Here is a 252,512-nt window from a genome sequence, read left to right as displayed (position 1 = left end):
AATTGTAGGTCAATTTTGGGTTTTTTCAAGATTCCTGACAGTGGTACTCCATTGTAATGGGCAGTGTGTATCAATTACCACCATCTGAATGTCCTATTCATCTTGTCCCTTATTGTCATTTATATTTATATATAATATGATTGTTTTGTATATTTGCATGTGGCAGCATTCGACACTGTTAATTGTGCAGAATTTCGCCGATAACAGAAAGTTCTTAATAAAATTGGTCACCTTAGATTAGAGTCATAAATAGATATGACATGTTTGCAATTATTTTAATAAATCTTACCTCAAAAGCATCCTCAACACCATCTTCAGTTATATTAGTGTTATTGGCTCTTGCGTTGATCACTATATTCGAGTTATACCGCAGAATGTAGTAAGATTCATCAGTTGCAAGGCACACCAAATTACCGCTATCAGCCCAATATACGTGCCGAGGTTGTATCTCGATCCTATCGCAACAATAGAAAGGATCATGACACTACGACGATAATCAAATACAATATTTAAACCATTGCACTGCTTAACTTAATATCATGACGGATAAGGCTGGATTTAGTGCTCGACCGACAGTGAGCGCTGACGTCGGTTAAGCGTAGCTATATCTAACAATGAAAACATATTATGATCGCGTACAGTCAGCGCTGACGCATAGCTGTACGCACGTAGCAATACGCGCGTACAGCTATGTAGCGCTGACGACAATGGTCGGCTTCAATTAGATACTCTACAATAATTGCGTAAACATGATATTTACTCCGACTTTTATTCCGTTATCGTTTGCACAAAAATAGTACGGAAGTACAATGTTCATTTTTCTTCCCAATTGATTACGTCCAATAACGTTTGCTATCAGCTGAGCACTAAACGCAAAATGGTACGCTAGTACGGTTACACTTTACTCTAGACTGACGTCAGCGCTGTCCGTTGGTCGAGCAATAATTCCAGCCTAATAAATATTTGACTAATTTTAATACACAATAGACGCTAATTATAAGGCATTTCTTATGACTACAACTTGCTTACACAAACAGACACCGCTAGTACGTCTAGAAGGTATAATATATACATATATATATAATATATATGTGAGATTTTTACCATTATAACATAATTATCAATCATCCAGATGAAACTACAATAAAAACTTCTTGTTGTCAATATGAATTATGCACAATTAAATTTCTTCGTCCATACATACATTACGTACATATTTGGGGCAAGTACTCAGGCACGAGAGGTACGAACTCCTACAATTCATCATGACGGGAAGAAGATGCGTAGGTCGCAGAAAAAGTGTTGGTTGTGCAACATTCGAGAGTGAACAGGAATCGTGAGTGCGGCAAAACTATTTCGCCTCGCGAAGAACAAAAATTTGAAATTACAAAGCTGACTGCTAACCTTCGCGAGTCAAACACGCGAAGAAGAAAATACATTATTACGCATAGCAGGTACGCATCAAAATTACTGCGATATACAATCCGCACATAATAAGAAGGGGATGGAATCTTGTCAACGTTAAACTTGCTCTGGTAACGGCTAGATCACTTGGCGTCAGTTAGAGACGTCGCTTCATTATGTGTCTTCTACCGCATTTATCACGGGAGTGTTCCGAGGATGTTTGACCTGATTCCTGCCTCTTTAATTCCACCTTCGCACACATCACAAATTATGATATTATCCGCACCATCTGAATGTGCGGCGCTCCTCCACAGTGCAGGTTTAAAAGAACTTGCTTAAGACGATGCTAGTGGAATGAGGTTCCTTGTGCGGTGTTTCCAGGACGCTACATTTGGGTACGTTCAAGCGCGTACACTTTTTAAAAGGACGGCAACGCTCTTGTGATTTCTCTGGTGTTGCAAAAGAATGTGGGTGATTACTTAACATCAGGTATGTTCGTTTGTCCTCTCCTGCATAAAAAAAGTTATTTTAAAATGTCACAGTCATGAATTCTGAATAATCAAAAAAGAAAGGAATCGCACGAGTTTCATTCAATTCCTAAAGATCAGCATCAAATTTTAATCGCGCACCTTTTATAACCGGAGGCATAAATAGTTTTTTCAATTATTTGTGTTATGAAATGTAAACATGTTATAACAGCAGTGTTGGAGCATACAAATGTTTTCATGTTACTAAATATTGCATAAAAGCAAATTGTAACAAATTAAACATTAATTGTTATAATTTGTTTGTTAACATATTGTCACAAGGCGACAGCAGAGTATGCGGAGAGTGTGGGACCACTGCGATATCATGATGGTTATGTTTTCAGATATTATAAATGTTTGTAAACAATTTCCATCAGTGTAGAAACAGTAAAAACATCTAAAAAATATTAGTGTTTGAAAATGTTTGTAAACATTCATAACATTAGTTTGGAAGCACCATTAACGGCCGTTCCCAATATTGAGATCTCTTACTTGAGATAAAAATCGTAACTATCGTTGACTTTTCTGTCCCAATGAACTTATTGACGGTAACTCACATTATCCGTACACGCTGTCTGTCAATGGGACGACGTATAGCTTACCAGCGATAGAAGTTTGTATGGACATTGCAATTCATGCGTCCCAATATAAGGCGATAAGAATGACTTATCGGGTATATTGGGACAGCTTCAGATTATTGACAGGTAATTACTGACAATAGAAGGTAGTAATGCATCTCTATCTGTAGATAGTATATTGGGAATTATTAAAATATGACATATCTATAATAGTGAAAAATTTCGCCTTGCTTCAACAAATAAAGTTTTAATAAAGACACAAAAAAATTAGCGAGTGGTGAATTCAAGTTGTAATTAATATTTTTTATATTTTCGCCGAGCGTTTTAGGAATAAAGTATCAATCAATAAAAACATGCCCTGCTGCTACTACACATTATGACGACAGTGGTGAAAACTATTTGGAAGGAATGTGCATTTTTATTTGTAGGTATATTTCTTGATATTATTGCTTGACCAAGGTCTGTAATGACCAATAAATTTGTTTGTTACGAGCATTAATATTATTATTAAATCACCAGTAAATGAACTTATCATCATGTGAATATCACAATTTAAATTTATTTATAACACATTTACTACACCTATGAATATAGCATTACATCATTTCCTATCTTAATAATACACATTATATTAACGACAAATATAAAAAAATAACAAATCTCTTAAAGCCTAGCACGGTAGATAAAATTTATATTAGAGGTAATAAAATGAAAAATATTTTACCTTCTTATTAGTTCTAATTGCTCCCAATCGTAGAAAGAGAAAGCCATTCCACTTATTGACTTAACTCCTAACATGAAGCCGCCAAAAATACCTAAAGAGGCAAACAAATATATCAATCAACTGGCCCGTGTGGCTTTAGCAAATTTCAAGTGAAACCAATAAAATAAATCATAATGAAATAATCTTTATTCAAATGGGTTCATAAAAACACTATTGTATTAACATTTACATTTATAACACAACAACTGATTCATAGACCTGCTTACGCAGATAACATTTGGCAAGTAACCTAACAAACTCCCTTGAGACTCATATTTTCATCATCAATTAAGTAAATTAATTATCAAAACAACAAATTCATTATTAAATATTGCCATAAGCATTTTAATTACCTTCAGCTCCATATTCAGGCCTAAAGTTCTTACGTTCTTTAAAATTCTTGAATACCCGGATTGTACTTGAATTCTCCAAGGTTGCATACTCAGAACTATCGAGCGCCCACACAAATTCCTGTGCAGTGCCAAATGCCTTATTTCTAAGAGCCATAGAAGTGTATATGATATATTCTCCATCACCACAAACAACTACAAATCTGCCATTAGGATTATGAGCTATTGTTTGCGGATATATTTCACAAGAACCCATATCTTTTGCCACCACCGGTACACGTTCACCATCCTTTATTTCTGTGCCTGAAAATGAAATAGTAGTAATAGAAATAATGTGTACATAGATAAGTGAAACAGTATACTAAAATGTGTATCAGTATAAATAAAAAAATTTACTACATACACATGTTTGAGTGGCATAGACTATACTGTTATATATAATAGAAAAACAATCTGCAAATAAGGCCCTATAAACTCCTACAAGAATGAAGGCAAAATAGGGATATAAATATTTGTGCATGAGTAATAAACACACATTATATAAACATCTTTGTCGAAGATCATTCATTTCTGAAGAAATAAGTTAGTTTATTTTATTCATTACGGTTTAAATTCCATACCTTCTGGTAATGCTTTTAAATTCACCTGCTGCATCTCAGAATGTTTAGCCCAAATAATTTTCCCACCACTCACATCCATTGATATAGCTGGCTCTTCTCTGCCTATTTTTATCATAATGGTTCCCTCATCATAGCTAAAATAAATTATGTTATGTTATTTGTAATCAACATCAAAGAGTATATATCATCTAGGACAATTAATATAAATTAAGTTCATGAAAATGTTGCAGTTTTTTTAATTTAATCATAACTAAAAATTAATACATACCCAATAGCAACATTATTTGAACCATGCAGTGATGAAATAGTCCAAACACGTTCAAAGCCATAGTTAAGTGAGAATTCAAGGCGATAAGTGCCAGCATGCCATATTCTGACTGTACCATCTTCAGAACCAGTAAGCAATATTGGTAATTCTGGGTGGAATGATACTGCTGATACATTTTGTGCATGCCCTGAAATAATAGATAAAAAGATGAATGATGTATGACAACAGGAACTTAACTATCATTCCATGTTGTTTGTTAGTTTTTTATAACTTACATACCTTTGTCAAGTATTGTAAACATATATTGTACTATGTTGAATATTGTTGTATTCTTCAAAACAATATTCATCTCAAAACAACTTCTAACCTTAAGATATGCATTATGAAATTTAGTCACAGTATTAATCAAGTGGAGATACTGAATTACATCCAATTTATACCACAGATAGGGAATGGAGCGACCACCCTCAGGCTATTAAATATTGAGCTTGGTTAAATGATATTAAATTGTAACTATATTTTTATCAAAAAAAAAAGAAGCTCACTGAGTTTCTTGCGACAGTTCTTCTCAGGTCTGAGGCATACTTTTTGGAATGGGTGGTAGTTTTCAAATTCTTTTTTTTAATATTTGAATTTGAGTTCCTTATGTACTTTATCTGTGGTGGTAGCACTATATTAACTGCATATTGTATTTGGCCTAGATTGTAGCATTGTATGGTAAATTGTTGAAATAAAATGTTGTAACTTCAACTTAACTCACCCTCTAGAGACTGAACACAGGTTTTATTCTGGTAGTCCCAAATTTTAACAAGACGATCATCTGCTCCACTTATCAAATAAGGCTTGTCACCACCATGGTAGTAATCCACACAGTTTACACCTTTCTCATGACCCTCCAGGGTAAAGTTGGATATTGATGATCCCAATTGCCACACCTAATAAAACAATTCAATATCAATCATGCAGGTTGAAGAAAATATACAAAACCGTAAACACAAAATTAAAAAAACATTACTAAATTTACATTTGATATTTATATATTTTAATAAAATAAAAATATTATCTAGTATATCACAAGTATACAGTAAACTTAAAACTAATAATTTGTGAAGGAGATATCAATTTTAATGTCTAACCCCCTTATTTATAGTAGTCTGCTAACTTAAAGCATTGCTAATTCTCACTATGTCTTCTTCTATTGACCTAAGTTAGAATGAGAAAAAACACTCCTAAGCGGCTGTTTAAAGTTAGCGGACCATTATGAATCAGGGGGTATATATTTACTACTACTAAAATTACTAATGTACAAATTACTATTATTCCTACCTTTACTGTTGTGTCGAGGCTGGCACTCGCAAATGTATTGTTGTCTTTAGGGTTGATAACAACCTGCATCACATAATGTGTGTGACCCTCAAACACTTGCTGACATGCCCAGTTTCGATCCCAGTTCCAAAGCTTTATCAGTAAATCATCTAAAATGAAGTGGGTATAATATTGTTATACACAATGACAGACCACACATAAAATAGTGATAAGCACATAGACTGCTATCACCAGAAATATAGCTGACAGCTGTGAAGTGTGATAATTACAAAACATATTTTAGCTATCTAAATGAACAAAATGAAAACAAAAAATATAGGCAAAGTATTTAAATTCATTTGTCACCTAATTTTTTTTTTATATTTTCTTAAATTTAAATATTCACAATTACAATATAATGATACAAACATAATTGTAATGTAACCAAAATAAGCAATTCAAGACTATATTTGCATCCAAGAATTTTCATTTTACCATATTTATAGGCCTAGCAAGCTCAGATTAGCCGTTGTAAGACCATACTAGACACAGATTATTAGAAACTGTGATAATCTTGTTATGCCAAAAGTATAAAGCAAATGTGTTATGAAATTCAAAGGAATTGTTAAAACATATATAATTTAGCCACACCTAGGTAAGGAGGGACCACCCTAAACCAATTAAATAATAAAGTTTTTGTAATTAATTTTTCAAGAAAAGGCCACTGAGTTTCTTGCATTGACCTGTATAAATACCACTGGACAGGCTGTTCAATATATATGTTTGACAGCAAATTTTTTGTGCCTATTTGAAGCGCCACTTGTGAGCGACCAGAGAACTAATTTTGTACTAACATATAATACAAATGGCTGCAAAGGAATGTACAATACTCTGAAATATTATTGCATTTTGAATTATTTTTTTATCTTTTTAGTGTAAATAGTTTCCCACCATCTATTGACATTTGCTGACAAAGTCATCAATAGTTTTAGTACTGCAGACTCGCTGCATGGCTAACAGGGCCAAAATGGTGAATATCAAACAGGCACAAAAGCACTTTGACAGCCGCCAGTCCAGTGGTATATAGTAGAGGCCAGTGGTTTCTTGATTCCTTTCCTCTTAGGTGTGGGGGCATATATTTTTGAGTGTATAATGGTAGTCTTTTACTTTTAGTAAGTGATTTAAAATCTTACTTTGAATGAAAATATATGAAATATTTTGTAGCCATATTGCCCATGCTGTTTTTTCCAGTTATTACCACAAATATATACTTGGTCAAAGCCAAGCTTTGATCATTTAGAAATAAGTATAATAAGTATAGAATACAAATTTTAGTTTGTGGCTGAATTTTTAGCACAAAATATTCCTGAGACGAAAATAGAGAGAAAAATATAACAAGGATCCGAATTCACTTACCACTGCTTGTTAGTATATAAGGCTGTGTAGGATGAATAGCAATGCATCTAATATAGTCTGAGTGGGCTTCAAAAGAATGAACCTTTTCTAATGTATTATAATTGAAAACACGAATCTGCATGTCATCTGATCCAGTGATAACCCAGTTTTTTCTGGGTACAAACTTGGCAGCTCTAACAGGGATATCACACACCTGTCAATAAGTACCGAACAAAATACATAAACATTGTTTAAATTAATTTTGCATTGAGATTACATTGATATGAAATTTCTGGAGTATCAGTCACCAGAGATGAATTAAAAGTTTACCTCAAATCTCTTAATTTGTGAATGGGACACATAATTCCATATGTTCACATCACCACCGTACAATGAACATAGAAGCCAGGGTTCGGTAGGGTGCTGATCGACGCATTTCACGCGATCTGACCTCGCCGTCAACTTCCTCTTGATATCCAACCGCAAAGGCTGTACAATCATAATAAAAAAAACTTAATAAAACTAGGTACTTCCCGAAATTATTTAGAAATAGGACGTAAGAATCGCTGCATTACAGTCGGCTTCCAGCCGTAATGCAAGTGATGACATACTCCAACAAATCACAAATTACGTGGCTCACAACTTTTCTCATTTCATTTCACCACAATATTTGTGTAACCACAGGTAATTTAAGACTTTATATCATTAATAATAACTTTCTTACCATTTTTATAAGTTAAAACATGAAAATTTATAATACAGTTTACGTGAATCCGTGGAAGTTTGACACACTTTGACAGGGTGAGTGGACGTGTCACTTTTTTTTTTTCGGTAATCAATAGATCGGATACTTTCACTATACCAAAAAATAATACATTCGGTAGCAGGTAATCATCTACTATATAATATTATCCCTTGATATTATTATGAATATGGCAAAATGGTTGTCCTGCTGAGTACCTAATCGTATAAAATGACCAAAAGCAAATAAAGTAGCAAATAAATAAGAAGTTAGCGAAATAATTGGATTTTATTATATTCCAATATTTTATTAAGTTTCAAAAATGCATTTTTTTGTAAAAATGATAAGGTAACGATGATTAGATCCATAAACATGATGGAGTCTGATTAATAAGAGCTATTCTTGATAAATATCGGCAATTTTAAAAAAAACTGCTTCTGGTTCGTTATTCCTGGTTACTTCGTTTATTCAGTTTATAGAACTAGGATCCCCAACAATTCGAGCAACTCTACAACGTTATGTTTATATTTATAATAAAGTACTGGTTTTAAAAAAATATTCATTACATATAGATTTTCACTAATATTTAATTTATTAAATTACAACAGAATCCCAAATTAAGATTGAAGCGCTGACATGGTGCTACAAGAGAATGTGAGCGTCGGTGATCACAAAAAATATGATTTTTGTGTGTTTACTTCTTCTCCTTGAGTATAGAGTACCGTCTACTATTACTGAAGCATTTGTGTTGGGGCTACAACTGTGTCTAGCCAGAATTTATATTTTATTTTTAATATTTTAAACTAAGTCAGACTTTTTGTTATTCGATTTATTGAAACTCGGTATACTGAGAATAGTAATTAAACTTTAACGGCCTTACAAAAAAACGTGGTATAAAGTTATACTTGAGAATAAAACAAGAATATGCAAAATGCAGGTCATATGACCACGCGAAACGATTGGCCTTCTACAAAGATCCGGGGCATGTGTGTGTCCACTGACCGCTTGTTCTTGATACGCGTACGCGGCGAAACTGGTTATAACCGGTTGACGATCGCACAGTCGGTTGACAAGAGTTAGCGCGACTATTGCGAGTTATTGTTTTATTAATTGTAAGCTTGAATATTTTAACACAGAAAGTGATATTAAAAAAATATTAATATGATTGATTACTTTACTGTATGCATAAATAATACGAGAAAAAATAAAAATGTATCTCATTATGCTGACTATCCCATGGTCTATAATCGGTAAGTTAATATTTGATAATATTTATATTTGTACTAGCTGCCCCGACAGACGTTGCTGTGTAGATAATAAAAAAATACTGTTTTATCGGAATTTGCCAATAATCAAAACATCAAGAATTATTTCGTATAAAATGCTCCCTGTTGTTATAATGAAATTGTTTCACAGCGGAACTGTCAAACCGTGCGTCAATAAATTCTGTCATAGAAAATATGTCCATACAAAACAAATTTTGAAAATAAAAATAAATATGGGTCCGGAATCGAAATAAAAACTATTCTATCTCTCAAGTTGGACCAAACTGCACTCCATGAAGTAATCCCCATTAAAATCCGTTCATTAGCTTAGGAGTCCATCGCGGACAAACAGCGTGTCACGTAATTTATATATATTAAGATGATCCTAAGAATATATTATGGAATTATAAAAATTGGATAAAAGGTAAATTTGAGTTACTTTATTAGAGGAATTTTGAACCATTCGGAATTATGAAAATCGGGATTTCTGAAAATAATAATAATAATAACAAGCCAAATACTTTAACTCAAGCTCAAGAAATTCCAGTGCGAGACGTGGAAGATCACCAAGTCCATCTCTCATCAACTTTAGGTTTACGGTTACCAGCCATTAAGGTTAACCACTACCTTCGCAATATCCTCGGTATTCACTGGCCGTCCAAAGCAAGCCTGGCGGCGGACTGTCATTAACTAAACGAAAGAGATCGGAAAACCTGGACTGAAATCAAGAGAGATGCGCAGAACCGATCGCAATGGAGATGCACTGAGAATGCCCTCTGACCCAGCTAGGGGATACAGGAACTTAAATAGCTTACTTAAACTCTCATAAGTTACTTCATAGGAAACAATTTGCCTTTAATAGGGGAAGATGAGAACTACGGATGCAGCGGATGTTGAGCTAGACAAAAATATTTTTTTTTGGAACGAAGTTCCTTACGGCAGGCTTGGAGGGGATAGGGATTTTGCTGCGCGACCAAACTTAAAAAAAATGTGATAGTAAAACCGTAAAAAAAAATCCGTGGAAAAAAGTGCGTGGAATAAAACCGTTAAATGAGACACTGGTTAAATGAGGGAGGAATCACAGAATGCACTTGGTATCTTCTGTGATCTATATAAGGCCGTTGATTGTGTTCAAATTAAACGCTGGTCAGCGTTAATTAAAGCTATTTCACTAAGGCATAAAAGGAACAGCGAACAGGAACATATAAACAATAGAATTTAGGTCTCCTGGGCCTCCTCTCGGTATGGGAGTACCACAAGGTTTATTCTTGGACCGCTTTTCTTCCTTATCTACATAAACAATCTTCCGAAAAGTATAGAAATAACACAAGGCAGTATTGTTTGCCGACAATACTATTCGATCGAGACCTGGGCGGTGCTTCAGTCTATCCAATAGTGCCACGCATTGTTAATCGATAATATATCGAAGCGTTAAAGTGTTTATACGGAAACGCCACCATATCAGTCCATCTCTAGGATCAGATCTCGAAGGATATCAGACGACAGCGAGGAGTCCGACCGGGCGATGACATATCACCGAAGCTGTTCACCGCTGCGTTGGATCTTGCTATGATGACGAAGCTTCTGAACTTGAACGCAATGGGCATCAATATGAACTGTGAATACATCATTCACTTTCGCTTTGCAGACAATATCGTAATCACGCCTGAGACCATGGAAGACTGCCATATGCTCGATAGCCACAATACAACTTTCCAAGGAGTAGGTCTCAAAATGAATATGGACAACGCGAAGCTCATGTCTAATATCCAAGTGGAACCTACTCCCGTAACAGTTGGCAACTGTACAGTCAAATTTGCTGACGAGTACGTCTACCTTGGATAAATAATTCAGTTAGGCAGATCCAATTTCGCGAAAGAGGTTACTCACCGAATTTAACTCGGACGGCAGCGTTCGGGAAGCTCCGTAAAATGTTCTCGTACTAAATACCACATTGTTTGAAGGTTTTTAACCAGTGTGTGTTGCCAGTGATAACATTCGGAACGCAGTCGTGATCGCTTACTATGGGCCTTATAAGGTAGGTCATGGTCGCTCAGAGGTCAAAGGAGAAGGCTACGCTCGGAATTTACCTGCGAGATCGAATCAGAGATAAGGAGATCCGAAGGAAAGGAGAGAAGGGAAATAAGAAAAAGTCACAGACATAGAGTCACCAGTCACCTTCCTTAAAGGCCGGCAACGCTCTTGTGATTCCTCTGGTGTTGCAAGAGAATGTGGGCGGCGGTGATCACTTAACACCAGGTGACCAGTACGCTCGTTTGTGCTCCTATTCCATAAAAAAAAGTGGCAGTGGATATGAAAATCAATATTTTGTGTAGCATATAGGCACATAGCTCGAAGGACAGGTGGACCAGACCCCACAAGATGGACCAATGATCTGGTCAAGATCGCCGGAATTGCTTTGATGTGGGCAGCGCAGTGGAGATCTTTAGTGGAGGTCCCTGTCCCCCAGTGGAAATTTTCCGGCGGAAATGTAATGATAGTAGAAGCTCATGACTTTTCTTCTAGATCTTGCTTAATGCGTTAGATACCAGTAACGCGTATAACTAGTTTTACATAAAAAGTAAGCAAAAAATCCCTCGTTTGTTTTATGAAATAATCAATAGTCCTCCCTTGTCTTTCATAGTACGCAGGGATAGTACTGTTTTATATTATACAAGCTATGCCCAGAACTTCCATCAGATAAATTAAGGTGAATTTATGTTTGTACAAAAACTTAACATGCACCGTTTTTGATCAAATACAGCCTAAATGTTTGTGCGTTTCCAGAGATTATAAAAAACAGACAGACGGACGATGTATTTGAAAATTTGTTTTTTTTTTGTTCAGCTACAATCCCTTTATGATCTTTACAAATTATGAATCAGTTTTTAGAAATATCCGATGTAGACTCATTGACTCATAGATTTATGGACGAAGGTTATGAACCCCCAATGATGTACACATAAAAAATTAAAAAAAAGGGTTTAGTTTAAAATAAAAATGATCATTGGATTTTTTTACTTTTAATGATATATAATTCACAGTAACATCATATTATAATGTAAATATTATTATTCGATTATTAATTATAAACTTAAATTAATAAAATATTAATTGTGACGAATAACATAATATATAAAAAACAATAATGCGTAACTATGACATCTACAAAGTACCCACGGGTACACAAAATATGCAAATATAACTATAAAATGAGTTATTGTGCTCGCTACCTTGTAACATATTATATGGACATCAAGTGTCACTAGGCCAGAAATTTTACTAGCTATAGTAAACAAGTGCCATTTAAATTATAGTACTATTTAATAGTAGGTACTTTGATTATGGTTTGGTCCTCGCTGCGCTCCAACTAGATACCACACTAACTAAGAACAATAGCTTTTTTATTATGGCAACTATGAGATGCTTGTGTGCGTGGCATCTTGACACTCAAAGGCGTCGTGTTATGTCGCACATTGTTCGAGACTGGCCCGAGTACGCCCACTTGGGCGTAGTGTTAGGTGCCGCACTTTGCGACTACGCCTGCGGTATCTAGTTGAAGCGCAGCGGATATCAATCCTAAATCTAAGAGTAAGGTAATTGTCATAGGAATGTGAAATGATATCTTCATATTTCAAGTCTGTGTACTTAAACCCTTACACCTACATCAGCAATTATTTAAAACAATATTTGTAAAAAAAAAATAATTCGATATATAGTCAAAAACAACTGAATTAACAATACGACACTAATCTTAATGTGTAGATAAATTATTAATAGGCGGGTTTTCAACACAGCTATACTCGTATCTGCTGAATCCACGTTGCTTCACCCTTCTGATTTTTCGTGACAAAAGTCAGACTTTTCTTAAAATAGTGCAGTTTCTGCAATAGATTCTCTTACCCTTTCATTCATCTCCATTAGAGATGTTATTATTGAGTCATAATATTTTTCTTATTAATAATTCCAGTGGACTCACTAAACACCAAAATAGTTTTAAAGAAGTTTTATAATAAAGTATCATATGATGTCCTGACTATATCAATACATAATTGAGAGTATAATAGTATAACTATTATGTACGTCGTACGTGTAATACATAATTGAGAGTATAATAGTATAGGTAGGTACTTAATTTAAACTTCAAACAGCAACTATTATGTACGTCGTACGTGTAATACATAATTGAGAGTATAATAGTATAGGTAGATACTTAATTTAAACTTCAAACAGCAACTATTATGTACGTCGTACGTGTAATACATAATTGAGAGTATAATAGTATAGGTAGGTACTTAATTTAAACTTCAAACAGCAACTATTATGTACGTCGTACGTGTAATACATAATTGAGAGTATAATAGTATAGGTAGGTACTTAATTTAAACTTCAAACAGCAACTATTATGTACGTCGTACGTGTAATACATAATTGAGAGTATAATAGTATAGGTAGGTACTTAATTTAAACTTCAAACAGCAACTATTATGTACGTCGTACGTGTAATACATAATTGAGAGTATAATAGTATAGGTAGGTACTTAATTTAAACTTCAAACAGCAACTATTATATACGTCGTACGTGTAATACATAATTGAGAGTATAATAGTATAGGTAGGTACTTAATTTAAACTTCAAACAGCAACTATTATGTACGTCGTACGTGTAATACATAATTGAGAGTATAATAGTATAGGTAGGTACTTAATTTAAACTTCAAACAGCAACTATTATGTACGTCGTACGTGTAATACATAATTGAGAGTATAATAGTATAGGTAGGTACTTAATTTAAACTTCAAACAGCAACTATTATGTACGTCGTACGTGTAATACATAATTGAGAGTATAATAGTATAGGTAGGTACTTAATTTAAACTTCAAACAGCAACTATTATGTACGTCGTACGTGTAATACATAATTGAGAGTATAATAGTATAGGTAGGTACTTAATTTAAACTTCAAACAGCAACTATTATGTACGTCGTACGTGTAATACATAATTGAGAGTATAATAGTATAGGTAGGTACTTAATTTAAACTTCAAACAGCATCTATTATGTACGTCGTACGTGTAATACATAATTGAGAGTATAATAGTATAGGTAGGTACTTAATTTAAACTTCAAACAGCAACTATTATGTACGTCGTACGTGTAATACATAATTGAGAGTATAATAGTATAGGTAGGTACTTAATTTAAACTTCAAACAGCATCTATTATGTACGTCGTACGTGTAATACATAATTGAGAGTATAATAGTATAGGTAGGTACTTAATTTAAACTTCAAACAGCAACTATTATGTACGTCGTACGTGTAATACATAATTGAGAGTATAATAGTATAGGTAGGTACTTAATTTAAACTTCAAACAGCAACTATTATATACGTCGTACGTGTAATACATAATTGAGAGTATAATAGTATAGGTAGGTACCTAATTTAAACTTCAAACAGCAACTATTATGTACGTTGCAAAGACCTAAAGCACACATAACTAAGCTCAAGTGATTATCTTACTATAACATACAGAATTAAAACTTACCTAAGATGTATATAACTATGGAATATCGATTGTATAATGTGTAATATAATTCAAATGTTTTATGCTGAATTATTTCCACATACAAATATTTATGTACCTTACCCTAAATAACGACATATAACTAACCTGATCAGATCAAGAGCTTAAACTTATTGTAATTTCGAATTTCGAAAAGTTTTAAAATATATTTTTTATATTGATTATTCAAGATACAATATTATGTAAAATAATTACAATGGTAACGTAAGATGCTAATTAATTTCTAAGATAATAGGCGTGTTGACACTTTAAAATTCGAAGAATAAATGGTTCAAATAAAAAAGGATTCAAAAAAATAACCCAGATATTATAATATTGACAAAAAGATAATCAATAAAAAAATGATTGCCTGTAGTCGGCTTATGGACGATAATTATTTCTTGTGATAAAGTAAATTATTTTTATACGATCCTTTATAAGAGTCATAATATTTTTGAAGTGAAAACTTCTTTAGCGGCGTTGAGCACTTTTCTGGGGATGGTTATAAAATGTTAAACTCGCATCAGGACACGTGGCCTGATCGAAAATTCGTAAGACAGTCGTTGAAATTATGTATGAAAGTTGATTGTTATAGTTAGTTATAATTGTAATAGTTCTGAAATGCAATTTTTTTTTATGTAATATGAATTGTAATTTTTGTGCACGATAGCGCAATAAATGAATATTGTATTTAACCACATAAATCCTAGTACTTTTGTACTGATAAATAAAGCAATCCGTGTGAAATTATTCCCTTACACTTCCAAAATATTTAAAAATGCACAAATTTAATGTTCACGTTTTCACTTCTGCCGGCACTCACAGAGTGCAACCCGTTTTTTTTTTAAATAAAAATTGTAATAACCTATTATTATGATGCTACTTTTTTAATAATCAAATAACACGATGCGTCAAAAGCCGAACGCTTAAGCTATAAATAGTAAATACATGATCGGATTAGGTACGGCCGAAGCATCGGACACGGTCCGGTAGCGGACCATATTCGATGGTATGTAGCATTTTCCATTGCACAAAATTACCATTGCCATCCGGACCGTACCGAGTACGACGGCGGTCCAGTCGGTATGAGGCGCCCACCGGACCTACCGATGGTCCAGCCGTACCATGGTTGGACCATGTGTCTAGGTTTATTGGACCATTCGTATCGCTCTATTACTTATTCCGCGCTCTCGTGTATGCAGTCGGCCTTCATCGATTTGTAAGACGTTTTCGAGATGACAACATCAACGTGATTAAAAATATGGCTTAATAGTAATTACTGCGTCGCGTCGCTTGAAGTTTTGATTTCTATTATCGTTACCGTTGATTTCCAAGGCGTGACGTCATAATCACCCACCTTGAGACTTACAACCGTTTTCGTGCGTAATTCTATATAAATTAATAGAGTACTAGTAATATCCATTACAGTGTTTATTAGATTGGTAAAATAAAGATTATTTTTCGAAAATAGTAGCCGTGCATCAACATTATAGAATAGGAATCCTAAATATTATGTCAACATGCCTATTATACCTACATACTACTAAACAACTAATTTGTTCAAAAACCTACTTAAGTTAGCATTTGATGCCCTGGATCCTTTTTTTGCTCTAAAAAAAAAATCATGTCTCGAAGGTTGACACGCGTCATACGGGGCCGTTGTGCCATCTCACGTTCATTCTACAACAAAAACTAAACTTAAGCAAGATCGGTCAGGTGACCATCCTCTTTTAAACAGAAAAAAGGATGCTCAACAAACCCATCAAACTGGTAAAAAAAATTGTATATATCATTAATATTTTATTTTATATATAAGTTCACTACAAAATGAGGTAAGAATTAGATTTCATTTCAATAAAATATTTGCCTGTTGGGATAAAAATTTTATTTGCTAAGAACTAAAGTTTGTAGAATTAAACATGTGAAAGAGAGACAATGGAATACATGTGAAAATACTGAGTTATAATGATTACTGGAGCGGTACTCCCTAAAGAAAAATGTGAACGAAATAAAAATCTGTAAGAGGCGAAAAAAATGTATCTCTACAGATGAATTTCACTATTCACAGTAACTCATAAATAGAAGGCTATCTTACTATTATTATTTACTAAGTAACTAATTACTATTTTACTAACACTTAAGTATTAACAGTTAGTAATAGTATTTTAAGCAATATTATTGACGACGTATTACCTTATTACAACAATAGCAATTAAAAAAATAATAATTCAATAATCTCCTTTTTTGTATAATGTGGTATCTATGAACTCGGTTTACGGGCGAAAATTTTAAGCGTCATAAGAAAACATTGATGAGAATTGCATACTTTTATGAGTTGAATTATTATCACTGAATTGTCATTAATTTAAGGAGGTAATTGAAAATAAGTTTGTTTTCGATACAATGGAGTGGAAGGTAGATAAATTTACCGTTCATGCCTGTCTATCGCTTATTCCGCGCTCTCGCTTGCACGCTCAGCTCAGGCGGAACGTGAGAATGTGTCATGCTCTTTCGTGCATGCAGCCGGCGTTCATCGATTTCTAAGACGCTATCACGCCAATAAATGTCTTTATTTACATTTACTTGCATACATTTGGAAACGAAAAAAATTATAGCCCGTTCAATCTGCACACTTACTCTTGCTTGTTACCTGGTATTGGGGTAAAATGTATACAAATGCGGTTCAGAAGCGTGGCCACTTCAGCTATCGAATATTCGAAATATATTATATGCTTTGTGAAACCAGGCATCAATTACAAACTGACCACTGCAGTGCACTGTGGAGTAGTGTCTTTTGAGCAACCTGCTCCGTCAACCCGGGCCTTCTTCCTCGGTCCGATAGCTTGTAACGCCGTCTGGTTCGCTTCTCGTTGACGCAGCTCCTCGTATTCAGCACGTTGCATTTCTTTCCCCTGAAAAAATTATAATAATTTAATTTAATCCTTTCAAAAGGTAACAATAGCGTGTAATATAGAATACCTTGGCTTTCAGCTTGGCCTGCTCCGGGTTGTCATTCTTAGATCGAGATTTAGCTGCTTTCATTAGGACCTCCCTCTCCAAATTCTCTTGCCTCTTTCTGGCCACCCGACCCACCTCTTCCAAGAACTTAAGCTGCCCCCTTACGTCTTGAGTAACTTCGTAATCAGGGTCCCACTGCTAAAATTATAATTTTCCGTAAATTATACACCCGTGAGCAAAAAAAAACGACTCAGGAGACACGCATGCAGTCGCAAGTCCCTGGCGAATTTATTTCTTTGGAAAATCTTAAAGCTTGTTCTAGCTTCAAAATTATATAAAATATCATAATGTTTCTTGCCCACACAACCCAACAATATGTAGTGATAAGAAACCACCCTTTTTGAGCTTGTTAAAATTTTTATAAGTTCCTGGCGCATATAAAAGATTATCTACCTGACCCACCCTTACTGATTTACTCATCGATAAGAATCCTTCTCATAAAATATTTTTATATTATTTATTTACTAAAAAACATTTTTAAGCTAAAATATTTTTTGCTACAGACTTAACTGCTAGCGTGCGTCCTGAGTCGCTTTTTCCGCGAAGAAGCGAAGAACATGCTCTTTAAATTGTACTTTGTTCGCAATTGCAAATTCGATTGACTCACACCACGATCTTTTCGTACGTACTTCTTGACTATCTTCTTACGGCAGTTCCCAATATACTATCTACAGACAACGACAAATTACTATAGTGCGCGCGGAAGCGCTAGTCACCTTCTAAAGTATGTGGGGGGGTGAGACGGGGGAGGGCGCGATTGACAAGACGCACACGATATAATATATGGTCGACGGCAGAATGAGTAACTTGACGTTTGTCTACCTCTCCCACCCTGCCGCTCACATACCTCCGGTGATAGTGCTTCCGCGCACAATATACCTTCTACAGTCAGTAAATAGCAGTCAATAATCTGAAGCTGTCCCAATATACTCGATGAGTCATTCTTATCGGAACATATTTACATTCTTATGGGACGCGTGAATTGTTATTTTCATATAAACTTCTATCGCTGGTAAGCTATACGTCCTCCCATTGACAAACAGCGTGTACGGATAAGGTGATTTACCGTCGGTAAGTTTATTGGGACAGAAAAGTCAACGATAGTTACGATTCTTATCTCAAGTAGGCCACAACCGGAAATACACTGAATATTGAGAACGGCCGTTAGGGGGTGACGTGCCCGGTAAAGACAGGCGCCATTTTAGTTCTTTCTATTTGTTCTATTTTATTTCTTTACCCAGTTTCCCGTTACCACCTGGAGTGTAATTCTCTACTTTACCATTTGATTTGATGAATTTACCTCAAAAACAAAATGAATAGACGTTGTGTCATTCTTCGTACATACAAAAACAAAATGTGTAAGTAACATACATATTTAGTTATCTTATTCTCGCTGTGAGGCCAATGAAAACTCTGATAAAGTCAAAGCTGCCATAGTATACAACAGAAGAAATAATTACCTTCTTATCTTGCCTATTTAGCTACCTTGATATTGTTTACGCATGCATTATTTATCTAAAATCTATTGTCTAACTAACATTTAACACCAATTTATTATTCAAAGCCAAAGGACAATGTCGAAATTCGCCCCAGAACCGTTGAAAATGTGACTTACACCAGAATTATTTAAATATTTTATTTTATTAGTAGCAAATATTTGTATCAAAACGTGTATATAAAAATAATTGTACCAGACTAATTATAATAATGGACATGAATTGATCTTGTTCCTATTGCCTACGGTACCTTTTTACATATTATTTCATAGTAATCTCAATTTGATTATATGAAAAAGAATCACATACGAGTGAAAAAAAATGAGTATCACAATTCAATTTGATATCAGTTATACAGTTTATTTGTACGAGTGGAACATCGCACATCACGTTGCGCCCTGTCAGCAATTGCGCTGGCGCGTGCCGTGTTTCCACATTTTCCCCCAGTTCACGTTCGAGCATCAATCGGTTCGCGTGTGCTCATAACCATTTACCATTATAACCATTTAGACTAAGTTCAATAAACTAATTGCTCTTAAGTCTAGTTTAATTTATGAACCAAACATAAATTAATCTGTACGGCAACCAGAACACCGTACATTATTTGATTGGTTGCAAATAACTTTTATTTCTGGTGTATGTACTAATACTATTGGTTGATTGCTTTATTAGTCAATAAATAGGTATCTATTTATTACAATTACATAGTGTAAACATAATTTCAATCGTAAAATTTTAAATCCATCGTGGTTATTTAACACATTTCAAGCATTTTTTAATTGCGAACGGTGCTGGGGCGAATCATGTATGGACACAGAACATTACTGGAATAAAACCGACACGCGCGCTGAATTAAGTGATAAGACGTATCTACCTCCAAATTTCCGCGCGCCAATACATACGTTGGCGTAACTCGAGCGCGATCAGCGCGCGTTAAGACTCGAACTCCGTCCATTCGCCAAGATGGCAGCGAACTGTTTTAAAATTTTAAGACATGGAACCCTTACTATGCGAATTCGCAGCGGATAAATTCTATTTTATTCAGCGGAAATTTTTAAAATGAAACCTTATTGATCGAATCGCCGCGGTATTTGGTCGATATAAGTTGCGTTATTATGCCTTTTAGATAGCCACTTGTGGCGTGGCTAATCAGAGCGGATACTTCAGGTGAGAGATCTTCTAACCCATGACGCTGAGTGATCAGCTTCATGCGGTTTATGAACGCGGCAATTGACAGCAGGTATTCGTCTTTACACGACCTAAAAGCCAATTAATATTTCTAATATTGATATATGATTGACATAGATAACCTAGATCCTAAAGAATCATTAAGAGAAAAATTTAAAGAAATAAACATTTTGACTGTTGCCTTTCAATACATTTTTGATTATGTACTGTATGTTCATAAGCCCATTGAGGAATTTTCTAGAAACTTTGACATTCATAATGTTAACACGAGGAACAAACATAAACATGTTATGCCTACTACTCGGTTGGGTCGAGTTAGTAAGTCTTTTGTTGGCCGATGTATATGCTTCTACAATATGATCCCAGAAAATGTACAAAACAAATGTGTTACGAAATTTAAAAGAATTGTTAAAAAACACCAGCACACACAGCACCCTCAGGCTCTTTAATTATAAATGTTTATTGTACGATATTACATTGTAATCCATATGTTATATTAAAAAAATAGAAAGCCCGCTGAGTTTCTTGCGCCCATTCTTCTCAGGTCTGAGGCAGTCTCTTTTGAATGGGTGGTAGTGTTTGACGTTCAAGTGATTTTAAATCCTATCTTGAATAAAAATATTTGAATTTGATACAATCCACACATAGCTGTACGTTTTGTAGATACCAAAAAAGTTACGTCATGACAACAGCCAATATGAAATCTGGTCAAGGTGTTTTCAGCCTCCAAGGTACTTCTTACTTTAGAAATTCGGCAGTCTCCTCTTTTCGGATATTTAAACAATCATAATATGCACAATTTGAAATCGTTTATTAGAAGCTATCTCGCTTAATCGGAAACATCATGTAAATGGTGAACAGTATAATATAATACTGATTGAAGAAGGAAGCCTTGATTGCGTGAACATTGAGGAAGCGAAACCTTATTGGTACCTATGGAAGGAACATATTCAAATCAAATTCAGGCAGGGGCGTGCATATCGTATAGGCAATTTTTGTGTGGCACTACAATTGCGCTCGTCACCTTAAGACATAAGATTATAAGTCTCAATGCCCAGTAATTTCACTAGCTACGGCGCCCTTCAGACCGAAACACAGTAATGTTTACAAATTACTGTTTCACGGCAGAAATAGGAGCCGTTGTGGTAGCTACCCATAATCTAGCCGGCTTCCTGTGCAAAGGAGCCTCCCACAAGGGGTTGCCACGATGTTAAGTGTCTGGCCATTCTTAATAATATTCTGAAGGTAATACCGAAAAATCGCACTTTATTATTTGATGTATTTAGATCGGTTTTTAATACACCTTTAGTACCGTTTACCTGCCAAAGCCACTGCAGCCCAAACTCCATAGCGGTCCATCGCTCTTACGTCTGTTGTGAGCATGCGCTGACAAATTTTCAGCTTTTATAAAATAATCGTAGGTCTGGCGTCTACGGGCTCTTAGACCATAAGCAATCTTTGCATATTCCAAAGCTCAACTACGACTAATTCGATCCACAGTGCCTACCTTGCTAAGAAAACCAATCCCCCCCTGGATTTAGGACAGTGTAATAACACTTAAAAAGTTTGTTAAACATGAAAGTTATACATTTAACAATTTACTTGAAAAATTGAACTGTAAGGAGTAGTGGCAAAAACCTCGCTCCTTTAAATATTATTTAAAATACAATCCAATATTAACAGCTTCATCGTTTAGCAAAATTATTTAAGTTGCAATCTATGCAAAGTGATTTAACATAAATAGGAGTACAATATATGCATCAAAACATACCCTGTAAATAAATAAAGGTATTATGGGACTATTATTATACTATACTACAAATATAACTTTATAATGACAGGATCATCTAAGAACTACAAGTAGAGCCTGCTCACGAGCATGATGCATATGCTAGCCATTGCCGCCTCCAACAGAGAGGCGATTGACGCGCCTCACGACGCCGCCACACTCATGATATTTTTAAAACATACCTTATCTGGGTCCCAATCATCTCGGTGGAACCTAATATTCTTTGCGACTCTTCGGCTAAGTTGACACCACCCATAGCAGCTACGTCATTGATATCATCATCACCTGCCATTTTGTCATCACCGAACGGTTGAGTGAACTGTAGAGCAGATTTCTTCTCCTTGTCTTTTTGGGCTGGTTTTCTAGCGGTCAATATAGTTGATAAAACCGCGGATGAACCTCCGGTTTTAGCGACATTTGCTTTCCCGCTTGCAGTCATAGTTTTGCCAACTTTGGGACTGTTGATCTTTGTATGTACCGGTATGTTTTGCAGAATAGAAACTGAACTTCCCGATTTCGGTGGCGCTTTTGGCTGGAACGAACAATACAATGGTGAAATTTCTCATTGTTAACTATTCTATCGCGCATGCTCTATCTACATAATTATCTAGACATCCATAGATGATCTTTGTCGCTAAGATCATGCAAGAATATGTGAAACATAACATATTGACGTATTAAACTAAAAATTATAATAGTACCCACACGCAGGCACCCATACCCATAATTTAAAAGCGTATAAAATAATTGTAAGAATATTGCATAAAAAATAATTTAAAACATCATTCATTATTGATCCGCAATATATTTAATTTTATTATAAAAGAAAAATGTCTACTATGAGGTCTATAGTAACGCATAAAAATCTTATGCAAGGAAGTTCTGAAGCGTTATAGAGTATAATTCGAAAAGAAAAAAACAGTAATGACGAAAAACCAAATATAAACTAAACAACAAATAACTAACTAAAAAAATAACTTTCAAAATCTCTTTCCAATTAACAGATATTTTGTGAGAAACAAAGCAAATGTCGCTCTATGAAGGAAGTAAGAAGAGGAAAGATATTCAACACTTTTATGGTTACTATAATATTGATCGGATAATATATAGAAAATTTTATTTAAAATATGTCGAGTGTTGAAAAGTAAGAAATTTTCTAAGTAAAGGAAAATCTTGAGACATTAAAGGCACCTATATAAATAGTTGTTAATATTAATAGAGGTAAGTAATTAACTATTTATTTTTGAAATCGCCTCAAGCAATTATCCAAAAACATGCTTACAGAAGCAATAACATTCTAACAGCAAGGCACGAATTCAAAGTAAAGAAACCTTAAATTGAAAAGGAACATAAAAACGTAAATGGTGTAAATGAAAAGAATATTCATATGTATTCGTTTGGAAATAACAACTGAAGAAATGGCCAATTGGAGTCATTAGCCAAAGAAGAAATTCAAACATATAACATCAAATTTACCCTCGTACGTAACATTTAAATAATTAACTGGCCTCAAGTAAGTATGCTCAATTACAATATATTGATTCTTTTTCTAACTTTCGTTTTAAGTATAGGTATGATAATATAATAACACATTTTTACACAACAGCAATTTTAACGTGAATTTACGCTTTTGTTCTTTCCGTTCAATGAATTTGATTAAGTAACACACAGTTCTCACACCAACTAAATTTCTAAAAAAAAGTTTTTTTGCAAAATATAAAAACGAAACTAAAACAATTTCCGGCCGGGTGTGACAAGAGAGGGATAGTTATTTCACGATGCGTATAGTCAAGTGTGTTTAGCCGCGTCGTATGTGCCAGCTACTATTAGCTGACAAATGTTTGAAATTAGAGTAAAAAAAAGTTTAATTTTAAGCTTTGGTTTAGTCGAATCTACGTTGCTCGTTTTTTTATAATCCTAGAAAATCATTTTGATGAAATAACCAATTTTCTTGATGACAATCCCGTCTCGGTATTTAATAAAGTACAACAGAAAAGATCTGTTCACGTTTGTCTTTTCAATTGCATTGTATAAATAACCGAAACAACGATGAAGCATCATTCATACATTAAGGCTTTACAGAGGCAATAATCCGGAAGTGAAACGATATTACGGTAACGTACGAGGGCGGAAGACGACCGACAAACCTACACCAAGAGTTTCGGCTGCGTCTGCACGACGTTAAACTGATTCGCTGATTGCATGTACGGGAACGCTAACGACATGGGCGGCTGCAGCGTCGTCAGAGTTGAAGGACTACCCTCATCATGCAACTGACACAAGTACGCATTATATTATCACATAATATTTATTTTTATGTGAGGACTTTGAGCACATATAAGACTTATTTTAGCTTGCATTTTATATCCTCGACATTACGATGCATTGAAATAAATTTGAATGCTGTAGCGATCTTCTATCAAGTAAATGTCCTTTAAAAGATAGATAACATAGGTACATGGTTGACATTTCATACCATCAAATTTAAATATAGGCACGGTAAAATTAAGTGTTGTGCATTTGTGAGATATCAAACACCAGTTTACTGTCAAAGTTTAAAGACAGTTTATAAAAATTAAAATCACTTCTCGACTGTCTCCAACTGCAATCGCCGAACTCCTTACCTTGCTCGTTAATAGATCTGTTGGAAAATATGACAGACACATGAAGTTAAGTCAAAGTCTGCACAACTTCATGCATTGCACGACTAAGTTGTTCGTGTGTGAATAACTATGGGCAGAAAATATTTCAGTCCCTTTCTGGGATTTTCTGCTGATTTTAGAAATAATATTCTAACAATCATTTTATACACAAATCATGTTGATGTTGTCATATACTTGTATTTTAACGAGAAGACCCAAAAGTTGCTTGCACCAGTGAACACATGCACTTATATTCTGTTGCGAGTGTAACACTTATATAATAAATCCATTTTTTGCATACAGTGTTTGCTATCTCAATATTTTTGCATTAATAGGAGTTTTTTCTTGTTGAATCTACTTGCGTTATGTCATAACATGCCTCATATTTACAAAATACACAGCTTGTGAATAATTGCCCTCAATTTAAATCGGTCTATGTTACTCATTTAGTCAATTAAATACGCATGAAATTTTGCATGCTGCAAATAATTTAACTTGAACTTGAATAAATTGTTTGTTTCTTCTTTGTACATATTTAACACTTTTTATAATTTTTTATTTTCATATTCAGCTTTAGGCTCACAGATATTCAGTATAGTAAAAAAGAAACCCCTGTTTCAATTTCAACGACATAGCCTGGTGGTTAGTGGCCTTGAACTCTAAGCTGGGGTTTCGGGGTTCGAATCCCACGAGATTGCTTCTCCATTTGTATGAAGAATATGAGTGTTTGTATCCAAATAATGGATGATTATATATTAGAAATGTATGATTAAGCATGTAAATTGTATTAAATATATAATTGCCTGACATCCCTTGTGGTTAAGTTCGTGGATGATTTAAGTGAAAATACGTGAATAATATACCACATTATTTTACAATTAAACTAGTCCTAAATGTTGGTAACACTACTAATAATGTCACTATTATCTCTTGTCTATACATAAATAACGACAACGTTAAAGCTATCCGAATCTATTTCTCAATAAGATCGTTATTTTATGTTTTGTTTCCAAGCTTTTACACTGTTGCATAAAAATATAATTTGATTTCTATCTTCGAATGTCTGATGCTCTTGTGACAGCGATTATTAATATATTTTAAATGGGAATAAAATCCGATATTGTTCGAGCGGTGACCCATATGTAGTGTTACTTCATCTAGGAACACTATATTTAACATGCTTACAAAAGCAAATAGAGGATCAGCAACTTAAATATATAAACACGTACGCTAACATAGAATTTCAATCTAGACTCAACACTGACTTGTAATATTTACCATAAAAAGCTGTATCTTAAATAAAAACATAGAAGATTTACCATTGGGGGGAAGCTAAACAAATATTAATATTGTAAGTAAGTAATGTAACACTTATTACCAAATCCCCCGTACGTGATGTCTACACAAGTTTAAATGGAAGATATAATTTAGAGGCGACCAAATTCGACATATCCAATATTAAGTATATTGCCTAGTTTACATTGCATAGGCAAATTTTTGATGTTAAAAAATTTAATAATGACAATCTATAAAAGGTATATATATTTCTATCACTGACCTGTATAAATACCGCTGGTGAGGCTGTTCTATATGTTTGACAGCAAATTTTTTGTGACTTTTTCAAGCGCCACTCGCGAGCGTCCAGAGAACTAATTTAAAACGTATAATACAAATGGCTGCGACTGACCGTACAATACTCTGAAGTATTTTTGCATTTTGAATTAATTTCGTTCGTTTTCCGTGTTATTTATACTTCAAGAATCGACGTAATAAAGTACATATTTTTTTTTTGTAAATAGTTTCCCACCGCCTATCGATGTTTGCCGGTTGTCATCGCTAGTTTTAGTACCGCAGACTCTCGCTACATAGCCAACAGCGCCAAAATATCGAATATCGAACAGGCACAAAAGCACTTTGACAGCCGCCAGTTCAGTGGTATATAGTAGAGGTCAGTGATTTCTATGAATCTTTCTGAATCATGACTTATGACGTTACCGGTTTTACTGTCAATTTTAAATTAAATTTTGTTAAAAGCATTCATTTTTCATTGGCCGTTAACGGAACTATAATTTTATACGACGCTATTATGATGCTTATACATTTCCTCATTTAATTTGGTTATGCCATTTCGGATGACATAAAATTTAGATCTTTTGTATAGTAGAAAGGGATAGAGGGCATGATAATGGAAAGTAAATAAACCCTGTCTCCCATGGACATCCGTATTACCTGAGTTGAAAAGATGCGTTTTCAGCCTTTGAGATAGGAGTACACTTTGTACTTGAAGGTGATATGTAATTTCACAAAGTGGCTGTGAGTGGCAAACATTTTCTAATGAAACACAATGTTTTGGAAAGTATTCATCAACGTGATAATTTTGACGTCTTGTCCGTAGGTGTAAATTGGCTATACTATTCATAACAGCACTCTCCATGATATTTGCGGTAGAAGCAGTGCCGGATTAACCACGCACATAGCAAGAATTACAATTGATACAGACCCCGCGTAAAACAGGGCTTCTCATATCCACCTCCGTCTGAGCGTGTTTAAAAGAACATAAGAACTCATTGTTCTATGGTTGGCTGTCAAGTAAAAGAGTAATTTTTTATGAAGTTCGAATATCGACGCGGATGAAAAAGTAATTGAATACCGACATAAGAATAGAGATGAAGTAAAGTAACAACGGTCGGCCTTCGGCCCAATAAAAAATACTAGCTGACCCGACAGACGTTGTTCTGTTCATAATAAAAAAGAACTTGGAATTTCGTAAAATCTGTTTTAATGATATTGTTTTATTTTTATAATGATACCCATACCACCTATCGCAACAAAAGACAATTAAGTCCTAATTCTGGGATATCGTATTTTAACCAAAAAGAAATTGGAGATCTAGCAAGCACCCTCAACCAAAAGTAGGTTTTCTTCAAAATGCAAAAGGAAGTATAAATCTAAATAAAAGTAAATTATACTCCAATGATTATTGGTGAATGATCTAGCAACTTTCACATATTTTTATTATATTGTCTATTTATAGCTCTATTATTACTTTGCAAACTGAAGCTGCAACATATTATTAACAGCGGATTTTTAAGATTAAATATTTATATTTTAAACGGCTTATAGTAATTTACATACGTATTAGAATCTATATTTGTTTTGAAATAGTTATAACCCTAAAACGGCAAATAAAAGAAGTTTTGAGGATTCAATTTTATAACACTTTAGCAGTCCACCCAACAGTATTTGCTAAAGGGCAAACTGCTTGGTTAATCCGGCACTGGATAGAAGATACAGACTGCATAATACCCCATACCTCTAGACATCAGTCATCACCAAAGTATCGTACCGATCGCAGATGACTTGACCGTCGATGATTTGAGATTCTTTTTATTATTAATTCTTTATTCGAGAGGATTTTAAATAATTTCATTTTACATATACATCTTTTGGCGCGTTAGGGAAAAGTTATTAGAGTGAATTTTTACGATGCGCGCGCGCACACCGTCACGCAAATTCGGCACCCCGAAGTTATCTGGTCAACTAGACCATTTCAGCTACCAAGCTCCTTGTTACTCATATGTCTACTGAACCACAACCAATGGACGAAAATTGAATCATTTTCAACAATTAAACAATTTAAAAAATATATATATATTTAATTTAATTACATTGATTGTATTTTTTCTGCAAACGTAAATAGCATGAGGAATATTTTTTTAAGGATTTTTATTTTATTAAGTAATTCTTTGGCGTAATAATATATTCTTACGTGCGTACATAGATGCACACATTTTTTGCTTAGCAAATACTCCCCGGTTGGAAATGCAGCGGATCGTTTTGTTTTCGGCCAATGAATTATGAAACAAAGGGATGTAATTTTTACAATATAAACTATCAATTAATCCCAACAGTAAAATGTCGTAAACGTACGAGGGCGGTAGATGGCCGACTAACCTGCAGGAGTGTCGGCTGTACTTGCACCACGTTATACGGATTCGGCGGTTGCACGAACTGGAAGGGCGGCTGCAGTGTCGTCAGAGTTGGAGGACTACCCTCATATTCCAACTGTAACAAGGACTCATTATATCTCACACTACTCACTACAATCAATTAAATTAAAAAAAAAAACGATCGCTTGTCCAATTTATTAAATAAAATAGTGATGATCTAATTAAATAGAGGAACGACTGATTTATATCATCTTTTTGTTTGTTTTTTCATATAATGATCGTTATTAAGAAGGCATAAATCATAAAATTTACTTATTTGCTATAGGTAATAGCGTAAAATAAAGTATAGCATTTTTATAAGCAAGTATTTTCAATATAAAATTATATTTAACTTTTAAACTGGCATTCTTGTTAACACGTTGTTTAAAATACTTCTCGTATAAAATTTATAATAAAACAAAAATATGGGCGAATATGAGTGATCTGTTGCAATTCAGAGAACACAGCCGTTTCTTTGACATAATTATATCTACTTTAATTAATAACCCATTTGCAAAAAAACGGGCACCTTTTAAAAATTTTTTGTACAACTATCTTAAACAAAAGAGGATTTATATGCATTCAATTAATTAGAAAAAATGTCTACGTATTTAAAAGAACTGGAAAGTAAAATAAAATGTTCCAAATCACGGACCGTTATAAAGCACCTTTATGCTAGTGTGTGTGCGGGTACGGGGTATACCATATACACAATTTTTTCTCTCTTAAATAATCATATATCCACAAATACTTTTATAGTTTTTTTTTTAGACTTTTCCACAACACATTACGGCATTTTAATAATATTTTATTGCGACGCATCTGTCACAGACGATGGCAAATCTCATAAAGGCGGCCTGTATTAGTGTAAGTGTTTGCGTGGGGCTATGTATTTACACGTTTACCGGCTTGTTTTGGTGCCTCACTGTTATGTAAAGTGACACGGAAGTCCTTCTTATTTTACGCGTCCGTGGTTCCAAATATGGAAATTTCAGATTTATTTAATAATATTATTCTTTTCAATTCGAGCATTTGCTCGCAGTTTGTGTTTAGATATTGTGCTAAAAATAAATAAAAAAGAGTTGTTTTTGTAATTTTATGAATTGATGTAAATTTAAATAATTGTTTTTTTGTGAAAAAATTTATACCATAATATGGCAGACAAGACAATTATTGCTGGTAATATAGAGACTCTTCTTCAAGAAGACTGTTCCCAATGTTAATTGTCGAAACAGTTTGGAGTTAGTCGTTTCACTTTTCAGAAGACCTGGGCTAGGTTTCAAGAAACCGGCTCTTTGAGAAGAACACCGGGATCAGGTAGAAAATGTTGTACCGAGCCCAGGGACGATCAATATGTTGTGAGCCAAGCTTCACAAAATCGGAAGTCTACCTACAATAACATCAAAACAAATTTTGAAGATATTAAAAATGTGGGTGTTAGCGTACGGACTGTCAGGAGGAGACTTTTAAAAGCAAAACGCAGCCGAAGACTAAGGGGTCCTAAATTACTCCGTAGGCACCGTAATGCAGGGTTAAGATTTTGCCAAAATTGTGCAACGTATACAGATTTAGAATGGAGCAAGATAATATTTTCTTATGAAGCCAGAAACTCATTATTTGGTGAGGACCAGTAAAGTGCAAAGAAGACCAGGAGAGCGTTATGCAGCGCCATGTTTGAAGAAATTACGCCGTACGGTTGGGGCTATGTCGTGTTAGGAACTCCTAATACCTCATGTACAACAAGCGTTAGCTGTTACAAACTGTAATTGTTTCTACTGTGTTTATATATGTCTTATGTATTTACAACAATGCTCGAGCTAACCGAGCGGGCTAGGTAAATGCTAACTTAAATAAAGTCAGGATCCGCCGTTTAGATTGGCAAGCGCAAAGTCCCAACCCCAATCCCAGTGAGCCTCTATAGTACCACGTGTTAGAGCTGTACGTCCATCCTCACAGATTATCCGAAAGCTTAAAATTGCTATTACGGCTGAATAGGAGCGTATTTCCTAAGAAATCATAAAAAACCTCATCCAAAGCATGCCACGAAGAATTGCAGCAGTAATTTCAGCCAATGTCGGGACACAATCAATATTATTTTTTTATTTTATTGATTGTAACTTTTAGTGAAAAAAGGAGAAAGTCAATAACTAAATTAATCTTTTGTCAAAATGAGTATTCCCTAAAAACCTAAATAAAACAAATTAAGATCGACTTAGTTACCAGACAAAAGTGTTACATCAGTAAATAATTTTTATTTTATTTTCTTGCATCAAATCCCTTTTGCAACTACCGTCAATACTAAAAGTAATTGAATAAATCAAGTGCCCCTTTTTTTGCACATGAGTTTATAATATCAATTTTTTTTATCTACTGATTATGTGGCGTAAGCTTCCAAATAGGTATTGGAGATAAATAAAATGATGTTATTATGTAAAGAGACTGATTTTTTTTTATGAAAATAAGAGACGAGACGAGCAGGACGTTTGGCTGATGGTAATTGATACGCCCTGCCCATTACCATGCAGTGCCGCTCAGGATTCTTGAAAAAACCCCAAAAATTTGGAGCGGCACTACAACTGCGCCCGTCACCTTGAGACAAAATGTTGTCTCATTTTCCCAGTAATTTCACTAGTTGCGGCGCCCTTCAGACCGTAACAGCAATGCTTACACATTACTGCTCACGGCAGAAATAGGCGCCGTTGTGGTACCCATAATCTAGCCAGCATCTTGTGCAAAGGAGCCTCCCACTAGTGATCTAATAATAGAGTGCAATTGAAGCTAGATTTACTTCAGTGACGATGTTATTAAGCTATATCGATAGGATTAAAATAATTATAGTGTGCTATTTTTGAAGCTTTTAGCAATCAATACAAAAAAAACTAGATAAGTAGTAATCGGCAGCATTTTAATAGAATCTATTATTGCGTAACGTTTAAGCACACTTCATTAAATATTTTCCCACACATGAGTCGATACATACTGGCAAGTAGTTCACGTGATGGAAAATAAAATCCGCTGCCCATTAACATTCGCAATGCAAGAGTTCAGGGGTCAGATTGATGCAATCTTAGCCTTTGAAGTCGTAATGTTTACTGAATACTACACCAAATAGTGACTGTGCAAATTTCTAGAAAGAAAATTGTATACTTTCATTGTGAAAATAGATATTTAATTCTTACCATCTGGATGTTTGCGCCCAAAACTACCGGTTGTGGTTGCGATGGAGCTGTTGGCGATGGTATGCTTGAAAACGCCACTTCAAGCGGTGGTGGATTTATGCCCTCTAATACGAGCTCCCCGGTGCACATGGACTGTCTCAATGGAGGCAGGCTTTTCTGTGAACACAATAATATTATAAGATGTATATCTACATAATAATTTGTATCTACTATTTTTCAGTAACTAGATGGTCCGACAGACGCTGTTCTGTCAATGACAAAGAAATATGTTAATATTCGGGAATAATGTACTGTGACACCATCGGAAATGTGTAATAACGCATTTCTGAATGGTTCTATAATAAAATGATAAGGATTAATAACGTATTTGTGTAAATAGCTCTTACATTACCGCTTTGCCAATTATAAACCGGTTTAGGGTAAAGGCAGCGTTTTCGTTGAAAGCTCCCAGACGGTTTATTTTAGGTACAAATATCATTAATGTATATATAAATATGTATTTAAATTATATACTTAAACATTCTAATGAAAATCGGTGTTAAAGATATTGGGTTTATTGCGAACAGACAAACAGACACACGCTGCGAAGGACTTTGTTTTATAATATGTAGTGATATTATATATCGAATGAGCGAATATTCCAGTCTCAGCTCAACGTAAATGAAATAACATTTTACAAATGACGATTTGAAATGAAATTATTTTAACAAAGCCAGCGATGCGCCGGAAATAATATAGCCGAGTGTAATAAGGCATATTAAAACACGAAAGTGGGTTTATCACACGAGGCGAAGCCGAGTGTTATTATAGTATCACATGAGTGTTTAAAAACCTAATTATCAACAGTTGCAAACAAGACTTATCTACACCCATAACATGTACCCTGTAAAAGATTCTTAATACTTATAATACTTTGCTTAGTTTATTTGTATATATAATAAGTAATGGATAATATTAGGTTACTACTAGGACTGGCTGTTTTAATGTTGGCAATAAGCGAACTGTTTCAGAATCTTTAATTGAGAATTTAAAGCATGGTAGGTAAATAATATGATGTATTACTTACTATACTTTTATGATGTCTAGGACTATTAAGTAGGTATCTAATCCTAGGCCATAAAAACCAAAAAAAAAAATGTAGGCAGGTAAAATCATAAACACACAAAATATGCCATTTTTATTATGTTGCTTAATGACAGTGAAAATTTTGTGATAATCAAATAAATAGTAAGTTAAAAAAAAACTAAAAAACACGCTATTTATGGAAACCTAAAAAATATTTTTTTCTTTATAAAAGTGTGTTTTTTTTTGTTTTTTCAAACTATTATTGGTTTTTTCAAACTATTATTGAATTAAAAATTCTCTTTGGGATTCGAAAATATCCTAACATAAGTAAATCGATTAAAAGGTAATGATTGAAATTTAAAATTAACATCAATTTCTCCGTTATAGACGATAGATGAAAATTATATATTTTTTTTTTTTGCAAATTGGAAAATGCCATAATTTCATCGGTCCTCGATAAATATCCGAACTTTGGACGAAATCTGGCTGTCTAAAGGGGGTGAAAATCGTGCTCAAACGAAACCGTTACAAACAAACATACATATATGTGAAGCTAATAAAAAGCGTGTAGAAAAATATATAACAAATATATTAAACAAAACAACCAAAGCAATCAACCAATTATAACCAATTATAAGTAACAGGGTAAAAACAGGTAATATTTGGGATTCATCCTACGCCGTTCCTTTGATGACCAGCTTTCTTTGGTTGCAAGAATTTCTATATTTACCCGTAAGAATCCTATAAGGCAGGGCTGTGGGCTTGCTTTGAGCAACTTTTCTAGTCTATCGCAAAACTCCTCTGGCTCCACGTGAGCATCAATCAACTCCTGAATGAGGTTCCGCACACCTTGCTCCACGGACTTTGGTTCCTTGGCCAACACATCCAGAATGTTTGCTAGGAAATTGCGACACTTCTCTTTCGAGTTATCTGGAGGTTTCTGTAAAAATAATCGGTACTCATCCGAATAGGATTTTTAGAATAATTGTAGCTATTATAGGTCCAGAGCCCTGTGACATCGAAAGCATAGCTTAATTCCTACGACGACAGTAACAAACTCAGCTATTGGAACTTAAACGTCAGCATTCTAATTTATTGCTTCGGTACATTCGTTTTAAATTAAATTATAACGATATTTTGTTTTAGTTTTTCATCATGATTAGTTGCGTGAATATTATTGATATATCGCGATTGGTGATAAACTGACACTTTTCCAATTTCATCAAAAAAGTTCTTTTTGTGATTAAAATTAATAGATAAGTATTTTTTTCCCTAATAAGGTTATGGTTTATCCAAGGATAAAAAATATTGTATTTGTTAGTGTCATTTTTGGAATCATTTAGTAATTTTGGTGCCGTATAAAAATTATCTTTGATTGTATTTTACATGAAAATTTGAATTATTGTATGAGTAGTTTGAAAGCGAGGGGTTCGTAGCAAATTCTAATACCTGATTTAAGATGACGGGCTGCTGTTGAACTACCACCGGGGCCGTCTGCATTGCGACGGGGGTCGCGACTCTAGGTCCAGCCGACATCTGACCTGGGATCGCCACGCCGGTTGACACCGATACCACACCTGGCTGCTGCACGAAATTTAACAATTAAGTATTCAAAAGAAAAATATATACGAGGGGAGGTCAAAAAGTTCGCGGAATGACTGGGAAAAAAGATGAAATGATACATTATGTTATTTTTCCTTTTCAATATATTCCCCCTTAACACGAATACATTTTTGGGATCTGGCATATAACTTATTAATACCGTCGAAAAAATAGGTTTTGTCTTGGGCGTCAAAATACGCCGAAATCGCCGACTTGACTTCATCATCGTCTCTAAATTTTTTTCCACGCAGCTCTTTCTTCATCTTTGGGAATAAATAAAAATCGCTAGGGGCCAGGTCTGGACTGTAGGGTGGATGGCGTAGTTGTTCAAAACCGCATCGATGAATGGCAGCCGTCGCAACATGACTCGTGTGAACGGGCGCGTTGTCGTGCAAAAGGAGTACACCTTTTGTCAGTTTTCCTCTTCTTTTTTCTTTAATAGCTTCTTTTAATCGGTCCAATAGGGAAGCGTAGTACTCTCCCGTTATAGAAACACCACGTTCTTTATAATCGATCAAAAGAATACCTTCAGTATCCCAAAAAATAGTCGCCATGATCTTTCCGGCCGATTGCGACACTTTAAATTTTTTTGGGGGTGGTGTGCCTTTTTTGTGCCACTGCATCGACTCCTGCTTTGACTCAGGCTCATAGTGGTGAACCCAAGTTTCATCACCGGTTACAATTCGGGCCATAATTTCTTCCCTAACTTCTCCACAGCGGTCCAAATACTCGCGGGAACAGTTGACGCGCTCACGTTTTTGCAGCGGCGTGAGCATTCTCGGGACCCACCTTGAACACACTTTACTCATGCCAAGATGTTGATGAAGAATATTTAAAATTGTGGTTTCTGATACTCCAACTGATGCTGCAAGTTGTTTCTTCTTCAACCTTCCGTCTTCCAATACAAGTTTTTCAACTTTTTCAATGATTTCCGGCGTAGTGGCCTCAATGGGCCGTCCAGGTCGAGGATCATCTTCAATTGACTCCCTTCCTTGCTTGAAAAGGCCGTGCCATTTGTAAATCATGGTTTTACCAGGAGCAGAGTCTCCGTAAACAGCTAACATCTCTTGCAAAATAGTTTGAGGCGTTTTTCCTTGTTTGGTGAGGAACTTTACGACGGCGCGATGTTCAATTTTCTCCATAGTGGCTAGTTTGTTCCCGATTTACTTGTTCACTCGTTTGTAACTCGAAAGCTAATGACCCAATTAGGCTAGAAATTGGCATATATAGTAATTATGAGTTACTCAAGTAGCGGCTACCTGGAGGAGCGACCTCACCCCCGCCAACCCCGCCATTCCGCGAACTTTTTGACCGCCCCTCGTACATCCACGCTTCTTCAATTTCATAATATGCTTTAAATCTCGCAGTACTATTAGTTGATATTAGTATCAACAAAGCATCTAATGGCATTTAATATTTAGGGCAACGCGAGATGAAAATCGAAATCGGACAGTGTTGAGGGACTATTCCTTCCGTAGGTACAGATAATAAACACTCACACCTCACGTTACATTGCCCAAATTATTAATTAATTATAAGGTAGTTAAACTCAGATCACATTCAGACATAAAAAGCTTCAAATTACTATTATACACTTAGGTATCATATCAATAGGTAATCAAACCTGAAATGCTAGTTCATTTGCCCAAGTTTCTATCCTCCATCCTCTAACGAAAGCACTATATAAATATTACATACCTATCGATATTAACAAGCTGGTAGCAACTTTTCAAATACTTTATCCAACTATAATTGTGCCCCTCGGTTTAATACACGTTGTTTAATATTATACCTATTGTGGCTTATGAATAAGAAATAGACATATCTGGAACATCGTACCTACTATCAATGTGCCTACTAAGGTGTATTTTTGACAAACAATGTTTTTAACTCTCTTACCACTACGCCAAAGCACGCGGTTAGAGAAGTTGGTTTGTCTGTTATGATAAAGGCTATAAAATATAAAAGATTGGAAAGTCTGCGCGGTATTATCAGTATAGGTATTATCTATGTATAATATAAATGTAAGAATTCTAATTAGATTATATAGGAACTGCTCAAAACAATTAGATGAACAAACTTTAAAGAAAAACTAAATGTTTCCTCAATTATTATCATCCGCTATATAAAGCGGAGGCAAGAGGCGGAAAACCGAAATAGCTTCCAAGTTTTTATCAATAGCTTTCAATAAAGAGGTCAAGAGTCTGATAAACCTTAAAAAGAAACAAATTTTAAATGGTTTTTAAGATATATTAATAGTCTTTTAAATATTGTTATTTAATGAAGTGAATGAGATCAGATCATGGTGCCAGATCTGCGTGTCTACCAAGCTGTTAGATTGTGTCTACCAAGATAAGGTTCGAACTATTCCTTATGTAGGAAATAATCTAGGAGTAACCCTTACAGTTATAAACAGACTTTCGAAGCGATACCGCGAGACCGGATAATACTCACGAGGGGCTTAATTCTCCATGAGCCCGAACTTAAATTCGATTGGACAATTTGGAGACTTGCATCCGGATGCGTCCTATTACACCTCAAACACTGCAGCAGATCACTGAAGCGTTGAATGAAGAATGGGATCGATGTCTACAGGAAAATATTCGGGACATCCTACGAAGCATGCCGTGTCGTTGTCAAGCTGTGAATAGGGCTCACGGGGCTACGCACGTTCCTGAAGTAACAGACGAATATTTAATTGAAGCCTTATTACAGTAGAAATGAAAAGTGCCAAAATCTTGTTCCCTTAATTGTTTTGAACAGTGTATTATTTATAAGTAAAAAATGGTTTTCTATTTTGTCTGATATCACTTACGCTCCAGTTTATAAAATAGTCATTAATCAGTAATAACTCATTTAGTAATGAAGATCAGTGCCACCGACAATAACTGATGCAGACCGGGAATGCAGAGCAGATATTTTAGTGAAAAATATTGGTTAATTTCACGAAAGCAACATGCGTATGTAATGACTGATGATTTACATCCACATTCTAAAACGTTTCCTTGAACGCTCTCGAAATATTTACACAGTAGTACAATCACCGTCAAACTTAAAGTAGGTAGGTACTTTTTGACCGAGCTTAGAGAACTTCGATTGAAAGATTTTGTTATTTTAATTATTTCAAACAAGAATAGAATTTAAATAGGTACCTATTAGAAACTTTGATCATTTCCCGCCATTCAATATGTTTTCTTTCGAGATTAATATTAAATTTAGAAAAATGGTGGTTAGGAAAAAAAAATTCAGTGATTGCCTTGCACAAAGTGTGTATGGAGTCGTCGGATATTTTCAGGACTAGCTAAAAGCTAGGTATTAATTCTATGTGCGTATATCGCACTATTGATGGATACCTATAGGTACTAATACATTCTCTGTCAAAGAATAACGATTCGGAGCGACTGCGTGCGTTAGAATTAAAAAGGCTATGAATGCTATTAATGAATTCGCCGGAAATCCGTAAGGAAACAAAAAAATTATAGTGCGAAAACGATGTTGGTGCTTATCGTCGATAAACAGGACGTGCGCTAAATCAATCCCTATAGTTCAATGAGCGGCTCAATCGAAATCCTTGCTGTCTCGATTCGTGGTCGACGTACCGAAATATTATTTTCACTGATGGAAACATTTTACAATCCAATAGCATTACAACAAGCAAAATAACAACGTGTACGCTCAAATCTCCAAAAAAAAAGCATCACAAGTGGTCGGAAAAGTTCAAAGTGGTCATAATTTTGCGTCGGTCATGCTTTGGTGGGAGGTATTTTGTCAGAGTCTAAAAAAAATTGTGAATATTAAGCCAGTGCATTAAGAGACTATCTTTGATCAAAGTCAAATAAACTTTAGTCAAATAGGCTTTAAATAAGCGCATTTGAATTGTCATTATGTACATATTTAATTAAGATTACTAAACCTGCCATAAAAATATACCGAAAGTAGAACTCGTAAGAAAAACATATAAGAAAAAAAAACGGTCACTCTTAATTCAATGAGTAGTTAAAAGGTATTTGTAATATACTTGGGTACACTTAGTGTTGTGGAACCTCTTCGCAATTTATTTATTTATTCGGAAACCCAACAATCGCACACTAATACATTAATGACATACAAAAATAAAAAATATATATATCTAAGTGTACAGATAACTTACAGGGTTACACATCTTTCATTATCTGTTACCTTCCCGACCATACTATACAACTTGTTTAAAGTTAAATATTATGTTAGTAAAATTACAGTTTATCTAAATATTATGTTAAAATTAAGTCTAATACAAAACAACAGCATTTAAATCTTATAATTTTTTTTTCGCAATGCGCTGTTCAAACATGAATCATGGACTTTCCAGCAAGACTCAGCTGCTGGTCACAAGGCACGAACTATGTAAGTCAACGTTCTACCTGATGTAGACTGGCCCATCAAGCCCTTACTAGACCGAACTACCTATGGTCAAACAGTCATGCCCTGTTCTAAGCGACACGCTGACATTGAGTCGCTGAGACTTTTTTATATGGAAACAGTTGGCCATACAGATTGCGTATTTTATGAGAGCCCACTGCTCTAACGATAAAAATGATCTAGCTAGATGACACCTAGGTTCCACAGTTAAATGCATTTCCTGTTTAATTTATTGATTTACATATTAGTATGTTTAAATAGTAGGGACCAACAACTATCTTACCTTGTTAATTAAATCTCACGTTAACACATGCACCAACACCAATATGTACATGCATGATTCTGATTGGAATTATCTAACTGCATTTGGGGGAGTTTTTTGGTGAGTTTTGGTCTGGTATGTCCTATTTCAGAGTGCCGATGTATATTCTGACTAGGTAATTTTACTTACTGCCGGCACAGTCGAGAACCGGAGGGTCTGAGCTTGTGGCGCCGTCAGCGTACCGGCTACGGGCGCAGAGCCAATCCTCAACAGATGGTATTGACCATTCTCTGTCCTTAACAACAAATGACTCTGCTGCCCTTGTTGTAGACTTTGCAGTGTTATCTAAAAATGAACGCCTCATTTCAATGTTGTTATACATACCTTTTTCTTCTTGTTTAATCATTTGTTTTTGTAGCATTTGCATCCAAAACACGATTCATATGCAGGCCCTTTATTAGATTCAAAACAAGGGAATGGTTAAAGATAGAAATGATTAATATGAGAATGCAAAGAAAGTATGTTACATCAATCAAGTGCAATCATGCATGTTGCTATATATAGTAGTAGTTGATATGGTTTCCTGAAAGAAATTTGTAGGAATTTAGTAAATGTAAGTGAATACCATGAACATATTAGTTGATGAAAGCACCTGTTAGATATAGTACTTATTATAAATTATTCCTTATTTAATATAAATTACACTTGTGTGGCATGCATAAATAATGTATTGCTTAAACTTATTTCTATTATTTCTTAACCTTCTTTTTGCTTATTAACAACTAGTCATTTGTTCACATGCAGGCGTTTCCAGTTTCCACCTCTAACCCTAGCTTGTTATTTCTATTTTTTTCCTTTTGTTACGGAGTCTTCCTATTTTTAATATGATTTTTTTTTGAGTTTCTTTCCATTCAATTTATGTGTAAGCCAAGAGAGATCTCTTGGCTTTGAGATGCCAGGAAAAACATAGTGCATAATAATATGGTAATGTTCTTTCTTTGATTTTTTAATGGGACATCTTTGCTTTTTTATGAAGTTTCTTATTAATGACGTTTTATACATATAGATAATGCACATCATACAAAATCAAAGCCGTGATATGGCACATTCCACAAATGACAACATAATAAGCTTCGACTGCTATGTCTATACACTTCTGCGTTTACTCCAGTTGTTTAAAATATTATTAGTCAATTTAAGCACTTTTTCAGTTTAAGCTGCGTATGTTGAATTTAGAAACCGATTTGGACAGTGACATCAGTGGAGTAGCAGTTAGTTATTTTTTAAACACATACGAAAAAGAGAATTGCTTTAATGATTAAGTTTGTCAGTCTGTCCCTAATTTCTGATAAAGCTCTGGTCAGTCAGAGGTTGTTTTACGTTTTTAATCAAAAATCACATCGTAAGGGGAAAGTTTGTATGTTTATTTATTAGTTTGTGCGTATATTTGTTGCTCCTTAAAGCTCTAAATGTATTTGGATATAATAAATTATAATGAGAGAGACAAACTGATTATTAAAATATTAAGTACCCTGAAATAAATTGTTAATTGTTATTGTTGTTAAATTTTGTATTTCAGACATCTTTTCCAGTGCATCTTTTTGCCATTCGTAGTGTAAGCGGACACTAACATATCTTGGTATGACAGCTTTTGTCAAATTATAAATATGGCTAATTGGACTTTTATATGTGCATAAATTTTACTAAATTGACAAAATATATTGACTTTCGAAAGATAAATTTTTAAAGGAATAATTTTTTTAGTGGTGATATATAAATCAACCTCGAAGCCATGATTAGAGCAAATGCCACTAGACTTATTTGGTTTGTAAAATTCTTCACATCTCTCCCTTGCTACCGACTGGCGACAATTCCCTTTCACTATCTCGTGTACGGAAAAGCTGAAAAAGAATAACTTTTGCAGATTTGCGGTGTAAATTAATATCAATCATCACTAGGTTGCGATACGTCTGTGATACCGTGTAAATAGCACCAATTTGTATTTGTTCACGTTCTTGTAAGCCTTTCATATTGGCAATGACTTTCTGTACCCAAAATACAATATTATTCTAAGGGATTTAAAAAAAAAGCGACTCTATCGGCAATGATTTTCCGTGTACAAAATACAATATTGCTAATCATTGTTCACGGGGCCTTTAAAAAGAGAGCGACTCTATAGATTTTATTTCTGACTGTGTACTTGTCGCGTCCTTTCATCTGTCTCATTCTGACAAGCAGGAGGGAAAGGGATGTTAATTCTTGTCAATAATTGTACCATATTAAATTAAAAAAATTTAGTTTTACTAAATTATTTACGCTTTTTGCCATAAATGAATAAAACATAGCGGTAATAAGTCACACAATCTTTTTTTGCGTCGTTGACGTATTATTTGAGCACTTTTTTATAGCACACACACGGCTTGTTGATTCGACACACCACTAAGGAGAAAACTGTGCTCACATTGTCTCTAAGTATCCTTTTGCCGTTCCGCTATCAGACTGCGAATGATATGTGCATAATTTATAGAATATGCATTGACTACAATTGTTTACAATTATATTAAAATGCCACGACCTTTGCTCATAATTCGGCATTAAAGACACCTATCACAATTAAAATCTTTTTTGTACTTGTTGGATAGCTTTGTGTATGATTTATAATTTCTTCACAGGTTCTTTTTCATCATTCATGCTCGTCATAGGCTACTCGCTCCTTGTGGTGGCTGGATGATCCTATTATGGGAAACTCTGCTTCATATTTTAAAAGTTAAAGTTATTTATAATTTTAAATACATTTTTATAATCGCTTATAAAATGCTCAGCTAATTTATTGTCAATGTATGGATTGATGTTCTGTACTCAATACAGTTAACATTTATTTTTTTGAATTATTTTGTAAGGCAATGAGTAGTTTTATTGCATCATTTTACATATAACAATTTAATTAAAATAATGGAGCTATAAGTAATCATTTTAAAAAGTAGTAGACTGAGTTTCTTGCCACTTCTTATTAAAGGTGAAAACCTTTTCCGAAGTGAATTTAGTGGTGGTATTGTTTAATATTGTTATTAAATATTTTCCCATTTTATGTTTCTGATAGCAGTTTCAAGTTCAGTTCATTTGCTCTCCAGAGGTAAAAATGATTTATAGTTTTTATATACACGAGTGTGGACATTTTTCTGCATGGGAACCAGCCGGTTTGAGCTAGGGTGGTGTTTTCAGTATGCATAGTTTCTGCTTACTATTTAAAAGCAACGTACTAAGACCGGAGTCAAAAATATTCATAGGCATTCATTGTTTAATCTTGTGTCAGATATTAGCTTTGTTGCTTAAAATAATGTTCATGGTTTGACAAAACCTTGGTTCTCTTCTTTTACTACCCTTAGTCTCATCAAAGTAATGCATTAGTGTGCTTATTATTTCTTTATTTAGTTTTCACAAGAATGGATTTTTTATTTATATCTCACAGTTTTTTTATTTATATGAGTGCATTAATATCATCTAAATATATATATATATATATATACATACTAGCTGGCCCAGCAAACGTTGTAATGCCATATAAAGTAATAAAAAAATTCAATAATTAATATTTGTAGGGTATAAAAATAGATGACGACCGATTCTCAGACCTACCAAATATATTGTACATAAAATTTATGGTACTACAATAATCATTATATTCGATTGCCATATTGCAACTCTTTTGCGTGTCTGTGGATGGAGTAGAATTATATTAAAATCGCGATACATAAGTAAGTGTTGATCGTAGATGGGTGAAAATTGAAAGTTGTATTTTTTAATGCTGACTCATAATCAAACAAATTTAAAAAAAAAGTCAAAAAAATTTCGTGTGGACCACCCTTAACATTTAGGGGGATGAAAAATAGATGTTACTTAACTTAATACCCAATATTCACTCAAATTTTCATGAGAATCAGTCAAGCCGTTTCGGAGGAGTTCGGTCCCAGTCAGATAATCTGTGAGGTTTATATAAAATATGGATTGGTGTATGTGGCAGGAAATTATTGTACCATATTTTTTTTATTATCTAATAACACACTGCGGACTTTCTGAATTTGTATGAGTGTTCAATTCACTGTCAAAATATTTTTTGTATATCTGTCTACATTGTCTATCTGCATTTTATTATAGTATTTTTATCCTCAGCTAAGAATATTGTAGAAAATGTGATTATGAGGAGTGAAATTTTGGATTATTCAAACTTCTTATTATGTCCTCTAAATGAAAATAGTTATATTTGTATGAACCACTTCTTTGTCACAATTTATATTGTTATCACTATAGATTCTTAAATTTTATCACAGTTTGTAGATTGTAAAACATTTTCACATATTGGTTACTTTGAAAATTAAATATAGCACACGAGATACTTACTGAACTATCATATTACTATACTATTGTGAACTGTCCATGAGTAAGAAACCAGAAAGGGATCTTTAGGATACATGGGTAATTCTATGATAAGAGGCAACTTGTACGGGAATGAGTTTAAAATAAAAAAATATATGTGTTGTTATTTTTTGCAATGAAACAAATCACCTCTATGTATATTTTTAAATAACTTCATGATTAAATGCCTTATTAAAGTATATTTTTCTGAATTTTCTTATAATGTCTAAAAATGTATCTACCCCAGCTTGTCCCACTGCTGGTTTCAGTTTAATTTGCAAACAATACATACCTTCTTTGTATCAATTATAAAAATAAAGTATGTAAAAAGCACAAAATATTTTTTGGATCTTCATGTTCTATGACACTTGATGGACACAATGCCCGGTGCATTTGTTCAAAAAGTGTTTATTTGTTCTTTAACACTAATGGTATTTTCATCAGCAATAACAGACTATGAAATGTAGTACAGGTAATATGAAAATTTTACTAGTTATCAGCAAGTCTTATTATTTGTAGTACTTAAAAGACGCTATTCTATATAAATAGTATTATTAAAAGAATATTTTATTATTTGTTGTATGTATTCTGTAATGACACTAAAGAAACTTTTGTTTTAAATTTAAAGAAGGCTGAAATAATAGTGTGTCAATGTTTAATTAATTAATTTAATAGGTAAAAATGATAGTCTGATTCTATGTTAAGTACAATGTTAAATTAAAGTTGGTTTTACTAATTATGTTACTTTCATTACCACTAATTCTCTCCCCTGGTCAAATAAGTATCTACCGTGATCTTGGTGTCTCTACCCTACTCAATGTTGTTTACCAAATAAAAAGTCATAAAATATGCATTAAGTGACTTGCCCTTATGTGAAAAGATACATAAATACAAACAAATAAGGACAAAATTAGTAAAACACAACAACTTTTCTATGTGGCCGTTTTCTCTGTGGACTTAAAAACCTCTTATCATAGAATTACCACATACATCAAAATACACTGTTATTTCATAACATTTAAAATAAAGTGTAAGTGTATAGAATATTGTAGCCTATGTAAAAATGATGTCAAATTATACATATTTACAGAAAAATAACCTTTTAATACAAGCATAGATTATATTATCAAAAACATTAATTGTTTATTGAAAATCGGGTATTTTACTTAATTTAACTTAACTTTTAAATGTTTTATTGGTAATGGTGGTAGAAATTTGGATTCCACCACCAGTTCTACTTCCAAGCATATTGTTTTTATAAATACTGTGAGATATACATTCAAATAAACTATTTTCCAGTAAACAAACTAAGCATCATCTCATTCTCATTAAAAAGTAAATTTATAGATAAGAATCTGCAGAATTCTGCAGAAATCTAGATAAACACAAAGAGCAACAATTCTGCAAAATTTTATTTAATTTCTTGCTGATTTAACTTTTTACAAGATAAACATTAAGAATAGAGCTTCTATTGCTGCATATATGCATAATAGTAATAAAAAGAATAAGAATAAGTGTTTTATTATGAAATTGCTGTTTTAACACACTGGCAAAATTGAATAAAAATTTATGTTGCATCGTATCAGTTTTCTGAGTGAAACTCATTGAGCACTATTTATTAATAATGTCATATTGTACTTGAACATCGCATCATTCCATGTTGGTTGCCATGGACAAATAAACACATACTGTCGAGAAACACCACACATCCAGACAGTGAGGATGATATGTAAGTTTGCGGCATGTTTTAGAAGGCAGACATCCAACAAATGAAGCACTTCTGTGTTCCACATGCTCATTAGGTTTGAACTGATATTGAGGTGCACCTGACTAGTAATGAGAACAACACCCAAAAAATATGCCTCCTCAAGACCAGCACAGTCACTAAATATCCTCTCCAGACATATAACAATGCATGGTGGAGTCAGTCAACATATTATTAATATGTGCAGGAAACATTGTAGGTAGCACACCACTGCAAAACTTCAGTGTTAATGAGATTACAGTTTCAATATATACATTGACAACAAGTGAAGAGCGAGGAAGCCAATGATACACTAACCATAGTGCAAACTGTCACAACACCCGTATGATCCAAAGTTACAAAAAAAGCACCTAGGGTACAAAATAAGATGGAATGACAAAATATTGGCTCGCACTAGCCTGGGACAGAACATTTTGAGTGATATGTTGGAATAAAATGTTAGCTCATGAGTCACAACAGATGCACACATTTTGAACACAATTAGGAACATCTTGGTACTTCAGGCATAGGTTTGACTGAAGTGAAGAGATTGGACCCGCATTGTGATGTGTGAGGAAAACTGGATCCCTTATGATAATTGCAAGGAAATAATACACTGACCAAAGGTTAAGCTTATCCTCTGTAAGGTGAATGTAACTGCTGCTAATGATGAATACTGATTACTATGCACAACTCTGAATGGTGATGAATTGATGACAAACACAAAGCAAAATGGAATTGTTAATTGGTCTTCACCAATATTGCTGCATAATGCTACACCACAGACTGCTTTTTTCTATTAGTGGGCAAGTAGTTCAGCTGCTGGCAAGTAAGAGAGGACAACCGCCCATGGACATCCAGAATAATAGCGGTTACGACTCCATGAAGTGGCTAAAGTTCACACTGCTCATGAAACATTTTTAATTCATATGAGAGGGTTCTAACACTCACATGTGATGGGAATTGGTGAAAACTATGGAATGGTAAACCTAATGGAATAAAATTACACCTGCCTCCCAGAGGAGTAGACAGAGATTACAGACTTTCATAAGCCATGGCCCTGGCTTACTTTCGCCTCACTTTTTCCATTAGCATCAATCAACGATAATAATTAATATAAACCTTAACTAATAAATTTGGAAGGTTAAAAAATTTATTAAATTAGTGATCATTAAACATGCCCAATTATTAGTCATTCAAGGAACAATTTATGATGAAAATATTTTTATTTTATTTAATATTTTTAAGAAAGCCAACAGCTGGTTTTACATACATTAAAATAATTAACAAACATAATTCATTTGAGCTAATAATAGGCTTCCATAAACATGTACATAGGAACAAGTATAATATTATTAAATCTAACATATTAATTACAAACAAACAACACAAGTATAATTAAAAGTTATTAAATAAAACTTCATAAAATTATTAAATAAAATCTTCTCGCACTCCTATCACCAGTTGAAACCATGATCAAAAAGGAGTAATTTCTTTCCTAATGTTAATTTGTTAATCACTGATAAATTGTTTTACCAAATAGGCTCTAATTGAATTAATACTGGAGTTAAAGACATCAATATTATCCGTGTCACAAAAATGATTGAATGACTGCATAGCTCTTAAAATAAATGATTCAGCAAAGATAGGCATGTTGTCTTAACATTCTACTAGGGGCTGCCAGACAGACTTTGGTCGGTAATATAGAACAATTATACTTCTTAGTATTTTGATTAAAGTGATTATATCAGTAATATCTCTACGAGCTTTAAGTGGTAGAAGGTGGAAGCGCTTGCAGCGTTCTTCATATCTTACATATAAGCATGATGTGCCAGTACTTTAGTATATGTAATAAACCAGTCGTCAAAACATAAATTAAACTTTATTAAATACTGTATGTATTTCATCCTATTAGACTATCCCGCATATATTTGTACTGCACTGAAGAGAACAAATTTATGTGTTAAGAACAACATACATACCTACTAGGAAATGTATGACAGAGCTGCTGTTGTTTTGATGTGACTAAAATAAAATAATACAAGAACTTAAGAAAGAATTATCTAGAAGAGTATGTAAGCACAACTTACACCTGGCATTGCAGCCCTAGCACCAACCATCTGTGGAGTTCCAATAACCACTCTTGGTGATACTGTAGCTACAGACTGTGTTCCCCCCATAGGAGTTGGTGGCCTCGTAATTATTATTCGAACATTGGGTACTACAGGAGATGGGGCAGAACCCATGTTATGACTTGTAACATTTTGTACAGGTTTATTAATAGTCGTAACATTTTGCATATTACTCGCCATACCAGAGCTCGCAGTCAAAGGTACAATAACAATTGCAGGATGCATGTTTACTTGTCCAGCTATCGTAGCTTTTTTCAGCACGACTGGTGATTGTATTGAAAATGGATTGATTCTGAGCCGCCTTGGACGGTAAGTTAAGAGAATTCTTTAAAATATTTTGTGAGATGTTGCGATCTTCTCTATAAATTGTGAAGATTCCGTATTTATGAAATCAGCGTTGCTGGTTACATATGCTGGTGAAGGATTAGACAAAGGCGCATTAAATGATGCAATTGTTAATGTTGACTGGAAATTTGTACAGACTGATTCACTATCACTACGCCTCTATTTAAGTCAATCATAATCACTACGCCTCTATTTATGTCAATCACAATCACTACGCCTCTATTAACTCTCATCCACGGCACTGGAGAGTGCTTGTTCTAGAAACTCCGATGACGCCATTACAATTATTATTTTAATCAGCAGGATACGGATATACCAAGAGTACTGTAACGTGAGCTTTTAAATAGGCAGATCGATATTTTTTTTTCTTTGGCACTGCACAGTATGCGCATTCAGCCAATTCTTTCTAATATATCCCTTAGAATAAAAATTTAAGGCCAAGAATGAAAATTATTGAAGGATAAAACGTGAGTGCGCTGAAAGGAATTGATAACAGGGGTAATTTTTAATATTGTAAAAAATGCTAGGGATAAAATGAGAAAACAATATGTAGCTGATATGCAAGACATGATCTTTTATTATGAGAAATGTGGTTACTATTGCATAAAGCAACTAATTGATCTAGTTTTTGGAGCAAGGGATGCTCACAGGATTTCGCTAATTTAAAAAAAAACGGATTGCACTCCGCGTGTGCCAGCAGAAGTGAATACTTGAACATTAACATTGTGCGTTTTTGAATATTTTTGATTGGTAAATTATTTAGTAGGGAATAAAACAGTAATTTTTTTTTGTACTAGTATTTATGTGGTTAAATACAATATTCATTTATTGCGCTATCGTAAACAAAAATGACGATTTGTATAGTAAAAAATGTAACACTTCAGAACTACAGTACAATTAATTTACATTAAAAAGTTTATCTTTCACAAGAATCAACTTTCATCCATAATTTCAACCACTGTCTTAAGAATTTTCGATAAGGTCATGGGTACTGAAGCGAGTTTGTCATTTTATGCCCATCCCAAGAAAATTGCTGCACACCACTAAAGAAGTTTTCACTTCAAAACAGTTTACTAAGGGGAGCTTCTACACACTCAACTTGCGCAATAATGCGCAAATATTTTGCCTGTATTATTAATCTAATTTATCTGAGCCTGCCTTAATACCTGGAATCAAAAGTAACATGCCATAATCCATGTAATAACGAATTATGGCACTGTATAGCAATCTTTGGGTGAAGGGGTGAGTTCCCTACCAAACACCAAACAATGACCGAAAGATATTAATATGTATTTCACACTTTTGGGAGATGAAGTTAAAGTGCTTTTCACCTGTTAATCTTTTATCTAATCAGACATCTTTAAACTAAAATATTCTCTACGATAGGTATTTCTAAATTGTAAATTTCTATTTTGATTACAAGGAGACAGGAGTTTTGTTGTTGAATAGAACTACCTTCTTTTGGAAAGTGACAATACTAGTCCATGTTGCAAGAGTTGAGAGATATTCTAGAGCATGTCTCAAACGATTAGATGAATCCTGTATAGATAATCTCAGAAATACATAGTATCAAAAGTATATAGAAATATATTGTCTGCATAATATACAGTTTAGAGGTTCATGTGCAACGCAGGTCCTAAAATTATTACACAAGTGCTTGTTGTTCATTGGTGTTCTGAAATTATGGATGAAATCTGATTTTTCTGAGAGATAATTATCTTGATGTAAAATAATTGTAAAAGTTCTGAATCGTTAGATTTCTTATGTAATATAAATTGTCATTATTTGTGTATAATAGAGCGAAAAATGAATATTGTATTTAACTACATATTGTATGCCAGTACTTTTATTCTGATAAAAAGAGCAATTTGTGCGAAATTATACCCTAACCATTCCAAAATATTCAAAAATGCAAAATGTTAATGTTCAAGTTTTCACTTGAGTCGGCACTCCTGGAGTGCAACCCGTATCTCTCTCCTCAATTAAGGTAAGTTTGAATGGCACTTATAAATAATAGGTACTGATCTATACCAATCATAATTCATCGCTAGCTTCTTTTATTTTATTTTGTGTAATTAAGTATTTGTGTATAGCAGTTTTCATTTAGTCATTTTGATTATTTAAGTCTTCCAGATTAACTTATTAAAGCTATATAATATTATTCGTATAATTATAGTAACAGCTCAATTTCATTGCATCATCTTTTTACAAGACAATCCTCAAACATTTAACATTATCTATTAGATTGTGTAATGTTTTTTAAACTGATTACCCTTTTACGGTTAGCGTTCAGCTTTTATATAACTGTAAATTATGTTCTGGGCCTAACTACACTATCGGCAATTCTTCTGTGAAAAGCTTGAAACTGTTTGTGTTGTCTATGTTAGTGCCCAGAATGGAAATGATATGTCAAGTACTGAGGTCCGGTTCTATTTGTTTCAAGGAGTAATGTTACGGAGTTTGAGTTACGTTGGAGAACAATACGAGAAATACTCGAGTGCAGTGTGAAGCAGCTTGAACGGTTAAATGATGTTTGATATCTAATAGAGATAACAGAAATGTATACTCAATGAAGGTTTTTAATAAATATAGGCAGAACATGAAACTAAAAATATTTTAATCTCTGACTAAGCAACTGCAATTTTATGCATCAGCTTTCAGCACTTCTCATGTAGACATACACTACCCCATATACTCATTTTATGGTATCGAAGGTTTGCATCACATTTATTTTAAGTCAGTTAATAATCATTATAATATTATGCACACCTTTTTACTCAAACTAATAATAATATTTTATGAGTCATGTTTACATATTGGATATTTAATTAAAAATTATACATAAATTTTTATTAATATGAGAGGGTTCTAACACTCACACATGATGGGAAGTGGTGAGCCCTATGGAATGGTAAACATAAATGCAGTAAAATTACACCTGCCTCCCAGAGTAGGCAGAGATTACAGATTTCATAAGCCATGGCCCTGGCTAACTTGCCTCACTTTTTCCACTAGCGTCAATCAACAATAATAATTATACTAATTAAATTTATGAAGGTTTATGTTTTTATTAAATTGGTGATCATTTGGTGTGCATGTTTGCCCAATTATAAGTCATTCAAGGAACAATAAATGATGAAAATATATAAGCATGACAAGCCAGTATATATATATAATAAACCAGTTGTCAAAACATAAATTAAACTTTATTAAATACTGTATGTATTTCATTTGAGTATTTATGTGGCATATATTCATACTGCACTGAAGAGAACTTATGTTTTAAGAACAACATACAGACCTACTAGGAAATGTATGACAGAGCTGCTGTTGTTTTGATGTGACTAAAATAAAATAATACAAGAACTTAAGAAAGAATTATCTAGAAGAGTTTGTAAGCACAACTTACACCTGGCATTGCAGCCCTAGCACCAAGCATCTGTGGAGTTCCAATAACCACTCTTGGTGATACTGTAGGTACAGACTGTGTTCCCCCCATAGGAGTTGGTGGCCTCGTAATTATTATTTGAACATTGGGTACTACAGGAGATGGGGCAGAACCCATGTTATGACTTGTAACATTTTGTACAGGTTTATTAATAGTCGTAACATTTTGCATATTACTCGCCATACCAGAGCTCTCAGTCAAAGGTACAATAACAATTGCAGGATGCATGTTTACTTGTCCAGCGATCGTAGCTTGCTTTAGCACGACTGGTTGAATTGTAATGGGTTTGATTGACTCTGAGCCGCCTTGGACGGTATGGAAATTAAGAGTACTCTTTAAAATATTTTTTGAGATGTTGCGATCTTCTTTAAAAAATTGTGAAGATTCCGTATTTATGAAATCAGAATTGCTGGTTACATTTGATGGTGAATAATTAGATAAAGGCGCACTAAATGATGCACTTGTTAATGTTGACTGGATATTTGTACCGACTGATTCACAATCACTCAATTTATGTCCAATATTAGAACTCTCACTACATAATATATTACTGATGTTATTAGGAATAACATTGGTAAATTTTTTAGGTACAGAAACTGGTAAAATTGACGATAGAAGTTGATTTTCAAGAGATCCTACTTTAGCGATAACCGCACTCTCATCCACGTCACTGGAGAGTGCTTGTTCTAGAAACTCCGCTGACGCCATTACAATTATTATTATAATCAGCTTATGGCAGGATACGGATATACCAAGAGTACTGTAACGTGAGCTTCTAAATTGGCAGATCGATAAGCTTAAATTCTTTTTTTTTTCTTTGCCACTGCACAGTATGCGCATTCAGCCAATTCTATCTTTATATTATTATCGCTAAGAATAATAATTGAAGGCCAATAATTAAAATTATTGAAGGATTCAACGTGAGTGCGCTGACAGGAATTAATAATAGGGTAATTTTGAATATTGCAAAATAGTGCTAGGGAGATGAGAAAACACTATGTAACTGATATGCAAGTCATGATCTCTTATTATGTGAAATGTGGTTACTATTGTATAAAGCAACTAATTGATCTAATTTTTGGTGCAAGGGATGATCACAGGATTTCGCTAATTAAGAAAAAAAAACGGGTAGCTCTCCGGGTGTACCAGCAGAAGTGAAAACTTAAACATTAAAGTTGTGCATTTTTGAATATTTGGATTGGTAAATTATTTATTTGGGAATTAATCAGTAAAAAATTTTTAGTACTACCATTTATGTGGTTAAATACAATATTTATTTATTGCGCTATCGTAAACAAAAATAACAATTTGTATAACATCAAAATTCTAACACTTCAGAACTAGTACAACTATTTTACATTAAAAAGTTTATCTCACAGAAGAATCAACTTTCATCCATAATTTCAACGTCTGTCTTAAGAATTCGATAAGGTCACGTGTACTGAAGCGATTTTGTCATTTTGTGCCTATCCCAAGAAAATTGCTGCACGCCGCTAAAGAAGTTTTCACTTCAAAAGAGTCTATTAAGGGGAGCTTCTACACACTCAACTTGCGCAATAATGCGCAAATATTTTGCCTGTATTATTAATCTAATTTATCTGATCTTACCTTAATACCTGGAATCAAAAGTAACATGCCATAATCCATGTGATAACGAATTATGGCACTGTATAGCAATCTTTGCGTGAAGGGGTGAGTTCCCTACCAAACACCAAACAATGATCGAAAGATTTGGGAGATGTAATTACACCTGTTAATCTTTGATCTAACCAGTCATCTTTAAACTTAAATATTCTCTACAACAGGTATTTCTAAATTGTAAATTTAAATTTTGATTACAGGGAGACAGGAGTTTTGTTGGTGAATAGAACTACCCTACTTTTGAAAAGTGACAATACTAGCCCATGTTGCAAGATTTGAGAGATATTCTAGAGCATATCTCAAACGATTGAACGATGAATCCTGTATAGATGTATCACAAGTATATAGAAATTTATCGTTTGCATTATATGCAGTTTAGGGGTTCATTTGCAATGCAGGTTTTAAAATTATTACACAAGTGCTTGTTGTTCGTTGGTGTCCTGAAATTATGGATGAAATCTGATTTTTCTGAGACTTAATTATCTTGATGTAAAATAATTGCAAAAGTTCACAATCGTTAGATTTCTTATGTATTATAAATTGTAATTATTTGTGTATGATATCGCAATAAATGAATATTGTATTTAACCACATATTATATGCTAGTACTTTTAAAAAAATAAATAAATAAAGCAATTCGTGTGAAATTATACCCTAACCTTTCCAAAATATTTAAAAATGCACAACGTTAATGTTCAAGTTTTCACTTTTTTCGGCACTCCCGGAGTGCAACCCGTATTTTTTACTTAGTGTGTGTTTTCTCTTCTATTCAGGTAAGTTTGAATGGCACATATAAATAATAGGTACTGATATACTAATCATAATTCATGGCTAGCTTTTTCATTTCAGCCTTTTGTTTTATTTTGTGTATTTAATTATAGTAGTTTTCATTTAGTCATTATGATTATTTCAGCTTTCCAAATTAAATTTTGATATAGTTTGAATATTATTTGTATAATCATAGTAACAGCTCAATTTGATTGCATCATCTTTTACAAGACAACCCTCAAACATTTAACATTTTCTATTAGCTTGTATAATGTATTTTAAACTGAATTCTGTTTCTATTACCCTTTTCCGGTTAGTGTTTAGCTTTTATATTACTGTAAATTCCGTTCTGGTTCTACCTACACTATCGGCAATTCTTCTTGTTGTCGATGTTGGTGCCCAGAACGGAAATGATATGCCACGTACTGCGGTCCAGTTCTTTTAATTTCAAGGAGTAACGTTACGAGTTTGAGTCACGTTCGAGAACCGTACGTGAAATGCTTGAGAGCTTGAACGCGGCGTCGATACGACTTGTCGCACCATTTAGTGCTCAGCTGACCAAGTGCCACGTTCACCGCAGACCACCCTTCTCCAACGCTTGCCATTCCAACATCTTCGGCCATTACATACACGGGAGTACTAACGAAACCTTGACAGAAATACAAGCAGACAATAAGGCCTATGCTCACGAACCAATATAATTGTGTGCTAGTAATTAGTTAATAAATTGTTTGTTATAGCGATTCTGGTTTTTTAAAATTTGAAACTGGGTAAAACCACTTGAGGGCAGGCAGGACCAATCGTCTTGGAAATCTTTTGGGGAGGCCTTTCTTCAGCGTCTTTCGGCTGATCATGATGATGATGAAAGCCGCTTACCGGCACGCGGCCGTAATTTTGGCGTATTAGCTACTGGACGGTTCACTATCTAATGAGCTCCTTCCCTTTCTGAATCCATACTGGGAATGGACATGCCTGAAACGAGGTTCTTGTATCAATAAACCACCTAAATTGATTGTTCATAATAAGTTGACATATTTTCGCAAGAGCACATAGTGTAATTTATCTGGTGGCTTCAGATGAATTATGAACAGGTTTGAGTAACGGAGAAATTATTCGAATTTCCCAAGGTGGTATGACGACAACACAAAAAAGGTTATTAAGTTGATTTTAGGTAGTATTATTGAGACCTAGTTTACGATTGTTTAAGAAAAGAGTATGGGATGCCATCGGCTCAGGGAGCAGTGTCAACTAAGCCTTCCAATGCAAGAATAACTTCCGAAAAAGAGAATAGCTATACAAAATCGACCAGTGCCATTTGGCACTAGATCTTTCATATACACCAAAATAAGATAGTTTATTTTGCATGATCTTATAGATTGTTTCAATAGTTTTCTTTTATATTCTCTCACATCATCTTAATTATAAGTCTATTGCCTACCATATCCAGGAAATGCCTAGTTGGTAGCAAAATGTTGTCCCGAGGAATTAATATAATTTGCATGTTTTTCTATGGTATTGCATCTCATTCTTGTTGTTTATGTGATTACTACTTACACTACCATCCAGTGTCTGTTTCTGACACTGGATGGTAGTGAAAAAATAAGTTTCTACAAGAAGGGAATTGTGAAATTGAAGAAAATTGTTCGAAGAACAATCACTCCGCAACAAAATATTCCCACTCCACACAATGTAACAGCAATAGTGTTCTATTGAGTCTGCGAGCATTTAAACCTTTTACAACCTGTCGCAAGTAAAATTTACTCAACAAACTCATTCGAGTCCACTGAACCCTGGCTTTTCCAAACCAAATGATTATAATAATATATTGACATACTTTATACACAAATTATCTATAAATTATATAGCCTGTGTTATGGGTTGCAAGACAACGATATATTTTATACAATATACTTACTTTAACATACATAAATACATATACATAAAATTGCCAACATCTGCCCGGATTTTTAAATCAGCTACAGATGCAAACACATTTTTAGATATCCCAGTTTGAGCAGCAAGTAAAAATCTAGGAAATATAATATACGAAGAACTTTATAGCCGAATGGCTAACGATCCTACCTACTAAGCTAGAGTACCCGCGTTCAAATCCCGGTAGGTGTAAACATTTATAATATGATGAATATGGATGTTTGTTTCCGAGTCATGGATTTTTATGTAGTTTAGTAAGCATAGTTTATATGTATTTTTGTATATTTAAGTAAGTTTATTGTATTTCATTTATAGTTATCTTGTACCCATAATACAGGCTAACCCAAGATTGTGCGAAGATAATTTGTGTAAAAATGTGTCAATTACCTAATGAAAGCTGAGAAGGACAAGTTCAGCAAGTATTTTGACTTGGCTAACGAGATGACCAACGAGAAGTTGATTCGACCATCATAACCCGGATAGTCCTTTATGTCATACGATTTAATTCCGTGAGTGGTAATTTTAGTCATAATAATAATATGACAACATCTAAGACTACTCCTGTCAAAACTATTGCTATCTAAAAGGGGCACGCGGGGACTACTTCTATAGTGTCAATATTCTAAGGCAGGTGTGCCCAACGGTCTATCTCGAGAAAAAAACACCGCTATAGAACTATTCACAGATTTTGTTTTAGTTTCCTCAACATCATCTTTTTCGTGTATAAATATTGAGAAATTAGCTACTGAAATAGCAAGTTAGTTTAACATGGACTCATGTTCTCTTGAAAATGAGTTAGTGGACATTATATCAGATATATATCTCAACCACAATATCTGATCCAAAATTCTAGTGTTTTATATCTGAAGATAAATCTGAATCTAAGTAACTCGCAATTTTGAATAATTATGAGATTTTTCATTGACATTTTACAGCACATAGACTAAAAAATGCATAAAGTGCGCAAAACTAATATATATGTCACGATGCACCCTATCCAGGCGACAATCCTTTATCACATATTATGCTTAGGTCCTCTTAGAGTAGATCGATCGTAGTTTAACAATTTTAAAGTAGATCGCCAGCAGTACAAGCTTGAGCATCCCTGTTATAAAGGATAAAATGTTATACATACAATGATATTTAAAAGTATAGATGGGTTACGTAGACAACATTCAGTGTTTGAAATTGATACACTAGCGCACACATGAATAATTTAACATTTCAATAGCACACTACATTACGATTACACGTCAAAGAAGGGTAGTAAATGCAATTATTGCAAGCGAAAAAGAGATTACTCTAATTTGCTAATTACTTCGTATTTGTATAGAAAAAATACAGTTAATTCATCAGATATGATTTTTACCGTACACCGTGATTTATGCCTAAATTATGATTCATTCATGAGTTCATGTAGTAATAGCTATAAAGTTACTACTTTGCTGCATATAAACTGCATTGAAATAAGGTAGATAATGTATCATTGATTTTATAAAAAAATAATTTAATATTGATTATACTATATAGCCATATTGATGATATCAATAATTATTTATACATAAAAAAATAAAAAACATACAGACACCAAAACAAATCCGAAAGGTATCTACAGTGAGGGTCTCATTTTTACAATTTTACTAACGACGGCTCCCAAAAAGTTTTAAGATTATAATTATTATTTTTGTATCTTATATTATTTATGAATGTCTTTTTGTTGAGGGTTTATTACAATAAGGTAATGGCAGAAGAAGAAAATGATCCATTGATTCTTCTGCAGTTAGCAAGGGATATACTGAAAGGGATAGTGTTACTGAAAAAACTCCTACGTAAACAAATAGCACTCATTGTCTACATCCGCTACCTACCCTAAAACTTGCTTTAGTAGTTTGATAGTTCAGCTACCTATACACGCACTTGTTTATTAAAAATGACCTATTACATTCACTGCAACAACGACTTTTTTACATCATTTCCTAAAATATTCTACCACGATCATTCCGCAACAGACAGCACCAATATTTTGTCATTTCTGTACACTAATCTATGATCGGCTTGGCGGCGATCGGCATTGTCATGGCGACATATTTATTTTGTTAGATAAATAATGAAATCAAATAAAATGTTATAATTCATGATTTCTTAACTACGGTATGTATTCTATGAATTTTTTTTTACTTTTGTATTTAGTGCATCTTCCCATAACACAAGACGGCATTGTATGTTGTAACTATATCAAATTGTAAGCAATTCTGTCAACAACAAACGCGTGTGTACCGTTTTCGTATCGAGTGAGCGACTACGACCAAATGAACCAATTGACTCAATTTAGGCGATTGATTTTCAGTGTGCTAGTGACATATCGACCTCTTTTAATACTATAATATCATTGTATACATATAAATAAATTGACAATTATTAACAAAAAAAATTAATGAATGAGATAAATTAGCGGGCAAGACATCCGACTGTTGTCATTGTCACTTGTCAAATTTGATTAATTCTTGTTTTATTCTTTTTCTTTAGTGTCAACTGTCATCCACTGTGTTATTGGTCATGTAGTTTGATTTTGTTCCCGTTATATTTTATTTGTTTCGTATAATTTAATTTTCATTTGTATTTTGAATGTGAAAATGATTTAAGCCGTCAGTGTTTTAATTTTTTTTCTGTTGCTGTTTTACTTGCACTATGAATAATTCTGCGACAAAGGTAAGCAGCTAGTTACTATTATTTTATGATAGGGGTAGATACGTTTTCGTGGATTATTGTAGAACGATAACTTAGGAAATAAAGCAAACGCAGTTACTGCATGAATCCTTTGAATATATTTTATCATTATTGGTGTGGGACCTGGGTAGACTCGCTAGCACTTGGTCCCCTACCTTTAGAGCAACGGTTGCACGCGGTCAAAAGGTTCGAGCTGATACTGGGGAGCGCCAGAACAGAGATGACCGGAACACTCCATATGTAGCCGGACCTGCGCTTTGTAGAGCGTTAGTATGTGGGCCAATTTGAAGTATTGCCATGCTCTATTTATTACGCACAGCTTCTTCGAAGCCAATTTGGCTTTGCTATCCAGTTTGATGCACAGTTCCATCCAAATTTTTGTGGTTCAGTTACAAACATTTGCTTATCTCAAAAATGGAGCACTTAATTTTCATGGTAGTAGTAGGTACCAAAGTTATATTATTTTACTTATATTGATTAGTTATATTCAAATGTAATCACAAGTTATATCTAGTTTTTTATTTTTGTGGTTACACCTACCGTACCTCTTACATTTCCGGCTAGTTCCTTGTCACTTAGACCATCATTTAATTTTCTTTGTATCGTTATATGACTGTATAATAATTTGCAACAACACTGTATAATGTATTTTTACATAACTATATAACAATACTTTTAAATACTAATTTTTTATTAGATCTCTCTCACTTCTGGGATTAGATATACAAATTATTATTTTTTAAATCTACAATGTAGAATTCAAGCCTGTACCTCTTTGGTTACATCCTAGAGCTTATGCTACAACTTAAGAGTTGAAGAAACATATGTACAATGATTTTGATCCAGATGGTTGGCTAGGTGATAAAAAGGTGGGTTCAAATCTGGAATTGTACATAAATTTTGGCACAAACTGAATTTGTATGTATACTAGTCAAAACAAAATAAGGGCCACCACGTTTTTACAGTATTCTCATGAATCCTTGAGGTTTAAAGGTTGATCAATGATTCAATTGGATAAATCGATTGATTTTTAATGTAGACAGCATAAAATAATGATGCATCCCATTAAAAATAGAAATTTTCTCCACTTTTTCTAAAAAATTAACATTTTTGCAAAAATAATTAGTCAGGAAAAAATTCTGAAAAAATAAAAACCTAAAATGTTGGTTGATTTATGACTCCTCAATATTTAGTATGCCATCCTCGATTACTAATGCACTCTTGAAGCCTAGAAGGTACACTCTCCACCAGGTGTACCACTGTTTCTTGAGGAATTTGTTCCCAGCTTGATTACAGAACGTTTATTAGCTGTCTTTCATTGTGCACGGGTTGGTTTGTGCTTCGAACACTGCGTTTCAGTAAGTTCCACATGTGTTCAATGGGATTTAGATCCGGACTGTTTGCAGGCCAGTCCAACACCTGTATACCAGCCTCCTCTAGGGCTTCTCTGGTGGCCCTTGCTGTATGAGTGCGAGCATTATCGTACATCAGGTGGAATCTTGCGCCGATTCTGTGTGCATATGAGACCACATGGGGTCTTATGACCTCCTCGATGTAATGTTGAGCTGTTATTATGCCTTCGTTTAGAATTACCAGCTCTTCCAGGAATCTCTATGTTCTGCCGGACATAGAGATTCATAGAGATAGCTGTAGTTGCTCGAACTCTGCCAGATCCCCGTCTCCTGGTTAGTCTCCCAGTCTCTTGAAAACGATTCCAAGCATTCTGGATCGCTCGCCGGGAAAAACCAGCTGCAACGCCACAGATCGCTGCGAATGGCCTTCTTGAAGCAATGTTACGGCCCTAGTTACGGTTGGCAAGTCCATATGACTTCGAATTCTCGGCATAACTTTTTTAAAAATGTTAATTCAGCCACTAGTCAAACAAAACTTACAGTGTCCCTGAGAGAATCGTCAATTTGACTGAGTTGAAATCCGTCTTAAAATCAGGTAGAATCAAGAGGTTACAATAAATTATCTAAAACTACCCACTTTAAACAATTATGCGGGTGGAATGCTCAAAAGATGTGTGTAAACAAATAAGGTAACACCACAATAAATTATCAGCTACTTGAGAATGCATAAAAAATAAATTATCGCTAGAGAGGCCAAAAAAATCAAGTGGCCCTTATTTTGTTTTGACTAGTATATTATACTAAAACCATGTCATGGAAATTGTTTTGGAAATACTAAAAAGAGACAGTAAGATGAAGACCCATAGTATTAAAATTAACTCTAGCATAGATAACATTCACCATCTCAAAGAAAAATAAATACTTCCCATAGACAGACCATATCACAATTAGAAAATAATTGAAAGCTAAACAACAAGAAGAAATAGCAGTCATCCAATACAACTAAATGATTATAAAAGAAAGAATTAACCATGAGAAACCCTGTGTAAATAAACAAAAATTCTTCATCAAAAACACCAGATAACATACACCACAACAGAGCAGAAGCAAATCCAATAAAAACAATTAAACTAACTTAACAGTCTAATTCAAACTCGCTAAACAAATACAATAACAAATAGCTCTCACCAGCCCTCTGGAAGGGACTCATCTCGGCTTGCGGATCACTTCACTCATATTCAAAGTGAAAAGAAGCCAAGTTTTATGAGAAATTAATGCAAAGTAGACTGGTTTAGTTTCTTACAAAAATTTAATGTTTTATGTGAGACTCAAAACACATTCCAAAAAGGAAAATGTACTACAAGTGCTACATTTTGTTTAGTGAATCATATTTTGAAATGTATTGACAATAAAAAAAGAGTTATAGGCATATTTTTTGACAGGACCAAAACATTTGACTTTGTTGACCATGATATATTGTTAAATAAATGTTATCAATATGGTTTAAGGGGAATTGCTTTGAACTGGCTACAAACTTATACTAAAAATAGAAAACATGTGTTGTTGTTCATATCACAAGCTCTGGACAAAATTGTAATATAATGGTTTATGAATCCAAGTGGACTTATTCAAATTCAGGTGTACCACAGGGCAGCATTCTAGGGCCCTTGCTGTTTCTTCTATATATAAATGATTTACCAAACCAATATAAATGATTTACATCACGAAAATACATACTTTTTACGGATGACATTTCTCTTCTAATACCTAACCTTACCTCATCAACAAATAAGGACAATATTATAAAAGATGAAATCTTAACAATTATAAATTGGATAGAAAGAAACAAACTAAGCGTAAATATTGAAAAAACCAATATAATTCAATTTAGAAACAAGAACACTAATCATAATATGTTTAAGAGTACAAGTTATTGAGGCAAATCAATTGAAGAAGTCCCTACTATAAAATTCCTTGGTATCAGTATAGATAAATATTTAGACTGGAAGGCTCATATAGAATCACTAGTCAAAAGGATGCATAAATATGTCTGCTCTTAGGCGAACCAGAAAGACTATATCACAAGCTGCAATCATTGCCTATCATGGCTATATAGCATCTATAATTAGGTATGGTATCTATGGGGTAACTTCACAAACATAAACAAAATATTACTAAGGCTCAAAAGAGATGTATAAGAGCTGTGGCTGGGATACGGCACTTTGATAGCTGCAGACCTCTATTTTTAAATTTAAACATACTGACTGTTACCGAAATTTCGAGGCTAGCTTATTTGTTAAGAAAAAATCTAATCTATTCACTCAGCTGGGCGACTGTTCTTTGTTTCCATTGCATGATCCAGTGTTAAATAGATTTAAATTTAAATTATTAACACAATTAAAAAAATATTGTTTTTACTCAATAAATGAATATATTCAAACGAAGTGGTAACTGGCACCAATTCTATTTTTACCAATAATTTTATATTTTGTTGTGATTATTTTTACTACATTATCTCTTAGCATTTCATTTATTATTGTAAATGTGTATTGTAGGGTCTTTTAGTAGGCTTTATGTTGATTAAATTAAATGTAGCAGTAATAATTGATTATGTTAGGTTTATAATATTGTGAAGTGAAACCACAAAAATGTCTGTCAAGACGAAATATGTTGCCTGCCTTAATTTTGTAAAAACTTTACTTGTGAATGTTTCTGGCAAATAAAGAACTTTGACTTTGAATTTATATGACAAAGTAAAAAATAATAGTAAAGTAAAACATATACTGGTTTAGCGCCAAGAACTTATTGCTAAATAGTCTTAAAACTAAATATATTAAATTGAACAGCCCAAATGTCGTAAAAATGTAGATACAAATATTATATTAAATGGAGAGGCGGTAAAACCGATGGAGTCTGCTATATTTCTTGGCATTACTCTTGATTCCGAAATGCAATGGGGCCCTCATATTGAAGGATTGGCGAATAGGCTTTGTTAAAAAAAAATTAGACAGTTAACTGACATAGATATGGCGCTACTAGTTAACTTTATTATTTTCAAAGTATTATGTCCTATGGTATGTAATTATGGGGGAGTGTAGCCCATATGAATTTTTGTGCTGCCGAAGAGAGCTATTAGCGCTATTTATAACCTAGATCCTAAAGAATCATTTAGAGAAATTTTTTAAGAAATAAACCTTTGACTATGGCATCTTATTACAGTCTTGATAATGTTCTACATGTTCATAAGTACATCAAGGAATTTTCTAGAAACTGTCGCAATCATAATGTTAACATGTGAAACAAACATAAACTTGCTATGTGTACTACTTGGTTAAGTCAAGTTACAATTTTTTTTATTGGGTGATGTTTAAATGCTTTTACAATATGATCCTAGATGAGAAAACAAATGTGTTGCGAAATTTAAAAGAATTGTTATAATTTTTTTGACATCTTTTTTAAATTTGTTTGATTAAGAGTCATTTGAAAAATTGAAAAATACATACAACTTCAAATTTTCACCCATCTACGTTCAACAGTTACTTTTGTATCGCGATTTTAGTATAGGCAATACAACGTTTGCTGGGTCAGCTAGTATTTTTATAAAAAAAGCCGCTGAGTTACATGCGCCCGTTCTTCTCAGGTCTGAGGCAGTCCTTTTTCGAATGGGTAGTAGCTTTTGATGTTGGAAAAAATATTGGAATTTTTAAATAAATCTATTTAAATTATATAATTAATTTTGTAGCGTAAAAAAACAAAAACCTATGTAACGTAAATCAAAGGAGGGGTTCGTCGCTAGCCTAAAAATGTAAACCATAACAACGTGTTCTTTTTATTCAAATAGATATATTTAAAGGGTTGGGGGAAAAGTTCCGCAATGCAGTTCATTGGTTGATTTGCAATGCAGTATTATCGATTTTATGTTTGCGGGCATGGATGCAGCTGACAATTGCAGGCCCATTTACATTGTGCCTTAGTTGTGAACAGTTGTTTTACTCGTTACACTTAGTATGCTTATTTTGTTTAGTGTATGATTTGCATTTCGTATAATTTCTTCCGTACGTCATCGTCAGTGTAATGGTAAGTGTTGTAATTTTACTGTAAATACTAGTAAAGAAGTAATTATTTGCCAGCGTTAGATGGAGCAGAGCGCTTATTTACGGCTGATTAAGACCATAGTCACTTGACCCAGATTTGATGCTTTTTTTATATAAGGGACGAGACAAGCAGGGCGCTCAGCTGATTGTAATTGATACGCCCCGCCCATTAGAATGCAGTGCCGCTCAGGATTCTTGAAAAACACAAAAACTCTGAGCGGCATTAAAATTGCGCTCATAACCTTGTGACATAAGACGTTGTCTCATTTGCCTATTTAATTTCACTAGCTACGGCGCCCTTCAGACTGAAACACAATAACGCTTACACATTATTGCTTCACGGCCGAAAATTAATTAAAATGAAAAGAAGCGGAAGAGCAGGTAAACTTTATATAAAGCGATATCGGATAAGTACGTTTAAGCTCTTCAAACAAATCTCGATACAATATGTATGTACCTATGTCTTCCAACATTAACATAAAATTCTAACACACACATTTTTTTATTATTAGTTCAAAGTTAAAAAAATCACTGCCATCAGCGCCACCTATCGGGCACTAACGTAAATATATTCGTCGGAGTGGCCATGTCGCCCTTCATATTATGTGCTGAGTTTAATTTATACTGGACTCTTTCTTGAATGGGACTGAAAGATTATGACTTTAACTTTCTCTTAACCACCCTGAAATCCTTGAAAAATATTTGTTTCAGTCACACAACCTTTTGAATATCTTCGCAAATATGCAAAGATGCCTCCAACATTTTCACTAAGCTATTTTTTTTTAATAGCTTGTTAAACTAGGTGCGAGGCCAAGAAACTGCTCTCTTTTTAATGAAAAGAAGTGGAAGAGCAGGCAACCTTTACATAAAGCGCTATCGAATAAGTAAGCTTAGGCTATTAAAACACATCTCGATACAATATATATGTATGTCTTTCCACATTAACATGAAATTCTAATTTTGTTTTATGTTTCAATATAGTTGTATGTTTCAATAATAGAAGCTATTTTGACACCAGCAATAGCTGGTAAGATCAGTTGTCAGAACAAAAATTGCTATAATAGTAAGTATTTAAATTTAAAACAAATCTCTTTAATCACCTATTTAGCTATTTATAGTCATTATCACTGCAACATGTTGCGCATTGGAAGGTTGCAGGTTATCGGTCCGGTACTGCGTGGACACGATTTGATCGCAGTCGCACCAATTGGTCCAACGTTATTCTTGGTACAACGCGATGATTGACAATGCGACATACGATATAGTCTGGAGGTCTACTCGCAAAATCGACAACTATATATTCGGAACGATACGATAATACCCCGAATATATCGCACCTACTCTAACAAATGTTCGTATTTCATATCGTTTATCGAAACAACATCGTAACCATAGACTAATATTTTGATTTTATTACGATTTTAGAGTGAATTAATTATGTGTAAACCTTGAAAAACTAAATATTATCTGTGCTATGTGTCAAAAGTCAAAACATAGTTTAGGCGTTAAGGACCATGCCAGACTCTGCGCCACCAATTTGCATCATTTAATGCAAAATGTAAATATAAAAAAAATATGTAATGAATTTAATATGACCATTTAAAATTGAATAAATAATACAAAACTTGTGGATAATAAAATGTAAAAAAAAGTAACTCAACCCTTCTCGTCGACTTCCTGTTTTTCAGGCGGCCATTTGCATAACTTTATACGCATAAACGATCAACAAAATGACTTTAGTTACTTGGTAGTATAAAAATCCTGTTGAATAGGAAATCACATATAATTATTTTAATTATATTTATTAAGTATGTATATTGTATGGCAAATATATCTATAAAACATGGAACGAAAATAGCAACGACAGCCTAGAAGGTGTCGTTGATATTATCGTCAAAGTGACGTTTGATTATTTGTCAAGTCGAATATTCGTCTCCGACACTTTCAAGTATGAGTGGAAGGGTTAGGACCGATAATATCGAATAATGTTTCGTTCGTTCAATCATCGTTTCGTCACAGAATACGATGTAACTAAGAGTAGGATTCGACACGACTAATGCCATAATATATCGAATATCGATTTTAGGAGTAGGCCCCCTGCTACCGGATCGCGTCAAAAGACCTAGGAAGGTCATAAAATCAGTCTATATAATTGTTAGCTTATTATTTACATATCTACAACATCATTAAACTTTTAATTAATATATCTGTAAATATTTTAGTCGGAAGTATTTGCAGATAAAGATTATTTTTAATAATTTATGGAAGTAAGGAACTGAAAATACACTCAAATGTCGAAAGGACGAAATTTTTTAAAACATAGTTTCAGTCGGAAATATAACAATTTTTCCCATGGTAATAGTTTTGAAACATTCTCTACCCACGCATGGTAGAACCTACTAGAATTTGACGCATTGCGCCCTACGCATGCGTCGTGCCTAAAAGGCTTTAGATATTGAATAGTTCCACGGAATCATTTGCGGTGATAACACGACCTGTTCAATGGGGTGACGGTTCAAGATGGATGATCCGTATATAGTGGTGAGTGTTACTTTTATAATTGTGATTTGATTAGCTGTGTTTCTGCTTAATTTATCTCCAAGCAATGAGTATAATATAATAGGCTCGTATAATATTCCGATATGCCTAAGTTAAAGTGCGCATGCGTAGAATTATTGATTAGCCCCGATCATTCTAGAATGTTCTACGTGCATAGAGGAAATTTAAATTTACTTTAATTCAAATTAGTTCCTTTATATTTTAAATTATAATATCAGTCGAATGAAACAGAACAGCTACACCTTTGACTTTAGCATGCGAAAGAAGTGATTGGAAGCCGATTTGCCCAAATGAAGCCACTTGACAGTCGCCCGCGAGCTCGAGCCGTATCAATAGAGTAGGTTTTGTTTTTATAAAAAAAAAATGTCGAATACACTGTCTTGTGTAATCAGTGGGATAATTTTTACTATGCAAAACATTACAAAAGTCGAATCACGATTAAATTAATTTTCTTGATAGAAAAAATCTACCGATACAGGCAACGATGAAATTATAATTCGATTCATCGAGGCCGGGCCCACCTATAACGCGACAAAAAGACATCGAATGATAAAGAAGGGAGACTTTTAGCTGGTTTTCGTTCGCTGTTCCTTTCAAATTATTTTTATTATATAACTACCTAACACTCGGTGCGTTTATTTCATCTCAAAAAAACCTCACAACGCTAACGAATTTAACATTGTAACCATAAAAGTTGGTGGTCCAATACTGCTGCATGCATATATAAAAAAAACACAAAATTTCAGATCAATTAGTTATTGAAGTTATGCTTCTTTTGTTAGGGAAAAGCTTTAAGAGTGAATTTTTACGATGCGCGCGCACACTGTCATGCAAATTCGACACCCTGACGTTAGCTGGTCAACTTAACCCTTTGTGTCATACTTCAGCTACTAAGCCTTAGTTAACTCTGAATATGTCTATTGAACCACAAACAATGGATGAGAATAAATTGAATTTCACTTAATATAATATACAAGTATTAAAATAAAGTAAAATGATTGCTCTCTAATTGTACAAAAATAATTTATAGAAATTTAATTACACGTTATTCAACTAATTAATTAATTATGCGGAATAATCATATTTTCAGTGGTTGTATTTAATACTTTCTTTATTACAATAATATTGTTTTTTCGGCAAACGTAAAATAGCACGAGGAATTTTTTCTTAAAGATTTTTGTTTTATTACGCCAAAGAAGAATAACTTCTTGGGTCTCTGCGTAAGTACATACACTTTTTTTATTATTAGTTCAAAAGTTAAAAATCACTGCAGCCAGCGCCACCTATCGGGCACTAACGTAACTATATTCGTCGGAGTGGCCATGTCGCCCTTTTTAATATGTGCTGAGTTTAATTTCTACTGGATTCTCTCGTGTATGGGGGACTTAGGGACTTTAACTTTTTCTTAACCACCCTGAAATCCTAAAAAAAATTTGTTTCAATCACACACTTTTGAATATCTTCGTATATGTGTGTGGAGTTTTCTCACGATGTTTTCATTACGGAAAGAACGTCGAATAAACGTACAATATATGAACGCGGAAAACCGATAACACATACACACACAGTTCGTAGGGGGAGGGAACGTACCGGCGCCTTCCACGCGTAATGACGTAGAAACAAAATTTCTGCATTCAAAAAATTCATCAGCATAGCCTGAACATCAAGAATCCTGTATTATAATGCAATCACGTATCTTAGTACGTTTTAAATTTTGGAAAGCTCTGCGAGACAAACTGATACACAAAATCTGCGAATAACCTGCGAATCATTATAACAAAAGTAGTTTTCGCGTCCAAATGGCTTGTATCATATATAACTCGCGCGAGTTACGAAGAAATAATTATGAAGGCATAATTTTTTAACAATGGGAAGGTTCCATTCCACCGTATGCCGACAAAATTATGGGTACCACAACGGCGCCTATTACTGCTGTGAAGCAGTAATGTGTAAGCATTACTGGGCAAATGAGACTTGACAACTTATGTCTCAAGGTAACGAGCGCAGTTATAGTGGCACGGAATTGTTGGGTTAGGTTAGGTTATAATCCTGAGCGGCACTGCATTGTAATGGGCAGGACGTATCAATTATCATTAGCTGAACGTCCTGCTCGTCCCTTTTTCCTAAAAAACATCATAATCGGAATAAATCAAACACTAACTACCAAATTTGAGCTGTTAACGGCCGTTTTCAATAACCTATCTAACCTAAGTTTAACTTACTAGGGGTGGACAAATCTATCCTTTTACGCTTACTTATTTTTCAATAACCTATCGACATAAAGCATTGGACTATAACTATGGATACATAAGATCTTGTCATTAAACGGTGACAGCAATGTATCCGTAACTAGAGATACGTTAAAAGGTCTGATTTCCTCTGCCAGTTCATGTTATAATAATATAACGGGAAATAATTATCAAAAAATAATATAAAATATTCACGATATTTCAGGACACACCTGTACTGCATGCGTAGCGAACCGTACTGCCAAATAACTGTTAAAATAATGTATACTCATTCTTTCACTTTGCCGTTGCTTTTGCAAAAAAAAAATATGTATGTTCAATATCTAGAACTATTACAATTATTAATATATATGTACCATATAGTCTAGTTGCATTTGTTCCGAGGATAGCACTAGTGCTCCCCCCGCCCTGGATTCCAGAAACGCGCCTCAATAACTTTGTCCAGCCTGTGCGAACCTCTCGGAAGCTGTCAAATTACTTTTATTTTGCATATTGTTCTTTTTTTTTATTATTATTGTTATTATTGCATGTACTACATATATACGAAGATATAAATTGGAAGGTGTTGTTTTTCTGTATTTGTTTGTGTATTCTATGTATTTATTTGTATATTTTGTGCAGCTGCAACTGTAGCCGTCTCTCGCACTGTGGTGAGGTAACTGTGTATTGAATTAACAGTACTGCGAATTTTTTTTCTGGATTGTGTCAGCATTGCAAACGCATTTTCTGTTGTTTCGTTATATTATATTATATCACATATATTATTATTGTTTCATATTAAACGAGCCTGGTATTTTTTATTGTGTGTAACATGCATATTGCTGAAAATAAAACGCCTTAGCAAGCACTTGCATTTTGTAGTAAACTTTTAAATATCAATCGGACGTTCGTATGGACATAATTGACGTACTACAAACAACTGGAGTCTCAATCGCCTATTAACGGCGTTCCCAATATTCAGTCTATCTCCTACTTGAGATAAAAATCGTAGCTATCCTTGACTTTTCAACTCCGTAACTCACCTTACCCGTACACGCAGTCTGTCAATGGGACGACGTACCTATAGCTTACCAGCGATAGAAGTTTGTATGGTAATTGCAATTCACGCGTCCCAATATAAGGCGATAAGAATGACTTATCGGGTATATTGGGATAGCTTCAGATTATTGACAGCTAAATACTGACAGTAGAAGGTAGTAATTTATCTCTATCTGTAGGTAGTATATTGGGAACGGCCGTAAAAGGTCGATAAAAATGTACGAGCGGCGATGTATGAATACGTATACATTAACTTTTACTTGAAGCTTGGTGCTTTTTGTCTATATACACGACTTGCCCTAAATCAAATGCTAAAGGACAATTTAAAGCAAAATATGAAGCGAAATCTTTTTATAATTATTGCCGAGACTTCAATAAATAAATAATAATAATAATAATATTGACACACAAATTATCTTACCCCAAAATAAGCATATATAGCCTGTGTTATCGGTTACAAGACAATGATATATTTAATACAATATACTTACTTAAACATACATAAATTCATATAAACATACATAAATACATTTAAACATCCATGACTCGGAAACAAACATCCATATTCATCATATAAATACTTGCACCTACCGGGATTCGAACCCGGGACCTAGCTTTGTAGGTAGGATCGCTAACCACTCGGCTATACAGGTCGTCAAATAAAATATATATAATATAAATATACTTATGTTTAATAAAAATTTAATAACGTCATTAAATTTAAATATCTTCTTATTTGTAACATACTTATGGACCGACTAGGTGTAGTAGACTTCAAAAATATAGGCAAAATTCGATTTAAATTATGAAAGAACTACGGCCTTACAAATAAACTTGGTATAAAGTTATACCTGAGAATACACCAAGATTATGCAAAATTTTGACTATATAGCTGACAACACTGTCAATACAATGATAATTCTGAAGTTTTCCGAAAAAGTCAAGCAGCCTTGCAAATAAACGAGGGAAACGTTATACGTCCGAATAAACCAAATATTAGCAAAATGACTATATGTATATATTTTGCATATTCTTGTTTTCTTCTCGGGTTTAACTTAATACCAAATTTATTCGTAAGGTCGCTTGGGTTTATATAATGGCTTAGTCACACAGTTGTTTTGAATTTGTCGGACTATTGACTAACTTTTATTCTGTATACTTAAATTGACCTCGCTGGAGCGGTGCCAGTTGGCATCTTTAAAACTTACAATTTCTTCACAAGAGTGTGTATGTCTTCTTACAATATATTCCTTTATCATAGGAGCGACGAATCGTAAATAAGAATTTCAAATCGTAAACACATCGGCACATTGTGACTAACGATCCGGCCAGGCATGCTTTTTTACAGACAAAATACGAGTAGGTACTTACTTTTTTAGACTACGAATAAAAAAAAATTTCTCGATAACTTAATTAACAGAAACATTTACATTGATATAGGTTAGATAAGATTGTAGGTATTATACGTTACTTAAGTAATTAATAAAACTAATAAGAAAATCAAATCTTGGCCAAGATCTGGAGGTAGGTTGCGTTTGAACTAAAATTTTCTTGAAACCGGCCACGGAGATAGCCGGCCGGAATATTGAAAACAATAAATCAATTAATAGAACTAATAAACGACGATGACTTTTCGTTGTTGAAGATTCAGTCCTATGACGAAGGGGCCACAATGCAACGTATTTGTGTGTGTGTATGTGACACACAACTGACGTAATGTAGCGACTTAGCGCCGATATTTTCACATAATCAGAATCGCCGCATTTCCCCCCGACATCCCTCCACCATAATAAGGCAGCGGTTCTCAGAGTTTATTTATAGCTTACGTTTCATAATTGCCACACCCTGAAATCAATACAGTCTCTCAAAGTCCAACTGCACATGCGCCGTTGGACCCTATTAACAAACACAAATATTTGATTAAACAAAATAAGCATTAAGTATTGTAGCTGTACAGTTGAAAGTAAAGCAATTATATGTATTATGGATTTGGCAATATTGCATTTAACTTGTCACAAAATTGCCAGTTTCCATTTGTTTCTAATAATAGGCAAAATATATCGTTGTCGAAAAATGTATCCATCAAAAGAGTGCGTATATTAATTAATATTTGATGTAGTGTCTTGTTTTTCACCTTGAACGTACTTCCACTAAGATATTTGGTCTCTTTTTACTGTCCCTCCTAGTTCACTCTTTTATTTGCAATTGTGATTGTATTTAGGTGTAACATTGCCACACCCTGAAATCAATACTGTCGTTCAAAGTGCAATTGCACATGCGCCGTTGGACCCGATTAACAAATACAATAAATGTGATTTAATGAGAAATATTGTAGCTTTAAAGTCAAAAGTATATTCGTTTCAAAATTATTTTATTTTATTTTGGCTATTTTCCACCTAATTTCCTTACTTTGCCGTTTACAATTGATTTGTAATTCGAATTTGAAAGGGTGTGCTAAGATAAACTGAGATGCAAGTGCTAGGCGATATGTGCCTTCGCGCACGCGCGTTCATATCGGTTTGAGATGGAGGTTTATAGACTGCAGTCCTCTAACATCATTCGCTTTGATAACACGTTTTGTCGAAAGATAATGTAAGCCTCAAAAGTAAAAGTGCGCATATTTCCAAGGTGTGGGAGCCATCAAAAGAGTGCGTATATTAATTTATAGTTGATGTAGTGTCTTGTTTTTCACCTTGAACGTACTTCCACTAAGATATTTGGTTTCTTTTTTACTGTCCCTCCTAGTTCACTCTTTTATTTGCAATTGTGATTGTATTTAGGTGTAATCATTGCCACACCCTGAAATCAATACAGTCTGTCAAAGTGCAATTGCACATGCGCCGTTGGACCCTATTAACAAATACAATAAATGTGATTAAATAAGAAATATTGTAGCTTTAAAGTCAAAAGTAAATTCGTTTCAAAATTATTTAATTTTATTTTGGCTATTTTCCACCTAATTTCCTTACTTTGCCGTTTATAATTGATTTGTAATTCGAATTTGAAAGGTGTGCTAAGATAAACTGAGATGCAAGTGCTAGTCGATATGTGCCTTCGCGTACGCGCGTTCATATCCGTTTTGAGATGGAGGTTTATAGATTGTAGTCCTCTAACGTCATTCGCTTTGATAACACGTTTTGTCGAAAGATAATGTAAGCCTCACAACTAAAAGTGTGCATATTTCCCAGGTGTGGGAGCCATCAAAAGAGTGCGTATATTAATTAATATTTGATGTAGTGTCTTGTTTTTCACCTTAAACGTACTTCCACTAAGATGTTTGGTTTCTTTTTTACTGTCCCTCCTAGTTTACTCTTTTATTTGCAATTGTGATTGTATTTAGGTGTAATCATTGCCACACCCTGAAATCAATACAGTCTGTCAAAGTGCAATTGCACATGCGCCGTTGGACCCTATTAACAAATACAATAAATGTGATTAAATAAGAAATATTGTAGCTTTAAAGTCAAAAGTAAATTCGTTTCAAAATTATTTAATTTTATTTTGGCTATTTTCCACCTAATTTCCTTACTTTGCCGTTTACAATTGATTTGTAATTCGAATTTGAAAGGTGTGCTAAGATAAACTGAGATGCAAGTGCTAATCGATATGTGACTTCGCGTACGCGCGTTCATATCCGTTTTGAGATGGAGGTTTATAGATTGTAGTCCTCTAACGTCATTCGCTTTGATAACACGTTTTGTCGAAAGATAATGTAAGCCTCACAACTAAAAGTGCGCATATTTTCAAGGTGTGGGAGCCATCAAAAGAGTGCGTATATTAATTAATATTTGATGTAGTGTCTTGTTTTTCACCTGAAACGTACTTCCACTAAGATAATTGGTTTCTTTTTTACTGTCCCTCCTAGTTCACTCTTTAATTTGCAATTGTGATTGTATTTAGGTGTAACATTGCCACACCCTGAAATCAATACTGTCGTTCAAAGGGCTGTTGCACATGCGCCGTTGGACCCTATTAACAAATACAATATATTTGATTAAATATAATAAATATTGAAGCAATAAAGTTAATAAAATATTCGTATTTAAAATTATATGAGGCTTTTGGCTATTTTCTACATAAATTTCCTTTCTCTGTCGGTTTGCAATAATTTCTAATTCGAATCATAAAGAGTCTTTTAAGATAAAATTGGATGCAGGTGGTCGGCGGTATATGTCTTGGCACATGCGCATTCCTATCGGTGTGAGACGGAGACTGTAGATTGCAGTCTTCCAACATCATTCGCGTTAATAACACGTTTTGTCAAAAGAAGTGTACGCCTCAAAAGTGTAAGTGCGTTTAGTACCAAGTTTCGTTTTACCTTGTGGGAGCCAATGTAAGAGTGCGTATATATAGTTATACTTGATCAAGTGTATTTTTTTCAATCCTTGAACTTATTTCAGCTAAGATATTTGCTTGTTTTTATATAGTCTCTCCTAGTTTACTCTTTTATTTGCAATTGTGATTGTATTTAGGTGTAATCATTGCCACACCCTGAAATCAATACAGTCTGTCAAAGTGCAATTGCACATGCGCCGTTGGACCCTATTAACAAATACAATAAATGTGATTTAATGAGAAATATTGTAGCTTTAAAGTCAAAAGTAAATTCGTTTCAAAATTATTTAATTTTTTTTGGCTATTTTCCACCTAATTTCCTTACTTTGCCGGTTACAGTTGATTTGTAATTCGAATTTGAAAGGTGTGCTAAGATAAACTGAGATGCAAGTGCTAGACGATATGTGCCTTCGCGCACGCGCGTTCATATCGGTTTGAGATGGAGGTTTATAGATTGCAGTCCTCTAACATCATTCGCTTTGATAACACGTTTTGTAAAGAGATAATGTAAGCCTCAAAAGTAAAAGTGCGCATATTTCCAAGGTGTGGGATCCATCAAAAGAGTGCGTATATTAATTAATAGTTGATGTAGTGTCTTGTTTTTCACCTTGAACGTACTTCCACTAAGATATTTGGTTTCTTTTTTACTGTCCCTCCTAGTTCACTCTTTTATTTGCAATTGTGATTGTATTTAGGTGTAACATTGCCACACCCTGAAATCAATACAGTCTGTCAAAGTGCAATTGCACATGCGCCGTTGGACCCTATTAACAAATACAATAAATGTGATTTAATGAGAAATATTGTAGCTTTAAAGTCAAAACTAAATTCGTTTCAAAATTATTTAATTTTTTTTTGGCTATTTTTCCACCTAATTTCCTTACTTTGCCGGTTACAGTTGATTTGTAATTCGAATTTGAAAGGTGTGCTAAGATAAACTGAGATGCAAGTGCTAGACGATATGTGCCTTCGCGCACGCGCGTTCATATCGGTTTGAGATGGAGGTTTATAGACTGCAGTCCTCTAACATCATTCGCTTTGATAATACGTTTTGTCGAAAGATAATGTAAGCCTCAAAAGTAAAAGTGCGCATATTTCCAAGGTGTGGGAGCCATCACAAGAGTGCGTATATTAATTAATAGTTGATGTAGTGTCTTTTTTTTCACCTGGAACGTACTTCCACTAAGATGTTTGGTTTCTTTTTTATTGTCCCTCCATGTTCACTCTTTTATTTGCAATTGTGATTGTATTTAGGTGTAACATTGCCACACCCTGAAATCAATACTGTCGTTCAAAGGGCTGTTGCACATGCGCCGTTGGACCCTATTAACAAATACAATATATTTGATTAAATATAATAAATATTGAAGCAATAAAGTTAATAAAATATTCGTATTTAAAATTATATGAGGCTTTTGGCTATTTTCTACATAAATTTCCTTTCTCTGTCGGTTTGCAATAATTTCTAATTCGAATCATAAAGAGTCTTTTAAGATAAAATTGGATGCAGGTGGTCGGCGGTATATGTCTTGGCACATGCGCATTCCTATCGGAGTGAGACGGAGACTGTACATTGCAGTCTTCCAACATCATTCGCGTTAATAACACGTTTTGTCAAAAGAAGTGTACGCCTCGAAAGTGTAAGTGCATTTAGTACCAAGTTTCGTTTTACCTTGTGGGAGCCAATGTAAGAGTGCGTATATATAGTTATACTTGATCAAGTGTATTTTTTTCAATCCTTGAACTTATTTCAGCTAAGATATTTGCTTGTTTTTATATAGTCTCTCCTAGTTTACTCTTTTATTTGCAATTGTGATTGTATTTAGGTGTAATCATTGCCACACCCTGAAATCAATACAGTCTGTCAAAGTGCAATTGCACATGCGCCGTTGGACCCTATTAACAAATACAATAAATGTGATTTAATGAGAAATATTGTAGCTTTAAAGTCAAAAGTAAATTCGTTTCAAAATTATTTAATTTTATTTTGGCTATTTTCCACCTAATTTCCTTACTTTGCCGGTTACAGTTGATTTGTAATTCGAATTTGAAAGGTGTGCTAAGATAAACTGAGATGCAAGTGCTAGACGATATGTGCCTTCGCGCACGCGCGTTCATATCGGTTTGAGATGGAGGTTTATAGATTGCAGTCCTCTAACATCATTCGCTTTGATAACACGTTTTGTAAAGAGATAATGTAAGCCTCAAAAGTAAAAGTGCGCATATTTCCAAGGTGTGGGATCCATCAAAAGAGTGCGTATATTAATTAATAGTTGATGTAGTGTCTTGTTTTTCACCTTGAACGTACTTCCACTAAGATATTTGGTTTCTTTTTTACTGTCCCACCTAGTTCACTCTTTTATTTGCAATTGTGATTGTATTTAGGTGTAACATTGCCACACCCTGAAATCAATACAGTCGTTCAAAGTGCAGTTGCACATGCGCCGTTGGACCCTATTAACAAATACAATAAATGTGATTTAATAAGAAATATTGTAGCTTTAAAGTCAAAAGTAAATTCGTTTCAAAATTATTTAATTTTATTTTGGCTATTTTCCACCTAATTTCCTTACTTTGCCGGTTACAGTTGATTTGTAATTCGAATGTGAAAGGTGTGCTAAGATAAACTGATATGCAAGTGCTAGACGATATGTGCCTTCGCGCACGCGCGTTCATATCGGTTTGAGATGGAGGTTTATAGACTGCAGTCCTTTTACATCATTCGCTTTGATAACACGTTTTGTCGAAAGATAATGTAAGCCTCAAAAGAAAAAGTGCGCATATTTCCAAGGTGTGGGAGCCATCACAAGAGTGCGTATATTAATTAATAGTTGATGTAGTGTCTTTTTTTTCACCTTGAACGTACTTCCACTAAGATGTTTGGTTTCTTTTTTATTGTCCCTCCAAGTTCACTCTTTTATTTGCAATTGTGATTGTATTTAGGTGTAACATTGCCACACCCTGAAATCAAAACAGTCGTTCAAAGTGCAGTTGCACATGCGCCGTTGGACACTATTAACAAATACAATATATTTGATTAAATATAATAAATATTGTAGCAATAAAGTTAATAGAATATTCGTATTTAAAATTATATGAGGCATTTCGCTATTTTCTACATCGGTTTGCAATAATTTCTAATTCGAATCATAAATAGTCTTTTAAGATAAAATGGGATGCAGTTGGGCGGCGGTATATGTCTTGGCACATGCGCATTCCTATCGGTGTGAGACGGAGACTGTAGATTGCAGTCTTCCAACATCATTCGCGTTAATAATACGTTTTGTCAAAAGAAGTGTACGCCTCAAAAGTGTAAGTGCGTTTAGTACCAAGTTTCGTTTTACCTTGTGGGAGCCAATGTAAGAGTGCGTATATATAGTTATACTTGATCAAGTGTATTTTTTTCAATCCTTGAACTTATTTCAGCTAAGATATTTGCTTGTTTTTATATAGTCTCTCCTAGTTTACTCTTTTATTTGCAATTGTGATTGTATTTAGGTGTAATCATTGCCACACCCTGAAATCAATACAGTCTGTCAAAGTGCAATTGCACATGCGCCGTTGGACCCTATTAACAAATACAATAAATGTGATTTAATGAGAAATATTGTAGCTTTAAAGTCAAAACTAAATTCGTTTCAAAATTATTTAATTTTTTTTTGGCTATTTTCCACCTAATTTCCTTACTTTGCCGGTTACAGTTGATTTGTAATTCGAATTTGAAAGGTGTGCTAAGATAAACTGAGATGCAAGTGCTAGACGATATGTGCCTTCGCGCACGCGCGTTCATATCGGTTTGAGATGGAGGTTTATAGACTGCAGTCCTCTAACATCATTCGCTTTGATAACACGTTTTGTCGAAAGATAATGTAAGCCTCAAAAGTAAAAGTGCACATATTTCCAAGGTGTGGGAGCCATCACAAGAGTGCGTATATTAATTAATAGTTGATGTAGTGTCTTTTTTTTCACCTTGAACGTACTTCCACTAAGATGTTTGGTTTCTTTTTTACTGTCCCTCCAAGTTCACTCTTTTATTTGCAATTGTGATTGTATTTAGGTGTAACATTGCCACACCCTGAAATCAATACAGTCGTTCAAAGTGCAGTTGCACATGCGCCGTTGGACACTATTAACAAATATAATAAATATTGTAGCAATAAAGTTAATAGAATATTCGTATTTAAAATTATATGAGGCATTTCGCTATTTTCTACATCGGTTTGCAATAATTTCTAATTCGAATCATAAATAGTCTTTTAAGATAAAATGGGATGCAGTTGGGCGGCGGTATATGTCTTGGCACATGCGCATTCCTATCGGTGTGAGACGGAGACTGTAGATTGCAGTCTTCCAACATCATTCGCGTTAATAACACGTTTTGTCAAAAGAAGTGTACGCCTCAAAAGTGTAAGTGCGTTTAGTACCAAGTTTCGTTTTACCTTGTGGGAGCCAATGTAAGAGTGCGTATATATAGTTATAATTGATCAAGTGTATTTTTTTCAATCCTTGAACTTATTTCAGCTAAGATATTTGCTTGTTTTTATATAGTCTCTCCTAGTTTACTCTTTTATTTGCAATTGTGATTGTATTTAGGTGTAATCATTGCCACACCCTGAAATCAATACAGTCTGTCAAAGTGCAATTGCACATGCGCCGTTGGACCCTATTAACAAATACAATAAATGTGATTTAATAAGAAATATTGTAGCTTTAAAGTCCAAAGTAAATTCGTTTCAAAATTATTTAATTTTTTTTGGCTATTTTCCACCTAATTTCCTTACTTTGCCGTTTACAATTGATTTGTAATTCGAATATTAAAGTGTGTGCTAAGATAAACTGAGATGCAAGTGCTAGGCGATATGTGCCTTCGCGCACGCGCGTTCATATCGGTTTGAGATGGAGGTTTATAGACTGCAGTCCTCTAACATCATTCGCTTTGATAACACGTTTTGTCGAAAGATAATGTAAGCCTCACAAGTAAAAGTGCGCATATTTCCAAGGTGTGGGAGCCATCAAAAGAGTGCGTATATTAATTAATAGTTGATGTAGTGTCTTGTTTTTCACCTTGAACGTACTTCCACTAAGATATTTGGTTTCTTTTTTAGTGTCCCTCCTAGTTCACTCTTTTATTTGCAATTGTGATTGTATTTAGGTGTAACATTGCCACACCCTGAAATCAATACAGTCGTTCAAAGTGCAGTTGCACATGCGCCGTTGGACACTATTAACAAATATAATAAATATTGTAGCAATAAAGTTAATAGAATATTCGTATTTAAAATTATATGAGGCATTTCGCTATTTTCTACATAAATTTCCTTTCTCTGTCGGTTTGCAATAATTTCTAATTCGAATCATAAATAGTCTTTTAAGATAAAATTGGATGCAGGTGGTCGGCGGTATATGTCTTGGCACATGCGCATTCCTATCGGTGTGAGACGGAGACTGTAGATTGCAGTCTTCCAACATCATTCGCGTTAATAACACGTTTTGTCAAAAGAAGTGTACGCCTCAAAAATGTAAGTGCGTTTAGTACCAAGTTTCGTTTTACCTTGTGGGAGCCAATGTAAGAGTGCGTATATATAGTTATACTTGATCAAGTGTATTTTTTTCAATCCTTGAACTTATTTCAGCTAAGATATTTGCTTGTTTTTATATAGTCTCTCCTAGTTTACTCTTTTATTTGCAATTGTGATTGTATTTAGGTGTAATCATTGCCACAACCTGAAATCAATACAGTCTGTCAAAGTGCAATTGCACATGCGCCGTTGGACCCTATTAACAAATACAATAAATGTGATTAAATGAGAAATATTGTAGCTTTAAAGTCAAAAGTAAATTCGTTTCAAAATTATTTAATTTTTTTTTGGCTATTTTCCACCTAATTTCCTTACTTTGCCGGTTACAGTTGATTTGTAATTCGAATTTGAAAGGTGTGCTAAGATAAACTGAGATGCAAGTGCTAGGCGATATGTGCCTTCGCGCACGCGTGTTCATATCCGTTTGAGATGGAGGTTTATAGATTGTAGTCCTCTAACGTCATTTGCTTTGATAACACGTTTTGTCGAAAGATAATGTAAGCCTCACAAGTAAAAGTGCGCATATTTCCAAGGTGTGGGAGCCATCAAAAGAGTGCGTATATTAATTACTAGTTGATGTAGTGTCTTGTTTTTCACCTTGAACGTACTTCCACTAAGATATTTGGTTTCTTTTTTACTGTCCCTCCTAGTTCACTGTTTTATTTGCAATTGTGATTGTATTTAGGTGTAATCATTGTCACACCCTGAAATCAATACAGTCTGTCAAAGTGCAATTGCACATGCGCCGTTGGACCCTATAAATAAATACAATAAATGTGATTAAATAAGAAATATTGTAGCTTTAAAGTCAAAAGTAAATTCGTTTCAAAATTATTTAATTTTATTTTGGCTATTTTCCACCTAATTTCCTTACTTTGCCGTTTACAATTGATTTGTAATTCGAATTTGAAAGGTGTGCTAAGATAAACTGAGATGCAAGTGCTAGGCGATATGTGCCTTCGCGCACGCGTGTTCATATCCGTTTTGAGATGGAGGTTTATAGATTGTAGTCCTCTAACGTCATTTGCTTTGATAACACGTTTTGTCGAAAGATAATGTAAGCCTCAAAAGTAAAAGTGCGCATATTTCCAAGGTGTGGGAGCCATCAAAAGAGTGCGTATATTAATTACTAGTTGATGTAGTGTCTTGTTTTTCACCTTGAACGTACTTCCACAAAGATATTTGGTTTCTTTTTTAGTGCCCCTCCTAGTTCACTCTTTTATTTGCAATTGTGATTGTATTTAGGTGTAACATTGCCACACCCTGAAATCAATACAGTCGTTCAAAGTGCAGTTGCACATGCGCCGTTGGACACTATTAACAAATACAATATATTTGATTAAATATAATAAATATTGTAGCAATAAAGTTAATAGAATATTCGTATTTAAAATTATATGAGGCATTTCGCTATTTTCTACATAAATTTCCTTTCTCTGTCGGTTTGCAATAATTTCTAATTCGAATCATAAATAGTCTTTTAAGATAAAATTGGATGCAGGTGGTCGGCGGTATATGTCTTGGCACATGCGCATTCCTATCGGTGTGAGACGGAGACTGTAGATTGCAGTCTTCCAACATCATTCGCGTTAATAACACGTTTTGTCAAAAGAAGTGTACGCCTCAAAAGTGTAAGTGCGTTTAGTACCAAGTTTCGTTTTACCTTGTGGGAGCCAATGTAAGAGTGCGTATATATAGTTATACTTGATCAAGTGTATTTTTTTCAATCCTTGAACTTATTTCAGCTAAGATATTTGCTTGTTTTTATATAGTCTCTCCTAGTTTACTCTTTTATTTGCAATTGTGATTGTATTTAGGTGTAATCATTGCCACACCCTGAAATCAATACAGTCTGTCAAAGTGCAATTGCACATGCGCCGTTGGACCCTATTAACAAATACAATAAATGTGATTAAATGAGAAATATTGTAGCTTTAAAGTCAAAAGTAAATTCGTTTCAAAATTATTTAATTTTATTTTGGCTATTTTCCACCTAATTTCCTTACTTTGCCGTTTACAATTGATTTGTAATTCGAATTTGAAAGGTGTGCTAAGATAAACTGAGATGCAAGTGCTAATCGATATGTGCCTTCGCGCACGCGTGTTCATATCCGTTTTGAGATGGAGGTTTATAGATTGTAGTCCTCTAACGTCATTTGCTTTGATAACACGTTTTGTCGAAAGATAATGTAAGCCTCAAAAGTAAAAGTGCGCATATTTCCAAGGTGTGGGAGCCATCAAAAGAGTGCGTATATTAATTAATAGTTGATTTAGTGTCTTGTTTTTCACCTTGAACGTACTTCCACTAAGATATTTGGTTTCTTTTTTAGTGTCCCTCCTAGTTCACTCTTTTATTTGCAATTGTGATTGTATTTAGGTGTAACATTGCCACACCCTGAAATCAATACAGTCGTTCAAAGTGCAGTTGCACATGCGCCGTTGGACACTATTAACAAATACTATATATTTGATTAAATATAATAAATATTGTAGCAATAAAGTTAATATAATATTCGTATTTAAAATTATATGAGGCATTTCGCTATTTTCTACATCGGTTTGCAATAATTTCTAATTCGAATCATAAATAGTCTTTTAAGATAAAATGGGATGCAGTTGGGCGGCGGTATATGTCTTGGCACATGCGCATTCCTATCGGTGTGAGACGGAGACTGTAGATTGCAGTCTTCCAACATCATTCGCGTTAATAACACGTTTTGTCAAAAGAAGTGTACGCCTCAAAAGTGTAAGTGCGTTTAGTACCAAGTTTCGTTTTACCTTGTGGGAGCCAATGTAAGAGTGCGTATATATAGTTATACTTGATCAAGTGTATTTTTTTCAATCCTTGAACTTATTTCAGCTAAGATATTTGCTTGTTTTTATATAGTCTCTCCTAGTTTACTCTTTTATTTGCAATTGTGATTGTATTTAGGTGTAATCATTGCCACACCCTGAAATCAATACAGTCTGTCAAAGTGCAATTGCACATGCGCCGTTGGACCCTATTAACAAATACAATAAATGTGATTTAATGAGAAATATTGTAGCTTTAAAGTCAAAAGTAAATTCGTTTCAAAATTATTTTATTTTATTTTGGCTATTTTCCACCTAATTTCCTTACTTTGCCGGTTACAGTTGATTTGTAATTCGAATTTGAAAGGTGTGCTAAGATAAACTGAGATGCAAGTGCAAGACGATATGTGCCTTCGCGCACGCGCGTTCATATCGGTTTGAGATGGAGGTTTATAGACTGCAGTCCTCTAACATCATTCGCTTTGATAATACGTTTTGTCGAAAGATAATGTAAGCCTCAAAAGTAAAATGCGCATATTTCCAAGGTGTGGGAGCCATCACAAGAGTGCGTATATTAATTAATAGTTGATGTAGTGTCTTTTTTTTCACCTTGAACGTACTTCCACTAAGATGTTTGGTTTCTTTTTTATTGTCCCTCCAAGTTCACTCTTTTATTTGCAATTGTGATTGTATTTAGGTGTAACATTGCCACACCCTGAAATCAATACAGTCGTTCAAAGTGCAGTTGCACATGCGCCGTTGGACACTATTGACAAATACAATATATTTGATTAAATATAATAAATATTGTAGCAATAAAGTTAATAGAATATTCGTATTTAAAATTATATGAGGCATTTCGCTATTTTCTACATCGGTTTGCAATAATTTCTAATTCGAATCATAAATAGTCTTTTAAGATAAAATGGGATGCAGTTGGGCGGCGGTATATGTCTTGGCACATGCGCATTCCTATCGGTGTGAGACGGAGACTGTAGATTGCAGTCTTCCAACATCATTCGCGTTAATAACACGTTTTGTCAAAAGAAGTGTACGCCTCGAAAGTGTAAGTGCGTTTAGTACCAAGTTTCGTTTTACCTTGTGGGAGCCAATGTAAGAGTGCGTATATATAGTTATACTTGATCAAGTGTATTTTTTTCAATCCTTGAACTTATTTCAGCTAAGATATTTGCTTGTTTTTATATAGTCTCTCCTAGTTTACTCTTTTATTTGCAATTGTGATTGTATTTAGGTGTAATCATTGCCACACCCTGAAATCAATACAGTCTGTCAAAGTGCAATTGCACATGCGCCGTTGGACCCTATTAACAAATACAATAAATGTGATTTAATGAGAAATATTGTAGCTTTAAAGTCAAAAGTAAATTTGTTTCAAAATTATTTAATTTTATTTTGGCTATTTTCCACCTAATTTCCTTACTTTGCCGGTTACAGTTGATTTGTAATTCGAATTTGAAAGGTGTGCTAAGATAAACTGAGATGCAAGTGCTAGACGATATGTGCCTTCGCGCACGCGCGTTCATATCGGTTTGAGATGGAGGTTTATAGACTGCAGTCCTCTAACATCATTCGCTTTGATAACACGTTTTGTCGAAAGATAATGTAAGCCTCAAAAGTAAAAGTGCACATATTTCCAAGGTGTGGGAGCCATCAAAAGAGTGCGTATATTAATTAATAGTTGATGTAGTGTCTTTTTTTTCACCTTGAACGTACTTCCACTAAGATGTTTGTTTTCTTTTTTATCGTCCCTCCAAGTTCACTGTTTTATTTGCAATTGTGATTGTATTTAGGTGTAACATTGCCACACCCTGAAATCAATACTGTCGTTCAAAGTGCAGTTGCACATGCGCCGTTGGACACTATTAACAAATACAATATATTTGATTAAATATAATAAATATTGTAGCAATAAAGTTAATAGAATATTCGTATTTAAAATTATATGAGGCATTTCGCTATTTTCTACATCGGTTTGCAATAATTTCTAATTCGAATCATAAATAGTCTTTTAAGATAAAATGGGATGCAGTTGGGCGGCGGTATATGTCTTGGCACATGCGCATTCCTATCGGTGTGAGACGGAGACTGTAGATTGCAGTCTTCCAACATCATTCGCGTTAATAACACGTTTTGTCAAAAGAAGTGTACGCCTCAAAAGTGTAAGTGCGTTTAGTACCAAGTTTCGTTTTACCTTGTGGGAGCCAATGTAAGAGTGCGTATATATAGTTATAATTGATCAAGTGTATTTTTTTCAATCCTTGAACTTATTTCAGCTAAGATATTTGCTTGTTTTTATATAGTCTCTCCTAGTTTACTCTTTTATTTGCAATTGTGATTGTATTTAGGTGTAATCATTGCCACACCCTGAAATCAATACAGTCTGTCAAAGTGCAATTGCACATGCGCCGTTGGACCCTATTAACAAATACAATAAATGTGATTTAATAAGAAATATTGTAGCTTTAAAGTCAAAAGTAAATTCGTTTCAAAATTATTTAATTTTTTTTGGCTATTTTCCACCTAATTTCCTTACTTTGCCGTTTACAATTGATTTGTAATTCGAATATTAAAGTGTGTGCTAAGATAAACTGAGATGCAAGTGCTAGGCGATATGTGCCTTCGCGCACGCGCGTTCATATCGGTTTGAGATGGAGGTTTATAGACTGCAGTCCTCTAACATCATTCGCTTTGATAACACGTTTTGTCGAAAGATAATGTAAGCCTCACAAGTAAAAGTGCGCATATTTCCAAGGTGTGGGAGCCATCAAAAGAGTGCGTATATTAATTAATAGTTGATGTAGTGTCTTGTTTTTCACCTTGAACGTACTTCCACTAAGATATTTGGTTTCTTTTTTAGTGTCCCTCCTAGTTCACTCTTTTATTTGCAATTGTGATTGTATTTAGGTGTAACATTGCCACACCCTGAAATCAATACAGTCGTTCAAAGTGCAGTTGCACATGCGCCGTTGGACACTATTAACAAATATAATAAATATTGTAGCAATAAAGTTAATAGAATATTCGTATTTAAAATTATATGAGGCATTTCGCTATTTTCTACATAAATTTCCTTTCTCTGTTCGTTTGCAATAATTTCTAATTCGAATCATAAATAGTCTTTTAAGATAAAATTGGATGCAGGTGGTCGGCGGTATATGTCTTGGCACATGCGCATTCCTATCGGTGTGAGACGGAGACTGTAGATTGCAGTCTTCCAACATCATTCGCGTTAATAACACGTTTTGTCAAAAGAAGTGTACGCCTCAAAAATGTAAGTGCGTTTAGTACCAAGTTTCGTTTTACCTTGTGGGAGCCAATGTAAGAGTGCGTATATATAGTTATACTTGATCAAGTGTATTTTTTTCAATCCTTGAACTTATTTCAGCTAAGATATTTGCTTGTTTTTATATAGTCTCTCCTAGTTTACTCTTTTATTTGCAATTGTGATTGTATTTAGGTGTAATCATTGCCACAACCTGAAATCAATACAGTCTGTCAAAGTGCAATTGCACATGCGCCGTTGGACCCTATTAACAAATACAATAAATGTGATTAAATGAGAAATATTGTAGCTTTAAAGTCAAAAGTAAATTCGTTTCAAAATTATTTAATTTTTTTTTGGCTATTTTCCACCTAATTTCCTTACTTTGCCGGTTACAGTTGATTTGTAATTCGAATTTGAAAGGTGTGCTAAGATAAACTGAGATGCAAGTGCTAGGCGATATGTGCCTTCGCGCACGCGTGTTCATATCCGTTTGAGATGGAGGTTTATAGATTGTAGTCCTCTAACGTCATTTGCTTTGATAACACGTTTTGTCGAAAGATAATGTAAGCCTCACAAGTAAAAGTGCGCATATTTCCAAGGTGTGGGAGCCATCAAAAGAGTGCGTATATTAATTTATAGTTGATGTAGTGTCTTGTTTTTCACCTTGAACGTACTTCCACTAAGATATTTGGTTTCTTTTTTACTGTCCCTCCTAGTTCACTGTTTTATTTGCAATTGTGATTGTATTTAGGTGTAATCATTGTCACACCCTGAAATCAATACAGTCTGTCAAAGTGCAATTGCACATGCGCCGTTGGACCCTATAAATAAATACAATAAATGTGATTAAATAAGAAATATTGTAGCTTTAAAGTCAAAAGTAAATTCGTTTCAAAATTATTTAATTTTATTTTGGCTATTTTCCACCTAATTTCCTTACTTTGCCGTTTACAATTGATTTGTAATTCGAATTTGAAAGGTGTGCTAAGATAAACTGAGATGCAAGTGCTAGGCGATATGTGCCTTCGCGCACGCGTGTTCATATCCGTTTTGAGATGGAGGTTTATAGATTGTAGTCCTCTAACGTCATTTGCTTTGATAACACGTTTTGTCGAAAGATAATGTAAGCCTCAAAAGTAAAAGTGCGCATATTTCCAAGGTGTGGGAGCCATCAAAAGAGTGCGTATATTAATTACTAGTTGATGTAGTGTCTTGTTTTTCACCTTGAACGTACTTCCACTAAGATATTTGGTTTCTTTTTTAGTGCCCCTCCTAGTTCACTCTTTTATTTGCAATTGTGATTGTATTTAGGTGTAACATTGCCACACCCTGAAATCAATACAGTCGTTCAAAGTGCAGTTGCACATGCGCCGTTGGACACTATTAACAAATACAATATATTTGATTAAATATAATAAATATTGTAGCAATAAAGTTAATAGAATATTCGTATTTAAAATTATATGAGGCATTTCGCTATTTTCTACATAAATTTCCTTTCTCTGTCGGTTTGCAATAATTTCTAATTCGAATCATAAATAGTCTTTTAAGATAAAATTGGATGCAGGTGGTCGGCGGTATATGTCTTGGCACATGCGCATTCCTATCGGTGTGAGACGGAGACTGTAGATTGCAGTCTTCCAACATCATTCGCGTTAATAACACGTTTTGTCAAAAGAAGTGTACGCCTCAAAAGTGTAAGTGCGTTTAGTACCAAGTTTCGTTTTACCTTGTGGGAGCCAATGTAAGAGTGCGTATATATAGTTATACTTGATCAAGTGTATTTTTTTCAATCCTTGAACTTATTTCAGCTAAGATATTTGCTTGTTTTTATATAGTCTCTCCTAGTTTACTCTTTTATTTGCAATTGTGATTGTATTTAGGTGTAATCATTGCCACACCCTGAAATCAATACAGTCTGTCAAAGTGCAATTGCACATGCGCCGTTGGACCCTATTAACAAATACAATAAATGTGATTAAATGAGAAATATTGTAGCTTTAAAGTCAAAAGTAAATTCGTTTCAAAATTATTTAATTTTTTTTTGGCTATTTTCCACCTAATTTCCTTACTTTGCCGGTTACAGTAGATTTGTAATTCGAATTTGAAAGGTGTGCTAAGATAAACTGAGATGCAAGTGCTAGACGATATGTGCCTTCGCGCACGCGCGTTCATATCGGTTTGAGATGGAGGTTTATAGACTGCAGTCCTCTAACATCATTCGCTTTGATAATACGTTTTGTCGAAAGATAATGTAAGCCTCAAAAGTAAAAGTGCGCATATTTCCAAGGTGTGGGAGCCATCACAAGAGTGCGTATATTAATTAATAGTTGATGTAGTGTCTTTTTTTTCACCTTGAACGTACTTCCACTAAGATGTTTGGTTTCTTTTTTACTGTCCCTCCAAGTTCACTCTTTTATTTGCAATTGTGATTGTATTTAGGTGTAACATTGCCACACCCTGAAATCAATGCAGTCGTTCAAAGTGCAGTTGCACATGCGCCGTTGGACACTATTAACAAATATAATAAATATTGTAGCAATAAAGTTAATAGAATATTCGTATTTAAAATTATATGAGGCATTTCGCTATTTTCTACATCGGTTTGCAATAATTTCTAATTCGATTCATAAATAGTCTTTTAAGATAAAATGGGATGCAGTTGGGCGGCGGTATATGTCTTGGCACATGCGCATTCCTATAGGTGTGAGACGGAGACTGTAGATTGCAGTCTTCCAACATCATTCGCGTTAATAACACGTTTTGTCAAAAGAAGTGTACGCCTCAAAAGTGTAAGTGCGTTTAGTACCAAGTTTCGTTTTACCTTGTGGGAGCCAATGTAAGAGTGCGTATATATAGTTATACTTGATCAAGTGTATTTCTTTCAATCCTTGAACTTATTTCAGCTAAGATATTTGCTTGTTTTTATATAGTCTCTCCTAGTTTACTCTTTTATTTGCAATTGTGATTGTATTTAGGTGTAATCATTGCCACACCCTGAAATCAATACAGTCTGTCAAAGTGCAATTGCACATGCGCCGTTGGACCCTATTAACAAATACAATAAATGTGATTAAATGAGAAATATTGTAGCTTTAAAGTCAAAAGTAAATTCGTTTCAAAATTATTTTATTTTATTTTGGCTATTTTCCACCTAATTTCCTTACTTTGCCGGTTACAGTTGATTTGTAATTCGAATATTAAAGGGTGTGCTATGATAAACTGAGATGCAAGTGCTAGGCGATATGTGCCTTCGCGCACGCGCGTTCATATCGGTTTGAGACGGAGGTTTATAGACTGCAGTCCTCTAACATCATTCGCTTTGATAACACGTTTTGTCGAAAGATAATGTAAGCCTCACAAGTAAAAGTGCGCATATTTCCAAGGTGTGGGAGCCATCAAAAGAGTGCGTATATTAATTAATAGTTGATGTAGTGTCTTGTTTTTCACCTTGAACGTACTTCCACTAAGATATTTGGTTTCTTTTTTAGTGTCCCTCCTAGTTCACTCTTTTATTTGCAATTGTGATTGTATTTAGGTGTAACATTGCCACACCCTGAAATCAATACAGTCGTTCAAAGTGCAGTTGCACATGCGCCGTTGGACACTATCGACAAATACAATATATTTGATTAAATATAATAAATATTGTAGCAATAAAGTTAATAGAATATTCGTATTTAAAATTATATGAGGCATTTCGCTATTTTCTACATCGGTTTGCAATAATTTCTAATTCGAATCATAAATAGTCTTTTAAGATAAAATGGGATGCAGTTGGGCGGCGGTATATGTCTTGGCACATGCGCATTCCTATCGGTGTGAGACGGAGACTGTAGATTGCAGTCTTCCAACATCATTCGCGTTAATAACACGTTTTGTCAAAAGAAGTGTACGCCTCAAAAGTGTAAGTGCGTTTAGTACCAAGTTTCGTTTTACCTTGTGGGAGCCAATGTAAGAGTGCGTATATATAGTTATACTTGATCAAGTGTATTTTTTTCAATCCTTGAACTTATTTCAGCTAAGATATTTGCTTGTTTTTATATAGTCTCTCCTAGTTTACTCTTTTATTTGCAATTGTGATTGTATTTAGGTGTAATCATTGCCACACCCTGAAATCAATACAGTCTGTCAAAGTGCAATTGCACATGCGCCGTTGGACCCTATTAACAAATACAATAAATGTGATTTAATGAGAAATATTGTAGCTTTAAAGTCAAAAGTAAATTCGTTTCAAAATTATTTTATTTTATTTTGGCTATTTTCCACCTAATTTCCTTACTTTGCCGGTTACAGTTGATTTGTAATTCGAATTTGAAAGGTGTGCTAAGATAAACTGAGATGCAAGTGCAAGACGATATGTGCCTTCGCGCACGCGCGTTCATATCGGTTTGAGATGGAGGTTTATAGACTGCAGTCCTCTAACATCATTCGCTTTGATAATACGTTTTGTCGAAAGATAATGTAAGCCTCAAAAGTAAAATGCGCATATTTCCAAGGTGTGGGAGCCATCACAAGAGTGCGTATATTAATTAATAGTTGATGTAGTGTCTTTTTTTTCACCTTGAACGTACTTCCACTAAGATGTTTGGTTTCTTTTTTATTGTCCCTCCAAGTTCACTCTTTTATTTGCAATTGTGATTGTATTTAGGTGTAACATTGCCACACCCTGAAATCAATACAGTCGTTCAAAGTGCAGTTGCACATGCGCCGTTGGACACTATTGACAAATACAATATATTTGATTAAATATAATAAATATTGTAGCAATAAAGTTAATAGAATATTCGTATTTAAAATTATATGAGGCATTTCGCTATTTTCTACATCGGTTTGCAATAATTTCTAATTCGAATCATAAATAGTCTTTTAAGATAAAATGGGATGCAGTTGGGCGGCGGTATATGTCTTGGCACATGCGCATTCCTATCGGTGTGAGACGGAGACTGTAGATTGCAGTCTTCCAACATCATTCGCGTTAATAACACGTTTTGTCAAAAGAAGTGTACGCCTCGAAAGTGTAAGTGCGTTTAGTACCAAGTTTCGTTTTACCTTGTGGGAGCCAATGTAAGAGTGCGTATATATAGTTATACTTGATCAAGTGTATTTTTTTCAATCCTTGAACTTATTTCAGCTAAGATATTTGCTTGTTTTTATATAGTCTCTCCTAGTTTACTCTTTTATTTGCAATTGTGATTGTATTTAGGTGTAATCATTGCCACACCCTGAAATCAATACAGTCTGTCAAAGTGCAATTGCACATGCGCCGTTGGACCCTATTAACAAATACAATAAATGTGATTTAATGAGAAATATTGTAGCTTTAAAGTCAAAAGTAAATTCGTTTCAAAATTATTTAATTTTATTTTGGCTATTTTCCACCTAATTTCCTTACTTTGCCGGTTACAGTTGATTTGTAATTCGAATTTGAAAGGTGTGCTAAGATAAACTGAGATGCAAGTGCTAGACGATATGTGCCTTCGCGCACGCGCGTTCATATCGGTTTGAGATGGAGGTTTATAGACTGCAGTCCTCTAACATCATTCGCTTTGATAACACGTTTTGTCGAAAGATAATGTAAGCCTCAAAAGTAAAACTGCACATATTTCCAAGGTGTGGGAGCCATCAAAAGAGTGCGTATATTAATTAATAGTTGATGTAGTGTCTTTTTTTTCACCTTGAACGTACTTCCACTAAGATGTTTGTTTTCTTTTTTATCGTCCCTCCAAGTTCACTGTTTTATTTGCAATTGTGATTGTATTTAGGTGTAACATTGCCACACCCTGAAATCAATACTGTCGTTCAAAGTGCAGTTGCACATGCGCCGTTGGACACTATTAACAAATACAATATATTTGATTAAATATAATAAATATTGTAGCAATAAAGTTAATAGAATATTCGTATTTAAAATTATATGAGGCATTTCGCTATTTTCTACATCGGTTTGCAATAATTTCTAATTCGAATCATAAATAGTCTTTTAAGATAAAATGGGATGCAGTTGGGCGGCGGTATATGTCTTGGCACATGCGCATACCTATCGGTGTGAGACGGAGACTGTAGATTGCAGTCTTCCAACATCATTCGCGTTAATAACACGTTTTGTCAAAAGAAGTGTACGCCTCAAAAGTGTAAGTGCGTTTAGTACCAAGTTTCGTTTTACCTTGTGGGAGCCAATGTAAGAGTGCGTATATATAGTTATAATTGATCAAGTGTATTTTTTTCAATCCTTGAACTTATTTCAGCTAAGATATTTGCTTGTTTTTATATAGTCTCTCCTAGTTTACTCTTTTATTTGCAATTGTGATTGTATTTAGGTGTAATCATTGCCACACCCTGAAATCAATACAGTCTGTCAAAGTGCAATTGCACATGCGCCGTTGGACCCTATTAACAAATACAATAAATGTGATTAAATGAGAAATATTGTAGCTTTAAAGTCAAAAGTAAATTCGTTTCAAAATTATTTAATTTTTTTTTGGCTATTTTCCACCTAATTTCCTTACTTTGCCGGTTACAGTAGATTTGTAATTCGAATTTGAAAGGTGTGCTAAGATAAACTGAGATGCAAGTGCTAGACGATATGTGCCTTCGCGCACGCGCGTTCATATCGGTTTGAGATGGAGGTTTATAGACTGCAGTCCTCTAACATCATTCGCTTTGATAATACGTTTTGTCGAAAGATAATGTAAGCCTCAAAAGTAAAAGTGCGCATATTTCCAAGGTGTGGGAGCCATCACAAGAGTGCGTATATTAATTAATAGTTGATGTAGTGTCTTTTTTTTCACCTTGAACGTACTTCCACTAAGATGTTTGGTTTCTTTTTTACTGTCCCTCCAAGTTCACTCTTTTATTTGCAATTGTGATTGTATTTAGGTGTAACATTGCCACACCCTGAAATCAATGCAGTCGTTCAAAGTGCAGTTGCACATGCGCCGTTGGACACTATTAACAAATATAATAAATATTGTAGCAATAAAGTTAATAGAATATTCGTATTTAAAATTATATGAGGCATTTCGCTATTTTCTACATCGGTTTGCAATAATTTCTAATTCGATTCATAAATAGTCTTTTAAGATAAAATGGGATGCAGTTGGGCGGCGGTATATGTCTTGGCACATGCGCATTCCTATAGGTGTGAGACGGAGACTGTAGATTGCAGTCTTCCAACATCATTCGCGTTAATAACACGTTTTGTCAAAAGAAGTGTACGCCTCAAAAGTGTAAGTGCGTTTAGTACCAAGTTTCGTTTTACCTTGTGGGAGCCAATGTAAGAGTGCGTATATATAGTTATACTTGATCAAGTGTATTTCTTTCAATCCTTGAACTTATTTCAGCTAAGATATTTGCTTGTTTTTATATAGTCTCTCCTAGTTTACTCTTTTATTTGCAATTGTGATTGTATTTAGGTGTAATCATTGCCACACCCTGAAATCAATACAGTCTGTCAAAGTGCAATTGCACATGCGCCGTTGGACCCTATTAACAAATACAATAAATGTGATTAAATGAGAAATATTGTAGCTTTAAAGTCAAAAGTAAATTCGTTTCAAAATTATTTTATTTTATTTTGGCTATTTTCCACCTAATTTCCTTACTTTGCCGGTTACAGTTGATTTGTAATTCGAATATTAAAGGGTGTGCTATGATAAACTGAGATGCAAGTGCTAGGCGATATGTGCCTTCGCGCACGCGCGTTCATATCGGTTTGAGACGGAGGTTTATAGACTGCAGTCCTCTAACATCATTCGCTTTGATAACACGTTTTGTCGAAAGATAATGTAAGCCTCACAAGTAAAAGTGCGCATATTTCCAAGGTGTGGGAGCCATCAAAAGAGTGCGTATATTAATTAATAGTTGATGTAGTGTCTTGTTTTTCACCTTGAACGTACTTCCACTAAGATATTTGGTTTCTTTTTTAGTGTCCCTCCTAGTTCACTCTTTTATTTGCAATTGTGATTGTATTTAGGTGTAACATTGCCACACCCTGAAATCAATACAGTCGTTCAAAGTGCAGTTGCACATGCGCCGTTGGACACTATCGACAAATACAATATATTTGATTAAATATAATAAATATTGTAGCAATAAAGTTAATAGAATATTCGTATTTAAAATTATATGAGGCATTTCGCTATTTTCTACATCGGTTTGCAATAATTTCTAATTCGAATCATAAATAGTCTTTTAAGATAAAATGGGATGCAGTTGGGCGGCGGTATATGTCTTGGCACATGCGCATTCCTATCGGTGTGAGACGGAGACTGTAGATTGCAGTCTTCCAACATCATTCGCGTTAATAACACGTTTTGTCAAAAGAAGTGTACGCCTCAAAAGTGTAAGTGCGTTTAGTACCAAGTTTCGTTTTACCTTGTGGGAGCCAATGTAAGAGTGCGTATATATAGTTATACTTGATCAAGTGTATTTTTTTCAATCCTTGAACTTATTTCAGCTAAGATATTTGCTTGTTTTTATATAGTCTCTCCTAGTTTACTCTTTTATTTGCAATTGTGATTGTATTTAGGTGTAATCATTGCCACACCCTGAAATCAATACAGTCTGTCAAAGTGCAATTGCACATGCGCCGTTGGACCCTATTAACAAATACAATAAATGTGATTTAATGAGAAATATTGTAGCTTTAAAGTCAAAAGTAAATTCGTTTCAAAATTATTTTATTTTATTTTGGCTATTTTCCACCTAATTTCCTTACTTTGCCGGTTACAGTTGATTTGTAATTCGAATTTGAAAGGTGTGCTAAGATAAACTGAGATGCAAGTGCAAGACGATATGTGCCTTCGCGCACGCGCGTTCATATCGGTTTGAGATGGAGGTTTATAGACTGCAGTCCTCTAACATCATTCGCTTTGATAATACGTTTTGTCGAAAGATAATGTAAGCCTCAAAAGTAAAATGCGCATATTTCCAAGGTGTGGGAGCCATCACAAGAGTGCGTATATTAATTAATAGTTGATGTAGTGTCTTTTTTTTCACCTTGAACGTACTTCCACTAAGATGTTTGGTTTCTTTTTTATTGTCCCTCCAAGTTCACTCTTTTATTTGCAATTGTGATTGTATTTAGGTGTAACATTGCCACACCCTGAAATCAATACAGTCGTTCAAAGTGCAGTTGCACATGCGCCGTTGGACACTATTGACAAATACAATATATTTGATTAAATATAATAAATATTGTAGCAATAAAGTTAATAGAATATTCGTATTTAAAATTATATGAGGCATTTCGCTATTTTCTACATCGGTTTGCAATAATTTCTAATTCGAATCATAAATAGTCTTTTAAGATAAAATGGGATGCAGTTGGGCGGCGGTATATGTCTTGGCACATGCGCATTCCTATCGGTGTGAGACGGAGACTGTAGATTGCAGTCTTCCAACATCATTCGCGTTAATAACACGTTTTGTCAAAAGAAGTGTACGCCTCGAAAGTGTAAGTGCGTTTAGTACCAAGTTTCGTTTTACCTTGTGGGAGCCAATGTAAGAGTGCGTATATATAGTTATACTTGATCAAGTGTATTTTTTTCAATCCTTGAACTTATTTCAGCTAAGATATTTGCTTGTTTTTATATAGTCTCTCCTAGTTTACTCTTTTATTTGCAATTGTGATTGTATTTAGGTGTAATCATTGCCACACCCTGAAATCAATACAGTCTGTCAAAGTGCAATTGCACATGCGCCGTTGGACCCTATTAACAAATACAATAAATGTGATTTAATGAGAAATATTGTAGCTTTAAAGTCAAAAGTAAATTCGTTTCAAAATTATTTAATTTTATTTTGGCTATTTTCCACCTAATTTCCTTACTTTGCCGGTTACAGTTGATTTGTAATTCGAATTTGAAAGGTGTGCTAAGATAAACTGAGATGCAAGTGCTAGACGATATGTGCCTTCGCGCACGCGCGTTCATATCGGTTTGAGATGGAGGTTTATAGACTGCAGTCCTCTAACATCATTCGCTTTGATAACACGTTTTGTCGAAAGATAATGTAAGCCTCAAAAGTAAAACTGCACATATTTCCAAGGTGTGGGAGCCATCAAAAGAGTGCGTATATTAATTAATAGTTGATGTAGTGTCTTTTTTTTCACCTTGAACGTACTTCCACTAAGATGTTTGTTTTCTTTTTTATCGTCCCTCCAAGTTCACTGTTTTATTTGCAATTGTGATTGTATTTAGGTGTAACATTGCCACACCCTGAAATCAATACTGTCGTTCAAAGTGCAGTTGCACATGCGCCGTTGGACACTATTAACAAATACAATATATTTGATTAAATATAATAAATATTGTAGCAATAAAGTTAATAGAATATTCGTATTTAAAATTATATGAGGCATTTCGCTATTTTCTACATCGGTTTGCAATAATTTCTAATTCGAATCATAAATAGTCTTTTAAGATAAAATGGGATGCAGTTGGGCGGCGGTATATGTCTTGGCACATGCGCATACCTATCGGTGTGAGACGGAGACTGTAGATTGCAGTCTTCCAACATCATTCGCGTTAATAACACGTTTTGTCAAAAGAAGTGTACGCCTCAAAAGTGTAAGTGCGTTTAGTACCAAGTTTCGTTTTACCTTGTGGGAGCCAATGTAAGAGTGCGTATATATAGTTATAATTGATCAAGTGTATTTTTTTCAATCCTTGAACTTATTTCAGCTAAGATATTTGCTTGTTTTTATATAGTCTCTCCTAGTTTACTCTTTTATTTGCAATTGTGATTGTATTTAGGTGTAATCATTGCCACACCCTGAAATCAATACAGTCTGTCAAAGTGCAATTGCACATGCGCCGTTGGACCCTATTAACAAATACAATAAATGTGATTAAATGAGAAATATTGTAGCTTTAAAGTCAAAAGTAAATTCGTTTCAAAATTATTTAATTTTTTTTTGGCTATTTTCCACCTAATTTCCTTACTTTGCCGGTTACAGTAGATTTGTAATTCGAATTTGAAAGGTGTGCTAAGATAAACTGAGATGCAAGTGCTAGACGATATGTGCCTTCGCGCACGCGCGTTCATATCGGTTTGAGATGGAGGTTTATAGACTGCAGTCCTCTAACATCATTCGCTTTGATAATACGTTTTGTCGAAAGATAATGTAAGCCTCAAAAGTAAAAGTGCGCATATTTCCAAGGTGTGGGAGCCATCACAAGAGTGCGTATATTAATTAATAGTTGATGTAGTGTCTTTTTTTTCACCTTGAACGTACTTCCACTAAGATGTTTGGTTTCTTTTTTACTGTCCCTCCAAGTTCACTCTTTTATTTGCAATTGTGATTGTATTTAGGTGTAACATTGCCACACCCTGAAATCAATGCAGTCGTTCAAAGTGCAGTTGCACATGCGCCGTTGGACACTATTAACAAATATAATAAATATTGTAGCAATAAAGTTAATAGAATATTCGTATTTAAAATTATATGAGGCATTTCGCTATTTTCTACATCGGTTTGCAATAATTTCTAATTCGATTCATAAATAGTCTTTTAAGATAAAATGGGATGCAGTTGGGCGGCGGTATATGTCTTGGCACATGCGCATTCCTATAGGTGTGAGACGGAGACTGTAGATTGCAGTCTTCCAACATCATTCGCGTTAATAACACGTTTTGTCAAAAGAAGTGTACGCCTCAAAAGTGTAAGTGCGTTTAGTACCAAGTTTCGTTTTACCTTGTGGGAGCCAATGTAAGAGTGCGTATATATAGTTATACTTGATCAAGTGTATTTCTTTCAATCCTTGAACTTATTTCAGCTAAGATATTTGCTTGTTTTTATATAGTCTCTCCTAGTTTACTCTTTTATTTGCAATTGTGATTGTATTTAGGTGTAATCATTGCCACACCCTGAAATCAATACAGTCTGTCAAAGTGCAATTGCACATGCGCCGTTGGACCCTATTAACAAATACAATAAATGTGATTAAATGAGAAATATTGTAGCTTTAAAGTCAAAAGTAAATTCGTTTCAAAATTATTTTATTTTATTTTGGCTATTTTCCACCTAATTTCCTTACTTTGCCGGTTACAGTTGATTTGTAATTCGAATATTAAAGGGTGTGCTATGATAAACTGAGATGCAAGTGCTAGGCGATATGTGCCTTCGCGCACGCGCGTTCATATCGGTTTGAGACGGAGGTTTATAGACTGCAGTCCTCTAACATCATTCGCTTTGATAACACGTTTTGTCGAAAGATAATGTAAGCCTCACAAGTAAAAGTGCGCATATTTCCAAGGTGTGGGAGCCATCAAAAGAGTGCGTATATTAATTAATAGTTGATGTAGTGTCTTGTTTTTCACCTTGAACGTACTTCCACTAAGATATTTGGTTTCTTTTTTAGTGTCCCTCCTAGTTCACTCTTTTATTTGCAATTGTGATTGTATTTAGGTGTAACATTGCCACACCCTGAAATCAATACAGTCGTTCAAAGTGCAGTTGCACATGCGCCGTTGGACACTATCGACAAATACAATATATTTGATTAAATATAATAAATATTGTAGCAATAAAGTTAATAGAATATTCGTATTTAAAATTATATGAGGCATTTCGCTATTTTCTACATCGGTTTGCAATAATTTCTAATTCGAATCATAAATAGTCTTTTAAGATAAAATGGGATGCAGTTGGGCGGCGGTATATGTCTTGGCACATGCGCATTCCTATCGGTGTGAGACGGAGACTGTAGATTGCAGTCTTCCAACATCATTCGCGTTAATAACACGTTTTGTCAAAAGAAGTGTACGCCTCGAAAGTGTAAGTGCGTTTAGTACCAAGTTTCGTTTTACCTTGTGGGAGAGCCAATGTAAGAGTGCGTATATATAGTTATACTTGATCAAGTGTATTTTTTTCAATCCTTGAACTTATTTCAGCTAAGATATTTGCTTGTTTTTATATAGTCTCTCCTAGTTTACTCTTTTATTTGCAATTGTGATTGTATTTAGGTGTAATCATTGCCACACCCTGAAATCAATACAGTCTGTCAAAGTGCAATTGCACATGCGCCGTTGGACCCTATTAACAAATACAATAAATGTGATTAAATGAGAAATTTTGTAGCTTTAAAGTCAAAAGTAAATTCGTTTCAAAATTATTTAATTTTTTTTGGCTATTTTCCACCTAATTTCCTTACTTTGCCGTTTACAATTGATTTGTAATTCGAATATTAAAGGGTGTGCTAAGATAAACTGAGATGCAAGTGCTAGGCGATATGTGCCTTCGCGCACGCGCGTTCATATCGGTTTGAGATGGAGGTTTATAGACTGCAGTCCTCTAACATCATTCGCTTTGATAACACGTTTTGTCGAAAGATAATGTAAGCCTCACAAGTAAAAGTGCGCATATTTCCAAGGTGTGGGAGCCATCAAAAGAGTGCGTATATTAATTAATAGTTGATGTAGTGTCTTGTTTTTCACCTTGAACGTACTTCCACTAAGATATTTGGTTTCTTTTTTAGTGTCCCTCCTAGTTCACTCTTTTATTTGCAATTGTGATTGTATTTAGGTGTAACATTGCCACACCCTGAAATCAATACAGTCGTTCAAAGTGCAGTTGCACATGCGCCGTTGGACCCTATTAACTAATACAATATATTTGATTAAATATAATAAATATTGAAGCAATCAAGTTAATAGAATATTCGTATTTAAAATTATATGAGGCATTTCGCTTTTTTCTACATCGGTTTGCAATCATTTCTAATTCGAATCATAAATAGTCTTTTAAGATAAAATGGGATGCAGTTGGGCGGCGGTATATGTCTTGGCACATGCGCATTCCTATCGGTGTGAGACGGAGACTGTAGATTGCAGTCTTCCAACATCATTCGCGTTAATAACACGTTTTGTCAAAAGAAGTGTACGCCTCAAAAGTGTAAGTGCGTTTAGTACCAAGTTTCGTTTTACCTTGTGGGAGCCAATGTAAGAGTGCGTATATATAGTTATACTTGATCAAGTGTATTTTTTTCAATCCTTGAACTTATTTCAGCTAAGATATTTGCTTGTTTTTATATAGTCTCTCCTAGTTTACTCTTTTATTTGCAATTGTGATTGTATTTAGGTGTAATCATTGCCACACCCTGAAATCAATACAGTCTGTCAAAGTGCAATTGCACATGCGCCGTTGGACCCTATTAACAAATACAATAAATGTCATTTAATAAGAAATATTGTAGCTTTAAAGTCAAAAGTAAATTCGTTTCAAAATTATTTAATTTTTTTTTGGCTATTTTCCACCTAATTTCCTTACTTTGCCGTTTACAATTGATTTGTAATTCGAATTTGAAAGGGTGTGCTAAGATAAACTGAGATGCAAGTGCTAGGCGATATGTGCCTTCGCGCATGCGCGTTCATATCGGTTTGATATGGAGGTTTATAGAATGCAGTCCTCTAACATCATTCGCTTTGATAACACGTTTTGTCGAAAGATAATGTAAGCCTCACAAGTAAAAGTGCGCATATTTCCAAGGTGTGGGAGCCATCAAAAGAGTGCGTATATTAATTAATAGTTGATGTAGTGTCTTTTTTTTCACCTTGAACGTACTTCCACTAAGATGTTTGTTTTCTTTTTTATCGTCCCTCCAAGTTCACTGTTTTATTTGCAATTGTGATTGTATTTAGGTGTAACATTGCCACACCCTGAAATCAATACTGTCGTTCAAAGTGCAGTTGCACATGCGCCGTTGGACACTATTAACAAATACAATATATTTGATTAAATATAATAAATATTGTAGCAATAAAGTTAATAGAATATTCGTATTTAAAATTATATGAGGCATTTCGCTATTTTCTACATCGGTTTGCAATAATTTCTAATTCGAATCATAAATAGTCTTTTAAGATAAAATGGGATGCAGTTGGGCGGCGGTATATGTCTTGGCACATGCGCATTCCTATCGGTGTGAGACGGAGACTGTAGATTGCAGTCTTCCAACATCATTCGCGTTAATAACACGTTTTGTCAAAAGAAGTGTACGCCTCAAAAGTGTAAGTGCGTTTAGTACCAAGTTTCGTTTTACCTTGTGGGAGCCAATGTAAGAGTGCGTATATATAGTTATAATTGATAAAGTGTATTTTTTTCAATCCTTGAACTTATTTCAGCTAAGATATTTGCTTGTTTTTATATAGTCTCTCCTAGTTTACTCTTTTATTTGCAATTGTGATTGTATTTAGGTGTAATCATTGCCACACCCTGAAATCAATACAGTCTGTCAAAGTGCAATTGCACATGCGCCGTTGGACCCTATTAACAAATACAATAAATGTGATTTAATGAGAAATATTGTAGCTTTAAAGTCAAAAGTAAATTCGTTTCAAAATTATTTAATTTTTTTTGGCTATTTTCCACCTAATTTCCTTACTTTGCCGTTTACAATTGATTTGTAATTCGAATATTAAAGGGTGTGCTAAGATAAACTGAGATGCAAGTGCTAGACGATATGTGCCTTCGCGCACGCGCGTTCATATCGGTTTGAGATGGAGGTTTATAGACTGCAGTCCTCTAACATCATTCGCTTTGATAATACGTTTTGTCGAAAGATAATGTAAGCCTCAAAAGTAAAAGTGCGCATATTTCCAAGGTGTGGGAGCCATCACAAGAGTGCGTATATTAATTAATAGTTGATGTAGTGTCTTTTTTTTCACCTTGAACGTACTTCCACTAAGATGTTTGGTTTCTTTTTTACTGTCCCTCCAAGTTCACTCTTTTATTTGCAATTGTGATTGTATTTAGGTGTAACATTGCCACACCCTGAAATCAATACAGTCGTTCAAAGTGCAGTTGCACATGCGCCGTTGGACACTATTAACAAATATAATAAATATTGTAGCAATAAAGTTAATAGAATATTCGTATTTAAAATTATATGAGGCATTTCGCTATTTTCTACATCGGTTTGCAATAATTTCTAATTCGAATCATAAATAGTCTTTTAAGATAAAATGGGATGCAGTTGGGCGGCGGTATATGTCTTGGCACATGCGCATTCCTATCGGTGTGAGACGGAGACTGTAGATTGCAGTCTTCCAACATCATTCGCGTTAATAACACGTTTTGTCAAAAGAAGTGTACGCCTCAAAAGTGTAAGTGCGTTTAGTACCAAGTTTCGTTTTACCTTGTGGGAGCCAATGTAAGAGTGCGTATATATAGTTATAATTGATAAAGTGTATTTTTTTCAATCCTTGAACTTATTTCAGCTAAGATATTTGCTTGTTTTTATATAGTCTCTCCTAGTTTACTCTTTTATTTGCAATTGTGATTGTATTTAGGTGTAATCATTGCCACACCCTGAAATCAATACAGTCTGTCAAAGTGCAATTGCACATGCGCCGTTGGACCCTATTAACAAATACAATAAATGTGATTTAATAAGAAATATTGTAGCTTTAAAGTCAAAAGTAAATTCGTTTCAAAATTATTTAATTTTTTTTGGCTATTTTCCACCTAATTTCCTTACTTTGCCGTTTACAATTGATTTGTAATTCGAATATTAAAGGGTGTGCTAAGATAAACTGAGATGCAAGTGCTAGGCGATATGTGCCTTCGCGCACGCGCGTTCATATCGGTTTGAGATGGAGGTTTATAGATTGTAGTCCTCTAACGTCATTTGCTTTGATAACACGTTTTGTCGAAAGATAATGTAAGCCTCACAAGTAAAAGTGCGCATATTTCCTAGGTGTGGGAGCCATCAAAAGAGTGCGTATATTAATTTATAGTTGATGTAGTGTCTTGTTTTTCACCTTGAACGTACTTCCACTAAGATATTTGGTTTCTTTTTTAGTGTCCCTCCTAGTTCACTCTTTTATTTGCAATTGTGATTGTATTTAGGTGTAACATTGCCACACCCTGAAATCAATACAGTCGTTCAAAGTGCAGTTGCACATGCGCCGTTGGACACTATTAACAAATATAATAAATATTGTAGCAATAAAGTTAATAGAATATTCGTATTTAAAATTATATGAGGCATTTCGCTATTTTCTACATCGGTTTGCAATAATTTCTAATTCGAATCATAAATAGTCTTTTAAGATAAAATGGGATGCAGTTGGGCGGCGGTATATGTCTTGGCACATGCGCATTCCTATCGGTGTGAGACGGAGACTGTAGATTGCAGTCTTCCAACATCATTCGCGTTAATAACACGTTTTGTCAAAAGAAGTGTACGCCTCAAAAGTGTAAGTGCGTTTAGTACCAAGTTTCGTTTTACCTTGTGGGAGCCAATGTAAGAGTGCGTATATATAGTTATAATTGATAAAGTGTATTTTTTTCAATCCTTGAACTTATTTCAGCTAAGATATTTGCTTGTTTTTATATAGTCTCTCCTAGTTTACTCTTTTATTTGCAATTGTGATTGTATTTAGGTGTAATCATTGCCACACCCTGAAATCAATACAGTCTGTCAAAGTGCAATTGCACATGCGCCGTTGGACCCTATTAACAAATACAATAAATGTGATTTAATAAGAAATATTGTAGCTTTAAAGTCAAAAGTAAATTCGTTTCAAAATTATTTAATTTTTTTTGGCTATTTTCCACCTAATTTCCTTACTTTGCCGTTTACAATTGATTTGTAATTCGAATATTAAAGGGTGTGCTAAGATAAACTGAGATGCAAGTGCTAGGCGATATGTGCCTTCGCGCACGCGCGTTCATATCGGTTTGAGATGGAGGTTTATAGATTGTAGTCCTCTAACGTCATTTGCTTTGATAACACGTTTTGTCGAAAGATAATGTAAGCCTCACAAGTAAAAGTGCGCATATTTCCTAGGTGTGGGAGCCATCAAAAGAGTGCGTATATTAATTTATAGTTGATGTAGTGTCTTGTTTTTCACCTTGAACGTACTTCCACTAAGATATTTGGTTTCTTTTTTAGTGTCCCTCCTAGTTCACTCTTTTATTTGCAATTGTGATTGTATTTAGGTGTAACATTGCCACACCCTGAAATCAATACAGTCGTTCAAAGTGCAGTTGCACATGCGCCGTTGGACACTATTAACAAATACAATATATTTGATTAAATATAATAAATATTGTAGCAATTAAGTTAATATAATATTCGTATTTAAAATTATATGAGGCATTTCGCTATTTTCTACATCGGTTTGCAATAATTTCTAATTCGAATCATAAATAGTCTTTTAAGATAAAATGGGATGCAGTTGGGCGGCAGTATATGTCTTGGCACATGCGCATTCCTATCGGTGTGAGACGGAGACTGTAGATTGCAGTCTTCCAACATCATTCGCGTTAATAACACGTTTTGTCAAAAGAAGTGTACGCCTCAAAAGTGTAAGTGCGTTTAGTACCAAGTTTCGTTTTACCTTGTGGGAGCCAATGTAAGAGTGCGTATATATAGTTATACTTGATCAAGTGTATTATTTTCAATCCTTGAACTTATTTCAGCTAAGATATTTGCTTGTTTTTATATAGTCTCTCCTAGTTTACTCTTTTATTTGCAATTGTGATTGTATTTAGGTGTAATCATTGCCACACCCTGAAATCAATACAGTCTGTCAAAGTGCAATTGCACATGCGCCGTTGGACCCTATTAACAAATACAATAAATGTGATTTAATGAGAAATATTGTAGCTTTAAAGTCAAAAGTAAATTCGTTTCAAAATTATTTAATTTTTTTTGGCTATTTTCCACCTAATTTCCTTACTTTGCCGTTTACAATTGATTTGTAATTCGAATTTGAAAGGGTGTGCTAAGATAAACTGAGATGCAAGTGCTAGGCGATATGTGCCTTCGCGCACGCGCGTTCATATCGGTTTGAGATGGAGGTTTATAGACTGCAGTCCTCTAACATCATTCGCTTTGATAACACGTTTTGTCGAAAGATAATGTAAGCCTCAAAAGTAAAAGTGCGCATATTTCCAAGGTGTGGGAGCCATCACAAGAGTGCGTATATTAATTAATAGTTGATGTAGTGTCTTTTTTTTCACCTTGAACGTACTTCCACTAAGATGTTTGGTTTCTTTTTTACTGTCCCTCCAAGTTCACTCTTTTATTTGCAATTGTGATTGTATTTAGGTGTAACATTGCCACACCCTGAAATCAATGCAGTCGTTCAAAGTGCAGTTGCACATGCGCCGTTGGACACTATTAACAAATATAATAAATATTGTAGCAATAAAGTTAATAGAATATTCGTATTTAAAATTATATGAGGCATTTCGCTATTTTCTACATCGGTTTGCAATAATTTCTAATTCGATTCATAAATAGTCTTTTAAGATAAAATGGGATGCAGTTGGGCGGCGGTATATGTCTTGGCACATGCGCATTCCTATAGGTGTGAGACGGAGACTGTAGATTGCAGTCTTCCAACATCATTCGCGTTAATAACACGTTTTGTCAAAAGAAGTGTACGCCTCAAAAGTGTAAGTGCGTTTAGTACCAAGTTTCGTTTTACCTTGTGGGAGCCAATGTAAGAGTGCGTATATATAGTTATACTTGATCAAGTGTATTTCTTTCAATCCTTGAACTTATTTCAGCTAAGATATTTGCTTGTTTTTATATAGTCTCTCCTAGTTTACTCTTTTATTTGCAATTGTGATTGTATTTAGGTGTAATCATTGCCACACCCTGAAATCAATACAGTCTGTCAAAGTGCAATTGCACATGCGCCGTTGGACCCTATTAACAAATACAATAAATGTGATTAAATGAGAAATATTGTAGCTTTAAAGTCAAAAGTAAATTCGTTTCAAAATTATTTTATTTTATTTTGGCTATTTTCCACCTAATTTCCTTACTTTGCCGGTTACAGTTGATTTGTAATTCGAATATTAAAGGGTGTGCTATGATAAACTGAGATGCAAGTGCTAGGCGATATGTGCCTTCGCGCACGCGCGTTCATATCGGTTTGAGACGGAGGTTTATAGACTGCAGTCCTCTAACATCATTCGCTTTGATAACACGTTTTGTCGAAAGATAATGTAAGCCTCACAAGTAAAAGTGCGCATATTTCCAAGGTGTGGGAGCCATCAAAAGAGTGCGTATATTAATTAATAGTTGATGTAGTGTCTTGTTTTTCACCTTGAACGTACTTCCACTAAGATATTTGGTTTCTTTTTTAGTGTCCCTCCTAGTTCACTCTTTTATTTGCAATTGTGATTGTATTTAGGTGTAACATTGCCACACCCTGAAATCAATACAGTCGTTCAAAGTGCAGTTGCACATGCGCCGTTGGACACTATCGACAAATACAATATATTTGATTAAATATAATAAATATTGTAGCAATAAAGTTAATAGAATATTCGTATTTAAAATTATATGAGGCATTTCGCTATTTTCTACATCGGTTTGCAATAATTTCTAATTCGAATCATAAATAGTCTTTTAAGATAAAATGGGATGCAGTTGGGCGGCGGTATATGTCTTGGCACATGCGCATTCCTATCGGTGTGAGACGGAGACTGTAGATTGCAGTCTTCCAACATCATTCGCGTTAATAACACGTTTTGTCAAAAGAAGTGTACGCCTCGAAAGTGTAAGTGCGTTTAGTACCAAGTTTCGTTTTACCTTGTGGGAGAGCCAATGTAAGAGTGCGTATATATAGTTATACTTGATCAAGTGTATTTTTTTCAATCCTTGAACTTATTTCAGCTAAGATATTTGCTTGTTTTTATATAGTCTCTCCTAGTTTACTCTTTTATTTGCAATTGTGATTGTATTTAGGTGTAATCATTGCCACACCCTGAAATCAATACAGTCTGTCAAAGTGCAATTGCACATGCGCCGTTGGACCCTATTAACAAATACAATAAATGTGATTAAATGAGAAATTTTGTAGCTTTAAAGTCAAAAGTAAATTCGTTTCAAAATTATTTAATTTTTTTTGGCTATTTTCCACCTAATTTCCTTACTTTGCCGTTTACAATTGATTTGTAATTCGAATATTAAAGGGTGTGCTAAGATAAACTGAGATGCAAGTGCTAGGCGATATGTGCCTTCGCGCACGCGCGTTCATATCGGTTTGAGATGGAGGTTTATAGACTGCAGTCCTCTAACATCATTCGCTTTGATAACACGTTTTGTCGAAAGATAATGTAAGCCTCACAAGTAAAAGTGCGCATATTTCCAAGGTGTGGGAGCCATCAAAAGAGTGCGTATATTAATTAATAGTTGATGTAGTGTCTTGTTTTTCACCTTGAACGTACTTCCACTAAGATATTTGGTTTCTTTTTTAGTGTCCCTCCTAGTTCACTCTTTTATTTGCAATTGTGATTGTATTTAGGTGTAACATTGCCACACCCTGAAATCAATACAGTCGTTCAAAGTGCAGTTGCACATGCGCCGTTGGACCCTATTAACTAATACAATATATTTGATTAAATATAATAAATATTGAAGCAATCAAGTTAATAGAATATTCGTATTTAAAATTATATGAGGCATTTCGCTTTTTTCTACATCGGTTTGCAATCATTTCTAATTCGAATCATAAATAGTCTTTTAAGATAAAATGGGATGCAGTTGGGCGGCGGTATATGTCTTGGCACATGCGCATTCCTATCGGTGTGAGACGGAGACTGTAGATTGCAGTCTTCCAACATCATTCGCGTTAATAACACGTTTTGTCAAAAGAAGTGTACGCCTCAAAAGTGTAAGTGCGTTTAGTACCAAGTTTCGTTTTACCTTGTGGGAGCCAATGTAAGAGTGCGTATATATAGTTATACTTGATCAAGTGTATTTTTTTCAATCCTTGAACTTATTTCAGCTAAGATATTTGCTTGTTTTTATATAGTCTCTCCTAGTTTACTCTTTTATTTGCAATTGTGATTGTATTTAGGTGTAATCATTGCCACACCCTGAAATCAATACAGTCTGTCAAAGTGCAATTGCACATGCGCCGTTGGACCCTATTAACAAATACAATAAATGTCATTTAATAAGAAATATTGTAGCTTTAAAGTCAAAAGTAAATTCGTTTCAAAATTATTTAATTTTTTTTTGGCTATTTTCCACCTAATTTCCTTACTTTGCCGTTTACAATTGATTTGTAATTCGAATTTGAAAGGGTGTGCTAAGATAAACTGAGATGCAAGTGCTAGGCGATATGTGCCTTCGCGCATGCGCGTTCATATCGGTTTGATATGGAGGTTTATAGAATGCAGTCCTCTAACATCATTCGCTTTGATAACACGTTTTGTCGAAAGATAATGTAAGCCTCACAAGTAAAAGTGCGCATATTTCCAAGGTGTGGGAGCCATCAAAAGAGTGCGTATATTAATTAATAGTTGATGTAGTGTCTTTTTTTTCACCTTGAACGTACTTCCACTAAGATGTTTGTTTTCTTTTTTATCGTCCCTCCAAGTTCACTGTTTTATTTGCAATTGTGATTGTATTTAGGTGTAACATTGCCACACCCTGAAATCAATACTGTCGTTCAAAGTGCAGTTGCACATGCGCCGTTGGACACTATTAACAAATACAATATATTTGATTAAATATAATAAATATTGTAGCAATAAAGTTAATAGAATATTCGTATTTAAAATTATATGAGGCATTTCGCTATTTTCTACATCGGTTTGCAATAATTTCTAATTCGAATCATAAATAGTCTTTTAAGATAAAATGGGATGCAGTTGGGCGGCGGTATATGTCTTGGCACATGCGCATTCCTATCGGTGTGAGACGGAGACTGTAGATTGCAGTCTTCCAACATCATTCGCGTTAATAACACGTTTTGTCAAAAGAAGTGTACGCCTCAAAAGTGTAAGTGCGTTTAGTACCAAGTTTCGTTTTACCTTGTGGGAGCCAATGTAAGAGTGCGTATATATAGTTATAATTGATAAAGTGTATTTTTTTCAATCCTTGAACTTATTTCAGCTAAGATATTTGCTTGTTTTTATATAGTCTCTCCTAGTTTACTCTTTTATTTGCAATTGTGATTGTATTTAGGTGTAATCATTGCCACACCCTGAAATCAATACAGTCTGTCAAAGTGCAATTGCACATGCGCCGTTGGACCCTATTAACAAATACAATAAATGTGATTTAATGAGAAATATTGTAGCTTTAAAGTCAAAAGTAAATTCGTTTCAAAATTATTTAATTTTTTTTGGCTATTTTCCACCTAATTTCCTTACTTTGCCGTTTACAATTGATTTGTAATTCGAATATTAAAGGGTGTGCTAAGATAAACTGAGATGCAAGTGCTAGACGATATGTGCCTTCGCGCACGCGCGTTCATATCGGTTTGAGATGGAGGTTTATAGACTGCAGTCCTCTAACATCATTCGCTTTGATAATACGTTTTGTCGAAAGATAATGTAAGCCTCAAAAGTAAAAGTGCGCATATTTCCAAGGTGTGGGAGCCATCACAAGAGTGCGTATATTAATTAATAGTTGATGTAGTGTCTTTTTTTTCACCTTGAACGTACTTCCACTAAGATGTTTGGTTTCTTTTTTACTGTCCCTCCAAGTTCACTCTTTTATTTGCAATTGTGATTGTATTTAGGTGTAACATTGCCACACCCTGAAATCAATACAGTCGTTCAAAGTGCAGTTGCACATGCGCCGTTGGACACTATTAACAAATATAATAAATATTGTAGCAATAAAGTTAATAGAATATTCGTATTTAAAATTATATGAGGCATTTCGCTATTTTCTACATCGGTTTGCAATAATTTCTAATTCGAATCATAAATAGTCTTTTAAGATAAAATGGGATGCAGTTGGGCGGCGGTATATGTCTTGGCACATGCGCATTCCTATCGGTGTGAGACGGAGACTGTAGATTGCAGTCTTCCAACATCATTCGCGTTAATAACACGTTTTGTCAAAAGAAGTGTACGCCTCAAAAGTGTAAGTGCGTTTAGTACCAAGTTTCGTTTTACCTTGTGGGAGCCAATGTAAGAGTGCGTATATATAGTTATAATTGATAAAGTGTATTTTTTTCAATCCTTGAACTTATTTCAGCTAAGATATTTGCTTGTTTTTATATAGTCTCTCCTAGTTTACTCTTTTATTTGCAATTGTGATTGTATTTAGGTGTAATCATTGCCACACCCTGAAATCAATACAGTCTGTCAAAGTGCAATTGCACATGCGCCGTTGGACCCTATTAACAAATACAATAAATGTGATTTAATAAGAAATATTGTAGCTTTAAAGTCAAAAGTAAATTCGTTTCAAAATTATTTAATTTTTTTTGGCTATTTTCCACCTAATTTCCTTACTTTGCCGTTTACAATTGATTTGTAATTCGAATATTAAAGGGTGTGCTAAGATAAACTGAGATGCAAGTGCTAGGCGATATGTGCCTTCGCGCACGCGCGTTCATATCGGTTTGAGATGGAGGTTTATAGATTGTAGTCCTCTAACGTCATTTGCTTTGATAACACGTTTTGTCGAAAGATAATGTAAGCCTCACAAGTAAAAGTGCGCATATTTCCTAGGTGTGGGAGCCATCAAAAGAGTGCGTATATTAATTTATAGTTGATGTAGTGTCTTGTTTTTCACCTTGAACGTACTTCCACTAAGATATTTGGTTTCTTTTTTAGTGTCCCTCCTAGTTCACTCTTTTATTTGCAATTGTGATTGTATTTAGGTGTAACATTGCCACACCCTGAAATCAATACAGTCGTTCAAAGTGCAGTTGCACATGCGCCGTTGGACACTATTAACAAATATAATAAATATTGTAGCAATAAAGTTAATAGAATATTCGTATTTAAAATTATATGAGGCATTTCGCTATTTTCTACATCGGTTTGCAATAATTTCTAATTCGAATCATAAATAGTCTTTTAAGATAAAATGGGATGCAGTTGGGCGGCGGTATATGTCTTGGCACATGCGCATTCCTATCGGTGTGAGACGGAGACTGTAGATTGCAGTCTTCCAACATCATTCGCGTTAATAACACGTTTTGTCAAAAGAAGTGTACGCCTCAAAAGTGTAAGTGCGTTTAGTACCAAGTTTCGTTTTACCTTGTGGGAGCCAATGTAAGAGTGCGTATATATAGTTATAATTGATAAAGTGTATTTTTTTCAATCCTTGAACTTATTTCAGCTAAGATATTTGCTTGTTTTTATATAGTCTCTCCTAGTTTACTCTTTTATTTGCAATTGTGATTGTATTTAGGTGTAATCATTGCCACACCCTGAAATCAATACAGTCTGTCAAAGTGCAATTGCACATGCGCCGTTGGACCCTATTAACAAATACAATAAATGTGATTTAATAAGAAATATTGTAGCTTTAAAGTCAAAAGTAAATTCGTTTCAAAATTATTTAATTTTTTTTGGCTATTTTCCACCTAATTTCCTTACTTTGCCGTTTACAATTGATTTGTAATTCGAATATTAAAGGGTGTGCTAAGATAAACTGAGATGCAAGTGCTAGGCGATATGTGCCTTCGCGCACGCGCGTTCATATCGGTTTGAGATGGAGGTTTATAGATTGTAGTCCTCTAACGTCATTTGCTTTGATAACACGTTTTGTCGAAAGATAATGTAAGCCTCACAAGTAAAAGTGCGCATATTTCCTAGGTGTGGGAGCCATCAAAAGAGTGCGTATATTAATTTATAGTTGATGTAGTGTCTTGTTTTTCACCTTGAACGTACTTCCACTAAGATATTTGGTTTCTTTTTTAGTGTCCCTCCTAGTTCACTCTTTTATTTGCAATTGTGATTGTATTTAGGTGTAACATTGCCACACCCTGAAATCAATACAGTCGTTCAAAGTGCAGTTGCACATGCGCCGTTGGACACTATTAACAAATACAATATATTTGATTAAATATAATAAATATTGTAGCAATTAAGTTAATATAATATTCGTATTTAAAATTATATGAGGCATTTCGCTATTTTCTACATCGGTTTGCAATAATTTCTAATTCGAATCATAAATAGTCTTTTAAGATAAAATGGGATGCAGTTGGGCGGCAGTATATGTCTTGGCACATGCGCATTCCTATCGGTGTGAGACGGAGACTGTAGATTGCAGTCTTCCAACATCATTCGCGTTAATAACACGTTTTGTCAAAAGAAGTGTACGCCTCAAAAGTGTAAGTGCGTTTAGTACCAAGTTTCGTTTTACCTTGTGGGAGCCAATGTAAGAGTGCGTATATATAGTTATACTTGATCAAGTGTATTATTTTCAATCCTTGAACTTATTTCAGCTAAGATATTTGCTTGTTTTTATATAGTCTCTCCTAGTTTACTCTTTTATTTGCAATTGTGATTGTATTTAGGTGTAATCATTGCCACACCCTGAAATCAATACAGTCTGTCAAAGTGCAATTGCACATGCGCCGTTGGACCCTATTAACAAATACAATAAATGTGATTTAATGAGAAATATTGTAGCTTTAAAGTCAAAAGTAAATTCGTTTCAAAATTATTTAATTTTTTTTGGCTATTTTCCACCTAATTTCCTTACTTTGCCGTTTACAATTGATTTGTAATTCGAATTTGAAAGGGTGTGCTAAGATAAACTGAGATGCAAGTGCTAGGCGATATGTGCCTTCGCGCACGCGCGTTCATATCGGTTTGAGATGGAGGTTTATAGACTGCAGTCCTCTAACATCATTCGCTTTGATAACACGTTTTGTCGAAAGATAATGTAAGCCTCACAAGTAAAAGTGCGCATATTTCCAAGGTGTGGGAGCCATCAAAAGAGTGCGTATATTAATTAATAGTTGATGTAGTGTCTTGTTTTTCACCTTGAACGTACTTCTACTAAGATATTTGTTTTTTTTTTTATTGTCCCTCCTAGTTCACTCTTTTATTTGCAATTGTGATTGTATTTAGGTGTAACATTGCCACACCCTGAAATCAATACAGTCGTTCAAAGTGCAGTTGCACATGCGCCGTTGGACCCTATTAACTAATACAATAAATGTGATTAAATAAGAAATATTGTAGCTTTAAAGTCAAAAGTAAATTCATTTCAAAATTATTTAATTTTATTTTGGCTATTTTCTACCTAATTTCCTTACTTTGCCGTTTACAATTGATTTGTAATTCGAATTTGAAAGGGTGTGCTAAGATAAACTGAGATGCAAGTGCTAGACGATATGTGCCTTCGCGCACGCGCGTTCATATCGGTTTGAGATGGAGGTTTATAGATTGCAGTCCTCTAACATCATTCGCTTTGATAACACGTTTTGTCGAAATATAATGTAAGCCTCAAATGAAAAGTGCGCATATTTCCAAGGTGTGGGAGCCATCAAAAGAGTGCGTATATTAATTAATAGTTGATGTAGTGTCTTTTTTTTCACCTTGAACGTACTTCCACTAAGCTGTTTGGTTTCTTTTTTACTGTCCCTCTAAGTTCACTTTTTTATTTGCAATTGTGATTGTATTTAGGTGTAACATTGCCACACCCTGAAATCAATACAGTCGTTCAAAGTGCAGTTGCACATGCGCCGTTGGACACTATTAACAAATACAATATATTTGATTAAATATAATAAATATTGTAGCAATAAAGTTAATAGAATATTCGTATTTAAAATTATATGAGTCATTTCGCTATTTTCTACATAAATTTCCTTTCTCTGTCGGTTTGCAATAATTTCTAATTCGAATCATAAATAGTCTTTTAAGATAAAATTGGATGCAGGTGGTCGGCGGTATATGTCTTGGCACATGCGCATTCCTATCGGTGTGAGACGGAGACTGTAGATTGCAGTCTTCCAACATCATTCGCGTTAATAACACGTTTTGTCAAAAGAAGTGTACGCCTCAAAAGTGTAAGTGCGTTTAGTACCAAGTTTCGTTTTACCTTGTGGGAGCCAATGTAAGAGTGCGTATATATAGTTATACTTGATCAAGTGTATTTTTTTCAATCCTTGAACTTATTTCAGCTAAGATATTTGCTTGTTTTTATATAGTCTCTCCTAGTTTACTCTTTTAATTGCAATTGTGATTGTATTTAGGTGTAATCATTGCCACACCCTGAAATCAATACAGTCTGTCAAAGTGCAATTGCACATGCGCCGTTGGACCCTATTAACAAATACAATAAATGTGATTTAATGAGAAATATTGTAGCTTTAAAGTCAAAAGTAAATTCGTTTCAAAATTATTTTATTTTATTTTGGCTATTTTCCACCTAATTTCCTTACTTTGCCGGTTACAGTTGATTTGTAATTCGAATTTGAAAGGTGTGCTAAGATAAACTGAGATGCAAGTGCTAGACGATATGTGCCTTCGCGCACGCGCGTTCATATCGGTTTGAGATGGAGGTTTATAGACTGCAGTCCTCTAACATCATTCGCTTTGATAATACGTTTTGTCGAAAGATAATGTAAGCCTCAAAAGTAAAATGCGCATATTTCCAAGGTGTGGGAGCCATCACAAGAGTGCGTATATTAATTAATAGTTGATGTAGTGTCTTTTTTTTCACCTTGAACGTACTTCCACTAAGATGTTTGGTTTCTTTTTTATTGTCCCTCCAAGTTCACTCTTTTATTTGCAATTGTGATTGTATTTAGGTGTAACATTGCCACACCCTGAAATCAATACAGTCGTTCAAAGTGCAGTTGCACATGCGCCGTTGGACACTATTGACAAATACAATATATTTGATTAAATATAATAAATATTGTAGCAATAAAGTTAATAGAATATTCGTATTTAAAATTATATGAGGCATTTCGCTATTTTCTACATCGGTTTGCAATAATTTCTAATTCGAATCATAAATAGTCTTTTAAGATAAAATGGGATGCAGTTGGGCGGCGGTATATGTCTTGGCACATGCGCATTCCTATCGGTGTGAGACGGAGACTGTAGATTGCAGTCTTCCAACATCATTCGCGTTAATAACACGTTTTGTCAAAAGAAGTGTACGCCTCGAAAGTGTAAGTGCGTTTAGTACCAAGTTTCGTTTTACCTTGTGGGAGCCAATGTAAGAGTGCGTATATATAGTTATAATTGATAAAGTGTATTTTTTTCAATCCTTGAACTTATTTCAGCTAAGATATTTGCTTGTTTTTATATAGTCTCTCCTAGTTTACTCTTTTATTTGCAATTGTGATTGTATTTAGGTGTAATCATTGCCACACCCTGAAATCAATACAGTCTGTCAAAGTGCAATTGCACATGCGCCGTTGGACCCTATTAACAAATACAATAAATGTGATTTAATGAGAAATATTGTAGCTTTAAAGTCAAAAGTAAATTCGTTTCAAAATTATTTAATTTTTTTTGGCTATTTTCCACCTAATTTCCTTACTTTGCCGTTTACAATTGATTTGTAATTCGAATATTAAAGGGTGTGCTAAGATAAACTGAGATGCAAGTGCTAGACGATATGTGCCTTCGCGCACGCGCGTTCATATCGGTTTGAGATGGAGGTTTATAGACTGCAGTCCTCCAACATCATTCGCTTTGATAACACGTTTTGTCGAAAGATAATGTAAGCCTCACAAGTAGAAGTGCGCATATTTCCAAGGAGTGGGAGCCATCAAAAGAGTGCGTATATTAATTAATAGTTGATGTAGTGTCTTGTTTTTCACCTTGAACGTACTTCCACTAAGATGTTTGGTTTCTTTTTTATTGTCCCTCCAAGTTCACTCTTTTATTTGCAATTGTGATTGTATTTAGGTGTAACATTGCCACACCCTGAAATCAATACAGTCGTTCAAAGTGCAGTTGCACATGCGCCGTTGGACACTATTAACTAATATAATAAATATTGTAGCAATAAAGTTAATAGAATATTCGTATTTAAAATTATATGAGGCATTTCGCTATTTTCTACATCGGTTTGCAATAATTTCTAATTCGAATCATAAATAGTCTTTTAAGATAAAATGGGATGCAGTTGGGCGGCGGTATATGTCTTGGCACATGCGCATTCCTATAGGTGTGAGACGGAGACTGTAGATTGCAGTCTTCCAACATCATTCGCGTTAATAACACGTTTTGTCAAAAGAAGTGTACGCCTCAAAAGTGTAAGTGCGTTTAGTACCAAGTTTCGTTTTACCTTGTGGGAGCCAATGTAAGAGTGCGTATATATAGTTATACTTGATCAAGTGTATTTCTTTCAATCCTTGAACTTATTTCAGCTAAGATATTTGCTTGTTTTTATATAGTCTCTCCTAGTTTACTCTTTTATTTGCAATTGTGATTGTATTTAGGTGTAATCATTGCCACACCCTGAAATCAATACAGTCTGTCAAAGTGCAATTGCACATGCGCCGTTGGACCCTATTAACAAATACAATAAATGTGATTTAATAAGAAATATTGTAGCTTTAAAGTCAAAAGTAAATTCGTTTCAAAATTATTTAATTTTTTTTGGCTATTTTCCACCTAATTTCCTTACTTTGCCGTTTACAATTGATTTGTAATTCGAATATTAAAGGGTGTGCTAAGATAAACTGAGATGCAAGTGCTAGGCGATATGTGCCTTCGCGCACGCGCGTTCATTTCGGTTTGAGATGGAGGTTTATAGATTGCAGTCCTCTAACATCATTCGCTTTGATAACACGTTTTGTCGAAATATAATGTAAGCCTTAAAAGAAAAAGTGCGCATATTTCCAAGGTGTGGGAGCCATCAAAAGAGTGCGTATATTAATTAATAGTTGATGTAGTGTCTTTTTTTTCACCTTGAACGTACTTCCACTAAGCTGTTTGGTTTCTTTTTTAGTGTCCCTCCTAGTTCACTCTTTTATTTGCAATTGTGATTGTATTTAGGTGTAACATTGCCACACCCTGAAATCAATACAGTCGTTCAAAGTGCAGTTGCACATGCGCCGTTGGACAGTATTGACAAATACAATATATTTGATTAAATATAATAAATATTGTAGCAATAAAGTTAATAGAATATTCGTATTTAAAATGATATGAGGCAATTCGCTATTTTCTACATCGGTTTACAATAATTTCTAATTCGAATCATAAATAGTCTTTTAAGATAAAATGGGATGCAGTTGGGCGGCGGTATATGTCTTGGCATATGCGCATTCCTATAGGTGTGAGACGGAGACTGTAGATTGCAGTCTTCCAACATCATTCGCGTTAATAACACGTTTTGTCAAAAGAAGTGTACGCCTCAAAAGTGTAAGTGCGTTTAGTACCAAGTTTCGTTTTACCTTGTGGGAGCCAATGTAAGAGTGCGTATATATAGTTATACTTGATCAAGTGTATTTTTTTCAATCCTTGAACTTATTTCAGCTAAGATATTTGCTTGTTTTTATAAAGTCTCTCCTAGTTTACTCTTTTATTTGCAATTGTGATTGTATTTAGGTGTAATCATTGCCACACCCTGAAATCAATACAGTCTGTCAAAGTGCAATTGCACATGCGCCGTTGGACCCTATTAACAAATACAATAAATGTGATTTAATGAGAAATATTGTAGCTTTAAAGTCAAAAGTTAATTCGTTTCAAAATTATTTAATTTTTTTTTGGCTATTTTCCACCTAATTTCCTTACTTTGCCGTTTACAATTGATTTGTAATTCGAATTTGAAAGGGTGTGCTAAGATAAACTGAGATGCAAGTGCTAGGCGATATGTGCCTTCGCGCACGCGCGTTCATATCGGTTTGAGATGGAGGTTTATAGACTGCAGTCCTCTAACATCATTCGCTTTGATAACACGTTTTGTCGAAAGATAATGTAAGTCTCACAAGTAAAAGTGCGCATATTTCCAAGGTGTGGGAGCCATCAAAAGAGTGCGTATATTAATTAATAGTTGATGTAGTGTCTTGTTTTTCACCTTGAACGTACTTCCACTAAGATATTTGGTTTCTTTTTTAGTGTCCCTCCTAGTTCACTCTTTTATTTGCAATTGTGATTGTATTTAGGTGTAACATTGCCACACCCTGAAATCAATACAGTCGTTCAAAGTGCAGTTGCACATGCGCCGTTGGACACTATTAACAAATACAATATATTTGATTAAATATAATAAATATTGTAGCAATAAAGTTAATAGAATATTCGTATTTAAAATTATATGAGGCATTTCGCTATTTTCTACATCGGTTTGCAATAATTTCTAATTCGAATCATAAATAGTCTTTTAAGATAAAATGGGATGCAGTTGGGCGGCGGTATATGTCTTGGCATATGCGCATTCCTATAGGTGTGAGACGGAGACTGTAGATTGCAGTCTTCCAACATCATTCGCGTTAATAACACGTTTTGTCAAAAGAAGTGTACGCCTCAAAAGTGTAAGTGCGTTTAGTACCAAGTTTCGTTTTACCTTGTGGGAGCCAATGTAAGAGTGCGTATATATAGTTATACTTGATCAAGTGTATTTTTTTCAATCCTTGAACTTATTTCAGCTAAGATATTTGCTTGTTTTTATATAGTCTCTCCTAGTTTACTCTTTTATTTGCAATTGTGATTGTATTTAGGTGTAATCATTGCCACACCCTGAAATCAATACAGTCTGTCAAAGTGCAATTGCACATGCGCCGTTGGACCCTATTAACAAATACAATAAATGTGATTAAATAAGAAATATTATAGCTTTAAAGTCAAAAGTAAATTCGTTTCAAAATTATTTAATTTTTTTTTGGCTATTTTCCACCTAATTTCCTTACTTTGCCGTTTACAATTGATTTGTAATTCGAATTTGAAAGGGTGTGCTAAGATAAACTGAGATGCAAGTGCTAGACGATATGTGCCTTCGCGCACGCGCGTTCATATCGGTTTGAGATGGAGGTTTATAGATTGCAGTCCTCTAACATCATTCGCTTTGATAACACGTTTTGTCGAAATATAATGTAAGCCTTAAAAGAAAAAGTGCGCATATTTCCAAGGTGTGGGAGCCATCAAAAGAGTGCGTATATTAATTAATAGTTGATGTAGTGTCTTTTTTTTCACCTTGAACGTACTTCCACTAAGCTGTTTGGTTTCTTTTTTAGTGTCCCTCCTAGTTCACTCTTTTATTTGCAATTGTGATTGTATTTAGGTGTAACATTGCCACACCCTGAAATCAATACAGTCGTTCAAAGTGCAGTTGCACATGCGCCGTTGGATACTATTAACAAATACAATATATTTGATTAAATATAATAAATATTGTAGCAATAAAGTTAATAGAATATTCGTATTTAAAATTATATGAGGCATTTCGCTATTTTCTACATCGGTTTGCAATAATTTCTAATTCGAATCATAAGTAGTCTTTTAAGATAAAATGGGATGCAGTTGGGCGGCGGTATATGTCTTGGCACATGCGCATTCCTATCGGTGTGAGACGGAGACTGTAGATTGCAGTCTTCCAACATCATTCGCGTTAATAACACGTTTTGTCAAAAGAAGTGTACGCCTCGAAAGTGTAAGTGCGTTTAGTACCAAGTTTCGTTTTACCTTGTGGGAGCCAATGTAAGAGTGCGTATATATAGTTATACTTGATCAAGTGTATTTTTTTCAATCCTTGAACTTATTTCAGCTAAGATATTTGCTTGTTTTTATAAAGTCTCTCCTAGTTTACTCTTTTATTTGCAATTGTGATTGTATTTAGGTGTAATCATTGCCACACCCTGAAATCAATACAGTCTGTCAAAGTGCAATTGCACATGCGCCGTTGGACCCTATTAACAAATACAATAAATGTGATTTAATGAGAAATATTGTAGCTTTAAAGTCAAAAGTAAATTCGTTTCAAAATTATTTAATTTTTTTTTGGCTATTTTCCACCTAATTTCCTTACTTTGCCGTTTACAATTGATTTGTAATTCGAATTTGAAAGGGTGTGCTAAGATAAACTGAGATGCAAGTGCTAGGCGATATGTGCCTTCGCGCACGCGCGTTCATATCGGTTTGAGATGGAGGTTTATAGACTGCAGTCCTCTAACATCATTCGCTTTGATAATACGTTTTGTCGAAAGATAATGTAAGCCTCAAAAGTAAAATGCGCATATTTCCAAGGTGTGGGAGCCATCACAAGAGTGCGTATATTAATTAATAGTTGATGTAGTGTCTTTTTTTTCACCTTGAACGTACTTCCACTAAGATGTTTGGTTTCTTTTTTATTGTCCCTCCAAGTTCACTCTTTTATTTGCAATTGTGATTGTATTTAGGTGTAACATTGCCACACCCTGAAATCAATACAGTCGTTCAAAGTGCAGTTGCACATGCGCCGTTGGAGACTATTGACACGTTTTGTCGAAAGATAATGTAAGCCTCACAAGTAGAAGTGCGCATATTTCCAAGGAGTGGGAGCCATCAAAAGAGTGCGTATATTAATTAATAGTTGATGTAGTGTCTTGTTTTTCACCTTGAACGTACTTCCACTAAGATGTTTGGTTTCTTTTTTATTGTCCCTCCAAGTTCACTCTTTTATTTGCAATTGTGATTGTATTTAGGTGTTACATTGCCACACCCTGAAATCAATACAGTCGTTCAAAGTGCAGTTGCACATGCGCCGTTGGACACTATTAACTAATATAATAAATATTGTAGCAATAAAGTTAATAGAATATTCGTATTTAAAATTATATGAGGCATTTCGCTATTTTTACATCGGTTTGCAATAATTTCTAATTCGAATCATAAATAGTCTTTTAAGATAAAATGGGATGCAGTTGGGCGGCGGTATATGTCTTGGCACATGCGCATTCCTATAGGTGTGAGACGGAGACTGTAGATTGCAGTCTTCCAACATCATTCGCGTTAATAACACGTTTTGTCAAAAGAAGTGTACGCCTCAAAAGTGTAAGTGCGTTTAGTACCAAGTTTCGTTTTACCTTGTGGGAGCCAATGTAAGAGTGCGTATATATAGTTATACTTGATCAAGTGTATTTCTTTCAATCCTTGAACTTATTTCAGCTAAGATATTTGCTTGTTTTTATAAAGTCTCTCCTAGTTTACTCTTTTATTTGCAATTGTGATTGTATTTAGGTGTAATCATTGCCACACCCTGAAATCAATACAGTCTGTCAAAGTGCAATTGCACATGCGCCGTTGGACCCTATTAACAAATACAATAAATGTGATTTAATAAGAAATATTGTAGCTTTAAAGTCAAAAGTAAATTCGTTTCAAAATTATTTAATTTTTTTTGGCTATTTTCCACCTAATTTCCTTACTTTGCCGTTTACAATTGATTTGTAATTCGAATATTAAAGGGTGTGCTAAGATAAACTGAGATGCAAGTGCTAGGCGATATGTGCCTTCGCGCACGCGCGTTCATATCGGTTTGAGATGGAGGTTTATAGACTGCAGTCCTCTAACATCATTCGCTTTGATAACACGTTTTGTCGAAAGATAATGTAAGCCTCACAAGTAAAAGTGCGCATATTTCCAAGGTGTGGGAGCCATCAAAAGAGTGCGTATATTAATTAATAGTTGATGTAGTGTCTTGTTTTTCACCTTGAACGTACTTCCACTAAGATATTTGGTTTCTTTTTTAGTGTCCCTCCTAGTTCACTCTTTTATTTGCAATTGTGATTGTATTTAGGTGTAACATTGCCACACCCTGAAATCAATACAGTCGTTCAAAGTGCAGTTGCACATGCGCCGTTGGACAGTATTGACAAATACAATATATTTGATTAAATATAATAAATATTGTAGCAATAAAGTTAATAGAATATTCGTATTTAAAATGATATGAGGCAATTCGCTATTTTCTACATCGGTTTACAATAATTTCTAATTCGAATCATAAATAGTCTTTTAAGATAAAATGGGATGCAGTTGGGCGGCGGTATATGTCTTGGCATATGCGCATTCCTATAGGTGTGAGACGGAGACTGTAGATTGCAGTCTTCCAACATCATTCGCGTTAATAACACGTTTTGTCAAAAGAAGTGTACGCCTCAAAAGTGTAAGTGCGTTTAGTACCAAGTTTCGTTTTACCTTGTGGGAGCCAATGTAAGAGTGCGTATATATAGTTATACTTGATCAAGTGTATTTTTTTCAATCCTTGAACTTATTTCAGCTAAGATATTTGCTTGTTTTTATAAAGTCTCTCCTAGTTTACTCTTTTATTTGCAATTGTGATTGTATTTAGGTGTAATCATTGCCACACCCTGAAATCAATACAGTCTGTCAAAGTGCAATTGCACATGCGCCGTTGGACCCTATTAACAAATACAATAAATGTGATTTAATGAGAAATATTGTAGCTTTAAAGTCAAAAGTTAATTCGTTTCAAAATTATTTAATTTTTTTTTGGCTATTTTCCACCTAATTTCCTTACTTTGCCGTTTACAATTGATTTGTAATTCGAATTTGAAAGGGTGTGCTAAGATAAACTGAGATGCAAGTGCTAGGCGATATGTGCCTTCGCGCACGCGCGTTCATATCGGTTTGAGATGGAGGTTTATAGACTGCAGTCCTCTAACATCATTCGCTTTGATAACACGTTTTGTCGAAAGATAATGTAAGTCTCACAAGTAAAAGTGCGCATATTTCCAAGGTGTGGGAGCCATCAAAAGAGTGCGTATATTAATTAATAGTTGATGTAGTGTCTTGTTTTTCACCTTGAACGTACTTCCACTAAGATATTTGGTTTCTTTTTTAGTGTCCCTCCTAGTTCACTCTTTTATTTGCAATTGTGATTGTATTTAGGTGTAACATTGCCACACCCTGAAATCAATACAGTCGTTCAAAGTGCTGTTGCACATGCGCCGTTGGACACTATTAACAAATACAATATATTTGATTAAATATAATAAATATTGTAGCAATAAAGTTAATAGAATATTCGTATTTAAAATTATATGAGGCATTTCGCTATTTTCTACATCGGTTTGCAATAATTTCTAATTCGAATCATAAATAGTCTTTTAAGATAAAATGGGATGCAGTTGGGCGGCGGTATATGTCTTGGCATATGCGCATTCCTATAGGTGTGAGACGGAGACTGTAGATTGCAGTCTTCCAACATCATTCGCGTTAATAACACGTTTTGTCAAAAGAAGTGTACGCCTCAAAAGTGTAAGTGCGTTTAGTACCAAGTTTCGTTTTACCTTGTGGGAGCCAATGTAAGAGTGCGTATATATAGTTATACTTGATCAAGTGTATTTTTTTCAATCCTTGAACTTATTTCAGCTAAGATATTTGCTTGTTTTTATATAGTCTCTCCTAGTTTACTCTTTTATTTGCAATTGTGATTGTATTTAGGTGTAATCATTGCCACACCCTGAAATCAATACAGTCTGTCAAAGTGCAATTGCACATGCGCCGTTGGACCCTATTAACAAATACAATAAATGTGATTAAATAAGAAATATTATAGCTTTAAAGTCAAAAGTAAATTCGTTTCAAAATTATTTAATTTTTTTTTGGCTATTTTCCACCTAATTTCCTTACTTTGCCGTTTACAATTGATTTGTAATTCGAATTTGAAAGGGTGTGCTAAGATAAACTGAGATGCAAGTGCTAGACGATATGTGCCTTCGCGCACGCGCGTTCATATCGGTTTGAGATGGAGGTTTATAGATTGCAGTCCTCTAACATCATTCGCTTTGATAACACGTTTTGTCGAAATATAATGTAAGCCTTAAAAGAAAAAGTGCGCATATTTCCAAGGTGTGGGAGCCATCAAAAGAGTGCGTATATTAATTAATATTTGATGTAGTGTCTTGTTTTTCACCTTGAACGTACTTCCACTAAGATATTTGGTTTCTTTTTTACTGTCCCTCCTAGTTCACTCTTTTATTTGCAATTGTGATTGTATTTAGGTGTAACATTGCCACACCCTGAAATCAATACAGTCGTTCAAAGTGCAATTGCACATGCGCCGTTGGACCCTATTAACAAATACAATAAATGTGATTAAATAAGAAATATTATAGCTTTAAAGTCAAAAGTAAATTCGTTTCAAAATTATTTAATTTTTTTTTGGCTATTTTCCACCTAATTTCCTTACTTTGCCGTTTACAATTGATTTGTAATTCGAATTTGAAAGGGTGTGCTAAGATAAACTGAGATGCAAGTGCTAGACGATATGTGCCTTCGCGCACGCGCGTTCATATCGGTTTGAGATGGAGGTTTATAGATTGCAGTCCTCTAACATCATTCGCTTTGATAACACGTTTTGTCGAAATATAATGTAAGCCTTAAAAGAAAAAGTGCGCATATTTCCAAGGTGTGGGAGCCATCAAAAGAGTGCGTATATTAATTAATAGTTGATGTAGTGTCTTTTTTTTCACCTTGAACGTACTTCCACTAAGCTGTTTGGTTTCTTTTTTAGTGTCCCTCCTAGTTCACTCTTTTATTTGCAATTGTGATTGTATTTAGGTGTAACATTGCCACACCCTGAAATCAATACAGTCGTTCAAAGTGCAGTTGCACATGCGCCGTTGGATACTATTAACAAATACAATATATTTGATTAAATATAATAAATATTGTAGCAATAAAGTTAATAGAATATTCGTATTTAAAATTATATGAGGCATTTCGCTATTTTCTACATCGGTTTGCAATAATTTCTAATTCGAATCATAAGTAGTCTTTTAAGATAAAATGGGATGCAGTTGGGCGGCGGTATATGTCTTGGCACATGCGCATTCCTATCGGTGTGAGACGGAGACTGTAGATTGCAGTCTTCCAACATCATTCGCGTTAATAACACGTTTTGTCAAAAGAAGTGTACGCCTCGAAAGTGTAAGTGCGTTTAGTACCAAGTTTCGTTTTACCTTGTGGGAGCCAATGTAAGAGTGCGTATATATAGTTATACTTGATCAAGTGTATTTTTTTCAATCCTTGAACTTATTTCAGCTAAGATATTTGCTTGTTTTTATATAGTCTCTCCTAGTTTACTCTTTTATTTGCAATTGTGATTGTATTTAGGTGTAATCATTGCCACACCCTGAAATCAATACAGTCTGTCAAAGTGCAATTGCACATGCGCCGTTGGACCCTATTAACAAATGCAATTAATGTGATTAAATAAGAAACATTGTAGCTTTAAAGTCAAAAGTATATTCGTTTCAAAATTATTTAATTTTATTTTGGCTATTTTCCACCTAATTTCCTTACTTTGCCGTTTACAATTGATTTGTAATTCGAATTTGAAAGGGTGTGCTAAGATAAACTGAGATGCAAGTGCTAGGCGATATGTGCCTTCGCGCACGCGCGTTCATATCGGTTTGAGATGGAGGTTTATAGATTGCAGTCCTCTAACATCATTCGCTTTGATAACTCGTTTTGTCGAAAGATAATGTAAGCCTCAAAAGTAAAAGTGCGCATATTTCCAAGGTGTGGGATCCATCAAAAGAGTGCGTATATTAATTAATAGTTGATGTAGTGTCTTGTTTTTCACCTTGAACGTACTTCCACTAAGATATTTGGTTTCTTTTTTATTGTCCCTCCTAGTTCACTCTTTTATTTGCAATTGTGATTGTATTTAGGTGTAACATTGCCACACCCTGAAATCAATACAGTCGTTCAAAGTGCAGTTGCACATGCGCCGTTGGACACTTTTAACAAATACAATATATTTGATTAAATATAATAAATATTGAAGCAATTAAGTTAATAAAATATTCGTATTTAAAATTATAGGAGGCTTTTGGCTATTTTCTACATAAATTTCCTTTCTCTGTCGGTTTGCAATAATTTCTAATTCGAATCATAAAGAGTCTTAAGATAAAATTGGATGCAGGTGGTCGGCGGTATATGTCTTGGCACATGCGCATTCCTATCGGTGTGAGACGGAGACTGTAGATTGCAGTCTTCCAACATCATTCGCGTTAATAACACGTTTTGTCAAAAGAAGTGTACGCCTCAAAAGTGTAAGTGCGTTTAGTACCAAGTTTCGTTTTACCTTGTGGGAGCCAATGTAAGAGTGCGTATATATAATTATACATGATCAAGTTTTTTTTTTTCAATCCTTGAACTTATTTCAGCTAAGATATTTGCTTGTTTTTATATAGTCTCTCCTAGTTTACTCTTTTATTTGCAATTGTGATTGTATTTAGGTGTAACATTGCCACACCCTGAAATCAATACTGTCGTTCAAAGTGCAGTTGCACATGCGCCGTTGGACCCTATTAACAAATACAATTAATGTGATTAAATAAGAAACATTGTAGCTTTAAAGTCAAAAATATATTCGTTTCAAAATTATTTAATTTTATTTTGGCTATTTTCCACCTAATTTCCTTACTTTGCCGGTTACAATTGATTTGTAATTCGAATTTGAAAGGGTGTGCTATGATAAACTGAGATGCAAGTGCTAGGCGATATGTGCCTTCGCGCACGCGCGTTCATATCGGTTTGAGATGGAGGTTTATAGACTGCAGTCCTCTAACATCATTCGCTTTGATAACACGTTTTGTCGAAAGATTATGTAAGCCTCACAAGTAAAAGTGCGCATATTTCAAAGGTGTGGGAGCCATCAAAAGAGTGCGTATATTAATTAATATTTGATGTAGTGTCTTGTTTTTCACCTTGAACGTACTTCCACTAAGATATTTGGTTTCTTTTTTACTGTCCCTCCTAGTTCACTCTTTTATTTGCAATTGTGATTGTATTTAGGTGTAACATTGCCACACCCTGAAATCAATACAGTCGTTCAAAGTGCAATTGCACATGCGCCGTTGGACCCTATTAACAAATACAATAAATGTGATTAAATAAGAAATATTATAGCTTTAAAGTCAAAAGTAAATTCGTTTCAAAATTATTTAATTTTTTTTTGGCTATTTTCCACCTAATTTCCTTACTTTGCCGTTTACAATTGATTTGTAATTCGAATTTGAAAGGGTGTGCTAAGATAAACTGAGATGCAAGTGCTAGACGATATGTGCCTTCGCGCACGCGCGTTCATATCGGTTTGAGATGGAGGTTTATAGATTGCAGTCCTCTAACATCATTCGCTTTGATAACACGTTTTGTCGAAATATAATGTAAGCCTTAAAAGAAAAAGTGCGCATATTTCCAAGGTGTGGGAGCCATCAAAAGAGTGCGTATATTAATTAATAGTTGATGTAGTGTCTTTTTTTTCACCTTGAACGTACTTCCACTAAGCTGTTTGGTTTCTTTTTTAGTGTCCCTCCTAGTTCACTCTTTTATTTGCAATTGTGATTGTATTTAGGTGTAACATTGCCACACCCTGAAATCAATACAGTCGTTCAAAGTGCAGTTGCACATGCGCCGTTGGATACTATTAACAAATACAATATATTTGATTAAATATAATAAATATTGTAGCAATAAAGTTAATAGAATATTCGTATTTAAAATTATATGAGGCATTTCGCTATTTTCTACATCGGTTTGCAATAATTTCTAATTCGAATCATAAGTAGTCTTTTAAGATAAAATGGGATGCAGTTGGGCGGCGGTATATGTCTTGGCACATGCGCATTCCTATCGGTGTGAGACGGAGACTGTAGATTGCAGTCTTCCAACATCATTCGCGTTAATAACACGTTTTGTCAAAAGAAGTGTACGCCTCGAAAGTGTAAGTGCGTTTAGTACCAAGTTTCGTTTTACCTTGTGGGAGCCAATGTAAGAGTGCGTATATATAGTTATACTTGATCAAGTGTATTTTTTTCAATCCTTGAACTTATTTCAGCTAAGATATTTGCTTGTTTTTATATAGTCTCTCCTAGTTTACTCTTTTATTTGCAATTGTGATTGTATTTAGGTGTAATCATTGCCACACCCTGAAATCAATACAGTCTGTCAAAGTGCAATTGCACATGCGCCGTTGGACCCTATTAACAAATACAATAAATGTGATTTAATAAGAAATATTGTAGCTTTAAAGTCAAAAGTAAATTCGTTTCAAAATTATTTAATTTTTTTTTGGCTATTTTCCACCTAATTTCCTTACTTTGCCGTTTACAATTGATTTGTAATTCGAATTTGAAAGGGTGTGCTAAGATAAACTGAGATGCAAGTGCTAGGCGATATGTGCCTTCGCGCATGCGCGTTCATATCGGTTTGAGATGGAGGTTTATAGAATGCAGTCCTCTAACATCATTCGCTTTGATAACACGTTTTGTCGAAAGATAATGTAAGCCTCACAAGTAAAAGTGCGCATATTTCCAAGGTGTGGGAGCCATCAAAAGAGTGCGTATATTAATTAATATTTGATGTAGTGTCTTGTTTTTCACCTTGAACGTACTTCCACTAAGATATTTGGTTTCTTTTTTACTGTCCCTCCTAGTTCACTCTTTTATTTGCAATTGTGATTGTATTTAGGTGTAACATTGCCACACCCTGAAATCAATACAGTCGTTCAAAGTGCAGTTGCACATGCGCCGTTGGTCACTATTAACAAATACAATATATTTGATTAAATATAATAAATAATGTAGCAATAAAGTTAATAGAATATTCGTATTTAAAATTATATGAGGCATTTCGCTATTTTCTACATCGGTTTGCAATAATTTCTAATTCGAATCATAAATAGTCTTTTAAGATAAAATGGGATGCAGTTGGGCGGCGGTATATGTCTTGGCACATGCGCATTCCTATCGGTGTGAGACGGACACTGTAGATTGCAGTCTTCCAACATCATTCGCGTTAATAACACGTTTTGTCAAAAGAAGTGTACGCCTCAAAAGTGTAAGTGCGTTTAGTACCAAGTTTCGTTTTACCTTGTGGGAGCCAATGTAAGAGTGCGTATATATAGTTATACTTGATCAAGTGTATTTTTTTCAATCCTTGAACTTATTTCAGCTAAGATATTTGCTTGTTTTTATATAGTCTCTCCTAGTTTACTCTTTTATTTGCAATTGTGATTGTATTTAGGTGTAATCATTGCCACACCCTGAAATCAATACAGTCTGTCAAAGTGCAATTGCACATGCGCCGTTGGACCCTATTAACAAATGCAATTAATGTGATTAAATAAGAAACATTGTAGCTTTAAAGTCAAAAGTATATTCGTTTCAAAATTATTTAATTTTATTTTGGCTATTTTCCACCTAATTTCCTTACTTTGCCGTTTACAATTGATTTGTAATTCGAATTTGAAAGGGTGTGCTAAGATAAACTGAGATGCAAGTGCTAGGCGATATGTGCCTTCGCGCACGCGCGTTCATATCGGTTTGAGATGGAGGTTTATAGATTGCAGTCCTCTAACATCATTCGCTTTGATAACTCGTTTTGTCGAAAGATAATGTAAGCCTCAAAAGTAAAAGTGCGCATATTTCCAAGGTGTGGGATCCATCAAAAGAGTGCGTATATTAATTAATAGTTGATGTAGTGTCTTGTTTTTCACCTTGAACGTACTTCCACTAAGATATTTGGTTTCTTTTTTATTGTCCCTCCTAGTTCACTCTTTTATTTGCAATTGTGATTGTATTTAGGTGTAACATTGCCACACCCTGAAATCAATACAGTCGTTCAAAGTGCAGTTGCACATGCGCCGTTGGACACTTTTAACAAATACAATATATTTGATTAAATATAATAAATATTGAAGCAATTAAGTTAATAAAATATTCGTATTTAAAATTATAGGAGGCTTTTGGCTATTTTCTACATAAATTTCCTTTCTCTGTCGGTTTGCAATAATTTCTAATTCGAATCATAAAGAGTCTTAAGATAAAATTGGATGCAGGTGGTCGGCGGTATATGTCTTGGCACATGCGCATTCCTATCGGTGTGAGACGGAGACTGTAGATTGCAGTCTTCCAACATCATTCGCGTTAATAACACGTTTTGTCAAAAGAAGTGTACGCCTCAAAAGTGTAAGTGCGTTTAGTACCAAGTTTCGTTTTACCTTGTGGGAGCCAATGTAAGAGTGCGTATATATAATTATACATGATCAAGTTTTTTTTTTTCAATCCTTGAACTTATTTCAGCTAAGATATTTGCTTGTTTTTATATAGTCTCTCCTAGTTTACTCTTTTATTTGCAATTGTGATTGTATTTAGGTGTAACATTGCCACACCCTGAAATCAATACTGTCGTTCAAAGTGCAGTTGCACATGCGCCGTTGGACCCTATTAACAAATACAATTAATGTGATTAAATAAGAAACATTGTAGCTTTAAAGTCAAAAATATATTCGTTTCAAAATTATTTAATTTTATTTTGGCTATTTTCCACCTAATTTCCTTACTTTGCCGGTTACAATTGATTTGTAATTCGAATTTGAAAGGGTGTGCTATGATAAACTGAGATGCAAGTGCTAGGCGATATGTGCCTTCGCGCACGCGCGTTCATATCGGTTTGAGATGGAGGTTTATAGACTGCAGTCCTCTAACATCATTCGCTTTGATAACACGTTTTGTCGAAAGATTATGTAAGCCTCACAAGTAAAAGTGCGCATATTTCAAAGGTGTGGGAGCCATCAAAAGAGTGCGTATATTAATTAATATTTGATGTAGTGTCTTGTTTTTCACCTTGAACGTACTTCCACTAAGATATTTGGTTTCTTTTTTACTGTCCCTCCTAGTTCACTCTTTTATTTGCAATTGTGATTGTATTTAGGTGTAACATTGCCACACCCTGAAATCAATACAGTCGTTCAAAGTGCAGTTGCACATGCGCCGTTGGTCACTATTAACAAATACAATATATTTGATTAAATATAATAAATAATGTAGCAATAAAGTGAATAGAATATTCGTATTTAAAATTATATGAGGCATTTCGCTATTTTCTACATCGGTTTGCAATAATTTCTAATTCGAATCATAAATAGTCTTTTAAGATAAAATGGGATGCAGTTGGGCGGCGGTATATGTCTTGGCACATGCGCATTCCTATCGGTGTGAGACGGACACTGTAGATTGCAGTCTTCCAACATCATTCGCGTTAATAACACGTTTTGTCAAAAGAAGTGTACGCCTCAAAAGTGTAAGTGCGTTTAGTACCAAGTTTCGTTTTACCTTGTGGGAGCCAATGTAAGAGTGCGTATATATAGTTATACTTGATCAAGTGTATTTTTTTCAATCCTTGAACTTATTTCAGCTAAGATATTTGCTTGTTTTTATATAGTCTCTCCTAGTTTACTCTTTTATTTGCAATTGTGATTGTATTTAGGTGTAATCATTGCCACACCCTGAAATCAATACAGTCTGTCAAAGTGCAATTGCACATGCGCCGTTGGACCCTATTAACAAATGCAATTAATGTGATTAAATAAGAAACATTGTAGCTTTAAAGTCAAAAGTATATTCGTTTGAAAATTATTTAATTTTATTTTGGCTATTTTCCACCTAATTTCCTTACTTTGCCGGTTACAATTGATTTGTAATTCGAATTTGAAAGGTGTGCTAAGGATAAACTGAGATGCAAGTGCTAGGCGATATGTGCCTTCGCGCACGCGCGTTCATATCGGTTTGAGATGGAGGTTTATAGATTGCAGTCCTCTAACATCATTCGCTTTGATAACACGTTTTGTCTAAAGATAATGTAAACCTCACAAGTAAAAGTGCGCATATTTCCAAGGTGTGGGAACCATCAAAAGAGTGCGTATATTAATTAATATTTGATGTAGTGTCTTGTTTTTCACGTTGAACGTACTTCCACTAAGATATTTGGTTTCTTTTTTACTGTCCCTCCTAGTTCACTCTTTTATTTGCAATTGTGATTGTATTAAGGTGTTACATTGCCACACCCTGAAATCAATACAGTCGTTCAAAGTGCAGTTGCACATGCGCCGTTGGACACTATTAACAAATACAATATATTTGATTAAATATAATAAATATTGTAGCAATAAAGTTAATAAAATACTCGTATTTAAAATTATGTGAGGCATTTCGCTATTTTCTACATCGGTTTGCAATAATTTCTAATTCGAATCATAAATAGTCTTTTAAGATAAAATGGGATGCAGTTGGGCGGCGGTATATGTCTTGGCACATGCGCATTCCTATCGGTGTGAGACGGAGACTGTAGATTGCAGTCTTCCAGCATCATTCGCGTTAATAACACGTTTTGTCAAAAGAACTGTACGCCTCAAAAGTGTAAGTGCGTTTAGTACCAAGTTTCGATTTACCTTGTGGGAGCCAATGTAAAAGAGCGTATATATAGTTATACTTGATCAAGTGTATTTTTTTCAATCCTTCAACTTATTTCAGCTATGATATTTGCTTGTTTTAATATAGTCTCTCCTAGTTCACTCATTTATTTGCAATTGTGATTGTATTTAGGTGTAATCATTGCCACACCCTGAAATCAATACAGTCTCTCAAAGTGCAATTGCACATGCGCCGTTGGACCCTATTAACAAATACAATAAATGTGATTTAATGAGAAATATTGTAGCTTTAAAGTCAAAAGTAAATTCGTTTCAAAATTATTTTTTTTTTTGGCTATTTTCCACCTAATTTCCTTACTTTGCCGTTTACAATTGATTTGTAATTCGAATTTGAAAGGGTGTGCTAAGATAAACTGAGATGCAAGTGCTAGGCGATATGTGCCTTCGCGCACGCGCGTTCAAATCGGTTTGAGATGGAGGTTTATAGATTGCAGTCCTCTAACATCATTCGCTTTGATAACACGTTTTGTCGAAAGATAATGTAAGCCTCAAAAGTAAAAGTGCGCATATTTCCAAGGTGTGGGAGCCATCAAATGAGTTCGTATATTATTTAATAGTTGATGTAGTGTCTTGTTTTTCACCTTGAACGTACTTCCACTAAGATAATTGGTTTCTTTTTTACTGTCCCTCCTAGTTCACTCTTTTATTTGCAATTGTGATTGTATTTAGGTGTAACATTGCCACACCCTGAAATCAATACAGTCGTTCAAAGTGCAGTTGCACATGCGCTGTTGGACACTATTAACAAATACATTATATTTGATTAAATATAATAAATATTGTAGCAATAAAGTTAATAGAATATTCGTATTTAAAATTATATGAGGCATTTCGCTATTTTCTACATCGGTTTGCAATAATTTCTAATTCGAATCATAAATAGTCTTTTAAGATAAAATGGGATGCAGTTGGGCGGCGGTATATGTCTTGGCACATGCGCATTCCTATCGGTGTGAGACGGACACTGTAGATTGCAGTCTTCCAACATCATTCGCGTTAATAACACGTTTTGTCAAAAGAACTGTACGCCTCAAAAGTGTAAGTGCGTTTAGTACCAAGTTTCGTTTTACCTTGTGGGAGCCAATGTAAGAGTGCGTATATATAGTTATACTTGATCAAGTGTATTTTTTTCAATCCTTGAACTTATTTCAGCTAAGATATTTGCTTGTTTTTATATAGTCTCTCCTAGTTTACTCTTTTATTTGCAATTGTGATTGTATTTAGGTGTAATCATTGCCACACCCTGAAATCAATACAGTCTGTCAAAGTGCAATTGCACATGCGCCGTTGGACCCTATTAACAAATGCAATTAATGTGATTAAATAAGAAACATTGTAGCTTTAAAGTCAAAAGTATATTCGTTTCAAAATTATTTAATTTTATTTTGGCTATTTTCCACCTAATTTCCTTACTTTGCCGTTTACAATTGATTTGTAATTCGAATTTGAAAGGGTGTGCTAAGATAAACTGAGATGCAAGTGCTAGGCGATATGTGCCTTCGCGCACGCGCGTTCATATCGGTTTGAGATGGAGGTTTATAGATTGCAGTCCTCTAACATCATTCGCTTTGATAACTCGTTTTGTCGAAAGATAATGTAAGCCTCAAAAGTAAAAGTGCGCATATTTCCAAGGTGTGGGATCCATCAAAAGAGTGCGTATATTAATTAATAGTTGATGTAGTGTCTTGTTTTTCACCTTGAACGTACTTCCACTAAGATATTTGGTTTCTTTTTTATTGTCCCTCCTAGTTCACTCTTTTATTTGCAATTGTGATTGTATTTAGGTGTAACATTGCCACACCCTGAAATCAATACAGTCGTTCAAAGTGCAGTTGCACATGCGCCGTTGGACACTTTTAACAAATACAATATATTTGATTAAATATAATAAATATTGAAGCAATTAAGTTAATAAAATATTCGTATTTAAAATTATAGGAGGCTTTTGGCTATTTTCTACATAAATTTCCTTTCTCTGTCGGTTTGCAATAATTTCTAATTCGAATCATAAAGAGTCTTAAGATAAAATTGGATGCAGGTGGTCGGCGGTATATGTCTTGGCACATGCGCATTCCTATCGGTGTGAGACGGAGACTGTAGATTGCAGTCTTCCAACATCATTCGCGTTAATAACACGTTTTGTCAAAAGAAGTGTACGCCTCAAAAGTGTAAGTGCGTTTAGTACCAAGTTTCGTTTTACCTTGTGGGAGCCAATGTAAGAGTGCGTATATATAGTTATACTTGATCAAGTGTATTTTTTTCAATCCTTGAACTTATTTCAGCTAAGATATTTGCTTGTTTTTATATAGTCTCTCCTAGTTTACTCTTTTATTTGCAATTGTGATTGTATTTAGGTGTAATCATTGCCACACCCTGAAATCAATACAGTCTGTCAAAGTGCAATTGCACATGCGCCGTTGGACCCTATTAACAAATGCAATTAATGTGATTAAATAAGAAACATTGTAGCTTTAAAGTCAAAAGTATATTCGTTTGAAAATTATTTAATTTTATTTTGGCTATTTTCCACCTAATTTCCTTACTTTGCCGGTTACAATTGATTTGTAATTCGAATTTGAAAGGTGTGCTAAGGATAAACTGAGATGCAAGTGCTAGGCGATATGTGCCTTCGCGCACGCGCGTTCATATCGGTTTGAGATGGAGGTTTATAGACTGCAGTCCTCTAACATCATTCGCTTTGATAACACGTTTTGTCGAAAGATAATGTAAGCCTCACAAGTAAAAGTGCGCATATTTCCAAGGTGTGGGAGCCATCAAAAGAGTGCGTATATTAATTAATATTTGATGTAGTGTCTTGTTTTTCACCTTGAACGTACTTCCACTAAGATATTTGGTTTCTTTTTTACTGTCACTCCTAGTTCACTCTTTTATTTGCAATTGTGATTGTATTTAGGTGTAACATTGCCACACCCTGAAATCAATACAGTCGTTCAAAGTGCAGTTGCACATGCGCCGTTGGTCACTATTAACAAATACAATATATTTGATTAAATATAATAAATAATGTAGCAATAAAGTTAATAGAATATTCGTATTTAAAATTATATGAGGCATTTCGCTATTTTCTACATCGGTTTGCAATAATTTCTAATTCGAATCGTAAATAGTCTTTTAAGATAAAATGGGATGCAGTTGGGCGGCGGTATATGTCTTGGCACATGCGCATTCCTATCGGTGTGAGACGGACACTGTAGATTGCAGTCTTCCAACATCATTCGCGTTAATAACACGTTTTGTCAAAAGAAGTGTACGCCTCAAAAGTGTAAGTGCGTTTAGTACCAAGTTTCGTTTTACCTTGTGGGAGCCAATGTAAGAGTGCGTATATATAGTTATACTTGATCAAGTGTATTTTTTTCAATCCTTGAACTTATTTCAGCTAAGATATTTGCTTGTTTTTATATAGTCTCTCCTAGTTTACTCTTTTATTTGCAATTGTGATTGTATTTAGGTGTAATCATTGCCACACCCTGAAATCAATACAGTCTGTCAAAGTGCAATTGCACATGCGCCGTTGGACCCTATTAACAAATGCAATTAATGTGATTAAATAAGAAACATTGTAGCTTTAAAGTCAAAAGTATATTCGTTTGAAAATTATTTAATTTTATTTTGGCTATTTTCCACCTAATTTCCTTACTTTGCCGGTTACAATTGATTTGTAATTCGAATTTGAAAGGTGTGCTAAGGATAAACTGAGATGCAAGTGCTAGGCGATATGTGCCTTCGCGCACGCGCGTTCATATCGGTTTGAGATGGAGGTTTATAGATTGCAGTCCTCTAACATCATTCGCTTTGATAACACGTTTTGTCTAAAGATAATGTAAACCTCACAAGTAAAAGTGCGCATATTTCCAAGGTGTGGGAACCATCAAAAGAGTGCGTATATTAATTAATATTTGATGTAGTGTCTTGTTTTTCACGTTGAACGTACTTCCACTAAGATATTTGGTTTCTTTTTTACTGTCCCTCCTAGTTCACTCTTTTATTTGCAATTGTGATTGTATTAAGGTGTTACATTGCCACACCCTGAAATCAATACAGTCGTTCAAAGTGCAGTTGCACATGCGCCGTTGGACACTATTAACAAATACAATATATTTGATTAAATATAATAAATATTGTAGCAATAAAGTTAATAAAATACTCGTATTTAAAATTATGTGAGGCATTTCGCTATTTTCTACATCGGTTTGCAATAATTTCTAATTCGAATCATAAATAGTCTTTTAAGATAAAATGGGATGCAGTTGGGCGGCGGTATATGTCTTGGCACATGCGCATTCCTATCGGTGTGAGACGGAGACTGTAGATTGCAGTCTTCCAGCATCATTCGCGTTAATAACACGTTTTGTCAAAAGAACTGTACGCCTCAAAAGTGTAAGTGCGTTTAGTACCAAGTTTCGATTTACCTTGTGGGAGCCAATGTAAAAGAGCGTATATATAGTTATACTTGATCAAGTGTATTTTTTTCAATCCTTCAACTTATTTCAGCTATGATATTTGCTTGTTTCAATATAGTCTCTCCTAGTTCACTCATTTATTTGCAATTGTGATTGTATTTAGGTGTAATCATTGCCACACCCTGAAATCAATACAGTCTCTCAAAGTGCAATTGCACATGCGCCGTTGGACCCTATTAACAAATACAATAAATGTGATTTAATGAGAAATATTGTAGCTTTAAAGTCAAAAGTAAATTCGTTTCAAAATTATTTTTTTTTTTTGGCTATTTTCCACCTAATTTCCTTACTTTGCCGTTTACAATTGATTTGTAATTCGAATTTGAAAGGGTGTGCTAAGATAAACTGAGATGCAAGTGCTAGGCGATATGTGCCTTCGCGCACGCGCGTTCAAATCGGTTTGAGATGGAGGTTTATAGATTGCAGTCCTCTAACATCATTCGCTTTGATAACACGTTTTGTCGAAAGATAATGTAAGCCTCAAAAGTAAAAGTGCGCATATTTCCAAGGTGTGGGAGCCATCAAATGAGTTCGTATATTATTTAATAGTTTATGTAGTGTCTTGTTTTTCACCTTGAACGTACTTCCACTAAGATAATTGGTTTCTTTTTTACTGTCCCTCCTAGTTCACTCTTTTATTTGCAATTGTGATTGTATTTAGGTGTAACATTGCCACACCCTGAAATCAATACAGTCGTTCAAAGTGCAGTTGCACATGCGCTGTTGGACACTATTAACAAATACATTATATTTGATTAAATATAATAAATATTGTAGCAATAAAGTTAATAGAATATTCGTATTTAAAATTATATGAGGCATTTCGCTATTTTCTACATCGGTTTGCAATAATTTCTAATTCGAATCATAAATAGTCTTTTAAGATAAAATGGGATGCAGTTGGGCGGCGGTATATGTCTTGGCACATGCGCATTCCTATCGGTGTGAGACGGACACTGTAGATTGCAGTCTTCCAACATCATTCGCGTTAATAACACGTTTTGTCAAAAGAACTGTACGCCTCAAAAGTGTAAGTGCGTTTAGTACCAAGTTTCGTTTTACCTTGTGGGAGCCAATGTAAGAGTGCGTATATATAGTTATACTTGATCAAGTGTATTTTTTTCAATCCTTGAACTTATTTCAGCTAAGATATTTGCTTGTTTTTATATAGTCTCTCCTAGTTTACTCTTTTATTTGCAATTGTGATTGTATTTAGGTGTAATCATTGCCACACCCTGAAATCAATACAGTCTGTCAAAGTGCAATTGCACATGCGCCGTTGGACCCTATTAACAAATGCAATTAATGTGATTAAATAAGAAACATTGTAGCTTTAAAGTCAAAAGTATATTCGTTTCAAAATTATTTAATTTTATTTTGGCTATTTTCCACCTAATTTCCTTACTTTGCCGTTTACAATTGATTTGTAATTCGAATTTGAAAGGGTGTGCTAAGATAAACTGAGATGCAAGTGCTAGGCGATATGTGCCTTCGCGCACGCGCGTTCATATCGGTTTGAGATGGAGGTTTATAGATTGCAGTCCTCTAACATCATTCGCTTTGATAACACGTTTTGTCGAAAGATAATGTAAGCCTCACAAGTAAAAGTGCGCATATTTCCAAGGTGTGGGAGCCATCAAAAGAGTGCGTATATAAATTAATATTTGATGTAGTGTCTTGTTTTTCACCTTGAACGTACTTCCACTAAGATGTTTGGTTTCTTTTTTACTGTCCCTCCTAGTTCACTCTTTTATTTGCAATTGTGATTGTATTTAGGTGTAACATTGCCACACCCTGAAATCAATACTGTCGTTCAAAGTGCAGTTGCACATGCGCCCTTGGACCCTATTAACAAATACAATAAATCTGATTAAATAAGAAATATTGTAGCTTTAAAGTCAAAAGTATATTCGTTTCAAAATTATTTAATTTTATTTTGGCTATTTTCCACCTAATTTCCTTACTTTGCCGGTTACAGTTGATTTGTAATTCGAATTTGAAAGGTGTGCTAAGATAAACTGAGATGCAAGTGCTAGGCGATATGTGCCTTCGCGCACGCGCGTTCATATCGGTTTGAGATGGAGGTTTATAGATTGCAGTCCTCTAACATCATTCGCTTTGATAACACGTTTTGTCGAAAGATAATGTAAGCCTCACAAGTAAAAGTGCGCATATTTCCAAGGTGTGGGAGCCATCAAAAGAGTGCGTATATAAATTAATATTTGATGTAGTGTCTTGTTTTTCACCTTGAACGTACTTCCACTAAGATGTTTGGTTTCTTTTTTACTGTCCCTCCTAGTTCACTCTTTTATTTGCAATTGTGATTGTATTTAGGTGTAACATTGCCACACCCTGAAATCAATACTGTCGTTCAAAGTGCAGTTGCACATGCGCCGTTGGACCCTATTAACAAATACAATAAATTTGATTAAATAAGAAATATTGTAGCTTTAAAGTCAAAAGTATATTCGTTTTAAAATTATTTAATTTTATTTTGGCTATTTTCCACCTAATTTCCTTACTTTGCCGGTTACAATTGATTTGTAATTCGAATTTGAAAGGTGTGCTAAGATAAACTGAGATGCAAGTGCTAGGCGATATGTGCCTTCGCGCACGCGCGTTCATATCGGTTTGAGATGGAGGTTTATAGATTGCAGTCCTCTAACATCATTCGCTTTGATAACACGTTTTGTCTAAAGGTAATGTTAACCTCACAAGTAAAAGTGCGCATATTTCCAAGGTGTGGGAGCCATCAAAAGAGTGCGTATATTAATTAATATTTGATGTAGTGTCTTGTTTTTCACCTTGAACGTACTTCCACTAAGATATTTGGTTTCTTTTTTACTGTCCCTCCTAGTTCACTCTTTTATTTGCAATTGTGATTGTATTTAGGTGTAACATTGCCACACCCTGAAATCAATACATTCGTTCAAAGTGCAGTTGCACATGCGCCGTTGGACCCTATTAACAAATACAATATATGTGACTAAATAAAGATATATTGTAGCTTTAAAGTCAAAAATATATTCGTTTCAAAATTATATAATTTTATTTTGGCTTATCGATTAATTAATTTCCTTACAATTACAATTGATACAATTGATTTGTAATTCGAATTTGAAAGGGTGTGCTAAGATAAACTGAGATGCAAGTGCTAGGTGATATGTGCATTCGCGCACGCCCGTTCATTTTGGTTTGAGATGGAGGTTTTGAGATTCCAGACAATATATTTGATAAATGAATAAAGATAAGGAAATATAAGGATATCACACCTTGGTATCAACTGGTTCTCATCAATATGTTCAAGTAAATAAGGGTCCATTTGTATGACTGCTTATTCAATGTAAACCATGCAAACAAAACATACCTTTTTTTCTATTTGTATTTTTGACTTCAACATTTCACTCCTCGAAACTGATTGTAAATGATAAACATTTAATGTGATATACATTTACAATCAGTTTTTAGAAAAATATATATTAACCATGTCGACTCTATACAGTTTTGTTATAGTACAAATTTAAAATTCAAGTATTTGTACGACTACATCCCTCCATCCGTTTTAAAAATGTATCCATATATTTTATATGTACATTAATTGTTCTAGGTTGGGGAGATTTTTCGAGAAGCAGGTAGCGCTTTCAGTAAATTGTCAGAAATGACAATGACCTTACATCCTGTTGGCGATTCACTTCCCCAGTAAGTATGTTTGTTTATGATCCAATGAGCATGTGAAGCAGCACTCTTTTTTTATGACAATAAGGGACGATACGAGCATGATGTTCATCTGATGTTAATTGATACGCCAAGCCCATCAGAATGCAGTGCCGCACCGAATTCTTGAAATATTCGAAAATTCTGAGTGGCACTATGCGCTCATCTAAATGTGACATAATATATAAAGTTTAGTTTACCTAGTAATTTCACTAGCTACGGCGCCCTTCAGAGCGAAACATAGTAATGCTTTCACGATATTATTGCATCATGGCAGAAAAAGGCGCCGAAGTGGTGCCCATAATAATACAACTATATTATTCGATAATAATGAGTATTGCAGTGTTTTAAACGTATTTTGTTTATAGCGGCAAATGGACGGACGACGAGATCGAGATGCTTCGGTCGAGTGTCCATCGTTTTGCCGTTGACCTGAACAAGCTGAGTCAACAAATCAAGACCCGCACTCTGTGAGTATGAAGTGTTCCAAAGAGTTGTGTTTATCGTGTCAATCGTAATCAGTGATATGTATCACTGTTTGACTTGACTGACCATAATTAGACCATACGCCACAAACTTAAATAACTTCCTTACAAAATGGGCATCTGGCGTCTCAATCACAAATTCCTCAGATCTGTTTTCAAGTCGATATGGCACAGGTGCTTTCAACTAATGACATTCTTTCGCGTTTTTCGAACTATGAATATAAATGAACTCAGGATATTTAAAGTAATTAATGTATCAATGATCTAGGAAATATATTTTGTTTGTTTGTTATTTTAAAAGTGATATCACTAACTTCTTGGATTGATTATACATATTAAATTTGTAACCAAAATTTATGAACGATGCGTGACTCGAACCCGCGACCTCTCGGATTCCGTCCGTGCGCTCTTACCACCAGCCAACCGGTCGAGTGACACATGGTTCGTAAATATTGATATGTCGTGTTCAACTCTCGGGTTGTGGCTCCATCAAAGATTTAAAATAATTGCCGTTTTTGAATTGCAGGTCTCAAATTCAAACAACATTGAAAAAGAAAGCTTTCGAGGATGCCGGTCTTCCGGTACGGCAGGTAAACACCAGTTTGATCAGCGCACCTCAGCCCAAACCTCAGCAGGTAGTGACACAACTCGGCCTCGTCCAACCCAACGTGTTAGGAAAAAACGCAGAGGTTTAAATATTCACTGATCGTTCAAGTCACGCCATTTTTTTTTTACTTTTTGGCTTTGTTCTTAAATGCACTCTCTCGTCCCGGTCAATGGAAATAAGCAAGTTGTTGATACTCTTTCACGGATGTGATAAATATAAAATAATAATTCATAGTATTTCAAGTGTACTGATGAGTTTGTCGAAATCATCTGAAAATATTTTCGATGCAAAAATCCTTATCGATCCTGAATGATCAGATACTATTTATGGCGACTATTTTGTATACTAGATTACTAAAGTCGACGAATTTCAATAAAAAAACAAACTTACTCAAAAATCAAACACACATTAACTTGTGAGGTATGAGCATCGATTGGCAATTTTGTATTATAATCATATAATATTGTTCACATTTTTTACTTTGTATACTGACCGGGATACGTGAGAAATTTTGTGAGTTTTGAATAATTTGAAGCGAGAGCCACTGTTTTCGCCGAACTAAGCTGTTAGTAGCCAGTAGTTTTATGAATTGGTTGCAAAGAAATATTTAATTTAATTTTCTTGCTATTGTAGATAGATTGATTTTAGTTTGTATTTTTTGAAACTTATTGGTGTATGTCTTCTAGTGGATGAATGTATTAATTTGGTTGTGCGTTTATCTTTGGAACAAAAACAAACATGTTTCCGATGTATTTCATTTTCAACATAAAAATCATAAATTGTGCAATAATCTCACTCACATTATATTATGTTACGGCAGCTATGTTATAAATAATGGTTTTATACTATCATATCAGTACATATTATAAAACAAAATCCTCCGCCGCTAGTGTCTGTCTGTTCGCGAAAAACTGCTGCACCGATTATCATGCTGTTTTCACTAATAGATAGCGTGGTTCTTGAGAAAGGTGTTAGTATATAATTTGTTAAGTTTTAATATACATTTTTGTATATTTGTCGGAGGTCTCGGAAAAAAATAAGCCGTCTGGGAGCTTTCAACAAAATCGCTGTCTGAACTCCTTCCATTTTAATACTTTAAACATTGCCAATTATAAAGCGGGAATGTAAAAGCTGTTTACATAAATGCGATGTAAATCATTATCATTTTATTACTACGTAAATTATAAAATCATTTATTTCCGATGGCTGTAGACTACATTATTCCCGCATACTTCGACACATAATTTTTTTTTATTGACAGAACAGCGTCTGTCGGGTCAGCTAGTCAATGATAAGACGTTTATAGGCTTAATTATAAAAAAGCACGTGATTCTTTGTTTATGTTCCACAACTTTAGTAAATTAAATTACTTCTTAAATGTATCACTTTAATGTTTTATTACTTCGCTAATTATATTTAGATTGTATACAGAATATAAATAAAGATATCTCAGTTTTAGTTATTATAACTAAATGTGAAATATAGTTTACTGACTTTAGAAGCCACCATGACAGTCATTTGGGACTGCCATGGCAGTAAGTTAATATTAGCTAGTGACATTACTGGGCAAATGAGACTTAACATTTTATGTCTCAAGGTGACGAGCGCAATTGTAGTGCCGCTCAGAATTTTCGGGCTTTTCAAGAATCACCACCAATTACCATCATATGAACGTCCCGCTCGTCTCGTCCCATATTCTTATAAAAAAAAAATCTAAAAGATACCTACTTCTGTGTTTGTGCGTTATTATTTACTTACATTTCATAAAGCTTCTAAGTACATATATTAGTACCGTAATATTGTGCTATAATAATATTTAAATTCTTATAATTACGTACGTAATTATTATATGAATGTAAACGGTAAAAAAAAATCACAGGTGACGCTGAACAAGCTGAACGCCCCGGAGAACGAAGTCGATGTCGAAAGTTTGAGTAACGATGTTAAGTTGGAGTTTGAGACCAACGAGAGTGAGGAGGTGGCCACGTGAGTAACGCCGTGCTTCTCGAAAAATCTCCAAGGATTAGTGAAGAGGGCGTGTTATGAACGCGAAATGACTTAAGCTCCGTCAAACAGTTCCCCTTCGTCGTTTCATTTGTTTTGATTTATTGTCTCGGATTAGCAATAATTCTCGCCGCGGCTTGTATTCCCCTCACCGGGACTTCGCGGTAGCAACATCACCGATTTTATGAGTCTGTGGCCTGTATTAATTATTTTCATCTGACGAATCACAAGCTCCAATCTTCCCAATCCTGTGGTTTTTTTATGTATCTGTTTAATTCACAGTTCTCCCAGTTATAATATTAAGTTCTATTTAAATTTAGTTTCACCTTGGTTTCCCGCTGTTTAGTTTAGTATGCTGTTTGACGAGGCTTGGACTTAGTATGTAAGTTTTGTCTATAATTTACATTTTTATTTTATTTTAAAACACTAACACCAAATAATATTCAACTTGCTTTATTTAAATGTTGTCGCGATTTTTCGCATTTAGATGTTAAAGTTACAAGTTAAGTGTTATTAGATGATAGTATTTTTGATAGCAACATCTTTTAACTTTGGCTAGAGACCCAATCCATGTGTTTTAGTTTCCTTTGTGTTTTATTAATAAACATTATTTTACTTTATTTCTCGTCTTTTAGTTTTTTTTTTTAAATATATGAATCCTGTTAATTTCCCATCCCTTTTTTAAGCATAATTAAGTTGTATTTCTTGAATTCAAAGTTAAAATGATGATATTTTACATGAAACGATTATTGTATTAGGCTAAGGAAATTTAATTATTTTACACTTTATATTTACAAATTCTTATATAATTTTAAAATTTTGGCGCCTTATATTAACTCAAATTTTTTACCTGTTCGTTAGTTTTGTAATTTTAAATTGAAATTCGATATTTATTCGTGTATCTTTAACTTCTTTATCACTAAGCAATCCATAGTTCTCTTAAATCATTAAAACATCAAATTATTTTATTCTAAAGCGATTACTTCTTGAGCAATATGCTAAACTTATGATGATTGGGAAAGCCTTTACCACCTTAAAAGTGTAGGCTAGCCTGTTATCAGTATTTATTAATTTAAACTGTATTTCGTTTGTCAGGTTTTAGTAAAAAGAATCTTAATTCATAGACATTTGAACGAGTATCGTCTACTTTGTTTGTGGATTGACACAGGTTCTTCCAACTCTGATCACTATGGCATAGTTTACTATCAACCTATTTAGGATTCCCCTTCTAGTGTGAGTACTGCTTGATTTCAAGGACAAAATAGTTTATTCAACATCTTACTAGTTCTAGCTAGTTTATTCTAGTGACGAACGTAAACACTGAAAACAAACAAAACTCACATTACAAGTTGGTGCTGTTGTAAGTTTGTCAGGTTTTAGAAAAAGAATCTTAATTCATAGACATTTGAACGATTATCGTCTACTTTGTTTGTGGATTGACACAGGTTCTTCCAACTCTGATCACTATGGCATAGTTTACTATCAACCTATTTAGGATTCCCCTTCTAGTGTGAGTACTGCTTGATTTCAAGGACAAAATAGTTTATTCAACATCTTACTAGTTCTAGCTAGTTTATTCTAGTGACGAACGTAAACACTGAAAACAAACAAAACTCACATTACAAGTTGGTGCTGTTGTAAGTTTGTCAGGTTTTAGAAAAAGAATCTTAATTCATAGACATTTGAACGATTATCGTCTACTTTGTTTGTGGATTGACACAGGTTCTTCCAACTCTGATCACTATGGCATAGTTTACTATCAACCTATTTAGGATTCCCCTTCTAGTGTGAGTACTGCTTGATTTCAAGGACAAAATAGTTTATTCATCATCTTACTAGTTCTAGCTAGTTTATTCTAGTGACGAACGTAAACACTGAAAACAAACAAAACTCACATTACAAGTTGGTGCTGTTGTAAGCTGTTTTGATAAGATCTGCTGCTATAAACTGACAAACGGAATACCCATCGAAGAGAGTAACCTCTTAAGCATCCATTTTGGATACCATATTTTGTCTTTACCCATTACATTTTTCATAGTTCGAATCCTTTCTAAATTCTTTTCATGGCAACCAACAAATAGTTTTTGGATTGTAAACACGCACCGATACGATAGTTAGTTGCCCGGTGTTTACTTCGCGTTGCATAGTGCATCGGGTGAGTTTCTGCTCCAATTCTCCATTAAGATCTTATCGTCTCGTGGAACTTATAAATACAAAGACACGGAAGAACTTTGTGTAAAAACGATCCATAAAATTAACTGTAATGGTTATGCCTCCATCAAAAACATTCTATAATACTATTAATTTCGTCTTCCTTTTTTAGATATAAAATTACCTCATATATTCGTAAGTTATTCATTATTTGTTTACCTCAGTAAATTTAGAGTAAAGAGAGCAATAAAACCACAGTGGCCTCGATATAAATAATGATTATATTATGCGGATTCGAACTACCTCAATAATATGATTCTAATTATATTATAATCGCAAGAAATTTCGGACACCAAATTTTATCATCGCTGTTCCATATTATCATTTCTCTTTCGCCTCATCCAATATAACACCAATAACTTAATGTTGCGTCATAAGGATCACTAGCCAACGTACGTTCAAGCCGTGTGCCTATAGTAATCGTAATCTGATATATTTATTGTCGATATTTGAATGTGTTCACAAGATGCCTATAATATATTATATTTAAATAACATTAAAAACAAAATATTTATACGAATCTGTTAAACTTTATACATGCAACACCAACACGCCTTGACCTTTGAACTGTTTAAAAATATTATTTCCGTATTTTATATTCAGTAATGATTTAGTATTAATTCTAAAATTTAAAATTTATTCGATATCATTATTCAGACTTCTCGAGCAGTTTCAAATATATAAAAATATTTTAGCAAAAAAAAAATTAAAAAACTCCAGTCTTCCGATAAATTGAATATAAACAGACAAATTATAAGATTAAATCATTTTTTTATTAGCGATAGGTTCGTTTTATTGTATTGTAGTATCGAGCTTTACTTTAAACAGAGGTAGAGTTGTGGTAAAAAGATCAAAATTAAACCGTGCCGAGGATGATAACGGATTCATAATCGTTTTTATTCATAGGACAAGGATACTCAAAGTTTATGAACATCACAAACTACTAATGTGTAAGTGAGCTCGGTGATATAACTGAATTTGAAATTGGTTTTGTATCGTTATTTGATTAGTATTTTATAGGGCTTGTATATGTTTATGAGTTCGTGTACCTAATTTCCAAAAGTTTGATCTGGCTTGGCTGGATCGCCATAAAACATTTCTTACGTTAACTTACGTTGCGTTTCAAAAGAGGTCAATATTCATTAACGTCATAACACTGCCTTATTATATTACATATGCCGTGATACAAAACACCCATTATATATAAGTATTGCTAGATTTTACCATAGCTTGTTGCTTAAAAAAATAAAAATAAAAAAATAACAAAAAATATAAAACAAGAAAACGAAAAAAAAAAAAATTTAAGTAGGTTAATATTTCTTAATAATTGATGATCGTTACAAATTTACTTTTTAACACCAAACAAAAACATATTTTTAGATAAGCTAAGCTCAGACAAAGTACAAAGATGAACAGAAACGGTTCATTTATATTAGGGTCAGGTTGTTTGTTGAACCTTATAATAGTGTTTTAAGAATACTGGTCTTTACTTTACTCTTTTGTAATATGTCAAATTCAATTTTAGTAATAGAAGTTCAGGAAAACTTGTTTTTTTTTTAACCTTAGGATCTCTTTTAAGAAAACTGGCCTTTACTTTTAATACGTCGTTATTTGTCAAATTCAATTTTAGTAATACATTGAGTTTCTTCCTGGTCTATCATGTTACGCAGAGATAATTTATTTCATTAACATTAATTTTAGTTGTTTGTAACGATTATCCAAAATGTTATATAATAATTTTATAATATTAAGAATGACGAGAACGATCGAGAGGATCTACAGAAAGGTCTAAAATATTGTAAGGTTTAAAGGGAGGTTAATATTCTTATGCGTACTTATCTCATATTAATAAGGAAAAAAATCTTTCATATTATGCCCATTACTAGTATTTAAGGTTTAAAGTAATATCATTTAAATTAGGTTTATAGAGTATTTGCTCAAATAAGCCTTTTAGTATTTAAGATTAAAAGCAATTAAAAACGTAAAAAAAAAATAAAAAAAAAACAAAACCAGAAAAATAGTTACTTCAAAATTTTGTTCTTCATTTTTAATTATTTTAGCTTTGTTAGCTGGACAGCTGCTTTTTCGGACAAGTTAACATTCGCATTAAATTCATAAAATATGCATTTCTACGAAATTAATAAACTCTTTTGATGGCTTCCCTATATTCATTCCATTCATTTTCAAATTCATCCTAACCATACTTTATCATCAAGCTAATTTGCACAGATTTCCTCTCAATTGACATACGTACGAAAATGCATATCAAATGTATGCATATTCCATTTTACCTTTCGTATCACTTCTTTTTAGGTACATTTTTAGTTAATCGTTCTTATCCCTCTAACCATAGCCTTCGAGCTGTCTTTGAATTTTTTTTCCTAAAATTCCTGTTTTATTTTTATATTGTTTCATTCTAGATTCTTCTCAACTATCCTAAATTCCCCTTCCTTATAAATTATTTTCACATCAAGACTTACAATTTTGAATTACTTATATTCATCATCATCATCATCACCATCATCATCATAATCATCTATAGTTATTCTCTAATTCCATCAAAATGAGTTTATAGAAATTAGTTGAATTTATTTAAAAACTATGTTGATCATTGCTGACAGTCTTCCAAAGAAACTATTTTTAAACTTTTATTTCAAGAGATCCTTATTATCGTAGGATTAGACCTTAGTTCTAACTCTAAGGCTTAAACGCATACCAAGAATGTGTCTTATATATGTCTCTAAATAACTATTCACGAAAATTATTTATTCAGTGCATCTTATATAATTTATTCTGTCTTTGGCTTATCTAAAGAAAATTGAACTTACTGAGTTAAATTACGTAGACCATTTTCGTTGATCGTACATTTAGCTATTCGTGAATAATGTAAGGTTCCTTCCTTCCAAGTAGGTACTTATATTAATAGACTGTGATCAATAGTTTACTTGGTGGCATGCATTCTGTTGGTGGTGGGATTATCATCTTTGGGTGGGTGGGGTTTAGCTGTATTTGCATCAAAACATCTATTTGCTTTTGTTGCAAATACATTCGTCAACAGAATGCATGTCATTTTTTATAACCTAAGCGTATGTTATGGTGAAAAAATTGCAAAAAAACAAATAAAAAAAATAAAAAGTTAAAAAATACACACAAAAATACTAGTTATAGTTAGCGTTAACCCGTAGAATGTAACTTTATTAGTAGAACGTATTTTTAATTCAGGCATTTTGGTTATAGTGGAATTCACATCGTTTATATTCTTATTATTGCTTGTGTGCATTTCGTTGGTGGGGTAAATGACATCATGGGGTGGGTGGGCTTGACTGTATTTGCAACAAAACATTTATATGTTCCTGTTGCAGATACAATGTATCAATGAAATGCATGCACCATCTGGAGTGATATTGTAGTTGCAATGAAAAATCAAATTCTTCACACAGTTTCAAATTAAATTATTCACTTTTTAAGCATTTAATATGCACCCCTTCTAGATTCTTCTCAACTATCCTAAATTCCCCTTCCTTATAAATTATTTTCACATCAAGACTTACAATTTTGAATTACTTATATTCATCATCATCATCATCACCATCACCATCATAATCATCTATAGTTATTCTCTAATTTCATCAAAATGAGTTTATAGAAATTAGTTGAATTTATGTAAAAACTGTATTGATCATTGCTGACAGTCTTCCAAAGAAACTATTTTTAAACTTTTATTTCAAGAGATCCTTAGTGTCGTAGGATTAGACTTTAGTTCTAACTCTAAGGGTTAAACGCGTACCAGGAATGTGTCTTATATATGTCTCTAAATAACTATTCACGAAAATTATTTATTCAGTGCATCTTCTATCTCTCATATTAATAATTTATTCTGTCTTTGGCTTATCTAAAGAAAATTGAACTTACCAAGTTAAATTACGTAGACCATTTTCGTTGAATTATTAAAACTTTTGATTATCATTTACTATATAACATCTAGCTATTCGTGAATAATGTAAGGTTCCTTCCTTACAAGTACTTATATTAATAGATTGTGATCAATAGTTTACTTGGTGGCATGCATTCTGTTGGTGGTGGGATTATCATCTTTGGGTGGGTGGGGTTCAGCTGTATTTGCATCAAAACATCTATTTGCTTTTGTTGCAAATACATTCGTCAACAGAATGCATGTCATTTTTTATAACCTAAGCGTATGTTATGGTGAAAAAATCGCAAAAAAACAAATAAAAAAAATAAAAAAGTTAAAAAATACACACAAAAATACTAGTTATAGTTAGCGTTAACCCGTAGAATGTAACTTTATTAGTAGAACGTATTTTTAATTCAGGCATTTTGCTTATAGTGGAATTGACATCGTTTATATTCTTATTATTGCTTGTGTGCATTTCGTTGGTGGGGTAAATAACATCATGGGGTGGGTGGTTGACTGTATTTGCAACAAAACATTTATATGTTCCTGTTGCAGATACAATGTATCAATGAAATGCATGCACCATCTGGAGTGATATTGTAGTTGCAATGAAAAATCAAATTCTTCACACAGTTTCAAATTAAATTATTCACTTTTTAAACATTTAATATGCACCCCTTCTTGTCTACCCTCCTCCTGCCCAGGTGTTTAACCAAATGCTTTGTAATTTTGCCCGGTGCCATTTATAAAAGACATTAATATTCACGTGCTTATTTTATATTGCTTCCCAAGACAAATATTTGTCTTATGAGTATGTAGATTTTCTGAACTATTTTTTCGGATACCCTTGGACTATTCTAAATTCATTGGGGTAATTCCAAAGTCTGATATATTTTGTCCCTTTGTAAGTACATTGGGCACAATATTAACATAAATTACCTAAGCTGTATTTGTTATTTTTGAATGACATCTTCTTCACCTTTTATCTCAAAATCAGTTTCAAAAAGCTTGTAAATCAACTAATTAAAAAACTAAAAACCTAAATATAAATTGGATCTTGAAATCTCGTGCGATTGCCAATTCCGCGGTTGTCTGGCAAAGCCAAATTGGCTTCGAAGAAGCTGGGCATCATACATAGAGCACGGCAATATTTCCCCACATTCTAGCGCTCTACAAATTGTAGGTCCAGCCATATATTATGGAGTATTGCTGTCATCTCTGGTCTGGCACACCCCAGTATCAGCTCGTATCATCTGACCTCGTGCAACGCAGAGCAGCTCGAAATGTCGGGGACCAACCATGATGACCAATCATTTTTCATAAAGTACAAGTTTCCAAGTTGAGCTTTGTTTCTTCTTCAGGCTCGGAATCAGTAGTGATAATATCGCTTAGCGATTCTCCCCTGCGCTCCGGATTAACTGTCCCTCATCTCCTAAGAGTTCTTTTATTTCAATGTTAACCTCGATTCTGTGAAGAAAATACCCAATGTGATTTTTAAATGACATAAATTTTTCGGAGACTACGAAAAAAGAAATACTAGCAATTTTTCAAAAATAATGCTAAAATCAAACAAGTTATAGATTAAACTAACCGTTATATACATTCATTTGAAGAAAACACAAAGGATTATGTAAAAAAAAAAGATTTAAACTTACCTTGTCTCTGGCGTGGCAACATCTTGGATGTTGGGTTATTACTGTCAGAAAATATTTTGTCTATGCCCCAGATCACATCTTGTCAATTGCAAAATAACCAATCGTAAAAAACATTAATTTAGCTATTTAGCGGCATTTTCAAATCCTGTGTATGGAAAATGATTGTCAAAATTAAACTTAAGAATAATTTACTTGGGCAGGAACCGTGAAGTCTAAAATGTACGTTATAAATACCAATGGGCAGGATAAGGCTAAAAAATCATTTGAATTCGTCTGCAGGTAACTTTTTTCTCTCATAGGTTTACTGTTTAAAATTTTTATCAGGTAGTTTGCCTAAATATGAACGCGAACTGTACGATTTGGAATTTCTACTTTCTTTTTGTTTTTATACAATTATGCATAGACTATTCGTGGTTTAATTTATAGTTTACTAATCACCAACCCTTGTTTTTTATATGGCTTATATATTCTAATTATCCTACAATATCCTCCTAAATGGTATCCTCCAAAATGTCATTTTATATTATATTTGACATATACATTTATACTTATATGTAATTATAATAATAAATAAAATAAGTTGTACATTGCGAGAAAAATAATAACAAAATATTCAAATGTAGTTTAGATATAAGGCGAGGTTGATCGAGGATCCCCGCGACTAATAGGTATTTGTCCTATTAAGTTTTGGCATATTGCAACAAAAGTGGTAAAATATTCAAATGTAGTTTAGATGTAAGGCGAGGTTGATCGAGGATCCCCGCGACTAACCTATTAACCTAAATACCTATATTTTATAGGTATTAAACTTATTAGGTTAGGTTTTGGTGTTATGCAAGAAAGTAATTAAATACACAAATGTAGTTTAGATGTAAGGCGAGGTTGATCGAGGATCCCCGCGACTAATAGGTATTTAACTTTTTTGGATAGGTTTTGGTATATTGAAACAAAAGTGGTAAAATATTCAAATGTAGTTTAGATGTAAGGCGAGGTTGATCGAGGATCCCCGCGACTAATAGGTATTTAACTTTTTTGGATAGGTTTTGGTATATTGAAACAAAAGTGGTAAAATATTCAAATGTAGTTTAGATGTAAGGCGAGGTTGATCGAGGATCCCCGCGACTAATAGGTATTTAACTTTTTTGGATAGGTTTTGGTATATTGAAACAAAAGTGGTAAAATATTCAAATGTAGTTTAGATGTAAGGCGAGGTTGATCGAGGATCCCCGCGACTAATAGGTATTTAACTTATTAAGTTTTAGTATATTGCAACAAAAGTGCTAAAATATCCAAATGTAGTTTAGATGTTAGGCGAGGTTGATCGAGGATCCCCGCGACTAAATGGTATCTAACTTATTAGGATAGGTTTAGGTATTAGGACGGTTATTGTGATTCACGCGTTCATTTTCTTATGTTTCATCCTCATCATCAAACATCCAATATTCCCCTTCGTTATTCTTTTTTTTTTGCAGTATCAAGAATTAGCAATAACATTAGAATTATTTTGCAAACTAGAATGATGGTGAGAAAATAAAAAGTAGCCTGATATAAACTTTGGTAGGTGTATATTACAGTTGTAGCTGTTCAAGATATGCAATAAAATTTTGATCATTGCTGGAAGTCTTCCAAAGAAACTATTTTGAAACGTTTATGTTAAGAGATCCTGAGAGAGTTGATTGATGTATAACTAGACTTTAATTCTTATGCTCAAACGTATTACACCAGAAATGTATCTTATGTATTTCTCTAAATAATAATTAACGTAAAATTTCTATTTCAATGCATCTTCTATAGCTTATTTTTACTTTATTCTGTCTTTGGATGTATTTGGCTATGCGTGAATCATATAAGGTACCTTTATACTGTAAGTTTAATAATAGAATATGTTTAAAAGGTGCTTTAACATTAGTGACATGCTTTCTGTTGGTGGTGGGATTGTCATCATTGTGCGGTTGGGGTTTAGCTGTATTTGCAGTAAAACATCCATTTGTAGATATTCGTCAACAGAATGCATGTAACTTTTGATACTAACTCAATGCTTACGTTATAGTAAAAAATTAGCAAAAATATAAAAAAAGATTAAAAAGTTTTAATAAATACAAAAAAAATTGGTTATAGTTAGCGTTAATCTTCAGAATGTAAGTTTATTAATGGAATATAGTTAATTAGTTTACCTTTTATTTCAATCATTAATTTTATGGAGGAATTTACCTCATTTTACTTTTTCGTTCTTACCTTTGCTTGCGTTCATTTCGTTGGTAATTGTTAACATCGTTATTATTTAGTTAATTCTGTTGGTGGAGGGATTAACATCATAAGGTTGGGTTTGACTGTATTTGCAACAAAACATTTATATATGTCTTTGTTGCTTATACATTCGTCCACGGAAGGCAAGTCAAAATCGAATGAATCCTGTTGCAAATAAAGCTATGAGGCCAGTTATAAAAATATATTTGTTTGTAGGCATTCCATTGGTGGCGGATAAACCATCATAGATAGGGTGGGTGGGGACTATTGTTATTGCAACGAAACATGCATATGTTGTATATGCAACGCATCAATGGAATTCATGAAACATTTGGATTGAAAATATATTAAAATCAAATGTCTCTATCGTATTTATCAAATACTATGTATGTATAGTTTGAAATTTATTTATTAATATTTTATACATCTATGATTTTTAAACGCATCCTTTGCTAAAAATCCGACTGAGGTTGCGATTACACCCAATCAAACAAAAAGGTACTATTCAATCATTTTTGTTAAACGGGACGTTTGCAAATTTATTATTACATGAAATATTTAATTGAAATTATATTTTTATATAAGTATTTATTTATTAATAACTGCATATAACAAAAATATTATTATTACGAAACGCACAAAGACATCCCCCTAAAAATTTCAATAAATTCATCTTTTTAAATATTTAATATACCTTTTTATACTCTATAGCTAATTTCATATTTTTGGTTACTTTTACATTTAAGTTTAGGTACGAAGGTAAATAAGAATAGATGATATACACCGCGGCTTATGTTTGTTTTTTATTTTAAGTAGTTTTTTTGTTGATATATTAATAGTTTTTATTATAAGCTATTATAGCATTTGGCTATGCGTGAATCTTATAAGGTACCTTTAAACTGTAATTTTAATAATAGAATATAATCAAAAGGTGGTTTAACATTAGCGAAAAGCTTTCTGTTGGCGGTGGGATTGTCATCATTGGGCGGTTGGGTTTTAGCTGTATTTGAAATAAAACTTCCATTTGCAGATACTTTTGATACCTACTTTATGATTACGTTATAGTGAAAAAATATCAAGAAAAAAAAAAGTTTTAAAAAATTCCAAAAAAAAAGTAGTTATAGTTAGCGTTATTCTTCAGAAAGTAAGTTTATTAATGAAATGTAGTCATACATTTAGTTTACTTTTTATTTCAATCATTTTACTTTTTCATTCTTATCTTTGACTGCTTGCATTGCGTTGGTAGCTTCTAACATCATAGGACGATTGGGGTTGACTGTATTTGCAACAAAAAATTTATGTATGGTTTTTTGCTGATACATACGTCTACATAATGCAAGTATCATCAATCATATAATGAATCCTGTTGCACATAAACCACGAGAACAGTTATAAAAATATCTTTATTTATAGGCATTCCACTGGTGGTGGACTAAATATCATAGGGTGGGTGGGACTTATTGTGTTTTGCAACAAAACATTTATATGTTCTTGTTGCATATGCAATGCATCAATGGAATGCTTGAAATATTTGGATTAATTATTTCTATTAAAAAAATGTCCGTATTGTATTTATCAAATATTATATATTACGTACTTATAGTTTGAAATTCATATTTGTGATATTTTATATGCAACTCTGCTTCAGACAAAATTTTTGTTGTACTCAATAGTTTGAAATTCATTTTAAAATTTGTGATATTTTATATGCAACTCTGCTTCAGACAAAATTTTTGTTGTACTCAATAGTTTGAAATTCATTTTAAAATTTGTGATATTTTATATGCAACTCTGCTTCAGACAAAATTTTTGTTGTACTCAATAGTTTGAAATTCATTTTAAAATTTGTGATATTTTATATGCAACTCTGCTTCAGACAAAATTTTTGTTGTACTCAATAGTTTGAAATTCATTTTAAAATTTGTGATATTTTATATGCAACTCTGCTTCAGACAAAAGTTTTGGTTGTACTCAATACTCTCAACCTACTTATAAAGTTTGTACCTAATAATTTTTATATGTTTGGACCTTTACAAATCCATAATTGAGATCTAATATGGAATATTTAATTTTCATTCATAGTTATACAATTAATTATAGCGTAAAGTATTTATTATATTAATGCCTGCTTACATATGGCAAATATGTTATCATTCAATTAACTCATTTGATATATGTTTAATATACAATTTTCTATACTCTTTACTTAATTTCATACTTTGGTTACTAAGAATAGGTGATATAAGTTGAAAATTTTCAAAAAAATAGCAAAATATCCAAATGTAGTTTAGATGTTATTCGACGTGATCGAAAAACACAGAGGTTAATCATGTTTATCTAACTAGTTTAACTAACATGATTATCTAACTAACATGATATATCTAACAGTAGCCGTAGCCACAGACGCAAGTTCATCGGACCTTCAAAATGAAACACGACTTTTAGATTTCAGTAGTAGTTAGTTCTACTGCTAGCAGCAGATTGCAATTTCAATCCGTGATTGAATAATTCCAGGTAGCAGGTATACGCGATGTAGAAGTAGCAGGTAGCTTTGATGAAACTCTTGCAATTATAGAGGAACATCCAGATATAGAGTCGACGTGGGTCATCAAAAAATATTTTCAGCACACTTGCCCAAAAAATGCATTAACAAAACCTGTATGCATGGTTCGAATTTTTTTTTTAGTCAAATACTGACCACTGCAACGCAGATTTAATGTCATATTGACTAGAAATGTGGCTCAAATGAAGCAATCGGTAAGAAAATACAACATTTATTTGCGTCATAACTATTTAAGGCTCCTTGTTATGTAATATAAAGTCAGTTATATTTAACCATATAATGTTATTTAATCATGATAGTTAGTTAATCATGTTTCGTAACCTTATTCACCTTATATAAAAATTCACCGCTGCTAATATTTACTAAGCTTTTTAGGTAAGGCTAGGTTTAGGTGTTAGTCGAGGTGATCGAGATCTACCGATCGAACGTTTCGTAACCTTATTCACTTTATATAAAAATTCACCGCTGCTAATATTTACTAACCTTTTAAGGTAAGTCTAGGTTTAGGTGTTCACCGCGTCGAACGTTTGTTTACCTGAATAGTTTGGGTTACGTTTAGAAGTAAGGTGATGTTATAAAAAAAAACTTTGCCGCTAATAAGTATTTATCTTATGATCTTAGATTAGGTATAGGTGTTAATGGGATTCACCGCGGCTTGTGTTTTTATCTTAATGTCTTGGATTAGGTTTAGGTGTAGTAAAGTGAAGTGATTGAGACCCACCGCGAATATTTATTTATATTATTAGCTTGATCTCATAGATTTGGATATTTGAGCTGTAAATTTATAAACTCATTGCAACCCTATTGGGAATATAAATCAGAGGATATTTTAAATATTTTAAGACATCTTATGAAATTAGACAATTACCATAAATAATACAAAATCAAGCAGTAAATATGAATATATCGTATATAATGTAGTAGAAGTGCCATAAAGCATGTTAAAATTATTATAAGTTTAAGTAATATTAATATTTGTCTATGTGTATGACTAGTATTCATCATCAACCGAAAGACATCCACCGCTGGACAGGCCTCCCTCAAAGATTTCTACGACGATCGGTCCTGCGCTGCCCTCATTCAACGTATTCCGGCGATCTTGACCGGATCGTCGGTCCATCTTGTGGGGGGCCTACCAACACTGCGACTTCCGGTACGTGGTCGCCATTCAAGGGCTTTACTGCTCCAACGGCCATCTGTCCGTCGAAGTATGTGCCCTACCCACTGCCACTTCAGTTTCGCAATCGTTTGGACTATGTCGGTTACTTTGGTTCTCCTACGGATCTCCTCATTTCTTAATCGATCTCTCAGGGAAACTTCGAGCATAGTCCTCTCCATTGCCCTCTGAGCGAACATGAGCTTTCTCATAAGGCCCATAGTTAGCGACCACGTCTGCGTACCGTAAGATGATGAGATACGGTAACACACTCTGGTTGAAAACCTTCGTCTTCAGACACTGCGGTATTTGGGACGAGAAGATTTTACGGACCTTTCCGAACGCTCCCCATCCGAGTTGGATTCAGCGAGTGACCTCTTTCTCGAAATTGGAACTGCCTAACTGGATTGTTTGTCCGAGGTAGACGTACTCATCGACAATTTCGAGAGTACAGTTCCCAATTGTCATGGGAGTAGATTGGACATGGACATTTGACATGATCTTCGTCTTGTCCATGTTCATTTTGAGACCTACTCCTTGGGAAGCTGTATTGAGGCCATCGAGCATATGGCTTAAGTCTTCCATGGTCTATGCCATGATTACGATATCGTCTGCGAAACGCAGGTGAGTGATGTATTCGCCGTTGATGTTGATGCCCAGTCCGTTCCTGTCCAGAAGCTTAAAGACATGTTCCAACGCAGCAGTGAACAGCTTGGGCGATATGACATCGACTTGTCTAACTCCCCGCTGCAGTCGGATAGGCTTCGAGATCTAATCCTGACTGACTGTCCTGTATGACTTGTATATGACCCTCGAAATGTGTAAAATGGTGATAACTACTTATTTACAAAGCATTCACACTCGAGATATCATCGAACATCCTTTAACAAAAGGATTTTAATTAAAATAATAACTATTATCGTATATTGTAAACATATCACGGAATAGAATACGTGTTTAGGAATTGGTGACAGATAACTTTAAGATGAATGAAAAGATCATCAAAATGCGGGACACGAATGACCTTCGTTAAGTGTTATTTCATTCATGGACTGTGTTGCATTCGCATTTGGCAACATCGATGGTAGATTGGTGTAATTGCACCAAGAGTATCGTGGAAATTAGTTTACTGATACGATAAAATCTGAGTGAAATACAGTACAAGTGCGAGACGCGAATCTGCTTAAAGTAAGCGACATTCATAACTTATATTTATAATGAAATTCTAATGCGATAATACTTGTATTGGGATATTATCCCAAACAACTTTAAAAGGTTTTAATAATATTATATTATTTTTATTTTAGTTACCTCGATTTATTGTTGTACAAATTAAAAAAATCTGTATTAAGCTATAACTTAATGATATCAAATAAGATTGTTTTGTTTATTGGATGTCATTACAAACGTAAAGGACAATGTCGAAATCCGACCCAGAACCATATATGAATAAAATCGTGTATTAAAAAAAGTTGTACTGCTACCACCGTAACTCGCTCTCGATTCTCGTGTCTCTGTTGTGTTGCGTGTTCTCAACTTCTCAGTAATTCTGTTTTTATTTGTACCTATTTACAACCCGACCATTATAATGGACTCTGATTGCTTGCAATATCGAAATACTCTCTCAGGGTTGGTACTCCTAGTATTGGTTGATTGCATTTTTAGTTAATATTTACGTACGTTTACTTTCACTTATATAGTGTCAACATATATCATGTGTTATTGACTGCTGAATTATAACCTCATAATCTGATATATTTTATTAATAATTAGGATATTCTGAAGTGTCCATTTCACAAATATTAAGATTTATCTGTAGGTAATTTAACATATTTTAAGCGTTTTTTCATTGCTGACGATCCTGGGGCGAATCACGTATGAACACAAATCAATGTCCTTTCTAAAGTAACAAAAAAGAATAAAAAATACAATTGAATAAGAGAAATAACCAACTTAAAAAAATGTATTCCAATACAATTGATTCACTTAAGGGTAAAAAAATAATTGTGTTATTCATACAAACTAATTAATCCAATTAATTATTCTAATTCTAGTTAAAATTATTGTTATTTTTGGAATAGGTGTCCTCCCGGCTCGGCGCCACCCTCGCCTCTCACCTTGTCACGGTGCGCGTGCGACACAAGCGCATCTAATCTACAACCTTCCTGCAACTATGTATATAGTTACAAATCTACCGTCGCTGATACCGACTTCAAAAATATCAATAATTGTAACTAGAATTAGATTAATTAATTAGATTGTATCAGTATACGCAATTTAATTTTTACTTTTTACTTATTATATCTATTGTTTTGGAATAGTTTTTTTGGAGTCGGTTGTATTTTTGTTTAATCTTTTTTTTGATGCTCAGTGAATCTGAAGTACACTAAGTAATTATTTATCAAAATTTGTGTAGACCTACAAAATTTTGCAATGCAGCAATGAACTTAAACGCATTGCAATTTGATTACAGACAGAAATTCTGCCACAGATCGCACCGATACTGTAAGTCGATAAGGAGTTCCATTGATCAGCATATTCGACAACGACAATTACTTGACCATAAATACGTTACGGTAAGTGACTCAAAAGTCCGGCTAGCAAAAAGGTTCGACCGAGTATCGTTGCTCCTAAGAATTGAAGAGTTTTATGGTTTTCGCAGGGATACCATTATCTCTTCCTTTTTTGAAGTCGGTTAAAAATACTCTTGACTTAAAGTTTGTTAAAAACACAGAATTATCTGTGTACTGTGGTCAAAAAGCTACACTGGATTACATAGACGATACGAACACAGAGGAACTCTCAGAAGCACTTACACGCACATTGTATAATTATTGTAACGTTTATTAATACTTAATATTTTCACATTTAACTTGCGTATTGTGGGTAGCGGGTTACGGCAGTCTCACACGTTGCCCCTCCCTGCAACACCACCCGCTACCCGCTCACATCTTATTACCTCGTATAACATATAGTAGCGATCTGTTGTGATCGTAAACTGACCAATGGGTATTCAGAACCACGTGCCCGCTCACCTCAGTGGGTTGACTGAATTGTTCGCAATGCGAATATTTTGGCACCAAGAGTCTACTATATTATAAGTTCGACGCAGGACTCAGTTATTCCTTTTATATATTTCCTTGCCGAATCTCGTACAACCACGAAGGTTCAGCATAACAGAGGAGCCCATTCGAGCAATATATATCTTATATGTAAGGTTAGATCGTTTTTATTTCATCCAAAAAATAGCTATTTATATATATATAAAATATAGCTTTCAAAATATTACATTCATATACATTTCAGTTCATTGAAAAGAAGCTATCGATTACCTCATTAATAAATGTATAAAATCCAAACTTTACAACGGACTCCTCATAATTTAAACTTGTTGAAAGTTATTTTCTACTTTTTAGTATGATTTTAATTTTATAACTGTTATTTTTAATTAATTATTTTGTTAAATAATCTAGTCCAATAATATTATGATATAAAACTAAGTCGGCGTCACACATCATGTAAATATAAAGCTAAAAGGATGCAATGAGAATGATCCAAGTCAAAAGATAGGCTGTAGATACTTGTAGTTAAATGTGATCATATTACTGTGTAGATTCCAAATCCAATATTGATACAGTGTGCTTGTTAGTGTCGGTGATAGTTCCTCTGTGTGTGTACTCATCTATGTAAGCCAGTGTAGCTTTTTAACCAAAGAACAAAGAAAGAAAGTTCTATGCTCTGTGTTTTTAACCGACTTTAAGTCAATTTATAAAATCAATCGATTTTTAAATGACTTCAAAAAAAAGGGTTCTCAATTCATCGTTATTTTAATTTAAATACTCTAATTCTAGGATAGCAATTTCTAACTATATACATAGGTGTAGGAAGGTTGTAGGTGAGATGGGCTAGGGACAAGGGAGGCCAGGGTGGAGCCGCGCCGGGAGGACACCTATTACAAGAATAATAAATGTAACTAGAATTAGAATATTTAAATTAAAAAAAAAAAATAACGATGAATGGAGAACCTCCTTTTTTTGAAGTAGGCTAAAAATCGATTGACTTAAAAAAATTACTTAAAGTCGGTAAAAAACACAGAACATAGAACTTTATTTCTGTGTTCTTTGGTTCTAAAGGCTACACTGGCATACATATATGTAGAGTACACACACAGGAACTATCACCGACACTAACAAGCATATTGTATCAATATTAGATTATGATTCTATACATTAATATTATCACATTTAACTACAAGTATATACAGTCTACGTTTTGAACTGGGTTATTCTCATTGCATCTGCCGTTCAGCTTTATATTTACATGACATTTGACGCCAACTTAGTTTTATATCATAGTATTATTGGACTAGATTATTTAACCAAATATTTATTTAAAACTAACAGTTATAAAATTAAAAACAAACTAAAAAGTAGAAAATAATTTTCAACAAGTTTAAATTATGAGGAGTCCGTTGTAAAGTTTGGATTTTATACATTTATTAATGAGGTAATCGATAGCTTCTTTTCAATGAACTGAAATGTATATGAATGTAATATTTTGTAAAGTTTGTTAAAAACACAGAATTATCTGTGTACTGTGGTCAAAAAGCTACACTGGATTACATAGACGATACGAACACAGAGGAACTCTCAGAAGCACTTACACGCACATTGTATAATTATTGTAACGTTTATTAATACTTAATATTTTCACATTTAACTTGCGTATTGTGGGTAGCGGGTTACGGCAGTCTCACACGTTGCCCCTCCCTGCAACACCACCCGCTACCCGCTCACATCTTATTACCTCGTATAACATATAGTAGCGATCTGTTGTGATCGTAAACTGACCAATGGGTATTCAGAACCACGTGCCCGCTCACCTCAGTGGGTTGACTGAATTGTTCGCAATGCGAATATTTTGGCACCAAGAGTCTACTATATTATAAGTTCGACGCAGGACTCAGTTATTCCTTTTATATATTTCCTTGCCGAATCTCGTACAACCACGAAGGTTCAGCATAACAGAGGAGCCCATTCGAGCAATATATATCTTATATGTAAGGTTAGATCGTTTTTATTTCATCCAAAAAATAGCTATTTATATATATATAAAATATAGCTTTCAAAATATTACATTCATATACATTTCAGTTCATTGAAAAGAAGCTATCGATTACCTCATTAATAAATGTATAAAATCCAAACTTTACAACGGACTCCTCATAATTTAAACTTGTTGAAAGTTATTTTCTACTTTTTAGTATGATTTTAATTTTATAACTGTTATTTTTAATTAATTATTTTGTTAAATAATCTAGTCCAATAATATTATGATATAAAACTAAGTCGGCGTCACACATCATGTAAATATAAAGCTAAAAGGATGCAATGAGAATGATCCAAGTCAAAAGATAGGCTGTAGATACTTGTAGTTAAATGTGATCATATTACTGTGTAGATTCCAAATCCAATATTGATACAGTGTGCTTGTTAGTGTCGGTGATAGTTCCTCTGTGTGTGTACTCATCTATGTAAGCCAGTGTAGCTTTTTAACCAAAGAACAAAGAAAGAAAGTTCTATGCTCTGTGTTTTTAACCGACTTTAAGTCAATTTATAAAATCAATCGATTTTTAAATGACTTCAAAAAAAAGGGTTCTCAATTCATCGTTATTTTAATTTAAATACTCTAATTCTAGGATAGCAATTTCTAACTATATACATAGGTGTAGGAAGGTTGTAGGTGAGATGGGCTAGGGACAAGGGAGGCCAGGGTGGAGCCGCGCCGGGAGGACACCTATTACAAGAATAATAAATGTAACTAGAATTAGAATATTTAAATTAAAAAAAAAAAATAACGATGAATGGAGAACCTCCTTTTTTTGAAGTAGGCTAAAAATCGATTGACTTAAAAAAATTACTTAAAGTCGGTAAAAAACACAGAACATAGAACTTTATTTCTGTGTTCTTTGGTTCTAAAGGCTACACTGGCATACATATATGTAGAGTACACACACAGGAACTATCACCGACACTAACAAGCATATTGTATCAATATTAGATTATGATTCTATACATTAATATTATCACATTTAACTACAAGTATATACAGTCTACGTTTTGAACTGGGTTATTCTCATTGCATCTGCCGTTCAGCTTTATATTTACATGACATTTGACGCCAACTTAGTTTTATATCATAGTATTATTGGACTAGATTATTTAACCAAATATTTATTTAAAACTAACAGTTATAAAATTAAAAACAAACTAAAAAGTAGAAAATAATTTTCAACAAGTTTAAATTAAAAGGAGAGCGTTGTCACGTTTGTTTTTCACATAATCATGAGGTTATCGATAGGTACTTCTCAATAAACTGAAATTTATATGAAAGTAATATTTTGAAAGCTATATTTATATATATATATATATAAATAGCTATTTTTTGGATTAAATAAGAACGATCTAACCTTACATATAAGATATATATTGCTCAAATGGGCTCCTCTGCTATGCTGAACCTTCGTGGTTGTACGTGATTCGGCAAGGAAATATACAAAAGGAATAATTGGGTCCAGCATCGACCTTATAATATAGTAGACTCTTGTTACCTAAATATTCGCATTGCGAACAATTTAGTCAACCCATTGACGTGAGCGGGCACGTAGATCCGAATGCCCATTGGTCAGTTTACGATCACAACACATCGCTACTATATGTTATACGGGGTAATAAGATGTCAGCGGGTAGAGGGTGGTGTTGCTGGGAGGAGCAACGAGTGAGACAGTCGTAACCCGCTATCCGCTGACATATTAGGGGTTAAATTATGAAATTGCCGATTTGTACTGAAAAAATGAAAGTCGTTTTTTTTTAATTTAACATATTTATTTAATCAAAATAGTTTCCATTATTTTCTATAGATTGCTGCCATCTAATAGGAAGGTCATTTATGCCTTTGCGATGGAACTGTGGTGATCTAGATTCGAAAAACTATGTGAAAGCATTTTGTATAGCCTCTTGTGAAGAAAACTTTTTATCACGTAGAAAATTGTTTAAATCATTAAAAAAATGGTAGTCCGTTGGAGCTAGGTCTGGCGACTATATAACGGCAATTTCATACTTTAACCCTTTTTTTATGATTTTGTACGGATATTATTTGTTCTGTTTCTTATGTCCATTCTCTATGTTTACGACACCGTGGTTTTCTTTAAGGAAGGGTTAATTTTTCAGATGCTTTCATACTGGCAAATATTTTTATTTAATGTTTTTTTTATTCAAACTGACATAAAGTTTTATTAAATCCGTTATTAACAGAACTGTCAAGTGACTTTGATGTGCTGTATTTTTCTTCTGTGATAAATATGTAATATCTGGACGACTGAGCCTTGCTCGGATTTTTAAGAATGCACAAAACTTGAACAAAAAAAAAGTAATAGGACATCTGGAACCGGGGTTTTCTGCTTTCCGGATCACCCAACGTCGCATCTACTATCGGCGAAATTTACCTTTGTATTCTAATTCTCATTTAAACCCGGATAAAATAAAAACCTAGCTAGATCGATTTCTCGCCCCGGAAACTACCTGTATACAAAATTTCATTAAGATCTTTGGAGCCTTTTCCGAGATTCAGATTATATATTATACAAGAATTGCTCGTTTAAAGATATAAGATATATCAGAAATTACCACCCCTAAAGAATAGTTTTAAATATTTGCAAAAAAAGTGATGGCATAATTGTGTGACAAATTGTTTAATTTTTTTTTTTAAGTTTTTTTAGTCAATCTGTCTCAAAAAACTGCTAGTTTTATAATTTAAACGAATATCAACTGGTTGGAAATCAGCATCAAACATAATTTTAGCCTTTATTAGTTCTTAATATGACCACAATCAACTACACGTGTTTACTATCTACATTCTTTTGGCCACTAAACTTTACTACTTTATATTAGTAAGACGTGTGACGCCAACTTAGTTTATTCTTATTAACTAAACTATACTTCTAATGTATATACCCACTACTAAATGTGACGAAATGTCATGAAAACCATACGGCTTAAGATGTTGCCTTGGGTGGTCTGATATTAAATATCTCCTTATTTTGGGCGTAAATGGTCATGAGAAAATTTTATTTTAGAATTCTAGTCTCAAAACGAAAGGCGTTAGCTATTTGTTATTTTGTATGTAATGGATAGGTATTTAAACTTTTGTTTATCAAATTCTGCCAATTGAACAGGCAGGCTTCCCAACGCATTATTTAACAATTGACCACATACGTTAAAACTTATTGAGGCATTAGCCTTTTTGAGGCGCGAAGATAGTATTTTGATACATTCTCCGCGCCTCTGGGCCCCACGGGCCAAGTGTCTCGACATCAAACGGCACAAAGATGTATGACTCACTGAGACCAACATATTTGCGACGCTTGCCGTCTTCGGCAGTCGAAGCAGCAGCCCCAACACCAACTGACGTACCTTGGACATTAGAAGGAGTCAGAGTGTCGACGCAAGTCGCGTCCCACACCAGCGCACTTCCCCGTACCCAAGCCACCAGCGTCATTCCATCAGGACGCTTGCCATCGCGGCGGTTAGTACCATTTGGCTCTAAAACAGCTGGTATATTAAGAGCGGCAAATGCTCTGCGGATATACTTCATTAATGCTGGCGCGACGACTGATACGGCCTGCCGATTTTAGACCTGAACGCCACATCTACATTGATGTGGTTCATTCAGTTTTATACCTATCCGGAGTGATACGCATATTGACAATGTCATATTGTCAAGTAGCGTTCCAATCGGCGTAGAAGGCAAGGCCTGTAACCAAAAGCCCGACTCGCTTTGTGTCACGGCCAAAAGTCGAGCACGCTCTATTCTTTCAGCTTTCTTAGATGAGATCAAAAGATCATTAAAGGCTGACTTACAAAGAAGTGCGTCCCATGTTTTTTGACACTTTAAATCGTCTGGAAATTTTTGAATATTTGCAATATTTAGCCAAGCATTGTTTGCGCACAATGAACAGAAGATAAGTAGGTTAATTTGCCTATTATAGACAAAAAATAAAGTAGACATTAAATTTTAAGCGAACGCTCCGTAGAATTGAATTACAAGGTCATATTTCCACCACTAGAAGGAAGTGATTAGTGCAGAGTAAGACGGACTGAGCGTTCATTTTTGCCCAGGCTAAGACCTAATATGATTTATGTGAAGTGATGTTGTTAATTCTATGAAGACGGAGCGTCGTGCTACCATTCGTGATTTGTTCTACAGTTTGAAAATTAGAATGATGACTTTATGGAGAATTTAATATTTACTGAATATAATATGTCAGCCATTTATATGGCTTGACATTGTATAATACTAATATGTATTAATAATGTTATTATAATATCCTTATAACATAAAACTGACAGGTCTGATGGAAGGGTAGTTGAAAATAATACATTATCTCATCAAACTCCATATTATATTATATACCTATACCCGTTTGAGGCTAAAGATTATGTGTGTGAAAATGCATTTATTATTTTAATTATTATTTATTGAAAATTTCAGAAATTGCCTTTGATTTGGCAACACCGATGGTAGCTTAGTATACTGGCACCATGCGTATCGCGGAATTAATTTTGTTGTTTTTTTTTGGGACTGTATTGAATTCGATTTGGCGACATCGATGGTATCTTAGTATAATTACGCCATGAGTATCGAGGAAACAAGTTTGTTGATTCGATTATTATCTCAGTGTAATACAAAGGGCTCGACGCAAATGTCCTTCTTTAAGCGTTATTTCCATGATAAACTCTATTGCCTTTACATTTGGCAGCACCGATGATAGCTTATAAATACTGGCACCACAAGTTTGGTGGTAATGATTTCGTTGTCACGATATTATCTGAGTGAAATACAAAGTGCGGGACGCGAATATCCTTCGATGAGCGCTATATTTCTCTTAGATTTGGCAACGTCGAAAGAAGCTTAGTATAATTTCACTATGTAAAATGCGGAAACAAGATTGTTGCTACGATTATAATCTTGGGACGCCATTGTCCTTCGATGAACGCCATTTTTCTCTTGTACTGTGTTGCCTTCGATTTGGCAACACCGCTGGTAGCTTAGTGTAATTGCACCACGAGTATTACGGAAATAGCTTTGTTGACACGGTATTTTCTGATTGAAATACAAAGTGTGGGACGCGAATGTCCTTCGATGAGCGCTATTTTTCTCTTGGATTGGATTGCCTTCCATTTGGCAACACCGGTGGTACCATAGCATACTGGCACCAAGAGTATCGCGGAAATAATCTTGTTGACACCATATTATCTGAGTGAAATACAAAGCGTTGAACGCAACAGACTTTAAAGAGGCAAATTTAGAATTAGGTAATAAGATAATAAAAAGTAGTGTTAGAATTTGGTTCCATCATACGGACGGTAAATTATTACTTTTTATTTCTACATTTGACGACCTGTATAGCCGAGTGGTTAGCGATCCTACCTACAAAGCTAGAGGTCCCGGGTTCGAATCCCGGTAGGTGCAAGCATTTATATGATGAATATGGATGTTTGTTTCCGAGTCATGGATGTTTAAATGTATTTATGTATGTTTATATCTATTTATGTATGTTTAAGTGGGTATATTGTATTAAATATATCGTTGTCTTAACACAGGCTATATGTCTAATTTAGTTCAATATTATTATTGGATAGACTAATGACTAAATGGTCTAAATTGCTTGTTAGTACTGCATAAGACTTCTACCAATGAGAAACCTTTTCTGTACGTACATCCATAGATGGAGCGTCTCTTACCAAAATCTATTAGTTATTTCTTGTATTGTAGAAGAATAAGAACAAGACAGATGATCGTTTATATGATATTAATAATAAAGCCATCTTATTTCGAACTAAAAAAACATTTAACATTTGAATAACCAATAATCTTAAGCTATAAAGTATAAACTATAAAATGACACTTAGTTCGGCGTGCCGATTGGCAAAGGCCTGCTCCAACGATTTCTACTCTTTTCTGTTTTAGGCAACTCTTCTCCAGTTAGGTCCTCCAATCGTTTATAGTAAGTATCTAATAACTTATTGGTCGCGTTATACTTTATGGTGCCTCAGCAGTTGTTAGTTAGATCGCTAGTTATAGTTGCACCATGGGTATTGCGGAAATAAGTTATTGGATAAGACATCAACTGGGTAACTTACGGAGGACGGGAATATCTGTCTATTTTGATCCTCACTCTATTATTTGATGTCTTTGTTTAAGACCAACCGATAGTCTTAAACCTAGGCGCTATATTTTCAGGAAGTTTTAAGAAGTCGCATCATTTGTTACAGTGGAAACTTCAATTAATCTACACCAAACTAGTCTGTCAAGTATATCCAAATCAATGAAGTATATTATAAAACTACTAACTATAAACTAGCAAAATTTAATGCTTTTCTTCCTCGTAGTGTACCTACTTCATTAATGAAGGCCGAGTCTATTCTAAAAGACTTAATCTTTATTTATTCGCGCCCTCAACCTGGTGTTCCTGGATTGTGGTTATTGCTGACGATCTTTTCCACTACAACCAGTTTCTCCAGATTATCTAATTGTTTCCGGGCAACGCGACCAAATTACCTTAGGATCTTGGACCTTTCATATTACGCGTACATATTCACTATTTTATCCAATATCTCCGTCTTCAATCTTTATATGTAGTGCAATCTACTTAAATCGCTTTTCGATGTTAGTATTACACTTTTAACATTCATTATAACTATCTGAGCTACATATTTACTTGAGCTCGCTTATCGATGTTAGTAATAGACTTTTTATATCCACACTGATCATTATTCTAAATGTTAGGAATGACCTACGGCATTCCGTAGGTCATTCGTATATGTTTGCACCCACTTCTCCAACCAATGTCTTCATGTTTTAACAAATTATAAACGCTGTTAGAATTATGTTTTATCAAATTAAAAATTTATTTAGAATTAAAATAATTATATGTATCATTATATCAGACACCGTTCGCTATATATATATCATGATTTTAAAATTGCTTCTCAAACCTGATTTTTAATGTGTGGTAAGTACACACAAGGTGACTTACGGCCTTTCCCAATATTCATTCTATCTCTTACTTGCGATAAAAATCGTAATTATCGTTGACTTTTCTGTCCCAATAAACCTAGCGACGGTAAATCACCTTATCTGTACACGCTGTCTGTCAATGGAACGACATATAGCTTACCAGCGATAGCAGTTTGTATGGAAATTGTAATCGACGCGTCCCAATAAAAGGCGATAAAAATGACTTATCGGGTATATTGGGACAGCTTCAGATTTTTGACAGCTAATTACTGACAGTACAGGTAGTAATTTATCTCTATGTGTAGATAGTATATCGGGAACGGCCATAAGTGAAGCAATTTTACATTTATTTTTTCGATGCACTGTTTATACTACTATGTTATTTACCTAAATTCATAATAATAATTTGAATATTCATAACCTGATGCTAAAATGTACCTAGTATCACGTTTGTGTACCTTTCTACTCCTACACAAAAACTTCATATTATTGTATCTTAGTAATTATGTTTACGAATTTAAACAAATAGTAGTGGACCTTTAATCGTTTATATAATCGTGATACTCTACAAATGTTTCTAAACGACTCTTTTATTTAACTAAATGAAAGTGGTAAATTGTTGAACACCAGTATGTAAAAAAAATTACAACCACTATTCATTCAACAGTGTTTGTTTGGATAATTTTTGTCTTAATTGTTAACTTAAATAAGCAATACGTCTTTTTTGTTAATCATAGTGACAATTAATCGTGGTGACCCATCCGAGAATCAAAGCTGTGCAAGATTGAAACATATTTTGTCCTCATTCTGCGCTCAGTCATTGGTAATACTAATTTTATGTTTCACTTACTGAAAATTTTCTGTTGTGAATTCTTATTTTTACTTTGCATTGTATCTCACGAACAATTTGTACAATACTATAAGAGTTTAAAGTTTCAGTTTATTTCCGGATGTTATGTTTGTTAGACCTTTTATAAAGAAACGTAAATAAAAATGTTTTTATAGTGTGAACTGGCATTTCATGGTAACCAATAGTCGAACTCCAGCGACTAAACCTTCAGTTTCTTATTTGTAATGTTTAATTTTTTCTATCAGCATTAGAGTATTGCAAAAAAAAAAATTTTAAAAAACAAAATGCCAGTTGACAACTTCAAACTATAGACGAAAATTTATCATGCAAATAATTTATGTATCTCGTCTAATACTAATTGTATATCGCTATACTATTTAAATTATTTTGTGTCAAATATAATTTCAACAACAAAACTGATCTTTTATTTTTATTGCCACCACCTCTAAAAATCATTATACCTACCATCATATATACCTGTTGCAGTAGAAGGAATTGGATATGTAGTGTTCGCCTGGCGGAAACTGAAATAAGAGGTGTATAATAATATTGGTTTGGTTCAAGTATATAGTGTGTGGGTGCTTGAAGAATGAAAGGCTCATGAGATAATCCACCTTAGATCTACAGTCTGAGGTAGGTTTGCGATGTACTGGGATACAAAACACACTGTTGCTGGTATAGGCAATGATGCCGCAAAAATAATCTTAGTTAAAAATGATTTACTGTATACCTGTCATGTCGAGAGAATGAATGAAGAACGATTGACAGTGTATAAGGCGAGAGGGAATGAAAGTGTTGGAAGGGGTCCGCCTAGGTCTACCTAGGTCTACCTAGGCGGACGTTTCGAGATCAAATCAGGGACGTCTTGAAAAAAGGCCAGGTTAAGAGTACCCTAAACCGAAGAGCAAGTATGAAAGGAATAATGAAAGTGGACGAAGCTAAACAAGTATGTAAGAATCGTAGCAAGTGGAAAGAAGTGGTCTCAGCCTAGCCCTCCGGGAAATATGCGTGATTAAATGTATGTAGTATGTCATATCACGATTCTGTGACTTGACTTCGTCAAATTAAATTACTGTCTGTTGTTAACGGAAAACCTATAAAAATTACTATCACAATTGTAGTTTACCCAGAATTGTAAATAAATTTCATTTCATGGTAAATGCAAATGATCATAGATTTCAAAATGTTTTCTTTAAATAGGTAGTTGTTTTTTTAATGAAAATAAGGGACGAGACGAGCGGAACGTTCAGCTGATGGTAATTGATACACCCTACCCATTACAATGCAGTGCCGCTCAGGATTATTGAAAAACCCAAAAATTCTGAGCACTACACTTGCGCTCGTCACGTTAAGACAAGATGTTAAGTCTCATTTGCCCAGTAATTTCCCTAGTTACGGCGCCCTACAGACGGAAACACAGTAATGTTTACACATAACTGCTTCACGGCAGAAATGGCGCCGTTGTGGTACCCATAATCTAGCCGGCCTTCTGTGCAAAGGAGCATCCCACTGGTAATGTAGTAAAGTATCGTCTCTGTAATCCGCATTGATTGATGAAACCAGGGGATGAAACAAAATTGGGTGACCATACTTTTTTGAAAGATATATGAGATGTAAAAAGTCTGTTCATTACCTACCCATCTTTTGAGTGAAAGATCGAGAAAATTAAATATTCACTATGCATAAAAATAATTATCATTAAGTACACATAAAAGCTTTAGTTGACATTAGGAAAATGGTAACGTGGCTGTCAGAAGAATTTTATTATTACATTTAGTGCAATAGGATTAGAAATTATTATCAATCAAAGTAAACAATGCTTAACAGCTCGCCGTATTAATTTGTAAGACAGGAATATCTATCCATTTGATATCTTAAAAACGCTAAGACGACGCTAAGATATTTTAAAAGCTCTCAGGCGCTACGGAAAGTGGAACAGGCGGCAGGAAACACAGTTATCATACAAATATATGCTCGTTGTTTTACATAACGAAGACGACATTATGCTGACAGCATTCTATAGTATCTATGCTGACAGATCATCAGTGATCACTAATAGCAGGCTAGCGAAACTCTAAGAAAAAAAGTGATTCACTCGATTGTGTAAAACGTGCAGTCATTGATAGATTGACAGACGGCTATAATCTTGTAAAAAACGGAGATTGCCGAAATCCACTACGTTTTAAGCATCTGTCCGCTCTCAAACTAAGTCGGATTATTCTTCGTCGCCATCTTTATACTGTATTTACTACTATTTCAAATTTACGTCAAATGACTGCCCTTTTAATACTAAACTAAATTTCAATTATACTTACATCCACTTTGCTAATAGATGATACTCCTACCGTCATTTATAAAGTTACCTAATTGTAAAACGGAAGAGCCAATACTTTTCTAAGATTTCATTATACTGTAAAATTAATGGCTTGTCTATTTATTTAATAAACCTTTATTTTCAAACCAACAATAAAAAAAGTGTGTGTGTCAGCTCCGACGCACGACTGGAGTTTACTCCTCCAGAACGATTGTCTTTGAACAGGTACTAAACAAAATCAAGTCCAATGGAATCGGTTACAAACAGAAATACAGTAGAAGCTAATAAAAGCGTATTTATTAAAAAAATATAGATATTAAAAAAATAAAACAACTTCATAGTTAATAGTGATTTAACGTATGGTCAGGTACCAAATTATTAAAATCTGTGATCAGCGCCATCTATCGAAAACCGTTATATTGTCGTATTACTCCATAGATTCCGTGTTCGATTTGGAACTACGAAATAGTTTATGAAAGTGACACTAGATGACGTTTTACTATCATTTGTTTTTAATTTGAACTTATATGGGGTGTCTGTGGTTCAAAGCCATCTAAATAAAGTTAAGGAAACTAACGTACATTAGCCACAACACTTCTTATTGCAAAATAAAATAATTATCAAAATTAACGCTAGGTGGCCGACAGGAAAATACAATGCTAATTGTTGCCTTATTTGTAAGATGCCAAAGTCTGTTTTGGTATGTAACGTTTTTTTTATTTAAATAAAATGAGTAAACCATTTGATGAGTAGATTTTACTCTCCATATTTTTCTCATACCGTACTGCTTATATTAAAATCGATTCTTATGGAGTAAACTCCAATAAACTCCAATAATAAGTTACTTATGTAAAAACAGTGTAAATCGATCTCAACTATCCTCCTTTTGCATGAAAAAGCCTGATACGCATTATTATAAGCTTGTCTCAAGCTCAGTAAAGAAAAATAAAAGCCCATAAGAGAACAAAAATAAATTTATAGGAATTAATTAAATATGTAGTTGGAATTTGTAAGTACTTCATTGTTTTTCAGAACTCCTAACAGCATTCGATACTGCATGCTATCTCTATATAGCTACACAAAAATAGTATAGATAATATGGCCTTCGTACCGTACAAATCGCGAAAACAAGTGTACCAGGAGAATATGAATCAATAACAGATACATTCAACTTCAACTCAATAATACCTATCTAGTTTATCAACATACGGCAATGTTGCAACTTGCAGCAATACACACATACACAAGACGCACACAAAGACGTATCACGACACACGTCAGTCGTCACATAACTCGATCCTCATTCTGCTTACATACAAAACTACAAAACTATCGACGGAGTTCTGCCCATAAAGTTATTTAAATAACTATCGATGCAAACGAGATGTCACTAATCAGCACCACTGTGTGATAAAAAGAGATGCGTGATGCGAATTGACAGAATTCTTGAGAGACTAATTACTGATTTTACTTGAGATCGTGGATATTTTTAAGGAATAGTACTTGCCAAATATGTTAACTTGCTAAGTAGGTACTTGATTGTTTCCCGTTCTTTTCAGATGTAAATTATCTTCAAATTTGGCACTATCTGTGATTATTCTCTTCTATAAACATTTATTCTATACTAACTGACCCGACAAACGTTCTTTTTCATATTAATTATTTTTAGAGTTAGACTGTTTCTTGGTCATTGCAACATTACTTTATTTTTCTACAATAAAAAATTTTTTCTTAATTAAAGGTAGCCTAAGTTACTTCTTATTACATCAGCTACCTGCCAATAAAAGTCCCTTCAAAATCGGTGCAGCCATTTCAGAGATTTACCGGAACAAACAGACAGACAGACAAAAATTGTGAAAAATGTTATTTTAGTGTATGTACGTATGTATTGCTTGCAGCTGCTACAAATCTACAAAACTGTCGACGGAACGCAACGTCACGCTCGCGCCACTACATGCAGATTGCAGACTTCAGAGGGCCTACCACCAACTTTTAGTAAGCGATACGATTCCGATGCAGTTTAGTCTAGGTACGTAAACTGAATCACTAAAATTCGTACCAAGAAGTGCCTATTACTGAATGGCGCTTGGATCGCTTATGAAGAATGAACGAAATAAATTTGTCTGTGGTCCGCGGTGTAAGAAAGAGACGACGCTCTACAGTCGTTGCATAAGTTTGTCTCTTTTACTCGAACCATATGCGTTGCGTTTCGAAACTTAAAATGATATGATTCTAGCGGTTTTTTTGCGTAGAAAATACTAAAATTGCGCTTTATAGCGTCAAATTATAAGCCATTAAGCCCTTTTTTGTGCTTATTAAATAATTACAAATTAAATGTTTGCTGAGGTGTTTTCGTAAAAATAACGAGCTATGAACGCACCTCCATTGATGTTTGATTTGACTGGACCACAGTGTAATTTTTTTTAATTCGTTCTTGCGAACAGGATATAGTCCGGGCCCTTACTGCCTCGTCTTTAGTATTTTCATTTTTGGTATTTATTTTCAGTATTTAGTTTTACAAAAAAGTCCGATAAAGATTCTCATCTCATCTTTCATCAATAAAATTTTCCTTTTCTGTATGTTTTCACAATTTTTTTTAAAGTTATTAACAACACGATTCACTTTCCTCTAAGGAAGTAGGAACTTTTTTCAAATCGCTCACTTTGACAGATAAGCTATCCAGTTTAGGTTGAAATATTACCTCATGGTACGAATGATTCAGTTGATATCATTTTTGACATTCAATTGACATCATTGCAATTTAATCAGTTGATTTGACGTGAACCTAAATTAGATAGCCCTAATCACGTCGTGGTACTAAATAGCAAAGCAGTTCATTTTAGGTTGTCAATCGCAATAAGAGTTCATGGTAGGCCCGCAGGACATCAAAAACATGAGTGTATACTTATGTACGCCCACAAGAGCTTATACTTCTTTGGCGTACAGAAACAAAAATCCTTAAAAAACATTCCTCGTGCTACAACGTATAGGTTATTACGTTTGTGGAAAGGACAATCTCTGCATATTATTATCTTTTGTACATGCCAGTTATTGATATCTTTGCTGTGTGTCTTTTAGTTTTAAGTCTCCTTGTTGATATTTTTACATTTGTGTATGAATATTGTTGGTTTGTCGAATAAAGTAAAATAAAATTATAAAACAAAGTCCTCCGCTGAGTCTTTCTTTCTGTCTGTTCGCGATAAACTCAAAAACTACTGCACCTATTTTCATGCTTTTTACATCAAACCAATGGATAGCGTGGTTGTCGAGGAAGGTTTAGTATATAATTTGATAAGTTTTTGTTTACATTTTTGTATACCTTAACGATATTTGTTGAAGGTGTCAGAAAAAACTAGGCATCTGGGAGTTTTCAACGAAAACGCTGCTAAATAGTGTATAGAAAGACTACAGAGATGGCATATTTCTATCTCTTAAGGATAACATACAATTTCAATTTTAAATCTTTAAAAAAATTACAATAATAAAGCGGTAAGTAAAAGCTGTTTACACAAATACGATATTAATACTTATCATTTTATTTTTTATGGAAAAGGAGGACAAACGAGCGTTCGGGTCACCAGGTGTTAATTGATCACCGCCGCCCACTTTTGCAACACCAGAGGAATCTTAAGAGCGTTGCCGGACTTTAAGGAAGGTGTACGCGCTTTTTTTTAAGGTATCCATGTCGTATCGTCCTGGAAACACCGCACAAGGAAATTCATTCCACAGCTTTGTAGTACGTGGTAGAAAGCTCCTTGAAAACCGCACTGTGGAGGACCGCCACACATTCAGATGGTGGGGATGATATCCTAACTTGTGGCGTGATGCGAAGGTGGAAATCGGCGGCAGGAATCGGGTGAAACAGCTCTTCGGAACACTTCCCGTAATAAATGCGGTAGAAGACACACAATGAAGCGACGTCCCTACGTAACGCAGAGCTACGTAAGCAACTGGGCGCACAAAAATCTTGCGATCTAAGTGCAGAAAGGCTCTTTCATGTCATTTTTCTTCAGGATGATCCTAAGAATAAACCCTTAGGTTTCTATCTTCTTTTCCTCGGGAAGACTAAGGAGAGAGTTCAGTTAGCGGTAGGTCGCAACTATCTGAATTCTGAAGCTCTACCTTGATAGAGTTATAATACGCCCTCATTGTGATAGCGTAATAGGCATCAGCTTGTGAAATAACAACCATTGTGCCCTGTCACACTCTAATGTAATTTGGTAAGGGCCGCTCGACTGCCGGTGGCGTATTGTTGGGGTCGTGACGTAACAGTACGCTTTTCGGCGAGGTGGACCAAGCGCCGGACGCTTCAGTGGAAGCTTCTTCTTATGACTCACCACGGTGGTAAAGCTGTCTATGTCAGACATGAATCCATATTTAAGAAGAATACTTTTCCAATCTGTCTTCTACCCCTATAAGTAAGAAAGAACAAAGCGTGTAATGTACCAGGGACACATGACTCGCAAAAGGGTATCTGTGACGTCGGCAATTAATCGAGTTCTGACTATATAAATATAGATCTGCAGCTGTGTGGGGCGGGTACAATGCAATCATTTGCGTCACATCTTGCATCCTTGTTTCCCGCATACTACAAACTAGTTATAATGTTATTATTTTTTGTGTTTTTAAACTACACATTCACATTGAGGTCTGGTTATCCAACCAAGGTGATTGAAGATATAATACCAATTGCGCTTATTGACTGAATATTTTTATTTACAAAATGTTTTATATACATCAAAAACATTTAAATAAACATATTTTATTTAACATATGAAAATATTTTAAAGGCTTGTAACGTGCAAGTTACTACTTTGATTTTTTTTTATTAAAAATATGTAATAAATTTTTTTTTTGTATATTTGGCGTATTATGAATGGTAGTGCCATGTTGGGTCTTATCGAATGCAACTGAATTAGGCCGGCACGCCCGGAGAAAAATCACTTAAAACCGGCGTGAAATAGCTGCTTTGCCGCTATGTTTGGTTTGGTGTGTGGGCTATCCGGAGGCCAACCCCCTCCCCCATATAAAAACACTACAATCATGCCCCCAGGTCCCTCAAAAGAGTGATTGCTGACTTGAAGGCGAAGCACATTGGCAGAATTGGCGAGAGTAGGTTCGAACTTCGAATCCCACACACCTGAACAAGGTTTTTTATCATATTATATGTATTTCAATTTTTATAAAGAAGTAAGGCATTTGTTTTTTTTTCTTTACTATGTTACTATGCTGATATTAAGATGTTATTTTGTGAATGTTTTTTTCACTTGTATCGTGCTTTTATAAAACCACACAATTGTTTCTTTCACGCAACTCTAACCCAGTGAACGTTTTATACGTTCACTGCTGTAACCAATATAGGGTAGGTATTGTTGGCCGACAGCCGACACCCGTAAGAACAGGCTTTGGTACATAATTTGTGTGAAAGTGTATCCAATTATAATAATATTTGATTTGAAAAAAATACATTTATGGAGGAGGAGGAATCGCAGCAAACTCGGGTCAACTGATGTTAAGTGATCACCGCCGCACACATTCTCTTGAAACACCAGAGGAACAGTCGACGTTTTAGAAAAGTGTACGCGCTTTTTTTTGAAGGTAGGGTATATCGTATTGTCCTCGAAACACTGAACAAGGAAGCTCATACCAGCTGGTGATTGTTGCTTCACCAAACAAATGCATATATGATACAAAATATTGTATCAAAATTAAAATTTTTTTTGGTTTTTACGAAATTTCTAGAAGTTCAATCATAACAATAATTATTTCGTTCTTCCCTGTTCTTGTAATGGATAAATGTCAAAACAGATTCAACTGTCAACTTGTCAAACTTTGCGTATTTACCTCATAGAATAGTTCACACAGATATAAAATTTGAAATTAAAAAACGAGAGAAACAGAGCCACGCTTCGAAATAAAAACTATCCTATCTTTCAATTTGAATCAAACTGCACACAAAGTGTAAATTTTGATTTAAATCAGTTCAGTAGGTTAGATTAGTGATACGAAATTTTTATGTATAAAGATTATAACTAATATATTTATTCAGGGTACCTTCAAAAAAAGCGCGAACACCACACTAAAAGGTTGGCAATTTTCCTGTGTTCCTGGTACTGCAAGAGAATGTGTGCAAAAAATAATAGAATATACTAACATTAGTTAGTTTTATTGCTCAGGTAAATACAATAGTTATAAACTTGAAGCACTGATTATCTTCATTAAATTAATTAATTAATTTTCTGCGCTCATTCCATTATCAGCGTTACAAAGTTGCATAGGTATCAATCTTGTATCCGGTTGACTAGGAGCACATAAAACTGCTGGAGTACACTTATCTCTTGGCTCTCGGTAATATGTTATTTGTTAATGTGTTTGTGATGATAAGTTCACGTCATCAATATCGCTACTAATTGAAATCGAAAGTGTGCAACTCAGTTGCATTTTTTTTTTTTTTTTTAATGTAAATTAACAAGTTATTACTAACACTATTTTGTAAATTTGCAAATTGTACTAACAAATATGGATGTAATCTCATGTATGGATGTATCCGAATTAAATAATTTTATTATTATAAGTATTATGCAAGTAGTTCTGTGATTTGAATTAATTATTTATGCAGGTTTCAAAAATGATTCCAAACCATTCATGTCTACTGTCTACAGCATTTTTATGCACAAGCTATACATAATTTATGTTTATATACTTTTATATCTAGAAATAAGAATAAAAAGTTCTGAATTTGCTGTTGTAAATTTAAAATGAGAAAATTTAAATCAATGAGAATACATAGAAAATTGATATAGAGATGATTTATCAAAATATACCAAATATACATTTAGGTCTTTTTCTTACAATAGAAGTTTTAAAAAACAGTTTAAAAATAAACAGTTTTACTTTTCCTGTCATGTTCAATAGTAGTCTCTCTTGCTAACCCCCACATATACTCTCGCATTATGCATATAGTGTACTGGCCTTGGTAAGCTCTCTCAAATTTTTCCGAATAAGCTCCCATACTTTAAATTTATCCAAATGAGTATGTAGCATAATGCATCTGAGACATTCGTGATCATATATGTGATGGCCTAAAAATATCTCAGAAACTTTGATAGTAATGAGCTATTGAAAAGTATGGATTTCTAGTAAAAATAAAAACTCAATCTCTTGGGGCATCCCAGTGCGCAACCCTTTGCCTCAATATTTAATACAGGTAGTAAATTAAGAGCGGCCAACTCGTAGTAATTTTTAACCGAATTTAAAAAGGAGGAGGTTATCAATTCGATGGGTATTTTTTTATGTATGTACACCGATTACTCTGAGATTTATGATCCGATTTACGTAATTTTAGTTCGATGCAGAATAAATGACATTTGGTCCCATGATAATTTTACATAGCTTGGCCCAGTAGTTTTCATTTTATGAACATTTTTTATGAAAATATTTGTTTACCTCGATGGTATTACTATTTTTTGTGTACGGCTTTTTTAGGAGTTTTCATTCAGGTTGATTATACATTATAATTATTTACTGACACTAAAAAGTAAAAAATAAAATAAACTACGTTTAAAAAAACTGACTTCAAAAACTAAAAAGTAGCAAATAACTAAAAATTTAATTTAATACATCTTTACCTTTAATATTAATAAAATACTATTATTTGTATGTGCTACATGTTGATTGCTTTGAAATTTGAAGTCGTTGCCAAGCCAAATATAATAGTAAGCACCTACACTCGCCACGCGTGACTTTGAGCGGGATAACTTAGTCTAGACCGAAACAACCCAAGCGGACAGAAACGCGTGGCCAGACAGCCTTAATAATTACAGTAAGTAAGCTGTTTATAATATTAAGTTTTATTTTGTTTAGGGCTTGGCACCGACTTAAAACCTATCAAAAGGTAGCACATACAAATAATAGTATTTTATTAATATTAAAGGTAAAGGTGTATTAAATAAAATTTTTAGTTACTTGATACTTTTCAGTTTTAGAAGTTGGTTTTCTAAACGTATATTTTTTTTTCACACAAATTTCTAAATTCAATTCTCTAAATACCTCTACTGTTAATGTAGATAGTTTATATAGCCATTAATAGCTGGGCCAAAAAGAAAGCAACAAAACAGTGTGGAATAGGATTAGCTACCTTCCAATTCTGCATAAAAAAACCCAGCCTGGTGCCCACAAACTATATAAAATACTAACTGTTTTGTCACTCTCAAAACACGCAACACAGTTCCAGTGCTTTTGATTTGTTTACTGTGTCATATATATACAGGATTATATAATATGTTGGCAGATACGGCCTTCGTTCCGATCAAATCGCGAAAACAAGTGTACCAGGAGAACATGATTCAATAAGAGATACATTGTACTTGGTAATACGAGCTATCAACGTGCTACAATGTTGCATCCACACACACGGACACAGCGAATGCTACGTCACTACTCACACGTCCCACATCGCGACGTTCATTGGTTAAAGTTTTAAATTTGAATATTTTACTCATAATTGCACACATAGATATGATATTCACGTAGACGTTTAATTTTAACGCCTTCTAAGCATTCTCACACACATGTATGCGAGTTCGCCTCGCACTCAATCACTGTTTGTTAATACTCATATTAAGTATAACATTGCAATATACTGACTTATATTTATATATTCTTAACCTATAATTACTAGGTGCCTAATGTACAATAGGTAGAATACACACAATTAAGCGACGTCTCTAGCCAACGCTAAGTGATCTAGCCGTTATCAGAACACTGTGTCCTCGATAATTCGAGAAAATGGTTCAAAATGATACTGGGGTGTATCAGACGCCATAATTATTTTAAAAACAATTTTAATCATCGTACCATCAATTAAACTATATTATGCATTTTCAAAAAAAAGAACGGCCTTTATTATTAAATGAGTCCAACTCTAACAAAGTAACACATCCGAAGCTTAGTAGACTTAATACTTAAGTATCCATCCCAACTCTGTGGTAGGACGTATTTAGTCTTAATGGACCACTGAGTTCGAAAATGCATCGTATATTACCCATTCTCAATGCAAATCGCTACATAATATTAAATTTTAATCAGGTTCTAGACATAACAACCAAGATGACGTAAATTTATTGAAGCAGGCGTTACTTTGCGGAAATCCATAACTATCCAAATATTTTGAGTTTTTCTTTAATGTTACTTCCGCCAATATTTGTCATTTAACAATTCGACACGAGTTTCGCCTCTACACGAGGCATCTTCAGGAGATGTTGTGTGTCGAATTGTTAAAGGACAAACATTGGCGGAATATACACTAAAGAAAAACTCAAAACATTTGGACAAGATTACATAAGCAAAAGTTGCCACCAAACAGATGTTAAAGTTTATTTTAAATCAAAAAGTACATGGTGTTGTAGTATATTTATTGATGGTAGGGTACTCTTCTTGTGTGAGTCCGAGTTGCACTTGAATGAATTCTCTATTTTTTTTAAACTAAAATATATTTCAATAGTCAGATGTTCACACCGGTTAACACAGTCACAACTCCACATAACTCATGCGATCCTGATACAAAATACACCAAAAGCTGCAACATTGTATGAGATTATAGAGCATTTAATAATTATTTATGTAACTTCAATGACACGTACCTACTTTATTTTGTTAATCTGTGCAATACATATGTAAATACAGCCATTCATCCTTTATCTTTTCCCCTAAGGGGTTAAAAATTACTAAAGAATGCAATTCATACGAGCCAGTACAAGTAAATCAATAATGTATCGCAAAAGGAGACTTCAATCGTGAATGTAAACTAAGAATAATAAGTATGGGAAGCAATTGGAATCAAAGTTACGAGGAGTTTGTTATAGTTGACTCATTAGCGGCCGTTTTCAATAACGTATCTCTAGTTACGGATACAGTGCTGTCACCGTTTAATGACAAGATCTTATCTATCCATAGTTACCTATCTCCAATATTGTTATAGTGCAATGCTTTATTAGCGTAAAAGGATAGATTTGTCTAGTAAGTTAAACTAAGGATATACTTATACGTTATTGAAAACGGCCGTAGAAAAATCGAGTTACCTTGCAAATGTATAAAATCGTATAAATAGTCTCATGTTTCAGGGAACTAACTGCCAATCCCTAAGTGTTAAGTTAAGCGATCACCGCCGCCCATATTCTCTTGCAACACCAGAGGAATTACAGGAGCGTTGCCGGCCTTTAAGGAAGGTGTACGCTCTTTTTTTTTGAAGGTACCCATGTCGTATCGTCCCGGCAACACCGCACAAAGAAACTAAAGTAAAATTATTATTAAAATTACTTATAGTAAATTCAGTTGTATTAAAATGAAAACAATTATATACAAATATGCTTTTGCTGATTAAAGTTATTTATATACTTGAATATTATAAGATTTTTAAGCTATCGTTGGTATATGACATAATATAGCTTACGATGGCTCAAAGTTAGGATAATCAATTAATGAAAAACAGGATTAATTCATAATTATTGCACGTAGTGTTCTATAAATATTAAATAACTTTTAACTTTAAATAAATAACTAATAAAAAATAAATAAATTAAATAAAATCGTGTCCGATTTCTTTTAACTTCCCTAATCATTTCATTTTGGCACACGAGGTATGTATACATTTATTTGAATAATGTATACATAACATTTTCCCTAGATGAGTCAGTCGGCTGAAAACAGGCATTCTTGGTATTCCGGTTTCAGTATTTCCATTGCCTACGAACAAGTGTACTGACACCAAACGAAATAATCAGTGAGTCTAGATATACATATAAAACCAGCGGACTCGACAGACGTTATCCTGTACACACGTTATAAATTTGATAAATCTGTCCAGTCGTTTAGGAGGAGTTCACTGTCAACACACGTACAGAAGAATTATATATATAAATATAGTGACACCAGTACAAATGAGGTAGCTTGAGCATATAAGAAGTTACCTATAATTTGTAGTATATGTAGTGTTATAAAGTATGCTTCATATATGACGTGTCTTGATTAAATTGGATCAACATCAATCCCTGGAGCAACCAGCAAAATTGACTCATTTATATATTCCAAACTGGAGTATTATGTTATTTTAAATAAAAGAAAGCACATTAATATCATAGTAAAATAATCATTGAAAGTACAAGAAATAATATTGAGAAGAAATAAGAAAGATTAAGAAATAATATAATTTGATTGCAATTATGCGGCGTGATCGAAATAAGCAGTTTAAAATTATAAAAAATATAACTCTTGTTTTTTACAGTCAGGCTTTGTTCTTGCATTATATGACTGCGAACATTGATCTTAGGTGACGTAGGAAAACACTGGACACGCAAGTTCTATAAATAAATTAAATACTACAAGTGTAGTTGTGCTAGCACGACCATAATTCATGTGAATGCGTTCGAGAAAAACCGCGGTGACTACGATACTAGTATAGTACCAGGATCGCATAAGATATCAAGAGGTTTGAATTAAATATTGTGGGTTGAGAGCTGTATCACTACAGTGACGTCACAGCTTTTGTCAGCGAATGTAAATAATATTGGCAACCGTTCAACTTTCTCTTGTCTCTGTTTGATTCACTTGAGCCCGACGCTCATCACGCTTGACGTTGGTATGCAGACGTGGTATATTATGTTAAATTGTCTATAGTCAAGCAAGTTAATATTGGCAACAGTGCGACTATTGTCTTTTGTCTCTCTTTAATACGCATATGAGCCCAACGTTCAACGATAATGACATTTAGATGTCTGCGGCCTCACCTCAGTGACAGAAACTGGAAACCTGATTCAACTGTTCGTTAGTTGCTTCTAATCTGCGAATTAAATCTACTAAATTCGTGGTTAATGTCCGTTTGATTTATAAAACCGTATCAGGAGATAAACGAGACGTTCAACCTGACGCTGGCTGCCTTAAATACTTCCGACGGCGACGGTTGCAGGCTAGAAGGCTGCATGTTGCGTGGTCTTGAAGCGGCCTACCTATATCTAAGGCTCAGTGGTGCAACACGTTAAGCCGTTGACTCTCACCACAGAGTCCCCGGTTCGATCCTCGTCCGCCACGTACCAATGTGTTTTCGGTTTTCGAATTTATTACGTACATTTATTCCACACTATATAAGGTCAGCAATGCTCTTGTAATTTCTGTGTTACAAGAGAGTATGGGCTGAGGTGATCACTTACCAACAGGTGACCCGTATGCTCATTTGTCCTCCTCTTCCATAAAAAAATTATAGTATGCTATTGTACCCCCCTAATATTAGAAATATCATGAAATTGCCGTTATATACTGAAACGTTAAATTTTTACGTTTTACTTCTTTTTTAATTATCACAGTGAATTTCTACCATAATATTTGATAATATCATTTCTTTCTAATTGTATAAAATATATAATTTAATGAAAGAAGTGTATGTTACCTTTTTACGCACGCAAGAAGTTACACTACTTTAAAGTAACAAAATAAAAATTGTTATTTCCATTGAACTATGCTTTGCGGCTTCGATCCCGGTTGGTAACTTTGCTATATTCCATGGCTGCATGGTCACTCAACATGGTCTATACCTGTTCCGTATGTATTGTTCATCTGGTATTCAAGTCTAGCTTAATATTAGTCTATTCCATACATTTGGGTTGGGCTAATAAGGGCTGCCTTTTCTGTCAGTCCGTTAATATGAATCACGTGACCAGTTTTGTGTTCCTAACTCAATTTCGACATGATTGTGGTTTGGAACGTTTTTCTGGATTTACGTCCAACTTATAGAGTGAAGGCCTACGTTGTGGTAGGAGATTTCAATCACGTTCATTTTACTGACCGTGGCCGGTAAGGTACATTTCATGGGTTCATTATTGGTTGTTTATACAATGGACAGACTAACAGGTGGTCCACTTGATGACAAGAGATAAGGCCGTTTGTGTGAAATTTATTTCACTTTAATTGTAAGTAGATAAAGTGATTAACAACTAAAGTTAGATAAGGCACTACCTCTAAATGAATGTCTTTGTATTTAAATTGTCTTAGATGTTTTAAAAAATACGTTGTGTAATTCAGACATAGCCCGAACATATTGAATGCATCTCCGAAAATAACTGCATCTTACGTGCACTAGATTACTAGGAACACATAGATACACGGCAGTGACCTGGTATTGAATCAATATCATGAAAATGGGACTTCTGCGCTCATTGAAATTGAAAGTGCTGGGTTGTATAATATATCAATAGACTACATGAATACCTTTATATGGCCATAATTAGTGATTAAATGCAGAATGCAAGCAGCCTAATTCTGACTATGAATTGATAAAAAAAAATTGTATTTATTATTTTATATTATATATTGATTGTATCATATTTTCACAAAACAAATCAGTTAAAAAAAGTATCCAAAATATCCTTGCATTTTTTTCACTTAGAACTCCTATTAAATTCTGAATTAAAGCACATGGACACCTGGCTAAGCTGATGGAAAATAAAAACCCGTCGGCTATGGAGATCCGCAATGCCAAAGAAGTCGAAGTTCCTTACGGCAGGCTTGGAGGAGATAGGGATTTTGCTGCGGGACGGAACTGAAAAAAATGTGATAGTAAAACCGTAAGAAAAAGTCCGTGGAATAAAACTGTTAAATGAGACGTGCGCAGGCGCGACAGTCGTATACACAAGCGAGTAGTGTATAATACCTTTCTCTTTCTAATGGACTTTATATTTCTTTATTATAATATAATATTTAAATATTATAAAAGTTATTTATAAACGTAGAAAAGCAAGGTTACTTTCAATACAGCTATTAATATATTCTTCAGACTGTACGTTCTCTTTCGTAATTTTAGTGTCATAGCTGTTGTAATTCAATGTAAAATAAACAGCAGTATAATATTTATTCAACTTCCAGGAAATCAGTGCGCGAAATTTAATTGAAAAATGACTTATTGTGTTAATATATTTATTATTTTTACGTATTTAAAATATATGTCATGACAATCAAGAAAACCTACATAAAATTGAACACGATTTTTTTGTTACAAATTGTGTCGATTCTACATTAGCCGAAGGACCTACCTGGTGTCCCACGACACCACATCTTTTTTATTTTTTACTTTATTTTATTCGAACCACCAACAGAATTACACTTATAAAACATTACATTATTTAAGTCTTAGTTACTAAGTTTATATATAATTCCATTTATAGGCAGCTACAACATGCAAATTTAGACAGATAATTAGTGGTGCGACCGAATTTAAGGATAGAATTAAAGGATATAATATATAGAATTAAAGGAGTTCATTTTTCAAGTTAGGTACAGCATTTATCACGGAGAGTGTTCCAAAGAGCTGTTTAACGTGATTCTATGGTATGGTAGGATATCATCCCCGCTATCTTTATGTGTGGTCTGGTCCCCCACAGAGCGGTTTTCAAGGAACTTTTTTCCACATATACCAAGCTGTGGAATGAGATTTCTTGTACCGTGTTTCCATGACGATATGACATGGTACCTTAAAAAAAATGCGCGTACACCTTTTTAAAAGACAGGCAACGCTTCTGTGATTCCTCTTGTGTGGCAAGAGAATGTGGGCGGCGGTGATCACTTAACATAAGGTGACCAGTATGCTCGTTTGTCGTCTTCTTCAATAAAAAAGATAAGAAACCCTTAATTAAAATAGCTTATATTCTACTTGCAACAGAAACGCGGTACAACTTTCGCGCATTGGATGACCAGGAACTCATAAAGTAGTGAAGACAAACTGTTCTGGAGCTGGATCAATAACATGACACCTAGGACTGCGCAGTATTTCACAGATTTCAGTAGACACTGTGAACTAATGGTTAATAATAAACGGGTTTATGTTCGTATCTTCCAGGTCTACCGGTCCTACCTATTCCATGAATTAATTCAGAAAATTTATTTACTACGCACAATAGATGGCAGGAGTTTAAGTATGAAATTGCCGTTTTAGCGTAATTGCTACTTTGATTAATTAATTGGGATTCCTGTGTGATTTTTTTTACATGACAGCTAGAAAGAACATTATGAATAAAAAAATAACAACATTGGAATGTTTGCATTTCAATTTTTTTCATTCATTGATATTACATACAGAGTAATTATCACAATGAAAGTTGGAGAAATAAGAACCAGCATTATCAATGCACACAACACAAAGTCTTAACGTCTATAGCAAGCCTAAATTGCCTAAAACATATTGATATTTTAATCCATTAGCCACTGTTTTAATTGGAGTGCGTGCTTCTCAAGCGGTTTTGAGGAAGGTATAATAATAGTGCGTCATAAGCCTAAGACAAGATTTTCTTTTCCACACCCGTCCTCGTTACTTATGTTCTCCGCATACTTCTAGTTGAATTTTTTTCTTTACTACTTTGCTAACCACGAAAACTAGAATACTAGAAGTAAATTATACAAAAATACAGCATAAATGTTATTTACAAAGCTACATTGAATAAATTAAAATGTATAATATGGTTATCTAAATCAATGTTGGGAATATTTGGTGAAGAATTAAATCTTCGAAGTTAATAACCAAATTACAAGTCGTATTACCGCTTATTAGCCTAATAATTTTGCTTCTAGTGTTATAAAATCTCTAGTAAAAACTATTTTCTAAAAGTCGAGACTTTACATAATTCGTCATTTTAAAGGCGTTTCAGAGTGGGCGGTGTCGATTTATATGACGTATGTATGTGTGTGCTTCTCCAACACACGCGATTGTATTTCTGTCTCTTTCATAAGGCGTTTTACTGAATGATTATTATCATATGTATATTGCGTATATCCTAGTGCAATACAGATCTGGTTCTTGCATTTTATGCGATCCTGGTACTTGAGTATCGAAATTTCTATCGTAATATTGTGAGGTCAGTTAACTTGGCTAGCGTACGTTCATAAGTGCCATGGAAAGAGCTCTACTAACACCACTAAATAATAATGATGGTCCATTTATACTATGGCAAGTTTTTTTTGTAAAAAAAAACGTAAACATATTCTTTTCAGTTATGAGATGAAATACAATAAACATTTGTTTATTCTATAAGTAGGCCACAAAAATATAACCTGTCAAATATAATTAAATATTAAATTGATTGTATTTTTTTAAATATATTAATTAGTCATTATATGCATCTTATTTTAACTAACTGAAGTTGAGCAGCTTTGATCCCAAGGCTTATCACTTGCTGATGACGGCCCTTGGGATGATGATGCGTTACGACTCAGATAATATTGCCACTGTGATGAGCAGATGATGTTTGTTGATGCTGCTCGTATTGTCAATCATTAAACAAAAAAGAAAGTATACGAATAGATTCCGCTGCGGTGACGATCCGCTGTTCACATATGACGAAGTTATAATTAATATTATGTTAAAATCTTGGTAAGAATATTTAACTTACAAATTCTGCATTGGCAAAAAATATATTTTTTAATGCCGTAGGTAAGTGTATAATATTAATAATTTAACGATAAATAAGTGCCAATACCTACTCATATATTTAAAGTAATTAAATAAATTACAAAATAATTTTCACTGCACTACTTCCGCAGCGAGATTTTAAATTGCATTTTTTAATAGTTTGTCTTTCATAACGCCTTGAGATGATTTACTTCAAAATGTTCGCGGGATAAATTTAACAGTTAAATAAAATTGAAGGCAGCAGTGCATTAGTAGGCTATTTATAGAGTTATTTCTGTCCGAAAAATAACGTGAGTTAGGCTCTCAATTATCACTCGTGCCTGAAGACGTTGTACATCAAAAGTTTCGCTTCAATAATTCATTCAAATTTCGCAAATTAATTTTTGGTAAATGGGTTTTTGGGGCCAACCCATAGAATCAACCTTGTCCTGGTTTACTGTTAATCATATCTTTATTTGATCCCACGATACAGTCTCCGACTAGTGTGGCGATTCAATGGCAATCATAATTTAGTCATACTTATATATAAGCTTGTAAAATATTTGTACAAATATTTAAACTCAATGTAATATTTAAACTCCTAAGCTACAAAAAAGTTGTCCAGGTGCATGATAGATTTGATTTGTTAGAAAATAAGTTTGACTATTCGAAGTGGTCATGTCACCAACCTAATAGACACCTTAATGCGGCTTATACTTTATAATTGGGGAATCAATGTATAATTAATCTTTGCTTCTGTATTTGTCTCTTTTTATTTAAAGACTCTTAATCCATTTTTTATTCAGAATACGAATGAGCTCTAACATAATCATCATAGTCGGCATCATTCATAGTCGTAATAATCTGTCAAACCCATAGGCGTAAAATGTTATTTATTTACTTCATATTTGCACACGTAAGAGGATAAATCATATTTATTGTTATTATTGAATATTTTCACTACCTACCTTGCCTTTCGTTGAGTTTAGGATCTCCAATATATTTAAAATATTATACAAAATTTATTATTCAAACAAAACAAATCTTATAACTATATTTACAATACTATTGGATAGTAAGGCTGATCCTTGAACCGAAATAGCTGCCAGCGCTTGGGTTTCCAGTAGCCTTATTGAGGCGTGAAGATAGTATATTGAACATTCTCCGCGCCTCCTTTAAAATATTGATTCAAATGTTATAAAATAAATGTTAGAAGCCTAGAGGACTTACTGTAATTATATCCAGCTATACTCGTATAATTATAATAAAAATAAGTCCTCGTGGTAATAATTCTAATATTACAAAAAATATAAAATTCATAATTTAATATATCTTTAACAACACTATTTATTTTCTGGAAAAATTGGTACAGAAATCCGAAAATTTATTAATCTTACATTAATTACTGTTAAGTAATTAAAGTTCTTTGTGAATTGCTGTAAACAATTCTGAGTTACACATTATTATTTTTTTGTTTTTTTTAAAGGCATTTTTTATGTGACTTTCGAACACTTTTAATAAAATGGTTTCATCCCACAATGAATGGATCCAGCTCAACGGAAAGTGTCATCTGAACATGTAACTATCAAAATATGCAGTCGTGAATATATGATATATATATATATATATATATATATATATATATATATGGGACCTTTATATTATGAATTTACTTAAAAGTTTGTTGTCTCCGTCGACATTCGTCAACCGATGTAAATATATGCACATCATATTATTGTAATGTGCGATGATAACCTGTGAGCTCATACGCAAACGGCTGATAATATGGAATGAGTGAGGGAGAAACAGCATTCGCCGATTGTACAGGTTCGAAGCTGCGTCGCACTCTTTCATTTTATGCGTTCCTGGTACTAGTTCGACGAAATTGCGTTTTCTTACTAGCAACTTTAAAGCGTAGCTTCGTTTTGTAAAATTGTTTTGTTAATAAATTTCTGCTAAGGGTTTTTCCACAGGTAATAAAAAAAAGTTAGAGACGAAATTGCGTTTTCTTACTAGCAACTTTAAAGCGTACATTTTGCATAATTGTTTTGTTATTAAATTTCTGCTAAGCGTGTTTTCACAGGTAATAAAAAAAGTGAGAGGCGAGATTACGCCACGTTTATCTATCACGTACTACGTACGCGCGGCGCTACCTCAAGAGTCGACTCAAGCCGACTTTTCCCAAGCGAGCGTTACAGACCTGGGAGTGAAAGCTCAGTCCTATTATCCAAAAACCGCCTTAAGATGTTTATACTTCAGAGAAATTCCAATTCTTATTTCTTCTTCTTCTTCTTGTGCCATCTTGTATCGGAGGTTGGCAATCATTACAGCTAACTGGATTTTGTTCACCGCTGTCCTAAATATTGATTTTTTATTCATATTGAACCACTGGCGAAGGTTCTTAAGCCAGGATATTTGTTTGCCATTAATCTTTCCTGTTACTTAATGTGGCCGTAAATACTGTTACAATTAAGAATAAACAAAATATTACATTTGAATTTAGAATCTGTTATTTTTATATGACTTGTCATTGAATTTTCTCATTTTGGGGTCAAAACATTGTACAATATTTTGCTTTATTAAAATTGAGTGGGATGATAAAGAGAACCGAAAAAGCTAAATGCAATGTTTAAAGTTCTCCATACGCTTGCTATTAGTAAAATGTTTGTGTTCCGGGCTATTAATAGGTACAATGAGACTTCCTCTGTTTTAAACATAAAAAGATCTGGCCCTCCGAGAAGTATTCGTACGAAAAGGGTGGTCAAAGAAGTAAGGGAAAGAGTTCGAAGAAAACCTGTCCGAAAGCAAAAGATTTTATCTCGGGCATGAAGATAGCACCTAGAATATTGTCGTGTACTTAAAAGATGACTTAGGACTTTCAGGATATAAGCATGCAGCCGTACTGGTCATTTCTTAACTGATAGGCATAAGGCACACAATTAAAAAAACTTATCTGGTTGACCCATCGATTTCTAATACTCGAGCTGATCTTGCCGGTTACTGTTGCAACTGTTTGGTGGGTAGATATTCTGTTGGTTGCTGTGAACATGAAATGTCTGTTGGGTGGTATTTAGGGCAGGGCATCAATATAAGACTGAGCCACCTGCATCGTTTCTGGATGAGATTCTAATTATAAATGATGATTTTAAAAATGATGATGACTAATCAATATTTATACTATATAAACAATGTGTTATTTCTCCCTATGATAAACAGTGTACAAAACCTTACCTCAATAGTATTTACTTATTTTATTAAGACACGACTTTGAAATTACAATGATGGTTGTTAAGTATTTTTGGCAAGGACTGCTAAACACAAGCATTGGGGTGTCGGTGTACACAAGCCTGGGACTTTTAATATACTATTGTGATGAACATTTTTGTTCTGTGCATCATTGTAAACCATCTTTTATCAGCTGTATCCTTACTCTTCCTACAGGCTCTGTTAATTTTGGTATCAGATAGTACTACTTACACTCCTACTTAATTTTGGCTGTTTCTGTTTTATGTCAAGATATTAATTACCTAATAGCTTATTACTAACATTTATATATGATTTTTAGGTTATTTATACGTTCACATTTTGTCGTATTTCTCAGTATTACGGTTAGACTATTTCTAACTAAATATACCATTGTAATCTAGAGATTATAAGGAATAAATCAATATATGTTTTATGACTATACATCATATTTCATGGTGGGCCTATTCCTCGAAAAAAAAAGAAATGTCTCCTTTAGCGTCTGTCCTCGACTTTTTATTATTGTCATTTCAAATGCTGCTTTTAGGGGAAATTGTACTATTTTTCAATGAAATGGCAAATCGGAATGATTGGAATTAAATAGTAATACCAGTATTGTATAATACAGTAAACAGCCATAATTAAAGCTTTTATAATATGGCGTCCCAGATGAGTAATAAGTAAGGCGTATACTATTGCACCGTGCACATAGCCTTGGTGCTTCGAGATTTCTCATCAACAGGACTGGAACACCAACTTTCAGCCTCAAGTTACGTGAAAGCACTCCTGATAATTCTAAACAGTAGAGAAACTCCTTACCATAACATGTCACTTGTTCTGTGTTGGTAATATTATCTACTGAGAGAGGTACTCCATTACTCCCCCCCCTTCGTCAGTTTTATATTTGTTCAGCGTGAAAAGTTCTAGAATAGAGGCGGTGTGGGTATTTGCGCATGCGTGACCATGCCTCTGTGGGGTTCATGATATCGATTCCAGTCCTTCATTATCATTCGTTCAGATAACACGGTGTGTCCAATGGTAAGCCTGAAAAGGCAAGTTATTTAAGCTGTGAAGTGTAAAACCTTGTGGGATGCGGCGAAAAAGTGAGTATTTATAATATATCAAATTAATGTTTTTATTTTTGATCCAGTCTATTGTCATATCATGAAATTACTTCTGAAAAAATATTTTGTTTGTATTTTACGGACTCTAGAGTCTGACCTTTTATTGCAATTGTAATTTTTTTTTTGTGTGTCCATGCCAATGCCTGATTACGCACAACATAATTGCCACGCCCTGAAATCAATAGTCGTTCTAAGTGCAGTTGCACATGCGCGGGTATATCAATGATATTTAAAAGTATAGATAGGTTACGTAGACAACATTCGGTGTTTGAAAATGATACACTAACGCACACATGAATAATTTAACATTGCAATAGCACACTACATTACGATTACACGTCAAAGAAGGATAGTAAATACAATTATCGCAAGCGAAAAAGAGATAAATCTATTTTGCTAATTGCTTCGTATTTGTATAGGAAAAATACAGTTAATTCCTCAGATATGATTTTTTACCGTACACCGTGATTTATGCCTAAATTACGATTGATACATGAGTTCATATAGTAAAAGCTATAAAGTAGTAAAACTGCATTGAAATTAGGTAGATAATGTGTCATTGATTTAATAAAAAATATTTTAATATTGATTATAATATATGGCCGCATTGATGATATCAATTATTCATAAAATAATAAGAAACATACAGACACCAAAACAAAACCGAAAGGTATCTACAGTAAGGGTCCCTTTTTACAATTTAACTAATGACGGCTCCCAAAAAGTTTCAACATTACAATTAAGTATCATTTTTTGTATCTTATATTATTTATGAATTTATTTGTTTGGAAGTATTTTTGTTGAGGGCTTAGGAAGGGATATACTGAAAGGGACAGTGTTACTGAAAAAACTCCTACGTAAACAAATAGCACTCACTGTCTACGTCCGCTACCTACCCTAAAATTTGTTTTAGTAGTTTGATAGTTCAGCTACCTATATACGCACTTGTTTATTATTACATTTCGTATTACATTCACTGCAAGAACGAGTTCTTTACATCATTTCCTAAAATATTCTACCTCGATCATCCCGCAATAGACAGCATCAATATTTTGTCACTTCTGTACGTTAATCTATGATCGGCTTGGTGGCGATCGGCGTTGTCATAGCGACGTATTTATTTTGTTAGATAAATAATGAAATCAAATAAAATGTTAAAAATCATGATTTCTTAACATAGAAATACATACCGTATTGTATTGATTTTTTTTTACTTTCGTAATTAGTGCATCTTCCCATAACACAAGACAGCATTTCAATGTTTTAGCTATATCAAATTGTAAGCAATTCTGTCAACAACAAACGCGTGTGTACCGTTTTCGTATCGAGAGAGCGACTACGACCAAAGGAACCAATTGACTTAATTTAGGCGATTGATTTTCGGCGCGCTACTGACATATCTACCTCTTTTCATACTACAATATCATTTTGACCTAGACGAAATTCGATGTTTAAAAATGATTCTCTTACGCACACATTAATCATTTAACATTTCAATAGCACACTACATTACGATTATATCTGAAAGAAGCATAGCATGATACAATTATCGCGAGCGAGAAAGAGATAAATCTAACTTGCTGATTGCGTCTTCGTTTAAACAACATAGACTAATTTATCAGATATGACTTTTACCCGTACACAATGATTTTTTGTATATTGTAATATTATTTATTAAAATATTTTTGTTGAGGGTTTATTACATTAAGATAATAGGAGAGTAAGAAAATTATCCATTGATTCTTCTGCACTTAGCAAAAAATATACCGATAGGAACAGAGTTGCTGCAAAAACTCTGAAGTAAGTCAAATAGCACGATCTACGCCCCAACTCCCCTAAAACTTGTTTCCTTAGTTTAAGAATTCAGCTACCTAAAAGCGCACTTGTTTGGTAAAAATTATTACATCAATACGTTTCGTAAATACCTGGATCATTCCGTGACAGACAGCTTCAATATTTGACTTGGCACTTCTGTATGTTAATCTATGGCACTCGATTCGACTCGGTAGTCGAGTCTCACTCGACTTATAGTCTGAGTGCCCGTGAACCCTAGACCTACGTTATTTTATAAAAGCTGTAAGTTTGTCAGCGCATGCTCCCGACACAGGTAAGAACGATGGACCATTATGGAGTTTGTGTTACAGTGGCTTTGGCAGGTAAACGGTACTAAAGGTGTGTAAAATACCGTTTGTCAGCGCATGCTCCCGACACAGGTGAGAACGATGGACCATTATGGAGTTTGTGTTACAGTGGCTTCGGCAGGTAAACGGTACTAAAGGTGTGTAAAATACCGAACTTTATTAAGTTCGGTATTTTACATAATTATCAAATAATAATTTTTTTCTGTATTGATATATTTATCAAATAATAATTTTTTTCGGTATTACCTTTTTAATGTTATAAAAATTATGTTATTCATTGCCAGACACTTACATCGTGGGAACCCCCTTACTAGACACCCTTAATGTTCATGAAATTATAATTTTACTTACGTCATAGTATTAAAGCTGATTTTTATATATAATACTTGGGTAATAAGTAAATGATGTTTCCTCATTAGCCAGACACTTTTGTTAGTCCAACCCTTTGTCAGACAAGCATGTAGGGTAGCTGTAGGAGAGCGTGAGGCAGTATGCATATGGATGAGTGCGAGTGAGATGGCGAGTTAAGTCTTCCGCGGTCCTTCACCGCGCAGTTGATATTTCTACTGCGCATGTATTGTTTAGTACTCAGTACTTGTCAACATCAGTTAAAATAATATTATAATAAACTATCTTCAAGTACTATTAATTTAATATTCATTATTAATTAACGATATAAAATATTTCGAATATATTATGCAGACTACAAAGTAAATTCAATATAACTTGACTTTGTAAATAAAAGTGAGTTTGTTTAAAAAAAACAAGTCATGGGTGATACATTAATTTGTGTTATTTGCAACAAAATTAGTGATAAAATAAAATTATTTTCTGACGATTCATTGAAAAAATGTGAATTAATTTTAAAATAATATGTAAAGTCATCGATAAATTTTTTTATCCTTTATCATAAACCAATTTTTAATTAAATTTTTGAGGAATATTTTATTTTGTTTTTTTTAAACCTGTTATTGACAAAGAAATTGATATTTTTAACAACTTAAGGTAGTTTTAGCATCGAATGTCTTTTCTGCCAAATGCCAAAAACTTTATTTTATAAGTCATTCGTATCACAAATCTCTTCTTGCGATTTACAATGATTATCTGGAAAGGGGTTGGAACTATCAACAGTGCTAATGAGGAAACATCATCAACTTATTACCCAAGTATTATATATATAAATCAGCTTTTATACTATGACGTAAGTAAAATTATAATTTCATGAACATTAAGGGTGTCTGGTATGTTAAGAGTCTGGCAATAACGTGATTTTTAATAATATTCTGAAGGTAATACCGAAAAATCGCACTTTATTATTTAATGTATTTAGATCGGTATTTTACACGCCTTTAGTGCCGTTTACCTGCCAAAGCCACTGTAACCCAAACTCCATAATGGTCCACCGTTCTTACCTGTGTGCTTCCAGCATGCGCTGACAAACTTTCAGCTTTTATACAATAACGTAAGTCTGGGGTTCACGGGCTCTTGCACTATTCCGTCCGGCACGCGATGTCGTACTGCCATATTTATTTTATTTAGAGAAATATTGAAATCAAATAAATTACTTTATTTCATGATTCCTTACCTGTGGTATGTAATTCCATGAATTTTGCTTTTTATACTTGCGTAATTAGTGCATCTTCGCATTACACAAGACGGCATTTTAATGCTGTACATAAAATTGTAAGCAAATCTGTCAACAACAAACCCGTGCGTACCGTTTTCGTATCGAGAGAGCGACTACGACCACATGAACCAATTGACTCAATTTAGGCGATTGATTTTCGGCGCGCTAGTGACATATCTACCTCTTTTAATGCTATAATATCATTGGGGTTAACCTATTATATAAAAATATAAATATAACATAATTTATACAAATATGTTTGAATAAATAGAATATAGAGTTAAAGTTCAAATTGTATAAGATTTAAAATTAAATAAGAATTTCGGCAATTGCACTTATTATACACTGCCTTGTTTCCACTGATATATTATTTGAATACACACACACACACACACACACTCATGCCTGTTTCCTGTCGGGGTACAACGGGGAGACCTTTCGGCCCTTTTCTTTTTTCAAGACGTCCCCGATTTTGTAGACGAATGTCCTACTAGATCTCCCGCGACCGACTTGCCCACACATACTATTATATCTTTGCCGTACAGGCACCATTAATCCGAACACAGGCACCAGATTCCGTATACAGAGATTTCAGAGCCATTATCAGATAATTGTCCGCCCTGTACATAGATAACACCTTCCATAATTCCTGTCTATTCACCCTATCTGCCTTCTCCAACAGTATAAGCGCACAATATACCATTTGGATTTTTGCCACACATTTTTCAGTAATGCAGCGCAAGGAAAAGACTTGATCATTCCCTTCCGAAATCCCGCTTGCACATCCCATACCTTGTTATTAATCACATTTCTTACTCTTTTAATCAATGTTCTGGCATTTACTTTTCCAACAACACTAAGACTACTGATCCCGTTATAATTATGACAATATTTGAATATCCAAAAAAAAATAAGATAAACATCGTGGAATATTCAAGAATGTTGCCATTTGGGCATGCGTGAACATGTCACAGAGGGCTCAATGATATCGATTCCAGTACTGTGCTACTACTATTTCTTTAAATGACTGTCTATAAAAGAGCTTATATGTATCACGAACAGCTCTTTTTTGCAACGCAAACACTATATCAATGTCAGCAGCACGACCTCACAGCAAAAAACAGTGAAATAAACTGAAGTAAACTAGTCTAGCCGAGGCAACATTTGATTTTATGTACAGAAACACATCGAGTAATATTATTGCCCCACCCTGAAATCAATAGAGTAGTTCTAAGTGCAGTTGCACATGCGTCGTCAAACCCTTTAATAAAAATCAAATATGATATTGTTTTAATCCAATATAGACTTAAGGCTAAATTATATAAGATTTGAAATCAAATAAGAAATTTTTCATTAGCATTTATTATCACTTCTGACCCGAATAACTATCGCCCTGTTTCAGTGTTGCCGACCCTGAGAAAATTTTTTGAAAAAATATTTTAAGCCAAATGCTTACTCACTCTCTTATAAGTTACTTCATATAAAACAATTTTGTTTTACGCTCGACTACGGATGCAGGTGTCGCCGAATAAAAATATTTGAATTTGAATATCCTATTAACTGTTTTCACTGATAAATAATTTGAATCACCAAAAGAAAAAACAGATAAACAGCGCGGATTGTTCTAGAATAAAGATGGTGTGGGCATTTGCGCATGCGTGATCATGTCTTTGTGGTAGAGCCCAGATCGAATCCAGTCCTACAATATCATTCGTTTAGATAACACGGTGTGTCCAATAGTAAGGCTGAAAAGGCTAGTTACATAAACTGTGACATTGTGTGAAACCTTGTGGGATGCGGTGAAACAGTGCGTATACATAAATCAAATTCATGTTTTTATTGTTGATTAAGTCAATTGTCATACGATGAAGTTACTTCAGATTTTTTTTTTGTTTGTTTTTCATGGTCTCTAGCCCACCATTCTATTTCAATTATGCTTTGTTTTTACGTGTTCATGTTCGTGTTATATTATTGCCACGCCATGAAACCAATATAGTCGTTCTAAGTGCAATTGTACATGCGCCGGTGATCCCTTTAATAAGAATCAACATGTTTGAATGAATACTATAAAGACTTAAGGTTCAAATTATGTAAGATGTTTCTACTGATTTTTAAATTAAATCGCCAAAAGAAAGACTAATAAATAGCCTGGAATGTTCTAAAATATAGATTGTGTGGGTTTTTGCGCATGCGTGATCAGAATGGCAATTCTGTTAAACAACTGCAACTGCACTGCTACTCTTGTCATTGGAGTCTTGTATTTGCAGTGCAGTGCTAGATGACGTATTCCACTTATCTTTACTACAATGCTACTACACAACTACTGCACTAATACTGCAAGAAACTTGCAATAAAACTGCTACAATTAATCGAAATTAATTTCTTCCTAAGAATGAATGCTCGAAAATAATATAATTGGTTACTGAACGCTGTAAAAACTAAGGGGTTTATCTTTAGTAGTATTCGCAAATATTGAAAAAATTTTGTTTTTACATATTCTAGTCTGAAAATATGTTTTGGTTTGAGCTGCTGGCCTCTCCGCCAATCTAAAAATGAAATAATGAAAAAACAAATTTAAAATGAACTTCTTTTCGATATAATTAATATAGAATATTAAACTGGCCTTTAAATGATGGACTTGCGTTTATAAGCATACTCTAATTAAATAAAATGAAAATAAAGTTAATAAACCCATAAATAATGTTAAAAATCTAACATTGTCAATAATAAGAATTTGATAAAATTCAATACTAATAAGGATTATGAGGTAGATATGTCACTAGCGCGCCGAAAATCAATCGCCTAAATTGAGTCAATTGGTTCCTTTGGTCGTAGTCGCTCTCTCGATACGAAAACGGTACGCACGCGTTTGTTGTTGACAGAATTGCTTACAATTTGATATAGGTAAAACATTAAAATGCTGTCTTGTGTTATGGGAAGATGCACTAATTACGAAAGTAAAAAAAATCATAGAAATTCAAAAACACTTTATTCATGTAGGTCACAGAAATGACACCAAAAAAAAATTTGTTTCTTATTGAATTTACCGCTACTTCGTAAAGGGTTGAGCTAATGAGAAGAAGTAGCAAGAAACTCATTGCCACTCTTTTAAGTCAAGATTTACATTTTAGTTGTTTTACAAATCATTTTAATTACAATATATGCAAAGTGACGCAACAAAAATACTCAAATGTCAAAAACTGAAAGGCTTATGAGTAAGTCAAAAAAAGAAAAAATAGTAAATTAATACTTATAAACACAAGAGTTATTGAGTTTAGTAGATGCATCAATCCAAACATACCGTAAATAAATAGAGGCATTATGTGAGCATTTCATAAAATAAAATATATAATAACTTTAACTTTAAAGGAAATAATAATAATAAAAAAACACATCAAGCAGACCTCCCGGTAACAAGATCATCCAGCCCCCACGAGAAGCACCCGTTCACGAGCATGACGCATGGACCAGCCATCGCCTCCCTCGACCCGCCCCACGTCGCCGCCACAAGCAGAGGCATTTAAGCGAGCATGACGATACCTGTCACGAGAAATCTACCGAATAACAAAACAATTCAAATTCATCTACATATTATGCAATACTTACTAAATGCCTCTACTACAAACTACTAAAACAAGTTTTAGGGTAGGTAGCGGACATAGACAGTGAGTGCTATTTGTTTACGTAGGAGTTTTTTCAGTAACACTGTCCCTTTGAGTATATCCCTTCCTAAGCCCTCAACAAATAGACTTCCAAACAAATAAATTCATAAATAATATAAGATACAAAAAATGATACTTAATTGTAATCTTAAAACTTTTTGGGAGCCGTCATTAGTTAAATTGTAAAAAGCGACCCTTATTATTATATTTCATTTTTTTATTTTTATTCAATGAACAAAATTATCTTAATATATATAATAATAGAGACAAACTCGCAAAACCTCTGATGTTTAGGTGCGAGCGGTAAGTTCGCATTACAATACTTGTTTTAATTACATACGACTTAATATATTATGCTATAGCAAATAGTAGTATTATTAGAAATATACATCATAGGTATTCCTGGTTATTAGCTTCTAGATAGTATTTTTTTAGCTTTACTTTGAAATTTTTCTTTTGCAGATATATATCTATTAGATCATTAGGTAATGCGTTTAATATCCTAGGTAATACATAGTTACAGGTTCTTTTACCATATACATTGTTATATTTAGGTAGACAAAACTTATTTAGGTAGGCTAGTTTCCTCGTATTTTGTTTTATTTCATATTTCTTAACATTACAATATGTATTATTATATTCTACAACTAAAATAGCGAATCTTATTTTAGAGTGTATCGACATAACATTACAATAGGAAAATAGTTCTTGGTGGTTATTAGTAAATTTATATTTAACATGGTTAGGCACAATGGTTTTAAGTAATCTTATTTGTAAGTTGTGAATTTTTTCTAAATATGTTTTATACGTTCTGCCATAACAGCACGACCCGTATCCAACAACAGAGTCAGCCAGGGCAAGATATAATAGTCTGAAGATGTTGTATTTAAGTATTGATAATCTAGAAAGTATTGACCTTAGTTTATTACATACAAGTTCTATATGAGGACCCCACGTAAAGTTATTGTCTATAATTAGCCCAAGGTACATATGTTCTTTCACTACATACTACCTTTCGGTTTTGTTTTGGTGTCTGTATGTATCTTATTATTTTATGTATAAATAATTGATATCATCAATGTGGCCATATATTAAAATATTTTTTATTAAATCAATGACACATTATCTACCTAATTTCAATGCAGTTTTACTACTTTACAGCTTTTACTATATGAACTCATGTATCAATCGTAATTTAGGCATAAATCACGGTGTACGGTAAAAAAACCATATTGAGGAATTAACTGTATTTTTCCTATACAAATACGAAGCAATTAGCAAAATAGATTTATCTCTTTTTCGTTGCGATACGAGTAATTGTATTTACTATCCTTCTTTGACATGTAATCGTAATGTAGTGTGCTATTGCAATGTAAAATTATTCATGTGTGCGTTAGTGTATCATTTACAAACACCGAATGTTGTCTACGTAACCTATCTATACTTTTAAATATCATTGACTATAAACTATATGACTGCTACTTAAAAATAAAAATGCATAAATACTTATTAAAAACTGCGGTGCTGTAATGCGAAGAAATATTGCTAGTCTCATGTTTGTATATTATACTCTTAGGTCACTACATATTTTGAATGTTCTAAATGTTCAATTTTATTTTTCTGATTATATTTTTAAATGTTTTTAATTTTATTTTGTTATGCTATACTTTATTATCTCTTTAGGCTCTCAAATTGAGAAGAGCAGAGAGACTCTTCTCACTTTACGATATCTATTGCAATGTTTTAATTTCATTCGTTTAGATAACACGGTGTGTCCAATAGTAAACCTGAAAAGGCTACTTATATAAACTGTGGCGTTCCAGCCAATGACGTTCTATACATATAGACAATGCACCTCATACAAAATCAAAGCCATAATATGGCACATGCCACAAATGTCAATAAGCAGCAATGTAATATTAGATTATTTATATATATACCCGAGGTATTTATACGCCCGAGCGCAGCGCGGGTGGCTATAGTCCAAGTAGGAATTGATTCTTTTACCCGTACTAAACACTCTAATTTTCATTGCAAATATGAGGCAAATAAAACTAGTTGTTTATCTAAACTATTTATTCATAATATATAATAATATTAGTAACACCTCTTTAAAATTAATTATCAAATTAGGACAATTCGTGAAATTAAAAGTTACATTTTTGTTCGGAATGTTTATGCTCTAATATATCAAATATTATGACAAATTTGGCTGTTCTGGATATCTGTAAGACTCTGGTAAATATCATCAGACGATAGATACCATGGTGGATACTCCATCAATTAATTTAATTCCACCATTGATACATAACTGAACATAAATCAGTATCCCGCCAAATAATTTCGACTTTTTAAATTTTAAATATGGAACTCACCGCGTAATTGTTACGGCTTATTCCGCTCAAAGAAGTTTGCGCTAAGCTCACACAAACTTCATTCTGGCCCTTAGGTGGGAAGTAATTTGTATGAGTTTTGCCCTCTCTATGGAAGGAAAAAGTCATACATCACAAAAGATCAAAACAACATTATTTTCCGAGTATGAGAAATGAAAACACTATTTCGGCTTCAGCTGCGTTTTATGAATTTAGAACCCAATTTGGACAGTGACATCAGTTGAGTAGCAGTTAAGTATTTTTTTAACCCAGATGAAAAAGAGGGTTGCTATAAGTTTTATGTTCGTCAGTCTGTCCCTATTTTCCGATCAAGATGTGTTCAGTCGGAGGTTTTTTGCGTTTTTAATCAAAAATTACACTCATATTATAAAGGGGAAAGTTATGTTTATTTATTGGCTTGTGTTTATATTTGTTACTTCTTTACTTTCTAAAGGGATTTGGATTTACTAAGTTAACCTTTAATGAAAGAAACTGATACTCAAGTATAATATTTTTATTGACATAAAATAATTTGTTAAGCTGGTTGTATAAATGTTAAGTTCCTTGAATTAAATAAAAATTTTTTTTTAGACGTATTTACCTTTTCCAGGGTATCTTTTTGGTATATGTAGTGTAGGCGGACATTAACATATATTTATATGACAGCTTCAATCCAAAAAAGTTAAAGCATTTAGTTGGGAAATAAAAATATGCTTATTTGGTTTGTAAATTTCTTCACATCTCTCTCTTGCTACATACTGGCCAATTATTTTTCATTATCTCGTGTACGGGAAAACTGATATTCGCTTTTACATATTTGCGATGCAAATAAGATTCAATTATCACTAGGTAACGATAATTAAGTGATAACGTGTAAATAGCACTAGTATGTAAGTGTTCACGTTCTTGTAAGCCGTTCACATTACAAACACAAAATACAATATATCTAATCTTTGTACACTAGGCTTTCAAAAAAATTTTAACCAAAAAACAACCGACTTCAATAACACTATTCCGAAACAATAGATACAATATGCACTAAAAAGTATAAAAATAATTGCGTATTTTTATACAATCTAATTAATTCTAGTAACGATAATTATTTTGGAATCGGTGTCCTTCCGCCGCTCTCGCTATTTCAATATTACAAACAGACACTCCAATTCTATTTATATGTATAGATGAGAAATTCTTCTAAAGAGGTGAAAGTGTTATAATACTACCTTGGGGTATTTTTTATTTTTTTTAACCTTTACTTTACAAATAATACATATATACAAATTCTGCTGTGTTTGATTGCTTATAATACGTTTTTGTACTCTTTTTTTTTTCCAACCTTTGCTAAAACATAAAAATTTTGGGGGTGAGCACGCCACAAAAAGGTGCCACAAAAAACATTTTTTTTTCTAAGTGTACACCTGAATCTTAAGCGTCTGTCCTTAACCTTTCCTTTTTGTCATTTCAAATGCTGCGTTTAGGAGAACTTGCACTCTTTTTCGCTGAAATGGCAAATCAGTCGTAATGATTGGAATGAAATATTAATACTAGGAAATGTATAATATAATAAACAGTCATACGTAAGGTTATAATAATATGGTATCACAGCTGAGTAATAAGTAAGCCGTACCGTGCACCGTGAACAAAGCCTTGGTGCGTGCATAGAGTTCTCATCAAGATTTCACTTGCTCTGTGTTAATAACATTATCTACTGAGAGGTACTCCATTACACCCCCCCCCGCGTCTGTTTTATATTTGCGTGAAAAGTTCTAGAAAAGAGGCGGTGTGGGTAATGCGCATGCGTGACCGTAACTCTGTGGGCTTAAAGATATCGATTCCAGTCCTTCATTATCATTCGTTCAGATAACACGGTGTGTCCAATGGTAAGCCTGAAAAGGCAAGTTACTTAAGCTGTGAAGTGTAAAACCTTGTGGGATGCAGCGAAAAAGTGAGTATACATAATATAGCATATTAATGTTTTTATTTTTGATCAAGTCTATTGTCATATCATGAAATTACTTCTGAGAAAATATTTTGTTTGTTTTTTACGGACTCTAGAGTCCGACCTTTTATTGCAATTGTAATTTGTATTTTTTTTGTGTGTTCATGCTATATAATTGCCACGCCCTGAAATCAATAGTCGTTCTAAGTGCAGATGCACATGCGCGGGTGGTTTACCCGCGCATGTGCAACTGCGTTATTTGAATACACACACACACACTGATGCCTATTTACCGTCGGGGTACAACGGGGAGACAACACAACGCCACTTGCTTCTATCCTTATAAACCTCATGCACTTCTTCTATAATCAATACTCTTATTATATATGCTCACCGGTTAATATGCTTCAGACCTTTTCTTCTTTCAAGTCGTCCCCAATTTGATCGGCGAATGTCCTACGAGATCTCCCACGACCGACTTGCCCACACACACGCATGCCTTTTATATTTGCCGTATAGGCACCATTTATCCGAACACAGGCACCAGATTCCCTATACGGAGATTTTGGAGCCCTTATCAGAGAATTATCCACCCCATACATAGATAACACCTTCCATAATTCCTGTCTATTCACCCTTTGATAAGCCTACGCCAACTGTTTAAACGCGCAATATACCATTTGGATTTTTGTCACACATTCTTCAGATATGCGGAGCAAGGAAAAGACTTGATTCCAAGTACATCCCATTCCCTTCCGAAATCCCGCTTGCACATCCCATACCTTGTCATTAATCACATTTCATCATCATCATCAGCCGGAACACGTCCACTGCTAGAGAAAGGCCCCCCCCAAAGATTTCCACGCGATTGGTCCTGCGCTGCCCTCATCCAACGTATTCCGGCGATCTTGAACAGATCTATCTTGTGGGGGGCCTACCAACACTGCGTCTTCCGGTACGTGATCGCCAGTCGAGGACTTTACTGCCCCAACTGCGATCTGTCCTTCGAACTATGTGCCCTGTCCTAATCACAATTACTACTCTTTTAATCAAGGTTCTGGCATATACTATTCCAACAACACTAATACTACTGATTCCGTTATAATTATGACAATATTTGAATATCCAAAAGAAAAAAAGATAAACAACGTGGAATGTTCTAGTATTTTGCCATTTGCGCATTCGTGACCATGGCTTAGAGGGCTCAACGATATCGATTCCAGTACTACTATTTCCTTAAACTTTTCTTTGAATGACTGTCTATAACGAAGCTGATATAGCACGAACAGTTTTGCAGCGCAAACACAATATCAATGTCAGCAGCATGACTCCACAGCAAAATACCATACGTTATGATGCTATGAAAGTAACTGAAGTAAACTAGTCTAGCCGAGGCAATATTTGCTTTTATGTGTTCGTGTTATATTATTGCAACGGCCTGAGATCAATAGAGTCGTTCCAAGTGCATCTGCACATGCGCTGATACACCGTTTCATAAAAAATCAACACGTTTGAATAAATACTGTAAAGGATCTGCACACTTTTATTGCAATAATAATTTTATTTTATATGTTCATGTTCATGTTATACAATGACCACGCCCTAAAATCAATAGAGTCGTTCTAATTGAAATTGCACATGCGCCGGTCGATCCTTTAATAAAAACTTTGAATAACTAAAATATAGCCTTAAGATTCAAATTATATAACATTTTAAATTTAATAAGAATTTCTTCATAAGCACTTTTTATCCTATTTCCGGTTTCCACTGAAAAGAAAGACAGATAAACAGCGTGAAATGTTCTAGAATAAAGGTTTTGTGGGCATTTGCGCATGCGTGTTCATGTCTCTGTGGGCTCTACGACATCGATTCCAGTCCTTCAATATCATTCGTTCAGATAACAGGGTGTGTATAGTAAGCCTGAAAAGGCATGGCATTATCTGAGAAGTTATGTGAAACCTTGTGGGATGCGGTGAAAGAGTGCGTATACACATATCAAATTAATGTTTTTATTTTTGATTAAGTCGATTGTCATGCAATTAATTCAGGATTTTTTTATGTTTTTTAAATAATCTCTATCCCACCATTTTTTTTTTAAGCTCATTCCACAACTTCGTAGTGCGAGGAAGAAAGCTCCCTGAAAACCGCACTGTGGAGGACCGCCACACATCCAGATGGTGGGGATGATATCGTTACTTGTGGCGTGTCGTGCGAAGGTGAAATTCGGCGACATCGCATCAGGTTGAACAGCGCTTCAGAACACTCCCCGTGATAAATGCGGTAGAAGACACACAATGAAGCGACGTCTCTACGCAACGCCAAGTGATCCAGCCGTTCACAGAGCGCTAGGTCCCCGACAATTCGAGCTGCTCTGCGTTGCACGCGGTCAATTGGATCGAGCTGATACTGGGGTGCGCCAGACCAGAGATGACAGCAATACTCCATGTGTAATTGCAATAGTTATTTGTTTTAAATAGTTCATGGTATATTATTGCCACGGCCTGAAATCAATACAGTTGTTCCTAGTGCAGTTGCACATGCGCCGCTTAACCTTTTAATAAAAATCAAATTCGTTTGAACAACAAAAATATTATACACTTAGAGTTCATTTAATATAAGATTTGAAAATTGAATTAGTAATTCCTCGTGGGCCCCTTCTATCCTTTTTCCCTGCTTCCACTGATATTTAATTGGAATCACAAAACTAAAGACGGATAACCAGCGCGATTGTCATACCATGCAATTAATTCAGTATTTTTTTTTGTTTGTTTTTATGGTATCTAGCCCACCATTCTATTGCAATTATGCTTTGTTTTTACGTGTTCGTGTACGTGTTATATTATTGCCACGCCCTGAAATCAATAGAGAGGTTCTAAGTGCAATTACACATGTGCCGGTGAGCCCTTTAATAAAAATCAACATGTTTGCATTAATACTATAAAGACTTAAGGCTCAAATTGTAAGATTTTAAATTAAATAAGAAATTCGATTGCACTTATTATCCTATTGCCTGTTTCAACTGATTAAATTATTTTCTTTCCTTATTTACGGCGCATTTCAAGTGAGTCTAGATTAAAATATTTTAATGTAGCTTCATAACTGTGCAGTGATTTTCTAAGTTTGAAACGGTTACACAAAATTCTCAAAAAACGTTTCTGAATATTTTCCACGGTATCAATGTAGTTTTGATAAAAAGGTGACCATGCTATTGAACCATATTCTAAAATACTACGAACCAGACTAGACTATTTATATAAGACTACAACACTATATTGGCATTTGAAAGGTTTTGAAATTCGCAAGATAAAACCTAGCATCCGATTTGCTCTTTCAGCAGTAGTATAAATGTATTTTTTATCAACAATGACACCTAATATTGAAATTACCGCTACTTCGTAAAAGGTGGAGCTAATGAGAAGAAGTAGCAAGAAACTCATTGCCACTCTTTTAAGTCAAGATGTACATTTTAATTGTTTTACAAATTATTTCAATTACAATATATGCAAAGTGACGCAACAAAAACTCTCAAATGTCAAAAACTGAAAGGCTTACACGAGTAAGTCAAAAAAAGAAAAAAAAGTAAATGAATACTTATATACACAAGAGTTATTGAGTATAGTAGATTCATCAATCCACACATACCGTAAATAAATAGAGGCATTATGTGAGCATTTCATAAAATAAAATATATAATAATTTTAACTTTGAAGGAAATAATAATAATAAAAAACACATCAAGCAGACCTCCCGGTAACAAGATCATCCAGCCACCAGTTCTAGTTTGCAACATCATGTAAATCGTTTATAAAAATAATTAGTATAAAGAACTAAACAAACAAAATAATTCTTTAAAAATAATAAAAACGTCTACTGCCTAGTCAAAATGTTAAATGAATTAAATTATTTATTCTTACGTGAGGAACAGTTATGATATTCGAAGCACAGTAGACATCATAAATGTACCAGTATGGAAACTAAGCCTTGTTGTCAAAATACTTACCTACAATCTATTGAAGCAATAGGGTTGTCATGTTATTTTTCTAACTGACCTTAAAAAGTAGGAGGCTTTCAAGTTTCGTTCCAATAACAGAAACTCCTTATGGGGCATTGCGGTGCGTAAAAAAGTAAAAAGCATAAGATTTTTATGTACCTATAGTGTAGGTATGTATGATGGCTATACAGTGTCTAATGGAATATTATAGTCTACATGATCACTAATATATGTAATATTTTTAAACAACGTTTTATTGAATATTTTTATTGGAAATATTTCAATTTCATTTTTTAATTATCGTTGAAATATTTTATTTGAAATAAAAGAAAAAAGAAAGAAAGAAAGGGCTGAAGATAGTATTAGAATTAATCCCAAATATTTTTATTCGTATCTAAAAAATAAACGCAGTAATTTAGTTCAGATACCTCAAAATATGACTCTCAATGATACAACTGCATTCGATGGGCAGAGCATATGTAACTTGTTTGCCAACTACTTTTCTTCAACGTTTGATAATACTTCAGCTCATCCAACCACACAAATTAGTACAACTGTTCATAATACTAACTTTATTGGCAAAATTAATATTGGTCGAAAAAGCATCCTAAAACAGTTAAATGAACTTGATGTTCACAAAGGGGCTGGACCAGATGGCATTCCACCGTATCTCGTGTCTAGGTGCAGCCTAGCTTTGAGTTTTCCACTTTTTCTTATAATAAATAGGTCGCTTTCTACTGGTATATTCCCTGATATATGGAAAACTGCCAAAGTAGCTCCATAAAAACGGAGATAAAGACATTATTTCGAATTAATTCGATGGGCCTATACATCTTAATTCTGTCCGTATTTGCGAAGTTATTCGAAGTATTGCTCTATCCGTATTTAAAGAGCCATACAAAACAACTTCTCGTACATGAGCAACATGGATTCACTCAATCCCGTTCAACGAGCACTAACTTGGTTGTATACTATAATGAAATAGTAAATGCAGTTGATGCTGGTGTACAAGTAAGCGCTATTTACATGGACTTTGCAAAAGCCGTCGATAGAGTTAGCCATATTATTTTATTGCAAAAAATAAAGTTATATGGAATAGGCGGTACGCTTTTGGAATGGCTTAATTCCTACTTATCGAACAGAACTCAATACGTAGCGGTGAAGGGCTTCAAATCCGACAATTACGCAGTGATCTCAGGAGTACCTCAGGGTTCTCATTTGGGGCCATGGCTGTTCAATTTATTTATTAATGATATTGTATCTCACATCCAACACAGTAGCACTTATCTCTTTGCAGATGAACTGAAGTTATGCAGAACTATAACAAGCCCTTTAGATTGCGATTTATTACAAGAAGATCTTAATGCAATATACAAATGGTGTACTAGTAATAAAATGACATTGAACACAAGTAAATGTTACTCTATCACATTCACTCGCAACCGCGATATACTCAGAACTCAATATAGCATTAATGGTTTAATTCTAGAGGATAAAACTGATATTAGAGACTTAGGGGTTTTTTTTTGATAACAAATTAACGTTTCTGCCTCATATTGATAATGTTATTAATAAATCTTCAAAAATGCTAGGCTTCATCATCCGTAACTGTAAAAAATTCCGCAATCCAACAATTAAAATAACCCTGTATAATGCTTATGTGCGCAGTAATCTAGAATACTGTAGCATCGTTTGGTCTCCTCAATACAACATTCACCAATTAAGAGTAGAACGCATTCAAAAACGGTTCTTATGGCACCTTGCTTTTTCTTGTGGGGTACATAAGCAATTGCCATCGTACTGCGATAAGTTGAGACACTTTAACTTGAAAAGTCTTTCTGTTCGACGACAAATGCTAGATCTAATATTTTTATACAAAATAATTAGAAATCAGTTCGACAGTCCATCACTCGTGCACTCCATCAGCTTACTAGTTCCCCGCCGAGTACCAAGGCGTGCGCAGGTCGGAGCTGGCCTGTTACATTAGCCATTTGCCAAAACTAACCTTAAGCAATTTTCTCCCATACCACGTCTATCAAGAACTTATAACGCCATCTGTGGTGAAGTAGATATTTTTAAAGATTCTTTACCTGCTTTTAAAAAAAATATTACGAGATTGTTCGGCGCCAAAATATGATTAATATTCTTCTTCTTCTTTTTTTTCCTTCTTTTCGAATTAGTATTGATTTTATAATTTATGCTTTATTTTATATAATTGTTTTCTTGGTGTCACGGAAGCAAAGACTGTGCATGTTGTGACACCTTAATTTGTTGTACATTCAACTCATTATTTGTTAATATTTGATATATTTTAAGCATATTAGAATGTAACAACTACTGGTTGTCCTATAAATAAATAAATAAATAAATAAATAAATAAATAAATAAATAAATAAATAAATAAATAAATAAATAAATAAATAAACAAATAAATAAATAAATAAATAAATAAATAAATAAATAAATAAATAAATAAATAAATAAATAAATAAATAAATAAATAAATAAATAAACAAATAAATAAATAAATAAATAAATAAATAAATAAATAAATAAACAAACAAATAAATAAATAAATAAATAAATAAATAAATAAATAAATAAATAAACAAATAAATAAATAAATAAATAAATAAATAAATAAACAAATAAATAAATAAATAAATAAATAAATAAATAAATAAATAAATAAATAAATAAATAAATAAATAAATAAATAAATAAATAAATAAATAAATAAATAAATAAATAAATAAATAAATAAATAAATAAATAAATAAATAAATAAATAAATAAATAAATAAATAAATAAATAAATAAATAAATAAATAAATAAATAAATAAATAAATAAATAAATAAATAAATAAATAAATAAATAAATAAATAAATAAATAAATAAATAAATAAATAAATAAATAAATAAATAAATAAATAAATAAATAAATAAATAAACAAATAAATAAATAAATATTTATTAATTACTTAATTAATTAATTAATAAATAAATAAATAAATAAATAAACAAATAAATAAATAAATAAATAAATATTGACGGGAAACTTTGAAATATTTGTTTTTAAACATTGTCCGTTGAAGTTACACTTCTACCGCCTCCCTACAGTCTCGTCTAAAGTCTAGATGGGGCAATTATCGTTTGCGTGAATGTCAATAATTCAGAACAATAATTAACTGTTGGATATGACTTTTTCAATAAAATCAATAAGGTTTTCGGGAGTGTCAATAACGAATATGACATCTATTTTGAGATCTTAGATGGTGGATGTGACTTTTTCAATAAATTCAAAATGGTTATCGCTTTCGAAATTTTCGGATGTGTCAATTATAAATATGACACCTATTTCGAGATCCAAGATGGCGGATGTGACTTTAAAACGAAGCCATTGCGAAACTCTGAAAAATATTCTCTCAGTCATTTTCATCAGAAAAGGTGTTGGTTGGCATAAACAAAAACTTCAATCTCGTGTTCATTTCTTACAACACAAAAGTCCAGCATTATCAGCTTCAGCACCCGCGAGAATCACGAAAATGATAAAACATTAGGCCTTTGTTGAGCAGTGGACGTCTTCTGGCTGATGATGATGATAATGAAACATAATAAAAAATAATTGTGAATTCTTTTCAATTTTAACATGTTTTTGTGAAGTGTACAAAAATCAGAAATTTCATTTTCTATTCCATCTTTCGTATTAATTTCTTCAATATTATATTGGATTTTACTTCCACAGTGGAATCATCATTTATTAGGCAATCAGGAGTAATATTGATAAACAACATTTATGGTCATCCCTGAATATCCCGCTTTTGACATTGTCCCGTCCAGTTTACTACAAACATACAGTAGTACCGTACAACTCCGCAATAATTGAGGATTATTTTCGTATCTAACAAAACTTTTCCAAAATTTTACGCAATAATACGCTTACGCCTTTCTAAAGCCTGCAATTCATCATCACTCTGATCAATGCTCATCAGCTTTTTGCTCATAATTTTGTGCGGCGGCCATCTGGGTTTTCAAAAATGATCACACAATCATTCTCTGCGCCTTCGAGAACCTTGGATACGATATCCATATTGTTGTTATCATAATTTTGCACGGCGGCCATCTTGGATTTTAAAAATGATCCCAAAATCGTTCTCTGCACCCTCGAGAACCTTGGACACGATATCCATATTGCTGAAATCATAATTGTGTGCGGCGGCCATCTTTGATTTAAAAATGATCACAGAATCGTTCTCTGCACCTTCGAAAACTTCAGATACGATACCTATAATGTTGTAATTATAATTTTGTGCGGAGGCCATCTTGGATTTCAAAAATAATCACAAAATCGTTCTCTGCACCCTCGAGAACCTCAGATACGATACCCATAATGTTGTAATCATAATTTTGCGCGGCGACCATCTTGAATTTCAAAAATGATCCCACAATCGTTCTCTGCACCTTCGAGAACCTCGGATATGATACCCATAATTTTGTAATCATAATTTTGCGCGGCGGCCATCTTGGTTTTCAAAAATGATCCCAAAATCGTTCTCTGCACCCTCGAGAACCTCGGGTACGATATTCATATTGCTGAAATCATAATTTTGTGCGGCGGCCATCTTGAATTTCAAAAATGATCCCACAATCGTTCTCTGCACCTTCGAGAACCTCGGATATGATACCCATAATTTTGTAATCATAATTTTGCGCGGCGGCCATCTTGGTTTTCAAAAATGATCCCAAAATCGTTCTCTGCACCCTCGAGAACCTCGGGTACGATATTCATATTGCTGAAATCATAATTTTGTGCGGCGGCCATCTTGGATTTCAAAAATGATTACAGAATCGTTCTCTGCACCCTCGAGAGCCTCGGATATGATATCCATATTGCTGTTATCATAATTTTGCGCGGCGGCCATCTTGGATTTCAAAAATGATCTTAGAATTGTTCTCTGCACCCTCGAGAACCTCGGACACGATATCCATATTGCTGATATCATAATTTTGTGCGGCGGCCAACTTGGATTTAAAAAATAATCACAAAATCGTTCTCTGCACCCTCCAGAACCTCGGATACGATTACCCATAAGGTTGTAATCATAATTTTGCGCGGCGGCCATCTTGGAAAAAAAAACCTGCACGATACAAGGCTAGTAGGGAAGCCCAAGACTAAGAAATACTCTTCCTCAATCGGTGTCAATCGCTCTCTCCCTTGAACAAAAACGTCTCAAATATCCGTGACGTTCTTTTCCGTTTCATTTGTAAAAAAAAATTACCCTCATGCTCCTAAAATGCATAAAAATATCACAGTATTTCGTACTCTTGCGCATCCGTTTTTATAAAATACTGGCTATCCCAGCAACGTTGTATTGCCGATATTCAAATCGCGATACAAAAGTAACTGTTGATTGTAGATGGGTGAAAATTTGAAGTTGTATGTATTTTTTAATGTTGACTCATAATCAAACAAATTAAAAAAAAATGTCAAAAAAATTAAAAAAAATATTTCGTGTGAGACCACCCTTAACATTTAGGGGGATGAAAAATAGATGTTGTCCAATTCTCAGACCTACAAAATATGCACTCAAAATTTCATGAGAATCGGTCAAGTCGTTTCGGAGGAGTTCGGTCCCGCACACCGTGACACGAGAATTTTATATATTAGAAGATTACGCGATCCTTCCGGGGTGGGGTCGTTGACCCGCATCGCTCGGCTAGTGTCTCAGCCATGCCCGTGTCGAAAGTATATGTACCGCTATAGATAAATACGTTCGAGTGATTTTTGCCTAAAGTGTTGGGAAAACCTCGCCTTAAGATATTCTTTAATTTTTTTGGTAAAAGTTCGATAGCAGCTATGAAAAATGTCTAAGTGACTATAATTATTATTATAAGTGTTGCATGCTCTTATAATAAAACAATTGCTAGTATAACTGGTTCTACGAACAGGGATAAAGAATGTATCTATAGAACGTGTATAATGTTTTGGACCGTTAAGTTTAATGTTACTTAAAATACGATTGGAATCAATTAAGGCATGTAATATTTTGAAAAGGAAAACTTGATCTCTGTATTCTCTACGCTGTTGTAAATATAGGTAATTAAATTGAGGAGTATTACAATCTTGAAACTTATAATTTAATCTTTTAATAATTTTTTTTGTACATTTTCTATAGCGTCTATATATTTTGTATGAAGTGGGTTCCAAGCAGTCGAAGCATATTCTAAATATGGTCTGACATAAGCATTATATAAAAGATTAAAAGTATGAATATTTTTGAAGTCATTTCTCTGTCTGAATATAAAACCAAGCATTTTATAAGCTTTTGCTGTCATATTGTCTATATGATTTTCAAATAAGAGAGCTGAATCTAGCGTTACCACAAGGTCTTTTATTTCTGACACCCTTTAAAGTGGTTTAATGTTTATTTTATATTTGAATAAAATTCGCATTTTTTTCCTCCAAAATGTTATCATACAGCATTTGTCAACATTGAGGAACATAAGTCATTAGCGGAACAATAGTTTCCTAACTCAATTAAATCGCTTTGTAGTTCAACACAGTCCTGTTTCGCTTTTATTATTTTAAATATTTTAGTGTCATCCGCATAAAGTAAAACATTAGAATTTTGAAAAGATTGCAAAACATCATTAATAAATGTGTTAAATAACAATGGGCCAAGGTGAGAGCCCTGAGGAACGCCACATGTAACAGGGACAAAACTAGAAATAAATCCTTTCACAGCTACCGCTTGTGTTCTGTTACGGAGATACGACTCCAACCATCTTAGAAGGTCTTCTTGAATACCGACACGGTCAAGGTTAAATAATAGTCGAGCATGTGAAATTTTATCGAATGCCTTTGAATAGTCCGTATAAATTGGATCTCCAATTGGAGAAGGTAGACACAATTTGTTTAACCGAATCCATTGTTTAAGGCATCCAATACTTCATCTAGAAATTCGCAAAGGTTAGTTTCCGTCGAGCGTTTATTTACAAATCCATGTTGCTGTGGAATAATTCGTGGTCGTAATAAAGGAAATAAAGTGTCATAGATTTTTTTCAAATAATTTTGGGATGACCAATATCTTTTAAATCCCACGATAGTTTTGAATATATTGTCTGTCATCACTTTTAAAAATGGGGACAATTAAAGACATTTTCCATATTGATGGTAAACTACCTGAATGTAAAGATTTCCTAAATAGTATATCTAAAGGTATTGAAATTTGTCTTCTACAAGCCTTCAGTAATAGTTTCTTCAAATCCTATTCAAATCCTATTTTTCAAATTACGCTTGACCCGGGTCCCCTCTTAATTACGATCAGCCTATTGCCACGCCCTGAAATCATTACAGTCGTTCTAAGTGCAGTTGCATATACGCCCTTTAATAAAAAACAACACGTTTGAATTAATACTATATAAACTTAGTCTAACTAATCTTAACTTAAATAAGTAAAACTTAGTCCAAGTCAAACGAAACTAGGCCATAAATACTATAACAATTAAAATAAACAAAATATTACATTTGAATTTGGAATCTGTCATTTACATATTATTGTTCATTGAGTTTTCATTGAGTACAATGAGAACTCTCCATATCAGTAAAATTTTTGTGTACCGGGCTATCAATAAGTACAGGTTAGAGCTAATGACTAGCTGTCATCTAGCCTTGATCTTAATCCGCTGGATTATGATTTATGGAAAGTTTATAGAGAGTACAGCTTGCTCTAAACGTCATGATAATTTAGAGTTCCTAAAACATCGGTAGAATTGGCAGAAGAATTTTCCCATGGAAAGAGGGCGTGCTTCTATTGATAACTGGCCTCAAAGTTTAAAGGACTGTATTGTAGCCAATGGAGACCACTTTGAATAAGCTTTATACATTTTAATTGTTTTATATTTATGTATTACTAATCTAACATACTGTAAAGTAACAAATGTAATATGCACCAGTGGGAAGCTCAATTATTGTAGTGATTAAATAATAGTAGTGCTAATCAAATTTTTTGGTGAAAGGATCCTGAGCGGCACTGTATTGCAATGGGCAGGGCGTATCAACTACCATCAGCTTAATGTCCTGTTCGTCTCGTCCCTTATTGTCATAAAAAAGGATAAATTGCAGGAAGTCTAAACTTTGCAAAGATCAAATTATGTGACATTTGAAATTTATTAAAAAATTCTACAATTGCACTTATTATCCTGTTGCACGTTTCCATTGATATAAAATTTGAATCACCAAGAGAAAACAGATAAACAGCGTGGTATGTTCTGTGAGCTCAACCTTATCCGTTCAGATAACACGGTGTGTGCAATAGTAAGCCTGATAAGGCAAGTGGCAATAACAGAGAAGTTGTGTGAAACCTTGTGGGATGCGGTGAAAAAGTGCGTATACATTAATCAAATTAATGTTTTTATTGTTGATTAAGTCGATTGTCATACGATGAAATTAATTCAGGATTTTAAATGTTTTTTACATAATGTCTGACCCACCAGTCTGTTGCAATAGTTATTTATTTTAACTAGTTCATGTTATATTATTGCCACGCCCTGAAATCAATAGAGTTGTTCGTAGAGCAGCTGCACATGCGCCGGTCGACCTTTTAATAAAAATCAAATTTGTTTAAATATCAAAAATATTACAGAATTACAGTTCATTTCATATAAGATTTGAAGACTGAATATGAAATTCTTTATGGGCACATTGTATCCTTTCTTCCTGTTACCACTGATATTAAATTAGAATCACAAAATGAAAGACGGATAACCAGCATGGCATTTTCTAGAATAAAGGTGGTGTTCTCATTTGCGCAGGCGTGATCATGTCTTTGTTGGCTCCCCAACATCGATTCCAGTCCTTTTAAATGATTCGTTCAGATAACACGGTGTGTGCAATAGTAAGCCTAATAAGGCAAGTGGCAATAACAAAGAAGTTGTGTGAAACCTTGTAGGATGCGGTGAAAAAGTGCGTATACATTAATCAAATTAATGTTTTTATTGTTGATTAAGTCGGTTGTCATACCATGAAATTAATTCAGGAATTTAAAATTGTTTTTTTCAATACCACTAGCCCACCATTTTATTGCAATAGTGATTTGTTTTGACGTGTTCGTGTTATACGAGTATTATAGCCACGCCCTGAAATCAATATAGTCCTTTGTGCAGTTGCACATGCGCCGGGCGCCTTTTAATAATAATTAAATACGTATGAATAACTTAAATATTAAAGACTTATAGTTCATTTCATATAAGATTTGAAGACTGAATACGAAATTCTTTATGGGCACCTTATATCCTTTTTTCCTGTTTCCACTGATATTAAATTAGAATCACAAATCGAAAGACGGATAACCAGCACGAAATTTTCTAGAATAAAGGTGGTGTGGGCATTTGCGCATGCGTGATCATGTCTTTGTTGGCTCCCCGACATCGACTCCAGTCCTTTAAAATCATTCGTTCAGATAACACGTTGTGTCGAATAGTAAGCCTGATAAGGCAAGTGGCATTAACTGTGAAGTTGTGTGAGTCCTTGTAAGATGCGGTGAAAGAGTGTGTATACATAAATCATATTAATAATTTTATTGTTGATTAAGTCGATTGATACCGTGGTAAAAATCAGGATTATTTTTTGTTTTTTTTTTTTTTTGATTATCTCTAGCCCACTTTTCCATTGCAATAGTTATTTGTTTTACGTGTTCGTGTTATATTATTGCCACGCCCTGAAATCAATAGAGTCGTTCCAAGTGCAGTTGCACATGCGCCGGTCGACCCTTTATTTTAAATTAAATGCGCTTGAGTATCTAAAATATTATAGACTTATAGTTCAGTTCATATAAGATTTGAAAATTGAATAAGAAATTCTTCGTAAGCACTTTTTATCATTTTTCCTGTTTCCACTGATATTTAATAATTGGAATCACAAAAAGAAAGACAGTATCATTAGTTCAGATAACACGGTGTGTCCAACAGGAAGCCTGATAAGGCAAGTGGCATTAATTATGAAGTTGTGTGAAACCTTGTAGGATGCGGTAAAAGAGAATGTGTATACATAAATCAAATTAATGGTGTTATAGTTGATTATGTCTTTTGTCATACCATGATATTAATTTAGAAATTTTTTATTGTTTTTTTTTTTATCATCACTAGCCCACCATTATATTGCAATAGCGATTTGTTTTTACGTTTTCGTGTTATATTGTTGCCACGCCCTGAAATTAATGGAGTCCATCTATGTGCAGTTGCACATGCGCCGGTGGCCCTTTCATATAAATTAAAATCGTTTAAATAATTAAAATGTTATTGACTTATAGGTCAGTTCATATAAAACTTTTGAAACTTTATAAGAAATTATTTATATGCACTTTTTATGCTTTTTTCCTTTTCCCACTAACATTTAATTGGATTAATTAAAAGAAAGACGGACAAACAGCGTGAAATGCTCTAGAATTAAGGCGGTGTGGGCATTTGCGCAATCCTGATCATATCTCTGTGGGCTCCATGACATCGATTCCAGTTGTTCAATATCATTCGTTCAGATAACACGGTGTGTCCAATAGGAAGCCTGATAATGCAAGTGGCATAAACTGTGAAGTTGTGTGGAAACTTGTGGGATGCGGTTAAAGAGTGCGTATACATAAATCAAATTAGAAATTATATTGTTGATTAAATCTATTGTCATACCATGACATTAATTGAGGATTTTTTTTTCATAATCTCTAGCCCACCATTCGATTGCAATAGCGATTTATTTTTACCTGTTCGTGTTATTATATTGCCACGCCCTGAAATCAATAGATTCGTTCCTAGTACAGATGCACATGCGCAGGTCGACCTTTAAATAAAAATCAAATTTGTTTAAACAACAAAAATATTACAGACTAACAGTTCATTTCATATAAGATTTCAAAACTGAATATGAAATTCTTTATGGGCACATTATATCCTTTTTTCCTGTTTCCACTGATATTAAATTAGAATCACAAAATTAAAGACGGATCACCAGCTTGGCATTTTCTAGAAGAAAGGTGCTGTGGGAATTTGCGCATGCGTGATCATGTCATTGTTGGCTCCCCGACATTGATTCCAGTCCTTTAAAATCATTCGTTCAGATAACACGGTATGTGCAATAGTAAGCCTGATAAGGCAAGTGGCAGTAACAGAGAAGTTGTGTGAAACCTTGTGGGATGCGGTCAAAAAGTGCGTATACAATAATCAAATTAATGATTTTATTGTTGATTAAGTCGAATGTCATACGATGAAATTAATTCAGGATTTTAAATGTGTTTTACATAGTCGCTAGCCCACCATTCTGTTGCAATAGTTATTTCTTTTTACATGTTTGTGTTAAATTATTGCTACGCCCTGAAATCAATAGAGTCGTTCCTAGTGCAGTTGCACATGCGCCGATAAACCCTTTAATAAAAATCAACACGTTTAAGTAAATTCTATTTCGACTTACTTAAGGTTCAAATGACTTAAGAGTGCAATTTAAAAAGAAATTCGACATAAGCACTTATTAACATTTTACCCTTTTCCACTGATATATAATATGATTCACCAAGAGAAAACATATAAATAGCGAGGATTGTTCTAGAATGAAGGTGGTGTTCTCATTTGCGCAGGCATGGTCATGTTTTTGTAGCCTCCCCGATATCGATTCCAGTCCTTTAGAATCATTCATTCAGATAACACGGTGTGTGCAATAGTAAGCCTGATAAGGCAAGTGGCAATAACAGAGAAGTTGTGTGAAACCTTGTGGGATGCGGTGAAAAAGTGCGTATACATTAATCAAATTAATGTTTTTGTTGTTGATTAAGTCGATTGTCATACGATGAAATTAATTCAGGATTTTAAATGTTTTTTACAAAATCTCTAGCCCACCATTCTGTTGCAATAGTTATTTCTTTTTCATGTTCGTGTTAAATTATTGCCACGCCCTGAAATCAATAGAGTCGTTCCTAGTGCAGATGCACATGCGCAGGTTGACCTTTAAATAACAATCAAATTTGTTTAAAGAACAAAAATATTACAGACTAACAGTTCATTTAATATTAGATTTCAAAACTGAATATGAAATTCTTTATGGGCACCTTATATCATTTTTTCCTGTTTCCACTGATATTAAATTAGAATCACAAAACCAAAGACGGATTACCAGCATGGCATTTTCTAGAATAAAGGTGGTGTTCTCATTTGCGCAGGCATGATCATGTCTTTGTAGCCTCCCCGACATCGATTCCAGTCCTTTAGAATCATTCGTTCAGATAACACGGTGTGTGCAATAGTAAGCCTGATAAGGCAAGTGGCATTAATAGAGAAGTTGTGTGAAACCTTGTGGGATGCGGTGAAGAAGTGCGTATACAATAATCAAATTAATGTTTTTATGTTGATTAAGTCAGTTATCATACCATGAAATTAATTCATGACTTTTAATGTTTTTTACATAATCTCTGGCCCACCATTCTGTTGCAATAGTTATTTATTTTAACTAGTTCATGTTATATTATTGCCACGCCCTGAAATCAAAGGAGTTGTTCGTAGAGCAGCTACACATGCGCCGGTCGACCTTTTAATGAAAATCAAATTTGTTTAAATATCAAAAATATTACATAATCACAGGCTATTTCATATAAGATTTGAAGACTGAATATGAAATTCTTTATGGGCACATTGTATCCTTTCTTCCTGTTACCACTGATATTAAATTAGAATCACAAAACGAAAGACGGATAACCAGCACGAAATTTTCTAGAATAAAGGTGGTGTGGACATTTGCGCATGCGTGATCATGTCTTTGTTGGCTCCCCGACATCGACTCCAGTCCTTTAAAATCATTCGTTCAGATAACACGTTGTGTCGAATAGTAAGCCTGATAAGGCAAGTGGCATTAACTGTGAAGTTGTGTGAGTCCTTGTAAGATGCGGTGAAAGAGTGCGTATACATAAATCATATTAATAATTTTATTGTTGATTAAGTCGATTGATACCGTGGTAAAAATCAGGATTATTTTTTGTTTTTTTTTTTTTCATTATCTCTAGCCCACTTTTCCATTGCAATAGTTATTTGTTTTACGTGTTCGTGTTATATTATTGCCACGCCCTGAAATCAATAGAGTCGTTCCAAGTGCAGTTGCACATGCGCCGGTCGACCCTTTATTTTAAATTAAATGCGCTTGAGTATCTAAAATATTATAGACTTATAGTTCAGTTCATATAAGATTTGAAAATTGAATAAGAAATTCTTCGTAAGCACTTTTTATCATTTTTCCTGTTTCCACTGATATTTAATAATTGGAATCACAAAAAGAAAGACAGTATCATTAGTTCAGATAACACGGTGTGTCCAACAGGAAGCCTGATAAGGCAAGTGGCATTAATTATGAAGTTGTGTGAAACCTTGTAGGATGCGGTAAAAGAGAATGTGTATACATAAATCAAATTAATGGTGTTATAGTTGATTATGTCTTTTGTCATACCATGATATTAATTTAGAAATTTTTTATTGTTTTTTTTTTTATTATCACTAGCCCACCATTATATTGCAATAGCGATTTGTTTTTACGTTTTCGTGTTATATTGTTGCCACGCCCTGAAATTAATGGAGTCCATCTATGTGCAGTTGCACATGCGCCGGTGGCCCTTTCATATAAATTAAAATCGTTTAAATAATTAAAATGTTATTGACTTATAGGTCAGTTCATATAAAACTTTTGAAACTTTATAAGAAATTCTTTATATGCACTTTTTATCCTTTTTTCCTTTTCCCACTAACATTTAATTGGATTAATTAAAAGCAAGACGGACAAACAGCGTGAAATGCTCTAGAATTAAGGTGGTGTGGGCATTTGCGCATTCCTGATCATATCTCTGTGGGCTCCATGACATCGATTCCAGTTGTTCAATATCATTCGTTCAGATAACACGGTGTGTCCAATAGGAAGCCTGATAATGCAAGTGGCATAAACTGTGAAGTTGTGTGGAAACTTGTGGGATGCGGTTAAAGAGTGCGTATACATAAATCAAATTAGAAATTTTATTGTTGATTAAATCTATTGTCATACCATGAAATTAATTGAGGATTTTTTTTTTTTCATAATCTCTAGCCCACCATTCGATTGCAATTGCAGCGATTTGTTTTTACCTGTTCGTGTTATTATATTGCCACGCCCTGAAATCAATAGATTCGTTCCTAGTGCAGGTGCACATGCGCTGATTAAACCTTTAATAAAAATCTAAACGTTTGAATCAATACTATACAGACTTAAGGGTGTAATTATATATGAGTGCAATTTAATAAGAAATTCGATATTTGCAATTATTAACCTATTGCCTGTTTTCACTGATATTTAATATGATATCGTTGATTAAGTCGATTGTCATACCATGAAATTAATATAGGATTTCTTTTGTTTTTTTCAATATCTCTAGCCCAACATTCTATTGCAATAGTGATTTGTTTTAACGTGTTCGTGTTATATTATTGCCACGCCCTGTAAATCAATAGAGTCGTTCCTAGTGCAGTTGCACATGCACCGGTCAACCCTTTAATTAAAATTATATACGTTTGAATAACTTATAGTTCAGTTAATATAAGATTTGAATATTGAATAAGAAATTCTTCATAGGAACTTTTTATACTTTTTTCCTGTTTACACTCATATTTAATCGGAATCATTAAAAGAAAGTCGGAGAAACAGCGCGGAATATTCTAGAATAAAGATTGTGTGAGCTTTTGCGCATGCGTAATCATGTCTTTGTGGGCTCTATGACATTGATTCTAGTCCTTCAATATCATTCGTTCAGATAACACGGTGTGTCCAATTGGAATCCTGATAAGGCTAGTGGCATTAACAGAGAAGTTGTGTGAAACCTTGTGGGATGCGGTGAAAGAGTGCGTATACATAAATCAAATTAATTGTTTTATTGTTTATTATGTCTATCGTCATACCATGATTTTAATTGAAGTTTTATTTATTTTATTTGTTTTAATATCACTAGACCACTATTCCATGCAACAGCGATTTGTTTTTACGTGTTCGTGTTATATTGTTGCCAAGCACTGAAGTGCAGTTGCAAATGCGCCAGTCGACTCTTAAATAAAAGCGAAATACGTTTCAATAACTAAAATATTATTGACTTATACTTCATTTGATACTATATTTAAAAATTGAATAAGAATTTCTTCATTAACACTTTTTATCCTTTTCTCCTGTTTCCACTTATATTTAAGTATTAGATTCACAAAAAGAAAGACGGACATACAACGCGGTAGAATAAAGGTGGTGTGGGTATTTGCGCATGCGTGATCATGTCGCTGTGGGTTCTACGGAATCGATTCCTTTCCAATCCTTTAAAATCATTCGTACAGACCTTACGGTGTGTTGAATAGTTAGACTGAAAAGGCAAGTTGAATTAACTGTGAAGTTGTGTTACACCTTGTGAGATGCGGTAAAGAGTGCGTATAATAACTGAAATTATTGTTTTTATTGTTGATTAAGTCAATTATCATACCACGGAATTAATTCACGATTTTTTATGTTTTTAAATAATCTGTAGCCCACCATTCTATTGCAATAGTTATTTATTTGTTTTAAATAGTTCATGTTATATTATTGCCACGCCCTGAAATCAATAGAGTTGTTCCAAGATCAGTTGCACATGCGCCGTTCGACCTTTAAATAAAAATTAAATTCGTTTGAACAACAAAAATAGTATACACTTAGAGTTCATTTAATATACAATTTGAAAATTCAATTAGTAATTCCTCGTGGGCCCCTTATATCCGTTTTTACTGCTTCCACTGATATTTAATTGGAATCACAAAACGAAAGACGGATAACCAGCGCGAAATTTTCTAGAATAAAGGTAGAGTGGGAATTTGCGCATGCGTGATCATGTCTTTGTTGGCTCCCCGACTTCGATTCCAGTCCTTTAAAATCATTCGTTTAGATAACACGGTGTGTGCAATAGTAAGCCTGATAAGGCAAGTGGCATTAACAGAGAAGTTGTGTGAAACCTTGTGGGATGCGGTGAAAAAGTGCGTATACAATAATCAAATTAATGTTTTTATTGTTGATCATGTCGGTTGTCATACCATGAAATTAATTCAGGATTTTTAATGTTTTTTACATAATCTCCAGCCCACCATTCTGTTGCAATAGTTATTTCTTTAAACATGTTTGTGTTAAATTATTGCCACGCCCTGAAATCAATAGAGTCGTTCCTAGTGCCGTTGCACATGCGCCGATAAATCCTTTAATAAAAATCAACACGTTTGAATAAATTCTATATCGACTTAAGGTTCACATTATGTAAGAGTAAAATTTAAAAAGAAATTCGTCGTAAGCACTTATTAACCTATTACCTTTTTCCACTGATAAATAATATGAGTCACCGAGAGAAAACATATAAATAGCGAGGATTGTTCTAGAATAAAGATGGTGTGGGCATTTGCGCATGCGTGATCATGGCGCTGTGGGCTCTACGGAATCGATTCCTTTCCAGTTCTTTAAAATCATTCGTAGAGACACTACGGTGTGTTGAATAGTTAGACTGATAAGGCACTAACTGTGCAGTTGTGTGAAACCTTGTGGGATGCGGTAAAGAGTGCGTATGATAACTGAAATTATTGCTTTTATTGTTGATTAAGTCAATTGTCATACCATGGAATTAATTCAGGATTTTTTATGTTTTAAAATAATCTGTAGCCCGTCATTCTATTGCAATAGTTATTTGTTTTAAATAGTTCATGGTATATTATTGCCACGCCCTGAAATCAATAGAGTTGTTCCTAGTGCAGTTGCACATGCGCCGTACGACCTTTTAATAAAAATTAAATTCGTTTGAACAACAAAAATATTATACACTTAGAGTTCATTTAATATAAGATATGAAAATTGTATTAGTAATTCCTCGTGGGCCCCTTATATCATATTTTCCTGCTTCCACTGATATTTAATTGGAATCACAAAATGAAAGACGGATAACCAGCGCGAAATTTTCTACAATAAAGGTGGTGTGGGCATTTGCTCATGCGTGATCATGTCTTTGTTGGCTCCCCGACTTCGATTCCAGTCCTTTAAAATCATTCGTTCAGATAACACGGTGTGTGCAATAGTAAGCCTGATAAGGCAAGTGGCAATAACAGAGAAGTTGTGTGAAACCTTGTGGGATGCGGTGAAAAAGTGCGTATACATTAATCAAATAAATGTTTTTATTGTTGATTAAGTCGATTGTCATACGATGAAATTAATTCAGGATTTTAAATGTTTTTTACAAAATCTCTAGCCCACCATTCTGTTGCAATAGTTATTTCTTTTTCATGTTCGTGTTAAATTATTGCCACGCCCTGAAATCAATAGAGTCGTTCCTAGTGCAGATGCACATGCGCAGGTCAACCTTTAAATAAAAATCAAATTTGTTTAAACAACAAAAATATTACAGACTAACAGTTCATTTAATATAAGATTTCAAAACTGAATATGAAATTCTTTATGGGCACCTTATAACATTTTTTCCTGTTTCCACTGATATTAAATTAGAATCACAAAACCAAAGACGGATAACCAGCATGGCATTTTCTAGATTAAAGGTGGTGTTCTCATTTGCGCATGCATGATCATGTCTTTGTATCCTCCCCGACATCGATTCCAGTCCTTTAGAATCATTCGTTCAGATAACACGGTGTGTGCAATAGTAAACCTGATAAGGCAAGTGGCTTTAATAGAGAAGTTGTATGAAACCTTGTGGGATGCGGTGAAAAAGTGCGTATACAATATTAATGTTTTATGTTGATTAAGTCGGTTGTCATACCATGAAATTAATTCATGATTTTTAATGTTTTTTACATAATGTCTGACCCACCATTCTGTTGCAATAGTTATTTATTTTAACTAGTTCATGTTATATTATTGCCACGCCCAAAATCAATAGAGTTGTTCGTAGAGCAGCTGCACATGCGCCGGTCGACCTTTTAATAAACATCAAATTTGTTTAAATATCAAAAATATTACAGAATTACAGTTCATTTCATATAAGATTTGAAGACTGAATATGAAATTCTTTATGGGCACATTGTATCCTTTCTTCCTGTTACCACTGATATTAAATTAGAATCACAAAATGAAAGACGGATAACCAGCATGGCATTTTCTAGAATAAAGGTGGTGTTCTCATTTGCGCAGGCGTGATCATGTCTTTGTTGGCTCCCCAACATCGATTCCAGTCCTTTTAAATCATTCGTTCAGATAACACGGTGTGTGCAATAGTAAGCCTAATAAGGCAAGTGGCAATAACAAAGAAGTTGTGTGAAACCTTGTAGGATGCGGTGAAAAAGTGCGTATACATTAATCAAATTAATGTTTTTATTGTTGATTCAGTCGGTTGTCATACCATGAAATTAATTCAGGAATTTAAAATTGTTTTTTTCAATACCACTAGCCCACCATTTTATTGCAATAGTGTTTTGTTTTGACGTGTTCGTGTTATACGAGTATTATAGCCACGCCCTGAAATCAATATAGTCCTTCTTTGTGCAGTTGCACATGCGCCGGGCGCCTTTTAATAATAATTAAATACGTTTGAATAACTTAAATATTAAAGACTTATAGTTCATTTCATGTAAGATTTGAAGACTGAATACGAAATTCTTTATGGGCACCTTATATCCTTTTTTCCTGTTTCCACTGATATTAAATTAGAATCACAAATCGAAAGACGGATAACCAGCACGAAATTTTCTAGAATAAAGGTGGTGTTCTCATTTGCGCATGCATGATCATGTCTTTGTATCCTCCCCGACATCGATTCCAGTCCTTTAGAATCATTCGTTCAGATAACACGGTGTGTGCAATAGTAAGCCTGATAAGGCAAGTGGCATTAATAGAGAAGTTGTGTGAAACCTTGTGGGATGCGGTGAAGAAGTGCGTATACAATAATGAAATTAATGTTTTTATGTTGATTAAGTCGGTTATCATACCATGAAATTAATTCATGACTTTTAATGTTTTTTTCATAATCTCTGGCCCACCTTTCTGTTGCAATAGTTATTTATTTTAACTAGTTCATGTTATATTATTGCCACGCCCTGAAATCAAAGGAGTTGTTCGTAGAGCAGCTGCACATGCGCCGGTCGACCTTTTAATGAAAATCAAATTTGTTTAAATATCAAAAATATTACAGAATTACAGTTTATTTCATATAAGATTTGAAGACTGAATACGAAATTCTTTATGGGCACCTTATATCCTTTTTTCCTGTTTCCACTGATATTAAATTAGAATCACAAAACGAAAGACGGATAACCAGCACGAAATTTTCTAGAATAAAGGTGGTGTGGGCATTTGCGCATGCGTGATCATGTCTTTGTTGGCTCCCCGACATCGACTCCAGTCCTTTAAAATCATTCGTTCAGATAACACGTTGTGTCGAATAGTAAGCCTGATAAGGCAAGTGGCATTAACTGTGAAGTTGTGTGAGTCCTTGTAAGATGCGGTGAAAGAGTGCGTATACATAAATCATATTAATAATTTTATTGTTGATAAAGTCGATTGATACCGTGGTAAAAATCAGGATTATTTTTTGTTTTTTTTTTTTTCATTATCTCTAGCCCACTTTTCCATTGCAATAGTTATTTGTTTTACGTGTTCGTGTTATATTATTGCCACGCCCTGAAATCAATAGAGTCGTTCCAAGTGCAGTTGCACATGCGCCGGTCGACCCTTTATTTTAAATTAAATGCGCTTGAGTATCTAAAATATTATAGACTTATAGTTCAGTTCATATAAGATTTGAAAATTGAATAAGAAATTCTTCGTAAGCACTTTTTATCATTTTTTCCTGTTTCCACTGATATTTAATAATTGGAATCACAAAAAGAAAGACAGTATCATTAGTTCAGATAACATGGTGTGTCCAACAGGAAGCCTGATCAGGCAAGTGGCATTAACTATGAAGTTGTGTGAAACCTTGTAGGATGCGGTAAAAGAGAATGTGTATACATAAATCAAATTAATGGTGTTATAGTTGATTATGTCTTTTGTCATACCATGATATTAATTTAGAAATTTTTTATTGTTTTTTTTTTTTATTATCACTAGCCCACCATTATATTGCAATAGCGATTTGTTTTTACGTTTTCGTGTTATATTGTTGCCACGCCCTGAAATTAATGGAGTCCATCTATGTGCAGTTGCACATGCGCCGGTGGCCCTTTAATATAAATTAAAATCGTTTAAATAATTAAAATGTTATTGACTTATAAGTCAGTTCATATAACATTTGAAACTTTATAAGAAATTATTTATATGCACTTTTTATGCTTTTTTCCTTTTCCCACTAACATTTAATTGGATTAATTAAAAGAAAGACGGACAAACAGCGTGAAATGCTCTAGAATTAAGGTGGTGTGGGCATTTGCGCAATCCTGATCATATCTCTGTGGGCTCCATGACATCGATTCCAGTTGTTCAATATCATTCGTTCAGATAACACGGTGTGACCAATAGGAAGCCCGATAATGCAAGTGGCATAATTTGTGAAGTTGTGTGGAAACTTATGGGATGCGGTTAAAGAGTGCGTATACATAAACCAAATTAGAAATTTTATTGTTGATTAAATCTATTGTCATACCATGAAATTAATTGAGGATTTTTTTTTCATAGTCTCTAGCCCACCATTCGATTGCAATAGCGATTTGTTTTTACCTGTTCGTGTTATTATATTGCCACGCCCTGAAATCAATAGAATCGTTTCTAGTGCAGTTGCACATGCGCCGATTAAACCTTAAATAAAAATCTAAACGTTTGAATAAATACTATACAGACTTAAGGGTGTAATTATATATGAGTGCAATTTAATAAGAAATTCGATATTTGCAATTATTAACCTATTGCCTGTTTTCACTGATATTCAATATGATATCGTTGATTAAGTCGATTGTCATACCATGAAATTAATATAGGATTTCTTTTGTTATTTTCAATATCTCTAGCCCAACATTCTATTGCAATAGTGATTTGTTTTAACGGGTTCGTGTTATATTATTGCCACGCCCTGTAAATCAATAGAGTCGTTCCTAGTGCAGTTGCACATGCGCCGGTCAACCCTTTAATTAAAATGATATACGTTTGAATAACTTATAGTTCAGTTAATATAAGATTTGAATATTGAATAAGAAATTCTTCATAGGAATTTTTTATAATTTTTTCCTGTTTCCACTCATATTTAATCAGAATCATTAAAAGAAAGTCGGAGAAACAGCGCGGAATATTCTAGAATAAAGGTTGTGTGATCTTTTGCGCATGCGTAATAATGTCTTTGTGGGCTCTATGACATCGATTTTAGTCCTTTAAAAACATTCGGTTAGATAACACGGTGTGTGCAATAGTAAGCCTGATAAGGCAAGTGGCATTAACAGAGAAGTTGTGTGAAACCTTGTGGGAAGCGGTGAAAATGCGTATAAATAAATCAAATTAATGTTTTTATTGTTGATAAAGTCGATTGTCTTACCATGAAATTAATTCAGGATTTTTTATGGTTTTACATAATCTCAAGCCCACCATTCTGTTGCAATAGTTATTTCTTTTAACATGTTCGTGTTAAAGGATTGCGACGCCCTGAAATCAATAGAGTCGTTCAAAGAACAGTTGCAACACGTTTGAATAAATTCTATATCCACTTAAGGTTCACATTATGTAAGAGTAAAATTTAAAAAGAAATTCGTCGTAAGCACTTATTAACCTAGTATCTTTTTCCACTAATAAATAATATGAGTCACCGAGAGAAAACATATAAATAGCGAGGATTGTTCTAGAATAAAGATGGTGTGGGTTTTTGCGCATGCGTGATCATGTCGCTGTGGGTTCTACGGAATCGAGTCCTTTCCAATCCTTTAAAATCATTCGTACAGACATTACGGTGTGTTGAATAGTTAGACTGAAAAGGTAAGTGGAATTAACTGTGTAGTTGTGTGACACCTTGTGAGATGCGGTAAAGAGTGCGTATAATAACTGAAATTATTGTTGATTAAGTCAATTGTCATACCACGGAATTAATTCACGATTTTTTATGTTTTTAAATAATCTGTAGCCCACCATTCTATTGCAATAGTTATTTATTTGTTTTAACTAGTTCATATTATATTATTGCCACACCCTGAAATCAATAGAGTTGTTCGTAGTGCAGTTGCACATGCGCCGGTCGACCTTTTAATAAAAATCAAATTTGTTTAAATAACAAAAATATTACAGACTTACATTTCATTTCATATAAGATTTGAAATCTGAATATGAAATTCTTTATGGGCACCTTATATCCTTTTTTCCTGTTACCACTGATATTAAATTTTAATCACAAAACGAAAGACGGATAACCAGCGCGAAATTTTCTAGAATAAAGGTGCTGTGGGAATTTGCGCATGCGTGATCGTGTCTTTGTCGACTCCCCGACATCTGATTCCAGTCCTTTAAAATCATTCGTTTAGGTAACACGGTGTGTGCAATAGAAAGCCTGATAAGGCAAGTGGCATTAAAAGAGAAATTGTGTGAAACCTTGTGGGATGCGATGTTAAAGTGCGTATACATTAATCAAATTAATGTTTTTATTGTTGATCATGTCGGTTGTCATAAAATGAAATTAATTCAGGATTTTTAATGTCTTTTACGTAATCTCTAGCCCACCATTCTATTGCAATAGTTATTTATTTGTTTTAAATAGTTCATGTTATATTATTGCCACGCCCTGAAATCAATAGAGTTGTTCCTAGTGCAGTTGCACATGCGCCGTTCTACCTTTTAATAAAAATTAAATTCGTTTGAACAACAAAAATAGTATACACTTAGAGTTCATTTAATATAAAATTTGAAAATTGAATTAGTAATTCCTCGTGGGCCCCTTCTATCCTTTTTTACTGCTTCCACTGATATTTAATTGGAATCACAAAACGAAAGACGGATAACCATCGCGAAATTTTCTAGAATAAAGGTCGTGTGGGCATTTGCGCATGCGTGATCATGTCTTTGTTGGCTCCCCGACTTCGATACCAGTCCTTTAAAATCATTCGTTCAGATAACACGGAGTGTACACTAGTAAGCCTGATAAGGCAAGTGGCATTAATAGAGTAGTTGTGTGAAACCTTGTGGGATGCGGTGAAAAAGTGCGTATACATTAATCAAATTAATGTTTTTATTGTTGATTAAGTCGATTGTCATACGATGAAATTAATTCAGGATTTTAAATGTTTTTTACATAATCTCTAGCCCACCATTCTGTTGCAATAGTTATTTCTTTTTCATGTTCGTGTTAAATTATTGCCACGCCCTGAAATCAATAGAGTCGTTCCTAATGCAGATGCACATGCGCAGGTCGACCTTTAAGTAAAAATCAAATTTGTTTAAACAACAAAAATATTACAGACTAACAGTTCATTTCATATAAAATTTCAAAACTGAATATGAAATTCTTTATTGGCAACTTATATCCTTTTTTCCTGTTTCCACTGATATTAAATTAGAATCACAAAACGAAAGACGGATAACCAGCATGGCATTTACTAGAATAAAGGTGGTGTTCTCATTTGCGCAGGCGTGATCATGTCTTTGTTGGCTCCCCGACATCGATTCCAGTCCTTTAAAATCATTCGTTCAGATAACACGGTGTGTGCAATAGTAAGCCTGATAAGGCAAGTGACATTAACGGAGAAGTTGTGTGAAACCTTCTGGGATGCGGTGAAAAAGTGCGTATACATTAATCAAATTAATGTTTTTATTGTTTATTAAGTCGGTTGTCATACCACGAAATTAATTAAGGATTTTTAATGTTTTTTACATAAACTCTGGCCCACCATTCTGTTGCAATAGTTTTTTCTTTTAACTAGTTCATATTATATTATTGCCACACCCTGAAATCAATAGAGTTGTTCGTAGTGCAGTTGCACATGCGCCGGTCGACCTTTTAATAAAAATCAAATTTGTTTAAATAACAAAAATATTACAGACTTACATTTCATTTCATATAAGATTTGAAATCTGAATATGAAATTCTTTATGGGCACCTTATATCCTTTTTTCCTGTTACCACTGATATTAAATTTTAATCACAAAAGGAAAGACGGATAACCAGCGCGAAATTTTCTAGAATAAATATGCTGTGGGAATTTGCGCATGCGTGATCGTGTCTTTGTCGACTCCACGACATCTGATTCCAGTCCTTTAAAATCATTCGTTTAGGTAACACGGTGTGTGCAATAGAAAGCCTGATAAGGCAAGTGGCATTAACAGAGAAATTGTGTGAAACCTTGTGGGATGCGATGTTAAAGTGCGTATACATTAATCAAATTAATGTTTTTATTGTTGATCATGTCGGTTGTCATAACATGAAATTAATCCAGGATTTTTAATATCTTTTACATAATCTCTAGCCCACCATTCTGTTGCAATAGTTATTTCTTTTTACATGTTCGTGTTAAATTATTGCCACGCCCTGAAATCAATAGAGTTGTTCCCAGTGCAGTTGCACATGCGCCGGTCGACCTTTTAATAAAAATCAAATTTGTTTAAATAACATAAATATTACAGACTTACATTTCATTTCATATAAGTTTTGAAATCTGAATATGAAATTCTTTATGGGCACCTTATATCCTTTTTTCCTGTTTCCACTGATATTAAATTAGAATCACAAAACGGAAGACGGATAACCAGCATGTCATTTTCTAGAATACAGGTGGTGTTCTCATTTGCGCAGGCTTGATCATGTCTTTGTTGGCTCCCCGACATCGATTCCAGTCCTTTAAAATCATTCGTTCAGATAGCACGGTGTGTGCAAATAGTAAGCCTGATAAGGCAAGTGGCAATAACAGAGAAGTTGTGTGAAACCTTGTGGGATGCGGTAAAAAAGTGCGTATACAATAATCAAATTAATGTTTTTATTGTTGATTAAGTCGATTGTGATGCCATGAAATTAATTCAGGATTATTAATGTTTTTTACATATCTCCAGCCCACCATTCTGTTGCAATAGTTATTTCTTTTAACATGTTTGTCTTAAATTATTGCCATGCCCTGAAATCAATAGAGTCGTTCCTAGTGCAGTTGCACGTGCGCCGATAAATCCTTTAATAAAAATCAACACGTTTTAATAAATTCTATATCGACATAAGGTTCACATTATGTAAGAGTGAAATTTAAAAAGTAATTAGACATGAGCACTTATTAATCTATTACTCTTTTCCACTGATATATAATATGAGTCACCAAGAGAAAACATCTATATAGCGAGGATTGTTCTAGAATAAAGGTGGTGTGGGCATTTGCGCATGCGTGATCAGGTCTTTGTTGGCTCCCCGACATCGATTCCAGTCCGTTAATATCATTCGTTCAGATAACACGGTGTGTGCAATAGTAAGCCTGATAAGGCAAGTGACATTAACGGAGAAGTTGTGTGAAACCTTCTGGGATGCGGTGAAAAAGTGCGTATACATTAATCAAATTAATGTTTTTATTGTTTATTAAGTCGGTTGTCATACCATGAAATTAATTAAGGATTTTTAATGTTTTTTACATAAGCTCTGGCCCACCATTCTGTTGCAATAGTTATTTGTTTTAACTAGTTCATATTATATTATTGCCACGCCCTGAAATCAATAGAGTTGTTCCCAGTGCAGTTGCACATGCGCCGGTCGACCTTTTAATAAAAATCAAATTTGTTTAAATAACAAAAATATTACAGACTTACATTTAATTTCATATAAGATTTGAAATCGGAATATGAAATTCTTTATGGGCACCTTATATCCTTTTTTCCTGTTACTGATATAAAATTTTAATCACAAAACGAAAGACGGATAACCAGCGCGAAATTTTCTAGAATAAAGGTGCTGTGGGAATTTGCGCATGCGTGATCAGTCTCTGTGGGCTCTCCGACATCAATTCCAGTCCTTTAAAATCATTCGTTTAGATAACACGGTGTGTATAATAAAAAGCCTGATAAGGCAAGTGGCATTAACAGAGAAATTGTGTGAAACCTTAAGGGATGCGATGTTAAAGTGCGTATACAATAATCAAATTAATATCTTTATTGTTGATTAAGTCGGTTTTCATACCATGAAATTAATTCATGATTTTTAATGTTTTTTACATAACCTCTAGCCCACCATTTTGTTGCAATAGTTATTTCTTTTTACATGTTTGTGTTAAATTATTGCCACGCCCTGAAATCAATGGAGTCGTTCCTAGTGCAGTTGCACATGCGCCGGTCGACCTTTTAATAAAGATCAAATTTGTTTAAATAACTAAAATATTACAGACTGACAGTTCATTTCATATAAGATTTCAAAACTGAATATGAAATTCTTTATGGGCACGTTATATCCTTTTTTCCTGTTTCCAATGATATTAAATTAGAATCACAAAACGAAAGACGGATAACCAGCATGGCATTTTCTAGAATAAAGGTGGTGTTCTCATTTGCGCAGGCGTGATCATGTCTTTGTTGGCTCCCCGACATCTGTTTCCAGTCCTTTTAAATCATTCGTTCAGATAACTCGGTGTGTGAAATCGTAAGCCTGATAAGGCAAGTGGCATTAATAGAGTAGTTGTGTGAAACCTTGTGGGATGCGGTGAAAAAGTGCGTATACATTAATCAAATTAATGTTTTTATTGTTGATTAAGTCGATTGTCATACGATGAAATTAATTCAGGATTTTAAATGTTTTTACATAATCTCTAGCCCACCATTCTGTTGCAATAGTTATTTCTTTTTCATGTTCGTGTTAAATTATTGCCACGCCCTGAAATCAATAGAGTCGTTCCTAATGCAGATGCACATGCGCAGGTCGACCTTTAAGTAAAAATCAAATTTGTTTAAACAACAAAAATATTACAGACTAACAGTTCATTTCATATAAAATTTCAAAACTGAATATGAAATTCTTTATTGGCAACTTATATCCTTTTTTCCTGTTTCCACTGATATTAAATTAGAATCACAAAACGAAAGACGGTTAACCAGCATGGCATTTACTAGAATAAAGGTGGTGTTCTCATTTGCGCATGCGTGATCAGGTCTTTGTTGGCTCCCCGACATCGATTCCAGTCCGTTAATATCATTCGTTCAGATAACACGGTGTGTGCAATAGTAAGCCTGATAAGGCAAGTGACATTAACGGAGAAGTTGTGTGAAACCTTCTGGGATGCGGTGAAAAAGTGCGTATACATTAATCAAATTAATGTTTTTATTGTTTATTAAGTCGGTTGTCATACCATGAAATTAATTAAGGATTTTTAATGTTTTTTACATAAGCTCTGGCCCACCATTCTGTTGCAATAGTTATTTGTTTTAACTAGTTCATATTATATTATTGCCACGCCCTGAAATCAATAGAGTTGTTCCCAGTGCAGTTGCACATGCGCCGGTCGACCTTTTAATAAAAATCAAATTTGTTTAAATAACAAAAATATTACAGACTTACATTTAATTTCATATAAGATTTGAAATCGGAATATGAAATTCTTTATGGGCACCTTATATCCTTTTTTCCTGTTACTGATATAAAATTTTAATCACAAAACGAAAGACGGATAACCAGCGCGAAATTTTCTAGAATAAAGGTGCTGTGGGAATTTGCGCATGCGTGATCAGTCTCTGTGGGCTCTCCGACATCAATTCCAGTCCTTTAAAATCATTCGTTTAGATAACACGGTGTGTATAATAAAAAGCCTGATAAGGCAAGTGGCATTAACAGAGAAATTGTGTGAAACCTTAAGGGATGCGATGTTAAAGTGCGTATACATTAATCAAATTAATGTTTTTATTGTTGATCATGTCGGTTGTCATAAAATGAAATTAATTCAGGATTTTTAATGTCTTTTACATAATCTCTAGCCCACCATTCTATTGCAATAGTTATTTATTTGTTTTAAATAGTTCATGTTATATTATTGCCACGCCCTGAAATCAATAGAGTTGTTCCTAGTGCAGTTGCACATGCGCCGTTCTACCTTTTAATAAAAATTAAATTCGTTTGAACAACAAAAATAGTATACACTTAAAGTTCATTTAATATAAAATTTGAAAATTGAATTAGTAATTCCTCGTGGGCCCCTTCTATTCTTTTTTACTGCTTCCACTGATATTTAATTGGAATCACAAAACGAAAGACGGATAACCAGCGCGAAATTTTCTAGAATAAAGGTCGTGTGGGCATTTGCGCATGCGTGATCATGTCTTTGTTGGCTCCCCGACTTCGATACCAGTCCTTTAAAATCATTCGTTCAGATAACACGGAGTGTACACTAGTAAGCCTGATAAGGCAAGTGGCATTAATAGAGTAGTTGTGTGAAACCTTGTGGGATGCGGTGAAAAAGTGCGTATACATTAATCAAATTAATGTTTTTATTGTTGATTAAGTCGATTGTCATACGATGAAATTAATTCAGGATTTTAAATGTTTTTACATAATCTCTAGCCCACCATTCTGTTGCAATAGTTATTTCTTTTTCATGTTCGTGTTAAATTATTGCCACGCCCTGAAATCAATAGAGTCGTTCCTAATGCAGATGCACATGCGCAGGTCGACCTTTAAGTAAAAATCAAATTTGTTTAAACAACAAAAATATTACAGACTAACAGTTCATTTCATATAAAATTTCAAAACTGAATATGAAATTCTTTATTGGCAACTTATATCCTTTTTTCCTGTTTCCACTGATATTAAATTAGAATCACCAAACGAAAGACGGTTAACCAGCATGGCATTTACTAGAATAAAGGTGGTGTTCTCATTTGCGCATGCGTGATCAGGTCTTTGTTGGCTCCCCAACATCGATTCCAGTCCGTTAATATCATTCGTTCAGATAACACGGTGTGTGCAATAGTAAGCCTGATAAGGCAAGTGACATTAACGGAGAAGTTGTGTGAAACCTTCTGGGATGCGGTGAAAAAGTGCGTATACATTAATCAAATTAATGTTTTTATTGTTTATTAAGTCGGTTGTCATACCATGAAATTAATTAAGGATTTTTAATGTTTTTTACATAAGCTCTGGCCCACCATTCTGTTGCAATAGTTATTTGTTTTAACTAGTTCATATTATATTATTGCCACGCCCTGAAATCAATAGAGTTGTTCCCAGTGCAGTTGCACATGCGCCGGTCGACCTTTTAATAAAAATCAAATTTGTTTAAATAACAAAAATATTACAGACTTACATTTAATTTCATATAAGATTTGAAATCGGAATATGAAATTCTTTATGGGCACCTTATATCCTTTTTTCCTGTTACTGATATAAAATTTTAATCACAAAACGAAAGACGGATAACCAGCGCGAAATTTTCTAGAATAAAGGTGCTGTGGGAATTTGCGCATGCGTGATCAGTCTCTGTGGGCTCTCCGACATCAATTCCAGTCCTTTAAAATCATTCGTTTAGATAACACGGTGTGTATAATAAAAAGCCTGATAAGGCAAGTGGCATTAACAGAGAAATTGTGTGAAACCTTGTGGGATGCGATGTTAAAGTGCGTATACATTAATCAAATTAATGTTTTTATTGTTGATCATGTCGGTTGTCATAAAATGAAATTAATTCAGGATTTTTAATGTCTTTTACATAATCTCTAGCCCACCATTCTATTGCAATAGTTATTTATTTGTTTTAAATAGTTCATGTTATATTATTGCCACGCCCTGAAATCAATAGAGTTGTTCCTAGTGCAGTTGCACATGCGCCGTTCTACCTTTTAATAAAAATTAAATTCGTTTGAACAACAAAAATAGTATACACTTAGAGTTCATTTAATATAAAATTTGAAAATTGAATTAGTAATTCCTCGTGGGCCCCTTCTATCCTTTTTTACTGCTTCCACTGATATTTAATTGGAATCACAAAACGAAAGACGGATAACCAGCGCGAAATTTTCTAGAATAAAGGTCGTGTGGGCATTTGCGCATGCGTGATCATGTCTTTGTTGGCTCCCCGACTTCGATACCAGTCCTTTAAAATCATTCGTTCAGATAACACGGAGTGTACACTAGTAAGCCTGATAAGGCAAGTGGCATTAATAGAGTAGTTGTGTGAAACCTTGTGGGATGCGGTGAAAAAGTGCGTATACATTAATTAAATTAATGTTTTTATTGTTGATTAAGTCGATTGTCATACGATGAAATTAATTCAGGATTTTAAATGTTTTTTACATAATCTCTAGCCCACCATTCTGTTGCAATAGTTATTTCTTTTTCATGTTCGTGTTAAATTATTGCCATGCCCTGAAATCAATAGAGTCGTTCCTAATGCAGATGCACATGCGCAGGTCGACCTTTAAGTAAAAATCAAATTTGTTTAAACAACAAAAATATTACAGACTAACAGTTCATTTCATATAAAATTTCAAAACTGAATATGAAATTCTTTATTGGCAACTTATATCCTTTTTTCCTGTTTCCACTGATATTAAATTAGAATCACAAAACGAAAGACGGATAACCAGCATGGCATTTACTAGAATAAAGGTGGTGTTCTCATTTGCGCAGGCGTGATCATGTCTTTGTTGGCTCCCCGACATCGATTCCAGTCCTTTAAAATCATTCGTTCAGATAACACGGTGTGTGCAATAGTAAGCCTCATAAGGCAAGTGACATTAACGGAGAAGTTGTGTGAAACCTTCTGGGATGCGGTGAAAAAGTGCGTATACATTAATCAAATTAATGTTTTTATTGTTTATTAAGTCGGTTGTCATACCACGAAATTAATTAAGGATTTTTAATGTTTTTTACATAAACTCTGGCCCACCATTCTGTTGCAATAGTTTTTTCTTTTAACTAGTTCATATTATATTATTGCCACACCCTGAAATCAATAGAGTTGTTCGTAGTGCAGTTGCACATGCGCCGGTCGACCTTTTAATAAAAATCAAATTTGTTTAAATAACAAAAATATTACAGACTTACATTTCATTTCATATAAGATTTGAAATCTGAATATGAAATTCTTTATGGGCACCTTATATCCTTTTTTCCTGTTACCACTGATATTAAATTTTAATCACAAAAGGAAAGACGGATAACCAGCGCGAAATTTTCTAGAATAAATATGCTGTGGGAATTTGCGCATGCGTGATCGTGTCTTTGTCGACTCCACGACATCTGATTCCAGTCCTTTAAAATCATTCGTTTAGGTAACACGGTGTGTGCAATAGAAAGCCTGATAAGGCAAGTGGCATTAACAGAGAAATTGTGTGAAACCTTGTGGGATGCGATGTTAAAGTGCGTATACATTAATCAAATTAATGTTTTTATTGTTGATCATGTCGGTTGTCATAACATGAAATTAATCCAGGATTTTTAATATCTTTTACATAATCTCTAGCCCACCATTCTGTTGCAATAGTTATTTCTTTTTACATGTTCGTGTTAAATTATTGCCACGCCCTGAAATCAATAGAGTTGTTCCCAGTGCAGTTGCACATGCGCCGGTCGACCTTTTAATAAAAATCAAATTTGTTTAAATAACAAAAATATTACAGACTTACATTTCATTTCATATAAGTTTTGAAATCTGAATATGAAATTCTTTATGGGCACCTTATATCCTTTTTTCCTGTTTCCACTGATATTAAATTAGAATCACAAAACGGAAGACGGATAACCAGCATGTCATTTTCTAGAATACAGGTGGTGTTCTCATTTGCGCAGGCTTGATCATGTCTTTGTTGGCTCCCCGACATCGATTCCAGTCCTTTAAAATCATTCGTTCAGATAGCACGGTGTGTGCAAATAGTAAGCCTGATAAGGCAAGTGGCAATAACAGAGAAGTTGTGTGAAACCTTGTGGGATGCGGTAAAAAAGTGCGTATACAATAATCAAATTAATGTTTTTATTGTTGATTAAGTCGATTGTGATGCCATGAAATTAATTCAGGATTATTAATGTTTTTTACATATCTCCAGCCCACCATTCTGTTGCAATAGTTATTTCTTTTAACATGTTTGTCTTAAATTATTGCCATGCCCTGAAATCAATAGAGTCGTTCCTAGTGCAGTTGCACGTGCGCCGATAAATCCTTTAATAAAAATCAACACGTTTTAATAAATTCTATATCGACATAAGGTTCACATTATGTAAGAGTGAAATTTAAAAAGTAATTAGACATGAGCACTTATTAATCTATTACCCTTTTCCACTGATATATAATATGAGTCACCAAGAGAAAACATCTATATAGCGAGGATTGTTCTAGAATAAAGGTGGTGTGGGCATTTGCGCATGCGTGATCAGGTCTTTGTTGACTCCCCGACATCGATTCCAGTCCGTTAATATCATTCGTTCAGATAACACGGTGTGTGCAATAGTAAGCCTGATAAGGCAAGTGACATTAACGGAGAAGTTGTGTGAAACCTTCTGGGATGCGGTGAAAAAGTGCGTATACATTAATCAAATTAATGTTTTTATTGTTTATTAAGTCGGTTGTCATACCATGAAATTAATTAAGGATTTTTAATGTTTTTTACATAAGCTCTGGCCCACCATTCTGTTGCAATAGTTATTTGTTTTAACTAGTTCATATTATATTATTGCCACGCCCTGAAATCAATAGAGTTGTTCCCAGTGCAGTTGCACATGCGCCGGTCGACCTTTTAATAAAAATCAAATTTGTTTAAATAACAAAAATATTACAGACTTACATTTAATTTCATATAAGATTTGAAATCGGAATATGAAATTCTTTATGGGCACCTTATATCCTTTTTTCCTGTTACTGATATAAAATTTTAATCACAAAACGAAAGACGGATAACCAGCGCGAAATTTTCTAGAATAAAGGTGCTGTGGGAATTTGCGCATGCGTGATCAGTCTCTGTGGGCTCTCCGACATCAATTCCAGTCCTTTAAAATCATTCGTTTAGATAACACGGTGTGTATAATAAAAAGCCTGATAAGGCAAGTGGCATTAACAGAGAAATTGTGTGAAACCTTAAGGGATGCGATGTTAAAGTGCGTATACAATAATCAAATTAATATCTTTATTGTTGATTAAGTCGGTTTTCATACCATGAAATTAATTCATGATTTTTAATGTTTTTACATAACCTCTAGCCCACCATTTTGTTGCAATAGTTATTTCTTTTTACATGTTTGTGTTAAATTATTGCCACGCCCTGAAATCAATGGAGTCGTTCCTAGTGCAGTTGCACATGCGCCGGTCGACCTTTTAATAAAGATCAAATTTGTTTAAATAACTAAAATATTACAGACTGACAGTTCATTTCATATAAGATTTCAAAACTGAATATGAAATTCTTTATGGGCACGTTATATCCTTTTTTCCTGTTTCCAATGATATTAAATTAGAATCACAAAACGAAAGACGGATAACCAGCATGGCATTTTCTAGAATAAAGGTGGTGTTCTCATTTGCGCAGGCGTGATCATGTCTTTGTTGGCTCCCCGACATCTGTTTCCAGTCCTTTTAAATCATTCGTTCAGATAACTCGGTGTGTGAAATCGTAAGCCTGATAAGGCAAGTGGCATTAACAGAGAATTTGTGTGAAACCTTGTGGGATGCGGTGAAAAAGTGCGTATACAATAATCAAATTAATATCTTTATTGTTGATTAAGTCGGTTGTCATACCATGAAATTAATTCATGATTTTTAATGTTTTTTACATAATCTCTAGCCCACCATTTTGTTGCAATAGTTATTTATTTTTACATGTTTGTGTTAAATTATTGCCACGCCCTGAAATCAATGGAGTCGTTCCTAGTGCAGTTGCACATGCGCCGGTCGACCTTTTAATAAAGATCAAATTTGTTTAAATAACAAAAATATTACAGACTTACATTTAATTTCATATAAGATTTGAAATCTGAATATGAAATTCTTTATGGGCACCTAATATCCTTTTTTCCTGTTACCACTGATATTAAATTTTAATCACAAAACGACCAGCGCGAAATTTTCTAAAATAAAGGTGCTGTGGGAATTTGCGCATGCGTGATCAGGTCTTTGTTGGCTCCCCGACATCGATTCCAGTCCTTTAATATCATTCGTTCAGATAACACGGTGTGTGCAATAGTAAGCCTGATAAGGCAAGTGACATTAACGGAGAAGTTGTGTGAAACCTTCTGGGATGCGGTGAAAAAGTGCGTATACATTAATCAAATTAATGTTTTTAATGTTGATTAAGTCGGTGGTCATACCATGAATTTAATAAAGGATTATTAATGTTTTTTACATAATCTCTGGCCCACCATTCTGTTGCAATAGTTATTTGTTTTAACTAGTTCATGTTGTATTATTGCCACGCCCTGAAATCAATAGAGTTGTTCGTAGTGCAGTTGCACATGCGCCGGTCGACCTTTTTATAAAGATCAAATTTGTTTAAATAACAAAAATATTACAGACTTACAGTTCATTTCATATTAGATTTCAAAACTGAATATGAAATTCTTTATGGGCACCTTATATCCTTTTTTCCTGTTTCCAATGATATTAAATTAGAATCACAAAACGAAAGACGGATAACCAGCATGGCATTTTCTAGAATAAAGGTGGTGTTCTCATTTCCGCAGGCGTGATCATGTCTTTGTTGGCTCCCCAACATCGATTACAGTTCTTTAAAATCATTCGTTCAGATAACACGGTGTGTGCAATAGTAAGCCTGATAAGGCAAGTGGCATTAACAGAGAAGTTGTGTGAAACCTTGTGGGATGCGGTCAAAAAGTGCGTATACAATTATCAAATTAATGTTTTTATTGTTGATTAAGTCGATTGTCGTACCATGAAATTAATTCAGGATTTTAAATGTTTTTTACAAAATCTCTAGCCCACCATTCTGTTGCAATAGTTATTTCTTTTTACATGTTCGTGTTAAATTATTGCCACGCCCTGAAATCAATGGAGTCGTTCCTAGTGCAGTTGCACATGCGCCGATAAACCCTTTAATAAAAATCAACACTTGTGAATAAATTCTCTATCGACTTACTTAAGGTTCAAACGACTTAAGAGTGAAATTTAAAAAGCAATTCGATATAAGCACTTATTAACTTTTTACCTCTTTCCACTGATATATAATATGAGTCACCAAGAGAAAACATATATATTGCGAGGATTGTTCTAGAATAAAGGTGGTGTGGGCATTTGCGCATGCGTGGTCAGGTCTTTGTTGGCTCCCCGACATCGATTCCAGTCCTTTAATATCATTCGTTCAGATAACACGGTGTGTGCAATAGTAAGCCTGATAAGGCAAGTGGCATTAACAGAGAAGTTGTGTGAACAAAGAAACCTTGTAGGATGCGGTGAAAAAGTGCGTATACATTAATCAAATTAATGTTTTTAATGTTGATTAAGTCGGTGGTCATACCATGAATTTAATAAAGGATTATTAATGTTCTTTACATAATCTCTGGCCCACCATTCTGTTGCAATAGTTATTTGTTTTAACTAGTTCATGTTATATTATTGCCACGCCCTGAAATCAATAGAGTTGTTCGTAGTGCAGTTGCACATGCGCCGGTCGACCTTTTAATAAATATCAAATTTGTTTAAATAACAAAAATATTACAGACTTATAGTTCATTTCATATAAGATCTCAAAACTGAATATGAAATTCTTTATGGGCACCTTATATCCTTTTTTCCTGTTTCCAATGATATTAAATTAGAATCACAAAACGAACGACGGATAACCAGCATGGCATTTTCTAGAATAAAGGTGGTGTTCTCATTTGCGCAGGCGTGATCATGTCTTTGTTGGCTCCCCAACATCGATTACAGTTCTTTAAAATCATTCGTTCAGATAACACGGTGTGTGCAATAGTAGGCCTGATAAGGCAAGTGGCATTAACAGAGAAGTTGTGTGAAACCTTGTGGGATGCGGTCAAAAAGTGCGTATACAATTATCAAATTAATGTTTTTATTGTTGATTAAGTCGATTGTCGTGCCATGAAATTAATTCAGGATTTTAAATGTTTTTTACAAAATCTCTAGCCCATCATTCTGTTGCAATAGTTATTTCTTTTTACATGTTCGTGTTAAATTATTGCCACGCCCTGAAATCAATAGAGTCGTTCCTAGTGCAGTTGCACATGCGCCGATAAACCCTTTAATAAAAATCAACACGTTTGAATAAATTCTATATCGACTTACTTAAGGTTCAAATGACTTTTGAGTGAAATTTAAGAAGCAATTCGATATAAGCACTTATTAACTTTTTACCTTTTTCCACTGATATATAATATGAGTCACCAAGAGAAAACATCTATATAGCGAGGATTGTTCTAGAATAAGGTGGTGTGGGCATTTGCGCATGCGTGATCAGGTCTTTGTTGGCTCCCCGACATCGATTCCAGTCCTTTAATATCATTCGTTCAGATAACACGGTGTGTGCAATAGTAAGCCTGATAAGGCAAGTGGCATTAACAGAGAAGTTGTGTGAAACCTTGTAGGATGCGGTGAAAAAGTGCGTATACATTAATCAAATTAATGTTTTTAATGTTGATTAAGTCGGTGGTCATACCATGAATTTAATAAAGGATTATTAATGTTCTTTACATAATCTCTGGCCCACCATTCTGTTGCAATAGTTATTTGTTTTAACTAGTTCATGTTATATTATTGCCACGCCCTGAAATCAATAGAGTTGTTCGTAGTGCAGTTGCACATGCGCCGGTCGACCTTTTAATAAATATCAAATTTGTTTAAATAACAAAAATATTACAGACTTATAGTTCATTTCATATAAGATCTCAAAACTGAATATGAAATTCTTTATGGGCACCTTATATCCTTTTTTCCTGTTTCCAATGATATTAAATTAGAATCACAAAACGAACGACGGATAACCAGCATGGCATTTTCTAGAATAAAGGTGGTGTTCTCATTTGCGCAGGCGTGATCATGTCTTTTTTTGGCTCCCCAACATCGATTACAGTTCTTTAAAATCATTCGTTCAGATAACACGGTGTGTGCAATAGTAGGCCTGATAAGGCAAGTGGCATTAACAGAGAAGTTGTGTGAAACCTTGTGGGATGCGGTCAAAAAGTGCGTATACAATTATCAAATTAATGTTTTTATTGTTGATTAAGTCGATTGTCGTGCCATGAAATTAATTCAGGATTTTAAATGTTTTTTACAAAATCTCTAGCCCATCATTCTGTTGCAATAGTTATTTCTTTTTACATGTTCGTGTTAAATTATTGCCACGCCCTGAAATCAATAGAGTCGTTCCTAGTGCAGTTGCACATGCGCCGATAAACCCTTTAATAAAAATCAACACGTTTGAATAAATTCTATATCGACTTACTTAAGGTTCAAATGACTTTTGAGTGAAATTTAAAAAGCAATTCGATATAAGCACTTATTAACTTTTTACCTTTTTCCACTGATATATAATATGAGTCACCAAGAGAAAACATCTATATAGCGAGGATTGTTCTAGAATAAGGTGGTGTGGGCATTTGCGCATGCGTGATCAGGTCTTTGTTGGCTCCCCGACATCGATTCCAGTCCTTTAATATCATTCGTTCAGATAACACGGTGTGTGCAATAGTAAGCCTGATAAGGCAAGTGGCATTAACAGAGAAGTTGTGTGAAACCTTGTAGGATGCGGTGAAAAAGTGCGTATACATTAATCAAATTAATGTTTTTAATGTTGATTAAGTCGGTGGTCATACCATGAATTTAATAAAGGATTATTAATGTTCTTTACATAATCTCTGGCCCACCATTCTGTTGCAATAGTTATTTGTTTTAACTAGTTCATGTTATATAATTGCCACGCCCTGAAATCAATAGAGTTGTTCGTAGTGCAGTTGCACATGCGCCGGTCGACCTTTTAATATATATCAAATTTGTTTAAATAACAAAAATATTACAGACTTATAGTTCATTTCATATAAGATTTCAAAACTGAATATGAAATTCTTTATGGGCACCTTATATCCTTTTTTCCTGTTTCCAATGATATTAAATTAGAATCACAAAACGAACGACGGATAACCAGCATGGCATTTTCTAGAATAAAGGTGGTGTTCTCATTTGCGCAGGCGTGATCATGTCTTTGTTGGCTCCCCAACATCGATTACAGTTCTTTAAAATCATTCGTTCAGATAACACGGTGTGTGCAATAGTAGGCCTGATAAGGCAAGTGGCATTAACAGAGAAGTTGTGTGAAACCTTGTGGGATGCGGTCAAAAAGTGCGTATACAATTATCAAATTAATGTTTTTATTGTTGATTAAGTCGATTGTCGTGCCATGAAATTAATTCAGGATTTTAAATGTTTTTTACAAAATCTCTAGCCCATCATTCTGTTGCAATAGTTATTTCTTTTTACATGTTCGTGTTAAATTATTGCCACGCCCTGAAATCAATAGAGTCGTTCCTAGTGCAGTTGCACATGCGCCGATAAACCCTTTAATAAAAATCAACACGTTTGAATAAATTCTATATCGACTTACTTAAGGTTCAAATGACTTTTGAGTGAAATTTAAGAAGCAATTCGATATAAGCACTTATTAACTTTTTACCTTTTTCCACTGATATATAATATGAGTCACCAAGAGAAAACATCTATATAGCGAGGATTGTTCTAGAATAAGGTGGTGTGGGCATTTGCGCATGCGTGATCAGGTCTTTGTTGGCTCCCCGACATCGATTCCAGTCCTTTAATATCATTCGTTCAGATAACACGGTGTGTGCAATAGTAAGCCTGATAAGGCAAGTGGCATTAACAGAGAAGTTGTGTGAAACCTTGTAGGATGCGGTGAAAAAGTGCGTATACATTAATCAAATTAATGTTTTTAATGTTGATTAAGTCGGTGGTCATACCATGAATTTAATAAAGGATTATTAATGTTCTTTACATAATCTCTGGCCCACCATTCTGTTGCAATAGTTATTTGTTTTAACTAGTTCATGTTATATTATTGCCACGCCCTGAAATCAATAGAGTTGTTCGTAGTGCAGTTGCACATGCGCCGGTCGACCTTTTAATAAATATCAAATTTGTTTAAATAACAAAAATATTACAGACTTATAGTTCATTTCATATAAGATCTCAAAACTGAATATGAAATTCTTTATGGGCACCTTATATCCTTTTTTCCTGTTTCCAATGATATTAAATTAGAATCACAAAACGAACGACGGATAACCAGCATGGCATTTTCTAGAATAAAGGTGGTGTTCTCATTTGCGCAGGCGTGATCATGTCTTTTTTTGGCTCCCCAACATCGATTACAGTTCTTTAAAATCATTCGTTCAGATAACACGGTGTGTGCAATAGTAGGCCTGATAAGGCAAGTGGCATTAACAGAGAAGTTGTGTGAAACCTTGTGGGATGCGGTCAAAAAGTGCGTATACAATTATCAAATTAATGTTTTTATTGTTGATTAAGTCGATTGTCGTGCCATGAAATTAATTCAGGATTTTAAATGTTTTTTACAAAATCTCTAGCCCATCATTCTGTTGCAATAGTTATTTCTTTTTACATGTTCGTGTTAAATTATTGCCACGCCCTGAAATCAATAGAGTCGTTCCTAGTGCAGTTGCACATGCGCCGATAAACCCTTTAATAAAAATCAACACGTTTGAATAAATTCTATATCGACTTACTTAAGGTTCAAATGACTTTTGAGTGAAATTTAAAAAGCAATTCGATATAAGCACTTATTAACTTTTTACCTTTTTCCACTGATATATAATATGAGTCACCAAGAGAAAACATCTATATAGCGAGGATTGTTCTAGAATAAGGTGGTGTGGGCATTTGCGCATGCGTGATCAGGTCTTTGTTGGCTCCCCGACATCGATTCCAGTCCTTTAATATCATTCGTTCAGATAACACGGTGTGTGCAATAGTAAGCCTGATAAGGCAAGTGGCATTAACAGAGAAGTTGTGTGAAACCTTGTAGGATGCGGTGAAAAAGTGCGTATACATTAATCAAATTAATGTTTTTAATGTTGATTAAGTCGGTGGTCATACCATGAATTTAATAAAGGATTATTAATGTTCTTTACATAATCTCTGGCCCACCATTCTGTTGCAATAGTTATTTGTTTTAACTAGTTCATGTTATATAATTGCCACGCCCTGAAATCAATAGAGTTGTTCGTAGTGCAGTTGCACATGCGCCGGTCGACCTTTTAATATATATCAAATTTGTTTAAATAACAAAAATATTACAGACTTATAGTTCATTTCATATAAGATTTCAAAACTGAATATGAAATTCTTTATGGGCACCTTATATCCTTTTTTCCTGTTTCCAATGATATTAAATTAGAATCACAAAACGAACGACGGATAACCAGCATGGCATTTTCTAGAATAAAGGTGGTGTTCTCATTTGCGCAGGCGTGATCATGTCTTTGTTGGCTCCCCAACATCGATTACAGTTCTTTAAAATCATTCGTTCAGATAACACGGTGTGTGCAATAGTAGGCCTGATAAGGCAAGTGGCATTAACAGAGAAGTTGTGTGAAACCTTGTGGGATGCGGTCAAAAAGTGCGTATACAATTATCAAATTAATGTTTTTATTGTTGATTAAGTCGATTGTCGTGCCATGAAATTAATTCAGGATTTTAAATGTTTTTTACAAAATCTCTAGCCCATCATTCTGTTGCAATAGTTATTTCTTTTTACATGTTCGTGTTAAATTATTGCCACGCCCTGAAATCAATAGAGTCGTTCCTAGTGCAGTTGCACATGCGCCGATAAACCCTTTAATAAAAATCAACACGTTTGAATAAATTCTATATCGACTTACTTAAGGTTCAAATGACTTTTGAGTGAAATTTAAGAAGCAATTCGATATAAGCACTTATTAACTTTTTACCTTTTTCCACTGATATATAATATGAGTCACCAAGAGAAAACATCTATATAGCGAGGATTGTTCTAGAATAAGGTGGTGTGGGCATTTGCGCATGCGTGATCAGGTCTTTGTTGGCTCCCCGACATCGATTCCAGTCCTTTAATATCATTCGTTCAGATAACACGGTGTGTGCAATAGTAAGCCTGATAAGGCAAGTGGCATTAACAGAGAAGTTGTGTGAAACCTTGTAGGATGCGGTGAAAAAGTGCGTATACATAAATCAAATTAATGTTTTTAATGTTGATTAAGTCGGTGGTCATACCATGAATTTAATAAAGGATTATTAATGTTCTTTACATAATCTCTGGCCCACCATTCTGTTGCAATAGTTATTTGTTTTAACTAGTTCATGTTATATTATTGCCACGCCCTGAAATCAATAGAGTTGTTCGTAGTGCAGTTGCACATGCGCCGGTCGACCTTTTAATAAATATCAAATTTGTTTAAATAACAAAAATATTACAGACTTATAGTTCATTTCATATAAGATCTCAAAACTGAATATGAAATTCTTTATGGGCACCTTATATCCTTTTTTCCTGTTTCCAATGATATTAAATTAGAATCACAAAACGAACGACGGATAACCAGCATGGCATTTTCTAGAATAAAGGTGGTGTTCTCATTTGCGCAGGCGTGATCATGTCTTTTTTTGGCTCCCCAACATCGATTACAGTTCTTTAAAATCATTCGTTCAGATAACACGGTGTGTGCAATAGTAGGCCTGATAAGGCAAGTGGCATTAACAGAGAAGTTGTGTGAAACCTTGTGGGATGCGGTCAAAAAGTGCGTATACAATTATCAAATTAATGTTTTTATTGTTGATTAAGTCGATTGTCGTGCCATGAAATTAATTCAGGATTTTAAATGTTTTTTACAAAATCTCTAGCCCATCATTCTGTTGCAATAGTTATTTCTTTTTACATGTTCGTGTTAAATTATTGCCACGCCCTGAAATCAATAGAGTCGTTCCTAGTGCAGTTGCACATGCGCCGATAAACCCTTTAATAAAAATCAACACGTTTGAATAAATTCTATATCGACTTACTTAAGGTTCAAATGACTTTTGAGTGAAATTTAAAAAGCAATTCGATATAAGCACTTATTAACTTTTTACCTTTTTCCACTGATATATAATATGAGTCACCAAGAGAAAACATCTATATAGCGAGGATTGTTCTAGAATAAGGTGGTGTGGGCATTTGCGCATGCGTGATCAGGTCTTTGTTGGCTCCCCGACATCGATTCCAGTCCTTTAATATCATTCGTTCAGATAACACGGTGTGTGCAATAGTAAGCCTGATAAGGCAAGTGGCATTAACAGAGAAGTTGTGTGAATCCTTGTAGGATGCGGTGAAAAAGTGCGTATACATTAATCAAATTAATGTTTTTAATGTTGATTAAGTCGGTGGTCATACCATGAATTTAATAAAGGATTATTAATGTTTTTTACATAATCTCTGGCCCACCATTCTGTTGCAATAGTTATTTGTTTTAACTAGTTCATGTTATATTATTGCCACGCCCTGAAATCAATAGAGTTGTTCGTAGTGCAGTTGCACATGCGCCGGTCGACCTTTTATTAAAAATCAAATTTGTTTAAATAACAAAAATATTACACACTTACATTTCATTTCATATAAGATTTGAAATCTGAATATGAAATTCTTTATGGGCAGCGCGAAATTTTCTAGAATAAAGGTGCTGTGGGAATTTGCGCATGCGTGATCATGTCTCTGTGGGCTCTCCGACATCAATTCCAGTCCTTTAAAATCATTCGTTTAGATAACACGGTGTGTGCAATAGAAAGCCTGATAAGGCAAGTGGCATTAACAGAGAAATTGTGTGAAACCTTGTGGGATGCGATGTTAAAGTGCGTATACATTAATCAAATTAATGTTTTTATTGTTGATCATGTCGGTTGTCATACCATGAAATTAATCCAGGATTTTTAATGTCGTTTACATAATCTCTAGCCCACCATTCTGTTGCAATAGTTATTTCTTTTTACATGTTCGTGTTAAATTATTGCCACGCCCTGAAATCAATAGAGTTGTTCCCAGTGCAGTTGCACATGCGCCGGTCGACCTTTTAATAAAAATCAAATTTGTTTATTTACATTTCATTTCCTATAAGATTTGAAATCTGAATATGAAATTCTTTATGGGCACCTTATATCCTTTTTTCCTGTTACCACTGATATTAAATTTTAATCACAAAACGAAAGACGGATAATCAGCGCGAAATTTTCTAGAATAAAGGTGCAGTTATTTCATATAAGATTTCAAAACTGAATATGAAATTCTTTATGGGCACGTTATATCCTTTTTTCCTGTTTCCAATGATATTAAATTAGAATCATAAAACGAAAGACGGATAACCAGCATGGCATTTTCTAGAATAAAGGTGGTGTTCTCATTTGCGCAGGCGTGATCATGTCTTTGTTGGCTCCCCGACATCGATTACAGTCCTTTAAAATCATTCGTTCAGATAACACGGTGTGTGCAATAGTAAGCCTGATAAGGTAAGTGACATTGACGGAGAAGTTGTGTGAAACCTTCTGGGATGCGGTGAAAAAGTGCGTATACATTAATCAAATTAATGTTTTTCATGTTGATTAAGTCGGTGGTCATACCATGAAATTAATTAAGGATTATTAATGTTTTTTACATAATCTCTGGCCCACCATTCTGTTGCAATAGTTATTTGTTTTAACTAGTTCATGTTATATTATTGCCACGCCCTGAAATCAATAGAGTTGTTCCCAGTGCAGTTGCACATGCGCCGGTCGACCTTTTAATAAAAATCAAATTTGTTTAAATAACAAAAATATTGCAGACTTACATTTCATTTTATATAAGATTTGAAATCTGAATATGAAATTCTTTATGGGCACCTTATATCCTTTTTTCCTGTTACCACTGATATTAAATTTTAATCACAAAACGAAAGATGGATAACCAGCGCGAAATTTTCTTGAATAAAGATGCTGTGGGAATTTGCGCATGCGTGATCGTGTCTTTGTTGGCTCCCCGACATCTGATTCCAGTCC

At 34.0% G+C, this 252,512-nt stretch overlaps 3 protein-coding genes and 1 long non-coding RNA gene across 17 annotated transcripts in view; 2 read left to right on the top strand and 2 right to left on the bottom strand.

Annotated features, from left to right (window-relative positions):
• LOC126978336 (coatomer subunit beta') overlaps positions 1-8,042 on the bottom strand; it is a 20,337-nt gene extending 12,295 nt beyond the window's left edge. Inside the window, exons 1-10 of one of the 2 annotated variants that reach the window (XM_050827077.1) lie at positions 7,935-8,042; positions 7,541-7,699; positions 7,232-7,424; positions 5,837-5,985; positions 5,271-5,445; positions 4,511-4,697; positions 4,243-4,376; positions 3,626-3,925; positions 3,234-3,324; positions 290-455 (exon numbers count right to left, since the gene is read on the bottom strand). In XM_050827077.1, coding sequence (XP_050683034.1) covers positions 290-455; positions 3,234-3,324; positions 3,626-3,925; positions 4,243-4,376; positions 4,511-4,697; positions 5,271-5,445; positions 5,837-5,985; positions 7,232-7,424; positions 7,541-7,699; positions 7,935-7,937 — 1,557 coding nt within the window. In that variant the 5' untranslated portion in view covers positions 7,938-8,042. Of the gene's footprint in view, positions 1-289; positions 456-3,233; positions 3,325-3,625; positions 3,926-4,242; positions 4,377-4,510; positions 4,698-5,270; positions 5,446-5,836; positions 5,986-7,231; positions 7,425-7,540; positions 7,712-7,934 lie in introns of those variants that run through there. The other variant, XM_050827076.1, reaches the window with a different exon arrangement.
• A 5,247-nt stretch (positions 8,043-13,289) lies between these two features.
• On the top strand, positions 13,290-14,866 carry LOC126978912 (uncharacterized). Of its 3 annotated transcripts, XR_007732727.1 has the most exons (4): positions 13,290-13,422; positions 14,325-14,410; positions 14,493-14,574; positions 14,657-14,866. It is a non-coding gene; the product is annotated as an uncharacterized LOC126978912 (long non-coding RNA). The 3 variants fall into 3 exon arrangements; XR_007732726.1 differs by lacking the exons at positions 14,325-14,410; positions 14,493-14,574 and adding an exon at positions 13,833-14,000; XR_007732725.1 differs by lacking the exons at positions 14,325-14,410; positions 14,493-14,574 and adding an exon at positions 13,833-14,082.
• Positions 14,658-52,204, bottom strand: LOC126978911 (transcription initiation factor TFIID subunit 4-like). 7 transcript variants are annotated; one of them, XM_050828030.1, is made up of 11 exons: positions 51,458-52,204; positions 39,604-39,759; positions 34,602-34,736; positions 33,883-34,092; positions 32,088-32,243; positions 28,874-28,984; positions 22,460-22,809; positions 20,367-20,559; positions 17,766-17,942; positions 17,552-17,698; positions 14,658-16,466 (listed from the first exon to the last, which is right to left on the bottom strand). In XM_050828030.1, exons 1-11 carry the CDS (start codon positions 52,202-52,204, stop codon positions 16,359-16,361), a joined length of 2,490 nt encoding a protein of 829 aa, XP_050683987.1. In that variant the 3' UTR covers positions 14,658-16,358. The 7 variants fall into 7 exon arrangements, with proteins under 7 accessions (XP_050683987.1, XP_050683988.1, XP_050683990.1 ...); XM_050828031.1 differs by having other exon boundaries at positions 34,602-34,733; XM_050828032.1 differs by having other exon boundaries at positions 16,346-16,478.
• Positions 52,205-57,910: 5,706 nt separating this feature from the next.
• Positions 57,911-143,695, top strand: LOC126979018 (chromatin complexes subunit BAP18-like). 5 transcript variants are annotated; one of them, XM_050828165.1, is made up of 5 exons: positions 57,911-57,988; positions 139,873-139,964; positions 140,348-140,449; positions 140,991-141,153; positions 142,951-143,695. In XM_050828165.1, the coding sequence occupies exons 2-5, from the start codon at positions 139,924-139,926 to the stop codon at positions 143,059-143,061; spliced, it is 417 nt and encodes a 138-aa protein (XP_050684122.1). In that variant the 5' UTR covers positions 57,911-57,988; positions 139,873-139,923; the 3' UTR covers positions 143,062-143,695. The 5 variants fall into 5 exon arrangements, with proteins under 5 accessions (XP_050684122.1, XP_050684123.1, XP_050684121.1 ...); XM_050828166.1 differs by lacking the exon at positions 57,911-57,988 and adding an exon at positions 58,381-58,546 and having other exon boundaries at positions 140,991-141,054; XM_050828164.1 differs by lacking the exon at positions 57,911-57,988 and adding an exon at positions 58,381-58,546 and having other exon boundaries at positions 140,991-141,099.
• The last annotated feature ends 108,817 nt before the right edge of the window (positions 143,696-252,512 follow it).

Source organism: Leptidea sinapis, chromosome Z (genome assembly GCF_905404315.1).
Source record: "Leptidea sinapis chromosome Z, ilLepSina1.1, whole genome shotgun sequence".
Classification (NCBI taxonomy): domain Eukaryota; kingdom Metazoa; phylum Arthropoda; class Insecta; order Lepidoptera; family Pieridae; genus Leptidea; species Leptidea sinapis.
This window is presented reverse-complemented; position numbering and strand designations above follow the sequence as displayed.

Excerpts from the sequence above, each read along its gene's own strand:
- LOC126978911 (XM_050828030.1), bottom strand. The coding sequence starts at position 52,204 with ATGGCGTCAGCGGAGTTTCTAGAACAAGCACTCTCCAGTGACGTGGAT. Across the intron at positions 34,093-34,601 it reads AGCCCGTCATCTTAAATCAG|AAACCTCCAGATAACTCGAA; the intron begins GTATTAGAATTT and ends TTATTTTTACAG. Across the intron at positions 20,560-22,459 it reads ATGATTGGGACCCAGATAAG|GTCGTGTAAAGACGAATACC; the intron begins GTATGTTTTAAA and ends ATTGGCTTTTAG.
- LOC126979018 (XM_050828162.1), top strand. The coding sequence starts at position 58,526 with ATGAATAATTCTGCGACAAAG. Across the intron at positions 58,547-139,872 it reads TGAATAATTCTGCGACAAAG|GTTGGGGAGATTTTTCGAGA; the intron begins GTAAGCAGCTAG and ends TAATTGTTCTAG. Across the intron at positions 139,965-140,347 it reads GTTGGCGATTCACTTCCCCA|CGGCAAATGGACGGACGACG; the intron begins GTAAGTATGTTT and ends TTTTGTTTATAG.